The 288,358-nt window shown below is 37.6% G+C and overlaps 1 pseudogene; it reads right to left on the bottom strand.

The window, feature by feature from the left end:
• Nucleotides 1–46,674: 46,674 nt before the first annotated feature.
• On the bottom strand, nucleotides 46,675–217,076 carry LOC113893544 (annotated as a pseudogene).
• Between the last annotated feature and the right edge of the window lie 71,282 nt (nucleotides 217,077–288,358).

Here is a 288,358-nt window from a genome sequence, read left to right on the forward strand (position 1 = left end):
TTTAATCTTGGTAGTTGAGCAAGATGAGAGATACTTTAAATGCTGAAGCCATATCCCTATTTGTTTCTCTGTATTCATTAGGATAATTATAACAATGTTGAGCATATAGAATCCTTGGAAAACTGTTTTTCAAATTAATTCCAGGTATTTAATCAATAGAGTTTGATTGGCTGTTTTCCCTCTGCATGATTAGAAAAACAGATACATTTCTGTACTGTGATGTTAAAGGAGAAGTGGATTTGTTCATATTCATAATTTACTTGGCAAAGTCATATTTGTGCCCTGCCAGGTTGAAACCTATCCTTTATTTACTGTTCTGTCCAAAACAAATAGAAACAAATGAACAAAGGAAAGTATCCAGAAGAGGAAAAAATACAAGCAACAACAAAAATCACAAAACATAATTTAAAAAACACCAAAAATTCAAACATTCATGAAATGAATAAAAATAGTACATTTATAAGATCAACACAGATAATTGAGTATGGATTGCAACTGGGAAAGAATGACTTAGTCAAGGTTGTGTTTATTATCCTGGAATTGAAGCAAATATTTGAAATGAATTAATAATGAATAGAGCTACATCTGAGTTTTTTCCACATAATCTATTTTAGATCAAGAGTACTTTGTGGCAAGAACATGAAATCAGTTGAGACCAGATGACCTTTGCAAAGAATTGTGGATGGTTAACTTCATAGTTCACTTCATATTGTATTTGAGACATGAAAGAAAAATCTTACAGTCCCCATCTGCTGAATTATCTCCCATCCCCTCCTTCAAAAGTTATACAGAAAACCACTCTGCCACAAAGCCCTAGAGTGGAAGACGCGTACAAATAACTTACTCTGTCATATTCGAGCAGTGTGACAGCCATTTTAACTCTTGAGTAATTCAGGCAAACAAGAAGACAATACAGTTATATATGATTAAACATGCAGCAGAATGTTTCTTTTTCCTTTAGATTAAAACATTTTTTTTTCTAACTGCCCTCATAGTTTGTCAAATCAGCTTAAAATTAATTACATAATAAGGAGTGACATATTTTTTAATTTTTGATCTGTGTTAAGGACATAACTCGGAGAAGGTGATGGCACCCCACTCCAGTATTCTTGCCTGGAGAATTCCATGGACAGAGGAGCCTGGTGGGCCACAGTCCCTGGGGTCGCTAAGAGTCGGACAAGACTCAGCGACTTCACTTTCACTTTTCACTTTCATGCATTGGAGAAGGAAATGGCAACCCACTCCAGTGTTCTTGCCTGGAGAATCCCAGGGACAGGGGAGCCTGGTGGGCTGCTGTCTGTGGGGTCGCACAGAGTTGGACAAGACTGAAGTGACTTAGCAGCAGCAGCAGCAGCAGCAGGGACATAAGTACCACAATGTATTTGATAAGATATGCTAAAACATACCCATCCAGATTCAATTATAGCTGCTCTTTGGTTAAAAATAAACTTCTTCTAAATGCTTGATAGCAGAATTCTTCCAAGCACTGGTATAGCCATAACTCTTGATTGCTGAGTAGTACAGATGTCTCCAAAGCTGAAAAAACACAAAAAGAACTGTTTAGAGAGCCCTTTCTTCCTCCATCCGGTCCTGTTTCTCAGTGATTCCCAGGCAAAATGTAGCTGGAAGACCATTAACACCAGTATATTCCAAATAGTTGCCTAAAGGAAACAGTTTATGTAAACTCTACCTCAGAGATGTTCCACTCACGTGGTAGAGTTTGCGCTTGGCATTGTGCAGTGTGCTTTTATGTTTGCATCTGTGCATACTTCTTTGTGTTCTGAAGTTGTTCTTTCTCTAAGTGTTCTGCTCCCTTGTACCTGTGGATTATGCCTACCACTTGTCTCTGTAAGACAAAATTATCTTTTTTTCATGCTTATTTTTCATCTAATGTAAATATTGTTCTCTCACTAAGAATCTTTATTCCCGTTTTCATTTTCCTTGCAGATCTTGCGTAAACTGACCTTGAATAGGTGGGCTTGTATGAGAACTGGGTTCCCTGTGTACTCCATTTCTTGATCAATGAACCAGGTGTGTGAGCGACTATGGTGTAAACTAACCAGAAGAACACTTTATTTTATTTTATTTTTACGTGTTTCTGCTTCCACATGATAACATAACAGTTGGAATTGAAGGACCTTGCCCTTTGAGGCACCTCCCATTTTTATCACTTTTAAGTCATTATTTTCCTCTATGTGACCTTCCTTAAAACATCACTGCTCTTGTCTACCACACCCTATAATTTATTTCAAATTATATAAATGATTTGGCACAAAAGTTCCCTTTCCATGTGCTCTTCAATCTTCTTCAATAACTTCAAAACTTACACTTTTGACCTTGAAGATTCCTTGATTTGATTTCTTCTCATTCCTGACTCTATGGACCTGTAGATCCCTTTTTGCTGAATCACTTAGCCTGAACTTTGTCAGTCCAAGTCAGTATTTTTCTTTCCAAGTTCTTTCATTCAGCACTTAACTGTTTCAACCAGTTTTTTACCTGCCTCTTTCCCCCGTTTAATCCAACTTTTATTCTTAGTTCTCTTTGGCACCAGTACGTACTCAAATGGTGACTCCTGTCTCTCTTTTCTGAGCCAGACTTGTATCCACAGCCAACTTTCTCGGTTGGCCTCTCTGATTCTTCTTTCTGCCCAACTCATCAACTCTCAACCTTGGATAACCACTACCAGTTGTTTTCCCTGCCTTTTAAATTAAATTAAATTTTATTTTATTTTTGAGTCTGCAGAATATTTTCAATGTTCCTTAACATTGAAAATTTGCATCTTAATTAAGCTTTAGCAACCAATTTAGAAGCATTGTTTCCTTTCACCTCCCAATACTGTCATGAGACCCTACTACTTTAGAACGAAATATACATCAGATCTGCCTACTTTTTCAACTCTTAATATTTATTCTCCTATGTCTCTTTCTCCTCCACTTTCCTCCAATTTAAACTTCATCTCTTGAAATTCTGGACTCTAAACATGACCAGTGTTTTCAGGATATTACTATCACAAGGATCTGCTATTTGTCTAACATCTTCACTTTATACCAAATACGTATGTTTGAAATAAAAACAAAAGCAAAACCAAGGCTCATTCATTTAGCAAATATTTATTGAACTGCTGCTCTACTTAGGCACTTTTGTAGGTGTTTGGGATGCAAGGAAATAAGATTCAATGTACAGAAAATTTTGTGTGCATTTTCTTTTTAAAGTACCAGTTAAAATTCTTTACTTTCTTCAAAAACTTTTCAGATGTCCTAAATTCACTCCCTCTCCTTTTATTCTAACCATTCCCATAGAAGTCACTTATGTCTGGCTTTGCTTTCATTGATATCATTCTCTTAAGTATTAAGATAAAATGAGGACTTTTTTTGTTTCTTTAGAAGATCTTTTCTCTGTTCTCATTCTCTTTGTTAACTTCACTTTGTCTTTTATTCTGTTTTCCATTTTTCTGCTTCTCCTTTCTTGTCTCAGACTTCTTATCTCCTCTCTCACTTTGTCTGGTTGTCCTTTAAAGTGTCATAAATCCTATAATATTTTCTCTTTATTCACTCTATCAAGGGTTGACAGTGTGAAATCTTTATATTGATAGGTGTTAAAGATTTCTCACTGTCATTCCTTTGTCCTGCTCCTAAAATTATATCTCAGCTCCTAAAGTTATATCTTGTACCTCCTCTGCAGCCTATAATTGAAATGGCATATCCAGTGTTTCTGTTCGAATCCCCTGCCATACCTCAAATTCAACACGATCATAGATGTGATATAGATCTGAGACATTGAATTATGGAAGGACAGGAATCCTAACTGGGATGAGGGCACACAGAAAGCTAACTTTTATATAGAGTCAGACCCAGCAACATCAGTGGGAAATGTTCCAAAGGCATTAATTCAGTAGATATGGTCATTCTCAGGTAAGGCCAAATCAGTGGGTCTAAAACATTATTAGCAGGAGTTTGGGGAAAGAGTAGATGTGCAGAAGGTGTTTATCCTCAATGAGCCCTCAATTCATAGTTGGATATATGGAAAATATAAGACAAATATAGACATATGAACAAGCAAGAAACATGGGAAGCATTATGGATGCAGCTATTAGGTAGAATTCGTGAGAGGGTCCTAGAATAAAAAGCAAAGTCACAGAACAGACAACATATAGACTGATGGTCAAGGCAAAAACCTAGGTATATGGATGGTGACAATCGGACTCCATAGTGCTGGGAAGAAAGAGAGAGGGTCAGGAGAAAGGTGTCTTTTAGCTGAATGACACCATGGGATACCAGGTTAGCTTCTGATACATATATGGGAAAAGCCAAGTTGTTGATAAACTTCCTGTGTTATTGCAATTCCTGTTTTACTGATCATCTCTGAAGTATTGACACTATCAACCACACATTAAATCTTTAGTCTCTACTGTGTTAACATCAATGAGGGGGCTCTTTCAGAACTCTTCTGTATTTTCCTAAGTATTTCTTGGTCTTCCTTGTGTACTGTTCCTCTTTTAGTATTCCCAAATACTGGTTGTCTCCTTGGGTTTCTGTCTTTGGTCTTCTGACATTCTATCTTTACACTCCTTGGATTAAATTTGTTCATTTTGTTGATTTCAACTACTGCTGTATCCTGTTTCCTTGTAATCAGATTTGTAGTTCTCACTTGATCTTTGGACTCACATATTTAACTACCTTTCAGTTTAGTTCATTGAGATGTCTTACTCATCATGTATAAAAACATGTTCAAAGTGGATTTGAATTTTCTCTCTCTCTCCAAACCCCCTCTTTCTTCTGATGTTTCCTGTATTAATTAATTGCAACATTATTCATTTATTACTCCAGCCAGAAACTGAATCATCCAAAGTCACTTCCTCTCCCTTATCTCCCACATACAATCCACCAGCCAATCCTACCAATTTTATCTTATGATTATTTCTCAATATTTTAGACTTTCCCAGTTCAGTACATCATAATTGTGTACCTGGGATATTTCCCTAACCAAACCTCTGCTCTTCCTAGTTGCTAACTGGCTTATCCACATTGCATTGCCCTTTAAACAATCTGTATGCTGTATTTGAAATCCTTATCTGGCCAGGTCACTCTCCTACTTCTAGCATTGCCATGGTTCACCACTGTTTACTGAATCAACCTAAGCTTCTTAATACAGCTTAAAGATTTTCATGAAGTGGCTCCTGTCTGGGCTTTTCGCATCATCTCCTTTTGTACCCTACTTTAAACTGTTTGCCTAAAACTTACCTCAAGCTTTGCTTTTATCCACTTCTCATTTCCCAAACATGTACCTCCTCTTAAATCCATGATCATTTTCTCCAATCTTCTAGATCAACAAATACTCCTTTACTTTTCTTTACTTTTCTCACCAATAACTCAGTTGCTCACCAAATTTGATTACTTTTTATGCCAGAAAGTATCTCTCAGATCTGGACCTTCCATTCTATTCTTCTTTTAATGTTTCTTTTCTGAACTATGAAGGCATCTTGATACTACCAGGTTTAGCTTTCTCAGTATTTGATGGCCACATTCTGTGTTGTGACTTTGGGTTTTCCTGAAAATATTTCTAAAACTATTGAACATTTATGGAGGAAAAGACATATTACAAGTATCTTTATATCTATCTATTGAGAGATGTATCACCACTGGATTCAAAGTAAGTATTTGATTAATACATAATTATGAGAAAAACAAGGAAAGTTATGACCAACCTAGACAGCATATTAAAAAGCAGAGACATTACTTTGTCAACGAAGGTTCATCTAGTCAAGGCTATGGTTTTTCTAGTAGTCATGTATGGATGTGAGAATTGAACTATAAAGAAAGCTGAGCGCCTAAGAATTGATGTTTTTGAACTGTGGTGTTGGAGAAGACTCTTGAGAGTCCCTTGGACTGCAAGGAGATCTCACCAGTCCATCCTAAAAGAGATTAGTCCTGGGTGTTCATTGGCAGGACTGATGCTCAATTGAAACTCCAATACTTTGGCCACCTGATGTGAAGAGCTGACTCATTTGAAAAGACCCTGATGCTGGGAAAGATTGAGGGCAGGAGGAGAAGGGGATGACAGAGGATGAGATGGTTGGATGGCATCACCGATTCAATGGACATGAGTTTGGGTGAACTCCGGGAGTTGGTGATGGACAGGGAGGCCTGGCATGCTGTGGTTCATGGGGTTGCAAAGAGTCAGACACGACTGAGCGACTGAACTGAACTGAACTGATGAGAAATCACATAGGTAGGTAGATAGATAGATATATTCTTGTTGCTGTTGTCTGGTTTCTAAGTCACGTCCAACTCTTTTGCAACCTCATGGCCTATAGCCCACTAAGGCTCCTCTGTCCTTGGAATTTCCCAGGCAAGGATACTAGAGCAGGTTTTTGTTTCCTTCTCCAGAGGATTTTCCTGACCCAGGGATTGAACCCATGTCTCCTGCACTGCAGGCAGATTCTTTACCACTGAGCCATCTGGGAAGCCCAGATAGATAGTTAGAGGTAGATAAATACATGGTTATAATCAGTCTGCCAAATTTATAGACATGGGGTAACACTTATTTCCCTGTAAATTTTTTGATGGCATAAAGTACTAGCATAACATAAGGATGGAATGTCATTTTCTTCCTTCTAACAAAGAATCATGGAACATTTATTGTAAAATTTATTATAAAATGTTCATCTAAATAATTGCCATGTCATTCACACTCACCTCCTTGCCCACATTGTGTGGAGCAGAAGATGTTTGGAAGTTATCTAGGGTTTTATGAAACAGATAAGCAGCTTACTCCACAAAATTTGGGAGAAAACTCAAGAGAATTTTTCTTTCTGGTGTTTCCTATTTTTGCTGTGACTAAAAATACTGTTAAAAAACAACTTTCTGGGAAGTAGTTTCCATGAAAGTTCTATTACTTTCCTTTTTCCTCCTGCCAATTCAGGGGAAAAAAAAAAAAACTGCTCCAAATTCGTCTTAAATTGAAGCCTGATGAACAACTACATGCTTTTAATAATTCAGTAGCTTCATAAATGGTTCCTCAAGGCATGAACCAAACTACCATGTATACTGTTAATGAGAATGGGAAACTTGGAAAGAGAATGGAGAAGTGAGCCTGCTTTGTAATCGAAGATGGTCTAAAGATGCCCTCTGTTTTTCCATTTAAGTAGCAATTATAAATAGCAACTACTTACTATGTTCAGAAGAAAGGTCTCTGCTTATTTTGTGGAAAGATACTGATAGCTTTCACTTTTGATCAGTTCATTTTGGGGGGCCTGCTTGTCACCATACCTCTTACTGGACATTGAATCATAAAGACTCATATTTCACTTTTTTACCATCCAGGGTCATTCATCTGGTGGCTTCCCCTCACATCCGACAGCTCATGCATAATCCGGATGTAACACAAGACCAGCCATCCTTGGCCCTGCAGCCATCCTCTGTAAGTTGCATTTGCAGCAAGCACTGTGTCTAAAAGTGGAGACTGCCTTTAATGTTGGCAAGCTGATGATGGGGAAGAAAAAAGTGTCTGAGTTCTCAGAGAGGATAACCTTATCTTGAGTGTAAGTTTGTTTGGAATGTCAGTAGACAGTCTGAACAAAGGAATTCCTTTTATGGTGAAGACGCCTTGCTTTTTGAATTTTTCACTGAAGAACTGAATTGAAACAATGGTCTCTGGGGGAAGAAAACAGAGTCAAATCATACTTTAGATCACTGGCATTTACAATTAGGATTTTTATTTTTCCTGGCGACCCAAATTGTAGGTATATACCATTTTGATTCAATTATCTGCTTTCAACATTTTTCCCATACCACCAATTTTGGCGGTCTAGACAGTGTGGTTGCTCTCTGGTAAGTGGGCTTCTTTCTGGGAATTGATTTCTTTTGGATCATTGAAGAAGTCTCAGCAGACCTGGATAACTCTTCCCACACATTTCTTTTGCCAACATATTTCAATATCTATGAGGCCATAATAAATTAATACATCTGTATCATATTAATACTACATTAGAGCAAAGCAGCAGTAACATGATCCAACAGAAACATTGCTCACCCCCTAAGAGTTTCACATGGCTCCGCAGGACCAAAACCATTACTGTCAACTCCAGCTCACAGACCTTATGTCTGTGTAAAGGCAAAATAGACAGTGTTCTGGGTGCCTCTGAGTTGTATAAACTGTCTTGTTCTCAACACCAACACTGCTGTCCAGAGATAAGGAAAGCAGACACTCAGACTAGTTACTCTGTGAGCTCTGCCTTTTTTTTTTATAACCCTAAATATTCTCCTCTTTAGCATTATTAGTTTGTCATTCTCTGGATAATTGTTCATAAATCGTTGCTTAAATTGCTCATGACTCCAGTGTTTCTTGCCAAAAAGCCTTTCACTGAATATTAGATAGATTTTCCAAAATAGTTTACTCATAAGATACTTGGATTTCAAATTTTCGAAATCATAGGAAAAAACATAAAGAAAAAAATTAAGGCTTTGCATAATAGCCAAGTTTGCTGGATATGATTTTTATTTTCCAAGTGCATAACACAGATGCATGAATCTTCACTGGGCCCTTTCTTTGTAACCGCACTCCTAAACACCTCTTTCTTCTGTTTAGTCTGATCCAAGCATAGCACATTTCTTTTTTATGGAAGCTCTTTTCCCAAAAGTTTCCAAAGAAAGAAATGCCATAACTTTGAGGGTTAATTAACTCTATTGTTTCATAAAGACTTTATAGGGACTAACCTAACTTTATGCTGCATTGGAAATCACTGTCCTGCACTTATTGCCATCATAAATAAAAATCAAAAACAGCTGCTTACCTCTGCTTATTCTTTTTCACATCCTTGAAATATGTTGGTAGCTTTGCCCCTTCATATTTCTGCACTAAATAGACCCAGTTCCCGTGACCTTAAGTCAGAGAGACAATTTTCCAACCATTTAATCATTTTCATTGCTCTTCTTTGGATCTGCTCCAAATTCTCCTTCCTTGGGTAGGCCCCCATGGTCAGAGTGTTGCAGTGTAGACTCCTAAACAGCGCTGACTAAGTAGGAAGTTACTTCCTTGGAGGCTCATAGCATGAGCTTGATGTCATTCTATCCATGTGGCTACCTCTAGCTTTATGCAATCCCACTATGTGACAATCGAGACAGACTTTTAAAAGAAAGTTTGCAATAAGATTCACCATAGGAGAACTTCTAGAAAAATAATATATTTCAAATAGTGTTTGTTTTCAAAATCTATGTTTCTACAATTGTAATTACTGAGAACATGATGTGAAACGAAGTACACAATATCCATTTATTTATTCACTCATTCTTTTTCTTTTTTGGGGGGGGTGGTTTGTGCTGGGTCTTAGATGCAACATGGGTCTTAGATCCCTGACCAGGGATCAAACCCATGCCCCCTGCATTGGGAGCAAGGAGTCTTAACCACTGGACCACCAGGGAAGTCCCCACTGATTCATTCTTTCATTTATTCAAGAACATTTGTCAAATATCCCATATATTCTGATAGCCACTGGGGATAGGAAAATGAATACCATACCTCATCCAACTTGGCTCTGTACCTCGAAGAGAGACAGGATAAGCAGTTTGGCCTTTGGAATAAGTCAGGTCTGTATGGAAATTGTGGTCCACCATTTACTAGCTGCAAACCATCAGCACATACTTACTTTCCTTAAACCTTAATTTTCCCATCTTTAAAATAAATATAATTTCTGTCTCAAAAGGGGTGACAAAGTTTGAATAAGAAATACATATGACTAGTATGATAGCAGCTTTTTGTTATTATGTTCCAGAGCCTTTCATATAGCAGACAATTTTATTTACCGACTGAATTAAAAGTATAAATAAATGAGTGAAACATATTTGAAAACTAATTATTACTGGACAATAAAATAAGCATTATAACAAAATTATGAACAAAATCTCATGGGAGAACAGAGGAGCAAACTCTTAATAAGCCTACTTGTGGAGACTCCAGGAAATAATATTTAAATGGTGTAATTAAAGTCAAGTAGATGTTTACTAGGTTAAAAATGTGGGGAAGGGCATTCCATACAAAAGAAAGAACATGTGTAAAGGGGTTGAAATACAAGTAAATATGGCAGGTTAAGGAATGTGAAAATCCAGGTGCATTCTGAATGGGAGGGTTAGATGAAGGGCTTTTGCAAATGATGGGGCTGGAGAAGTAGGTTTGGGTAAAGATGAAAGTCACGAAAAGAGTAAGATATTAGAATCTATTCTTCAGGCAGTAGAAAGAAAGTGAGATTTCAAGCAGAAGAATCAGGTTCAAAGAGAATTTGGAAAAAATAAGTAGGAGTATAACTGGCTTGGGGCTTCCCTCATAGCTCAGTTGGTAAAGAATCTGCCTGTGATGTAGGAGACCCAGGTTTGAGTCCTGGATCAGGAAGATCTGCTGTAGAAGGGATAGTCTACCCACTCCAGTATTCTTGGGCTTCCCCGGTGGCTCAGCTGGTAAAGAATCCACCTGCAATGCAGGAGACCTGGGTTCAATCCCTGGGATGGGAAAATCCCCTGCAGAAGGGAAAAGCTATCCATTCCTGTATTCTGGCCTGGAGAATTCCATGACCTGTATAGCCCATGAGGTCCCAAAGAGTCAGACATGACTGAGAGACTTTCACTTCACTTCAGTTCACATAACTGGCAAAAGTATCAAGCATGCAATGGAAAGAAAAGAGACTGAAACAGAGATACCAGTATGATATGAAATCTGTTGACGTGATCCATGGATGAGAGGAGTAAGGTTCTGAATTAACAGTGGCAGCTGGATAAGATGTGAATAACAGTGAATCATGAGTTTGGTTTTAGTCAAGTAGTGTAAGACTTGCTCTACAGACTTGAAAATGAGGATCTGTGGCTTGGAAGAAAGGTTTGGAGCAGAAATAAACTTGGGAACTGTCAACCTACGGATAGCAATTGAAGTTTGAGAACAGATGCAGTCTCTTGTTGAACTTGGGATCCTTTTTGGTTCCTATCTAATTGCCATTCCTAATCTATAGCATACTTACAAAAAATGTTTTTCTGTCAAAATATAAATTACTTTAGAATAGTCTCTTTGGTATAATTTAATAATATTTTTTTGTCCATCCATCATTAATTCATTTAAAATTTAAGTGTTTCCAAGAGACTAGCCCCTTTACTAAAGACACACCTCTGTCTCCAGATCCACTTGCCTAAAGAAATCCGCCCCAGAATCAGGACTATATTGAGTACACTTTTCCTTTCTTAAGCACAAATGACAGGAATATGTAAGAATACTGGGTTCTATTACATAAGCAGGGAACTAAAATGGGAAGAAATGATTATGTCTTGAGATGTCACTCGAACAAAAATCATTGATTAAAGATCCATTTGCAACCATTTGCAGCATACTATCACTCCATCAATTCTATTGCTTCTCAAATCCAGATCTATCCCAAGCCCACCTTCTCTGTCTTCCAAGTTACAGTAAAGTTATCATGTCTGACTGGGGAGTGTTGGATTGCTCTGTCAACATTGCCCTCCTCAACCTCAAATCCTTTTGTTAAGCAGTCATGTGAAGAAAAGAAAGAAAAGAAACACAGAGCCATTGAAAGACAGAAGCTCTTGGCATCCATCAATCAGCCATAATCATGCATAAGATACTTTCAAATGACATCATTTCTACCTTATTATTACAGAAAATTTAGAGTATTAATTTTAAAAACCTGTAAATTTCCTTGAATTTCTCTAATTTAAAAAATCTGCTTTCTAAGACTTTCTGGATTTTTTTTTTTATTTCAACTGTGATTGGAATCTTTTATAAAATGAGATCTTATTCTTGTCCTACATTTTTTTTTTTTTCTTTTTTTGCATCTGGATAAAGAGCAAAGGGACAAAACATTGTTGCAATTAAAAGATAAAGTTCTAAAGTGAAAGTGAAAGTCGCTCAGTCATGTCTGACTCCTTGGGACCCCATGGACTGTATTCACAGTCTAGAATTCACCAGGCCAGAATACTGGAGTGGGTAGCCTTTCCCTTCTCCAGGGGATCTTCCCAACCCAGGGATTGAACCCAGGTCTCCCATGTTACAGGCAGATTCTTTACCAGCTGATCCACAAGGGAAGCCCCGTTCTGCTGCTGCTGCTGCTAAGTCACTTCAGTATATGTCTGACTCTGTGTGACCCCATAGACGGCAGCCCACCAGGCTCTCCCACCCCTGGGATTCTCCAGGCAAGAACACTGGAGTGGGTTGCCATTTCCTTCTCCAATGCATGAAAGTGAAAAGTGAAAGGGAAGTCACTTAGTCGTGTCTGACTCTTCCCGACCCCATGGACTGCAGCCTACCAGACTCCTCGTCCATGGGTTTTTCCAGGCAAGAGTACTGGAGCCCAGTACTAAGTTGTGTCTAAAAATTATCATTAAAAAAGTAAGTTAAAGATCTAATCTAATCAGGCAATAAGGAATCATTTTTTATAGTAAACTGTCTTTCTAATGTCCTATTGTTCCCATTCACTAAACACCCACAGTATCTGACATAGCAAGCTTTTTCTCATGGGAAAACATCCCATCACTTTAAGAATAATTCTTCACATAATTAAAACCATGTGTCGTGAGCTCCTTGACTGAAACTTGTTTGGAAATCATTTTCCATATTAAAATATACTTCTCTGGATTTTCATCTTTTAGCAACCTAGTGATTCATTTCTCCTAGCTTCATTCTCTGGTGGCTTAGATGGTAAAGAATCTGCCTGCAATGCAGGAGACCTGGGTACAACCCCTGGTTCGGGAAGATCCCCCGGAGGAAGGCATGGCAACTCACTCCAATATTCTTGCCTGGAGAATCCCTATGGATGGAGGAGCCTGTGGGCTACAGTCCATGGGGTCAGACACGACTGACAGACTAAGCATAGCACACACAGTCTCATTCTCAGCAGTAAGAGCTTGTTGCTGTTCAGTTGCTCAGTCGTGTCCAATTCTTTGCGACCCCATGGACTGCAGCATGCTAGGCTTCCCTATCCATCACCATCCCCTGGAGTTTGCTCAAACTCATGTCCATTGAGTTGGTGATGCCATCCAACCATCTCATCCTCTGTTGTCTCCTTCTCCTCCCGTCTTCAATCTTTCCTAGCATCAGGATCTTTTCAAATGAGACGTCTCTTCACATAAGGTGGCCAAAGTATCGGAGCTTCAGGTTCAGCATCAGTCCTTCCAATGAATATTCAGCACTGATTTCCTTTAGGATTGACTGGTTTGGTCTCCTTGCAGTCCAAGCAACTCTCAAGAGTCATTTCCAACACCACACTTCAGAAACATCAATGTTTTGGTGCTCAGTCTTCTTTATGGTTCAACTGTCACTTCCATACATGACTACTGGAAAAACCATAGCTTTGACTATACAGATCTTTGTTGGCAAAGTAATGACTCTGCTTCTTAACTAGGTAAGAACTAGCTAAAACTATAAGTGAATTATTATGAATGTGTGTTTGGATGCCAATGCACCAACTTAGGGAAGAGAATGACTTTGCACAAAGAAGGGATTTCAAAGGTCATAGTTTCACACCCCTTGGATCAGTTATCAAAAAACTAAATCATGAGACAAAGGATCATTGACCACTTCTGAATCAGACCACAGTGGTATACATGGACAGGTAGAGTTGTTCGTAGACCAATGCTAGGTGTTTGGAATGCAGGCATGCTGAGGCTTCCAGCTTCACATAGCTGTCTTTTAGTTTATGCTTTCTACCATTTTGCTTTAAAGTAATTCAATTTGGATAGCTTTTAGTGGAAGGATTCTTTTTGTATGATACTTTCAGAAATAAATATATAATGAAACCCACAAAACTGAAAAGCAGAAAGTTTTGTCTACCACAGATAAGATTCTATCATTTCTCTTTTACTAGACTCCTGATTACAAACAAAGAAATCAGATTTTTATGACAAATTTAGGTATTCCTAATAAAGTGACAGACTTTTTAAGGTTTTAAATGACTCGATTTCATCTTTTTTGGAGCAATTACATATACTCCTCATTGCAGATCTTTAATCTTTTTTTAAAAAAAATCTTTGCAAAATTATTTATCTATTAACTTTAAATATATTCTTAGTGGGGAACACAGATGCCAAGTAGTCACTTAAATTTTATATTTATAATTTCTTACTTTTTTTCCAAGCATTTTAGTAATCAAATGATTTAGCGCATGATGTTTCTATGGATTAGCCCACATCTGTTTCATAAATCTAGAAAGATTCCTGAGAATTGTCCAATATTTTTATGGGAATAATAGAGTAAGTCCAAACCTTTACATATATATATGTCTGTGATATACATACATCATATATATATAATATTTATGATATATATAAATTCTTTTCTAGAGGGATCTTCTGTACCTAGCAAATATTTATAATCAGGAATCTAAAAAAGGGTAATCAGAGAACTCAACACTTAAATTTCACTAATACTCAATAACCTATTTAGTTTACCCCAGGCCTGAATCAGTGAGATATAAGGAAAAAATCAGGGATTTTTAAGTAAAATAATCTGGGTTAATATGATTATCACTTATACGGGGAATCTAAAATATAACATAAATGAACCTATCTACAAAACAGAAACTCACAGACATAGAGAACAGACTTGTAGTTGCAAAGAGGGAGGTGGGGAGAGGGAATGATGGATTGGGAATTTGGGGTTAACAGATGCAAACTGTTGTATATAGAATGGATAAACAACAAGGTTCTACTGTATAGTACAGGAAACTATGTTCAATATCCTGTGATAAAATATAATGGAAAAGAATATAAAAAGAAATATATATATATATATGTATAAATGAATGGCTGCTGAACATTAGAAACTAATTCAACATGGTAAATCAATTATATTTCAATAAAAAGTAAAATAAAAAAGATCTGGGTTAAATAGTCCAGATATGGTATTACTTATATTCCTTCATCCATTAGAAAATATTTACTAAGCACTTATGTGTTGGGCTTCCCTGGTGGCCCAGAGGGTAAAGTGTCTGCCTGCAATGCGGGAAACCGGGGTTCGATCCCTGGTTCAGGAAGAGCCCCTGGAGAAGGAAACGGCAACCCACTCCGGTACTCTTGCTTGGAAAATCCCATGGACAGAGAAGCCTGGTAGGCTTCACAGGGTCGCAGAGTCGGACACGACTGAGCAACTTCACTTTCACTTATTATGTGTTAGACTCTGTATTAGAGGATAACATATCCTTATTATGTGTGTAGAAAGTTACTTAATAGAGAGCTTCAGCTTTTGAATCTGCAAAAAAAGGGAAATAATTCCTTTACAACAGGGTTGAGGAAAGACTGAATATGATAGTGTAACACAGTCTGCCACAGTCTGCCACAGTACATGAAAATGTTCTAGGTCAAAACAGAAAGAGAAAGTGGTTGATGTCAAACTTTGGAGTCATGGTCAACTATATCTTCATAATAAATAAAAGAAATGTAGCATGAGGAATGAGAAGAACACAGCAGGATTGTCCCAGGGAGCTTTGGACAGATTTGCATTCAAATCCTAACCTACCTGATTATTTTTTGAGTGACTGTGTAGGATCTCTTTGAGACTCAATTACTTCATCTTTTACTCCCCATATGATTACTCCCCATCATATTACCCCTCATATGATTGTTGAATTAAATGTGATAACAGTTGTAAGGAATCTAGCACAATTGATGGGAGTAATTATTATGTTGTTGTTGCTATTCTTATTAATAAGGATTTCTGGAAAATTCTAAGTCTGTCATTGCCATCTGGCCTTTATCATCATGTTTTTCCTAAGTCAATAATGAAATAACAAATGGAGTCATAAAATTGCATGAAAATTCTAGCAATCTATCTCCAATGAAAATTATTTTCCAGAAAATTCTTCCTTTGTAAGAAGAAAAGTAGCTATGAGAACACTCCCTGATCAAAACTACTGTTTATTGAATAAGGAAGTAGTTTCATACTTAGACTAAAAGTTGGGTCTCTAGGTAGAAAAATAATCAACACTTTTCTACTTAAGATTTCATAGGCTTTCTTTGAACAAGTTCATGGCATCTAAACTAAAGGAAATGTTATTTCCTCTGGGTTAAGAAAGAAACCAATATGTTCTTTAACTTTATCTTCTTAATCATTACTTGTTCACCTATTCATATTGTAAACTCAGTTTAGAAAAGAACTATTTATTTTCCTATGTCAGCATTCTGCTCTTTCTCATGTGTGCATTCCTTATCCACAGAAAATGATAGAAAATCCTCCATGTGAAAGGTTTAGTGAAAGTAACAGCACCAACATTCTTTTATCTGTGATGATGGAAAGATAATCCACATGTGAAAGCACTTGGTGCTTCAGCTTATTTTGAGTGACAGAAGTATAATAGAATCCCCTAAGCATTAACATTCTACAATAACACGGCATTGTCATCCTTTGTCTGATCCTGGCTCATACAAATCTCACTCAGTGTTTCAAACTCCTAACAGAAACTGGAGAAATACACCTCAAAGCTATTATGTAGAAATGGATTAGGTATAGCTCTAAATCTTTAAACAAACCCTTAATGATACAAAAGTCCTTCTTGTGGGATGTTTATAGATAAGATGAAAATTATGAATCTAGATATCACAAGCAATTTTCATGCCTAAATCCTGAATATATTTTGCTTCTCACAGTGTTAGCCTTTTCTGTCCTTTCTTGGCATTTGATATTTTGGTTTCTTGATGTTATTCTGCAAACCATTTTAAGAAGGATGAGAGGAAAATTCCATATCCATTTGAATTTAGAATTAAGGGTATTGGGTAATATTCCATTCTTTTCTGATTTTTAATTTTTAAAACAAAGTTATTACCTTTTGATCAAGTATGACAATTCTTTGGCAATTTTTGCAATTGGTGGAACTTGTCAGCCATTTCCTCCCAGTTCTCTTTTGGCGCCACCTTCTAGGAGCTGAGATCTCCTGTATTGCTCCCTGGTTGTCTTGAACTCTTGTCAGAGGCATTAAATCTGGACTTACCTCTCTAGCCTTGAACGTTATCCTTCTTCTTTGGTATCCATTGAATCTTAACCATCTTGGTTCTTATTCTCCCAGCTTTCTACTCCTAGCTGTGGTCAGAGGGTAGCATGGTAGGAGCAGAAAGAGCATTGGGCTGGAAATAAGAGGTTGAAGTCATAGATCTGGTCAGGACTTGTGGTGTGCTCATCTAGGCTAATCACTATTTTAAATACCTGTCATGGGATAACTTATTCAATTCTTATAAATAGACCTATGTTTATGTGTGTCCTATGAAAGCAAGCACAATAGGGTTAAATCACAGTTAGCAAGAAGGGAAACTAGGATTCTAGTTCTAGTGGTCTGACTGTGGAGTCGGTGTTTAGTAACTATACTATCGTGGCAATAATTCACCCTGTGGACTTCTCTTGTTTCTCCAAGTAGAGGAGTTTAGACAATAGCAAGGATCATTTTCCACTATAAAATTATAGTTCTAAGGAGGAACTCAGTTGAGTCAAACAAGTTACATTTAAGGCTAGACCTACAAGTGCTTTTTGTTTGCTAGCATCAAATACTATTGATTATGGTAATAGTCTTCTCTTGTATTTCCATCAGAGGGTATGCAATTGACAGTTAATGCCTGGACATATAAATAAGTAACTATACATCTAAATGTATGCAATGTAATCTAACATGTTAACAAGATACCCTCTTGTCACTCAATATCCATTTTTCCTTTATTTATTTTTAAAAGATTGATGATTTTATTTTGAACTGTAAAGAACACAGCTAAAAGGTAATGTCCCAGCCTTCTTTGGTCTAATGCCCACATATTCTGACCAGAGTGAATGTGTTGAGTGGAAGTGCTTGATGCATTTTCAGTGAAAGCTGTTTAAAGATACCTGACATATAAGAGGAAGGCTTTTAGTCCTTGACCCTTCCTCTATCTTTCTGTATAGAAGGCAACCACCTTGGACTGTGAGCTGATCACAAGGACAGAAACATGAACTAGGATGATAGAGTGGGAATACAGGAAGAACTTGGATGATTAAGGTACCTCAGCCTGGAAACCTTATTTCCTAAACTCTTTTATATGAGAGAAATAAATTTCTGTTTTGGGGGAGTCATAAATATTTTGGCTTTTCAGTATATGCAGCAAAATAGCATTTTAAATGATACAAGAGTTAGCTATAGAACTCTATAGGAAAATAATACCAAAGACATGGAGAAGTTGTATTTAGAAGGTATTGGGTTGGCCAAAAGGTTCGTTTGCTTTTTTTCTCTAAGATGGCTCTAGTAGTGTTTAGTTGCCCTTAGCTTCATTCAAAATAATTTTGTTAGATTATAATGTGACAGTTATCATATCAGCAGTCATTTTTTAAACATAACCTTGGTGAAGCTTATCAAAACTGATTAATTTTTGTGTAACCATTTTAATATTGAAGATAAAAGAAGAAAGCAACATTTTTGGCATATTATGCTTTATTATCTCAAAAAAGGTAAAAATGCAACTGAAAAGCAAAAAAAAAGATTTGTGCAGCATATGGAAAAGGTGCTGTGACTGATCAAATGTGTCAAAAGTGGTTTGTAAAGTTTCACGCTGGAGATTTCTCGCAGGACAATGTCCCACTGTCAGGTAGACCAGTTGAAGTTGATAGTGATCAAATCAAGACATTAACTGAGAACAATCAACATTATACTATGCAAGAGAGAATCGGCATTCTCAAAATATCCTAATCAAGCACTGAAAATCATTTGTACTACTTTGGTTACGTTAATCACTTTGATGTTTGGGTTCCACACAAATTAAATTAAAAAAAAAATCTTGACTGCATTTCCACATATGACTCTCTACTTAAATGAAATGAGAAGATTCCATTTTTAAAACAAACTGATGGGCAATGAAAAGTGGATACCGTACAATAACGCGGAATGGAAGAGATTGTGGGGCAGCAAAATGAACCATCACCAACCACACCAAAGGCTGGTCTTCATTCAATGAAGGTGATGTTTTGTAGATGGTGGGATTGGGAGGGAGTCCTCTGTTATGAGCTCCTTCTAGAAAACCAAATGGTTAAGTACTGCTCCCAGTTAGACCAACTGAAAGCAACACTTGGTGAAAAGTATCCAGAATTAGTCAAGAGAAAGTGCATAATATTCCATCAGGATAAGGCAAGACTGCATGTTTCTTCGATGACCAGGAAAAGCTTGGTTGGGAAGTTCTGATTTATCTGCCATAATCACCAGACATTGGATCTTTGGATGCCCATTTATTTCAGTTTTTATAAAATTCTGTTAATGGGAAATATTTCAGTTCCTTGGAAGACAGTTAAAAGGTACCCAGAACAGTCATTTGATTAAAAAAAAAAAAAAAAAAAGATGAAAAGTTTTGGGAAGGTGAAATTATGAAGTTGCCTGGAAAATGGCAGAAGGCAGTGGAACAAAAGAGCTTCCCTGGTGGCTCAGTGGTAAAGAATCCACCCGCCAAAGAAGGAGATGAGGGTTTGATCCCTGGGTTGGGAAGAGTCTCTAGAGAAGGAAAAGGCAACCCACTCCAGTATTTATGCCTGGGAAATCCCATGGGCAGAGGATTCTGGTGGGCTAGAATCCATGGGGGTTGCAAAAAGTTTGGACACAATTTAATGACTAAACAACAACAAAGTGGAATAGAACAGTGAATACATTGTTCAATAAACTTCTTGGTGAGAATGAAAAGTGTGTCTTTTATTTTTACTTAAAGAATTGAAGGAACTCTTTGGCCAACCCAATATTTAAAGCAGTGTCAAGAGGACTTGGTGATTGACTGGATGTAGGGGGTAAAGAGGAGAGGAGTCAAAGTCAATGACTAAATCGAAGTAACATTGTGGATAGAGGTACCATTCTCAGGTAAAGAGCATAAAATGGGAAACTATTTCCATGGAGAAGGTGATCCAGTAACATTTACATTTGTTAAAAATACAGGTGTGTGTAGAAGAATCAACAGGAAATGTGAGGGGGGAGGTATATATTCAGTACCAGGGTACAGTAAATTTATCTGGGCTAGAAATACATAGATGGATGGAGCAACTAGAATTATAGTTAGTAACTGAAACAATTGAAATTGGCAAGTTCGCCTGAGAAGAATGTGAAAAATAAGAAAAGAAAGACCAAGACTCTGCTGCTAAGACCAGGACTCTGCTGCTACATTTAATGGTGGGACAAGAAAGCGTTAATAAAGATACAGAGAGGTAAGAGAAAAGCCAGGAGAGCCGGGGATCATTCAAGCTAAACTGAGAGTTTCAAGCATAAGGAAAAGTGAAATGGTATTAAATGCTACAGAGTAAGGTAAAATAATAACTAAAAAGATATTTTTAAAAGTTTATTTCAATGAAGATTCTGATAGCCTCGAAGAGTGAAGATTTGTGGACTCAGTGAAGAAACAAAAAAATAGTGAGATAAGAAGTACACAAAAGGCCGAGGTAATGGATACAATATGAGTAGACCACTTTTTCTAAAAGTTTGTTGTGAAATGGAGAAAAAGAGGACAGTGGTTGGAGGAAGATACGGAATCAAGGAAGAAGAAAATCAATACAGTGAGGTTCTCCATGGCGATTGCACAGTTAGCTTATTTTTAGATGGGAGGAAAGACATCTAATGCATTACAAGAGGAAGGAAGGGAGCATTAGAACCATATCTGTTTATTTGTAGATAACGGAAACTTCAAAGGGTTTTAAGCTGATGACTTTACTTTCCCTATGAAATAGCAGTCAAGCTCATCTGCTGAGAGAATGGAGGGAGGGTTAATAATTGTGGAATAGTTTGAAATGACTCTGGAAAGTGTATGAGAATATTGACCAATCAAACAGAAGGATTCAGGTAACAAACAAGGGCATGATAAAGGTCAAAGGCTTCAAAAGTACTGTGGTCTTCTTCTACTCTTCTTCCTTCTGCTTCTTAACATATACATATTTCCATATTTCTTATTAGCTTTTTCTTAGGTGTTTCCTTCATTTATAGGAGATTTTTTCCATAATATTTTCCAACTAGCTATTGCCAACATAAGTTAAGCCTATTTAAATTTTCTGTATTGATTTCTGGGCTCCATGCTGAAATTTGTAATCTGGCATTGTTCATATTTTTTAAAAAAGGCCTCTAAAAATAACGATCATCTCATCATTCTTTTCTTAAATACATTTATCATTCATGTCCCTCCTCTATTCAGTGAATGCAACTTCTGAATAATAATGAATAACAAAGTTTACAGAAATAATCATTTTCTTGTTCCTGAGTTTAATGGGAATGCCTTTGGTATTTCACCATTTATTAGCATTCATTTATTCCATAAATATTTATTAAGCACTATCATTGTAGTCATTGAAGTAAGTATGGTGGTAAAATAATTTGGCACCATTTTGAATGTCATATAATTTAAGTCTAGTGGAGAGATAAAGGTTTTAAAAGGTTATGAAGATACCATCTCACAATAATAGCTTGTGATAAGTGTTCAGTTCCATTGCTCAGTTGTTTCTGACTCTTTGCAACCCCATGGACTGCAGCACACCAGGCTTCCCTGTTCATCACTATCTTCTGGAGCTTACTCAAACTCATGACCATTGAGTCAGTGATGCCATCCAACCATCTCATCCTCTGTCATCCCCTTCTCCACATGCATTCAATCTTTCCCAGCATTGGGTCTTTTCAAATGAGATGTCTCTTCACATCAGGTGGCCAAAGTATTGGAGTTTCAGCTTTAGCATCAGTCCTTCCAATGAATATTCAGGACTGATTTCCTTTAGGATGGACTGGTTGGATCTCCTTGCAGTCCAAGGGACTCTCAAGAGTCTTCTCCAACACCACAGTTCAAAAGCATCAATTTTTCAGTGCTCAGCTTTCTTTATAGTCCAACTCTCACATCCATACATAACTACTGGAAAAACCATAGCCTCGACTAGATGGATCTTTGTTGGCAGAGTAATGTCTCTGCTTTTTAATATGCTGTCTAGGTTTGTCATAGTCTTTCTTCCAAGTAACAAGCATCTTTTAATTTCATGACTGCAATCACCATCTGCAGTGATTTTGGAGCCCAAGAAAATAAAGTCTGTCACTGTTTCCATTGTTTCTCCATCTATTTGCCATGGAGTCATGGGACTGAATGCCATGATTTTAGTTTTTTGAAAGTTGAGTTTTAAGCCAGGTTTCTCACTCTCCTCTTTCACTTTCATCAAGAGGCTCTTTTGTTCCTCTTCACTTTCTGCCATAAGGGTGGTATCATCTGCATATCTGAGGTTATTGGTGTTTCTCCCAGCAATCTTGATTCCAGCTTGTGTTTCATCCAGCCCAGCATTTTGCATGCTGTACTCTGCATATGAGTTAAATAAGCAGGGTGACAATATACAGCCTTGATGTAATCCTTTCCCAATTTGGAACCAGTCTATTCCATGTCCAGTTCTAACTATTGCTTCTTGACCTGCATATAGATTTCTCAGGAGGAAGGTCAAGTGGTCTAGTGTTCCCATCTCTTAAAGAATTTTCCACAGTTTGTTATGATCTATACAATCAAAGGCTTTGGTGTAATCAATAAAACAGAAGTATATATTTCTCTGGAACTCTCGTTTTTTTTGATGATCCAATGGATGTTGGTAATTTGATCTCTGGTTCTCTTGCCTTTTCTAAATTCAGCTTGAACATCTGAAAGTTCATGGTTCATGAAGCCTGGCTTGGAGAATTTTAACATTATTTTTCTGGTGTGTGAGATGAGTGCAATCATGTGGTAGTTTGAACATTCTTTGGTGTTGCCCTTCTTTGGAATTGAAATGAAAACTGACATTTTCCAGATCTGTGTCCACTGCTGAGTTTTCCAGATTTTCTGGCATACTGAGTGCAGCACTTTCACAGCATCACCTTTTAGGATTTGAAATAGCTCAACTGGAATTCCATCACCTCCACTAGCTTTGTTCATAGTGCTGCTTCCTAAGGCCGACTTGACTTCACATTCCAGGATGTCTGGCTCTAAGTGATGATCACATCATCGTGGTTATCTGGGTCAGGAAAATCTTTTCTGTATAGTTCTTCTGTGTATTCTTGCCACCTCTTCTTAATATCATCTGATTCTGTTAGGAAAATACCATTTTTGTCCATTATTGTGCCCATATTTGCATGAAATGTTCCCTTGGTATCTCTAATTTTCTTGAAGAGATCTCTAGTCTTTCCCATTCTACTGTTTTTCTCTATTTCTTTGCATTGGTCGCTGAGGAAGGCTTTCTTTATTTCTCCTTGCTATTCTTTGGAACTCTGCATTCAGATAGATATATCTTTCCTTTTCTCCTTTGCCTTTAGCATCTCTTCTTTTCTCAGGTATTTGTAAGGCCTCCTTAGACAATCATTTTGCCTTTTTGCATTTCTTTTTCTTGGGGATGGTCTTGATTATTGCCTCCTGTACAACGTCATGAATCTCCATCCATAGTTCTTCAGGCACTCTGTCTAACAGATCTAGCTTGTGATAATAGATAATAAATAAAAGAATAGCTTGTGAAAAGTGTTAGGAGTGAAAATAGGGGGGTGCTATGAGAGAAAAAAAGGGTGTCTTAATTTAGGTCTGCCTGCAATGTAGGAGACCCCAGTTTGAATCCTGGGTTGGGAAGATCTGCTGGAGAAGGTATAGGCTACTCACTCCAGTAATGTTGAGCTTCCCTTGTGGCTCAGCTGGTAAAGAATCTGCCTGCAATGCAGGATACCTGGGTTCAATCCCTGGTTTGAAAGATCCCCTGGAGAAGGGAAAGGCTACCCACTCCGGTATTCTGGCATGGAGAATTCCATGGACTATATAGTCCATGGGGTCACAAAGAGTCAGACACGACTGAATGACTCTCACTTTAATTTAGGTTGGAAGGTGAAGTAATTCCTCTCTGAAAAAGTGACGTTTAAGTTAAAAAGTAAAATGGAGTCTGTATTACAGAAAAATCAAGGTGTAAAGTAAAGGTGTATAGGTAGGTATGAGTAAGAGGAGTAGGGAATTACGAAATATAAGAAAGTTAAATGAGATGACAGATTGAGATATCTTTGTACAATGAAAAGCATACAGTGTATAGACTAAATTCTTATTAAACCTTGACTCTACATATAATTTAAGATGATAATTTTAAACTTTTCTTATATTAAGAAAGTAAACTTCTATGCTTAGTTTACTAAGGAGAGTTTTTAAAAATAGGCACAAATTTCAAATATTATTAAGAGGACCTAAAGTTGTAATTTGAGGCAATAATATGGCTTTCTTTCTTTACCCTGGAATGTGATAAATTATGTGATTTATTTCAAAAATAAATCTCATGAGATTATGATTTTTTTCCCAATATATCTTTTCATTCAGCTGACCTTTAATTTATTTGAGATTTTGTAAATATATTAATAAATTGATTTTTAAAATATTTTGGTTATTATTTATTTGAGTACAATGATGTAAGTAATTGTTAGATATGTTATTACCAAAATTATGCTAATTTCATAAAACCAAGTGGAATTCTTTTTTCTTTTTATTGTTTGAAAACAACTTCACCAACATAAAAATTTCAAGTAACATTCCTGTGAAACCATTTGAGCTTTGTGAGTTGGGAAGCACACATTTCTTTGGCAATATTATCATTATTTCTGGTTATATTCTAGTTTTATGTCTTATTTTGTGTCAGTTTTGATAATTCATATTATACTAGTTTAAGTGATCATTAGTTTTCCAGTGGGCTGTTTACAAATGATTTCTAACTGGTCCTGTTCAATTCCAATTTATTATTTTTTTAGTATTGTCAGTGTGATCTCTCAAAGATGTTATCTAATTAATTTACTTCTCTGAAAACACCTGAACAATTTTCCATTTCTCTCAAAATGAAATACAAACTCTTTATACAAGACATGTGTCTCTTGTTTCTAATCACATCAATTGCCTTGCTCTCCTTTAAAAACGTTTTTTATTGAAGTATCAAAATTTTCATAACAGATTACAATGTTGTGTTAGCTTCTGGTGTACAGAAAAGTGATTAAAAGGCTTCTTCTCAGATGTAACCAGGAAGCTCTCCTTGCTGCTGCTGCTGCTAAGTCGCTTCAGTTGTGTCCGACTCTGTGCGACCCCATAGACGGCAGCCCACCAGGCTCCCCTGTCCCTGGGACTCTCCAGGCAAGAACACTGGAGTGGGTTGCCATTTCCTTCTCCAAAGCTCTCCTTAACTCCCAAGATTATGTAGTGTGTCCCTCCTACTGGGGACCAATATCTATGGAAAGAGAATAACACAGTATTTGATAATCTGCCTCACACAGAGGACTATAAGCAAATTGAGAAGGGGAAATATTGCTTTATTCATACTTGTATTTTCAATGTCTGGAATAAAGGCTGACACACAGAAAGGACTCAATAAATATTCATTGAATGTTGAATGAATGACAAGTGTGAATGGCTTCTAATTACACTGAAATTTTTAACAACTCATATTTATTTAGCCTTTCCAAAGTATTCAACTTAGTTATCAGAGAAAGAACACATTTTTTTTTCCACTCGTATATCACTGGTTTATATAATATTTACCTTAACTATGTGATTACAAATACAAATGCAATTAGCATAAAGAGGCTTAAGGTCAAAACCTTGACTCTTGCTTGACACATAGCTGAACCAATGAAAGCAGAAATAACTTGCTGTGAGTACAGACATGGGCATTGCTTGTTCATCTGTGAGCTGGTTAAGTGGAAGTCTCTTAGGGTTTCTATGAGATCTAGAGATAGATCACAATTTAAAAATAGTTGTTGAAGTTCATTTGTAAGTTTGTCAAGTTGGATCCTAAAACACATTCTATCATGCTAGATAAGAAATGGATAAGGCTCACAAAATTCTGCAAAAAGTCCTCACTAATATGGAAGTTGAACTAATACCACATTATTGTAGCCTGATTTTAGGTTCAGAAAGCTGGGAACTGTATAATAAAGAAAAAAGGAGAATAAATCTAATAAAAGTATTTTATTTTTTCGGGATACTGAAAAGACTCTAGGAAAATTTCCACAACATATAAAAAGGTTTTGTTAGCCCAGATGCTTCTGTCCATTTCTCTTATCTCCTATTCAATCTCTTCCTTGGGTATTTCAAAATTCTCTATTTACTAAAATTATTTGGAAGGTCCTGATTTTTAGAATTCACTTCTTTTCCTGCTTTTTGTTTCTTTACTTATTGTAAAACACCACTTAATCATTCCAATGGTGTATGTCAAATACCAATTTTTATACCTAAACTGGGTATAAAACTTCTGCTTTGGAAAATACCTGGCTCACATATTTTGGGACTTATCTTTGGGATCATTCACTCTATTCTGATTAATAATGTTGTAACATTATTATCTAAATACAGATTATTATTATCTAAATACAGAATATTATTATCTAAATATAGATAACAATATTATCTAAATTATCTAAATACATTATTATATTAATGTGTACACACTGTATTTAGAGGGCTCAGAACTCAAATTGTCTGCCTAAAGGATAAGGAAAACTGGGTGGAGCTGATTCACACAGTTTTCCTAATCCCTTTTTATTTATCCATCTATCTCTGCAACATTAATTTACTAGAAATGCCTAATCAATATCTGTTCACATACATTGTTCCAAGATAATTTATCTCCTGTTAAATGTCTGCTGAAAAACTTAACCCTAGAGGGTGGATAAACACCAGAGAACTATCTATTGGCCATTATAGGATCTAAGGTAGCAACTTCATTCAAGTTGGGATTTCTCTGTCTCTCTCTTTCTCTTTGTGTGTGTGTGTGTGTCTGTGTATGTGTCTGTCTCTCCTGAGAATTGGGAGTTAATATATTGAGTCAGTTTGTTGTGACTACTGTATTAGACAGTTACCTCGAGCTGGACTTTAAGTTGATAAGGGTTATAAAAGCTATGCTAATAGCAGAATTAAAACAAAAGAGTCTTTTCCAGAAAACATGTCAAGAACAAGGCAGAAATGCAGGGAGAAGCACAGACAGGATGTGGTTATGGAGGGAAAAATTCAAGAATGGCTGCCTGATGACTTTTGGATCATCTGGAGTCCAGGTATCCTGCAAATGCTTTATTTCCTTGAGATTCGCTAAGATCTTTTCAATAAAATTCAGTAATTGTGAAGTATAAGTGGGTGTATGTTTCTTGCAACCAAATGATTCCTGGCTCATTCTTTGTACCATATTGAGAATCTGAAAACAAATATGTAAACTTTCAGATGGAAAATGTGACTCATTGAAGAGACAGGGTGACAATTGCCTCCTCCACCCCCATTCCTGCTTTGTTATCCTTTTCCTTAGAAATTGTAGGGCCCAGGCCCCCTACTAGGCAAATATCACAATCTGTTTGCTTTTGATGCTCTCAGTCTTTCCTTTTATCTATTCTCTAACTTATAAAGGTACAATTTTATTTTTTTGGTGTGTAAGGACTCATGCTTTCATCTTTCTCCTTATTATAATTGATTTCAAAAAATTGCCTTATACATTTATTTACAGGAAGGAAAAATAATTTTAAAGCTACTTTGCCTCTTTCATTATTCATGCATATATGTCAGAGAATTCCCCTTTTGACAGTATTCAGAATGTTAAGTCATCAAATAATCTTGAATTGGGAAATTTCAGCTGGTGAAGAAACATAACTTGGGGGCAACCTGAACATGTTTGAAATCACACTGCAGAGATGCCTGGCTGTCTCCTCTGTTTCCCTGTTAAGGCTTGCTCTGATTTGAGTATGTCTGTGACAGGGTGTGGAATGTGAATATTTGAGAAGAGACCACCCTGCCTGTTTGGATTAGTGTCTGTATCTATTTTAACAAGTATGGTGCCTGGGAGTTCAGTTATTATGAGTTCAACTCAAGTTTGGGATTCTGCATACATTTCAAGGGTAAAGGGCAAAGTACTTGTAGTCTTTTCTCTATGCCTCTTAAGACTCTTTGAAATATAATATTTTCTCTTAAGTGGACATGTCTTCAGAATGAGCCAGCTAGTTGACAGACAGCTTGCATATGCTTATGGAGAAGTGTATTTGTAACATACCACTATTCAAAAATGCCAGAATTGTTTTCTGAAAATTCAATTTTGCATAATTCTGGTAATTAACTTACTGTCAAACTCTGCATAAATTTGAATTGCTTCAGTCTGTAGTTTCCAAACTTCTAGAAAGGTTGAATGGAGATCAAACAAAAACTCTCAACCTCACTAATGCCAATGACAATATAAGACCAATTCCAATTTTTTTCCATTGCATAATCAATAAAATCATATGAATTTTTAAACAGTTCTGTCAAATCTCTGGACATATTTGGCCTCAGACTTAAGGTAGCCTGCAAGGTCACGGAAAAAATGTCTGAGGAATTTTGGTTTTCTGTTAAAATCATCGAGACTCAAACCTGGTGTGCTCAGATTTGTTTATTTTAGGATATCCTGTCACAATTTCCTGCTACTGAATAATGATATCAAGGAATTTTTATTAGAATTTTTATTTTAGAAGAGGGTGCACAGTAGAGTTACAGAAACCCAAGTTGGGAAATCAGAGGTATGGACTTTATTTCAAGCCAGATCCTTGACTCATGAGGAATCATGCTTTTTATTCCTCAATCTTTCTATTTGAAAAACAGGACAATACATTAACAGTGTCCAGAACTTCCCAAGGAATTGCAATGCTGGATGATCTGATGAGTGTAGATTTTCACTCAGGAGCATTGTTTTTGTCCCTAATGCTACTCCCTTTGTTTATTCAGCTTCCTATAACAAATTGTCACAAACTGAGTAGTTTATAAATAACAGAAATCTATTTCTCATAGTTCTAGAGGCTGCAACATCCAAAATCAAAAGGCTGGTAGATTTTGTTTCTAGTAAAGACCCGTTTTCTAGTTTATAGATGATTGTCTTTTCACTGTGTCCTCACATGGAAGAAGGGTAAGTGATGTCTCTGGGGCCTCTTTAATGAGTACACTAATCCCATTCACAAGAGGATGTTCCTCATGACCTAATCATCTTCTAAAGACTCCCATCTCTAAATACCCTCACAGTAATGATTTTCAGTATGTGAATTTTGGAGGGACACATTCAGTCTATAGCAATTAATATTAAACTATTTTTTTAACATGATGTCATTGATCTATTTGTTTATCCCACTGACCTTTTTGAGTTTCTACTAAATGCCATGTTCTGTGCTTAGAAGAAATTCAGAGGTGAGTAAGGCACAGTCTAAAGAGTTTACAGTCAAATAATGTCTAATTACAGTGATAGGAATAAGCAAAAGTGTTAGGTGAACCCCAAGGAGTGGTACCTAACCCATTTAATGGAGGGTTGTAGGAGAGGCAAGGAGAATAAGGGAAGGTGAATTGAGAAGTTGATGATATTTGAGTTGAGTCTCCAAGGATACCTAGATGAGAACCAGACCTAGAAATCAGCGTGGGCAAGAGAAACCATAGAAGCTTTGGGTGCACTGGAATGAAGGGTGACACAAGAGTCCTGAGGGATTGCCGGGATTGGAGAGAGAGGCAGAGGCCTGATAATAAAGGATCACTGATGCCATCAAGTCCCATAAAATCCTTAATCCAAATATTTTTCACCAGATTATGGGTAGATTAGCCATTTCCTAATCATCTTTCTAGCACCCAAATACAACACAGACCTATCACTGAGTAAATGCTTACTGCCCGGGTAGATTCTCTAGCTCTTCTTATTTTGTTGTTGCTATAAAAAAGAGACATTTTTTGAGGTTCATTTGTTTAGTTTTTTAAATTTATTTTGATTTGAATTGAAGGATAATTGCTTTACAATATTGGCTTGATTTCTGTCATACATTAACGTGAATTAACCATAGGTATATATATATGCCCCTCCCTCCTGAACCTCCCTCCCACCTCCTACCCATCCCACCTTTCTAGGTTATTACAGAGCCCCAGTGTGAGTTCCCTGAGTCACAAAGCTTTTCCACTGGCCATATATTTTACACATGCTAATGTATATGCTTCCATGCTACTCTCTCCATTCATCTCACCCTTACCTTCCTCCCCTTGCCCTCGTCCGTAAGTATGTTCTCTATGTCTGCATCTTCTTTGCTGCCCTGCAAGTAGGTTCATCAGTACCATCTTTCTAGATTCCATAGATATACATTAATATATGATACTTATTTTTCTAAAAAGAGGCATTTTTACTTTTAGATGATATCACAGGTATATGTTAACCTTATAAAATGGATCAAAATTTTGAATATAGAAAATAATGTCAGACTTTTCCTCATCAACTTTTTAATGTCTTATAGAGGGAAAAATACATCAGGAAATACAAATCAATTAAGAAAAATGAACGGCTCTTACTTGAGTGAGTCATACCTAGGTGCTAAGCCCTAGGCTATATCTTGGCATGTGCATTATTTAATACAACAGCCTCATCAAGTAGGTTCTATTATCCTCACTTTATATATGGGAATGTGAGTGTGAGAATTGTGAAATAATTTGTCCATGTTCAGATAATAATAAGGACAGAGGCAGGGTTTGAATCAGTTTTCTGACTTCAAACTCTGGTATACTATAGCACGTCCTGAGCCAGGGAACAAATCAATAGGAAAGAGTCTCTATTTAGACAAATTCAAAAAAAAGTTTACACACATAAAAAAGGCAGTTCTTTATATTCATTTGGTGATATCTGAGCTAAGATTACTAGATATTATTAGGAAACCATTGACCAAAACATTAATTAATGCTATGCTTTATATCACTTTAATGGGTCAGGACCTTCTGATTTGGGTTTGCTGAAAAAGCACCCACTATATCACTGCAAAATCTTTTGAAACTGCATCTTAACTAAAGCTGTCTTAAATTGAATTGAGAGAGGGAACCTTGTCTCTTCTGTGGTTCCTGGAAGGTTTTGCTCTCTTTGTGGTTAGATAAGCCCTTGGCATTTTTTCCTTCTAGGGAGACTGTCTGAATAGCAGTATTCAGATTGTCAGACCTTTCTCCCTGCCAAGACTGTAGAGTGAAGGCGTATAATGTACAGTTGTTACTGGGCTCAAGTGATTCTAGCAACACACCCAATGTCCTTTCTAAACAAAAATGAATGGAAGAATAAATGGAGGATATCCCATCAAGATAGGAAAGTAATGGTAGCCAGATGAGCTTTGTTGTTTAGAAAAAAAGTATATAGGGCAGTTGTATTGACATCTTATGTTGCTTACAATGTCTATGTTTTCTTTTTGCTAAAAAAAGATGAAAACAACTCTAACCTATTTGCATGGAGCTCAATATATTTCCAATTTTGAGTAATTCTTCCACTAAAATGCTTACAGAAAGAGTTATAAAGATAAAAATCCAAGTTTTAATCTGCCAGTTAAAAATTTTCTTTCCTTAGTGATTTTCCCATTACATTAGCTATAGGGTGCTATATTCCCATTTTTCCACCCCTAAGCTTTTCCATCTTTCCAAAAATAATTCTTTTCTTTCTTTCTTTCTTTCTTTTTTTTTTTTTTTGCACACAGACATTCTCAGTTTTCCTGTGCTGAGAAATAGAGCCCCAAGTTTTGGAGCTGATTGAAAGCTAGATGATATGATGGTTAATTTTTTGTGCCAACTTGATTGAAACATGGGTTGCCCAGATTAAACATTATTTCTGGGTGTGACTATGAAGATGTTTTCAGAAGTGATTAACATTTGAATTGGTGGATTGAATAAAGTAGTTTTTCCTCCCTGGAGTGGGTCATGCAGTCCATGGCATTCAGTCCCATGGCATCATCCAGTCCATGGAGGGCCTGGAGAGTATAAAATTGTGGAGAAAGAGTAAATTTACTCTCTCTGCCTGACTACTTGAGCTGAGACAATGATTTATCCTTCAGTTGGTACTCAGGCTTTTGGATTAGTTCTGGGTCTCCCTCTTGCAGATGGAAGATCACTGAATTTCTTCCACCATAATTGCATGAGCCAATACCTTGTAATTATATATATATATATATATATATATATATATATATATATATATAACTATCCTGTAGGATATATCCTATTGATTCTGCTTATCTGGAGAACCCTGAGTAATACAGAGAACATGCGTCTATTTACATCCTTCCCAAGAATACAGTCTTTTCTCTTTTTCCCAATATTTGAGTTCATGTCTTCAGTGCACAGGCCTCTACACTCTTGACACCTTTAGTGTTCCTTCTCCTATCTGTCTTCTTTCCCTTTTGAAAATTGAGACATGATTAGAAAGTATACCAATTCTGTTGCCAGCTCTCTCCTTCCTTTTTTCCTTCACTTTCCCTTCTTTCAAAGTGTCCCCATTCTGACAATTGTCTGGGACTCTAAATATTTCTTTGTCTATCAGCATCCTCATAAGAGGCAGCTTAGCTAGTGATCTCACTCTCAAGAGAAGTTCATGTGTAAAATAATTTAAAATACATTATTGATGGCTGATAATATACTAACATTGCTTAATGCTAAAGGAGTTGTTGACAAACTATCATAAGTGGAGGAGAAGGACCTTCTGAAAAAGAAGCAGCCAAGTAGCAATGCAATCATATTCTCACCATCAGAGACGGCCCCTTCTGGACTATCACTGGTCCAGTCCTGCCATTCAAATACCTCACTCCTCAGATTATTTATCCTTGTCTCTCCTTTAAGAGTGAAACGTACTAATCAGCTTTTTCATGTTGATTAAAAGTATTCATCCGAATTCTCCATTGGATTTTTGTTCTTTTTTTGGTTTTAGAACTGGAAAAGAGCAAGTCAATTTTTAAAAAGAATCTATTATCAGATTGCATATATTAATGCCCCATGATTTTTTTGAACAACAACGAAACATTTCAGTCAAAATAAAACCCCTAAAATAGCCATAAAGGAATATGTTGTCCTTACATTACAGAAAGGATGAGGGATTTAGATTGAAATGTATTTTATCACATAATAGAGATCTTATCTTGGTCCAAGTGGCCCTTGTTCAACATGTGTGTTTACATTGGCATCTCTTTTTGAAAGTTTTTTTTATGAACAATTGACCTCTTACCATAATTTTTCTCTTAACATCTTTTAAAAGAACTATGAGCCTTAATAACATTGCTTGTAATACATATAAAGAACGTTTCCCCTGTAATTGGGTAAGAGTCTTAGTTTATGTTTTTGAAGTTATGAGTTTTTATAAATCTAAAGAAGGTAAAAGCTATACCAGACATTCAGACACTTGCACTCTCTCTTGAGACATTTTCTCTCTCTTGAAAAAGGAAAAACTTGTAAACATTTGAATGCCTTAAAAATCATGGGGCCTTTGATTCATGTTTATTCAACAAACCACTCAGTTTCTATTTTCTCTTTTATTTGGTCCTGGGTGTGTCATTGAATACTTTAGCGGTTAACAGTGATGGGAATGTAGAATGATTGGTCAAGTGATTTGGGGGTTACTGAGAGCAATTTCAAGTGATACCACCATTTGTGTAGGAAATTATTCAGGGCACAGAAACTGAGAAGCCAATTTATGCACCAGAGCAACAGTTTGCAGTGCACAGAATAAGCATCAGACCTAGGTGAGACACATTGTTGTCTCTAATCTTCATGGCAATCCTGGAGGGTAGGAATTGGTCCTGTGACTTTACACAGGGGTAACAGAATTAAAGCAACAAGCTTCACGATACAGAGTTCAGAGGTTTTCAAGCCGTGATTCAAAGCTTAGACTATTGGTTCCCAAACCCATGTTTTTGCCTTTAAACCTTGGGAAAGATGTGCCCCTGAAAAGTTGTTTAGTTTTTTTCAAAAATGGGATCTGCTTTAATTTTTATATGATACAATTTCTGGAATAAATTTTAAAATAATGGTACTTGAAATGATGTTCTGTGGTGTTGGAGAAGACTCTTGAGAGTTCCTTGGACATCAAGGAGATCCAACCAGTCCATCCTTAAAGGAAATCAATCCTGAATGTTTATTGGAATGACTGATGCTGAAGCTGAAACTCCAATACTTTGGCTGCCTGAGGCGAAGAACCGACTCATTTGAAAGAGACCCTGATGCTGGGAAAGATTGAAGGAGGAAGAAGGGGACAACAGAGGATGAGATGGTTGGATGACATCACTGACTCAATGGATGTGAGTTTGAGTAAACTCCGAGAGTTGGTGAGGGACAGGGAAGCATAGCGTACTGCAGTCCATGGGGTCGCAAAAAGTCAGACATGACTGAGCAACTGAACTCAACTGAATTGAGATGATGTTCCAGAGTCTCGGTGAAACACTATAAGCAACCTGTCAATAAACGAATGGATAAAGGTATGATATCAAACACACACACACACACACACACACACACACACCACTGGAATACTACTGAGCCATAAAAAAGGATGAAATGCTGCCATTTTCAGCAATATAGATGGGTTTGGAGCATATTATGCTAAGTTAAATAAGTCAGACAGAGAAAGACAAATATTGTCTTTCAGTGTTTGATTTTAGGCTAACTGATTCTGGGTTCTGTTCTTTCACATTCGGTGGCCCATTAATTCCAAGACCCTTAGAAAACCAGCCCTGCAGCTCTTCTCATAGCCCCAGGCTTGGCACTCATCCACCCACTGATTCCATTTGCTATTTCCCCGTGGATCTCCCTTCCTCATCTGCAGGCCACTTATGCATTTAAATAATATAATAAACTCTTCTCATTAAAAGAAATATGTAGAATCTAAAAAATATAACAAACTAGTTAATGTAACAGAAAAAAGTAACAGACTCACAGTGGGGAGAAGGAAGGCAATAGGGGTCGTATGGGGCAAAGGAGAAAGAGCTATAAACTATTATGTATGAAATAAGGTATGAGGATATATTGTACACCAAGGAAAACATAGCCAATATTTTACAATAACTATAAATTGAGGATAACCTTTAAAAATTGTGAATCTCTAAATTGTAGCATATATAAAGTTGTACCTCAATTGTATGTCAATAAAAATAAAATAAAGTCTTTTTTTGGTGAAAAGAGTCTTGATATAATATATAAAATTTTATACATAAACTATCATATTATACACATTGTTTTACAACTTGAAATTTTTAGTTTAAAAATTGTTTATGAATGTTGTCCATGTTATTATGAGTAGTCCTATTTTACTCATTTTTTTCTCCAATTTTTGTAGCTATAACAAATTTATTCCTTGAAGTTGTGACAATTATATTCCCAACACAAGGGTATACATATTCCCATTTTCCTACAATATTGCTATGGCAGACACTACTAGTTTATCTGATATCCATCTGCCATTTTTTCTTACTAATAGAAGCCAGATTTCTTTCAGTGGTAATATGTCCAACTTCAAAAACTACATTTCCCAGCCTCCTTTGCTAACTAGAGAGAGGTAGCTATGTGGTTTAATTCTGCCCAAGGAGATATACTCAAAATCTGTTGGATAATTCTAAAGTTTTTCATTGGTCTTATAAGTGCCAACCATTCTTTGGCTGTTTCCTTGTTTTTGAACTGCTCTGAGTACAGATATGATGTTAGAGATGGAATAGTAATCTTTAGTCCATGAAGTACTAGTCTGAGAGTGAAAACTATGCCATAACAATGATGTACAGTAACAGAAAGATAAAAGGATGCAGGGCCATTGATGGAGCTGATGTACTGGCTATGAACTGCCCATCTTTGTGTTTCTGGTTAATGAAAAATTTAAGCTATTATTTAGTAAAATCATTTTACAGAAATGATTGTAAAGAAAAAGATGCTGCTCTGATGATTTTCATTACATTCTTGACAGGATATTGATGTATTTAAAAAGATGATTTGCTATTTCCCCATGCCAGTTTTTGCATTTAAACTGGCATTTTTAGATGTTTTGTATTTGAAACTCTCAGAATATCTAATCACTGTATTTACTAAAAAAAAAAAAAAAAAGAAGAAAAGAAGCCTCTTCAGCCCTTTAAACTTTGAGCTTTTAATTAAATCAAGACTTTGCACCACTCCCTCAGCTTAATGTGAGGGAAGCTCTACTCCAGATTGTACAACCAAGAAGATAGGGGCTGCCTCTTCCCTCAGCTCATGGTCTATGATTATATTTTCTCTCAGGGAGGTGCAGGTCACAAGCATATCTCATTCTTTTCAGTTCTGTGTAGTAGAAACTCTAGTCAGACAAACCCGGAGTCTGGGACTCTCTTATTCCACTAAACTCCCAATCACAGACTGAGGGATTACATTCACCCCAGTTTGCTCATGGGGCAGAGACTCCACATTAAGAGATAAGCCAAGAAGACCAAGGGCTACTGTCCCCACCCAGCACCCTACTCAGGGAGTAGGGATATTCCTTGAAGACAGGCAGACGGTTTTATAGGTTCTGCTCAGAAAGGAAAGCAGGCTGTAAGCACAGAGAGTCTGTAACTCATCCCAACGAAATCAGATTATTTGGAACAGAGTGGGGAAGTTCAAACCTAAAGATTCTATATTAAAAGGAAAAAGGAGATTTTTATGAGCAGTTAAGGGACAACTAGTAGCTCCATGATAGCAACAAGTGAAATGTTAGATTACTTAGTAGTCTTGTTTTTAAAACAAAGTTGGGGGGAAGAGAAGCTAAGAAAAGCTCTCCTGGAGTATGATCAAGTCATAAAGACTGGCCTAAAAGACTACTTCTGAAGAAAGGAAAAAAACAAAACAAAACAGTTTTTAATTGGTTCAGAATGCAGAATGATTTATGCCCTTGGGAATTTTCCAAGAAAAAAACCAATCAGCTAACATTTATTAAAGTTTAACTTCTGTGAAATAATAACACTAGAGGCAGGCCACTTAGAATTTTAGTATGAAGATAAGGAAAAGAGACTTTTGAAGACATCTCAGCTAAAACCACTATCATCTCTGGGCAAAACGGGTATCAAGGTGACTGTGTACATGCCCAAGGTTATGCTATGCTACCAGAGTAGTGACATTAAAGGACTTACCCTAAAGCAGAAATAGAATTCACTGAAATATTCCCCAAGGTTACTAAGCAACTAAACAAGTCACAAGTACAGTAAGTCCCAGGTTGGCAGAAGGATCAGTAACTAGAGTTACTACATCAAGTTTTCAAAAAAATTCACAAGAAATGAAAAGAAACATGGATGTGTGAACCATTCCCAGGGAAAAACAAGCAACAGAAGCTACATTTGAAAAGGTCCAAATAGTAGATTTAGCAGAGACTTCAAAATAACTGTTATAAATATATTAAAAAAACTAAAAGAAACCACCCTTAAAGAATGAAAGACATGATGACATGATGACAAAGTCTTATCAGAGATTACCAGCAAAGAGAAATAGAAATTATAAAAAAAATTACTAAATGAAATTCTAAATGTGAAAATATAATGATCAATAAAAAGAATGTGAGGAATGAAAACTCACTAGAGGGAATCAATGGATTTGAAGACAGATCAATAGAGATTATGTAATCTGAAAACCAGACAGAAAAAAAGTATGAAAAAAAAATTGACAGAACCTAGAATGGGATGCCATTGAGTATAATAGAAATACTGGAAATACCTATATGTGGGATAAAATCAAATATAATAGAAATACTGGAAAACATTTGTAAAAGAAAGAAGCAAAGAAATTATTCAAAGAGCAATTGTTGAACCTTCCAAATTTAATGAAAAAAAATAAAGTTGTGTCTTCAAGAAGCCTACTGAACTCCACGTGGAATAAACACAAAGAGATCCACATCCAAACACATCATAGTCAAAAGGTTGAAAGCCAAAAGTAAAAGGAAAATTGTGAAAGTAACAAGAGAAAAATGACTTGCCAAAGACTTCAGATTACCTAGAGTAAAACCAATAATTCAGACTTAAATTGAAGAAAGTGCGGAAAACCACTAAACCATTCATGTATGACCTAAATCAAATCCCTTATGACTATACAGTGGAACTGAGAAATAGATTTAAGGGACTAGATCTAATAGACAGAGTGCTTGATGAACTATGGATGGAGGTTCATGACATTGTACAGGAGACAGGAATCAAGACCATTCCCAAGAAAAAGCAATGCAAAAAGGCAAAATGGTTGTCTGAGGATGCCTTACAAATAGCTGTGAAAAGAAGTGAAAAGCAAAGGAGAAAAGGAAAGATATACTCATTTGAAAGCAGAGTTCCAAAGAACAGCAAGGAGAGATAAGAAAGCCTTCCTCGCGATCAATGCAAATCAATAGAGGGAAACAATAGAATGGGAAAGACTAGAGACCTCTTCAAGAAAATTAGAGATACCAAGGGAACATTTCATGCAAAGATGGGCTCAATAAAGGACAGAAATGGTATAGTCTAACAGAATTAGAAGATATTAAGAAGAGGTGGCAAGAATACACAGAAGAACTGTACAAAAAAGATCTTCAAAACACAGATAATCACGATGATGTGATCACTCACACTCACCTAGAGCCAGACATCCTGGAATGTGAGGAAGCATCAATATGAACAAAGCTAGTGGAAGTGTAGGCATTCCAGTTGAGCTATTTCAAATCCTAAAAGATGATGTTGTGAAAGTGCTGCACTCAATATGACAGCAAATTTGGAAAACTCAGCAGTGGCCACAGGACTGGAAAAGGTCAGTTTTCATTCCAATCCCAAAGAAAGGCAATGCCAAAGAATGCTCAAACTACCACACAATTGCACTCATCTCACACGCTAGTAAAGAAATGCTCAAAATTCTCCAAGCCAGGTTTCCTCAGTACGTGAACAATGAACTTCCAGATGTTCAAGCTGGTTTTAGAAAAGGCAGAGGAACCAGAGATCAAATTGGCAACATCTGCTGGATCATCGAAAAAGCAAGAGAGTTCCAGAAAACATCTATTTCTGCTTTATTGCCTATGCCAAAGCCTTTGACTGTGTGGATCACCATAAACTATGGAAAATTCTGAAGGAAATGGGAATACCAGACCACCTGACCTGCCTCTTGAGAAACCTGTATGCAGGTAAGGAAGCAACAGTTAGAACTGGACTTGGAACAACAGACTGGTTCCAAATAGGAAAAGGAGTATGTCAAGGCTGTATACGGTCACCCTGCTTATTTAACTTATATGCATAGTACATCATGAGAAACGCTGGGCTGGAAGAAGCACAAGGTGGAATTAAGATTGCCGGGAGAAATATCAATAACCTCATATATGCAGATGACACCATTCTTATGGCAGAAAGTGAAGAAGAACTTAAGAGCTTCTTGATGAAAATGAAAGAGGAGAGTGACAAAGTTGGCTTAAAGTTCAACATTAAGAAAACTAAGATCATGGCATCTGGTCCCATCACTTCATGGCAAATATATGGGGAAACAGTGGAAACAGTGGCATATTTAATTTTTGGGGGCTCTAAAATCACTGCAGATGGTGATTGCAGCCATGAAATTAAAAGATGCTTACTCCTTGGAAGGAAAGTTATGACCAACCTAGACAGCATATGAAAAAGCAGAGACATTACTTTGCCAACAAAGGTCTGTCTAGTCAAGGCTATGATTTTCCCAGTAGTCATGTATGGATGTGAGAGTTGGACTATACAGAAAATTGAGTGTCAAAGAATCGATGCTTTTGAACTGTGGTGTTGGAGAAGACTCTTGAGAGTTCCTTGGACTGCAAGGAGATCTCACCAGTCCATCCTAAAGGAAATCAGTCCTGACTATTCATTGGAAGGACTGATATTGAAGTTGAAACTCCAATACTTTGGCCACCTGATGCAAAGAGCTGACTCATTTCAAAAGACCCTGACGCTGAGAAAGATTGAGGGCAGGAGGAGAAGGGGATGACAGAGGATGAGATGGTTGGATGGCATCACTGACTCAGTGGACATGAGTTTGGGTAAACTCCGGGAGTTGGTGATGGACATGAAGGCCTGGCATGCTGTGGTCCATGGGGCTGCGAAGAGTCAGACACAACTGAGCAACTGGACTGAACTGAACTGAAAATAGTGAAATTTAGGTGGCAATTAATATTGTATCTTTAAAAAGTTATCATGTAAAACTATCAATAGAAGCTTCATATTTTGGTGGCAGAGTCAATACCGTTTAGGGAAACTAAATACTTTTCAAAATTGACCTGGTATATGCATGTCACTTAATATAGTAAGTAAATTTTGAAGATAAAGAAAGAAAAGAACAGGACAGAGTTAGAGGGCAGATGAGAGCAGGTTTCCTGGCAAGTGTGGCAATCTGCACAGAATACTAAGCTGCCCAGAACTCATCCATCAGATTATCCCCTAGCCACCTGTTGTTATTATTATCTCCTAGGCGGCTTAGCGACATGGGTTTGGGTAGAGTCCAGCAGTTGGTGATAGACAGGGAGGCCTTGCGTGCTGTAGTCAGTCCATGGGGTCACAAAGAGTCAGACATGACTGAGCGACTGAACTGAATTGAAATGAAAACCAATAACTGTCCTATCCAAAACAAAGGAGGCTGGAAGGCAAAGAATATTCAAAATGGTGGAATAAAATACCGTAAAATGGAGTTCTTATGTCTATCAAAAGTATCCTTCAGAACTGAAGGCAGAGAGCCGAGCTGAGCTCCCTGTGCCTTACACCTGTTCCCTCTAGCTAGCTATTTTATACAAGGTAGTGTATATATATCTATGCTACTCTCTCATTTCACTCCCCTGTGTGCACAAGTCCATTCTCTATGTCTGCACCTCCATTTCTGCCCTGCAAATACGTTCATCAGTCCCATCTTTCTGGATTCCAGTGGGAGGGAAGGAGGCTCAAGAAGGAGTGGATGTATGTAACACATATGGTGTATTTACAGTGTTGTTGACCAGAAATTAACTCAACATTGCAAAGCAATTATATTTTTATAAAAACTAATGAAGGCAGAGTAAAAATTTTTCCATATACACAACGCTGAGATAATTTTTTATTAGCTAAATTGTCTTACAAGGCATACTAAAGAAAGTTCCTCAGGCTGAAGACAAGTAATCTTGAATAATAATTCAAATCCACATGAAGAAACATAGAGTGTTTGTAAAGGTAATTATATAGATAATTATAAAAGACTATAATTGGGTGTTCTCCTCTTAATTTATTTAAAAAGCAGTTGTATAAATCAATATGTATATAATTATTTTGCTATGATTGTAACATTCAGAAATACAATATATTCACAAAAGAAGTGGGTGAGAGCAAAGCTGTATTGTAGTGATAAAGTAATGCCAGATCATAACTCAAATCTACAGGAAGATGAAAAAAATAGAAACATGAAATTAAGAAACACTTGATCCTTGGAAGGAAAGCCATGACAAACCTAGACAGTGTATTAAAAAGCAGAGACATTGCTTTGCTAATAACGATTCATATAGTCAAAGCTATGTTTTTCCAGTAGTCATATATAAATGTAAAAGTTGGACCATAAAACAAGACTCAGTGTTTTTAAAAGAATTTCAATCATATAAAGTATGATCTAACCAAAATGGAATAATATGAGAAACTAATAATAGAAGAAAATTTGGAAAATTTACAGTCATGTTGAAGTTAAACAACAGATTCTTGAATAACCAATGGATAAAAGAAATCACAAAGGAAATTAGAAAATACTATGAGATGAATGAAAATGGAAGCATAACATAGCAAGCATGGGTTGCAGCTAAAATGATACTTATAGGGAAATTTATAATTCTTAATACTTTTATTTAAAAAAAAAGATCTCATATCAATTATCAAGTTTCCACTTTAAGACATTGGAGAAGAACAGCAAAGTGAAATAAGGAAGGAGGGAAATAATAAATATTAGAGCATAAATTGTTGTTAGGGACTGATGTTGAAGCTGAATCTCCAAATATTTGGCCACCTGATGTGAAGAGCCAACTCATGCAAAAAACCCTGATGCTAGGAAAGATCAAAGGCAAAAGGAGAAGAAGGCAGAGAGGATGAGATGATTAGATAGCATCACCGACTCAATGGACATGAACTTGAGAAAACTCTGGGAATGTGGAGGACAGGGAAGATGAGCAAAATTTACAAATTTAGGTAAATTTACCAAGAAAAAAGGAGAAGGCACAAATTACTAAAATAAAGAATGAAAGAATATCACTACTGACCTTTCAGAAATAAAATGAATTATAAGGGAATACTCTAAGGAACCATATGCTAATAAGTTAGATAACTTAGATGAACTGAACAAATTTCTAGAAAGACACAAACTCTCAAAACTGATCCAAAAAATAGAAAATGTGAATAAATATAACAAATAAAGAGATTGGATTAATAATTGTAAAAAATTCCCACAAAGTATGTAAAATGGTACAGACATTATGGAAAACAGTATTTTTGTTGATGTTTAGTTGCTAAATTTTGTCCATGTCAGTGATACTATCCAACCATTTCATCTTCTGCCATCCCCTTCTCTTCCTGCCCCCAATTTTTCACAGCATCAGGGTCTTTTCCAATGAGTTGGCTCTTAGCATCAGGTGGCCAAAGTGTTAGAATTTCAGCTTCAGCATCAGTCCTTTTAATGAATACTCAGGGTTAATTTCTTTTGGGATTGACTGGTTTTATCTCCTTGCAGTCTAAGGGACTCTCAAGAGCTTTCTCCAGGACCACAACTCAAAAGAATCAATTCTTCGGTTTTCTTTCTTATGGTCCAATTCTCACAGCTATACATGACTACTGGAAAAACCATAGCTTTGACTTGTACAGACCTTTGTCATAAAAGTGATGTCTCTGGTCTTTAATATGCTGTCTAGGTTTGTAAATTGGTGCAGACATTATGGGAAAAAAATATGGAGGTTCCTTAACAAACTAAAAACAGAGCTACCCTGTGATTCAACAGTTTCACTCCTGCATGTATATCCAGAAAATCTCAAAACACTAAAATTGAGAAGATGCAGGGACCCCATGTTCACAGCAGCACTATTCATAATAGCAAAGATATGGGAGTAACCCAAGTGCCCATCGACAGATGATTGGTTTGAGAAATGTGATCCCATGGACTGTAGCCTACCAGGCTCCTCTGTCCATGGAATTTTCCAGGCAATAGTACTGGAGTGGATTGCCATGTCCTTCTCCAAAGAAAATGTGAGATATATATATAGATATAATACAGACATATATCAATATAATGGAAAATTAGTCTTAAAGAAGAATGAAATTCTGCCATTTGCAGCAATGTGGATGGACCTAGAGAATATTATGCTTAACGAATACGTTAGACGTAAAAAGACAAGTACTACTTACATGTTGAACCTTAAAAATAGTACAAATGAGTGTATACACAAAACAGAAATAGGCTCACTCACAGATGTAGAAAACAAACTTACAGTTACCAAAGGGGAAGGGAAAGGGGAGGGGCAAATTAGGGGTATGTGATTAACAGGTACAAATAACTATACATAAAATAGATAAGCAACAAGGCTTTACTGTACAGTACGGGAATTATACCCAACATCTTGTAATAACCTATAATACAATATAATCTCAAAAACACTGAATCACTATGCTATACTCTTGAAATTATTATAGTACAATATTGCAAATCAACTATATACTTCAATCGAAAAAAACAAAACAAAACAAAGAAAAGCCAGCCTGGATGACTTTACTGTTAGATTCTACCAAATAGTTAAAGAAACAATATCAATTCTTCATAAAATTTCCAAAAAATCAAGGAGGGTATAGTTTCTGACTATTCTATATGGCCGGCACATTCATAATATATCTGATAAGGAATTTTAATTCAGAATATATATAAAGAAATATTACAACATAATAAAAATATAAATAACCCAATTGAAAATGGGCAAAGTATTTAAATAAACATTTTCCCAAAGAAGATATAAATGGCCTATAAATATATAAATAGGTGTTGAACACATTAGCCTCTAGGCAAATCAAAACCAGAGTGAAATAACCCTTTACATCCACTATGATGGCTGAAATAAAGTCAGTTAATGAAAAGTGATGGCAAGACTGCTGAGAAATTGGAACTCTCATACATTGTTGGTAAAAATGTAAAACAGTGCAGTTGCTTTAGAAAATAGTCTAGCACTTTCTCAAAGGTTAAACAGAGTCAACATATGACAGCATTTTGCTGCTAGTTATATCCTTAAAAGAAAGGATAACATGTCCAACAAAAACTTGAACACACATATTCATAGAAGCATTATTAATAATAGCCAAATGATAAATTCATTCAGTGGATAAATGGATGAATATAGTTTATCCACACAGTAGAATATTATTTTCCAATAAAACATACTGAAGCCACATGAAACTTGAAAACATGCTTAGTGAAAAAAGCCAGTCACAAAGGACGACATATTGTGAGTCTACCGTTAGAAGTGCAAGGAGGTGGAATTGGAAAACTGACTGCTAATAGTACAAGATTTTAGGGTGACAAGTGATAAAATGTTCTGAAATTGGGATGATGGTCGTGATGAGCTTGCACAACTCAGTGAATACATTGAAAACCATTGAATTATGTATTTTAAATGGATGGATTATAAGCTGTGTGAATTACATCTGAATAGAGCTGTTTTAAAAATTCTTAGGAAAGATAGATGCTAAAAATTACATTTTAAAAAATTACATGGCTTTTTTCTGTTAGTATATATTGATGAAATTTCTTCATCTCATGACTGTTCTGTAATAGAGTAGAAATGACAAAACAAGGATCAAAAGAACCACATTTATGCTTCTCAGCTGGTGGTTTGCATGAAGAATTGTGAAATACTGAAGGCTTCGTCTTCTTGTAGATTATTCAGACACAATGGAATGCTTAAGATTCGGGGGGCCTTAGAGTGCATCTACTTCCCCTCCCCCACACTTTAAAAAAGAGTAGATTTGGAAACCATGAGGCCTTGCAAGATAAAAGTGATTTGCCCAAAGCCCTGTGGCCTTGGAGCCTCACCTATAACCCAGGATTTTTTCTTCCTAGTCTGGAACTTAATTCAGATTATGATTATGGTTGTGATATATGACATTCAATGCATTATTTTTTGTTCTTGTGTTCATCCAAAATCAAAATACCTGTGTCTAAGAGGCATCTGGGAAAGTTTGAGGGCATGAGGAGAAGAGGATGACAGAGGATGAGATGGCTGGATGGCATCACCGATTCAATGGACATGAACCTGGGCAAACTTTGGGAGATGGTGAGGGACAGAGCGGCCTGGTGTGCTGTATTCCGTGGGGCTGCACAGAGTTGGACGTGACCGGGTGACTGAACAACAAGAGGCATAATCTTATACCCTAACAACAGGATTTAATCTTCACTCATTTATTTTCTGATGCCAAGTTTTCCAATGTGTCAGTGAAACTACAACATGCATTCATTCATTTTATTTAAGCAGTGCTGTTAAACCCATACCCTGTACCAATCTCTGGGCTCTGAAATTGCTGGTCTCTGTGTAGGACCACAAACTGGAATAGGATAGCTAGTGTTTTGAGATGAAAGGAGAGGTAATTGGAGAAAAATATAAATATAATGGCAATATTATACACACAGAATACATTTTAATATGAACCATTGTTGACCCTAATAATTAAGCAGTAGAATAAGATAGACAGCTGGCATAACTACTGCTCCTCCATATAGTATGAGCATTAACAACTCACTTTAAGGAAAAAGACTTAAGGGAAGATTGCTTTACTCAAAATATGAAAAACATTTTTTTCTGCCTTTTAGTCAGTTTGTTTTTTTGATGTTGAGTTGTATGAGCTCTTTACATATGTCGAATATTAATAACTTTCAGTCATATTATTTGCAAATATTTTCTTCCATTCAGTAGATTGTCTTTTCATTTTGTTGATAGTCCCATTACTGAGCAAAAAATGGCCAGAAGAACTGTTTTTCCAAAGAGGAAACTCAGATGGCCAACAGGCATATGAAAAGATGCTCAACATTGCTAATCATCAGGGAAATGGAAATCAAAACCACCATGAGATATCAACTAAGCTGTCAGAATGGCTGACATCAAAAAGATCATAAATAACAAATGTTGGCAAAGAAATGAAGAAAAGGGAACATTTGTACACTGCTGGTAAGAATGTAAGTTGGTGCAAGCCACTGTGGAAACACTATGAAGGTTCTCAAAAAAAAAAACAAACCTAGAACTACAATATGACCCAGCATTCCAGATCCTCAGTATATTTCTTAAAAAAAAAAGACTAAAATCAAAAAATATTAATACCTGAACCCCATATGAATCATCTAATCCAAATGGGTATCCATTTTGTTAGACACCAATCACCAGTAATAAGTTCACTAAAGAAAAGTAGCACAAACACCAAAAATTAATGACAATAGTGCAATTACAAAGTTTAATTATTTCTGAAGTGTGCTTTCTGAATAATGATTTTTAAAATGAAAAGTATTTAGCTATAAATTCTGTTCTATACAAAAGGACATCTGTCCCCGGTACAAATTGGGAATTCAGAATACTTTAACTATACTCAAACTGAGTTGCTACAGCCAAGTACCTATAAAATGAGAATTTTGTGTATGAAATCAGGAGTTACTTTTAAAAAATGGGGATGGAAATTTGCCTATCTTTAAACTTTCTGATCAGGCATGAAGTAATTCTGGCCTCAAAGTTTACTTTATAAATAACTGGTCAAATTTCTGTGAAAAACCAATGTTCTTACACAGAAGAGAAATAATTTGCCAGCTATAGCTACAAAGTTTCATAATTAAGGATTCAGAGTGCTATTCAGTATACATTAAAGATTTTTCCTTTCTTTGTATCCCTAGATACTTGCTATTTGTTAAATAGTTTGTATTTTATGATAATAGGCTGTCAGAACTCATTCACACAGTAACTGTTCTATAGTTGAAATTGATTTCAATTATTAAAATTGTATACAAGGAAATTAGGTGTGTAGTTGGTTGCAAATAACTTGCCATCTGGTGTTGGGTCAGAAAATGCTATTTCATTAGTGCTGAGAAAACAGCCAAACATGAAGCAATTCCTGAGCGTGTCTACCAGTCGTCGTGCAATGCGCTTTCTTCTTTTCAGTCTGAAGACCCAGATTCTACTTATCCCACACACTGCAGGTTCTGGTACATCTGAACATTGCCAAGCCCTCTGACATTCTTTAGAGCTTGGGGTTTCTGGGCCAGTTGGTTCAGACAGGACACGGAAGGCCTGTTTGATGGGCTCTGCAATTAAACACCCAACTACTTTCTTTTCATCAGAGATAAAGAGCAAGGTTTTGGTTTTGTTTGGATATTTGGGAACAACTTGCTGGAAGCCCAATTCATTATCAACAAGTTCCTGGACATCTTCAACCTTTCTGATAGCATAACTCGGGTCACGTTTCAGGACCAACACTATTTTCCCATTCCAAAACTCTGCTACAACACGTTCTTTTTTCCAGCCTGTATATTTGATTCCCTCCACAAATCGGTGGTGATGCTGAACATGCTGCAGTTCGTCCTCGGGGTTGGAAGCAGCGTAGATCATGCCACAGGACTTACACATGGTGGCTCCGAAATGTTTCTGACCTGCATCAATGATGAGCTGGTCTTTTGTTTCTTTGTTTGAATCTCTGGTATTAGTACTCTTCTGTATGTTGACTTGTTTTAAGAAGTTAGTAGATGTAACTACTAAGTAGTAGTTTTAAAAGTAGTAAATTTTAAACCTAACAGATTTAAAATTTAACAGAACCAAGGTTAATAAATATGTCTAGGCTGATGGGCCACAGAACATGATGACTTTATGTAAATATACCTAAATATGGATACATTTTTCTAATATAATTCATGGATACTTTGAAAAACAGAATTATTCAGCTTTTTTTTATTATTATAAAGTCATGTAGCTTCACTCTGGCAGTAAGACTCTAGGGAAGTAGTGTCCAGGTCATAACTCTGTAGAATCTGTTCCTCTACATTCTTTTATTTGCCTTTAAGTTAATAGTTCTAAAATTTTAAAGTTTGGTTTCTCAAAAGACTGTGAAAGTGTTAAAATGTGTGTAAATTTTCCAAACATTTTAATGCTAGTTTCTGTACTGCTGTGTTTAAAAATTGTCTGAAATATTTTATTTTAAAACTTCATTAACATTATTTTGCTCGATGCCTTTATGATGAATCAATTAAAATTCTTTTCTGTATTAAAAAAAAAACCTGAACCCCAATGTCATAGCAGAATTATTTACAATTGTCAAGATATAGAAGCAAACTAACAGTCCAACAGCAGGTGAATGGATAAAGAAGATGTGAAAATGTATTTATATATATGTGTGTGTGTGAGAAGGAAATGGCAACCCGCTTCAGTGCTCTTGTCTGGAAAATCCCATGGACGGAGGAGTGTGGTAGGCTGTAGTCCATGGGATCACAAAGAGTCAGACACGACTGAGTGAGTTTGCTTTCACTTTTACATATATATATATATGTACACATACATACACAATGGAATACTACTCAGCTATTAAAAGGAATGAAATTTTGCCACTTGCAATAACATGGATGAACTTGGAAAGTATTATGCTAAGTGAAATGAGTCAGACATAGAAAGACAAATGTATAATATGACATATATGGAACGTAAAATATGCAACAAGCTAGGATGTATAACAAAAAAGAAGCAGACTCACAGATACAAAGTATAAATTAGTGGCTATCAGTAGAGGGGGAGGAGAAATATGGGGAGGAGGGAATGAGAGGTAAAAGGATAACATTTAAGACAGGCTCAAGTATTGTATAACAGAGGGAATACGGCCAAAATTTTGTAATAACTGTAAATGGAAAATAATCTTTCAAACTTGTATAAAAAATTAAAAAAAACAAATAACAAATAAAATCCCCCAAATTGTATAGAGATAGTATAAATTAATAGCACTGACTGTACCAAAAAAAAAATTATGCTAACCAAAATAAACACTTGCCTTGAAACAAAAACTGAATAAACCGTTCTTCTCAAAAAACAAAAAATAGGAAAGATAGGAATTTCTTGTCTTCCTTAGCATGTGACCAAGAAACTTCTTTCATATTTGCAAATATACTTTGTTTAACCATTTAAAATTAAAGTAATACTGAAATGAATATAATCACAAGGAAAACTATTACAGTCAGTCAGTCCAGTCGCTCAGTCATGTCTGACTCTTTGTGACCCCATGGACTGCAGAACATGACATTTCCCTGTCCTTCACCAGCATCTGGAGTTTGCCTTGACTCATGTCCATTGAGTTGGTGATGCCATCCAACAATCTCATTCTCTGTCATCCCCTTCTCCCACCGCCTTCAATCTTTTCCAGCATCAAGGTCTTTTCCAGTCAGTCAGTTCTTCACATCAGGTGGCGAAAGTATTGGAGTTTCAGCTTCAGTATCAATCCTTCCAAAGAATATTCAGGACTGATTTCCTTTAGGTTGGACTGGTTTGATCTTCTTGCAGCCAAAGGGACTCTCAAGGGTCTTCTCCAATATCACAATTCAAAAGCATCAATTCTTCAGCACTCAGCTTTCTTTATACTCCAACTCTCACATCCATACATGACTACTGGAAAAACCATAGCTTTGACTAGACAGAACTTTGTTGGCAAAGTAATTTCTCTGCTTTGTAATATGCTGTCTAGGATGATCAGTTCGTTGTCATCCACACAGACAAAGGCTTTGGCGTAGTAGATAAAGCAGAAGTAGATGTTTTTTTGGAACTCTCTTGCTTTCTCAATGATTCTATGGATGTTGGCAATTTGATCTCTGTTCTTCTGCCTTTTCTAAATTCAGCTTGAACATCTGGAAGCTCACGGTTCATGTACTGTTGAAGCCTGGCTTGGAGAATTTTGAGCATTACTTTATTAGCGTGCGATATGAGTGCAATTGTGCAGTAGTCTGAGCATTCTTTGGCATTGCCTTTCTTTGGGATTGGAATGAAAACTGACCTTTTCCAGTCCTGTGGCCACTGCTGAGTTTTCCAAATTTGCTGTCATATTGAGTGCAGCACTTTCACAACATCATCTTTTAGGATTTAAAATAGTTCAACTGGAATTCCATCACCTCCACTACCTTTGATTGTAGCGATGATTCCTAAGGCCCACTTGACTTCACATTCCAGGATGTCTGGCTCTAGGTGAATGATCACACCATCATGATTATCTGGGTCATAAAATTCTTTTTTGTATAGTTCAAAGTTTTCTTGCCACCTCTTCTTAATATTTTCTTATTCTGTTAGGACTATATGATTTCTTTCCCTTATTGTGCCCATCTTTGAATGAAATGTTCCCTTGGTATCTCTAGTTTTCTTGAAGAGATCTCTAGTCTTTCCCATTCTATTGTTTTCCTCTATTTCTTTGCACTGATCACTGAGGAAGGCTTTCTTATCTCTCCTTGCTATTCTTTGGAACTCTGAATTCAAATGGGTATATCTTTCCTTTCCTCCTTTGCTTTTCACTTCTCTTCTTTTCACAGCTATTTGTAAGGCCTCCTTAGACAATTTTGCCTTTTTGTGTTTCTTTTTCTTAGTGATGGTCTTGATCCCTGTCTCCTGTACAATGTCACGAACCTCTGTCCATAGTTCATCAGGCACTCTATCAGATCTAGTCCCTTAAATCTATTTCTCACTTCCACTGTATAGTTATAAGGGATTTGATTTAGGTCATACCTGAATGGTCTAGTGGTTTTCCCTACTTTCTTCAATTTAAGTCTGAATTTGGCAATAAGAAGTTCATGATCTGAGCCACAGTCAGCTCCTGGTCTTGTTTTTGCTGACTGTATAGAGCTTCTCCACCTTTGGCTGCAAAGAATATAATCAATCTGATTTTGGTATTGACCATCTGGTGATGTCCATGTGTAGAGTCTTCTCCTGTGTTGTTGGAAGAGGGTGTTTGCTATGACCAGTGCGTTCTCTTGGCAAAGCTCTATTAGCCTTTGCCCTGCTTCATTTCGTATTCCAAGGCCAAATTTGCCTGTTACTCCAGGTGTTTCTTGACTTCTTACTTTTACATTCCAGTCCCCTCTAATGAAAACGACATTTTTGGGGGTGTTAGTTCTAGAAATCTTGTAGACCTTCATAGAATCTTTCAACTTCAGCTTTTTCAGCATTACTGATCAGGGCATAGACTTGGATTATTGTGATACTGAATAGTTTGCCTTGGAAATGAATGGAGATCAACCTGTTGTTTTTGAGGTTGCATCCAAGTACTGCATTGGACTCTTTTGTTGACTACAATGGCTACTCCATTTCTTCTAAGGGATTCTTGCCCACAGTCGTAGATATAATGGTCATATGAGTTAAATTCACCCATTCCAGTCCATTTTAATTTGCTGATTCCCAAAATGTTGATCTTCACTCTTGCCATCTCTTGTTTGACCACTTTGAATTTGCCTTGATTCATGGACCTACCATTCCAGATTCCTGTCCAATATTGCTCTTTACAGCATTAGACCTTGCTTCTATCATCAGTCATATCCGCACCTGAGTGTTGTTTTTGCTTTGGTTCCACATCTTCATTCTTTATAGAGTCACAACAAACTTTGGAAAATTCTTCAAGTTTGGGAATACCAGACCACCTGATCTGCGTCCTGAGAAATCTGTATGCAGGTCAAGAAGCAACAGTTAGAACTGGACATGGAACAACAGGCTGGTTACAAATCGGGAAAGGAGTATGTCAAGGCTGTATATTGTCACCCTGCTTATTTAACTCATATGCAGAGTATGTCACAAGATATGCTGGGCTGGATGATGCACAAGCTGGAATCAAGATTACCAGAAGAAATATCAATAACCTCAGATATGCAGATGACAACACCCTTACAGCAGAAAGTGAAGAGGAACTGAAGAGCCTCTTGAGGAAAGTGAAAGAGGAGAGTGACAAAGTTGGCTTAAAACTTAGCATTCAGAAAACTAAGATCATGGCATCTAGTCCCATCACTTCATGGCAAATAGATGGGGAAACGATGGAAACAGTGAGAGACTTTATTTTGGGGGCTCCAAAATCACTGGAGCTGGTGACTGTAGCCATGAAATTAAAAGATGCTTACTCCTTGGAAGGAAAGTTATGACCAACCTAGACAGAATATTAAAAAGCAGAGACATTAATTTGTCAACAAAGATCCATTTCCTCAAAGCTATGGTTTTTCCAGTAGTTATGTATGGATATGAGAGTTGGACTATAAAGAAAGCTGAGCACTGAAGAATTGATGCTTTTGAACTGTGGCATTGGAGGAGACTCTTGAGAGTCCCTTGGACTGCAAGGAGATCAAACCAGTCCATTCTAAAGGAAATAAGTCCTGAATATTCATTAGAAGGACTTGATGCTGAAGCTGAAATTCCAATACTTTCACCACCTGATGTGAAGAACTGACTCATTGGAAAAGACCCTGATGCTGGGAAAGATTGAGGGCAGGAGGAGAAGGGGATGACAGAGAATGAGATGGTTGGATGGCATCACGGACTCAAAGGACATGAGTTTGAGTAAACTCTGGGAATTGGTGATGGACAGGGAGATCTGGCATGCTGTTGTCCATGGGGTCACAAAGAATTGGACGTGACTGAGTGAGTGAACTGAACTGAACTAAGGTTGGTCAAAGCTTTTCTTCCAAGGAGCAAGCGTCGTAATTTCATGGCTTCAGTCACCATCTGCAGTGATTTTAGAGCCCAGAAAGATAAAGTCTCTCACTGTACAATCTACTTCAGATATTTTTGTTTTCAAGTTATATTAAGATATTTGAATAAACTTGTATACTTAGTTCCTAGAGCTATGTACTTGTTCATTTACAATGAAAAACTGACCACTGCATTGAAGAATCCAGTCCTGTTTCCCTTTTATGGCTCAACTGGTAAAAACCCTAACATAAGACTTGCTCTATCAAAGCATCATAAATTAGATAGTTGAATCTGTGATTTGTCATGTAAGAGTGGATTTTCCAATTCATGTAGCCCTTATGTACTGAATAGGTATGCAGGTTATCTTTTGCCTATCCCCTCCCTCCCCCATGATGTTCATTGAAAAAGAAAAGAGATAAACAAGACTATGTTGTATGAACTGATTGGAAATAACTAGGCTCTGACCAGACAGATAATAATTTAGCTCTCTTGTTGAGTCTGTTGAATTGTTGTTTTCATCTGTCAAAATTCAAACTGATATTGACCTCTTTAAGTTTTTGTGTGTTTTCTCCACAATTTAGTGTGATGTAATATTTTGCCTATTTTCAGTATATTTCCACTAAGAATGATTAGTTGAAATCACAGTACAGGTACCATTTCACACCAGTCAGAATGGCTGCGATCCAAAAGTCTACAAATAATAAATGCTGGAGAGGGTGTGGACAAAAGGGAACCCTCTTACACTGTTGGTGGGAATGCAAACTAGTACAGCCACTATGGAGAACACTGTGGAGATTCCTTAAAAAACTGGAAATAGAACTGCCTTATGATCCAGCAACCCCACTGCTGGGCATACACACTGAGGAAACCAGAAGGGAAAGAGACACGTGTACCCCAATGTTCATCGCAGCACTGTTTATAATAGCCAAGACATGGAAGCAACCTAGATGTCCATCAGCAGATGAATGGATAAGAAAGCTGTGGTACATATACACAATGGAGTATTACTCAGCCATTAAAAAGAATACATTTGAATCAGTTCTAATGAGGTGGATGAAACTGGAGCCTATTATACAGAGTGAAGTAAGCCAGAAGGAAAAACATAAATACAGTATACTAACGCATATATATGGAATTTAGAAAGATGGTAACAATAACCCTGTGTACGAGACAGCAAAAGAGACACTGATGTATAGAACAGTCTTATGGACTCTGTGGGAGAGGGAGAGGGTGGGAAGATTTGGGAGAATGGCAATGAAACATGTAAAATATCGTGTGGGAAACGAGTTGCCAGTCCAGGTTCAAAGCACGATGCTGGATGCTTGGGGCTGGTGTACTGGGACGGCCCAGGGGGATGGTATGGGGAGGGAGGAGGGAGGACGGTTCGGGATGGGGAACACATGTATACCTGTGGCGGATTCATTTTGCTATTTGGCAAAACTAATACAATTATGTAAAGTTTAAAAATAAAATAAAATTAGAAAAAAAAAAGAAATCACAGTACAACAGCTATGAAAGTATTTTATTTTTTCAATATGTTTTTTCAAACAAATTTTTAAGTTCTGTTATTTTAATACTTGATAGAAGTTTATATGTGTGTTAAGGTGGATATGAAAATGTATGTATAGTAATAACCTAAATTAAGTGTTTTTAATACTAGAGTGGGTTGCCATTCCCTTCTCCAGGGGATCTTTACTCCCAGAGATTGAACCCGGGTCTCTCACATTTCAGGCAGATTCTCTACCATCTGAGCACCCAGGGAAGTCCCAAGTATCCCAGAGTGGGTTGCCAATCCCTTCTCCAGGGGATATTCCCAACTTTCTCAGGTAGTGCTAGTGGGAAAGAACCTGTCTGCCCATGCAGGAGATGTAAGAGACTTGGGTTCAGTCCCTGGGTTGGGAAGATCCCCTGGAGTAGGAAATGGCAAACCACTCCAGTATTCTTGCCTGAAAAATTCCATGGGCAGAGGAGCCTAGCAGGCTACAATCCATGGGGTCACAGAGCTAGACACAACTGAGCAACTAAACACACACACAAACATTTAGGGTTTAAGCCCAGCTGTGTTATACACATTAGGATAAATATTGCCATTCCTAAACTACATTAGCAATATCAGTAATATTTCACGGGGCTCATTAATTCTCTATGTCTTAAAAGCAAAAATAAAAAAGCTCCTGGTGAGTCCATCGTTCTCCTTCTCTCTTCTGTGCTACTCCAGCATTCTATGCATACGTCTAGCCTAGTGCTTATCCCCAGAGCTTCCATGCTATCCAACATTAGGGAACAATTTACACTATGGCCTTTTGAAGAGTTATGTGCATTCAAACACAGTGGGCATCACTTGCAGAGGCTTCAATGCAAATGTACCCTTAGAGTTGTGGCCCTGTTTATATCTTTAAACCATAACTATTAACTTCGCTGTCTGTCTCCCCCACCAGAGAGGATACCTGAGGATGAGAATGATGTCAGGCCCAACTTTGCATCCCTGTCTCCAGCAAGCTTCCTAACATATTCATAGTGTTGAAGAAGTTTTTATTGTGCAAGTGAATAATAAACTGATCCATGGAATAGGAAAGCTGTCACATTGTAAAGTAGTTCAGATGTTCCAATTATCTTTCCTTGTTAGAAACACAGTAGCTTAAAATATGTCAAACTTGGTAGTTTAAAATATGTCATTTTATTTTTGATTTTTTAATTAAAAATGTTTAAATAATTTCTATTTTATAATTGAAGTATAGTTGATTTACAATATCATATCAGTTTCAGGTGCATAGCACAGTGATTTAGTGTTTTATATATATATATATATATTCATTTCTATATTATTTTTCCTTATAGGTTATTATACAATATTGAGTATATTTCCCTATGCTGTATAGTAGGTCCTTGTTGGTTATCTATTTTATATATAGTAGTGTTGTTGTTGTTCAGTCACTAAGTCATGTCTGATTCTTTGATACCCCATGAACTGCTGCATGCCAGGCTTTCCTGTCCATTACCAACTCCTGAGCTTGCTCAAACTCATGTCCATCAAGTTGGTGATGCCATACAACCATCTCATCCACTGTCACTCCCTTCTCCTCCTGCCCTCACTCTTTTCCAGCATCAAGATCTTCTCCAGTGAGTTGGTTCTTCACATCAATTGGCTAAAGTATTGGAGCTTCAGCTTCAGCATCACATGTGTTAATGCCAGACTTATAGTTTATCCCTCTCCCTACTTTTCTTCTTTGGCAACCATAAGTTGGTTTTCTATGTCAGTGAGTCTATTTCTGTTTTATAAATCAGTTTATTTGTATCATTTTTTTAAATTTCACATATAAGCAATATCATATGATACACTTAAAAGTCTTTGCATAGCAAAGGAAACCATAAACAAAACAAAAAGACAACGTACAGAATGTGAGAAAATATTTACAAATGAAGCAACTGACAAGGGATTAAGCTCCAAAATATACAAACAGCTCATATAGCTCAATTAAAAAAACACACACACAACTAAAGAATAGGTGGAAGATCTAAATATACAGTTTACTCCAAAGAAGACATCAGATAGCCAAAAGGTTGAAAAGATGCTCAGGATCACTAATTTTTCAGTTCAGTTCAGTTCGGTCACTCAGTCATGTCCAACTCTTTGCGACAGCATGGACCACAGCACGCCAGGCCTCTCTGTCCATCACCAACACCTGGAGTTTACCCAAACTCATGTCCATCGAGTCGGTGATGCCATCCATCCATCTCATCCTCTGTCATCCCCTTCTCCTCCTGCCCTCAATCTTTTCCAGCTAGCAAAATGCAAATCAAAAGTATAATGAGCTAAGACCTTACACCAGTCAGAATGGCCATCATCAAAGTCTGCAAATAATAAATGCTGGAGAGGATGTGAAGAAAAAGGAACCCTCCTACACTATTGGTAGAAATTTAAATAGGTACAGCCACTATGGAGAATAATACCGAGGTTTGATATTTGGCAAAACTAATACAATTATGTAAAGTTTAAAAATAAAATAAAATTAAATCCAGAAAAAAAAATAAATTAGCTTTGTGAGACTTTCAAAAAAAAACAAAAACAACTAAATCTAGAGCTACCATATGATCCTACAATGCCATTCTTGGGCATATATCTGGACAAAACCATAATCTGAAAAGATACATTGTTTATTGCAGCACTATTTACAATAGCCAAGACATGGAGGCAACCTAGATGTCTATTGACAAAGGAATGGATAAAGAAGATATGGTACATATATACAGTGGTATATTATTCAGCCATAGAAAGAATAAAATAATACCATTTGCAGTAACATGGAGGTACCTAGAAATTATCATACTTAGTAAGTATACTAGTATACTATCATACAAAGTAAGCCAGACAGGGAACTATTTTATTACATCATGTGATTTTTGTGAGCTAGAAATCCAGACAGGGTTCAACTGAATGGTTCTGTTTTTCCACATAGCATCAACTGGAGCCAGAGAGACCTGATCTGGAGAGTACAAAAGAAGCTCATTTACACATGTGGCTCCTGTACCAAGGTGGCTGGAACACTGCAGATTGGTTAGCATTGCTTTCTCTCTCCATGTGGCTGGCTTGGACTACCTCACAGCAGGTCAGTCTCAGGATAGTTAGACCTACAGGCAGCTCAGAACTTTAAAAGCAAGTGCTACAAAATACCAAGGCAGAAGCTGTAAGATTCACATCCATTGCATTTTTTTCATCAGCTAAATAGCAAAGGTTGGCTGAGAGTCAAAGGAAAGATTGTTAGATTCTACCTCTCAGTGGGAGGAAAAGCGAATAATTTTTGGCTGTCTTTAACATACCACAGATACTTGGATCCAACCTTTGTTTATCAAGAAAGAGGTTAAATTGATAAACAAAATAATATCAGGAATGTTTACATATCTTGTGACTTCTACTAGGATTGGCACCTCTTCCATTCTATGTCCCAAACCATCTACATCTGCGTCTATCATTGTATGTTCATAGTTTACAGTACAAATAAAGAAAGAAATCTCAGCAATCTTTGAGATCAATTTTACTATTATAAGTTTCCTTTACAAGTTTCCTAAAAATTAACCTACAAGTTTAAAATGTGTTATGCATTCTGTTGAATATTGCTGGAGACAAGTAGCACATTTCATAAATATTTTCATTAAGATTCAGGATAAAATGCCAAAGATAATCCCCCACTGTCTATACATAGAGATTTTAAGTTGCACTTTTGGGAATATATGATTTTTACATATTTCCTGTTTAAAAATACTGTAGTAATACTTCATGGAGTCCAGTGTGCCCTCTTGTTGTTACTGTTAAAATGATTCAGACATGACTTTCTAAGGGTAATCTTATCCTGCCCAGTTATCCCTTGAAGTGAAATGAAGTGTAGTTGCTCAGTCGTGTCCGACTCTTTGCGACCCCATGGACTGTATCCTACCAGGCTCCCCCGTCCATGAGATTTTCCAGCCAAGAGTACTGGAGTGGGTTGCCATTTCCTCCTCCAGGGGATCTTCCTGACCCAGGGATTGAATCTGGGTCTCTCGCATTGTAGGCAGACGCTTTACCCTCTGAGCCACCAGGGAAGTTATTCCTTAACTCACCATAAAGTGGCTCAATGGCAGTCTTCTACTCCATTGGGATTTCTACTTGATTTGTTTCTCAGTTTGCCTCAACTAACAATGAAAAACAGCTGTTTTTTATGCTAATTGCAATATGAATACCTTTGAAAGCTCAGCTGAAATAAATAATATTTGTGGAGAACATCCTGGAAAACATCAATCCCATCATCAAGAAACTCACAGCTCTCTGCCTTGGCCAAGCCAATCTTGGAATAACACATCTTAGAATGCATGGTATTGAATATAACAGAGACAATCTTACAAAATTCACTGCAGCAAAATAAGAATGTGGACTATATTAACACAAAGTTTTCACTCCACATATTGAACAAAAATTTCTCTTAAGTTTTAGCACCAGGATTGGTTGCACGCCCTAAGTGTGTAGGTTTTTGTTGTTGTTGTTGTTGTTTGTTGTTGTTTGCTTGTTTTTGTGTGTTGTGGACATTGTGAATCACACAATTGATCAAATTTCTTTTTTCTGCTGGCTGATAGCAAGCTTATAGACAGTGGCCCAACTCTAGCAATCATAAAAGATTTCATAACCTCAGATAATATACACTAATGAAATTCCTTGTCCCACTAAACTCCTTTATCCTATTTTTCTTTTGCCCATTTTTTCTTGATTTTAAATACATAGGTTATCCTGCTGTGTTGAAGTGAATCATGAGAAGCTTTAAACCATTCTGAAAATAATGGGCTACAAATTAATAGAAAATTCAAATGAACAGGTGCTACGCATTTACTGACCTATTTTTTTTAAACCTACCATGGGATATGTGGCTGTTTCTAGATTTGAATTGAAAACCTCTGGTAGAATAGCTTTATTCTTTTGTAAAAAAGAAAAAGAGAGCTAGGCCTATAGAAGACTCAGAGATAACTTCTATTATGCAATTATGCAGCTTCAGAGAGTTAGCAAGTTTGGGGGGTAAGCTTCCAATTTTCAAACCCCAATACTTGCTCTGCTACTGCAGAGCTTACAGCGGGAGTGTTGGGGATCTGCTGCCTGAGCCCCGGGCAAAGGATTCCTGGCGTCCCAGCTTGGCACAGGGACTTTAACTCCCACAGAAAGAGTGTTCTAACTTGTAGTTACCTCTGGTTAAAAAAAAAATGGTCAACACACACATATTTTAGACACATAAACTAAGTACAATTTTTGAGCTTATCTGAATATCTAATCATAATTTTCCAACATCATTTTGATCCAAGCTCCAAATTGCCTTATTGGTAAATTTTGTGAGCAAAATTTGTAATCTGGGCACTTCCTTTGCCTAGATTTGAGCTTTACTGAATGCATTTTCGTGGGAAAAGAAAATGAACACAGGCCACATCTTCATTAAATACAGTGGAGGATGGATAATTAGTATTACAAAGGATGTTCTTTTCAATCACTTACTCAGTAAAGGAATTTTCCTGCTTATCTGTCATTTGTGTCACTTACAAACCATAAAGCCAAAACTTTTATTTGTAATTTTCTTTGTCCAGTATGCCAAATCGATATCAGTTCAGTTCAGTCACTCAGTTGTGTGCGACTCTTTGTGACCCCATTGATTGCAGCAAGCCAGGCTTCCCTGTCCATCACCAACTTCTGGAGCTTACTCAGTCTCATGTCCATTGAGTCAGTGATGCCATTCAACCATTCCATCCTCTGTCCTCCCCTTCTCCTGTCTTCAATCTTTCCCAGCATCAGGGTCTTTTCTAGTGAGTCATTTCTTTGCATCAGGTGGCTATTAAGTATTAGAGTTTCAGCTTCAGCATCAGCCCTTCCAATGAATATTCAGGATTGATTTCCTTTAGTATGGACTGGTTTTATCTCCTTGCAGTCCAAGGGACTCTCAAGTCTCCTCCAATGCCACAGTTCAAAAGCATCAATTCTTCTGCACTCAGCTTTCTTTATAGTCCAACTCTCACATCCACACATGACTACTGGAAAAACCATAGCTTTGACTAGATGGACCTTTGTTGGCAAAGTAATGTCTCTGCTTTTTAATATGCTGTCTGGATTGATCATAGCTTTCCTTCCTAGGAGCAAGAATCTTATAATTTCATGGCTGCAGTCACCATCTGCAGTGATTTTGGAGCCCTCCAAAATAAAGTTTCTCATTGTTTCCCTTGTTTCCCCATCTATTTGCCATGAAGTGATGGCACTGGTTGCCACGATCTTAGTTTTCTGAATATTGAGTTTCAAGCCAACTTTTTCACCCTCTTTTTTCACTTTCATCAAGAGGCTCTTCAGTTCTTCTTCACTCTCTGCCATAATGGTGGTATCATCTGCATATCTGAGGTTATTGATGTTTCTCCTAGTAATCTTGATTCCAGCTTGTGCTTCATCCAGCCCAGTATTTCGCATGATGTAATCTTCATATAACTTAAATAAGCAGAGTGACAATATGCACACTTGATGTACCCTTTTTCTGATTTGGAATCAGTCTGTTTTATGTCCAGTTCTAACTATTGCTTCTTGATTTGCTTACAGATTTCTCAGGAGGCAGGTCAGGTGGTCTGGTATTCCCATCTCTTGAAGAATTTTCCACAGTTCGTTGTGATCCACACAGTCAAAAGCTTTGGCGTAATCAATAAAGCAGAAGTAGATGTTTTTCTGAAACTCTCTTGCTTTTTCTATGATCCAATGGATGTTGGCAATTTGATATAAAAGAATTGAATTAGAGGGGAATAGGAAAAATAAACTATCATCTATTTAACAAATGTTCAGCTACCAACTGCTTAGTAAAAAGTTAAAGCTGCATAAAATTGCATTGGAGACTACATTTAAACAAGTAAAAATAAGAAAACAATGATTTTAAAAATAAAATTAATGAAGAGCATGGAAATTTCCAGATAAATGGCTCTTAGTTGTGTCTATTTTGAACAGAGAATGAAATCAAATTAACTTCATTTGATAACTGTATATGGTGACAACTTCTTTGTCAATCACTAGCTGAAGAGTAGGTCCATAATCACTCCCAAAGAGCAAGGCCCTGGAGAAACAGGGCAGTAGACAGAGGGGCATGGCAGGAAATTTCTGGATATAGTTGAGGATGGTGTGTTTGTGTGTGTGAGTAAGAGAGAGAGAGAAAGAAGTCTGTCCCCATGCTGTCCAGAGCATCACAAAAGGCACAGTTGACTTGACTGCTTTTGTCTGATGGGGCCATTGAGAGGCATCTCAGAACGGTCCATGACAGGAGGAGAAGGGGTGTACCACTTATCTGCTGGTAATTTCCAGTACCATATGTCTTATTGGTCAGCCTGAGAAACATTATCACCTCTGAACTTTGGCCTTGTGTTAATGGGTGGTTCTAGGCAGCTCCTGAGGACAGTTGCTTGTGAGGGGCTTCTCAGTGAGTGGCAGGAATTTTATGACTGAGGGGGATGGGATGAGCCATCTCCAGAGTCATTCTCACTGTTACCAAGTCCAAGCTTGCTGGGCTTGCCCCTTGAAAGGCCATTGAATTCAAGACATGAGGTGTTAAGGCAAAGAATACTTTATTTGGAAAGCTGGCTGACTGAGAAGATGGCAAACTAACATCTCAAAATAACCATCTCATCAGTATTTGGATGCCAGGTTCTTTTATGGATCAGAGATGGGGGGAGGTGAGGAGTAAAAAGTAAAAGACCATTAAACTTGCAAATATCTCCTAGAATGGCAAGCCTCAGGCCGAGGGATGTGTTATTTTCTTCCTCCCTGCCATCTACAGGGACAGGGTGGACAGGGCTCTGAACAAAGGTACTTTAGCTTAATAGTCAGGCAAAGGGGCAGGGTTCTCTGAGGCAGGCCATTACACATGATTAAAATAACAAAAGTGGCCAAAGAATAATCTGTTAATATCATGGAAGAGTTAAAATTGACTCTTCCCTGTTCCATCACCAGCAACTGGCAGGGCTGAGTTGATCTGGGTTGGCACATACACCAAGGTCAATACACACATCGGATATTCTCTACCCTTCAACTTTGCATAACCACCACCAACATATAACATTTATTTGCTGCTTCCTATATTTCAGGTTTTATCTTAAGAATTTGATTTATGTTATCTCCTCTAATGCTCAAATAAAGACCTCTAAGAAAGGCACTATTGTCATTTCTATATAAGTGAACTGAAGCAAAGAGGGTGAAAGCAAAATTGGCTGGGGCTGTGCAACAAATCTTGATCACAAAATTTCTAGGCCTTAATATGCCAAGGTTTTGTAGAGCAAATGCATTCCACTGAATGAGGAATACATTTTAATTTTATTACTTTTCAAATAGTTGACCCAATTTCAGGTTCATAACAACATTATGGATAACAATTAATTTATAAGGACAATTTTCAGTTGAATAGCTTTTCTAAAATTAAACTTTTTATTTTAAGATGACCGGAGATTCACTTGTAGTTCTAAAGCACAATACAGAGCATATAATACAATATGCAAAACTCGAGTATAATTTCACAACCAGAGGACAGCATTGATACTATTGTGATACAGAACATTCTATCACCACCATATCCCTCCTACTGGACTTTTATAGCCAGCCCCATTCCCTCCTCCCTGGAAATCATTGTTCAGTCCTTTGTTTCTATAATCTTGTCTGAATAGCTTTTTAGGAAATGTTGCAATTAGTTTCCTTGACCAGAACATTTTATATTTACTCTTCTCTTCAAATATCTTACTTTGGAGGATTTTACTATAATTTCATATCTCCTGCAGAAGAAAAAAGGCAAAGAAACAAGAAATTCAATCAGTTTTTATGCACTATCAGATTCCCAAAATGGTTGTATGTGATTGTAGTTTAAATAAAATCCTTAGGAAATCTAAAGTATTTATTTCGTGGTCATCTTCCATTGTCACAAGTAATTAGTGCTGATGGTATAAAAGGGTCCTTGAGTAGGATGAACTTAGAAATACTCAATTAAAAATGACTGCACTCTGATAATTCATTAGTAACTTTTAAAAAAATGAAGCATCATAGATGACTTAGCAGCCAACTTTAAAAATGCCATGAGGAGAGCTGTTTATTTTATCATCATCAGTTGACGAATAAAATGGATGTGGGCTTGGTGTTGTGATTAATAATAGGTCACTTGATTATGGGGTTTGCACATATCTAGACCTTGATAGAAAATAGTCTTATAATTTGGGTGGTAGTCTTAAAGTAATTATTACCATTTGGGCCTTCCATTGACTACGTCCCCACCCTCATTTCTAATACTGTTAGCAGCAATATCCTTGAGTCTGTTATCGAGGATTCCTTGGAATAATAGTGGCCTCACAAGAATGATTAATGACTCATAATCAGAGAATGGGAGACAAGCTTCCGAGCACCAATTCAAACACTAAATATAATTAGCATATTTGCTTTGCAGAAGTCAGTCATTTTTTCTTATAGTTTGTGCTGTAGTTCTCTGACTGAAACTTGTTAGTAATTATTTTATGTCCCTTTATTTATTTCAGTGACCTCTAATGCTAAGTATGCTTTTAATTTGGGGAGATGACTGCCTGTTGTGTGACTTCTTAGGGTCTATGCTTTTGATGTTGGATAGTTTGTCCTTAGTAATAGTCTAATTATCCCTCCGGAGATGTTTTGTTTTCAAAGGGGATTATTCATGGCTTAAATCGGATACCACAAAGTTGCCAAGTAATAAAAGAGATGGTTAACATTCTAAATCATCTTGCCTAACAACTAACTAAAAGCCAGAAGTGTTGGTGTTATTTCGGTGACCGTAGTATTGCATTCTTCTTGCAAAACTGCATAATTGAAGGGGTGGGGTCTAGTTTGCATTCCATCTCAAATGACTTTTATAGCTCTTAGAGAGCTGGAAATCTGCTTCATGTCTAACATCTCTTTCCATAGCAGATTAGGTTTATCCTTTTTTCATTAAGTCATTGAAAAACTTCACCATTCAGTCTTGTTCAAGTCTCAAAGTAATGAAGACCCTCAATATCTTTTTATGTTGAAACATGTTCCAATGTAATCAGCCACTGTTGGTCTTTACTTTTATATTCAGTCTTAATGTGCCAAGTAATTTAGTTTCAACTTTATTTCTTAATAAGCAGTGAATAACATTTCACTGGTGAGCAAATGCATAACCAACATCTACTTCGGTGAGCTGGAAGTTTCTCAGCTTGAGGGAAGCATTTCTCTTCGTTATTTTGCACTTAGCCTGGAAGAACATTCTCAGTGCTAGGATGCAGTTTCTGTCCACCTCTCTCCCTTGCTCCACTGAGGGTTAACATAAGTTGGGAACAAAAGAAAAATCAAACAGTAAATTCAAAAGAAGGACTGGAAGTAAGTCTTGGATCCAAAAAAATTCTGACTCAGGGAAAGCAAATGAATAGGTGCAGTGAAGGAATGAAGAATTAAAGAGAAATAACAAATATGACCAAGTCCTCTGGACAGTCTGCCATGAAATCATGCCTCAAAGGGCTGCCAGGGTCTCTAATACTGTTCCCTAAACCATTCCATATGCATGTCTAACTTGTTCTCAAAAGAGGCAGATCTTCACATCTGCCTTCATGAATGTTTTGCAATTGAACATATCTCCCTGTTTGTATCCAATCTCAGAGTCCACTGCCACCACTGAAGGTTAGTTATTCTTTTCATTCTCCAGGTGAAATGAAGAATTAACCATGGTTTATGACATAATAATTCTTTTGAGCCCAGAACAGTGACAAGGTTACCTCTCAAATACTTTTTGACTGTGCTATTTCCTTCTCCAGGGGATCTTTCTGACCCCGGGATCAAACCTAAATCTCCTGCATCTCCTGAACTACAAGCAAATTCTTTACTGCTGAGGTATCAGGGAAGTTTGCTTTTCAATCAGAGTTTACTAATTTTCAAATATAATATTGCTAGGCTTTATGGACTGGATCTCTGTACAGCCAAAGTAACTATCATTATATAGCAAATTATAATGTAAAATTAATATGACTTCCAATCTTAGTCAACCACAGATGAAAGTCCTTCAATCCTTGTGCCATGTTTCCCTTTAGCAATATCTTCCCGGCCCCCCCCCCCCCCACCCTTTATTTCTAAAATGTGGGAAAGTTCTCTTTAGCTGTAATATTTGAATTGGCCCCAATATCTCTATCCAAATAAATATTCAATAATTCTAGACCAATTTTTATCACAAGTTCCCCTCTTTTTAGTGCCCATTTGCCTTGATTTTACCTTGTTTTGGTTCATTTTTCATTGCTTTTTTCCCCCTAAAACCATTTTCAAAAACAAACTTTCTTTAAAAAAAAAACAAACTTTCTGACTTTAATTTTGTTATGTCTTAAAGCATCACTATGAACAAAGCTAGTGGAGGTGATGGAATTCCAGATGAGCTATTTCAAATCCTGAAAGATGATGCTGTGAAAGTGCTACACTCAATATGCCAGCAAATTTGGAAAACTCAGCAGTGGCCACAGGACTGGAAAAGGTCAGTTTTCATTCCAATCCCAAAGAAAGGCAATGCCAAAGAATGCTCAAACTACCGCACAATTGCACTCATCTCACACCCTAGTAAAGTGATGCTCAAAATTCTCTAAGCCAGGATTCAGCAATATGTGAACCATGAACTTCCAGATGTTCAAGCTGGTTTTAGAAAAGGCAGAGGAACCAGAGATCAAATTGCCAACATCCACTGGATCATGGAAAAAGCAAGAGAGTTCCAAAAAAACATCTATTTCTGCTTGATTGACTATGCCAAAGCCTTTGACTGTGTGGATCACAATAAACTGTGGAAAATTCTGAAAGAGATGGGAATACCAGACCACCTGATCTGCCTCTTGAGAAATTTGTATGCAGGTCAGGAAGCAACAGTTAGAACTGGACATGGAACAATAGACTGGTTCCAAATAGGAAAAAGAATTTGTCAAGGCTGTATATTGTCATCCTGTTTATTTAACTTATACGCAGAGTACATCATGAGAAACGCTGGACTGGAAGAAACACAAGCTGGAATCAAGATTGCCAGGAGAAATAGCAATAACCTCAGATATGCAGATGACACCACCCTTATGGCAGAAAGAAGAAGAGGAACTAAAAAGTCTCTTGATGAAAGTGAAAGTGGAGAGTGAAAAAGTTGGCTTAATGCTCAACATTCAGAAAACAAAGATCATGGCATCCGGTCCCATCACTTTATGGGAAATAGATGGGGAAACAGTGGAAACAGTGTCAGACTTTATTTTTCTGGGCTCCAAAATCACTACAGATGGTGACTGCAGCCATGAAATTAAAAGACGCTTACTCCTTGGAAGGAAAGTTATGACCAACCTAGATAGCATATTGAAAAGCAGAGACATTACTTTGCCAACAAAGGTTCGTCTAGTCAAGGCTATGGTTTTTCCTGTGGTCATGTATGGATGTGAGAGTTGGACTGTGAAGAAGGCTGAGTGCCGAAGAATTGATGCTTTTGAACTGTGGTGTTGGAGAAGACTCTTGAGAGTCCCTTGGACTGCAAGGAGAGCCAACCAGTCCATTCTGAAGGAGATCAGCCCTGGGATTTCTTTGGAAGGAATGATGCTAAAGCTGAAACTCCAGTACTTTGGCCACCTCATGCGAAGAGTTGACTCATTGGAAAAGACTGTGATGCTGGGAGGGATTGGGGACAGGAGGAGAAGGGGACGACAGAGGGTGAGATGGCTGGATGGCATCACTGACTCGATGGACATGAGTTTCAGTGAACTCTGGGAGTTGGTGATGGACAGGGAGGCCTGGCGTGCTGCTATTCATGGGGTCGCAAAGAGTCGGACACGACTGAGCGACTGATCTGATCTGATCTGATCTGAATGGGATCTTAGCTGACTCTTGTCTCTTTCATGCCTCTATGCAGTCAACACTCATTGACTAAAAACAAATCTAAAAACAAAATCACATTCCACTTTTAAATTAATATTTCATTCCAGTTTTGGAAATTTTTCTTAACAAGTAGATAATCATCAATTCTTAGCCAAAAATGGAAAAAACAAGTAGAAAATGTTTATGTTTATTAAAAAAAAACTTTTATACAATGTAGTTTTTTTGGTTGTTGTTTTAGTCTTGTAAGCTGCAATAAAATTAACCTTTCCCCACACAATCAGTTGCTTCATATTGGAAAAATGTCACACATCAGCATCTGGGTGTTAGGAAGGGACTGTTGCCCAATTGCTGTGGCCAAGATTGAGTGTGCTTTAGGAATACTTGGCAGAACCTTGGAGGAATGAACAGGATAAATTCAATGCCTAGCTTCCAGGAATTTTTAATAACAAAATAATAATGATGAAAATTGCTATCATTACTGATAAGTTTGGTATAATAGAAAAGATTTGTGAGTTAAACAAACTTGAGTTTGAAACCCAGCTCCACCACTGTGTGACCTTGGACAAGTGACTTTGCCTCCTTAAATTTCAGTGTCCTTATCTGTAAAACAGGAAATAATACAACCTACTTATTGTGAGGATATAATTAGATACTTAAAATATCTATTCTATCAAACTACCTGACACATAATATAAGCTCAAAAATATTAGTTTTCTTATTTTCAAAATCCTTTTTACAAAATTATGGTCAAAACCTAATCTATTTCAAAAAGTGTTTTAAGACATAAACACAGCGATAGTGATTTAACAATATCAAATAAAAGTTTGAGAACTAGAGGAATTTAGAGAACCACTGATTCAAAGGTTTCCCCAGTTTTATGAGCAATAGGAATTACTATTTCTGTCTTTAGAACCTTGAGGTTAAAGGTAAGTGTCTGAGACATTTCTGTCAGCTCAGAAATTGTAAAGAAGACAGCTCTTGGGGAAGGCTTTATGTGCTCTATAAGATTTATATCTAGTTGAAAAAATTCTACTCACCCAAACTAGAGACAAAGAATCTGGATCTCAGAGTTTATAACTTGGCCAATTGGTGGTACCACTGAGAACTAAAAAAATTGGTGTGTTTCCCAATTGAATGCACTTCCCCAGTTGAATGCAGTTATTTTGAGTCAAACAAAAAAATCTGCAAGAACATCAAAACAATGTTTTTGTTTTTGTTTTTTTTCTCCTTCTGACCTCAATAATAACTGGTTAAGGATTTAGAATGCTTTGGAACAAATTCTCAAAGCAGCTGCAGGTCCTCAATATTCCAGAATAGATATTTTTAAGTTCTTTATGCAAAAATCCCTGAAAAAGACCTTCTTTTCACAGTCACTAAAAAGGATTCCAGCTCTCTTGTCACTAGCACCTTTGGAGACATCAAATACAAGTTGCTCTCCTTGGAGATAATGGGAGAGGATAGACAGAACTCCAGAAGAAACATCAAAAAATACCTTGATCCTAGTTCTAATTCAAGTTTATTTTTTATGTGGCATGAGGTAAGCTATAAATATCTCTGAATTTGAAGTTATTTTTGATTCAGTTTTCTCCCACACTCCATATCTAGTTCAACAGCACAACTTGATGAGGTTATCTTTAAAATATTCCAGAATCTGACTATCATACCACTCAAATCACTGCCACTTTCATCCAAGCCATCAGGGTTTCTTCTCTAGGCAGTTAAAGAAGTCTTATGGGGCTGCCTGCCTCTACCCTGTTCTCCTCCATACATTACTGAGAATAATCTTGGGGTTTGTTAGCCAAGCTTCCATAATGGACCTGTGTCTTGTTTAACGACTTTCATTTGTTTCTAAAAACCCTGCTGGTAACTGAAAAGCTATTATATGAGAAAGCATTTTCCATTAATTTTACCGGAAAAATTATGATAAATTTCATCCCAACCCAGGATACCCCCAAAATGTCTGCAGATAGATAAATATTTTAATTGAGCAATCAGAATATTCTTCAACTGTTAGGCCATTATGTAAATAATTAACATGAAATTTAAGATCATAAAATAGTTTTGCATAAAAAGTAATGACATGAAGATTTACTATACTCACAAGAGCAGGAAAAGATGTGATGGCAGGTATTGGTTGATGGAGTGTTGAAGGTAGTTGTTCTTTGTAAGGTACATTCTACTCTCTGAACAAATTTTTTAATTAATGTCTTTTAATAATTTAGAGGATCATGGTTATCTTGCACTCAGACTGCACTTAAAATTTAAAATTATAGCATAGGGACTTCCCTAGTGGCCCAGTAGTTAAGAATCTGCCTTCCAATACAGGGACCCAGGTTCAATCCCTTGTCAGGGAACTAAAGATCCCACAAGCTGTATGGTAGCTAAGCCCACACATCACAACTACTGAGTCCCTGCACCCTGGAGTCTGTGCTCCTCAACAGGAGAAGCCCCTGTGTGCCAAAGATAGAGAACACCTGCAGGCCACAAGGAAGTGCCCACCCACTGCAATGGAGACCCAGCATAGTCAAATAAATAAACAAATAAAATAAGTTATAGCATAGAAAGATATCTTTAGTCGAAATAATAGCTGTAGATGCGAGCACTTGGAAAGATAATAAAATTTACTTAGTACGTAGAGTAAAAAGTCACCCAAAATGTTACCTCTCCATCTTTTTGACCAGGCATACTTAGGCAAAATAAAATGTTTTTAGTTTACTCAAGCATGGTGCACAGTTCAAATTTGTTCCAATATTTGATGACTAATAAATGAGTCACATGAAAATGCGTGTTTCTCCAAAAACTACAAAGTTGAAATATTATTTTTATGCTCATTTGCTTTATGTGCTTGAGGAAATAAAGGTCACTATATCAAAAGAAAGAATTGTTTGGAAAGTGTGGGTAAGTGAACAGGTATTGTGTGCGGTAAATCTGTGGTTACGGATCTTTTTATTAAGGAGTGTAATTCGTTGTGTGGCAGTGTAGAACACTATTGGCCTGTGTATAACCCAGGAATCAAAACCATAGGGAAGCCATAGAACCTAACATATTTCATGATCAACAAATACAAGATGCATTTTTAAAGTGCTGATTATATGCCAGAAAATCTGAAAAAACAGGTAAGCCAAAGAAGAAGAGCAGGGCGGGCTTGACTCGGCTTCAAGAAGCTAGGTACTCACACGGGAAGTCTGGAAAAGTTGTGGGTGCTTTAAATAGCTGGGAGTTGGAGTCACCTGGAGTTTCTTCACTGACATGTACCATCAAGGCAGAGGTGGCTTTAAAGCTGGGTTCAGCCAGAATACCTACAAAGTTGGCCTGCCATTTCCACATCTACTCTGTTGGTTGAGCCATAGATGTGTATGGAACCTGGGGACAGGGAGGACCGTTTTACCACCCATTTTATATAAGGGATTTGAACATCCATGGATTTGGGGACCAGGGGTCTCCTGGAACCCAATCACCTTATAGATACTAAGAATGACTGTACATGAATTCTCTAGGTTGCCTGGGCTTCTTTCTCCCAGTAGAAAGGCTGGTTCCTAGAGGGAGTCTCCTCAGAGGAAATGACCCAAGAACAAACATTCCAAAAAAAAAACAGATAGAAGCTGCCTAGACTTTCCTGAATTAGCTTCAAATGTCATAGAAGGTCACTTTCTTCATATTCTCTTAACTCACATAGTTCTAATGGAAGGAAAAGGATCTTAAATCCCATCTCTTCATACAAGAGGGTCAAAGAACTTGCAGCCATTTATTTGAATCCCCATATTATAAAACATTTAACAATCACACTATAGTATTTTCTATATAGGTTATAATAGAAGATATTGCTTTCTGGTATAATTGTCAGGTAAAATCTGCAAAATTGGTATATTTTTACTTTGTAGCTATTTGAATCAGATAAATGACTGTATTTCCCTTAAGTTGGGTGAACTTAGGACATTTTTTGTTATTTAAAAAATTTTTGAAAGAAAGCACAGAGTAAACAACTAAAATCTGTTTCTAGGTGACTATAGCTTTAGTTCCACATACACAAGGAGTAAGGGTAGAGATGAGGATGTGAAGATAGGCAGGGACCAGATCAGAAAGGCCATATATGTTCTGCTGAAGACTGCACTACTTCATGTTATCCAATTTAATCTGGTATATCTGCCCTGTTTATATCCATACAAGTTAGGGTTTAAGTTTATATTTAAATTTAGTAAAGAAAATGATCAGGATAAATGACATTTTTTAAAATTTAAAGTTCAAGAGCTGTGTGATGGATTTATGACTACATATTTTAAATCTATGTCTCATTTCAACATTGTAGTTTAAGCAAAATAATTTTACAAAATTTCCTTTTGAGGTAAAGAATAGCAGTGCTTCTGGAACTATCTGTGATAAAGGAGCCATTTTATTTTTTATTTTCAATCTGTCATTCACAAACATTTTTCTGTAAAATATAATTACAAGTAATTATTTTTTAATTAAAATTTTTTTTCTTTTAATTTTATTTTAGTTTTAAACTTTACAATATTGTATTGGTTTTGCCAAATATTGAAATGAATCTGCCACAGGTATACATGTGTTCCCCATCCTGAACCCTCTTCCCTCTTCCCTCCCCATACCATCCCTCTGGGTCGTCCCAGTGCACCAGCCCCAAGCATCCAGTATCGTGCATCAAACCTGGACTGGTGACTCGTTTCATATATGATATTATACGTATTTCAATGCCATTCTCCCAAATCATCCCACCCTCTCCCTCTCCCACAGAGTCCAAAAGACTGTTCTATACATCAGTGTCTCTTTTGCTGTCTCGTACACCGGGTTATTGTTACCATCTTTCTAAATTCCATATATATGCGTTAGTATACTGTATTGGTGTTTTTCTTTCTGGCTTACTTCACTCTGTATAATAGGCTCCAGTTTCATCCACCTCATTAGAACTGATTCAAATGTATTCTTTTGAATGGCTGAGTAATACTCCATTGTGTATATGTACCACAGCTTTCTTATCCATTCATCTGCTGATGGACATCTAGGTTGCTTCCATGTCCTGGCTATTATAAACAGTGCTGCGATGAACATTGGGGTACACGTGTCTCTTTCCCTTCTGGTTTCCTCAGTGTGTATGCCCAGCAGTGGGCATGTGATGGGTTTTGCCCATACATCAATATAATTACAAGTAATTATGAGAAAAATGAAATGAGAAAAGACATACAAAATACAAGCCAAAGTTTTGTTAGTAGATTTAACAGGTATAAGATGACTTTGTCAAATTTCTGTAAAGTTTCTAAGTGCTAACTTTCAATTTCTGTACTTCAGTTGGCAACAGTTACTAAAACACTGTCTTGCTAAGTTGCTAAGTCACTTCAGTCGTGTCTGACTCTATGTGACCCCATAGACGGCAGCCCACCAGGCTTCCCCATCCCTGGGATTCTCCAGGCAAGAATAATGGAGTGGGTTGCCATTTCCTTCTCCAATGCATGAAAGGGAAAAGTGAAAGTGAAGTCGCTCAGTCGTGTCCGACCCTCAGTGACCCCATGGACTGCAGCCTTCCAGGCTCCTCCATCCATGCGATTTTCCAGGCAAGAGTACTGGAATGGGGTGCCATTGCCTTCTCCGAAAACACTGTCTATCATAGACCAACTTTGAATAACATTGACCCAGAGGATTATATTTATGCAGAAAGGTTATTTTTCATGCCTTGATCTCTCACCCAAAACACAGTTACTGGTCTACCTTGGGTGGCCCCCTCAGTCACCTCTCCCAGCTGGGTTTTTCTCAAGCATTCCAAACAACTTTCTTTCAGTGGTTTAGGAGTGGTTTCAGGAGGGTCCACTTACTCCAAATTGGGGAACTGTTAGTGCCTTTCTCTTGTTCAGCCTCAGCTGGTGTTCAAGGAGGAGAGTAAGTCCTCTGGTGATTAAGCAATGGGGTATGCATAGTATGCTCATGATTTATAAGGCAGCTAAGTCCTTCATCACACAGAGTTTCTGATGGTATTGAAAGGTAGAAAATGGATCTATTTGAATGTTGTCTGTGTATTGAATGGAAAAAGATGGTTGTATATTGATGCTGTGTATATGTTTGGCAAAAGAGTTAAATATCTACAATTATCATTTCTTTAGAAAATATGTATAGATTAAGAATTTTTCTTTGCATAGCTTAGCTGAATTTTTGCTAGTTCTGTGGTAAAATTTATACTACATGAGTACTTTCTAAGCTCCTTTTTCAAAAATGAGAAAAGAATGCAGTTTTAATTTAATATCAGAAGAATTTGCCTGTCTTGGTACCTCATGAGGTTTGATAACATCAGATTGGCATAACATTTTCCAAAGTGAATTTCACAGAGTTAGAGCTTTCTTTCCTGATTCTTATCCTTTATTAGATGATTTTTCAAAATAAGACATTGTTCAGAAACCACATAGACCAGCCCAGCTAAGACAAGTAAATTATGTCCTTGGTTCATGGGTCAGTGTCTTTAAATATAGTTGTTAGTCCTTATTTTACATTGAAAAAAATTGTCAAGCTTTAAAAAAAAATACTATTGACTGGATCCCATCTCAAGTTCTGAATTTATTATTCTGGTGTAGTACTTGGTCATGGACACTTTTTAAAAGTTCGTATAATAATTTCTACTGTTCATCAAGGTTGAGAACCACTGCCCTAAACTAAAAGATGCAATGATAGAAGAGTCAATATAATTGTGGTCAAATTCAGTTCTCTTTTTTACAGGACAAATTTTACTTCAACAATCGATGAAAATAGTATATGTGCTTAATATCTTTATTGTTGATTATAAAAAATCAATCTGAGAAATAAAAAAATTACAAATAAATAGATAAAATAATTTACTTAGCACTATTACAGACTGAATCATCCATTTTAGCCTACAATGTTGTAAAAGTTAGTTTATTATTTTGGCTTTAGAATTACAGACACTAAAGTATAAATAACCTATGAAAATGATCTAAGTTTATAACTAAGAAAAGTAGAGCAGAAGGTCACATTTGGGCTTTTTTTAGTTTGAAATCTGCTATCCTTTTATTAATCAGATGCTTAGTATTTTAAAGTCAGTGTCTTTTCCCCACTGATACTTTTGGCCCAAAATATGGCCCCACTCTTCTGTAGGCCAACATCTGTATTTAAAATTTAAGATAGATCCTTGCCAGCTTTTAAATTATCCATAATCTACTCTTGGTCCATTTTCCAACATTAAGCTCTCTCCATTGTTCCCATTTGAATCTGGCATTTTTAGGTTATCCATTAGTTTGGAAACCTAAAATCAGGGCTGAGCTGCCTGGTTCTTGAACTTGGTTTGTGTTTGGACTTGACTGTCTTCTTGCCTTGGGAGAACCAGCCTGTAACACACCTGCAGCACACTAGTCCCACCTATGACCTCCTATGTTTCTCAAGTAAAAACAAGGATAAGAAAGCCAAAATATTAACACTTAGATCACCTTATTGCATATTCTAAACCAGATTTCCATTTTATATAAGCACAAATTCAAATAAAATAAACCAAGGTAACTATCAATGATGAAGCAGAGAATATAAATGTCTGGGTTATGTTTCCATTACATTTCTACTCCTGCATTGGGTATATGCAGATACTGGAAACATATTAATTTTAACCTCAATCTTCCATAATACATAGGGTGTGGATATTTATGTGTTGGTTGATTCAGTTGGTAATATGGTATTTATGAGATCCACATAGCAGGTTAGAATTGCCTTAAGAGCTAGTTAGTATCTCAAGAAGCAAACATTCTTCCATAGATATGAGATAGTATAACAGCTCCTCACAAATAAACTAAGGAATGTGGTGCTTGCATTATTAGAAAAGCACAACCATAACTAAGACACCATTTAATTGCCAGCACACTTTAACAAAAGACAAATATTTGATAGGAGAAAATATCTCTTGCAAGTTAAACTTAAAAATCCTCCCATAATGTATAGATCAGTCTTATGGACTCTGTGGGAGAGGGAGAGGGTGGGATGATTTGGGAGAATAGCATTGAAACATGTATAATATCATGTATGAAACAAGTCGCCAGTCCAGGTTCGATGCACGGTACTGGATGCTTGGGGCTGGTGCGCTGGGACGACCCAGAGGGAGGGTAGGGGAGGGAGGAGGGAGGAGGGTTCAGGATGGGGAACGTGGGTATACCTGTGGCGGATTCATTTCAATATTTGGCAAAACTAATACAATATTGTAAAGTTTAAAAATAAAATAAAATTTAAAAAAAATTAAAAAAAAAAATCCTCCCATAATAATGATTATCATGCAAGTCACAGTTAGTGTATTATTTTTGAATGATATGTATTACTCTGAAGTCAAATTTTTATGATGTGAAATGTTGTGGATATATGAAAATATTTTAAATTATTTGACAAATATATCAACTAACCTGGAGCAGAGAAATCAGTTTAGATGTGAGAGCTTCAGCAATCTTCTACAATCTAAATTCACAGCATAATTGCATAGTTACATATTAAATGGTGCCAGAAGTTTGTGGGGAATGTGCAAAGCCACTTCTCAAACCTGTTATACGATTTAGACAATCAAGTCATTACAACCCCCATGGTTATGCAAAAAAGAGCTCCTATAATTTGTCCCAAGAATCCCAGGGCCCTGGCCATCCCAACTGCTGGTTCATCTCTTTGTCAGATCCCACCCCTCCCCCTCTAGTCTTGGGTACTACAGTTTTAACACCCACAGGGATGTAGAAAATGACTCTTCTTACATATGGAGGCAGAAGCTGGAACTGAATTCCCTTCCAGAAAACCTAGAGCTTTATAGAGTGTCTCCTTCTTAACAAGTGAGTAGGGGAAATGCTGCACAGCACTCTGGGTAAGGAGCAATATACTTTGTGAAGTGCTTTTTGTGAAAGAAGAAAAACTAAAGCTCCTAGGAGAAATTAAAAATTAATTATTAGAAATTAAACTAGAAATTAAAATTCTAGTTAGGATGTAAGCCTAGGGGGCAGGGGGATAAATTGTGAGATTGGGATTGACATATACATACTACTATATATAAAAAGGTAACTAAGAAAAACCTACTTATAGCACAGGGAACTCTACTCATTACTCTGTAATAACCTATATGGGAATAGAATCTAAAGAAGAATGTGTGTGTGTGTGTGTATATATATATATATATATATGTATATATATGTATCTGATTCACTTTGCTGAACACATGAAACTAACATGACATTTTAAATCAACTACACTCCAACAAAAACTAATTTAAAAAGCTGATGTGAGCCTAGGGTTATGTTATTCCAAAGCTCTTGTTCTTTGCTTTGGTTTATGCTAGTTCTCCTTTCTTGGGATTATCTCTATAATTTATGTAGAGCAATAAAGGGTTTTTCTCTTGAATCCGGAACATAAGCTTAGGACTCTAGGTACAAATGAATTCTACATTTTTATGCATGTCACCGTGCCAGCTTTGGTAAATTCTTTTTTCCTTTTGATAATGATATATTTTTATCTTATTTTTTCTGAAAAAGCAATTTTTCTCTAGTATAGGTCTCAAAAGTCTGTAAACTAGTGAACACTGTCGTAAAGCAGTGCAAACTTCAGCCCTCAGCCTCAGATATTATGTCAGAAATTGAATTGCTTCAGAGAAGAACTTTTTTGATTCCTCCCTAAAAACTCACTTGAGTTAAAAAGCATCATTGCAATCACAAAGATTACCAGCCTGAAGAAAACTGCATTTTGAGAAATGATGCAGGTGGATATGCATATTGGATTTGGGTATAGAATTTACCTTAAGAAGAATCTTGATGTTATGTTTGTGTTTTTTAAAAATAGGTGGTTGGGAACCAACTTGGAGAAGGTAATGGCACCCCACTCCAGTACTCTTGCTTGGAAAATCCCATGGGCAGAGGAGCCTGGTAGGCTGCAGTCCGTGGGGTCGCTAAGAGTCAGACACGACCGAGCGAGTTCACTTTCACTTTTCACTTTCATGCATTGGAGAAACAAATGGCAACCCACTCCAGTGTTCTTGCCTGGAGAATCCCAGGGACGGGGGAGCCTGGTGGGCTGCAGTCAGTGGGGTCACACAGAGTCGGACACAACTGAAGTGACTTAGCAGCAGCAGCAGGGAACCAACTTGTTGCCCATTAAGGGGCTTTGAAACACTTCAACACTGCATCGTACAAGCAGTCATCTGTAAAACTGTTTACTCAAACATTACACATGCACTAAATGTAAGGAAATCATTCATTCATATACACATTTTCATCAACTGCAAAGATGAGAACCTGATGAATGTCATACAGTCATCAAGTATCTTGTTGAAGGGCTAAAGTTCATTGGAGGTGGACACTGAAATTGACTCTAGACTAGAATCTGTAAGTAGATGTAAGCACTGAAGAGATCCTCTAATTCATATCTAGGAATGTGTACCCTTCTTACCAAGGTTTATCATGAAGTTGATGATTAAAATATATATCCCCTAATGTGAAATAAATGTTAAATAAACCCACCTGATAGACTGACTGAGGTATAATAATATAGGTTACCAGAAATAACTCAAGTAAGCTACATGCTAGGGAAACTTAAAGCAGAGACCCTATCAGAAAGAAATATGGAATAGAATGGTGTTATCTAAATTATAGTCATTGAGTCACACTTTTATAATTTTCTGTACTAACTTCTGAACTATTATTTACCTGATTTTTTTTCAGATTGTCTCAGTTTTTATTTACTTATTTATTTTTAATTTATTTATTTTAATTTAATCAATCATACATTTTTTTTTCTTTTTTTCTAAAAATTTTGATCTAAAAACAAAAAAGAAAATAATTAAAAACAAAAAATATTATTGGAAACTTCATGGTTCAAGTGGGGAGAAAGGAAAGGAGAAGTCTGGAGCTGAGGTTCTGAGGCCCTCCAGAGAAAATTCTCCTCCTTGAAGTGCCCTCTTACAGTGGGAAAGTTGAGCTGGGGACAATGTCCATCCTTAATACCCAGATTCCACCTGGAGAAGAGGGCAGAGTCAATAGTGGTTTGAGGGCCAGAGGAGCTACAAAGGGGCAGGAGCCCAAAGACTCACAGAATGTATTCAGCCCCTGGCTTCTTGAAGGGGATGCCCCATGATTCTTGGAGAGGGGCCTTGAAGATGCTAAAACCTTCCTGGAGATGCTCATTCAGCTCTAAGATGGCTGCCACATTTGCACAGCTCTAGCAGTAGCTGTGTGACAACCAAACAGTGGGCACCATCTCACTGAAGTGCCACTTGTAACCTGTCACCAGCTGCAGGGCTCAGATCATGTCAGTGTCCTGCTGCATGGAACTGGGCCATCACATCACTGCCAAATAGGTAACCAGTCCCACGGGGGCTCATACACAGGCTATTGTGTCTTGAGGGTCTGACTGAGCAGGTCACACACAGGCCGTCAAGAAGCACATCTTGCTTTGGATCAGTCATCTTGGATCTGGTTCAGGGTCTGGGCAGAGAGGGAGAGGCCCAGTGTCATCCGTGATGGCCAACAGGCTGAGGTAGTCAAAGATCTCAGGGCAGTAGAACTCCATGGTCACGGGACCACATTGTGTCAGTGCTCAGCAGAGAAGCTATAGGCCTGGGCAATCTGGAGACTGGTGGCCTGGGATCAGGGTAATGTGTCAGGATGGCCAAGCTTACATTATGAGAGCTGGACTGTCTTGATGCCATAGAAACTGCGATCCACAAAGTCTTCCCTGAAGAAGTAGTTGGTCCAGGGATGTGGCCACTCTCTCTGAACAGCTCCCTGAGGTCATAGAATCATCCTTAGCTGCAGCCCTATGCTGTGACTAGCCAGTCCAGGCTCTGCATGTTGCTTTCCATCCTTACTGCATCGGGCCTTGACTTCTCGCCTCTTAATGATCTCACAGAGTGGCAGCTGCTGGATCTGGAGGTTCAGGTCCGGTTCTTTGCAGTGGTCCACCTCTCCCCACCCCTACAGGTCAGTGAGGGCTGCGGGGCACACAAGTCTGCCCCCCGCCCACTCTGACTCCTGCTCTTGGCTCTCCGGCTCCCTGCCTTCCCTCTTCCCTGCCACCACTCCTTACCCTGTTACTCACGCTTTCATCCTGGATCTTTTTGGTAACTTTTCTCCCTTCTCAGCTGTAGTTTTTCCCAATTTTCTTGATTGTCATTTGTTTTTTCTTCAGATTAATTTGGTGATTTCTTTATTTTCTATTTTTCTTTTTTTTTCTGTCCTAGTTACACCTTTTGTTCAAGATATTCCACCCAAGAAAAACTTAAATCTCTAAAAACTGTCTACCTACATAGAATATTATATTTAGTAAAGATGCAATGTTATACACAAATAATGAAAATATAACTAACATTTACTGAGAAATATATGCTAAGCACTTTTCTATGTGCTTTATACAAATGCATTCATTTAATTCTCTTAAAATGTGCTTTGATCTCGATAGTATTTTATCTAGATTGTAAATAAGGAAATGGAAGCTCAGAGACATTAAACATAATGCCTCAAATTTATATAGCTGAAAAGTGATGGAATCAAGTTTCAAACTCTGACATTTTTACTTCATGCTTTTAACATTAGAATATAATGCACCCCAAATATGTGAAAACTGCCCTCATTAAATTTTGGGAACACATGTAATGCCTTGTCTCAAACTGAGTACTACAGAGAACTATACCCCATGATAACTGGTTTCATGTAAACAACAAGAAAAGAGAAAATACATAAATGATCTAAATAGGTAATAAGGTAGTAAAACATATGAATGTAATGGATGAAACTTCACTTTATATTGTCTTTTGAATTTAAATGAAGGTTTTGTGTTCTTTTGAAAATAAACAATGGCATGGAAATTTTCCTTTCATTTAAATTAATGAGTTTTGCCTTGTTTTTCAATGAATGTTAAAAATAGAAAGTATGACACATTGTATATACATTCTTATTTTCCTAATCACTAGTTTGCAAGGAAGAGGATTTAATAGGTAATTTAAACTTTCAGAGACTTGAAATTGACTCTGGAAAGTAATTTTATACAACTGCGATTAGCTTAGTCAACAGGGTGTATGTGTGCATGTATTTGTGGCTATCATCTACAAGCCCCTGGACCAGAGAGGGACACCATTTATCTAGGGTGGTCTACACTCAAGGTCAATAAATCTTGGCAAAATTTATTGTAGTCAAATACAGACAAAACAATTCTATAAAAGCTGAGTAATACATGTTTTATGTACTTTAACTTATAAATTAGACAGTTTCCTGAAAGTATTTTTTTTATGACAGAATCAGACTCTAGCAATGGTGTTAAAAAGCTGAGTTAAGAAAGGGAAAAGATGAGAACAATTACCTATCTTTAGAGCACAGCAAAAAATCATGTAAATTAAGGTCTTTAGAGAGGGAGTAAGTTAGCACTCAACTCTACATTATAGCTTAAAAGTGAACTATGCTCATGAAATCAGAAGTCAGAGAAGATGAACATGTCTTGCAGATCTGAATGTGTAAAGGTGAATAATTATGGTTAGATCCTAAGTTTGTTTTTCCATCTTCTTTCTCATACTGTCTTCATAGGAGAGTGTCAGTATGTATGAATCTTTTTATTTTTTTATTCATGTGCATGCATGCTAAGTCGCTTCAGTCATGCCCAACTCTTTGTGACCCTATGGACTGTAGCCCGCCAGGCTTCTCTGTCCACGTGATTCTCCAGGCAAGAATACTGGAATTGGTTGCCGTTTCCTTCTCCAGGGTATCTTCCCAACCCACTGATCAAACCCACATCTCTTATGTCTCCTGCACTGGCAGGCAGATTCTTTACCACTAGTGCCACCTGGGAAGCCCACTTTATTAGGTCTGATTTTAATATGTTTCAGTCAATAGGAACATATTTAGTTAGTTTTTAAATTTTATTGGAGTTTACAATGTTGTGTTAGTTTCTACTCTACAGCAAAATGAATCAGTCAGATATAAACCTATATCTCCCCTTTCTGGGCTCCCTTCCCATTCAGGTCACCACAGTGCATCAAGTAGAGTTCCCTGTGCAATACAGTGTGTTCTCCTTAGTTATCTATTTTATACATAGTACAATAGTGTATATGCGTCAGTCCCAATCTCCCAATTCTTCTCCCCCTCCCCTTTCTCCCTTGGTATCCATACATTTGTTCTCTATATCTGTGTCTCTATTTCTGTTTTGCAAATAAGATCATCTATACCATTTTTCTAGATTCCATATATATGCATTGACACATGATGTTCATTTTTCTCTTTCTAACTTACTTCACTCTGTATGACATTCTCTAGGTTCATCCATGTCTCTCCAAATGTTCCAATTTCATTCCTTTTATGGCTGAGCAGTATTCCATCATATATATGTACCACTTCTTTATCCATCCATCCGTTAATGGACATTAGGTTGTTTACATGTCCTGGCTATTGTAAATAATGCTGTCATGAATATGTGGGTGCATGTATCGTTTATCTTTCTTTACTATTGAGTTTTCTTCTTCGTGCTCTGCCTTCAGAGACCTTAATTCTTTGGTATGCTATCACATTCCAACAAAAGAAGAACCTAACCAAGGTCTAATAATTTTGTAATATATGGGAGAATATGTTTACTTTAAAGAATTCTTCCTAGACTACCAGAAAATATTTTAACAAAAAAGAAGGTTGTTTTTACCAGAATGAGTTTAGGTGATTTTGTCTTATTTTTCTAGAAACAATACAAATCTGAAGAACTTTCTGAAGTTTGGAATTTCCTGAAGTATGTGAGACTCAGGCAAATAAATAAGATTTGTCTGGTTCAAATGTGAAAACATGATTAGTTTCATGGTAACATTTTCAATATGCATACTAAGGATTAGAAGATGTACAAGTTAAGAAGCAAATGCCAAAGAGAGAACAATTGTGGTTTGCTAACCACTGCTTAAAGCATAGAGTGTTATGCTATTATTACATTTGTAATAAGTAGGGTTTGGAGTTCATATAAAATTATCAACTGTCCTAAACTGAATTAGTAAGTGTTATGTGTAAGTGTAAGGAAGTCATTCTTAAAGTATCATCTTGCAGAAAGTTAGCTTTTAAATATCAGTGACAAGGAAGAATAGTGACAAAATCTCATTCACCACAAGGTAAACTTTCATTTTAACAAAGTTGAAGTAGTTACATTTGACATCTAAAGGCAGACTGGAGGGCAGACTAGAGGGCAGATACCTATACAGAAGGATTAGATTCAAAGCAAAATGTGTATTTTCTATATACTAGAGTGCTGTGCTACCCAAAGGTAAGCTGATTTTATAATACTGAACATATGTTACATGCCTAGCAGTAAACACTATAAGTAGTTTAATAAAATGTCTTTCTGTTATAAAAAAATATTACTAGAGAGTTAAATTTCCCATTGAACTCTGGACAAACACATTTCTTCAAAATTACTCCTGTCTTTCCTTAGAGGATTAAAGATATTATAATACGTAATCTGATTCTTTCAGAGTGCATGAGCCTGCTTTCACTTGTCTCAAACTTTAATATAATAGTTTCTTCTTTTAAGCATTTTTACTATAATATGATGCTCTTAGTAAAAAATTCACAACTGAATTTCTATCCAGCAAAATTTCTAACATTATTTGACTCTAGCTTCCTGCTCATTGTTCTAATTGATAATCCATAATATTTTACTTTTTATGGTTTATTTTTTTAATGGCCATATAATCTGTCATCAGATAAAGTGACAGTGAAGTTGCTCAGTTGTGTCCGACTCTTTGTGACCCCATGGACTGTAGCCTACCAGGCTCTTCCGTCCATGGGATTTTTCAGTCAATAGTACTGGAGTGGGTTGCCATTTCCTTCTCCAGGGGATCTTCCCAACCCAGGGATCAAACTCCTGCATTGCAGACAGACGCTTTACCCTCTAAGCCATCAGGAAGTCATCAGATAAACATATTATGTATTACCTGTTTACTTGTATCTAGGTTTTCCTAAATTTTTCCAGCTTTATGGAACTATAATTGACATATAAATTGTGTAAGTTTAGGGTGTCTAATGTGTTGATTTGATATACTTATGTATTGTAAAATGATTCCCACCATAGTATTAGCTCTGATACCTCCATTATCACATAATTATCATTTCTTTTTTTGTAGTGAGAACATTTAAGATCTACTCTCTTAAGCACAGAATAGAGTATTGTTAATTATAATCACTTTCCTATATATTCGATCCCCAGAACTTATTCATCTTATATCTTGAAATGTAAACCCTTTGACTAACATCTCCCAATCCACCCGCGCCCCCGCCATCCAAACCCCAGCCCTTGGTAGCCACCTTTCTGTATTCTGTTTCTGTGTGTTCAGGTTTTAGATTCCATGTATTAACGAGATCATACAGTATTTGTCCTTTCTGACTTATTTCACTAGCATAATGCCCTCAAGACCCATTCATGATGTCTTACATGGCAGAATTTCCTTCTTTCTCATGCTGAAATATATATATATATATATATATATATATATATATATCACACCTTCTTTGGGATTCCCAGGTGGCTCTGAGGTAAAGAATCTGTCTGCTAACACAGGAGACATAGGAGATGTGGGCTGAATCCCTGGATTGGGAAGATCCCCTGGGGGAGGAAATCGCAACCCATTCTAATATTTCTTGCAGGGAAAATCCCATGGACAGAAGAGCCTGGTAGGGTACAGTCTATTTGGTTGCAAAGACTTGGATATCACTGAGGAACTGAGCATGCATGAGCACACTTTCTTTATCCATCTGTTCCTGAACCTGAATGACAGAGAGAGGAGAGAATAGAGTATAAATTACAATTAGACCTTCATGTCTGAACATTTAAGAGTATGTTAGAAATTTAAGGGGTTATACATATTTCCATTCCCCTCATTAGGAAATTTCCATTTAGATTTAGGATTTATGAGCCCTTTATTCTTGTTACGTTTTATAGATTCTAAGTGGTTCACAGTTAACCTTTCTTCAGGAATTTGGAATTTTCCTTAGGTTTTCTTACATAATTAGTGGGCTGCCTATTACATGAAATGCTAAGTTGAGAGACTTGTGGTAGCTCCAGAATTTTATTAAATATGGGTGTGAAAGCATGGGTTTGAGCACAAATGACACAATTAAATACATGGAAATTCTAGGGATACTGCCATCTGAGTTGGAGGATTTCTTTAAACTGTGTTTGAAACTGTACCTCTTATCTAATTTTACAATTAAATAATTAATTAATGTTGCCTTTTTTTCTTATTGTTAGTGGGGAAGATGGATGGGAGGAATATAGCAGGTGTAGAAGTTTAGATAAGGATAGATTTGAGCCTAAAAAGCTAAAATTGGCTAACACATATGACTTCATTCTCAACAATGCATTTTATATATATGAATAATTATTTTTCATAAGGAGACAAACTATAGCTAAACCCTTTTTTCTGTCCTTCTTTCCACCCCTTTTTATCTGCATTCCACTCTCTCTTTCCCCACCAGGGACAAAATTTTTTAATGTATATCCTTTAGTTTGGGAGCTCTTCTATAAAATGTATATTACTTTTTTGTATGCATTTACTTCTACATAAACAATGTTGCATATTTGTATATATATATATATATATATTTTACATTTGTACATATATCCTTGTTTCTTTTTTACCCAAAACTATATGTTTGATACCACAACATATGTATATTTAAGCCACGATATACATATATATATAGAAAAATGTACAACTTGAAGAATGTTTGCACGCTCAACATGTATGAGTTATCAGCATCCAGAGATATAACATCGGACCTCCCTGATAGTACAGTGGAAAAGAATCCGCCTGCCAATCCAGGGGACATGGATTCGATAACTGGTTCAAGAAGATTCTACATGCCAAGGAGCAACTAAACCCGTGGGCCACAATACTGAGCCCACACTCTAGAGCCTGCAAGCTGCAACTACTGAAGCCCATGAACCTACAGCCTGTGCTCCACAAGAGAAGCCATAGCAATGAGAAGCCCACACACTGCAAAGAAGAGTAGCTCCTGCTTGCCTCAACTAAAGAAAGCATGCACACAGCAACAAAGATCCAGTGCAACCAAAAATAAATAAAATTATAAAAAAAGAAATATAATATTAGCAGTACCCTAACTGTCCCCTAATGTCCCCTCTTAGTCACTTCCTCTCAGAAAGGGAATCCTCATCATGACTTATAACATTTAGTTGTTGTTGTTCAGTCACTAACTGTCCACTGTTCAGTCGCAACAATGTCCAACTCTTTGTGACTCCATGCACTGCAGCACAACAGGCTTTCCTGTCCTTCACTATCTCTCGGAGTTTGCTCAAACTCATATCCACTGAGTCTCATGCCTTTCAATCTTATCATCCTCTGCTACCCCTTCTCCTCCTACCCTCACTGTTTCCCAAACATTATGGTCTTTTCCAATAAGTTGGCTCTTCACATCAGATAGCCAAAGTATTAGAGCTTCAGCTTTAGCATCGGTCCTTCCAGTGAATATTCAGGGTTGATTTCCTTTAGAATTGACTGGTTTGATTTCCTTGCGGTCCAAAGGACTCTCAAGAGTCTTCTCAAACACCAAGATTAAAAAGCATCAGTTTTTTGGCCCTCAGCCTTCTTCATGGTTCAACTCTCACATCCATACATGATGACCGGAAAAACTATAGCTTTCACTATACGGACCTTTGTTGGCAAAGTGAAGTCTTTGCTTTTTAATACACTGTCTAGTTTCATCATAGCTTTTCATCTAAGGAGCAAGCGTGTTTTAATTTTGAGGCTGCAGTCACCGTCTATAGTGATTTTAGAGTCCAAGAAAATAAAATCTGCCACTGTTTTCACTCTTTCCCCTTCTATTTGCCATGAAGTGATGGGACAGGAGGCCGTGATCTTAGTTTTTTGAATGTTGAGTTTTAAGCCAGATTTTTCACTCTCCTCTTTTCACCTTCATCAGAGGGCTCTTTCTTCTTTGCTTTCTGCCATCGGGTCATCTGCATATCTGAGGTTGTTGACATTTCTCCTAGGAATCTTGATTCCAGCTTGTGATATTTGAACTTTCTATAGTAGGGATCATGTGATACATACTCTTTGTGACTGCTAAACATTATGTTGCCGAGAATCACCCATGTGATTGTTTAACAGTTTCTTCTCTTTTTTATAGTTTTCTATATTATGAATATATCATACTTCTCTCTATTTTTGTTGGATGTTGAGATTTTCCAGGGTGAGTTATTTGTACACATAATTTGGTAAACATACAAATATTTCTGCTGGCTACATACTTAGGAGTATAACTGCTGGTGCATTGTGTACAAGTTCAGGTTTAGGAGACATCATCAAATAATTTCCCAAAGTAGTTTATCACATAATACTCTCTAACTGTGTGTGAAAATTTCACTTTAGCTAATATCTGGTACTTTCTGCTTTTTGATTTTATCAATTTTTGTGGCCATGGCAGTATGCCATAATGAAGTTGTGAACAGGTATGACTGACATGAAATAAACTGTGCATATTTAAAGTGTATATTATGATACATTTTTATATATGTATGTGCCTGTGAAACCATCATCACAATCAAGATAATGAACATATCCATCACCCTTAAAAGTTTCCTCATACCCATTTGTACCTGTACCATCCTGTCCCCACTTTTCTCCATTTCCCCCAGGATAACCACTGATATCTTTGTTCCCATGTATGTGTTTCTTTTCTTTTTTTTTTCTCCTCTAACTGCTTCTAAGATTTTTCTTTGTTGCTGTTTTAAAATCACTTGATGTGTCTTGGTGTCAGTTTCTTTAAATTTCTTTTGGTGGGCTTTGTTGTACTTCACAAACAGTGGGTTCATTTTTTTATTTAATTTGAAAAAATCTGGCCATTATTTCTTTAAATATTTTTTTTCTGGTTTCCCCCTCTCTCTTCTCCCTCAGTGACTCTGATTACACATATATCAAGCTGTTTGAATTTGTCCCATAGCTCACTGATGTTCTACTGGGTTTTTTGTTTGTTTCTCTTTTTTTTTTTCCTGTGTTTAATTTTGCAGCTTATTGCTACATCTTCACATTTACTCTTTCTTCTGCAACATCTAATTTCCTGTTAATTCCATCTGATTCAGCTTTGTTCCCTGAAACTGTGTTTGTCTGTTTGTTTTTAATATTTATCTACTTGACTGCACTGGATCTTGGTTGTGCTACTCAGGCTCCAGAAAGTACAGGCTCAGTATTTGCAGCTCATGGGTTTAGTTGCTCCACAGCATGTGGGATCGTAGTTCCCTGACCAAGAATTGAACCCACCTGCCCTGCATTAGAAGGTGAATTCTTAACCAAAAAGGGAAGCCCCTATAGTTCTGTTCTTTTCTGTCTAGATTTTTATAATATCCATTTTTCTCATTTTTATTTTATTTTCCATATGTCTCATTAACATACTAAGGTTTTTCTACCTTCTTGAACATGAAATATAGTAACAAAAGTAGATCTTAATGCTGTTTTTTTTTTTTTTAACTGATTCTATCATCTGAGTTGTTTGGGGGTCTGTTTCTATTGACTGATTTTCTCTGCATTCCAGATGTTTTTCTGCTTCTTTTAACGGCTTGTAATTTTTTTATGGAATGCTAGGTAGTGTGAATTTTAACTTGTTAAGTGCTGGATATTTTTGTTTTTCTGTAATTATTTGAAGAATTTGTTCTGGGGCTCAGTTACTTACTCAGAAACAAATTTGATCCTTCTGAGGGTTTCCTACTAAGCTGTGGCTGGCATGACCAGAACAGCCTGAATTGTAAATGTCTGTTCAAGTCATTCATCTATTTTTCTGTTGGGTTGTCTACAGAATTATCATTTTTAGGATATGTATTCATTCTATATATGAATGCAGTAGAAAATAAAAATAAGCAAAATGGAAATAATATGTATTCATTCTACATGGGGCTTCCCTGGTGACTCAGATGGTAAAGAGTCTGCCTGCATTACAGGAGATCCTGGTTTGATCCCTAGGTTGGGAAGATCCCCTGGAGGTGGAAATGGCAACCACTCCAGTATTCTTGCCTGGAGAATTCCATGCACAGAGGAACCTGGCAGGCTATACTCCATGGGGTCTCAAACAGTTGGACACAACTGAGTGATTAACACACTACACTTCATTCTACATATAAGCCATTTATTGAATATATAGGAAATATCTTCTTCCACTCTGTGGCATGCTTTTTAAACTTTTCTCAATCAAAATGACATAATAAATATTTTCTATGAAGGACATAATAAATATTTCCTTTCAGGACAAGGCTATTTGCATTGTAACAGGGACATAAAGGGCTTGTCAAAAGATGAAAGTCTAATGGTAGAATTTCCATCACCAATTCACTATGTTGGGAATTTCATCGTAGCCCTTCCTGGTATCTCTTTAGTCATAACACAGTCTTGACATCTCTTTTGCTTATTGCTGGGATTGATTGGACCTGTTATAGAAAAGTAAAGACCAGTTTCTGTATGACATATGTTTGCTTAGAGTGGCCCCTGTAGATAGCAATAAAAAAAAAAAAATTCTGTAGATCATTCACAAAGAAACATAACAAAATAAATATACAATCTCCCTTTTTATTAAAGATATTCTTTTAAAGATGAATGTATATTCAGAGATGAAAATGCCTATAGGAATATTTTCCTAGAAATATGAATCATTCAGTACTTTGGCTTTGCATGAAAAAAAAAGAAAAAGGAAATGAATCTCTGCTTAAGTGCTTTAGAATGTGAATCTGTTATATCAGCTATTTGTGTTTCAAAGGGAAAAGGGTTAATTAAATAGCTTCAATTAAATCACTGTAAATTGAGTAATTTCTATTTTTGTCCAAATAATTTCCAAATGTTTATTATCCTTAAATCATAATAACTGGGAAATTGACCTCTGTATTTTTTCCTACCTTCCATCCAGATAATGCTAATTCATTTATCTTTTCAGAAATAATTAACTACTATGATACTAGACTGGAGAAGGAAATGGCAATCCACTCCAGTGTTCTTGCTTGCAGAATCCCATGGACAGAGGACCCTGGAAGGCTACATACAGTCCATGGGTTCGCAAGAGTCGGGCACGACTGATCAGCTAAACCACCACCACCATCACCACCATGATACTAGACACACTAAATTAAACACTAACTCTCCCCCAAAGGAGTTTATAGTCTAAAGAAAAGAGGTATGAATCAGTAAGCAACAGGGATCAGTACAGCCTTTCAATACCAGATGCTGTTAGTGCAAGTTCCTGTGCCCAACACCCAGCGAGTCCAAACAATTGACAAGCAGGGAGTTTAAGGCAGAGAAGGGTTTTTTTCAAGGCCATGCTAGGAAATGCAGTGACTCATGCCCTGAAAACCTCAAGATCTGTGAAGGGCTTTGGCAAAGCATTTTTAAAGAGCAAGTGAGGGAGAGTTGTAGGGTTCATGATCAGCTTGTACACATTTCTCTGATTAGCTGATGGTGAGGCAGCAGAGTGGTGTCACTGGGTTTAACATTATCAGTCCTTAGGCCCAGGAGGCCTGGGGCTATGTGCACACGATCATTAAGAAGTTAGCATCTTCTATTTAGTGTGTGCTGTGCATATGTGTGTGTCGGGGGCGAGGCGGGGCGTGGTGGTAGAGGGGGTCCATGTCTCCAAAATTTGCATCAAATACCATTACCTAGTTACTTCAAAGAGGAGTTAAAGCCAAGGATAGGTGGGAAAGGCCCCATAGAGTCCTGCTCTGTTACTGTGCTGGTGGGTAAGAAAGATCTAAGCTGACATTTGTGTAAGATTTTTAAATGTTAAATCTTAGCATGTAATGAAGTTAGTAGAATCTCTCTAAGCCAGGACATGGTTGTCTTTTCTAAGTAAATGAATATTGCAGATCTTTAAGTATGATTGTGCCTGATGTGTGTGCAAGGGAGAAGAATGGGGTAAAGGAGGAGGAGGAAAGAAGAAATCTGTACAGAAATAACCAGGTTCTTTTGAAGAAAACCATACAAGATACATATATCCCCACCAGTCATCATCATCCTTATCATCAGTAAAACTGCTATTTATTGACCCTCAACTCTGTCCTGGGTGACCAACATGCATTGAAATCTAGTTTTCATAATAACCTTATTTAAGGTCTTGCTGATAGTAAATAGCAGAGCAAGAACTGGATTCAGAAGATATGCCCTTTCCCTTAGATGGCAGACTAACATCTCAAAATAACCATCTTGCTATTTACCAACAAGATGGTAACAAGATAACCATCTTGTTACCTGGGTCTGAATGCCAGGTTCTTTTATGGATCAGAGATGAGGGGGTGGTGGTGGTGGTGAGGAAACAAAGTAAAAAGGCTGTTTAACCTTGCACATATCTCCTAGAATGTAGGTAGGGGGATGTGTTAATTTCTTCCTTCCTACCATCTACAGGTGGACAGGGTTCTGAAGAAAGGTGCATCGAAGCTTGTTTGTTTCATAGGCAGAGGGTTAGGATTCTCTGTGGAGAAGGCAATGGCACCCCACTCCAGTACTCTTGCCTGGAAAATCCCATGGATGGAGGAACCTGGTAGGCTGCAGTCCATGGGGTCGCTAAGAGTCAGACAGGACTGAGAGACTTCGCTTTCACTTTTCACTTTCATGCATTGGAGAAGGGAATGGCAACCCACTCCAGTGTTCTTGCCTGGAGAATCTCAGAGACAGAGAAGTCTGGTAGGAGGCCGTCTATGGGGTCGCACAGAGTTGGACACGACCGAAGCGACTTAGCAGCAGCAGCAGCAGCAGGATTCTCTGAGGCAGGCCATTAGGTGTGGTTATAATAACAATATTGGCTAAAGAAACATCTAGAATTGAAGAGTCAAAATTGACTGTTCCCTGCAATGACTCAGTGGGTAAAGAATCTGCCTGTAATGCAGGAGACATAGGAGATGTGGGCTCAATCCCTGGGTCATGAAGATCCCTTGGAGAAGAAATGGCAACCTACTTCAGTATTTTTGCCTGGAGAATCCCACGGACAGAGGAGTCTAAAGAGTCGGACACAACTGAGCAACTAAACATACACACATTTTATAGTAAAGGAACAGCTTAATTGCTTGAACTTGATGGTACCCATAAGAGACCTGTATAAGGCTCAGAGAAGTAGAATCTCTTCTATCTAGAAACTAAAAGAACTGCTGAAAATATTGAGTAATTTAAAATATTGGGTAATATTAAAGTGTAATATAGAAACTTTAAGTGGCAGGGCCTAGAAAGAACACCCAGAGACTAAGTCGGGGAGAGCAGCTGGTAACTGTGCCTGGAGAAGTTGCTCAGAGCTTTCGTTAAATTAGCTATTTCATGGGAAAGTATAGGTGTTACATATCTTCACTCTTGATAGTTTGAAAGGGATCAGGATATGCTACCCCCAAATATACCACTTTGACATAAGGATTATTTTGAGCTGAAGGCAACTGAGAATCAACACACACAAGGAGTTCTCTGCTCTGACTAAAACGAGGGCATAAATTTTTCTTTGAGGAAGGTGCTTAGGAAGAGGAGTCTGACATCACCAGAGGTAGAGTCACACAGAGATAAATCTGTATGAAAAAAAAATCTTACTAAAATAACCCCTGTCTTCCATTATGTTTATCCCCTGTGTATTTACTAGTCATTTCCCCACAATTGACCACTGCTAGAAACTCAAAACCCATTTCCTCTTTCTAGTTACCTCTCCACAGTTTATTGCTCTTCGTTAAAATGGTATATAAGCCCCAAAGTCTATCCACTTCTTTTAGGTTTCATGTCTTTCCTGTGAAGCTTCATTACACATAAAAATGATGAACATCCATAAAAATTGCACTTTTTCTCCTATTAATCTATCTTTTGTCAGTTTAATTTGTAAGCCTCATCACTGAATACAAAAGGGTATAACCTTGTGGGACCCTGTGGGGCTCTCCCGGATGGACCTCTCCTCTTACGTCTTCTGCTCTTTTAGTACTTTCTGGGATACTCAATAACAATGCAGATGCACGTTTCCTGATTTGTTGTTTTACAGATGCTAAAATCCTCAGAAAATGGAAGATGTTAACTACTTGATGATCATGACACTAGCCCCCAGACCTACTGAAGCCTTAGGACTGATAATGTTAATCCCTGTGACACCGCCCTGTTACTCACCATCAACCAGAGAACTGTGCACAAGCTGAACACGTACCATGCAATTCCCCTTCCTCATCTGACCTTTAAAAATGCCTGAAACCCACTAGGTAGTTTGGGCATTTTGAGCATTAGCTGACTCAGACTCCTTCTCTGGGACCTTACAATAAATGCTGTGTTTTCCTTTACCACAACCAGGGGTCAGTAAATTGGCTTTACTGCGTGAACATAAATTTGATTCAGTAACAAGCATAAAGGAAAGTTATTTTCCTTCTGCCTCAATCTGTACCCTAGATTTTTTTCACTCAAGAGATAATATAATGTGTTGGGGATAATACCTGCCTAGGAACTGAGGTACTTATCAGTCTTGGCCTGGACTTTAGTTACTTCTGGGACTATGTTAAAATGATTCTACTACAAATCTTTGTGTCTTAATTTCCTTATCAGAATAACAGAAGAGTTAGACTAGAAGAGGATGGCAAATAGGAATCACTTCATGACTGGAGGGCTTGGTCAAAGATTGAGAAGCCACATGCATCATGATTAACTGCTAACAACTATAATAGGCACTGGAGCTGACTAACTCCATATATGTACAGAATATTTGTCATTCTGTGGAATAAAAGATGGATTTAAAAAAAGATGGATAAAATTTATCTTCATCTAGCATTCAATAAATTGGCTTGTTTCTTTTAATGGGTTGCTTATACAGGCTGGGAAGAATCAGCCTGCTTCTAATTCCACCAGAAGAAAAAATTCGGCAGCTGTCTAAAGCAATAATACAATGTTTAGAGGAGAAATGAAGTCCTTTTTGAGTCCTGGGTGGTCAGAGAAGGAGCAATCCAAGCTGTACCAAGGATGCAGGTTTCCATCACACCCCTTTTTATACAAACTGTGTTTGGGTGCTACAGATGCCTGTAGCAGAATATAACTAATATAGAGTGATTGATAGCCCCCCCTGTCTTAATTCTAATGCTCAGGTTAACTGGAGATCATGGAAGGAATATCAATGTATCTATGGGGAATAATTTTTTTGTTAGTTTTTTTTTTTTTTTGAGGATAATTGCTTTACAATGTTGTGTTGGTTTCTGCCCTACAGTGTGAATCAGCCATAATCACATATGTGTGTGTGTGCTTGCATCTCCTTCCCACCTCCCCCCATCCCACCCCTCTAGGTCATCACAGACTGCCAGGCTGAGCTCCCTGTGTCATACAGCAATTTCCCACTAATACATATTTTAAGCAAGGTAATGTATTTAATAGGGCTTCCTTGGTGGTTCGGTGATAAAGAATCCACTTGCCAATGCCTGCCAATGCAGGAAACATCAATCCCTTGGTCATGAAGATCCCCTGGAGAAGGAAATGGAAACCCACTACAGTATTCTCGTCTGGGAAATCCCATGGACAGAGGAGCCTTGTGGGTCACAGTCCATGGGGTCGCAAACAGTTGGTCACAGCTAAATGACTAAACAACAAACAAAAGCGACTAAACAACAACAATGTATTTAATACAATCCAAGACTTGGTTTTGACAAACTGATCATGGACATTTGGTTTTTCCACTGTGAAACAAACAGTTAAGATGACTGTCTTTATGACATGCTGACATTTGAAGTTTAAGAAACTCATTCCCACATATTTTAAATGTACTCCCATTTCTTGCTCCCAGATGCTGATGTGATGTAATTTATGTAGAGGCATACATTAAAATAAGTCACTCAGGGCAGACATGCTCTCATTTACATAAGGTTCTTGTAGGGGAAAGTATTAAATCAATTTTAACCTGTTTGGGCCTGTGTCCAAATAATGTGCAGGACTGTTTGAAGAGAATCAGTTTTGAAATTTATAAAAAGAGATCGTATGAAATGCATTACTCAATTAAGTAAAGGCATTTATACTTTAGTATAGAGTACTGTACCATCTGCCGGATGAATAGAACTAATTAAATTTGACTTGGTATGTGATTCAAACAAACAGTTGGAAAATGAAAATTCTACAACAAATTCTTCGGCAGCACCTGAAATGATGGATACCCACTGGGAAAGATTGCATCCAGCCCTGCTCAGGTTGCAAACAGACTTCCCATTGTCTGGGTGCAGTCTGCATAATGTTTGCATTAAAAAAGCAGGTCAGTTTCAGGAACTGCTCACCAGCAACGAAAAACCCAAATGCAGTGTTTGTCTGCTTTTGTCAAAGAACTAACAAGCTAAGAGGATGAAATTGAAATGGTTGCAAAGCTTCCTTGGTCACAGAAAAAATGACTTTGTTCTGAACTGTACTGCTAAGATCCCTTTTTAAGAAGAGACCAAAAATTTAAAAAAGCCCTGTACATCGCAGCACTGTCTATAATAGCCAAGACATGGAAGCAACCTAGATGTCCATCAGCAGATGAATGGATAAGAAAGCTGTGGTACATATACACAATGGAGTATTACTCAGCCATTAAAAAGAATACATTTGAATCAGTTCTAATGAGGTGGATGAAACTGGAGCCTATTATACAGAGTGAAGTAAGCCAGAAGGAAAAACATAAATACAGTATTCTAACGCATATATATGGAATTTAGAAAGATGGTAACAATAACCCTGTGTATGAGACAGCAAAAGAGACACTGATGTATAGAACAGTCTTATGGACTCTGTGGGAGAGGGAGAGGGTGGGAAGATTTGGGAGAATGACATTGTAACATGTAAAATATCATGTAAGAAACGAGTTGCCAGTCCAGGTTCAATGCACGATACTGGATGCTTGGGGCTGGTGCACTGGGACGACCCAGAGGGATGGTATGGGGAGGGAGGAGGGAGGAGGGTTCAGGATGGGGAACACATGTATACCTGTGGTGGATTCATTTTGATATTTGGCAAAACTAATACAATTATGTAAAGTTTAAAAATAAAATAAAATTAAAACCAAAAAAAAAAAAAATAAAATAAAAAAGCCCTGTACAAAATAGCCATTGTTTGTAAAACTGCAATTAAATTGAAATGCTACAGTGACAAATCAGGCTAAAGCCATATAACCCTTTGGTCTTGAATCTGAGGCAATCAAAGGTAGCTATCTCTACAGGTATTGGTTGCATCTGTCAAATGGAAGTTGTATTATGTCACCTTGTCAGGAAACCTCTTAGGGGAAAACTGTTAGAGGATTTAGAATGAGCTTTATACCAGACAAATAAATTTATTTACATAGATGCTAGGATAACAAAATGGTTAGTTAAAAAAGGAACATTTCTATGGAAACATGACTACTCAGTGCCAACTACTGAAGTATCATATTTGACTTTTTCACTTTTCATCCAGATGTTCTTATTATGTATTGACACAGCCTTGGTACTTCGTATCAGCTGAACAAATGCATGATTGATTGAGTACCCACAAGGATGCTAAATCTATCTTTTGTAAGAACAAGTCTTCTGAAGATCAATCATCATTTCTCCAGGGAATTTTGGCAAAATTAATACGTTTTCATATTCAAATAATCTTTTTAAAAAACATCAGTACATCACTTGCTTAAAGAAAAGGGGATTTCAAAGCATTCTTTTGTTTGTTCAAGCTGTTGAACATACAGTAGCATTTAATAAGAAGATGAATGAGTGCAGCTGGCTCTGGGATCCATAAACAGAAGAGAACAAGGTTGAGGAGAGGATCTATACAATTTGGTGATAAAGGCTTCTGAGTAGCATATGCTTTCACTTTGGACTGATGGTGTTTATGAAGCACTCAGTACCATCACTCTTCAGAGGAGAATTGGGGTTGGACAGAAAAGAAATCAGAAGGCCTGTCTGAGGAGCAGGAGTTGATCCCAGTAGCACCTGAATGAGGACACAGGTTCTCAAGTTTCGTTTGTGCAGGGATCAAGAATCCACAGGAAATGAGCACTGCGGAATCAACTAGCTCCTTCTAATACAGAGGTTATTTTCCTATAACCATTTTCCTTGGTATAAAAAGTGTGGCTATCTTGAGGGCCTGTGTAAGAGAGCAGAATTCAAAGTAACCAGTTGACATATGGGAATGATAGGAACACATGCCAAATTGAAATAAGCAGGAAGGACATATGAAATAAATCACTGCAAAGCAGAACACATGTAGGTAGAGCTGGCCAAATTAGACTTTAGGAAAACCAAGAAAAAAACAGAATGAGATAAATGCTTGAGGTTGGAGTTAGGGAATACAGTCAATCTCCTGAGGTTAGAAGAAGCTTCAACATACAAACCTGAACTATAGGATTTGAAGGTAAGCTACAACAAAATTCTATCTAGCAAAGCCATCAAGCTTGATTCTTTAATTGTATATTTATTAAAGACACTTCACAGATGATCCCTGTTAAGCTGACCTGCCTGTTCACAATATGTGTCCCCTTAAGAATGGATTTATAAACACATATCACTTGCCAGGGTTGAAAATCCCCAGCATCTTTTATAAACACATTATCCAGGTGTTATTAAAGAACTTGAACTCTTGTTTTAGTGAGAGGATTTCTGGCAAGTATCTGCTGGATTTCCTGTTCTAACATTGTCTGAGTTGTTGATGATCTCATGTCAGTCAGGACAAATGGTGACTTGAACCTGTGCTTCATGGAAACCCCATCCTATCAAATCAGGGCTCTGGACTTTCCCTCCAGTAGCCTGTCTGAGGTGGTGCTGGCCTGAGAAGAATCTTGTGGTACTTTTCAAGTTTCCCTTTAAAATTGCTCTGAGACAATCTGTCAACAGGTGTTTGTGTTTCCTGCCAGATAGCAGCAATTAAGACGTCAACTGCTATTTCCCTGATTGCAGAGAAGGAGCAGGAGGCAAAGATGTGTGCACAGCATGGTTTCGGTTAGAGGCAGCATCTGGGTTTCTGTAAGGAACTTGTTTTAACCAGTTTGGTAATTGACTTGATTGAGAAAATGGCATCAAGTGACATTTTTTTTTTTTGGTCACAAAAAGGTAATGTGGGGCAGAACCTTAGAAAGAACTGTCATTAAGGCCCACTGTCCCCACAGAGACTGGATTTAGCCACTCTTGAGACCCCAGTTCAATTCCTGGGTCAGGAAGATCCACTGGTGAAGAGATAGGCTACCCACTCTAGTGTTCTTGTGCTTCCCTTGTGACTCAGCTGTTAAAGAATTTGCCTGCAATGCAGGAGACCTAGGTTGGATCCCTGGGTTGGGAAGATTTCCCTGGAGAAGGGAAAGACTACCTGCTCCAGTATTCTGGCCTGGAGAATTCCATGGACTATACAGTTCATGGGGTCGCAAAGAATCGGACATGACTGAGCGACTTTCACTTTCACTCCTTGCTTAAGAGGTGTGAATTTATATAACACTTTAGGTTTTTATTAGGTATTTTAAAATTATCTTCTTAGAGACAGATCTTTGGTGTACATATTTAATTTTAGAAAAATAGACATTTTTGGATACAATTCTGCTTTTCTCTATTTGAGGTGACTCACCCACCATCATCGAGGAAGCACTATCAGCTGTTACTCCTCCTCACTCATAACAGTTGGTTCCTTAAAGGCAGGATCTGAGACAATATTAATGATGATTAGAGCTATTATTCATTAAGTGCAACTTTGTACCTGGCACTGTTCCAAGCACTTTGCCATATTATATCATTTAATCCTCACAAGACCACTGGGATAGGTACTATTGTTATTTCCACTTACAGATAAGAAAATTGAGGCACAGAAAGTGTACTTAATATTAGAGTCTTCATATTTATCTAACTCCACCTAACATATTTCCTAGGACAGAGTAGTTATGTGGTAGGTTTCCATTGTAACTTGCATCTAATGTCCTGCTTTCAGTCTCAACTGTGGGTCCTACCTTAACTGCTTTCAACTCCCATTCTGAGTCCATTGTTTTACAACAATTGCCTTTAACTCCTACCAAAAATAACCACTATTAATAAAGATGTATTATGTCCATCTTCTTCTCCCTTGGTGAGAGGGAGGTTCTCAGAGGGAGAAAATATATATTGCTGATTCACTTCATTGTATAGCAGAAACTAACACAACATTGTGAAGCAATTATATTTCAATAAAAAATAAATATGTATGATATTAGCATATTTTTTAACATTCACACCCAAAATCCATCAGGTATATCTCACTTTAAATAATACCAATTGATTGATCACTTCATTCATTTATTCACAAGCTTAAAAGCTATTTATTGAGTGGTGAAACCAAAATGTAGAGTCAAGAGCTCACTTTTAATCTGGTTTTTGCCATTTCCCAGTTAGGATTCACTAGCTAAAAGAGCTGGATATTTAGAATCAGGTAGACCTGAGTTCTTAATTAATTGCTGGGCTTGGATAAATTATTTTAAGCTCTCTAAGTTTCAGTTTCTTTATTTGTAAAAAACAGGATTATTGGGAGGAGGATGAATATAAGTAGAGTGCCTAGCATTGGACTGAGTATAGAGGATGGATATATTAAACTGTGCCTATTGTTAATATATAACTCTTCAAGGATAACATACCTGTTATGTGAAGGCAGATGAAAACTCATTCCCAGGGAAAAGTAGGAGTGGTATGACTGGGATTCCAAGGTCTACCTTGTGCCCCTGCCACCCTGCACTTCTATTCCAGGGAGCCACCCTGTCTTGAAGGTCCAGGGTAAGGAGTGAACAAGTGGTGGGGGAGGCATGAATTAGAAGGAGATGACCCATTCCTCCTCCTGACTGGCCTATCTTATCACCAGTTTTCAACTTTCAAAGTAGATAGTACATATTTCTTCCCCCTAAGCAGCTGTGTGTGGGCATTTGTGGATTGTGCAATCTAAGTGAGCCTTGAAGTTCTTGAAGATCATTCACCTGGATTTGACTGATTATGAGGATGATTGCTGACATGAACAGATGTAGAAATTATTGGTGCTTCTTACTTGAAGAGTGCCAAGAGTCTGAAAATCCAGCCATGAACAGTCATATGTGGAAAGAGAAATTTTAAGGAAAAAAAAAAAGAAGAAATGAGATTACTTTTTTTTTTTCTTTCTTAAGATCTCTGCTTAATGGAGTAGCAATACTCATATCAGATAAAATAGGCTTTGAAATAAAGACTGTGAAAACAGGCAAAGAAGGACATGACATAGTGATCAAAGGTCAATCCAAGAAGAAGATATAATAATTATAAATATATATGCATCCAATATGGGAGCACCACAATATATAAGGCAAATGCTAATAAATGTGAAAGGGGAAATTAACAGTAACACAATAATAGTGGGAGACTTTAATACCCCACTCGCACCTATGGATAGATCAACTAAGCAGAAAATTAGCAAGGAAACACTAACTTTAAATGATACAATGGACCAGTTAGACCTAATTGATATCTATAGGACATTTCACCCCAAAACAATGAATTACACCTTTTTCTCAAGTGCACATGGAAACTTCTCCAGGATAGATCACATCCTGGGCCATAAATCTAGCCTTGGTAAATTAAAAAAAAACTGAACTCATCCCAAACATCTTTTCTGATCACAATGTGGTAAGATTAGATGTCAACTACAGGAAAAAAGAACTACAAAAAATACAAAAATATGGAGGCTAAACAATACGCTTCTGAATAACCAACAAATCACAGAAGAAATCAAAATATGCATAGAAATGAATGAAAAAAGAAAACACAACAACCCACAACCTATGGGACTCAGTAAAAGCAGTGCTAAGGGGAAGGTTCATAGCAGTACAAGCTTACCTCAAGAAATAAGAGAAAAGTCAAATAAATAACCTAACTCTACACCTAAAGCAACTAGAAAAGGAAGAAATGAAGAACTCCAGGGTTAGTAGAAGGAAAGAAATCATAAAAATTAGGGCAGAAATAAATGAAAAAAAAAAAAGAGAGAGAGAGAGACCATAACAAAAATCAACAAAGCTAAAAGCTGGTTCTTTGAGAAGATAAATGAAATAGACAAACTATTAGCCAGACTCATCAAGAAAAAAAGGGAGAAGAATCAAATCAACAAAATTAGAAATTAAAATGGAGAAATCACAACAGACAACACAGAAAAACAAAGGATCATAAGACTCTACTACTAGCAACTATACACCAATAAAATGGACAACTTGGAAAAAATAGACAAATTCTTAGAAAAGTATAACTTTCCAAAACTGAACCAGGAAAAATTAGAAAATCTTAACAGACCCATTACAAGCATGGAAATTGAAACTGTAATCAGAAATCTTCCAGCAAACAAAAGCCCAGGACCAGACGGCTTCACAGCTGAATTCTACCAAAAATTTAAAGAAGAGCTAAAACCTATCCTATTCAAACTCTCCCAGAAAATTGCAGAGGAAGGTAGACTTCCAAACTCATTCTATGAGGCCACCATCACCCTAATACCAAAGGAAGACAAAGATGCCACAAAAGAAGAAAACTGCAGGCCAATATCACTGATGAACATAGATGCAAAAATCCTTAAAAAAATTCTAGCAAACAGAATCCAACAACATATTAAAAAGATCATACATCATGACCAAGTGGGCTCTATCCCAGGGATGCAAAGATTCTTTAATACCTGCAAAGCAACCAATGTGATACACCACATTAACAAATTGAAAGATAAAAACCATATGATTATCTCAATAGATGCAGAGAAAGCCTTTGACAAAATTCAACATCCATTTATGATAAAAACCCTCCAGAAAGCAGGAATAGAAGGAATATACCTCAACATAATAAAAGCCATATATGATAAGCCCACAGCAAACATCATCCTCAATGGTGAAAAATTGAAAGCATTTCCCCTAAAGTCAGGAACAAGACAAGGGTGCCCACTCTCACCACTACTATTCAACATAGTTTTGGAACTTTTGGCCAGAGCAATCAGAGCAGAAAAAGAAATAAAAGGAATCCAGATTGGAAAAGAAGAAGTAAAACTCTCACTGTTTGCAGATGACATGATCCTTTACATGGAAAACCCTAAAGACACCACCAGAAAATTACTAGAGCTAATTAATGAATACAGTAAAGTTTCAGGATATAAAATTAACACACAGAAATCCCTTGCATTCCTATACACTAACAATGAGAAAACAGAAAGAGAAATTGAGGAAACAATTCCATTCACCATTGCAAAAAAAGAATAAAATACTTAGGAATAAATCTACCTAAAGAAACAAAAGACCTATATATAGAAAACTATAAAATACTGATGAAAGAAATCCAAGAAGACACAAATAGATGTAGCAATATACCATGTTCATGAATTGGAAGAATCAATATAGTGAAAATGAGTATGCTACCCAAAGCAATCTATAGATTTGATGCAATCACTATCAAGCTACCAACAGCATTTTTCAGAGAACTAGAACAAATAATTTCACAATTTATATGGAAATACAAAAAACCTCAGATAGCCAAAGCAATCTTGAGAAAGAAGAATGGAACTGGAGGAATCAACCTGCCTGACTGCAGGCTCTACTACAAAGCTACAGTCATCGAGACAGTATGGTACTGGCACAAAGACAGAAATATTGATCAATGGAACAAAATAGAAAGCCCAGAGATAAATTCACACACCTATGGACACCTTATCTTTGACAAAGGAGGCAAGAATATACAATGGAGAAAAGACGATTTCTTTAACAAGTGGTGCTGGGAAAACTGGTCAACCACTTGTAAAAGAATGAAACTAGAACACTTTCTAACACTATACACAAAAATAAACTCAAAATGGATTAAAGATCTAAACATAAGACAAGAAACTATAAAACTCCTAGAGGGAAACATAGGCAAAACACTCTGACATAAATCACAGCAAGATCCTCTATAACCCACCTCCCAGAGTAATGGAAATAAAAGCAAAAATAAACAAATGGGACCCAATTAAACTTAAAAGCTTTTGCACAACAAAGGAAACTATAAGCAAGGTGAAAAGACAGCCTTCAGAATGGGAGAAAATAATAGCAAATGAAGCAACTGACAAAGAATTAATCTCAAAAATATACAAGCAACTCCTGCAGCTCAATTCCAGAGAAATAAACAACCCAGTCAGAAAATGGGCCAAAGAACTAAACAGACATTTCTCCAAAGAAGACATACAGATGGCTAACAAACACATGAAAAGATGCTCAACATCACTCATTATCAGAGAAATGCAAATCAAAACCATAGTGAGGTACCTTCTCATGCCAGTCAGAATGGCTGCTATCAAAAAGTCTACAAACAATAAATGCTGGAGAGGGTGTGAAGAAAAAGGAACCCTCTTACACTGTTGGTGGGAATGCAAACTAGTACAGCCACTATGGAGAACAGTGCAGAGATTCCTTAAAAAACTGGAAATAGAACTGCCATATGACCCAGCAATCCCACTGCTGGGCATACACACTGAGGAAACCAGAACTGAAAGAGACACGTGTACCCCAATATTCATCAAAGCACTGTTTACAATAGCCAGAATATGGAAGCAACCTAGATGTCCATCGGCAGATGCATGGATAAGAAAGCTTTGGTACATATACACAATGGAATATTACTCAGCCATTAAAAAGAATGCATTTGAATCAGTTCTAATGAGGTGGATGAAAGTGGAGCCTATTATACAGTGAAGTAAGTCAGAAAGAAAAACACCAATACAGTATACTAATGCATATATATGGAATTTAGAAAGATAGTAACAATGACCCTATATGTGAGACAGCAAAAGAGACACAGATATAAAGAACAGTATTTTGGACTCTGTGGGATAATTTGAGAGGGTAGCATTGAAACGTGTATATTATATGTGAAGTGGATTGCTGTTCCAGGTTCGATGCATGAGACAGGGTGCTCAGGGCTGGTGCACTGGGATGACCCTGGGGGATGGGATGGGGAGGGAGATGGGGGGTGGGTTTTGGATGGGGAAACATGTGTGCCCGTGGCTGATTTATGTCAGTGTATGGCAAAAACCACTACAATATTGTAAAATAATTAGCCTCCAATTAAAATAAATTAATTAATGGAAAAAAAGATCTCTGCTTAAAAAGCTTAATTTCTCCCTCATTTTAGAAATGTTGTATTGTGTTGTATACGTATGTCATATAACAATAGTTTCTTCTTAGTATTCAGTATTTTCTAGAAGGGATGATTTTTGTTCTATTGCTTTTTCCAGACCTCAGGTGTAGAGGCTTGAGGTAAAATGCATCTTGGTTTATGACTTTCATATCAACTGATAATGAAAAACCCTGATTTGACTGACTGATTGATTGGCTTCTGTCCCCTTTTTCTGTATTCATCTGCCTCCCTCCATCCTTAGGCTACCATTCTAATATCATTAATATAAGTTATTTTATTTCCATGCATCCTTATAAAACATAGGTAGGCAATTTTAATTTAAATAAATGGAACTTACTCCATTTGCTCATATTATCTTTATCTAACATGATAGAATGAATGGTACATGATAGAGGTATCTATATTCTTGATTAGGTTAATGCCTAGATATTGTCTTTTTATATATTTTATATCTAGAATTATTGCTATTATGTTTAGAATCTCATTTTTAATTATATTTTCAATTTGTTATTATTGACTGCTGTATTTAACTATTACCATAATAACTACTGGCTTCCCAGGTGGCACTGGTGGTAAAGAACCCACCTGCCAATGCAGGAGACATAAGAGATGAGGGTTCTATCCCTGTGTTGGGAAGATCCCCTGGAGGATGGCATGACAATACACTCCAGTTCTTGTCTAGAGAGTCCCATGGATAGGCTCGCACAGAGTCTGACATGACTGAAGCAACTTAGCACACACACATAATAATGATAAGTTACAAAAAGCCTCAAGCTCAGTGACTAAGTATAACAAAGATTTAATTTTCAATCTTTATTATATTTAAGATTACTTATTTCTGGCTGTCTTAATAGCTATCCCAAATTACTTATTGATGGCTATATTAGTAGCTATCATTCCAATAATGTGGGATAACAGATCAATCCAAAACTTTTTGGCTTACAAAACTAAGCATGTCTATTTCTCTCACAAGGGTCTACAGGTTGGTTAGGTATCTGTAGACTTGACTAAGATCTGCTGGACTCAGCTCTAGGTTACAAGTTGGATATAAGTCTAATCTATTACATATCTTCATTCTCCTTGGAACACTAGGTACCCAAGAAATATTCTTCTCTCAGTGACTAGCAGGAGTGAACCATGCAGGCAGGTTTAAATCTCTTCTCAGTCTTCTAACAGGCCATAGGCCAAACCAAATCACATAGCAAAAGCAAAATCACTCTGTATGGAAATATACTCTGTCCAAGGGCTTCCCAGGTGGCACAGTGTTAAAGAATCCACCTGCCAATTCAGGAGACTCAGGAGACAGAGGTTTGATCCCTGGGTCAGGAATATACTTTGGAGTAGGAAATGGCAACCCAATTCTGTATTCTTGCCTGGAAAATTCAATGGACAGAGGAGCCTGATGGGCTATATTTGATGGGGTCGCAAAGAGTCGGACATGACTAAGAACACGCTCACACACATACTCAGCCCATGATGGGGGCTAGAGGATGGTCCTGCCTAGTATATGGTAGAGGGTATGGATAATCCAGATATATAATCTCTATTCATATAGATAAATTCTACTGATTTGTAGTTTTTTAAATCCATACTGAACTTGTATCACTCTGATAGTCATTGAAACTTCTGGGTTTTCAAAGCAAATAATCAGATAGCGTGTATGTAATGACAGTTTAATGTCCTTTTCAATGTTTATACCTATCATTTCTTTTCTCTTTCCTTAGAGTATTGGCCAGAACATACTCCATTGAACAGTAGTGGTGATAGCGAGCAACTTCGTCTTGTTCCAGATCTTACAGGGAATAATTATGAGGCTTCTACTTAACTACAATGTTTCCTGTAGATGTTTTATATACAATTATATCAAGTTAAGGAAACCTCCTTCTGTTATTAATTTTCTGAGAGTTTAACCACAATGATTTAGTTTTATCAACATCTGACATCTGATATTTGATAATTATATAATTTTTCTTACATGGTTGTTAATGTGGTGAGGCACATTGATAGAAAGTCTAATGATGATACTATAATTCCTATTTGAACTGTATTAATTTTTAAATAACCTGAAGGTTAACTTCATCTCTGTTCATTAATGAAATTAACCTATACGCTTTTTCAGTCATTTTTATTGTCTTTATTCTATTATGTAAGATTTTGCTAGTCTGATAAAATGAGCGAGGTATCTTTCAATCTTACATTTTATCTGAAATAAACTTTTACAAAATACGACTAAAGCTTCCTTAAATGTTAGGTAGAACTTACCTACATAACAGTTGTGACTGAAGCTTTTTGGAGGTAGAGATTTTTGATTGCTGTTTCAATATCTTTAAATGTTTTGGACATTGTTCTGTCCTCCTTTCCACTTTTCTTTCTCCTCTTCTCTTCCTCTTTCTCCTCCTTCTGCTATAAACTCACATTGACTTAATTTATAAAGACCAGTTCTTCTTTTACAGCAGTTTTTGCCAATTTTTCTGAACAGCAAAAAAGAAATATGCTTCTTAGAGAAATATGCTCCAGGCATGCCTTTGCTAATTTCAATCAGCAACTGGGTAACCTTTTGTACCAGTTTGGCATTTTAAAAGTTTTCTACAAATTTGCTCATTTTATTTAAGCTTTGATATTTATGTTTCATCTGGGTATTTAATATTCATTGGATATCATATTTATTAACATATATTTATATATAATACTCTCACCACTTTTAGTTTCTATTAAGTCCATGATTGTTTCTCCCTTTTCATCCTGTATTGTTTATCTTATTTTTTCTTTATTTATCAGAGGGCTTATTAAACTTATCAAAGAACTAGCATTTGGTTTTATCAATCTCCTCTATTTTTATTTTACTTTGCATTTCTTTTATTTTGGCCTTTATTTATATTATTTTCTTCATGTTTGCACTATTTTCTTCATGTTTGTACTACTGCTTTCCTTACAACTTCTTGAGTTGAATGATTCACTTACCTTTAACTTTTATTTCCTGATAAATATATTTGAATGCAGTAGTGTTTTTAAATGTAGATAGAGCTTTAATTTGAATACAACACACATAGAAATGTAAGTATTGTTATTTAATTTTATAACTTTTTGTATGTTGTCCTATTTGAACTCAAGAATTATTTAGTATTATTAAATAATTTTATACTTTATATGGTTATATCTAGTATTTATTCATTTCTTTAAGACTTAAGCTTGTTGAGTAGGGAATGAGGCCATATACAGGGCAGTGAAAAGGTGATAGAAAATGGATGGTAGTTCCCTGTGTGTGTGTGTGCTTAGTTGCCTCAGTCCTGTCGATTCTATGAGACTTTATGGACTATAGCCAACCAGGCTCTTTTGTCCATGGGATTCTCCAGGTAAGAATCCTGGAGTGGTTTGCTATTCCCTCATACAGGGGATCTTCTCAACCCAGGGCTCTAACCTGAGGTTCCTGTATTGCAGGTGGATTCTTTACCGCTGATGAGAAACCTGAAGTCCCCTGTAGAGTTGGTTAATTAAAGAAATTTTGGGATTAAATTGAGCTATAAAAAGCTTATAATATGTAGTCATAACCAAGATTATGAAGTGGTTGAAGTTTGCAGTGTTGACAAGGTCTAGGGAAAGCCTTCAGCCTGAGCATCGAGGTAGGGTGGCTCAGATGGTAATGAATCTGCCTGTAATGTGGGAGACCTAGGTTTGATCCCTGGGTTGGGAAGATCCCCTCGAGAAGGGAATGGCTACCCACTCCAGTACTTTTACATGGAGAATTCCATGGATAGAGGAGCCTGGCAGGCTACAGTTCACAGAGTCACAAAGAGTCAGACACGACTGTGACTTTCATTTTCATTTGTGTGTGAGGATACCCTCTTCATTTGAAGAGAAAGGCCAAGGACATCATCCATGTGGATATGGAAGTCACCTAAGACTTATGACAAAGTAGCATTGGATAGAATGAAAGGAGCCTGGAGCTAGATCTTTGAGGAGTGACAGGGAAGTAGATGACTGCAGCAGAAAGAAATACACTAGAGGATTGACTTGAGGACCAAAGTCAGGGAAATGGGACAGAGACTGGACTAGAGCAACAGGGAAATAGGAAGACTTTTTCAGTATGTTCAGGTTCAAAAGTAAGAAAGGTATAGCAGAGAAGAGTCACCACTTAAGAATGCTGGGAGGAAATGGTGTCCTCAGGGGAGATCCAAGTTTTTATAGAGCCTGAAGGTAAAGAGAGATTATAGCAAACAGGTCAAAGATATGAGCAATACTCTAAGGGCTGATTGTCGTATCTGGGGGCCCAAGGGAAATGTTTTAGGCTTCAGAAAGGATGGGAGATGGATCAGAGAGGGGAATAAAAAGATATAAGCCAAGGAAGATACAGAATGACCTAGGATTTAATACAGTGGCCAATATAGAGAAGGTTAAAGCCATAATGGGATAGGTCCTCCTATTCTAATGTAGATAGAGATTGTATCAATAAGACTAGAGATTATTTCTGATAGAGTGCCTGAAGAACGAGGCAGTGATTAAGACCATCCCCAAGAAAGAAATGCAAAAAGGCAAAATGGTAGTCTGAGGAGGCCTTACAGATAGCTGAGAAAATAAGAGACATTAAAGGCAAAGGAGAAAAGGAAAGATATACCCATTTGAATGCAGAGTCCCAAAGAATAGCAAGGAGAGTTAGGACAGCCTTCTTCAGCGAAAGCCTTCCTCAGCTCAGTCAGTAAAGAATCTGGCTATAATGAAGGACAACTGGGTTCAATTCCTGGGTGCGAAAGGTATGCTGGAAAAGGAAATGGCAATTCATTCCACGATTACTGCCTGGAAAATCCCATAAACAGAGGAGCCTGGTGGGCTACAGTCTATCGGGTTGCAAGCTGCTGCTGCTGCTAAGTTGCTTCGGTCAAGTGCGACTCTGTGTGACCCCATAGACGGCAGCCAACTAGGCTCCTCTACCCCAGGGATTCTCCAGGCAAGAATACTGGAGTGGATTGCCATTTCCTTCTCCAATGAATGCATGCATAGTAAGTCGCTTCAGTCGTGTCTGACTCTGTGAGACCCCAGGGACAGCAGCCCACCAGTCTCCTCTGTCCAAGAAATTCTCAAGAGTTGGACACAATTTAGCATCTAAACACCAACCACTATCCTCAGTGATCAATGAAAAGAAATAGAGGAAAGCAATAGAATGGGAAAGACTAGTGATCTCTTCAAGAAAATCAGAGATGCCAAGGGAACATTTCATGCAATATGGGCACAATAAAGGACAGAAACAGTATGGAACTAACAGAAGTAGAAGATATTAAGAAGAGGTGGCAAGAATACACAGAAGAACTATACAAAAAATATCTTCATGACCCAGATAACCACAATGGTGTGATCACTCACCTAGAGCCAGAATCCTGGAATGTGAAATCAAGTGGGCTTTAGGAAGCATCACTACAAGCAAAGTAAATGATGGTGATGGAATTCCAGCTGAGCTATTTCAAGTACTAAAAGATGATGCTGTAAAATTGCTACACTCTATATGACAGCAAATTTGGAAAAATCAGCAGTGGCCACAGGACTGGAAAAGGTCTGTTTTCATTCTAATCCCAAAGAAAGCCAGTGCCAAAGAATGTTCAAACTATTACACAATTGCCCTCATCTCATATGCTGGCAAAGTAATGCTCAAAATTCTCCAAGCTAGGTTTCAACAGTATGTGAACCGAAAACTTCCAGATGTTCAAGTTGGTTTCAGAAAAGGCAGAGGAACCAGAGATCAAATTGCCAACATCTGCTGGATCATTGAAAAAGCAAGAGAGTTCCAGTAAAACATCTACTTTTGCTTTATTGACTATGTCAAAGCCTTTGACTGTGTGGGTCACCACAAACTGTGGAAAATTCTTCAAGAGATGGGAATCCCAGACCACCTGACCTGCGTCCTGAGAAGTCTGTATGCAGGTCAAGAAGCAACAGTTAGAACTGGACATGGAGCAATGAACTTGTTTCAAATCGGGAAAGGAGTACATTAAGAATGTATATTGTCACCCTGCTTATTTAACTTCTATGCAGAATATATCATGCAAAATGCTGGGCTGGATGAACAACAAGTTGGAATCAAGATTGCCAGGAGACCATACTACACAGCAATCCCACTGCTGGGCATACACACTGAGGAAACCAGAACTGAAAGAGACATGTGTACCCCCAATGTTCATCACAACAATGTTTAAAATAGCCAGGACATCGAAGCAACATAGATGTCCATCAGCAGATGAATGGATAAGAAAGCTGTGGTACATATACACAATGGAATATTACAGAGCTATTAAAAAGAATGCATTTGAATCAATTATAATGAGGTGGATAAAACTGGAGCCTATTATACAGAGTGAAGTAAGTCAGAAAGACAAACATCAATATAGTATATTAACACATACATATAGAATTTAGAAAGATGGTAACAATGACCCTATATGCGAGACCACAAAAGAGACACAGATGTAAAGAACAGACTTTTGGACTCTGTGGGAGAAGGCGAGGGTGGGATGATTTGAGAGAATAGCACTGAAACATATTATCATATGTGAAGTAGATCACCAGTCCAGGTTTGATGTATGAGACAAGGTGCTCAGGGCTAGTGTACTGGGATGACCCTGAGGGATGGGATGGGGAGGATGTGGGGAGGAAGGGTCAGGATGGGGAACACATGTATATCCATGGCTGATTCATGTGAATGTATGGTGAAAACCACCACAATATTGTAATTAGCCTCCAATTAAAATAAATTTTAAAAAATTAAAAAAAAAAGATTGCCAGGAGAAATATCAATAACCTCAGATATACAAATGACAGCACACTTATGGCAGAAAGTGAAGAGGAATTGAAGAGCCTCTTGATGAAAGGGAAAGAGGAGAGTGAAAAAGCTGGCTTAAAAATGAACATTCAAAAAACTAAGATCTTGGCATGTGGTCTCATCACTTCATGACAAATAGATGAGGAAACAATGAAAACAGTGAGAGTCTATTTTTCACTGCAGATGGTGACTGAAGCCATGAAATTAAAAGATGCTTGCTCCTTGGAAGAAAAGCTATGACAAAGCTAGACAGCATATTAAAAAGCAGAGACATTACTTTACCAACAAAAGTCCATCTAGTCAAGGCTATGGTTTTTTCCAGAAGTCATGTATGGATGTGAGAGTTGGACTATAAAGAAAGCTGAGCACTAAAGAACTGATGCTGTTGAACTGTGATGTTGGAGAAGACTCTTGAGCATCCCTTGTGTTGCAAAGAGATCCAATCAGTCAATCCTAAAGGAAATCAGTCTTGAATATTCCTTGCAAGGACTGATGCTAAAGCAGAAGCTCAATACTTTGGCCACCTGATGTGAAGAACTGACTCGTTTGAAAAGACCCTGATGCTGGGAAAGATTGAAGGCAGGAGAAAAAGGGTACAACAGAGGATGAGATGGTTAGATGGTTAGATGGCATCATGGGCTTGATGGCCATGAGTTAGAGCAAGCTCTGGGAGTTGGTGATGAATTCAGCTCCTGGTGTGATGAAGTTAATGGGGTCACAAAGAGTTGGACACAACTGAGTGACTGAACTGAACTGAACCATATCTCCTTAAAGGTTAAGGTCTAAGCCCTTGGCTTGGCTCCAAGGATACATATTGCCACAGCAACGTGGACAATAGACAGTGTTATTCTATCCTTGTACCTAGATAATAGACAGTGGAAAGAGGAGAATTCTGAATTCTGTGGGTTGGCCCAGGCTTTATGGATGTGTCATCTACCTGTCTTTATGGGTAAATTCTCAGTGAAGTCCATGCTATAATTTCTGGAATTTTCTAGTTTCCCTAGGTAGTTACAAACTCCTGTTGAAACCTAGGACTTCATTATGAAGTCACTTGAAATGACGAACTTTGGGGGATAGTTTACTTACTAAAGTATATGGAACTATATTCAGTCTTACAAAAGCAACTTGGAACTTCTCCAGGCAAAATTTTTTTTGGTTTCCAATTGTACTTTACGCTGTTGCCTATAAAGCAGCCTTCAATTCAGGCCACTAAATTTCACTTCTAGTTAAACTGTAGAAAGTCACAAGAGACTGTTGCTCCCACCCTGACAAAAAAACAAGCCAGATAAGTTTTTGTACCATAGTTTTGTAAAACAAATCAGAGGACTGATAAAAAGATGAGGTCTTTGTAAAAGAGAAGAGATGTCCCTATGAGCATTGTGGGAAAGAACAAACCTGGCACATATTGATAGAAAAAGAGACCAGGAAAATTTTAAATATTTCATGGACACCTGTGTATCAGCATGATGGATTTGAATCCCAAGGAGCAACATCACAAAGTGAATTGGTATGCATATATCAGTTCTTTTTCATGGTATCCTTACCCAGTGTGTAATAGCAGCATATCAAAGTCTAGGAGCAGGGTAGGAGGGCTGAGAAAATACCTCCAAGTTGCATGGAACTTCTTCCAAATGATAAGCATTTTAATAAAGACTGGGAGAGGGCATTAAAGTTTAGAGAAAGTTCCCATAATGCACACAGTATGACTGATTGCTTGGCAGGAGCCCATCAAAAGATAAAGGTAGGGTAGGAAAGCTAAGAGAGATTCTCCACAGAGTTATATTGGTTCTTCACTTGCTACATGTCCTACGTCCAACATAGAGAAATTAATGATGTATCCCATCTTTACCTTTGAAGAGCACCAGGCCTTTACTTTGTGGAACATGACAAACCACAGATGGGTGCTGGGAGAACTCCTGAGGTGCAGAGAGTACATGGGGCTGGTTCCCTGGAAACACTGAAGACATCTGCTGTATTATAAATCAGAGAGATCTCTCACAGGTCAAGGATAATAGCTGGGCTACAAAATATATGGAGATCTCTGGAATCGTGCTGGTATGTAGATCTCAAGCCCTGCAGATTCCATCCTCAAAACTGTGAACCCAGAGATAAATAAACTGAATCTAACTAAAGCCACAATAAACCAGGACCAACTCAACTAGTGATTAGATTGCCTCAAATCCCCACAGTAATACCTTACAGAACAATACACATGCCATTTTCTACAGGTGAATACTATGTACTTCCATCTCCAGCATTCATTTATACACAAAGTTGGAGACACAATGAAAAACTATGAGACTCCCAAAAGAAACAGGAATATGTGGCTCAATGGAAAAAAAAAAAAAAATTCCGTAGACACAAACCAGAGATGATTTGGATGTTGGAGTTAACAGACAGGAGCTTTAGTATAACTGCAATTACTATGGGAAAAGGTCTAGTGAAAAAGATGGGCAACATATGTGAAAAAATAGAAAAATTCAGCAGAGAAATGGAATCTATTTAAAAAATTAAATGGCAATAGTAGCACTGAAAAAGTGTGATACCAAAATTGAGGCATTCATTGGATATGTTCAAAAGAAGACTGAATACAAAAGAACAGATTAGAGAGTTTAAAAGCAGGTTAATATATATTATCTAAATTGAAACTAAAGAAACAAAAATCAGAAAAAAAAATTAAAAGATAGTCTAAGTCCTCTTGGGTCATATCAAATAGTTTACCAACGTATAATTTGAGAACAAGAAATAAAGGAGAGAATGAATGGTGTAGAATAAATGTTTTGGGTGTGGAGAAAAGGGAACCCTCTTACACTGTGAGTGGGAATGTTAACTAGTACAGCCACTACAGAGAACAGTACGGAGATTCCTTAAAAAACTGGAAATAGAACTGCCATTCAACACAGCAATTCCACTGCTGGGCATACACACCAAGGAAACCAGAGTTGAAAGAGACACATGTACCCCAACATTCATTGCAGCACTATTTACAATGGCTAGGACATAGACGTGACCTAGACGTCCATTGGCAGACAAATGGATACACAGGTTGTGGTACATATACACAATGGAATATTACTCAGCTATTAAAAAAATAATGCATTTGAGTCAGTTCTAATGAGGTGAATGAAACTGGAGCCTATTATACACAGTGAAGTAAGTCAGAAAGAGAAACACCAATACAGTATATTAATGCATACATATGCAGTTTAGAAAGACAGTAATGATGACCCCATATGCAAGACAGCAAAATAGACACAGATGTAAAGAACAGACTTTTGGACTACATGGGAGAAGACAAGGGTGGAAATGAGAGAATAGCACTGAAATAGCTCTGTCCAGAGGCGGGGTGCCAGGGGCTCCCCCGCTGGCTGGAGCTGGGCCCTCCCTGCTGGCTCAGCTGTGAAGTCGCGAGGCTTCGCCCTGGAGGCACGCAGGCTGGGGCCCCGGGAAGCCCCTCTGTGCTGTCTCCACTGCCTTGCACCCACAGCAGCGCCCACCCCGTCGGGCTCCTGCGCCAGCAGCCTGGCTGAAACCCTGACGTCCGTCTGTCCGTCTGGGCAGATCACACAGTCAGGCGGAGGTGGGGGCTACTCCAACAGCCCTGACCCCTCCTTGAGGCAGGCGGCGGGGGCCGAGGGAAGCCAACGCCCTGCAGGAGGGGAGACGGAGGCCCGGTCCTCGGGTCCAGGAGCAGCGACCTCGGGAACAGGGGTCGTTTCAGTGCTATTCTCTCATTTCCACCCTTGTCCAGGCCCCGTCTCCTTCCCAGAAAAAAAAAACAAAAAAACAAAAAAAACATGTATATTACCATAGGGAAAGTAGATGACCAGTGCAAGTTTGATACATGAAGCGGGGTACTCAAAGCTGGTGGTCTGGGACAAACCAGAGGGATAGAGTGGGGAGGGAGGTGGGAGGGGGGCATTCAGGATGGGGGGACACATGTATACCCATAGCTGATTCATATCGATGTATGGCAAAAACCACCATAATATTGTGAAGTAATTGGCCTCCCATTAAAATTAATTAATTTTAAAAAAAGAATAAATATTTGAAGAGAAAAATCTAAGATTTTCTGAAATTAATAACTATATCAACACAGGTATCCATAAAGTCCAGTCCAATTTCAAGAGAAATAAATACAAAGAAAAATCATATATAGACATTCCTACTCAAACTGTTGATAAAGTATATAGAGAAGAAAGATACATTAGATTTAGAGAAATAACAATAAAAACTATGGTTAGCTTTTCATCTAAACATGAATCTTTAAAGCGCTAAACAATGAAATGAAATGAAATCCTTAATGTGCTAAACAAAATTCTGTTAACTTAAAATTATATGCCCAGTGAAAAATTCTTCAAGAGAAAAGATATTTTCTGGCTTACAAAGTTTGAGTCTGTCTCTAGCAATTTTGCATTAAAAGAAAGGCCTTAGGCAGAAGGAAAATAATGGCAGATAAAAGAGTGGATCTTTAGGAAGGAAAGAAGAGAACCAAAAATATGTGGGTAAGTTTAGAAGACCATTTTTACTTCTTTATTATATGTGTTTGTATATACTTAATTGCTTTAGATAGCTATTGACTCTCTAAAGAAAGATTAATAATATTATGTTATGGGTTCACAACATATATAGATATAAAATATATAACAAGAAGGTACAAAGGGTGAGGACAGGAAGTAAATGAAATCATACCATTAGAAGTTTATTACATTGTTCATAAAGGAGGATATTATTAGAAAGTGAACTGTGGTATGATATAATCTCTAAAATGCTAGTAGAAAGTTCAAAGTGGTATATCTAAGAAGTCAACAGAAAAGATAAAATGAAATAAAAACATTTAATTGATCAAAAAGAAAGCAGAATAAAAGAACTAAGAAATAACAGGTGGAATAAATAGAAAACAAATTAGTAAGACTCAAGCTAAACCATATACAGAATTATATTAATAAAATGACATCAATTTTCTATGTAAAAGGCAGAGATTGTTAGACTGCATAGAAGAAAACCCAGCTATGTTCTATTCACAAGAAGCGCACATTAAATGTATCAACACAGATGTGAAAGTAGAATGATGGAAAAAGACTTACTATGCAAACAATAAACAAAAGGAAATTGGTGAGGCTATATACATATTCAACAAAATAGAATTTAAAATAAGATGCATTATCAGATATTATCTTTTATTACTGCTTAGATAGAAATATCTCATGACTGACTACAAAAAGCTAATCCTTTGAGTGTTCTCTAGAATTTGTCTCTAACAATTTAAAATATGTGTATAACTAACGGATAAAATTGGGCTTCCCTGATGGCTCAAAAGGTAAAGAGTCCGCCTGCAATGTGGGAGACCTGAGTTAAATCCCTGGGTTGAGAAGATCCCCTGGAGGAGGGCACGGCAACCCATGCCAGTATTCTTGCCTGGAGAATCCATGGATGGAGAAGCCTCGAGGGCTACAATCCATGGGGTTGCAAAGAGTCAGAGATGAGTAAGTGACTAAGCACACAGTAGATACAATCATATAATGGAAAAACATAAAAGCAGTTACAGGCAAATATGGAATTATGGTTGGAGTTTTTGAAACAAATTCTCGGTTGATAGAGCAAGTGGACAACAATACTTAAAAGAATAGAATCTTTGAACACCAAGAGTCTACATGACCTAATTGACATTTATAAGGTGCTACATTCAACAGTCACAGAATGCACTTATTTTCAGGTGCATATGGTCTATCTTGAAACATTTGCCAAGATAGACCATATAATAGGCCCTTAAATTATAAGAAATTTCAAGAGGCTGAAATCATAGAGAGTATATTTTTCAATGGAGTTTAACTAGAAACTGGTAATAATAAGATATTTGAAAATCCTCAAATTTTGAAAATTAAGTGTTACACTTCTAAAAACCCATGAACTAGAAAAACAAAAACCAAAAACTCCTGCAAGGAATAGAACACATTTTCAACTAAATGATACATCAGAGTTTGTGAAGTGTTCCTAATTAGTGTTTAGAGGGAAATTTTCTCTCTAAGCTTTCATTTTGGAAATTTGCTTTTTGGGGAATATTAGTGCAACTGATAAACCTCTATCAAGACTGATCAGGGAAAATCAATGTACTCACATCAGAAATGAAAGAAGGGTCACAAGTACTGATACTATATATATTAAACATATAATTAGAATATATTATGAAAAACTTAATGGCAATAAACTCAACAATCTAGATGAAATGGAGAAATTCCTTGAAAAATGTAATGTAACAATATAGATATTAAAATAATTAGAAAGCAAAAGAGATCTATATTTATTAAAGAAATTGAATTCACAGTCAAAATTTTCCTGTAATAAAACTCTAAGTTCAGAAGCTTCAATGGTCAATTCTATCATATTTACAGAAAATATAATACTAATTTTATATAAACCCTTTTCAAAAATAGGAAAGGAGAAAACACTTTCCAACTCCCTTTATGAGACCAGCATATTTATATAAAGGAAAATGTGATAGAGATATTATCAGAAAATACAGTTATAGATTTCTCTGATAACATACAGGCAAAAGAAAAATAAGGAAAAAAATAACAAAATGTTAGAAAAAGAAACCTATAAACCTATATAAAATATATCAACCCTGTATAAAATACAGCATGATGTAGCAGTGTTTCCAAGGTAAACCAGGTTATTTTAATATGCAGAAATGAACCAATGTAGTTATACATATTAATAGAATAAATGAGAAAGATAATGTGATTGTTTCAAAAGATGCAGGGGGGAAAAAAAAAAAAACCATGAAACAAAGTTTAACACTCATTCATGGCAAAAACTTTAAACATATTATAAATAAGATATGTTTTTTACTACATAAGGGCATCTATGAAAAACCTATAGCTAAAACCATATTCAATGATAATACATTGATTATTTCCTCATAAATTAATCTAGAGATTTTTTAAAATCACAATTTAAAAAATCTCAGCAGATTTTTAATAAAAATTTTAAAATTTACTCTTACATCAAAAAGAATAAAATACCTGGAAATAAACCTACTAGGGAGGTAAAATACCTGTATTTAGGAAACTATAAGACACTGATAGAGAAACTGAAGATGACACAGATGGAAAGACATACCATGTTCATGAATAAGAAGAATTAATATTGTTGAAATGACCATACTACCCAAAGCAATCTACAAATTTGATGCAATCACAATCAAAATACCCATGGCATTTTTCATAGAACTAGAGCAAATAATCCTAAAATTCATATGAAACCAAGGAAAACCCTGAATTTTCAAAGCAATTCTGAGAAAAAAATTATAAAACTGGAGTTATCAATCTTCTTGACTTCAGACTATACTACAGAGCTTCAGTAATCAAAATAGCAGAATACTGGCACAAAAACAGACACACAGATTAATTGAACAGAATAGGCAGCCAGAAATAAACCCACACTCATGGTCAACTAATCTATAACAAAGTAGGCAAGAATATACAATGGAGAAAAGACGGTCTCTTCTATAAGTGGTGCTGGGAAAATGGGATGGTTACATGTGAAAGAATGAAATTTTGAAAGTTTTTGACACCATATGCAAAAATAAATTCAAAGTGATTAAAGACCTAAAAGTAATACCAGAATTCATCAAAATCCTAGAGGAAAACATGGGTGGAACACAAGTTGACATATATCGTAGCAATATTTTCTGGATCTTTCTCCTAAAGTAATGGAAATAAACATAAAAATAAATAAATGGACTGAATTAAAGGCTTTTGCAAAGCCAAGGAAACCATCAACAAAACAACAAAATGCACTGAGTGGGAGAAAATACTTGCAAATAATATGCTCAGTAAAGGGTTAATACCCAAAATACATAAACAGCACATGCAACTCAACATGTAAAATACAAACAACTCAAATAAAAAATGGGCAGAAGCTGTGAAAAGACAGTTTACAAAAGAAAATAAAAGAATATTAAGTAAGCAAATTGAAAGGTGTCTAACATCATTAGCCATCAGAGAAACGTAAATTAAAATCATATTGTTACAATGTCACCCACTACAACTGCTAAAAGACTGACAGTATGTACTGAATGGTTGTGTTCTTCCAAAATTTGTATGTTGGAGCCCTAACGCCCAATATGATGGTATTTGGAGGTGAGACCTTTGGTAGGTAATTAGGTTTCAATGTGAGGTCATTGGAGCAGAACCCTCACTATGAAATTAGTGTCCTTATAAGAACAGGAAGAGAGATCAGAGCTCTCGCTCTCAACCACACGAGGACACAGGAAGAAAGCAGCCAACTACAAGCCAGGAATAGGGCCCTCACCCAAAACTGGACCATGCAGGAACCCTGATCTTGGATTTCCACCTCCAGAACTGTGAGAAAAAAAATCTGTTATTTAAACCACTGAGTCTATATTTTGTTATAGCAGCCAGAACTAAGACAGCTGACAGTAACAAATATTGGTGAGGATTTAGGCCATCTGGAACACTCATATATTGCTAGTAGAATATACAAATGTTGCAATCACTTTGGAGTTCTGTTTAACAGTTTATTGTAAAGTCAGAAATTTCACATCTAGGTACTGATCCAGAATGTTCACATCTGCCTATTCACCACAACTTCAAATTGGAAAACAATCCAAATATTTATTGGTAAGAAAATGGATAAGCAAACTGTGGTATAAAACTCAGTAACTTAAAATTTTGTTTTTAAATTACAGCTGCTTGTAGCAACATGGATGACTCTCATGTACATTAAGAAGCCAGAGGAAAAAAACTATGAGTCCATTTATGCTAGGCTGAAGAATAGGTAAAACTAATCTATGCTGATAAAAATCAGAAAGAGGGGTGGTAGGATAAACTGCTTGAAAGGAAACAAAGGAAATTTTTGAGGGAAGGAAAACTGTCTATATTTTTATTTAGTGATAGTTACATGGAGTCATATAATTACCAAAATTGATCAACCACAACATCCAAGGCTTTTGCATTTTATTGCGTATAACTCAGGGTCAATAATAAATAAATTAATGAACAAATAACTAAAATTTCATGCTGTCAATTCATTTTTAAACAAGTTCATCTTCAAGATACAATTCCTAAACAATATTCCTTGAATTATGCAGCCACCTGCATAAAGAAAACCTAATGGCTGTGTTAAATATTAGATTCCAAATGCTTACCAACTGTGGTTCAGTCTCTCAGTCGTGTCCAACTCTTTGAGACCCCATGGACTTCCCTATCCTTCATCATCTCCCAGAGCTTGCTAAAATTCGTGTCCATTGAATCAGTGATGGCATCTAACCATCTCGTCCTCTGTTGTCCCCTTCTCCTCTTGCCTTCAATGTTTCCCAGCATCAGGGTCTTTTCTAATGAGTAGGCTCTTTGCATCAGTTGACCAAAGAATTGGAGCTTCGGCTTCATTATCAGTCCTTCCAATGAATATTCAGAATTGATTTCCCTTAGGATTGATTGGTTTGATCTCCTTACAGTCCAAGGGCCTCTCAAGAGTCTTCAATACTGAATATATTCAAGTCTATAAATATATACACATACCTGTTAACATACTGTGTGTATACATGTTGATGTAAAATCAGAGGAATTTTAAAGTTAATTCTAAAGTTATTACATTTAATTAATATTTGATACTACTAGTTGCATTTTATTAATTAAAATTGAAGGAAAATAACCTTACTTGAACAGTGCATCCCATCTACCATTTACTGGCAACTTATTAAAAGAATTTTATGAACTTTCTATTCTATGAACCTCTCATCCTCCTAGGTAGAAGAAGAGAAGACATATGGGAAGAAAAGATATAATGTGACTGGCATTATTTTAATTTGTTATAAATGAGTTTTCATTTATATATCATGCATATAATTTAAATACCAAAGATTCTTGAAGACTTAAAAAAAGAAAGAGTAGTCACATACCCTACTCTCTTCCTCTCCCTGGCTTATCACTTTTTATTACTTTAGCAGAGTTTTCACAGGGACCAAACAACTCAAAACAGTCTGCAATGTTTAACTTGAGGTCATATTATATAATCTCATTTAGATAATTGGTGACCATCATATGCATTATTATTATGCTGGGTAAAAACTGATAATAAGAATGTGATCCTAGAATGGTTTCTTTCTGTTAGCTGTCAGTTCCTCTTTGAGTGCTATATGAATGATATCCCTGTTTTTGTCTCTTGTTATGAAAGTAAAGGAGCTCTCTAGGCCCTAATATTTTGGTGGAAAGAGGGCTTTTCAAATTGAGCTTAGTTTTCTACTGGTCAGAAATAGTCAATACTTGTTATCCCTAACTTCCTGATTAGTCAGCCTGTCTATGCAGCCCATCAGGGCATTTGGGAACACCACGTCTGCTCTGTCATATAAATTACTTCCTCCAGTTTCACTTTACCTGCCTTCATTAGGTCAATTTAAATCACTGCCAAAACTATATTAAACAGACTTCTCACTGGACTGTAAATTTCTTGAGGGCAAGTATTCTTTCTTCCAAACCATTTTAATCTCAGGGTCTGGCACATGTTAGGTGTTTAGTAAATAATTGTTGATTGAATACACAAATCAACAGAGCTAAAAACTGTCCTGTAGTATATCCCAATTAAATTGCCTCTCTTTGTCATTAATCTGTAGCAGAGATTTTCAACAAGTTACTAATCCTTTCTATTTTCCTTAGTTGTAGTCTATGTCTTTCCATTTTGACTTCAGAATACCATGAAAGAAGGAAGCCCTTTCCTACACCTCCCCCCAGGTGTGTCACACTCTACTGAGAGCTGTGGACTCCAGGAATACTGAATTGCTTGTATCACATGTGGACATACCAGAATGTGTCCTACCGCCTTGCCTTTGGCTAAGCTCTCTTCCCTGGCTGGAATACCCTCTCTCCATCCACAACCATTCTTCTGACAAATCCTTACCTGTTTTTAGGCATCCCCTTAACCAGAAAATCCTCTCTGATCCCTTGGCCCCAGCAATGTAAAATTCTCTCCTGGATGCCAACGATATCACACACTCCCTGAAATATCACTCCCTGAAAAATATCTATCATACTACATTTATCTGCAACATATTCAGTTCAGTTCAGTTGCTCAGTTGTGTCTGACTCTTTGTGACCCCATGGATTGCAGCATGCCAGGCTTCCCTGTCCATCTCCAACTTCCAGAGCATATTGCATGTTATGAATCCAGCTCTTTCCTATGAGCCTGTTAAGCATAAAAATGTAGTGACCTCTGTATCTAAACAATACACAACAGGTGCTTAATTCATGTGATTTGAGAGACTGAATTCTTTCAAATGCTGAGTTTACACATAAATTGCTTACGTTAGTGTACCAAACTTGAGTCTCCATGTCTGTGAGCAGTAAAGATAATCCATTGGTACTGGGTTGTAAGGAAGGAAAGTACAGTGTTTATTGAAGGGCATCAAGTAAGGAGAATGGGCAGCTCATCCTCAAAGACCCAAACTCCCCCATGGCTTTCAGGGAAGGCATTTTAAAGACAGTGTGAGGGAAGGGACTGCAGAGTGCATAAGCTCTTGCACAATTCTTGGATTGGTTGGCATCAAGGTGAAGTTTCAACCATCATCAACCTTCTGGTTTCAACCAGTCTAGAGTTTATGTTCTTATGATTAGCAGATTTCATCTGGGTGGAGGGAGAGGTCTGATTCCTGTAAAAACAACTTAGGAATGCCTGCCATGTCTTTATCTTTCAGGGGACTGTGAGTTCAGTGATACTGCCATGTGGTGGATTTATAGCCTAAATTGTTACCAGTATCCTAGCCCAGCAGCTATTCTTTGCTTCTACATCTTCACATTTCCTAATCACTAACTCTTGAGTCGGACTTTTGAGACTCAAGAGAGGCCTGAGTGATTAAAGCAAAAGCTTTTTACTTCAAACACAGAGATACAGGGGCGTGTTATATGGTTCCACCTACAGCCTCTCACATAATACCAGCTAGTGGCATTAGGAAGAACATCAGATCATTTCTCCTTTTATTATTTTTTAAATTATAAATTCTAGAATTTTGAGAGTAGAGTTGACATCCACATCACTAAAATCTGTTTATGACTCTTTCTACTTATTTTTGAACAAGGACATTTGCCTATTTCTAGTCTTCTGGAATCTCTCCCATTCTCTGCATGAAGTGCCAAGAATTGGGGCTAAGACAGTAACTGTGAGTAAGGAAAGGAAGAACTGGTGCTGCTGCTGCTGCTAAGTCACTTCAGTCGTGTCCGACTCTTAGCGACCCCATGGACTGCAGCCCACCAGGCTCCTCGGTCCATGGGATTTTCCAGGCAAGAGTACTGGAGTGGGTTGCCATTGCCTTCTCCGAAAGGAAGGACTAGCTATGAACAATACAATCAGTCAAACAGTTGCTTCGCCTGTGCATGAGGCTGAAGAAGAAGCAAAAAGGAGATAGATGACTGTAAAACACTGAGCCTGACAACTTTCTGGGACTGGGAGACTGACCACCAGTAACATGCCCATAGCTTTGGAGACAGAGGGATGTTATTTCAAGAAAAGGCAATAACCATAAGTAAGAACCTCAGGCAAAAACTTAGCTCTGAAAGAACTGGTGGGGAAACACTAAAGGCTGAGAGCGAAGATTGGATACTTTTTTCTTTTTCATGTGCTGCTGAGACACCCCTCTTATTTTAAAGATTTCATCTAGCTGACTGCTACACACCCTTTGGGGCTCCACAAATATTTGTTTAGAACTTTACAGTTCATAAAGCCCTTTTACATCCACTATTCATCAATCCTGAGCAATAAATATGCATTTTCATTTTAGTGTCAAGGAATCTGAATGGTAGTAAGGGACAGAATTAGGGACTGAACAGAGGTAACGTGATTCTGTATTTATTCAATTTCTGCTATTCAACAGCCTGGTAGGCTGCAGTTCATGAGGTCGCTGAGGGTCAGACACGACTGAGCGACTTCACTTTGACTTTTCACTTTCATGCATTGGAGAAGGAAATGGCAACCCACTCCAGTGTTCTTGCCTGGAGAATCCCAGGGATGGGGGAGCCTGGTGGGCTGCCGTCTCTGGGGTTGCACAGAGTCGGACATGACTGAAGCGACTTAGCAGCAGCAATAGGTATATAACAATATGTTAATTAAATGGTTATGCAACAACCTGCCACTTTAAATTCAGTATTTTATTTGAGAGAGAATATTTTATTTATTTATTTATGGCCCCATGGCTTACAGGATCTTAATTCCCCCACCAGGAGAGCCTGGGACTCTAGCAGTGACAGCGCCAAGTCATAACCACCGCACAGCCAGGAAATTCCCAAGAGAAGAATCTTTTAAATATTTATTCAGTCTCAGTGGCCAAAGACATAGAACAATACAGAACTGGAACATTTCTAGAGACTTTTATAAGACCTTTAGACTCAATTTCACTACATAGGACCTGGGTATCTTGAGAAACTAAACTTCTTCACTTAAAAACTGCAAGTAATTTTTTCTTGTCTATTGCCAAATAAAATAAAGCATACATATAAAAGCTCCATAAAGTCAGCATGGATATAAAAAGAAAAAATAAGAATATTTTAAAAATAATATATCTCTTTTATGTATTTGAGACTGAAATGGGAAGGAGCTCCTGGTGTGAATGATGGAAATATAACTTTAGTATACAAATTTCACATTCATTAACTATTTTGTACTAAAAATTCACTTCTTAATAACAGAAGAAAATAAAAATTTGATTTCAAAAGGGAGTCATTTAGTTCTAGAGGAAATCATTTTGACCCTGATTTAAAATAATTTACAGAACATGAATCCCCTATATAAATCATGTTTTGCATTTTGTGGACTAGTCTTTTCCAAGCAAGAGGTAATTAGAATTTTTACAGGATAGTGTTTGTGCAAAAAAAGAGGCAGTTTGAGGATTCTTCTCAAGTCAGCACTCTACCCCAGGACCCAGATCTCAACAAAGTTGCATAAAAATAGGTTTTAGTCTTAAAGACATATCACCCAATTCCATGGTTTTTACAAAGAAAAAAATTTTTTTCTTATTCTGTCCTCCAAAAATTAAAAAAAAAAAAAGCTTTAAATCACTCTTCCTGGGTTATTCATACAATACCTTCCTTCTGCTTTTTACTGCTCAGAAGACAAATTCTCTATTTTAGTTTAACAGTGGATTCTGAATTAGAAGAACTTATTACAAACAAAAACAAAGAAGGGAGGGAATGTTCTGTAAAAAAGGGGCTTGGGTTAGAGAGGGAGCAGATAATTAATTTGATTTTATTTGTTAAATTAAGCTAAGCTAGCCTCTTCCTCTTCCAAGAAGGCTGTATAGGAAGTGCATAAACATTGAAGGCCTACGTCCAAGAGGAGAGGAGTGAGTCATCAAAGCACAGAGTTGTGTGTGGGAGCTGTCACTGCGGGTGGAATTCTAAGGCCAAAAACAACTGGGCATGGCTCTGGTTCTGGAGCTGTTTCATGTCAGGGTTAACTCCCACTTCAAAGAAACCCAGCAGATGGGAAATGAAAGTTCAAGACATCTTCCTTTGAATCTGTTTTCAAAATGGACTCATGCAGTTTGCTGTCTGGTAACTTTGAAAGGCATATTTCAAGATTTATCATTACTATTTGCTTTTTATCGAGAGCCAGTAATATGCACTGAAGATGTACATGTACATATAAATTATTATTCTTCACTTATGAGATTGGTGATGATAACATTGCTATCCTTTGAAGAAATATACCTAGAAAACCTGATGAGTGACTCCTATATATTCTCAAAAGAAGACCAGGTTCAAATCAAGTAGCTGGAAAAAGGATTAATAAAAGATGAGAAGACTTTAAAGGAAAGATATAAGACCAGGATCTAGATACAAATTTCATGGAAGGGAGCAGATAAGCATTTCAAGGAAAAAAGAAAACAAGGACTTCCCCCATCCTCATCCCTGCTTCCCTCCCTAGTTTACAAAGTCAGATAAATAAACAGATTGTCTCAGTTGAATCATCTGTGCCATTCTGGTAAATAGATCTTCATCTTATAAGGAAAACAAAAATCTCTCTGAGCAGCTTTAGACTCTCATCTTCAGACATTTTCTGGTCCTCAGAACTTGATGGGTTAATATATTCTCTCTCCTTTGCTGTCACATGTAATGCTAATTCTTGACAATCCAGGTTTAACTAGGTCATATGAAGCAAGACAGTAAAAACAAAGGTCATCATAATTTTAAGCAAATTTGTTTTATCTAGTCCTATCCTAAACCAACCAATGTAGAAGTTTCCAAGAGGTATCTCACAGCTCAGTTAAACAAAACAAAATAAAACAAACACATAAAACAGCTCTCCTTGCTCTTTTTTGTGTGGGGAGATGCCGCTTACTCTTTTCTAGTAGATAGTCTGATCCTGTGATACTTCTTTCTCAATGTAGCCTGGCCTGGTTCTGCATACACACTTCCTCCAATTCAGGGCTCCATTAACCACTGGATCAAAATGTGCTTAGTCTCTCAGTCCTGTCCAGCTCTTTGCAACCCTATGGACTGTGGCCTGCCAGACTCCTCTGTCCATGGGGGTTCTCTAGGCAAGAATACTGGAATAGGTTGCCATGCCCTCCTCCAGGGGATCTTCACAACCCAGGGATCGAATCCAGGTCTTCTGCACTGCAGGTAGATTCATTACTATCTGAGCCACCAGGGAAGCCTGGACCAAAACAGGGAAAACCATGACTAATGAGATTCTAGAATTAACAAACTCACAGGCAAGCTCCTTGATATAACCACTTGGACTCATTAAAAGGGCCTTGCTATTATTATTTTGCACAACTGATTTAAAATGTTCTTTCCTTTATGGTAAATATTTTTACAATGTTAATTAAATCTTCATCTAATAATTGAATAGTTAATACAGTCACATGGCTTAGAAATAAAAACATACTAAAAAGTCTGAAGTAAAAATTCTGTCTCCTATCTGAGGCTCACAGTTCTCCTTAGTTCACACCACTGTACATCACCGCTGTCACCCCCCAACAGTAACTCGTTACAATAACAGGAACTCTTGCTATTTAGTTACTCATATGTATATACACACAAACTGGAATCAAGATTGCCGGGAGAAATATCAATCACCTCAGATATGCAGATGACACCACCCTTATGGCAGAAAGTGAAGAGGAACTAAAAAGCCTCTTGATGAAAGTGAAAGAGGAGAGTGAAAAACTTGGCTTAAAGCTCAACATTCAGAAAACGAAGATCATGGCATCCGGTCCCACCACTTCATGGGAAATAGATGAGGAAACAGTGGAAACAGTGTCAGACTTTATTTTTCTGGGCTCCAAAATCACTACAGATGGTGACTGCAGCCATGAAATTAAAAGACGCTTACTCCGTGGAAGGAAGGTTATGACCAACTTAGATAGCATATTCAAAAGCTGAAACATTACTTTGCCAACAAAGGTTCGTCTAGTCAAGGCTATGGTTTTTCCTGTGGTCATGTATGGATGTGAGAGTTGGACTATGAAGAAGGCTGAGCGCTGAAGAATTGATGCTTTTGAACTGTGGTGTTGGAGAAGACTCTTGAGAGTCCCTTGGACTGCAAGGAGATCCAACCAGTCCATTCTGAAGGAGATCAGCCCTGGGTGTTCTTTGGAAGGAATGATGCTAAAGCTGAAACTCCAGTACTTTGGCCACCTCATGCGAAGAGTCGACTCATTGGAAAAGACTCTGATGCTGGGAGGGATTGGGGGCAGGAGGAGAAGGGGACGACAGAGGATGAGATGGCTGGATGGCATCACTGACTCGATGGATGTGAGTCTGGGTGAACTCCGGGAGTTGGTGATGGACAGGGAAGCCTGGAGTGCTGTGATAAGAATTGGACATGACTGAGCGACTGATCTGATCTGATCTGATCTGATGTATATACAGAGTTTCATCACACAATATATATATCAGTTCAGTCAGTCCAGTCACTCAGTTGTGTCTGACTCTTCATGACCTCATGGACTGCACTGTGCCAGGCTTCCCTGTCCATCACCAACTCCTGGAGCTTGCTCTAACTCATGTCCATCAAGTCGGTGATACCATCTAACCATCTCACCCTCTGTCATCCCCTTCTCCTCCTGCCTTCAATCTTTCCCAGCATCAGGGTCTTTTCCAATGAGTCAGATCTTCGCATCAAGTGGCCAAAGCATTGGAGCTTCAACTTCAGCATCAATCCTTCCAATGAATATTCAGGGCTGATTTCCTTTAGGATGGACTGGTTTGATCTCCTTGCTGTCCAAGGAACTCTCAAGAGTCTTCTCCAACACCACAGTTCAAAAGCATCAATTCTTTAGCACTCAGCTTTCTTTATGGTCCAACTCCCAATCCATACATGACTACTGGAAAAACCATAGCTTTGACTAGATGGACATGTCGGCATAGTAATGTCTCTGCTTTTTAATATGCTCTCCAGGTTGGTCATAGCTTTTCATCCAAGGAGCAAGCATCTTTTAATTTCATAGTGCAGTCACCATCTGCAGTGATTTTGGAGCCCAAGAAAATGAAGTCTGTCATTGTTTCCATTGTTTCCCCATCTATTTGCCGTGAAGTGATGGGACCAGATGCCATCATCTTCGTTTTCTGAAGGTTGAGTTTTAAGCCAGCTTTTTCACTCTCCTCTTTCACTTTCATCAAGAGGCTCTTCAGTTCCTCTTCGCTTTCTGCCATAAGGGTGGTGTCATCTGCATATCTGAGATTATTGATATTTCTCCCAGCAATCTTGATTCCAGCTTGTGCTTCATCCAGCCCAACATTTCACATGATGGTCTCTGCATATAAGTAAATAGACAGGGTGACAATATACAGCCTTGGTGCACTCCTTTCCCAATTTGGAACCAGTCTGTTGTTCCATGTCCAGCTTTAACTTTCTTGTCCTGCATACAGATTTCTCAGGAGGCAGGTAAGATGGTCTGAGATTCCCATCTCTTTAAGAATTTTCTACAGTTTACTCTGATCCACACAGTCAAAGGCTTTGGAGTAGTCAATAAAGCAGAAGTAGATGTTTTTCTGAAGCTCTTTTGCTTTTTCTATTATCAAACAGATGTTGGCAATTTGATTGCTGGTTCCTTATTATTTTATCCAGAGATAGCATACTTCACACAGTATTTATATTTTTCCTTAACTTAAAGATGTAAATTAGATAATTTCCATGTCAAATTATAGAGAATTCCCTCATTGCTTTTTATGGCTCCTTTTTACCTATTATAATAGGTAAAATAAGGAACAACCTCACTAGTTACCTACACAGGGACATTTAGGTGGATTCCAAGTCTCAACTGTTATGGCAATGAATAATCTTGCATATGCTTTATTTTTCAGATATTTAAGTACATCAATAGCCCAAATATTAAAAATAGAATTTGGAACTAAAAATGTATGCATTTGTAATGTCTAATAATATTGTCAAATTGTCCTTCATTGGAGATGTAATAATTTATACTCATCAGAAATGTATCAGATGAGTTTCTTATAGTTTCCTGTTTCCTACAATTTCATCATCAGAAATTTTGGATCTACTTTGGACTTCTTGTTTATTTATGTGAAAAACTTTAAAAATATATATTTCATTACAATTTTTATTTTCCATGGCTTTTACTGTGAGTGAGATTGAGTCTTCTTTTATAAGTTTAAAAGCCATTTGTTTAGATGTCTGTTCAAATTTTTGGTCCTTTTGGGGCAGGAATCAGTATTTTGTCTATGGATTTTTAGAGTGATTGAAACATTAAAATTAGTTATTTCCCCCAGTAATATGGGTTGTAAGTATTATTTCTGAGCTTATCCTTTACTCTGATGCTTACTTTCTCCCATGCATTTTTATTTTTATGTACTTGCATTTGTCAATTTTTTTTCTTTTATGACATCTGGATTTTGATTTAGAAAGTAGTAAATCAATATGCCCAATAAATAAAGTTTCCAAACCTCAGGATGACCTTATAAGGAAATATCCGCACATTAGCTTGTATACCAAGTATTTCACTAGTCATGCTTTTTTCTGTAGAGACAATCTAAAATTTATATATAGTACAAACCTAGAAATTGAAGGAAAAGTCCTTAAACCTACTGAATGACTTAGCAAATACAGGAAGAGCTCGAGTTTCTTTAAAGAAAAAACTGCTAAACTCTAGAATGAAAAAAACCACAATAGAAAGGCAAATATGCTCCCCAGAGAAATAACTAAGGAATTCTTCAACATAAATCATATAATGAGAAATTACTCAAAAGAATGAGAATATTAAGTCCATACAAAACCAGAATAATTAAATCTATATAAGACAGTCAGAAGAAAATAAATAATAAGTAGTATAAGTCACAAAATTTTGAATCCTACTCTCATTACTAATACTTAGGGCATTATAAAGAGAGGCCTATTTTCTTTTTTTGCTGTTTATTTTTTTATTTTTTAATATAAATTTATTTATTTTAATTGGAGGCTAATTACTTTACAGTATTGTATTGGTTTTGCCATACATCAACATGAATCCACCACGAGTGTACACGTGTTCCCTATCCTGAACCCCCCTCCTACCTCCTTCCCCATACCATCCCTCTGGGTCATCCCAGTGCACCAGTCCCAAGCATCCTGTATCATGCATTGAACCTGGACTGGTATTTCGTTTCCCATATGATATTATACATGTTTCATTGCCATTCTCCCAAATCATCCCACCCTCACCCTCTCCCACAGAGTCCAGAAGACTGTTCTATACATTTTATTTTCCTTTATTTTATGCCATCACATTTCTTTCTTCAAAGCACACATGGTATTCTTTACCTTATAAGATTTAAGCCCAAGGAGTTTTCCCTTCTAAGAAACATCCTTGTAAAGAAACTTGGAGCTGTCCTTTCAAGAATATTTGCCTATTCAGCTATAATTTTAAATTGGTTTTACAAAACAGTTTCCTAGAACCATGAATGTTTGTAAGAAACTTTTAGGAAGAAGCTCAAGCATTAATTGAAATACTTAAGCACTGGAATCTATAAAATAACAAGCTAATCTTGTACACTCTCTTCTAATAATGCAAGAGAAGACTCTACACATGGACATCACCAGATGGTCAATACTGAAATCAGATTGATTATATCATGTGCAGCCAGAGATGGAGAAGCTCTATACAGTCAGCAAAAACAAGACTGGGATCTGACTGTGGCTCAGATCATGATCTCCTTATTGGTAAATTCAGATTTGAATTGAATAAAGTAGGGAAAACCAGTAGACCATTAAGGTATGACCTAAATGAAATCCCTTACAATTATACAATGAAAGCGACAGATAGATTCAAGGGATCTAACAGACAGAGTGCCTGAAGAACTATGAATGGAGGGTCATTACATTGTATAGGACACAGGGATCAACTATCCCAAGAGAAAGAAATGCAAAAAGGTAAAATGGTTGTCTGAGGAGGCCTTACAAATAGCTATGAAAAGAAGAGAAATGAAAGGCAAAGGAGAAAAGGAAAGATATATCCATTTGAATGAAAAAGTTCCAAAGAATATCAAGGAGAGATAAGAACAACTTCCTCAGTGATCATGAAAAGAAATAGAGGAAAACAATAGAATGGAAAAGACTAGAGATCTATTCAAGAAAATTAGAGATACCAAGGGAATTTTTCATGCAAAGATGGGCACAATAAAGGACAGAAATGGTATGGACCTAACAGAAGCAGAAGATATTAAGAAGTGGTGGCAAGAATACACAGAAGAACTATAGAAAAAAGATCTTACAACCCAGATAATTATGAAGTGTGATCACTCACCTAGAGCCAGATATCCTGGAATGTGAAGTCAAGTGGGCTTAGGAAGCATCACTACAAAGTTAGTGGAGGTGATGGAATTTCAGCTGAGCTGTTTCAAATCCTGAAAGATAATGCTGTGAAAGTGTTGCACTCAATATGCCAGAAAATCTGGAAAACTCAACACTGGCCACAGGACTGGAAAAGTCAGTTTTATTTCCAGTCCCAAAGAAAGGCAATGCCAAAGAATGCTCAAACTACTGCACAATTGCACTCATCTCACACGCTAGCAAAGTAGTGTTCAAAATTCTCCAAGCCAGGCTTCAGCAGTACATGAACCCTGAACTTCCAGATGTTCAAGCTGGATTTAGGAAAGGCAGAGGAACCTGAGATCAAATTGCCAGCATCCACTGGATCATAGAAAAAGCGAGAGAGTTCCAAAATAACATCTATTTCTGCTTTATTGACTGTGCCAAAGCCTTTGACTGTATGAATCACCACAAAGTGTGAAAAATTCTTCAAGATATGGGCGTACCAGACCAGCTGACCTGTGTCCTGAGACATCTGTATGCAGGTCAAGAAGCAACAGTTAGAACTGGACATGGAACAACAGACTGATTCTAAATAGGAAAAGGAGTACGTCAAGGCTGTATATTGTCACCCTGCTTATTTAACTTATATGAAGAATACATCATGAGAAATGCTGGACTGGATGAAGCACAAGCTGAAATCAAGATTTCTGGGAGAAATATCAATAACCTCGGATATGCAGGTGACACCACACTTATGGCAGAAAGTGAAGAAGAACAAAAGCGTCTCTTGATGAAAGTGAAGGAGGAGAGTGAAAAAGTTGGCTTAAAGCTCAACATTCTGAAAACTAGATCATGGCAACCAGTCCCATCACTTCATGGCAAATAGATGGGGAAACAGTGGAAACAGTGACGGACATTTGAGGGGGGCTCCGAAATCACTGCAGATGGTGACTGCAGCCATGAAATTAAAAGATGCTTGCTCCTTGGAAGAAAAGTTATGATCAACCTAGGTAGCATATTAAAAAGTAGAGACATGGTTTTGCCAACAAAGGCCCATCCAGTAAAAGCTATGGTTTTTTCAGTAGTCATGTATGGATGTGAGAGTTGGACTTATAAGAAAAGCTGAGTGCTGAAGAATTGATGCTTTTTAAACTGTGGTGTTGGAGAAGACTCTTGAGAGTCCCTTGGACAGCAAGGCGATCCAACCAGTCCATCCTAAAGAAAATCAGTCCTGAATATTTATTGAAAGGACTGATGCTGAAGCTGAAACTCCAATACTTTGGCCACCTGATGCGAAGAACCTACTCATTGGAAAAGACCTTGATGCTGGGAAAGATTGAAGGCAGGAATAGAAGGGGATGACAGAGGATAAGATGGTTGGATGGCATCACCAATGCGATGGACATGAGTTTGAGTAGGCTCTGGGAGTTGATGATGGACAGGGAAGTCTTGCGTGCTACAGTCCATGGCATCACAAAGAGTCGGACATAAATGGGCGACTGAACTGAACTGAACTGAATCTTGTACGGGAGAGGAACCTATAGCATAAAGCAGAGGTCCCCAACCCCTGGGTCATGGATCAGTACCAGTCTATGGCCTGTTAAGAACTAGGTGGCACAACAGGAGGCAGGGGGTGTACAAGCAAGCGAAGCTTCATTTGTATTTACAACTGCTCCCCGTCACTCACATTACTGCTTGATCTCTGCCTCCTGTCAAAGTCAGAGCAGCAGTGGCATTAGGAGTGCAAACTACTGTGCTTGAATTTTTCTGAAGCCATTTATCCACCCCAAGTCTGTGGGAAATTGTCCTCCATGAAACCAGTCCCTGATGCCAAAAAGATTGTGGACAGCTGGCATAAAAGATGAAAAATAAAATCAAATAAACATGCAGGACCTAAAGATGAAATCAGATGAAAAGTTAATATTTCCTTTTTCTCTACTTATCAATTCACTGTCTTTGATTTTAGAAAATTCATAAAATTTAGGATAAATTGGAATAATTTTCTTTGGAAGAGAAAATCATCTAGCAAGAATATTCTTGCTAGAGAATCATCTAGCAGAGGGCAAATTTTCAGTTCTAAGGACTGGCACTTCCAACTATACCCATTTCTCATCACATACACGCTAATAATTAGGAAAGGGTTCAATCACTATATCTTAATAGTGGTAATAGTAGTTATTTATTTATTGATTCCTGATAAATAGCCTACAATATTTTCCTTTTGTTCCAGAGGAAAGAATTGTAATTACATGAAATCCATGATAATGTATTAAAACTCTCATGTCGCTACTCTACAGAGCACTTAGATCGGGGTAACATTACTTTGTACATAGCAATTAGAGTGCAAGTAATTAGTGTCACTTACTGTGAGAAGCAACTCATTAATTATGTTTAGACAGTGTTACTGAGAGAAAACTCAGAGCCTATAGCTTCTAAATTGTGTGCTCTGCCATTCAGCTAATAGAACACCTCTGCTAGCTCCAGAGTCACTCCATATTTAATTCAGCCTCACTCTGGCTAATACAGGCACCCCTGAAGTTCTGCACTAATGCTATGCTCATGAAACAACTGTACATCAAAATTACAATGTGCTTTTCCCTCTGTCACATTAGGAGAGTAATTAGTGAGACAGCTGTGCAGCTACAAACTTCCGGGCTCAACTCAGTGGGCAGTAATCCATTTCATTGTCATAGAAACCATATCCTGGTACCTCCAGCATTTAGGCAACTTTCTTCAATTAGGAAAATGAGAATTGCTCAAGGGTCAGAAGAAGAGCTACGAATACCTTTGTCATCTGTGAAGCTATTGTGTCAAGAAGACATTTTCTAAAGGATCCAACAACTCATGCCTACATTTTACCAAATTCTCACTTATCCTCCAATCTCCAGTCCTGTGTTCTCAAATTGAATCTGATAATCGTCCCTCTACTGTCATCTCCATGTTTACACCACACCAGGGTGGGAAGTGAGGCCAAATGGCTATTTGCAAATGTTTCAGCTGGCTTTGCAGCTGTTCCCAAATTTGTTTCTAAGGCTGAGAAAGGGAGAACCCAGCTCCATGTCTCCTCTGTTCAGGGGCACTAGAGGGGAGAACAAGGTGAGCACTATTCTTTCTTACAATTCTAATGAGCTCTCTACCAGGAGCAGTGGGTCTAAAATTCCAATGACCCACTGGAGTTAGGGAGAGGGAGGGGCCCTCTGGCATGGATTTGTAATGCTTCCTTTCTTCTCCCTCTGCCACTGCCCAACCCAGGCTTTGATGGGCTTCCATCAGTACTATTTACATTATAGGCCAGTCATCTCCTGTGTTAGTATGTGAATGAATTACCCATCAATCTTATCAATGTGCAACATGACTACTTAACAATGCCATAATGTATCCTAAAGGAGACCAGTCCTGGGTGTTCATTGGAAGGACTGATGCTGAGGCTGAAACTCCAATACTTTGGCCACCTCATGCAAAGAGTTGACTCATTGGAAAAGACCCCAATGCTGGGAGGGATTGGGGGCAAGAGGAGAAGGGGACGACAGAGGATGAGATGGCTGGATGGCATCACCAACTCGATGCACATGAGTTTGGGTGAACTCCGGGAGTTGGTGATGGACAGGGAGGCCTGGTGTGCTGCAATTCATGGGGTCGCAAAGAGTCGGACATGACTAAGCGACTGACCTGAACTGAATGTATACTTGAAATTCGCTAATAGGCTAGATCTTAATTCATTCCAGAGGGCCCCTCCCTCTCCATAACTCCAGTGGGAGAGTTTTCTTGTTCTTACAACAAAAAGAGAAGGAGAAGAAGGAAAAAGAATAAAGAAAACAGAAACTATATGAGGTGATGAATGCAAGTAGCTGGATTGTGCTATTTCACTATATATAGTGATATATATGTATAAATGCATATATATATAAACATTATGTCATAGATACACCTTAAATTTATACAATTTTTATTTTCCAGTTGTACCTCAATAAAGCTTTAAAGGACTCTATATATAGATATCACCAGATGGTCAATACTGAAATTAGATTTATTATATTCTTTGCAGTTGAAGCAGAGGAGCTCTATATAGTCAGCAAAAACAAGATCAGAGCTGACTGTGCCTCCGATCATCAGTTCCTACTGCAAACTTCAGGCTTAAATTGAAGAAAGTAGGGAAAACCATTAGGCCATTCAGATATGACATAAATCAAATCTCCTATGATTATACAGTGGATATGACAAATATATTCAAGGGATTAGAGCTGGTAGACAGAGTACCTGAAGAACTATGGATGGAGGTTCTTAATATTGTACAGGAGGTGGTGACCAAAGCCATCCCAAAGAAAAAGAAATGCAAAAAGACAAAGGGTTGTCTGATGAGATCTTACAAAAGGTCTGAGAAAAGGAACTGAAAAAAGAAGAAAAAGGCAAAGAAGACAGTGAAAGATACATAACTGAATGGAGAGTTCCAGAGAATAATAAGGAGAAATGAGAATGCCTTCTTAAGTGAACAATCCAAAGAAATAGAGGAAAACAACAGGGTTGGAAAGACTAGAGACATCTTCAAGAAAACTGGCTATACCAAGGGAAAATAAAGAAGGCTGAGTCCCAAAGAATTGATGCTTTCAAACTGTAGTGCTGGAGAAGACTCTTGCAAGTCCCTTTGATGGCAAGGAGATCAAACCAGTCAACCCTAAGGGAAATAAACCCTGAATATTCTTTGGAAGGACTGATGCTAAAGCTGAAACTCCAATAATTTGGCCACCTGATGTGAAGAGAAAACTCACTGGAAAAGACCATGATGCTGGGAAAGATTGAGGACAAGAGGAGAAGGGGGCGACAGAGAACAAGATGGCTGAATGGCATCATCAACTCAATGGACATGAGTTTGAGCAAACTCCAGGAGATAGTGAAGGACACGGAAGCCTGGTATCCTGCAGTCCATGGGTTCTCAAATAGTCAGACACAACTGAGCAACTGAATTGAACAAAACTGATGCATAATTGAATTGAACTGAACAGAGTTCAACATGACTGAGTGACTGAACTGAACCACAGGTAATATTTTATGAGAAGATGGCTCAATAAAAGAAACAACAAGGATCTAACAGAAGCAGAAGAGATTAAGAAGAAGTGGAAAGAATGCACAGAAGAAGTATACAAAGAAGGTCTAATGACCTGATGACCACGAAGGTTTGGTTACTCACTTAGAGCCAGACATCCTGGAGGATGAAGTCAAGTGGGCCTTAGGAAGCATTACACAAACAAAGCTTGTGGAGGTGATGGAATTCCAGCTGAGCTATTTAAAATCCTAAAAGATGATGCTGTTAAAGTGCTGCACTCAATATGTCAGCAAATTTGGAAAACTCACCAGTGGCCAAATGACTGGAAAATGTCAGTTTTCATTCCAATCCCAAAGAAAGGCAATGCCAAAAAGAATGTTCAGATTACCATACAATTGCACTCATTTCACATGCTAGCAAGGTAATGATCAAAATCCTTCAAGCTAGACTTCAGCAGTACATGAGCTGGGAACTTCTAGATGTACATGCTGAATTTAGGAAAGGCAGAGGAACCAGAGATCAAGTTGCCAACATCTGTTGATTGTATAGAAAGCAAGGGAATTCCAGGAAAACATCTACTTTTGCTTCATTGATGTGCAAAAGCATTTGACAATGTGGATCACAACAAACTGTGGAAAATTCTTAAAGAGATGAAATACCAGATTACCTTACTTCTCTCCTGAGAAACCTGTACGTAGGCCAAGAAACAAGAGTTACACCAGACATGGAACAACAGATTGGTTCCAAATTGGGAAAGGATTACATCAAGGCTATATATTGTTGCCCTGTTTATTTAACTTATATGCAGAGTACATCATGTGAAATGCCTGGATGACTCACAAGCTGGAATCAACATTGCTGGGAAAAATATCAATAACCTCAGATATGCAGATAACACCACACTAATGGCAGAAAGTGAAGAGGAATGAAAGAACATCTTAATGAGAATGATAGAGTACAGTGTAAAGTTGATTTAAAACAGCTTTCAAGAAACTAAGATCATGACATTCAGTCCCATCAGTTGAGTTCAGTTCAGTCACTCAGTCGTGTCCGACTCTTTGCGACTCCATGAATAGCAGCATGCCAGGCCTCCCTGTCCATCACCAACTCCAGGAGTTCACTCAGACTCATGTCCATTGAGTCAGTGATGCCATCCAGCCATCTCATCCTCTGTCGTCCCCTTCTCCTCCTGCCCCCAATCTCTCCCAGCATCAGAGTCTTTTTCAAAGAATCAACTCTTCGCATGAGGTGGCCAAAGTACTGGAGTTTCAGCTTTAGCATCATTCCTTCCAAAGAAATCCCAGGGCTGATCTCCTTCAAAATGGACTGGTTGGATCTCCTTGCAGTCCAAGGGACTCTCAAGAGTCTTCTCCAACACCACAGTTCAAAAGCATCAATTCTTCGGCGCTCAACTTTCTTCACAGTCCAACTCTCACATCCATACATGACCACAGGAAAAACCATAGCCTTGACCAGACGGACCTTTGTTGGCAAAGTAATGTCTCTGCTTTTCAATACGCTATCTAGGTTGGTCATAACTTTTCTTCCAAGGAGTAAGCGTCTTTTAATTTTATGGCTGCAGTCGCCATCTGCAGTGATTTTGGAGCCCCCCAAAATAAAGTCTGACACTGTTTCCACTGTTTCCCCATCTATTTCCCATGAAGTGATGGGACCAGATGCCATCATCCTCGTTTTCTGAATGTTGAGTTTTAGCCAAACTTTTTCACTCTCCTCTTTCACCTTCATCAAGAGGCTTTTGAGTTCCTCTTCACTTTCTGCCATAAGGGTGGTGTCATCTGCATATCTGAGGTTATTGATATTTCTCCCGGCAATCTTGATTCCAGCTTGTGCTTCTTCCAACCCAGAATTTCTCATGATGTACTCTGCATATAAGTTAAATAAGCAGGATGACAATATACAGCCTTGACGTACTCCTTTTCCTATTTGGAACCAGTCTGCTGTTCCATGTCCAGTTCTAACTGTTGCTCACTTCTTGGCAAAAAGATGGGGAAAAACTGGCAACAGTGACAAACTTTATTTTCTTGGGCTCCAATATCACTGCAGATGGTGACTGCAGCCATGAAATTAAAAGATGCTTACTCCTTGGAAGAAAAGCTGTGACAAACCTGGACAGTGTTTTAAAAAGCAGAAACATCATTTTGCATGTATACTCAAAGCTATGGTTTTTCCAGTACTCATATAGGGATGTGGGAGTTGGACCATAAAGAAGTCTGAGTGTCCAAGAATTGATGCTTTTGAATGGTGGTGCTGGAGAAGACTCTTGAGAGTCCCTTGGACAACAAGGAGATCAAACCAGTCAATCTTAAAGGAAATCAACCCTAAGTATGCATTAGAAGGACTGATGCTGAAGTGGAAGCTCCAATCATTTGGCCATCTGATGCAAAGTGATGATTCATTGGAAAAGACCCTGATGCTGGGAAAGATTGAAGGCAGGAGAAGAAGGGGGCGACAGAGGATGAGATGGTTGGATGGCATCACCAACTCCATAGACATGAGTTTGAGCAAACCCTGTGAGATAGTGAAGGACAGAGAAGCCTGATGTGCTGCAGTCAATGGGTTCTCAAAGAGTCAGACTCGACTTAGTGACTGAACCACAACTACAACAAAAGCTTTTTTAAATGTGCATTCTGATTTATTGGTTTTTTCCTCTGGACCAAGGTTCTCCATTTTCTGAGTGCCTAGATCATCTCAGTGCTGTGACCTAGCAACTCGACTTTTAGTAGTAAGCATCTAAATGACCTCCTTGTGTTCATTTTCTCCCCTTCCAAATACCCTTTGTCTTGCATCTGGATCAATTTCTCTAAAGTGGCATTTTCATGAAATGTGACTCCAGAACTTTCTGTAACAGAGCCAGTTGGATCCCATATCAGATCTAACTAGGCATAACTTCTCAGAGTGAAATCCTCAAATCTGCAGGTTTAACAATCATCACTAGGGTTCTCATGTACCCTAAAATTTGACAACTACTACTATTGAGAACTATTATTGAAATTAAAGATTGAGGGCAGGAGGAGAAGGGGATGACAAAGGGCGAGATAGTTGAATGGCATCATCTACTCAGTGGACATGAATTTGAGCAAACTCCAGAAGATGGTGAAGGACAGGGAAACTGGGCATGCTGCAGTCGATGGGATCACAAAGAGTCGGACACAACTTAGAGACTGAACAAAGCAGTGTCCAAATCAGGTTAATTTTTCTTCTTAAAATACTTTTAATGGTCTCATTTATTATTGAATAAAATTTCTAATTTCTTAACCTGGTATTTAACTTCTTTCATTTTCTGATTCCCATGCCTTTTTCTTGCTGGTTCACACACCTAGAAGGAGGAAATCTGACATAATAAAAATAATAAGAAGAACTGTCATTACTGAGGACATGCTGGTATCTCATGTAATGTATTGAAACCTTGCTATTCATAGGCAATAATTTAACTCATCTCATTATCTTTTAACCCTTTGAAGTAGGTGTTATTTCCTCCATTTTACAGATAACAAATCTGAATCTCAGCAAAGGAGACAGGTTTATAAATGTGATAGATGCAAAAGCTCATGTTATTTTGTCCCCCATGTTTCCAACTCTGGAAAATAACTCGAATTTGTTTTATAAAAAGTTCACCTTCAAATAATTGTTAATACTGCAAATGATTGTCATGGGTCTGCTCCTTTTTTGTTACCCCAAAATACAGCAATTTCTAGAGCATGCAATGAAAACTTGACATATATACTAGACAAAAGTAACAGTTGTGCCTCATTGATGAAGCATAGTGGTTTTATTCTCATTTTACTTTGTAAAGTTCTATTAAATCTTATTTATCATATTCTATAACTCAGAATAACTCTCCAGACTAGCTGCAATAAGTTGCTGTGTACTATAAATTACACAGGCCATAAATCCATAGTAAAAACTTAAAACCATCTGTGTTGTTTGTCTAGTATAAAATGTATTTATTTGGACATTTCATGTACATTCTGTTGTCACAGCATCTCCACTAATCATAAAGAGCTGTTGATGAATTTGAAGTAATATTTAGTGTTGTTTACAAAAGACATTACTGGGAAAAAATGTAAAAACTATCTTAATTTGGTGAGATGAGACTGAATGTGGCCATTTTTTACATTAACACCTTGTAAATGGAGTGTATAAATCAGTCATCAAGTAGCATGTATTAAGAATCCACAAGCATGCAGTGCTGGTCAAACCACAGCGTGAATAGGCAGACACATCTCCAAAATCTCCATTCCTACAATGTAAACTGTGATACTGCAGAGAGCACACAATAACAGTTTTGTCTCAAGGATTCGTCCCATTTGTCACAGGGTTAAAGAAAAGAGTCAGGACAATTTACTACAAACAATTACCTATTGTAGGATGCAGAGTTTGGGAGAATCAAGGAATTTTTTTTGCTACTGGTTGTAGTATCTCTAGTATTCTTGGAAAATACAGATGACCTGATATTGATTGGATATCATCAGTATCATACCAAGGATTTTGAAGGATCAATTGGTGCTCTGTTCTGATTTTCAGAATACATCAAAGAAAGCAAGTCAGTTAGTAAGAAAACTTTAATTGTCATCTATAACATCACACAAGAAAAACCAAATCATTTCAAATAAACTAAGAGAAAATATCTTCTCAAGTATTTTAATGACAATTCTGATCAAACAAGTCACAGTCCAATTTGGAATGCCTAAACATCAAAAAGTGCAAGTTATATAAAAAATTGCAAGGTATATGTAACATCATAGAGTGTATGGGATACAGATGCAAATTAAAATTATTGTAACAACAATAACATAACATTACTACACTATTGCTATGATTTCTGGTTTAAATTTTTCAGTTTTAATACAAAGGTTTTAATTTCTGGTTTAAATTCAAAGATTTTCCATCTTTGAATCGTTATAGCACAACAAAATGCTGAGAGGCAATATGCTCGTTTCTTAAAACGTTATACTGCTGCTTGCCATTCTAAGATTCCATTCTTCTGTGTTTCCACAGGATCTTTTCTTATGTGAGTCTTTTACCTAATGAAAAAAAGCAAATGGGTTTAAATTTCAGGTTTAATAGTTGAGACACAGTTCATTATTGTCAAACCACAGTGAAAAATTTTCCATGTAAATTTTTTTTTTTTAAGACATTTGACCGATACCTTAGATCAGGGCCTTTTCATTCAGACACACATGACCTAGCCTTGTGTGGCTATCTGTTCTGTAATAGAATTTATTTGCTATAGAAATTGAGAAATGTATTAGCTCCAAATTTTCGGTCACAAAACTCAGAAGTTCAAATATGTGAGTTAAAAGAGCATTAAAGATTAGAGATTCAATAGTAATTAGAGAATTAGGATTAGAGATTCAACATTAACGATTCAATCCTATTAAGATTCTTTGTTATCCAAGGTTAGGCTACTGGGACAGGTTATCTGAGCATGAATAGTAACCTTCCTTGGAGGACACATACTCCCTTGCCTTCTGTTCCAGATCTAGCTATTTTTGTAACTCATTCCTGATAATTAGGAATGTGTCTGTCAAGTCACTGACAGAGATGATCCAGCTCCATCATTCTTTCTTATTCAAAGTAGCAATTTTCTCTGGACACAGATACTGAATTTCATAAACCAATAAAAAAAGGAATTAGAGTCAAAACAATAGCCCTGATTTCTCTTTTCTAACTATGTGCCCTATTGAAGCCAGATACTCTCTTTGTCCCTCTAGCCCCCAGTTCAAAGATGGACATTCATCAGTTCCTCTCTAAATCCTTAGTCTCTCTCTCTTCATTCCCCTTCTCTTCACCCTCCAGTCCTTCTCTCCCTCCTTCCTTCCTCCCTTGTATCAACTTATATTCCATTCACACTTTACATACTTTATGACACTTAGAAATCACCCATCATTTATAATTTAATAACAAGTTTGTAATAGTGACCTGATTGTATGTAGGTTTAAAAGAAATCTTATACTAAACAGCAAGTTCCTAATAAATTGACTTTTCACCCTAAAGGCTATGGGCCATTAATATTCATTTTTGGTCTGAGGCATCATTCTTAAGAGAGAGATCATTCCGGGATTTACCATTTCAGAAAAACAAAATGGAGTTGGAAAGTCATGTTAACATGTGAAAGGAAACCAAAAAACTATTCTATTTGCAATTCTTTCTGTAGATATATGTGTATTTACCCATGAATATAATGACATGGAGACTGACCTTCATGACAGTAGTCATGAAACTGACAGTCAATCTAAGACCTAAGATATCAGAAGCTTGACCACTTAATTGAGTCTAACAGGAAGTATACTTAAATCCACGCAGACTCAGTTCTAATTCAATATAGATCCCACTGGAAGTTATTCTTTCTTTACAAAATGAATGAAATATTACCATAGCAGCTTGCTAAGTACCAGAAGAGGTCAGTTCTGTTGCTCATGAGTAACCTGTAGCAGTCATTTTGCACTACAAACATCCTTAGGACTGGCCACTGAGAAAGTCTGGAAATAAATTACAAGAAACAAAAGCCTTGATACAGAGAAATGACTTCTTTGCTATAGAACAGAGTAGGACACAAATAAATAGATAACTATTAATAATTTGGAAAATAAAAGACAAGAAATTTACACAGAACTTGCCCAGACAATGGGCTTCCCAGATGGCTTAGTGGTAAAGAATCCGCCTGCCAAGGCAGGAGACGTGGGTTCCATCTCTGGGTCAGGAAGATCCTCTGGAGAAGGAAATGGCAACCCACTCCAGTATTCTTTCTTGGAGAATTCCATGAACAGAGGAGCCTGGCAGGCTGCAGTCCATGGAGTTGCAAAAGTCGGATATGACTTGGCAAATAACAAGAAGTGTGTGCGTGCATGCTAAGTTGCTTCAGTCGTGTCCCACTCTTTGTGACGCCATGGACTTAGCCCACCAGGCTCCTCTGTCTATGGGATTCTCCTGGCAAGAATACTGGAGTGGGTTGCCATTTCCTCCTCCAGGGGCTATTCCTGACCCAGAGATGGAATCCACGTGTCTTATGTCTCCTGCATTGGCAGGTGGGTTCTTTACTACTAGCGCCACCTTAGAAGCCCAACAACAAGCATAGCGAATGCAAATTCATTTCAAAACCCTGCTATAGACTATTGATAAGTCATTTTATTTATTTATGACCCAGTAAAGGCACGAGCTCTCTTGAGTCAGATGGCCTTTATTTAAATCATTTCTCCACCACTTCTAGTTCTGTGACCGTGGGCAAATGGCTAACTTCTTCAAGTCTCTTTATCTTTAAAATAGAGAAAATAATACACGGTAGTTATAAGAGGTAGTAGCATAGACACTATTAAGTTATTGTATTTTTTAATGTATTTTGAATCCCTCTGATGTACTTCACAGGTTTAATTGGTGAAAAAGCAGAGATCATCTGAGGCAACACATCACAGATACATGAGCAATGATTGATGGAAATGAATTAATGTACCACATTCAATGTAACTGCACAGCACATTAAACACATCACATACTGTAATGTCATATCTGTAAGTCATTCATAATGTCTGTTATGTTTCCAGATATTAAGGCCTCCTTCTCTGTCTCATTGAGTTTTTTAGAGGGATTAAATGGATTCAGGTGTCAAAAGTGCTGAGACATCTAGGCCATGGTGAACACTGGATAAGTGCTAGGTAAGTGGACTTACTTTTTATTCTTCACTGTGATTTTAATCATTATTGTATTATTCTTTTTTTCTATATTGTCTTAAAAGAACCTTCAGGATTTTACTATATGAGGATGTTTGGACTGGTTTATGCATCTGACTTCTGAAGTTGTCATTCTAGGAGCCAGAATGGTTATATCATAGGAGTGGTACATCTACTGGAATGTTACTTTAACCAAGCATATTTTCCTCTGGGTAATAAATACATTGCCATTGTATAAAATACCATTTGCCACTAAGATGATAGCAAATCAGTAGTGTTACTCCTTTCCATGAGGCATTTAGTTGTTCATTCAAAGGAAGCACTTCTTAGGCCCCAAACAAGAGGACCAGATGAAGTACCCATCATTTGTGGACTCTACGCATTTGTGGTATGAAGTGTTATAAAACAAACCAGTTATGTGTAGCTTAACACATTATTCTAGGATTGCTTTAAGTCACACTCTTAGCAGGTTCCTGAAGCAATAAAACAGGTAAAGAAGGACCAGACCTTTGACAAGTGACTTTTGTAGCTGCAAAAGCTACTCCACCCTGAATCAGTGAAAGCAGAGAGGGTTAGAAGGAAAAATGGACAAAAGTATGATTGAATCACGGGGCAATCTGGCATATGCAAGACTCCACCTTAACTGAATGGTCTTTAATCATCAGGGGTGGGCAGTTCGTGGGGAGTTTTATGATGACTGGAGAATGATATTTTGCTTACTTTACTTTATGTCTCCAAAGACTTGTCTGAAAATATCATGAAAATGTTAAAACTAGATAAATCTAAAGAAGCTTTTCTTCCAAAGCATAAGTGGTAAATTATCTCATTAGCCTTTCTGAAGAAATAGCAATCTAAGTTCAAAAAAGTTTGTAGATCTGAATACCCTGCATTCTAAATACATGTCTTAGAGACTTATAGGGCATGCTGCTATAGCAAAGGTTCCGGTAAATTCTGCTGTGAAAAAATTTGATTTTGTCTCACCCAGTGGTTTCCAATCATATTTGACAGTGGAACTTTTTTGATCATTTAGCAGAGATTTTTATTCCTTTATCATGTTCCATGGAATAGGCTTGGGAAACGCTTTTCAGGAACTGAGCTTTTAGAGTTAACCTATAGTCACTTATAAAACACCAATGCTCATAGCAGCAGGAACTGAATTAAATCTGCCTTGACTACCTGCTCTTCAGTTCAGAAATGATCCCAGGATTTCTTTAATTCCTCAAACCTTTCCTCCTTCCAGCTGCCACCCTTTGTGGCTGGCTTATTTGGCTTTATCCCAAGTTGCCACAACTTTTTCCCAGCCTATCTGGAACAAAAACTTCATGTGGGCCTTTGGTTTACAGTTCCATATATAAGGAGCTTGGAAATTGCTGCTCTGTCCCAACAAGTAAAAATATGAACAGACCTAAAAATAAATTCTTGGGTCCATAAGAGAGAAAAAGGCACAAAGCAAATCACTGCCCCCTAGTCTGGAGAGTCAGAAGGCAACTAGCGTCGGTTTATCAAGACAGAGACTTGGGAGCAAAAACCTTCTGGGGTATGAAAGCTTGAACCATCACTGATGACCTGCTAGAAGCTCATTGTGGACAAGGCAGAGAGTTAAAAATTACAGGGGAACCCAGTCAGAGAGAGGCTGCCACACAACTGTGAGATTTACTTTTAGGTGCTTGACCTGATTCCCGTAATATCAAAAAGGAGTTGCCTCCAGCTTCTGGCAGAGAAAGGGGAAGAGACCCTTTTGAAACATGCCAGAGCATTCTGTTGTTTTTAACAAAGCCTGCCCTCAGGGAAAACCAGTTAACCAGAGCTTAACTTGCTGGAGTATTATCAGAACCTGAGTGACCTGGGGAGGGGAAACACCCAACTTCAGCCCACTCTAGCTATCCTCCTCTCCTACCTAGAGGGAGAAAGAAAAAAACCAAGAAATAATTTGTGAAGTTTACATTCCGGAGCATGGAAAAAAGCATACTAAAAAGACTGAGACCTAACCCTAAGACTATAGAATGCTTCCCCACCTCCTGTGAAAGACAGTGTTAGCAGAATGAACAGACAAGCCATAGACTGGGAGAAAATATTACAAAAGACATCTGATAAAATATTGTTATTCAAAATATACAAAATATTCAAAAAAACTTAAAAGTCGCTAAAGAAAAAAACAACTCAATTTAATAAAAGGCCCAAAACCCTTAACCGACACTTCACCAAAGTATATACACAACTGATAAATAAGCATATGAAAAGAGGTTCCACATCATATGTAATCAACAAAATGCAAGTCAAAACAATGAGATACCACTGTGCTCCTATTAGATAAACTAAGTCCTAAACACTGACAGGATGAGATGAGATGGTTGGAGGGTATCACCGAGTCAGTGGACATGAGTTTGAGTAAACTTCAGAGTTGGTGATGGACAGGGAGGCCTAGCATGCTGCAGTGCATGGGTTGAAAAGAGTCAAACATGACTGAGCCACTAAACTGAAATTGAAACTGAGGAACCAGAGATCATATTGCCAAAATCCACTGGATCATAGAAAAAGCAAGAGAGTTTCAGAAAAACTTTTGCTTTATTGACTACGCCAAAGCCTTTGACTATGTGGATCACTACAAACTGTGGAAAATTCTTTAAGGGATGGGAATACCGGACCAGCTGACCTGGCTCCTGAGAAATCTGTACATAGGTCAAGAAGCAACAGTTAGAACTGGACATGAAAAAACAGACTGGTTCCAAATAAGGAAAGGAGTACATCAAAGCTGTATATTGTCACCCTGCTCATTTAACTTATTGGCAGAGTACATCATGCAAAATGCCAGGCTGGATGAAGTACAGCTAGAATCAAGATTTCCTGGAGAAATATCAATAACTTCAGATATGCAGATGACATCACGCTTATGGCAGAAAGTGAAGAAGAACAAAAGTGCCTCTTGAAGTGAAAGAGGAGAGTGAAAAAGTTGGCTTAAAACTCAACATTCTGAAAACTAAGATCATAGCATCTGGTCCTATCACCTCATGGCAAATAGATGGGGAAACAATGGATATGGTGAGAGACTTTTTTTGGGGGGGGGCTCCCAAATCACTGCAGAAGGTGACTGCAGCCATGAAATTAAAAGACGCTTACTCCTGGAAGAAAAGCTATGACCTACCTAGACAGCATATTAAAAAGCAGAGACATTACTTTGCCAACAAAGGCCCATGTAGTCAAAGCTATGGTTTTTCCAGTAGTCATGTATGGATGTGAGAGTTGTATTATAAAGAAACCTGAGCACTGAAGAATTAAACTGTGGTGCTTTTGAACTGTGGTGTTGGAAAAGACTCTCGAGAGTCTGTAGGACTGCAAGGAGATCAAACCAGTCCATCCTAAAGGAAGTCAGTCCTGAATATTCATTGGAAGGACTGATGCTGAAGATGACACTCCAAAACTTTGACTATCTGATGTGAAGAACTGACTCACTGGAAAAGACCTTGATGCTGGGAAAGATTAAAGGTGGGAGGAAAAGGGGATGACAGAGGATGAGATGGTTGGATGGCATCACTGATGTGATGGACATGACTTCCATGAGTAGAAAGCCTACTTCCTTGAGTAGGCTCTGGGAGTTGGTGATGGACAGGGAGACCTGGAGTTCTGCAGTCTATGGGGTCACACACAGTCAGACATAACTGAGTGACTGAACTGAACTGAACTGAACTGAACTGAATGCTGGTGGGGATGTGGAGCAACTGGAAATCTCATATAAAAATGGGAATGCAGTTGGTAGAGCCAACTTTGAAGGACAAGTGAACATTTCTTATTTAAGCTTATTCTTACCAAATGATCCAGCAATCATGTTCCTTGATATTTGCCCAAAGGAAGAAAAAGCTTAAGTCCATACAAAATCATGCACATGGATGTTTACAGCAGTTTCATTTATAATTACCCAAACTTGGAAACAACCAAAATGTCCTTCAGTAGGAGAATAGATAAATGAACTGTGGTACATTCAGACAATGAAATATTATTCAGAGCTAAAAAGAAATGAACTATCAGTCCATGAAAAGATGTGGAAGAGACTTAAATGAATATTACTAAGTAAAAGATGCCAACCAGAGAAAAATGCCAACCTTGAGAAAAACTATCAGCATTGGGTGATTATGAAGTGTCAAGGTAGGTTCATCCTTGGTTTAAAAAAAAAAAATGTACTATTCCAATAAATGATGTTGATTACAGTGGAGGCTATGGGGACAGGGGAATCTTTGACTTCCTTCTCAATTTTGTTAGGGCTTCCCTGTAGCTCAGTTGATAAACAATCTGCCTGCAGGAGACCCCGGATTGATTCCTGGGTTGGGAAGATCCCCTGGAGAAGGGAAAAGCTACCACTCCAGTATTCTGGCCTAGAGAATTCCATGGGCTGTATAGTCCATGGGGTTGCAAAAAGTTGGACACGACTGAGCCACTTTCACTTTTCTCAATTTTGTTGCAAATCTAAACTGTTGTTAAAAAAAAAATAAAGTCACTACTAATAATAAAAAATAAAATGACTTCAAAGTACTTTTGAAGTATAATTTGATTAATGAGAAATTTGCTGTCAGTCTTGTTGTGGGCCTTTTACGGTCACCTGCCTTTTCTCTTTGATAGCTCTGAAGACGGTCTCCTCATGCTTGATGTTCTGAAATTTCCTTTGGATGTATATTTGTTTAGATTTCATTCATTCTACCCTGCTCTTAATGTATTATTTCTGCTTGATGATTTTTCTTCTTCCAGTTCTGGAAATTCTCAGCCATTATCTTTTTGACAGCTTCACAATTTCCATCATTTTTAGTTCTGGGACTTTTATTAGAAGTATACTGGAGCCTTTTCATCTAGCTATCATTTCTCCCATTTCCTTGTTTTTCTTGTTATCTCCCTGTGCTTCATGTTGGCAGAATTTTAAATACTATCATATTTTTTTCTGCAAGTAGGTCCAGTCTAAAATTCCGATCTATTGAGCTCTTCAACCTAAAACCTGTATTTTTTATTTCAAGAATTTCTAACTGGTTATTTTTCACCTTAATTTATAACTATCTACAGTATTTTATAATTCATTTTTATGGTTATTTTCGTTACCTATTTGATGATTAACATATGTTTAAGCCATTTTAAGATTCTATATTGCTTGCATTTCTGTCACAAGTGAATGACTCCTTTTTGTCAATTTTGTTCCTCCTCTTCCTTAATGCTACCTTTTCTGTATGTGATTGAAAAATTCACATTTGATCTCATAATTGGTGGAAACTACTTACCATTCCCTTCCTCCTCATCCCCTCTTATGCCCATTAGTGGCTTCTGTCCCAAGGCAACACTGGAGAAGTTGCAAGGTTAGTCACTGAATCAGTAGGTGGTTTGGCCCATGTGCTGCTTGCTTAGCTGCTTCTTTCTTCAACAGCTTTCAGAAGCCCCAGCCCCAGGCAATAGTCATAGAATTCTCTGATCTCTTTTCAAGGATAGGAAAGAGATATCCTATCCATATCCCCAGGTTTCCATCATGAACTTTGATCCATTTTCCCAGTATATGGTGCTTTCTATCCTTGTTACCCTGTAAGAATCCACCTCCAAGGCTCTTTTAGACTAGGTCCAAAGCCCATAACATCATCCTTCATGCAGCTTATATGTTGTGTTTCTGGCTTAAAGAGATTTTAGCTTAAAGATACACCTATAACTTTTGTTTTGGTTCTAATAATTTATTTATCATTGTTATATGGTTAGGTTTGGATGTATAGATTTTTAAAGCCTAAATTCATAGTACTACCATGGCCAGAAATCTTTGAAAAAAATTATGTAAACCCTATTTAAGTATAGGAAATGCTATTGCCCAAAACTGAGGTTGTTCATTAATCCAAGTGTTATAAATAACTGTCAGGAACCGCTGGTTGTTATTGTCAGGTTTATAATGGATGACAGAAGAAGATACCTATAGAAATAATAAATTTTTTTCTTTGTAACAATTTAGGAAAAGTCAAAGTTGTTGATCTTTACTTTTTTATTTGGTCATCATGTGGCATATACTATGAATATTTACATACCTTTAATATCATGATGTTCTCTATGTCACCAGACCTAATTCTTAATCAAGTTTTTAATGTTAAGAGTTTCTAAATATGTTGTTTGAATATATCCAAGATAACATAAAAATCACTTCTCAGAAGGACAGAAAAAAGATTTCTCAGGAAACAGTCAGTTATGAGTGAGAAAATCAGTGAAAAAATTATAATATGCATGAATTCCTTGAGTAGTTGTTCTTCTGACATTTCATCATTGTAAAGCGGTATTGTCAAAAAAAGAAAAGGTATACAACTTGAGAGTTGTGAGATAAGTTTTATTTGGGGAGGACTGCAGCCCAGGAGGCAGTATCTCAGATAGCTCTGTGAGACTGCTTCAAAGCAGCAGTGGGGGAAAGTCAATATATAAGGTTTTGGTGAAGGGGGAGTTCAATACCATGAAGCACTCATTTTACAAAAGGGTTTTTGTTAGTCATGAGGATCTGATGTCACCTAAAAACATCCAACTATCTGAAGACCTGTCCCACCAGATTCCCTGGAACACAGAGTGCCTCACTCCACCCTGAACTTCCACGGGGCTTGTTGAAGGTCAACAGCAATAGCAGCTTGGGGTTCAATCTCCGTAGAGTGAAGTGAAGTCACTCAGTCATGTCCAACTCTTTGCGACCCCATGGACTATAGCCTACCAGACTCCTCTGTCCATGGGATTTTCCAGGCAAGAATACTGGAGTGGGGTGCTGCAGATGGCAAATACCCTTGTTGTTCAGTCCTTGGCAATGCTCTTGGTAAGTGCCAATTTGTAGCTGACAGTATGAAAAGGTATGATCTGAGGTTATTGATATTTCTCCCAGCAGTCTTGATTCCAGCTTGTTCTTCTTCCAGCCCAGCGTTTCTCATGATGTACTCTGTATATAAGTTAAATAAGCAGGGTGACAATATACAGCCTTGACGTACTCCTTTTCCTATTTGGAACCAGTCTGTTGTTCCATGTTCAGTTCTAACTGTTGCACTGGAAACAGTGTCAGACTTTATCTTTTTGGGCTCCAAAATCACTGCAGATGGTGACTGCACCCATGAAATTAAAGGACGCTTACTCCTTGGAAGAAAAGTTATGACCAACCTAGATAGCATATTCAAAAGCAGAGACGTTACTTTGCCAACAAAGGTCCGTTTAGTAAAGGTTATGGTTTTTCCAGTGGTCATGTAAGGATGTGAGAATTGGACTGTGAAGAAATCTGAGCACCAAAGAATTGATGCTTTTGAACTGTGGTGTTGGAGAAGACTCTTGAGAGTCCCTGGGACTGCAAAGAGATCCAACCAGTCCATTCTAAAGGAGATCAGCCCTGGGTGTTCTTTGGAAGGAATGATGCTAAAGCTGAAACTCCAGTACTTTGGCCACCTCATGTGAGGAGTTGACTCATTGGAAAAGACTCTGATGCTGGGAGGGATTGGGGGCAGGAGGAGAAGGGGACGACAGAGGATGAGATGGCTGGATGGCATCACCAACTCAATGGATGTGAGTTTGAGTGAACTCTGGGAGATGGTGATGGACAGGGAGGCCTGGCCTGCTGCGATTTATGGGGTCGCAAAGAGTCGGACACGACTGAGCAACTGAACTGAACTGAAATGAAGATATGACAGAAGGACAACATAATCAGAATGCAATAACTCGTGACCTAAGGAAAGGGTTTTAGAAATTAATCTTCTAATTTCCAGGGAGGTAGTTGACAGAAAAGTTCAAGTTGCATATATGGTTACCTAAGTAAAGGTGTATGATTATCCTTAAAAAGGAATCCTCAAAAAATAGTCTGAGAAGTCCATATTTCATTAATTGGAAGAGTCTGCCAAAAGTGGTTATGGGAATTTTTGGCTCCCTTGATAACTGCTGAAGCTATGTCCGTTTATGTGTGATGTATGTGTCATTGTTCTTGCATAGTGAGCAATTGGTTTCTCAGTGCCATCTGGCATTTTTTTTGGCTAAACACAGATGCAGCACCATAAGGCAAAATACCAGCAGTAAGAAGTAATAGTTGATATTTATCATAATGTACTAGCACAGAACCAGAAGCCAGTAACTGCTTAATGTCCCCAAAAATCTGTCTTAGTGCTTATTGTTTTTGTTTCACTTTTGCTTTGTCTTCTTTTTGGCATCAGTAGACAATGAAGTAGTTCAGCAATGATTGGATTTTGAGTAGAAAAAGATGGCAGAATTTACTGGGCCTGTCTTTGTTTTTGGAATAAGCACACTTTTTTAATAGGGTTAATTAATGGATACTGCCATCTAAAACATGCTTTTGGAAAATTTAATTCCCTTAGTTGTCACATAGCCAAGAACTGGCTATTGGCATCACAGATACAATGATGAATAACATGGACATAAAAACCTTCATTGTGTGGCATCCAATCAAATATCCTGAAGTCATTTTTGGTAATGACCTGCAGCTGATAGCATGGTTAAGATATTTTTATTTTTTAATATTTTTTGGCTGCACCATCCAGCATGTTGGATCTTAGTTCCCCGACCAGGGATTGAAACTGCACCCCCAGCACTGGAAGTGTGGAGTCTTAAACACTGGACCACCAGGGAAGTTTCAAGACATTTTTAAAAATATAGCATCATAATTGAAGTTTCAAGGGAGCAGAAACTCATTTTCACCTTCCAGAGTCTTTTGAAACTGTGTACTGAAAGAACTTAGGTTATTGCTTTTATTATGGAAGATAATGAGTAGATGTAATTCTATATCAAAAAACAGTTTTAAATACATTTGACCATATAAGATTTATTTTTCTCCTGAAAAAATGACAACACGCTGATGGTAGACAGGTACAGGAGATGAACCTATTTGACTGTCTCGTTCACTAGACATATGTGTTCTCACAGGCACACCTTTCTGTGAGGTTTTTGCGTTGACAGCAGTGCACAACCCTCCAGATATGTGGAAATGCTTAGAGAACATTTTTTTTAAATTAAAATCAGAAGCCTTTTCTACAGTATTTTTCCTATGGAAAAAGGTAAACTTATAATCTTGAAGTGGTTAGAACTAGATAAAAGGACAGTTGTAATCTTTAGTTCCCCAAAGAATATCTTGAGATATGTGTAAAAAAAAAAATCCCTATATATATTTATACTCTTCTACTGATATAAATAGCTTGAAGACAAATTATATCAGTAGAAGCATCTTTTTAAAATATCCCTCTAAGAGACGACGAGTTATACCTGATCTATTCTCCTCACTTTCTTCAGACTGAAATCTTTTGTATCTAATTCATAGTCTTCTTGTGTGATACTCCAGTTACATCAAGATCCAAGGAGATATAGCAACCATGCAAAAATTACATATCATCCCCAAACTTCACCATTTTCTGGGCTCCTTAGATGGAGATATGCTCTGTCTAATGTAGTCAGTACAATCACATACGGCTACTAATCATTAGAAATGTGGCTAGCTCTAATTGAGAATTGCAAAGTGTAAAATACACTCCTGATTGAGAAAGACTTAGTATGAAAAAGTGAATGCTACATATATATAGTTATATATTGATTATGAAAAGTGAAAGTGTTAGATGCTAAATTGTATCTGACTCTTTGTGACCCATGGACTGTAGCCTGCCAGGCTCCTCTGTCCACGGAATTCTCCAGGCAAGAATACTGGCATGGGTTACCATTCCATTCTCCAAGGGATCTTTCTAACCTAGGGATTGACTCTGGATCTCCTGCATTGCAGGCAGATTATTTTACTGTCTGAGACACCACGGAAGCCCATACATTGATTATGTGTTGAAACAATAAAATGTTAATATGTTGGGCTAGTTAAAATATATTATTAAATTTAACCTGTTTATTCCTATTTTTTAAAAAGTAGCTACTTGAAAATTTAAAATTAAATGTGTTAACATTTTTATGGGTAAAAATGTACATCAATGTTTTTACGAGTTAAATTTGTTTTTGTGGGTTAATAGCTGATGTTGAAGCTGAAGCTCCAATACTTTGGCCACCTGATGCGAAGAACTGACTCATTGGAAGAGACCCTGATGCTGGGAAAGATTGAAGGCAGGAGAAGGGGATGGCAGAGGATGAGATGGCTGAATGGCATCACTGACTTGATGGACATGCATTTGAGCAAGCTCTGGGAGTTGGTGATGGACAGCAAAGCCTGGCGTGCTGCAGTCCATGGGGTCGCAAAGAGTCGGACACAACTGAGTGACTGCACTGAACTGACTATTCTAGAGAACTACTATATGATTAAAAGTACATATGAGCTGGAAGCAATCTAAATGTCCATCAACAGATGAATGGATAAAGAAGATGTGGTATACATACACAAGGGACCATTACTTAGCCATAAAAATAATGAAATAATGCCACTTGTAGCAATACAGATGGATCTAGAACTTATCATAATAAGTGAAGTAAGTCAGACAGAGAAAGACAAATATCATATGATATCACTTATATGTGGAATCTAATAAAAATGATACAAATGAACTTATTTACAAAACAGAAATAGATTCACAGATAAAGAAAATAAATCTATGATTACCAAAAGTGATGGGGCAGTAGGGGGTGGGGATAAATTAGGAGGTTGGGATTAACATATACACACTATATATATTTAATTGGATATATAAAATAGGTAACAATAAAGTGAAGTCACTCAGTTGTGTCTGACTCTTTGCGACCCCATGGACAGTAACCTATCAGGCTCCATGGTCCATGGGATTTTCCAGGCAAGAATACTGGAGTGGGCTGCCATTTCCTTCTGCAAGGTAACAATAAGGACCTACCATATAGCACAGGAGACTATACTCAATATCTTGTAATAATCTATAACAGAAAAGAGTCTGAATTATTGTTATCTGAATTATTTTGCAATAAAGTTATTTTGCAGTACAGTACAATTATTTTGCAGTACAATTATTGTACACTTGAACACAACATTGTAAATTAACTATATTCCAATTTTAAAAAGTAGTAACAATTAAAAAAAATTAAGTAAAAAAAAGAATATGTGTGTGTTATACACATTTCACTTTTGTCTCCTAAGCCTATTCTGAGCTCATAGTCTTAGTTTTTTAATTTCTCTTAATTCTCTTTATTTCTCTACTCTTCCTTATCAGTAATCTTGACGCTTCCTTTTCACTCAGCTTAAACCTGGGAATGATCTGACTTCCACCTTCTCCAGCTCTCCATTCCCATGTGATGTTATCTTTTCACCATGTACACATCACAAAATCGGACTTTAAATCAATGCTATACTTCTTTTTTTGCTATACGCAGACATAGAAGACAGCAATAACTATGCAAATTTGTACTCCTGCAAATTCAGAGCACAAACACGGAACTTCTCATTGCCGCCTGACAATCGTGTAACTTGTGTCTGGTCAGCAATCTTTTTCATTCCTCTCAATAACAACTAACTCTCTACAGTTGCATCCATTGTGTTCATTTACTTATTTATTATTTCTTTTTTTTCCCTCACCAAGGTTTTATTGAATTGTCCTTTTTATACGAAGAGCAGGAAATAAAAAGATGAAAAAAAAAAAAAAGCATAGTCCCTTATTTCAATGAATATATAATCTCATACAGTATTTGCAAAGCAACTGGAATAGTTTCAAGTTCATAGGAAGAACAGCAAAAGTGCTTGTTAAAATAACATAGTGCACACAATATAATCATTACCGTAATTCAGAAGGTCGAACCTAATAAGGATGAGATAAATAATGTCAATAGGATGAGATAAATAATGTCAATCTGAGCCTTCTTGGAGTACGTGGTGCTTGTCAACTTTCCAGGTGGAATGGCTGTTACTAAGCAGTTATAAAAATGATTTTAGATTGGATTTAAGATAAAAATACCAGAATCTTCAAAGTTTAAAGCATGATTAAATATTTGATAAAATCATCAAGAAACAGTGAAAATGAGAAGAGGATCAAAGGAAAAGTTTGCAGGATATTAAGAAGCCAGTACAAAGAAAGGGGTTTCCAAAGGAAACAATAATAAACATACCCAAAAAGATGGGTCAGAAAACTAAGAGATGACCTCCACAGAACTGGCTCCTTCCCACCAACAAAGGCTTAAGTCAAAAGAGCCCTCTTCAAGGAGGTCTTCTCACATCATCAAAATAAGATACGCACTTCCTCAGTCACTTTATATTCCATATTCTGGTTTTATTTTCTTCATAGCACTCCCTAGTTTTGAAATTATCATGTTATTGATTTACTTATTTACAGTCTGTCCCTCCTAGCTGCGAGGTAAGCTCTATGAAGGCAAGAATGCTGCTTATTTCATTAATCAATGTCTTCCGAGTGTCTCTTGGGAGACACTAGCAGAATATGTATGAAATTAATGACAAAATAATGAAGAAAATGGGAGGAACGGAGGAAGCAAGAAAAAGAAAGCAAACCACATGAAACAGCCATTACTTGACAGAGCTATTGTTGCCAAGCGAGGTCACAGCTCTAGCATGGCAAATACTTCAATTTTTGAAAGAAGCCAGAAATCCAGATATTTACCATATTTCACTGTTTCTAAAATATTTTTTCATACTTCAACAACTCTTAAATTAGGATGTGTCTTCAAAGTGATTGGTATCTTAGAGTCAATGAAATTAAGGATGTGGAAGTTTCTGTTTTAAAATTACAGAACACTGTTTGGGTGAAGAAAAACCCTGTGTTGCCTTGAGTTATCTGTTTCCTATTGTCTTACTTCATCCTCCAGTGGTTTTCTATTTTATTTCTCCTCACAAAGAAAATGGACACATGAACACGGGGCGTAGTAGTCAAGTCATTATCATAGTAGTTTACTTAAGGATGGTATTAAGCAAAAAAACAAAACAGCATCTCATTATTCTTCACTTCTATGCAGTGTAGAGTGTGTGCCAAATGCTATGTAATTGCACATAAGCAGATGCTTGGTCTTTGATTTTAGTTCTCAAATCATGGAGGAGAATATGAAGAATAAATTAAAAAAAGAAGGAAAGTATCACCAAGGTGTTTTTGTCTGGCATTCGCATCTTCCACTGATGAATACATTTCTAGTTTACTGTCAGTCTATTTTTCTTTGATTATTATATAAACCATTTCTTTATAACTTTTACCATATGTTTGAAAGTGAAAAGCACTCAGTTCTGTATGACTCTTTTTAACCCCATGGACTATACAGTCCACTGAATTCTTCAGGCCAGAATAGTGGAGTAGGTAGCCATTCCCTTCTCCGGGGTATCTTCCCAACCCAGGGATTGAACCCAGATCTCACACATTGCAGGTGGATTCTTTACAAACTGAACCACCAAGGAAACCCAAGAATACTGGAGTGGGTAGCCTATCCCTTCTCCAGGTGATCTTCCCGACCCAGGAATTGAATCGGGGTCTCCTGCATTGCAGGTGGATTCTTTGCCAGCTGAGCTACCAGGGAAGCCCCCTTACCATATGGTTAAAACTACATACATGAAAATATATACAAATAAATTCATCTATGCTAAGAAAGCAAATGGAGAAAGAGTTAAACTGTGCTTTAGAAGTTCCAAGATATAAGGGGAAGAATGCAAAATCTACATGATTCTCATTTCACTTAGGAGAAGGGAGCCCAAGAAATGTAATTTTCTATAAGAGGAAAGCACTTTTGTTTCTTCCTTGCCTCTCCCCCTTTCATACTGAGGTCTATTTTTAGTAGGAAATAGGAGTTGAACTTTAGTTGATGTACTGTGCTTAGAAAAGAAATACAAAGTGCATGTTATTACCTTTTTAAAATACAGCTTAAAAACAGCTTCATATTTCTACTTATTATGAAAGAATGTACTTCTGTCATTTTGATCTCATGATGTGTTTAATAAAAAGCATGTAGAAATAAATGGTAGTGTTGGGTTCATTGTTGACATAAATCAATTTATAAACTCCAGGTTATATTTAATGAGTATTTTACATGTTGCAAATAGCACTCTGAGAACAGTTCAAACATTGCTGCTTTTTATTTCATCACATTAATGTCAACAATAATCTTTGATGTACTAAAATGTTAAATCACCTCTAAGGCCTTAGCTTATAGTAGAACCATCTAGAAATCCCATTTGCATATAGAAGTTAGGCAAATAAATCTGAGAATGACTTTTGACTAGCAACCTTTCCTTTCTAAATTAAAAAATGCAGAATAATATAAAAGGATTAAAATGCAGTTTAGTATATACATTTTAAACATGAATATCTTTCTTTAGGAATTAGAATGTTAAGGAAGGACATTTTATGCTATAAAAAAGAATGCTACTTTTTAAATAATTGTATTTCAAGTAGTACTTTAACATAAATGTGGAGGTTGACATAGGATTGAATATTTCAGTTGGTAAATTTATGTGTGCTCTCTAAATTTATGGTGTCTACAGACAATGAAAGGAGAATTTCACGGATAAGTAGGAACTATATTACATGGCAAAGAGAAAATTAGACAAGATTAGGACTTTAGGTAACTGAATTTAATAGTCTATGAAACGGGTTCAGATTACAGAATTTGGACGGCAAGGAGATCCAACCAGTCCATTCTGAAGGAGATCAGCCTTGGGATTTCTTTGGAAGGGATGATGCTAAAGCTGAAACTCCAGTACTTTGGCCACCTCATGTGAAGAGTTGACTCATTGGAAAAGACTGATGCTGGGAGGGATTGGGGGCAGGAGGAGAAGGGGACAACAGAGGATGAGATGGCTGGATGGCATCACTGACTCGATGGACGTGAGCCTCAGTGAACTCCGGGAGTTGGTGATGGACAGGGAGGCCTGGCCTGCTGCGATTCATGGGGTCGCAAAGAGTCGGACACGACTGAGCTACTGATCTGATCTGATCTGATCTGATGTCTGAATTCAAAGATCATCTTTGCTATTCCCTTGATGTGTGACCTTCAACAATATCTTTCACCTATCTCAGACTTGTCTTTCTCACCTGCAAAAGGCAGATAATATTATTTTATTTTGAGGGTTATTGTAAGGATAAATAAAACAACAGTATGTTCTCATGGCACACAGTAAACCTAATTGCTTATACGGCTTCCTTTTTGTGAAAGACGAATACAGTATAGGATTCTATTTGGAGAAATTCAGATTCTGAAGGGGAGAAGATGTAAATAAATAATTATGGTAAAATATACAGAAGTATGAATAACGTAGGGCCTTAGAGGAACACAATCCATCTCAAGTGCCATTTTTATTAGTCTTAAATGAGTAGTTTGCCCAATGCCTAAGAAAAGGTGAAGGTACTCATGGAGATTGAAGGGAAGTAGCGGGGTAATTTTGCAATAGGACAATATGAGGGGTTACACTCAGGTTTTACATAAAAGGTATGTGGTTCAGAAATATTGGAACATCCTGAGGTTAACCATTTTTAGACCCTTTATTAAGTAATAGTGGGCTACAGTCCACGGGGTCACAAAGAGTCAGACCCGACTGAGCTAACAATTTATTTTTTTAATTAAGTAGTATATTTTTTTTACTAAGTAGTACTGTAGGAATCACTGTTTCAGTTAAGTCAGCAGATATCTATTGAGCATCTACTATGTAAAGGCTAGGTTAGTGAAATATAGCGGTAAGGAAAATATGCACTTCTTACACTTGGGAACCTGAAAATATAGTAGGGGAGATCGACATTAATTTGGTTCAAACAATTTTAACATATTCAAAAGAGAAGCGCTTGTTTGCTAGGAAAATCAGAGTTTTATTTTGATATGATATTTGGACATTATTTGTATATTCAGCGTCTCACAACCATGCTTTTTCAAAACTATAAATAAACCAAAACAGATATCAGCTATGAATGGACTGAAATAAATGAACACAATACAGTTGACCTTTGCTTGAATATGCAAGTTTTTTTAATGTTAAGCAGCTCACAAATTCAAAACATCAGGAAGCAAGGAAATCCAGTGAGTCCTACTAGTTCTGTATTGAAAAGACAGAGTGAATACTTTAACATATGGAATTTTGCACCCAAAAAAAGCAAAAATGTTTACAGCAAAAATACTTTACATTTTTCTCCTACCTATTCTGTTACTGACAAATTGGTTTATTAATGAAAATTGAAGGAAAATTCCTTTATGACATTGTTGTTGTTCAGTTGCTGTCCTGTCTGATTCTCTGCAACCCCATGGACTGCAGCACATCAGGCTCCCCTGTACTTCGCTACCTCCCAGAGTTTGCTCAAATTCCTGTCCACTGAGTCGGTGATGCTATCTAATAATCTCATCCTCTGCAGCCCCCCTTCTCCTTTTGCCTTCAGTTTTCCCATCAGGGTTTTTTCCAATGAGTCAGCTCTTTGCATCACGTAGTCGAAGTATGGGTCCTTCAACTTCGGTATCAATGAATATTAATTCCAATGAATATTCAGGGTTGATTTATTTTACGATTTATTGGTTCAATCTCTTCGCAGTCCAAGGGACTCAGGAGTCTTATCCAGCACCACAATTAAAGGCATCAATTCTTCGGCACCCAGCCTTCTTTTTTTTTAATTTAAATTTATTTTTAATTGGAGGCTAATTACTTTACAATATTGTATTGGTTCTGCCACACATCAACATGAATCCACCATGGGCATACACGTGTTCCCCATCTTGAACCCCCCTCCCACCTCCATCCCCGTACCATCCCTCCGGGTCATCCCAGTGCACCAGCCCCAAGGATCCTGTATCAAACCTGGACTGGCGATCCGTTTCTTATATGATATTATACATGTTTCCATGCCATTCCCCCAAATCATCCCACCCTCTCCCTCTCCTACAGAGTCCAAAAGACTGTTCTATACATCTGTGTCTCTTTTGCTGTCTCGCATACAGGGTTATCATTACCATCTTTCTAAATTCCATATATATGTGTTAGTATACTGTATTGGTGTTTTTCTTTCTGGCTTACTTCACTCTGTATAATAGGCTCCAATTTCATCCACCTCATTAGAACTGATTCAAATGTATTCTTTTGAATGGCTGAGTAATACTCCATTGTGTATATGCACCACAGCTTTCTTATCCATTCATCTGCTGATGGACATCTAGGTTGCTTCCATGTCCTGGCTATTATAAACAGTGCTGCGATGACAAACCATTAGCCAGACTCATCAAGCACCCAGCCTTCTTTATGGTCCAACTATCACATCCATACATGACTACGGGGCTTTTCACTATATGGACCTTTGTCGGCAATGTGATGTCTCTGCTTTTTAATACACTGCCTAGGTTTCTCATAGCTTTCCTTCTAAGGAGCAAACATGCTTTAGTTTCATGGCTGCAGCCAAGAAAATACAATGTGTCACCACTGCTTCTACTTTTACCTTTTCTATTTGCCATGAAATCAAGAGACAGAGGTTGTGATCTTCATTTTTTGAATGTTGAGTTTCAAGTCAGCTTTTTCACTCTACTCTTTAACCCTCATCAGGAGGCTCTTTAGTTCCTCTTCTCTTTCAGTCGTTAGGGTGATATCATCTGCATATATGATATATTAATATATATGTGGCACAGTGAGTAAAGAATGACCCTGCAATGCATGAGACTCAGGAGATAGGAATTCAATTCCAGGGACAGAAAGATCCCCTGGAGAAGGAAATGGCCACCCAGTCCTGTATTCTTGCCTGAAAAATCCCATGGACAGAGGAGCCTGGTCGACTATAGTCCATAGTTTGCAAAGAGTCAGGCATGACTGAAATGACTGATCATGCATACATACATTAAGAAGAGGTGGCAAGAATACACAGAAGAACAGTACATAAAAAGTCTTCATGACCCAGATAACCATGATGGGTGATCACTCATCTAGAGCCAAACATCCTGGAGTATGAAGTCAAGTGGGCCTTAAAGAAGCGTTTCTATGAACAAAGCTAGTGGAACTGATGAAATATCAGATGAGCTATTTAAAATCCTAAAAGATGCTTCTGCTAAAGTCTTGAGAAACCTGTATGCAGGTCAGGAAGCAACAGTTAGAACTGGACATGGAACAACATACTGGTTACAAATCAGGAAAGCAGTATGTCAAGGCTGTACGTTGTCATCATGCTTATTTAACTTATATGCAGAGTACATCATGAGAAATGCTGGGCTGGAAGAAGCACAAGCTGGAATCAAGACTGCCAGGAGAAATATCAATAAACTCAGAAATGCAGATGACACCACCCTTATGGCAGAAAGTGAAGAGGAATTAAAAAGCCTCTTGAGGAAAGTGAAAGAGGAGAGTGAAAAAGTTGGCTTAAAGCTCAACATTCAGAAAACTAAGATCATGGCATCTGGTCCCATCACTTCATGGGAAACAGATGGGGAAACAGTGGAAACAGTGTCAGATTTTGTTTTTTTGGGCTCCAAAATCACTGCAAATGGTGATTGCAGCCATGAAATTAAAAGATGCTTACTCCTTGGAAGGAAAGTTATGACCAACCTAGACAGCATATTGAAAAGCAGAGACATTACTTTGCCAACAAAGGTCTGTCTAGTCAAGGCTATGGTTTTTCCAGTGATCATGTATGGGTGTGAGAATTGGACTGTGAAGAAAGCTGAGCACAGAAGAATTGATGCTTTTGAACTGTGGTGTTGGAGAACACTCTTGAGAGATCCAACCAGTCCATCCTAAAGGAGACAAGTCCTGGGTGTTCATTGGAAGGATTGATGCTGAAGCTGAAACTCCAATACTTTGGCCACCTGATGTGAAGACTCATTTGAAAAGACCCTGATGCTGGTAAAGATTGAGGGCAGGAGGAGAAGGGGATGACAGGATGAGATGGTTTGATGGCATCACTGACTCAATGGACATGAGTTTGGGTAGGCTCCAAGAGTTGGTGATGGACAAGGAGGCCTGGTATGCTGCAGTTCATGGTGTCACAAAGAGTCGGACATGACTGAGCAACTGAACTGAACTGAACTGAACTGAAAGTGCTGCACTCAATATACCAGCAAATTCAGAAAACTCAGCAGTGGCCATATGCTAGTGAGGCAGTGCTCAAAATTCTCCAAGCTAGGCTTCAACAGTACATTAATCAAGAGCTTCCAGATGTACAAGCTGGATTTAGAAGAGGCAGAGGAACCAGAAACCAAATTGCCAACATCCATTGGATCACAGAAAAAGCAAGGGAATTTGAGAAAAAAAACTACTTTTGCTTCCTTAAATATGCTAAAGTCATTTACTGTGTGGATTACAAAAACTGTGATGGGAATACCAGACCACCTTACCTGCTTACTGTGAAACCTGTATGCAGTTCAAGAAGCAACAGTTAGAACTGGACATGGAACAATGAACTGATGCAAAATTGGGGAAGGAGTACATCAAGGCTATATATTGTCATCCTGCTTATTTAACTTACAGGCAGAGTACATCATGTGAAATCTGTGGGTAGATGAAGCTCAAGCTGGAATCAGTATAGTGAAACAAGTATCAGTAACCTCAGTTATGCAAATGATATCATCCTAATGACAGATAGTGAAGAGGAACTAAAGAGCCTCTTGATGAAGGTGAAAGTGGAAAGGGAAAAAGCTGGCTTAAAACTCAACATTCAAAAAATTAAAATAATGGCACTGCACCCATCACTTCATGGCAAATAGATGGGGAAATAACTGAAACAGTGACAGATTTTATTATCTTGGGTTCCAAAATCATTGTAAATGGTAACTGCAGCCATGAAGCTAAAAGACACTTACTCCCTGGAAGAACAGCTATGACAAACCTAGACAGCATATTAAAAAACAGAGACATCACTTTGCTGACAAAGGTCCATCTAGTCAAAGCTATGGTTTTTCCAATAGTCATGTACAAGTTTCTCAGGAGACAGATAAGGTGGTCTGATAATCCCATCTCTTTAAAAATTTTTCACAGTTTGTTGTGATCTACCAATCAGAGGCTTCATTATAGTCAATGAAGCAGAAGTAGATTTTTTTTGCAACTCCTTGCTTTATCCATGATCCAAAAGCTGTTGTCAATTTGATCTCTGATTCCTCTGCCTCTTCAAAACCCAACTCGTACATCTGGAAGATCTTAGTTCACATATTGCTAAAGCCTAGCTTGAAGAACTTGGAGCACAACCTTGCTAGCATGTGAAATGAGGGCAATTGTTCAGCAGTTTTAACATTCTCTGCATTGTCCTTCTTTCGTCCTGTGGTTGCTGCTGAGTCTTCCAAATTTGCTGACGTATTGAGTGCAGCACTTTAACAGCATCATCTTTTATGACTTTAAATAGGTTCAGCTGGAATTCCATTACCTCCACTAGCTTTGTTTATAATAATGCTTCCTAAGGCCCACTTGACTTCACATTCCAGGTTATTTGGCTCTAGGTGAGTGAACACACCATTGTGATTATCTGGGTAGTGAAGATCTTTTTTGTACAGTTCTTCTGTGTATTCTTGCTACCTCTTCTTAACCTCTTCTGTTTCTGTTAGGTCTTTACCATTTCTGTCCTTTATTGTGCCCATCCTTGTATGAAATTTTTTCAATATCTACAATTTTCTTGAAGAGATCTCTCATCTTCCCATTATACTATTTTCCTCTATTTCTTTGCATTGTTTTTAAGAAGGCCTTCTTCTCTCTCCTTGCTATTCTCTGGAACTCTGCATACAGTTGGGTATATCTTTGCCTTTCCCCCTTGCCTTTTGCTTCTCTTCTTTCTTCAACTATTTGTAAAGTCTTCTCAGACACCCGTTTTGCCTTCTTGTGTTGTTTTTTTTTTTTTTTTTCCTTTGGGATGGTTTTGATCACTGCCTCATGTACAAATTTACCAACTTCCAACCAGAGATATACAGGCATTCTGTCTACCAGATCTGTTTCCATTGTTTCCCCATCTATTTTCCATGAAGTGATGGGACTGGATGCCATGATCTTAGTTTTTTGAATGTTGAATAGTAAGCCAGCTTTTTCACTCCCCTTTTTCCCCTTTTTCACATCCAGAGGCCTGTATGAAGCAGGCCTCTCTGCTTTTTGCCATAAGTGTGATATCATTTGCATATCTGAGGTTATTGATATTTCTCCCAGCAATCCTGATTCTAGCTTGTCCTTCATCCAGCCCAGCATTTCACATGATGTACTCTGCATATAAGTTAAATAAGTAGGGTGACAATATACAGCATTGTCATACTCCTTTCTCAATTTGGAACCAGTCCATTGTTCTGAGACAGTTCAGTTCAGTTCAATCCACTGCTCAGTCATGTCATTGTGACCCCATGGACTGCAGCACACAGGCCTCCTAGTCGATCACCAACTCCCAGAATTTACTAAAACTCATGTCCATTGAGTCGGTGATGCCATCCAACCATCTCATCCTCTGTCGTCCCCTTCTCATCCTGCCTTCAATCTTTCCCAGCAACAGGGTCTCTTCCAATGAGTCAGTTCTTTGCATCAGGTTTGCCAAAGTATTGGAGCTTCAGCTTCAGCATCAGTCCTTCCGAGGAATATTCAAGACTGATTTCCTTAGGATTGACTGGTTTGATCTCCTTGAAGTCCAAAGGACTCTCAAGAGTCTTCTTCAACATCACAGTTCAAAAGCATCAATTCTTAGGCACTCAGCTTTCTTTATAGTTCAACTCTCACATCCATACATGACTACTGGAAAAACCATAGCTTTGACTAGACGGGCCTTTGTTGGCAAAGTAATGGCTCTGCTTTTGAATATGCTGTCTAGGCTGATCATAACTTTTCCTCCAAGAAGCAAGCATCTTATAGTTTCATGATTGCAATCACCATCTGCAGTGATTTTGGAACCCCCAAAATAAAGTCAGCCACTGTTTCCACTTTTTCTGCTTTTAGTTGCCATGAAGGGATAGGACCAGATGCCATATCTTAATTTTCTGAATATTGAGTTTTAAGCCAACTTTTTCACTCTCCTCTTTCACTTTCCTCAAGAAGCATTTTAGCTCTTCTTTGCTTTCTGCCATTAGGGTGGTGTCATCTGCATATCTGAGGTTATTGATATTTCTCCCAGCAATCTTGATTCCAGCTTGTGCTTCATCCAGCCTGGCATTTCTCATGATGTACTCTGCATAGAAGTTAAATAAGCAGGGTGACAACATACAGCCTTGACGTACTCCTTTTCCTATTTGGAATCAGTGTGTTTTTCCATGTCCAGTTCTAACTGTTGCTTCCTGACCTGCATATAGGTTTCTCAAGAGGCAGGTTGGGTGGTCTGGTATTCCCATCTCTTTCAGAATTTTCCACAGTTTATTGTGATCCACACAGTCAAAGGCTTTGGCATAGTCAGTAAAGCAGAAGTAGATGTTTTACTGGAACTCCCTTGCTTTTTTGATGATCCAACCGATATTGGCAATTTGATCTCTGGTTCCTCTGCGTTTTCTAAATTCAGCTTGAACATCTGGAAGTGCACGGTTCATGTACTGTTGAAGCCTGGCTTGGAGAATTTTGAGCATTACTTTACTAGCATGTGAGATGAATGCAATTGTGCAGTAGTTTGAGCATTCTTTGGCATTGCCTTTCTTGGGGATTGGAATAAAAACTGACCTTTTCCAGTCCTGTGGCCACTGCTGAGTTTCCCAAATTTGCTGGCATATTGTGTGTAGCACTTTTCACAGCATTGCCTTTTAGGATTTGAAAGAGCTCAACTGAAATTCCATCACCTTCACTAGCTTAAGTAGGTTGATAAGGGCCCTTGAGAAGGAGAAAGGGGCTCTCAAAGAGGAGAAAAAGACAAGCTTTGTCTTAATCAATGTAACAATGTATCTTGCTTGAGGACATGTTTCTCCTTAACAGGAACCTTCTGACTAATCTTGTCATTTTAAGACATATGTTGTGAGAGCCAGTCTGGTAAAACCTTTTATTGTTAGTTCTAATCTTGTTAATTTAAGATATATGTTGTGGGAGTGGGTCTGGTAAAAGTATATAAGGCCTTGATAAGACTAGTGAGTGAGGGCATTCTTTGCCCCCCTTCTGATGTCTATTTCAGAAGCTTTCTCTGTCCCTTTTTCACTTTAATAAAACTCTGCTACACAAAACTCTTGAGTGATTAAGCCTGGTCCCTGATACCAAAGCTAAATCTTGTTCTTCAGAGATCATGAATCCAACATCATTCACTCTAAGCTATGAGTTCCATGTCTGGTTTTAACTGTTGCATCTTGAACTGCATATAGATTTTTCAGGAGGCAGGTAAGGTGGTCTGGTAATCTTATCTCTTTAAGAATTTTCCACAGTTTGTTGTGATCCACAGGGAAACAATGGAAACAGTGATAGACTTCATTTTCTTGGGCTCCAAAATCACTGCAGATGGTGACGGCAGCCATGAAATTAAAAGATGCCTGTTCCTTGGAAGAAAAGCTAGCTATGACAAACCTAGACAGCATATTAAAGCAGAGACATTACTTTGCTGACAAAGGCCCCTTTAGTCAAAACTATGGTTTTTCCAGTAGTCATGTATGGATGTGAGAGTTGGAACATAAAGAAAGCTGAGTGCCAAAGAATTGATGCTTTTGAACTGTGGTGTTGGAGGAGACTCTTGAGAGTCCCTTGGGCTGCAAGAAGATCTAACCAGTCAATTGTAAAGGAAATCAGACCTGAATATTCATTGGAAGGACTCATGCTGAAGCCATAGCTCCAATACTTTGGCCATATGATGTAAAGGCCTGACTCCTTAGAGAACACCCTAATGGTAGGAAAGGTTGAAGGCAGGAGGGGAATTGGATGACAGAGGATGAGATGTTTGGATGGCATCACTGACTCGATGGACATGAGTTTGAGCAAGCTCTGGGAGTTGGTGATGGACAGAGAAACCTGGCGTGCTGCAGTCCATTTGATCATAAAGAATCGGACATGACTGTGGGACTGGACTGAATTGAACTACCGGATCTAGCCCCTTGAAAACCTCTATTGTGTAATCATAACGGATTTGATTTAGCTCATACCTGAATGGCCTAGTGGTTTCCCCCACTTTCTTCAATATAACCCTGGATTTTGTAATAAGGAGATCATGATCTGAGCCATAGCCAACTCCATGTCTTGTTTTTCACTGACTGAATAGAGCTTCTCCACTTTGGCTTCAAGGAACATGACCAGATTTCTGTATTGCCCATCTGGTGGTGTCCAAGTATAGAGAAATTTCTTGGGTTGTTGGAAAAGGGTGTTTACTATTACTCACATGTTCTCTTGAAAAAATTTTGTTAGCCTTTGCCCTGATTCATGTTGTACTTCAAGGGCAAACTTGCCTGTTATCTCTTGACTTCCTTCTTTTGCATTTCATTCTCTTATGGTGGAAAGGGGGTGGTAGAGGGTGAGATGGTTAGCTAGCATCACTGACTCAGTAGACATGAATCTGAGCAATTTCTGGAAATGTTGGAGGACAGAGAAGGTTGGTGTGCTGTAGTCTGTGCAGTTGCAAAAAGTTGGACACAACTTAGGGACTGAACAACATGATGAAAAGGACATCTTTTTTGGCATTAGTTCTAAAAGATGTTGTATGTCTTCGTAGAACTGGTCAACTTCAGCTTCTTCAACTTCAATGGTTGCAGCATTGTCTTGGATTACTGTGATGTTGAATGATTTGCCTTAGAAACAAACTGAGATCATTCTATCATTTTTGAGATTGCACCCAAGTACTGCATCTCAGACTCTTTTGTTGACATGAGGGCTATTCCATTTCTTCTAAGGGATTCTTGACCACAGTAGTAGATATAATAGTCATCTGAATTAAATTCACCCATCCCCATTCACTTTAGTTTACTGATTTCTAAGATGTTGATGTTCACTCCTGATATCTCCTGCTTGACCGTGTCCAGTTTACCTTGATTCATGGACCTAACATTCCAGGTTCCTATGCAATATTGTTTTTTACATCATCAGACTTTACTTTCACACCAGACAGATCCATAACTGAACATTGTTGTTGTTGGTGGTTTTTTTTTGTCTAGCTGCTTCATTCTTTCTGGACATGAAAATCACTCAGTCTTGTCTTATTCTTTGCAACCACATGGGCTATACAGTCCATGGAATTCTCCAGGCCAGAATACTGGAGTGGGTGGCTGTTCCCTTCTCCAGGGGATCTTCCCAACCCAGGGACACAACCCAGGTCTCCCACATTGCAGGCAGATTCTTTACCAGCTGAGCCACCAGAGAAGCTATTAGTAATTGTCCTCCACTCTTCCCTAGTAGCATATTAAACACTTTCAGACTTCAGGGGGCTCATCTCTGGCACCATACTTTTTACCTTTCCATACTGTTCATGGATTCTTCAGGCAAGAATTGCCATTCTCTTCTCAAGTGGACCATATTTTGACAGAAGTCTTCACTACAACCTGTCCATCTTGGGTGGCCCTACACAGCATGGCTCATAGTTTCATTGAGTTATACAAGGCCCTTTGCCAGGAGAAGGCTGTGATCCATGAAGAGGTTCATGTAATCGAGTACATAAAGATCTAAGAACAACATATAATTACTGCATCTTGCCTCAAATTTAAATTAAGTTTAATAGTATATAAGGTTTTTCCTACAAAGAGTGATAATTTCCAAATATTTTGTGCATATTTTAAAAAATCCAACTTTGTTCCATATTTATCCTTCAAACCCAGCAGCATACAGGTTTTCAAATTATTGCTGGGTTCTGTTTTAACACAGAATAAGTTTGGACATTTCTTTTGGATAAATTTGTACTTTGAAATAGCTCTTTCCCTGAAGATAGATTTTTGAGACATCTCTCTTCTAAATTTCCCCCTATCCTTTTTCTCCTTAAGTGGGGTGGGCTTTATAATTGCTTGGTTGTGGAGTCATATTCATGAGGAACTGTCCTATAAATGGTTACCTCTTTTCTAATAGAAACCTGGGAGTTTATACAAACTGGATCACATTTTTAATTTTTTTAAAAAACTGATTATTGTCTCCTGAGAAACACATATGAGGGTCAAGAAGCAACAGTTAGAATTGGACATGGAACAACTGACTGGCTCAAACTTGGGAAAGGAGTACAATAAGACTGTATATTGTCACCCTGCTTATTTAACTTATGTACAGAAAACCACATGAAAAATGCCAGGCTGGATAAATCACAGAATGAAATCAACATTGCCAGGAGAAATATCAACAACCTCAGATATGTAAATGATACCACTCCAATGGAAAAAATCAAAGAGGAGCTAAATCACCTCTTGATGAAGGTCAAGGAGGAGAGTGAAAATGCTGGCTTGAAACTCAACATTCAAAAAATGATGACCATAACATCCAGTTCCATGACTTCATGGCAAGTAGAAGGGGAAAAAATTAGAAGAAATGGCAGATTTTATTTTCTTGGGCTCCACAATCACTGTGGATGGTGATTGCAGCCATGAAATTGAAAGATGCTTCCTCCTTAGAAGGAAAGCTATGAAAAACCTAGACAGCATATTAAAAAGCAGAGACATCACTTTGCTGACAAAGGTCTGTATAGTCAAAGCTATGGTTTTTCCAGTAGTCAGGAATATGGACGTGCAAGTTAAACCATAAAGAAGAGTAAGTGCTGAAGTTTGATGCTTTAGAATTGTGGTACTGAAGAAGACTCTTGGACAGCAAGGAGATCAAACTAGTCAATCCTAAAGGAATCAGTCCTGAACATTCATTGAAGGATTGACGCTGGAGCTCCAGTACTTTGGCCATCTGAGGCAAAGAGCCAGCTCACTGGAAAAGACCATGATGCTGAGAAAGACTGAAGGTATAAGGAGAAGGGGGCGGCAGAGGATGAGATGCTTAGATAGCATCACTGACTCAATGGACATGAATTTGAGCAAACTCTGGGATGGGGAGCCTGGCATGCTGCAGTTCATGGGGTTTCAGAGAGTCAGACACGACTTAGTAACTGAACAACAACAATAACGTTCAAAATTCCTCACAAAAACATTACTTGGAATCTAGGCAGCTAAAATCTAAATTCCCCCTTAAAAAATGGAAATGATTAGCATTTTGATGATAAAATCTTCAAATTTCAAAACTTATTCAAACACACTATTAAAGATGAAGAATATTTTCTAACATTCATTATGAGTTTTGTCTTAGTGGGTAGTAACTGAAGAAATTCGATGTTTCTTGAGCGATTTGAGATGTACAGTTTATAAGGATGCTCTTGCTGCTTTGTGTGTGACACGTCATCACTGCCAGGGCAAGAATGAATTCCAGACCCATGCTAGGTTGGAACCAATGTAACTAGGTTTGAGCTCCCCAAGGAACAAATTTTCAGTGCCAAGTAGGTGAATTAGCTCATGCACTTTTCTTTCCTCCCATCGGAAACTTCTTAGGAAAAAAAGAAAATGTTTTGGGGATGAGGCGATTTTGCTTTTTGTTTTTTCTGCAGCAGTTTACAGAATTTACTCAAGAGCCACCACTAGGCATCAAATCTAGGCTTCACCATGTAAGTTCTACATTTTCTGGACACAATTGGCAACTTGTTTCTTCCCCTCGCTTCTTTTCTCCCTCACACCAGTCAAATCTGCACACCAACATGTATCTGTACATTTGTTTTCCTTTAAATCAAAATGAGTTTCTCTCCTGTATTCAAAGGCCATTTCCTTTCCATGCGAGTGAAGTCCCACTATCTTCAAATTCTCAGGGTCCTCATTTCATTTCAGATCTCTATCTTATGTGTCTTTAACCTCTTTCTCTCTCTAGAGATTCTTTCCCATGAGTATTTAAATTAGAATTAGTGTTTCCTGTATTTATTTTTTAAAAAAATCAGTCCTGGTCCTACATTATTCTCATACTAACCCTACTTCTCTTCATATTGAAAAAAAGTTGTCATTTATTCATTCACTCAAAAAAGTTTGTATTGATTGTCTGCTTGCTATTGTTGCTCAGTCACTCAGTCGAGTCTGACTTTTTCAGAACCCATGGACTGTAGCACGCCAGGCTTCCCTGTCCTTCACTATCTCCTGGAGTTTGCTAAGACTCATGTCCATGGCATTGATGATACCATCCAACCATCTCATCCTCTGTCACCCCCTTCTCCTTCTGCCCTCAATCTTTCCCAGCATCAAGGTCTTTTCCAGTGAGTTGTCTCTTTGCATCAGGTGGCCAAAATATTGGAGCTTCAGATTCAGCATCAGCCCTTCCAATGAATATCCAGGGTTGATTTCCTTTTGGATTAACTGGTTGGGTCTCCTTGCTATCCAAGGGGCTTTCAAGAGTTTTATCTAGCACCACAGTTTGAAAACATTGATTTTTCAGTGCTCAGTCTTCTTTATAGTCCAACTCTCACATCCGTGCATGACTACTACTTTGTACCTGGTATTACGTATTGTCTACTATGTGCCAGACAGTATTCAAGGCAAGACAGAAAGACTCAAACAAAAACATGGAGAAAACCTGGAAAGGGACTAAAATATTCTAGAAATTTTAGAAAATGTAATGGTAAAAATGCTTACTAAAGAGATAGAGAATTGAAAGTTGTGCTGATTTCGTACTTTCCTTGAATTTCTTTCATATTAAAAATATTTTTCTCTCAATTTCTATTTTTAATATTTGAAAGTCAGATATGTTTTGCTTTTTTCCAATGCCTTTAACTCAGTGACTTATTTCCCTTTGTTTTGTGATTTTTAAGTGTAAACTATTTATTTTCTTTAGAACTTTTTAAACTTTAGATACAGTTTTCCTCTAATTTGCTTCTGCAAAGTGGCTTTAAGCCAAATCAACATGACTTTCAAGTGAATTGTAATCCTAAGCTTTCACACACCATACAGATAGTATTGATTCAGGTTACAAATTCCTCTGAAGGCTGCCTTCTGACTATGAATTCTCAAGGAGGCTTTTTATTATCCTCTTTACAGCATTTAGGCCTAAAAATGTCATTTTCCTCAGTATATCTTTTGCACAATTGGTTTATTTCTGATGCTCCACCGTCCTTCTAGGCCCTAGATTTGTGTGGAGGTCTCTAGTTAGAATCTTAACACTGAAAGGGCCTTAATCCTTATCATTTCTTCTCTTCCTTTCCAACTATTAGTATAGAAGTTTAAGATTTTTTGAGCTTAGTTGAAACACTTAGGGCAAAAGCATTTTTGGTATTTAATTATCTTACAGAGGTTTTACTTTATTTTTGGCTTCTGAAGATTACTCTGCATTCTAATTTCACCAGGTATTTAAAGTAAAACATTTTTAGGATATGTTTTTAACCTAGCAGGTTTTCCCACTGGGACATTTACTCAGAGAGCTTATTCTGTCATTTGCTAAAATCTTAAGGTATTATTTTGATTCTTTCTTGCTTGAGTTAGTCATAAATTTTAAAGGTCAATCCATGTTTGTATATCTTTCCTAAATGTCTTCTGGATGGAATATTTTCTACAATGGTGCTGCAAGATCTGGAAATTCATATGGGAAAACAATGAATGTTTAATGTTATCTTTCAGTATACACAAAAATTAATTGAAAATTGGCTATATTTCTAGATATAAAATACATTAATATAAAGTTTCAAGAAGAAGATACAGGATGTTATCTTTGTTACTTGGGATAAATCAAGATTTCCTAGGTCACGTAAATCATACCATACAATAAAAAAAATGCTAGGTTTAATAAGAATTAATAACTTCTGCTTTTGCATGATGAAGGAAACTATAAGCAAGGTGAAAAGACAGCCTTTAGAATGGGAGAAAATAACAGCAAATGAAGCAACTGACAAAGAATTAATCTCAAAAATATGCAAGCAACTCCTGCAGCTCATTTCCAGAAAAATAAAGGACCCAATAAAAAAATGGGCCAAAGAACTAAAAGACATTTCTCCAAAGAAGACACACAGGTGGCTAACAAACACATGAAAAGATGCTCAGCATCACTCATTATCAGAGAAATGCAAATCAAAACCACAGTGAGGCACCATCTCACACCAGTCAGAATGCTGCGATCCAAAAGTCTACAAACAATAAATGCTGGAGAGGGTGCAGAGAAAAGGGAACTCTCTTACACTGTTGGTGGGAATGCAAACTAGTACAGCCACTATGGAGAACAGCGTGGAGATTCCTTAAAAAACTGGGAATAGAACTGCCATATGACCCAGCAATCCCACTGTTGGGCATACACACTGAGGAAACCATAACTGAAAGAGACACATGTACCCCAATGTTCATCGCAGCACTGTTTACAATAGCCAGGACATGGAAGCAACCTAGATGTCCATCAGCAGATGAATGGATAAGAAAGCTGTGGTACAATTACACAATGGAATATTACTCAGCCATTAAAAAGAAAACATTTGAATCAGTTCTTATGAGGTGGATGAAACTGGAGCCTACTATACAGAGTGAAGTAAGCCAGAAGGAAAAACACCAATGCAGTATAATAACACATATATATGGAATTTAGAAAGATGGTAACAATGACCCTGTATGCGAGACAGCAAAAAAGACACAGATGTAGAGAACAGACTTTTGGATTCTGTGGGAGAAGGCGAGGGTAGGATGGTTTGAGAGAATAGCATTGAAATGTGTATATTATCATATGTGAAACAGATTGCCAGTCCAGGTTCGATACATGAGACAGGGTGCTCAGGGCTGGTGCACTGGGATGACCCTCAGGGATGGGATGGGGATGGAGGTGGAAGCGAGACTCAGGATGAGGAACACATGTACACCCATGGCTGATTCATGTCAATGTATGGCAAAAACCACTGTAATGTTGTAAAGTAATCAGCCTCCAATTAAAATAAATTGATTAATTAAAAAAAAACTCCCTTGCTCAAATTTTTGTAACATCATCCCTCTTCTTCACATAAAGTCTAACATCTTTGCCATGCCCTGAAGTTCAACTCTTTGCTACCCCCTGGGCTATACAGTCCATGGAATTCTCCAGGCCAGAATACTGGAGTGGGGAGCCATTTCCTTCTCCAGGGGATCTTCTCAACCCAGGGATCAAACCCAGGTCTTACACATTGCAGGCAGATTTTTTACCAGCTGAGCCACCAGGGAAGCCCAAGAATACTGGAGTGGGTAGCCTATCCCTTCTCCAGCAGATCTTCCCAACCAAGGAATTGAACTGGGGTTTCCTGCATTGCAAGTGGATTCTTTACCAGCTGAGCTATCAGGGAAGCCCATTAGGGAGGTAAGCAGCAGCCAAATTATGCAGAGACTTCAGGGTATGTCAGAGGTGTTAGATTTTATATGAAGAAAAGGGATGATACTACATAAACTTTGTTTATGTTATAGAAATTGTCAACATTCTGGGTCCTTTTGCAAATATGGTAACTTTGCTTTAGGCACTTGCTTTGTTGGAGATTATTTAAACACTGCCCTTGTCTTGGGCTGTATCAAGTAGTATAAATCACAACTCAGCCCAGTAATCATGGATAGAACACCAGCTATGAGCCTAGCAATATGAACTTGCTTGGATAGCAGCAGCAACAAAAGGAACAACAGCAACAAATGATCAAGGAAAATCTTGCCTGTTTAGATATCTAAATATTTTACAGAACTGTGTCAGCTAAATAACCTTAAAAATTCCTTCTGGCTTCTATAGCTCTCTTGCAGAGGCCATACCTAACTTCTAATATTGAAGCATACCATATTGATAAAGCTTCAAAGTTTATAAAGACAAGGAGTTCTGTTTGCATTCATTCAATAAAACTGTTAATGAAACAGTTTTGCCAGATTACTGCACTATTTTTGCAAAGATTCATCACATTTAATTCAGATACCAAACTCTGCTAACGACTTATCTATCAAGTTAAAATATACAATTTTATGGGGCTTCTTTGGTGGCTCGGTCAGTAAAGAATCGCCTGCAATGCATGACATCACCTGCAGCTCTTGTAATTCCTTACCTATCTCAGATATTAAAGTAGTTAAGATAACTGGTTTTTGCAATCTGATCAAAAACAGGAAAGAATAGGGTAAAGTAAAAATACTTGAATAGCAAGCTGGTGATGTAAAGTGTCTTCCCCTTTACTCTGTTTTTTGAAGTAAAGCAAATAATTTCCAGTGGTGTCATCCTCATCATCTGATCACTTAGGAGTTACATTCTTAAGGGACAAAAAGAACTTCATTTTTCGCCTTGTTATGAAAGGCATACATGCATGCTAAGTCACTTCAGTCATGTCCAACTCTGCATCTCTATGGACTGTAGTCCATCTGGCTTCTCTGCCCATGGGATTCTCCAGGCAAGAATACTGCAGTGGGTTGTCGTACCCTCCTCCAGGGGATCTTCCCTACCCAGGTATCGAATTCGTGTCTCTCATATTTCCCACATAGCAGGCTGGTTCTTTACCATTAGTGCCACCTAGCAAGCCCTTGTTATGAAAGGCACAACCTCTTCAATTAGTAAAGTTAAAAATGATTAATAGAAAGCATACATTCACTGCTGAAGTGTGTGTTTGTCTGTCTGTATGTATGTATGTTTAATCTTTCTCCTAACCTCCACTATCAAATATTATTCACCATGAGAAATAAACAATAATGTCTTCATATTGGCCTTTGCCTTTGGCACTCTGTCTTGAATCACCAAAGAGTCTGTAAAAAGGCACTTTTTATTGTCTGGATGGATGACACATTGTCTGGATGGAGGGAGAGCCGGTGTGCTCGTGTTATTTTCATGGGCACTTTATTCTTCAGTGGAAAAGTGTTTTATCTCTTCTTGTGTCATTGGTGCAAACTCATAAAATTTGAGAGTGGGGGTCCTACACGTTCATGAAAAATAATTGAAGCCAAGCAATTAAATCTGGAATGATGACAATGGCCTGGATCTCAAAATGATATGCTATCAGCTTTGAGGTCCTCACAAATTTGATAGTCAGTAATATCAAAGATAGGTTTATGTTGACAACTTCCTCCCCTGCAATGACAACAAACTAGTTAAGGCCTTAATGAAAACAACAAAATGACCCTGAAAACAAGAGCATTAAAGCAGATGACAGGAAGAACTACTGTGCATTTCTAAGCAATATTCAAAGAAAAACTCTGCCAGGAAGTTTTCAGAAATGAGTAACTTGTTTTGCTTAATCTCAGACCACCTACTGAAACAATGCATGTTTTTTTTTTTTTTTTATTGCTCAGTTAATGTATTCTTGCTCATTTTTATTCCCCTTTTAATGAGGAATCCAAGATTTTCAGAAATCAGAAAAAATGACTAATGACACAATGATTTCCAAACATAACTTGATAATTACTGTTCATTCAAATGGATTTATGTTTTATCAGATATACTAAGTAAATTATTTGACTTAAAAATCTATATTTCTTGTTTGTGACACAGGAAGGCTAAGCTGAAGTATATAAATCCCTTCCTCTTTGAAGAATTTTTTACTGTGAAGCAAAATGGAACTTGAGAAATGTTAACACTCAGTACATCAGTAGAGCTGGGAAGAAAATGAAAGTCTATGCTAGAAAACTAGAGAATAAGCCAAATACATTTCATTGTGATTTCATTTTTATGATATAACTTTTGAGAAAAATCCTTTTGTAGAAAAAGTTGGTATGCCCACCAAGATCCTAAGGCAACTATCAGAAATTGATTCAGACCTGTTAAAGCAATAAAAACAATTTATTTAAATAATTTTGAGAGATGCTGATAATCATACGGAAGGCTAGAGAACTGAGCCCCAAAATCAGACCGCTGGGTCGCTAAAACCCCAGGCAAATCACTCTATACCACCAGCCAGTGGGGTAACAGAGCTGTACCACTGAGAGCTGGATGTCCAGCTTGTCTAACTGGTATAGCTGATGCCGCACACTGGATATCATCCTTGTAACTCACGACATTCTTATCACTTAATCTCTAGAAATTGAAGACTACTACTAGCATCTGTGGGCTTCCCTGGTAGTTCAGCTGGCAAAGAATCCGCCTGCACTGCAGGAGACCCCAGTTCAATTCCTGGGTCTGGAAGCTCCTCTGGAGAAGGGATAGGCTACCCCTCCAGTATTCTTGGGCTTCCCTGGTGGCTCAGCAGGTAAAGAATCCACATGCAATGCGGGAGACCTGGGTTCAATCTCTGGATTGGGAAGATGCCCTGAAGGAGGGCATGGCAACCCACTTTAGTATTCTTGTCTGGAGAATCCCCATAGACAGAGGAGCCTGGCAGGCTGCAGTCCATGGGGTTGCAAAGAGTTGGACATGACTAAGCACAGTACAGCACTAACAACTGTGCATCTGAAGGAATTTATTTGCCACTCTCTCTGCACAGGAGCCTGAGAAAGTGAATATGTAGCAATTCTAGATTCTAGAGTAGGAGACAACTAACTTCTCTCCTCATTAAAAGCTAGGAAATATCCACCTCAGTCCATACTAGTACAATATTAAGATCATCCTTTTTTCATACTTCAAATTTAAAAAATTATGCCTTTCTAACAAAATGTGACTACTGCTCATACAAATCACTCTCAGCCCTCAACAAATGGAGCACCTCAGTTTTTCATTAGGGGGTGCACTCAAATCCACATTCAGAATTTGAGAGTATATCTATTCCCCCTCTAGTCCCATCAAGATGCTGATTCAATCATATCAACTAGTTAATAACTATCCCATAATGTATTTAACAATGAAATGTACATATAGACTTATGTACACACACATGAATATATACATACATCTTCATGTATAGGTATGTGTGTAAACATATATGTACAGGTGTATATATAAATGTTTATACATTTATATATACATACACATAAAAGGTGACTACAATTGTCATTTCCACAGTTTCTCATGAGTATCAGCTGAATACTTGACTTCCCTTTTCTACTTTATAGCCTAGGTTCCTTTATCCTTTATATACATTTCAGTTGGTTAGGGATCTGACCTTCTTACAGCAGCCTTTAACTTTTACTACCAGACATGGCAACAAAAGGAAGTGGCCCCAGAAGTTACCTGTGTTTCATCCATAGTCCTTCCAGCCCTCAATTGATAGCAGCAATTTCATCTCTCCCCAATAGTAAGGATAAATTAAATCTGCTTTTGCCTATTCAGTGATGTGAAATGGTGTGAAAATTCCCAAATGATAAGTTGGCAGTTTTATTTTCTAGTTCAATAGAGCCATTGGGTTATGTCACTTGGTTGAAAAATTAAGCAAAAGACCCAAGAATCTTGGGGATAGAAATAAAAAACAAACATTTTGTGAGTAGGTTGTTTGATATGATATGAGAAGTCCCTACATAAACATTTTAATTCTGACTCCCGTGTTACAGTTAAAGAAGAAACAGAACCATTGGTTTAGAACATATACCCTTTCCTGCAAAGACAGCATCCCAACCACATAGAGCATTATTCCCAGATGGTGAGATAAACAAGTCTTTTCAAAGCTCAACCATTCTGTAAGGCCTGATGCTTACAGGAATGGAGTCTTCATAAGGACAGTGAATTTACGGGCATTAGCTCAGGGTCTGGAATCTTTAATTGTAGAGCAAGGAGAACACATTTGGTCTGGGATATGATGATGGCATATGAAGCATTAATAAGTCTACTGATCATGGTGCTATAAGAAGTATGGTAGACAGGAAGAGAAATTCATTTAGAATAAATATCTTCTAATGGGAACAAATTGGAATAGGTACTTCCACCCATGAAGAAAGCATTCCATTACAGTCAACCAGCCACCAAGTAACTTGACATAATGGAAATTCATGGCAGGTTGCTGCCACTTGCAAAATGGGAAGTCATTGATGGCAGTAGCTGAGTCAACATTAGTGAAAGCAAGTTCTTTCTCTTTTGCCCATGCCGATCATTTATCCTTGAGAATATGACCCTTTTCAAGTTTCTCTGCTTCCAAAAGATATAATAATAGATTTATTTGCATTTAAGGACAATGTATAGTACATAAAATATAATACTTTACTTTTGAGCAGAAAGTAATCATTTTTGACTAGGCTCAGGGCAAGAGGAGATCTATATAGTCCAGACTGCAATGAGTGAACTTCTGCTACCATAAACACATCAGCAATGACTGAAAAGTGAGGTTCAACAACTTCAACTGAATTTGTCAACAATTGTGAACTTTCTGGTGGGATTTGCATGGGACATATTCTAAGTTGATTCTAAGAGTTTTATCTCCATATGTCTTCCTAAAAAATTCATGAGTCACAGGCTTAAGATTTATATGTATCCTCAATTTATACACCATCATGTCTCCTTCCACTGTAATATAAAAATAAGATATTTCAATTGATTTTTATTATGGTGAAATATCACTTCTCCATTATTTGCTATGGTCATAATTTAATTGGGCTCTAATATATCTACAGACCATTTCCAGTTGGTGCCAGAATATCACAAAAATATATTTGCAAAATAAGTCAAAATGAATTATTGCTTCTTAGTGATCTCATCTGCAGTCATGATATTAAAAGATGCTTGCTCATTGGAAGAAAAGCTATGACTAACTTAGCATATTAAAAAGCAGAGACATTACTTTGCCAATAAAGGTCTGTCTAGTCAAAGCTATGATTTTTCCAGTAGTCATGTATGAATGGGAGAGTTGGACTATAAATAAAGCTGAGCACCAAAGAATTGATGCTTTTGAACTGTGGTGTTGGAGAAGACTCTTGACAGTCCCTTGGACTGCAAGATCAAACCAGTCAATCCTGAAGGAAATCAGTCTTGAATATTCATTGGAAGGACTGATGCTAAAGCTGAAGCTCCAATACTTTGGTAAACCTGATGCAAAGAACTGACTCACTGGAAGAGACCCTGGTGCTGGGAAAGATTGAAGGTGGTAGGAGAAGGGATGACAGAGGATGAGATGGTTGGATGGCATCACTGACTCGATAGATATGAGTTTGAGTAAGCTCCGGGATGGACAGGGAAGCCTGGTATGCTGCAGTCCATGGGGTCACAAAGAGTCGAACATGACTGAGTGACTGAACTGAACTGAACTGAGAGATCTCATCATGGGGAATGCCCCCAGAGACCATAAACTGTGTTCAACATATACTGGCAAAGCAGATATAAAAAGACAAGAAGTTTAAGCAACTGATTCATGCATGTATTTGTTTTTACAGAATCAGTTCAAAGCCAATCCTATTTTATTTTACTTCTACTTGTTCATAGAGTACTGCTTGGAATGTTTAACTTTGTGTCCATGTAGATTATAGAGCCTCTAGTTTGTGATGAGCATCTAGATTACAGAGCGTTGAGTACTCTAGATGTGCTCTAGATGTAATCCAAAGTGCTTTGGATTACATGATTTAGTTAATAGTCAATGTATGCCAGGTTAAAGTTTTTCCAAAGTAGATACTTGCCAAAGAATTTAAGGCTGTGCTCTGAAATCCCCGGATGCTCCACTGTGAATTATTCCTTATATGGTCTTTTAATCTGCTGGGAAAACTCTGAGAACCACTGAAATCACTGTGTCAGGTGAGTAGCAGAACTGCATTCATTGTTGTCTGATTAAATTGGAGCACTCTTTCTTTCTATGGACCCAGTCAAAACTGGCCTTTCAGGCTAAAAGTAAAATTATATTTTATCTCAATGTAATACAACTGGCCTCCAAAATGCAAAGAAGCTCATGGATTGCTATGTCCTTTAATGGCATAGGGTACACTAGCAACTTCTTAACTTTAAAAGGGATGTCTTTACATACTTCATAAAGACTAGGAGTTGGCAAAATACAGCCTACAGGTCAAATTTAGCATGCCAACTATTATTTTTAAGAGCCTGCCAGAACTGCTAGAAGGGATAGCACTGTAAGCCATGGGTACTTATATAATATTTTGGGTCATGCATTTTTACCTGTTCTACCATTCTCTGTCTTTTGATTTCAAAGTTTAATTCATTTACATTTAAAGCAATTACTGATAGGAAGAAATTCTTTTCACTTTTCCTTTTGTGTATGACTGCCTTCCTTTTTGTCCGCACCTCTATGATCAGAAAGAAGCACCAATCAGAGCACAAATTCACAATATTTGGAGGGTCCTTTTGCCCTAATTGGATCCCATAAGCTGTGTGCAAGCTACTCCAGAAACATACGCACAGCTGCTTGCCATGTGACTTGGTGGGGGTGGTTGTGGTGAAGGGTAGCTGCTGCTGTGCTAAGAACTAAAACTGACTGAAATTAATTACAATTTACCATCTAAGTCTTTTCCTGGAAGCTGCAAACCTTCAACAAACTAGAGTTCTGAAATAGTTATATCTGACAGATTCTGCCAGTGCAATTTTTTTTTCCAGGTAGAGAGATAGATTTCTGGTGCATCATACTGTCATCTTTAGCTAGTATCAGTTTTGAATCAAGGTTTTAGTCAACAGACTAAGTACATTAGAACTACTTTTACCTGTTTAAAATAGTGCATGGAATCTGTGATAAGTGTTCCCACATCTATAAATTCACCCTGAGTTTAATGTTTATTCCTCATTTCTCCAGCATCCTTTTAAACCATTTTCACAAATATGCCCCAGATATTTCCCGGTGTAAATTAGCAAGCTTTACAAGCCTCCTTCAGCTTGATTTTAAGAAATCGTGATAAAAAGACATTCTACAACCTCAAGCAGCTTATATCTGATGTAATTCCTTGTCATTATTTCAATCCACATAAATAAAATTCATACCTAAAGATTGCAAACTGTTAGCCTAAAGTTGTGGTTTTTAAATGGGGAAGCTTTTGTGTCCCAGGAGGCATTGAGTAAAGCTGGAGATATTTTTTGTTGTCCCAATTGGAGGGTGTTGCTAGCGTCTAGTGGAGAGAAACCAGGGATGCTGCTTAACATTCTAAAATGCAAAGGACCACTCTTCTACCCCCAACAATATAGAATTACCAAGCCACAAAGTCTACTCTTCTGAGGTTGAGAAACCTTGATTTTAAAATTGTGATTGGCTGTCTTCACTCCCCTTATCAAGAATATTTTACTAATTGCTTTTTAATTATCATTCAAAGTGTGTCTGAGGGAGTCTGATTTCTCTGATTCTTAGTGACAAAAGTCTAAAATGAAATTTTAGAATTTTATATAAACCTACACTTTATGTAGTCCTTCAGTAAGTTCCTCTCTTTAGATTCTATTGGATAGGATTGGTTTTAAAATAATCTATTCCACTATAACAATCTGCTTTGACTTCAAGACAGACACATATATCTTATTTATTTATTTTTTTTTTGAGGAATATTTTTATTTTTTATTTTTTTTTATTATTTTTTTCTAATTTTATTTTATTTTTAAACTTTACATAATTGTATTAGTTTTGCCAAATATCAAAATGAATCCGCTACAGGTATACATGTGTTCCCCATCCCGAACCCTCCTCCCTCCTCCCTCCCCATACCATCCCTCTGGGCCGTCCCAGTGCACCAGCCCCAAGCATCCAGCATCGTGCATCGAACCTGGACTGGCAACTCGTTTCCTACATGATATTTTACATGTTTCATTGCCATTCTCCCAAATCTTCCCACCCTCTCCCTCTCCCACAGAGTCCATAAGACTGTTCTATACATCAGTGTCTCTTTTGCTGTCTCGTACACCGGGTTATTGTTACCATCTTTCTAAATTCCATATATATGCGTTAGTATACTGTATTTATGTTTTTCCTTCTGGCTTACTTCACTCTGTATAATAGGCTCCAGTTTCATCCACCTCATTAGAACTGATTCAAATGTATTCTTTTGAATGGCTGAGTAATACTCCATTGTGTATATGTACCACTGCTTTCTTATCCATTCATCTGCTGATGGACATCTAGGTTGCTTCCATGTCCTGGCTATTATAAACAGTGCTGCGATGAACATTGGGGTACACGTGTCTCTTTCCCTTCTGGTTTCCTCAGTGTGTATGCCCAGCAGTGGGGTTGCTGGATCATAAGGCAGTTCTATTTCCAGTTTTTTAAGGAATCTCCACACTGTTCTCCATAGTGGCTGTACTAGTTTGCATTCCCACCAACAGTGTAAGAGGGTTCCCTTTTCTCCACACCCTCTCCAGCATTTATTATTTGTAGACTTTTGGATCGCAGCCATTCTGACTGGTGTGAAATGGTACCTCATAGTGGTTTTGATTTGCATTTCTCTGATAATGAGTGATGTTGAGCATCTTTTCATGTGTTTGTTAGCCATCTGTATGTCTTCTTTGGAGAAATGTCTATTTAGTTCTTTGGCCCATTTTTTGATTGGGTCGTTTATTTTTCTGGAGTTGAGCTGTAGGAGTTGCTTGTATATTTTTGAGATTAGTTGTTTGTCGGTTGCTTCATTTGCTATTATTTTCTCCCATTCTGAAGGCTGCCTTTTCACCTTGCTAATAGTTTCCTTTGATGTGCAGAAGCTTTTAAGGTTAATTAGGTCCTATTTGTTTATTTTTGCTTTTATTTCCAATATTCTGGGAGGTGGGTCATAGAGGATCCTGCTGTGATGTATGTCGGAGAGTGTTTTCCCTATGTTCTCCTCTAGGAGTTTTATAGTTTCTGGTCTTACGCTTAGATCTTTAATCCATTTTGAGTTTATTTTTGTGTATGGTGTTAGAAAGTGGTCCAGTTTCATTCTTTTACAAGTGGTTGACCAGATTTCCCAGCACCACTTGTTAAAGAGATTGTCTTTAATCCATTGTATATTCTTGCCTCCTTTGTCAAAGATAAGGTGCCCATATGTGCGTGGATTTATCTCTGGGCTTTCTATTTTATTCCATTGATCAATATTTCTGTCTTTGTGCCAGTACCATACTGTCTTGATAACTGTGGCTTTGTAGTAGAGCCTGAAGTCAGGTAGGTTGATTCCTCCAGTTCCATTCTTCTTTCTCAAGATCGCTTTGGCTATTCGAGGTTTTTTGTATTTCCATACAAATTGTGAAATTATTTGTTCTGGCTCTGTGAAGAATACTGTTGGTAGCTTGATAGGGATTGCGTTGAATCTATAAATTGCTTTGGGTAGTATACTCATTTTCACTATATTGATTCTTCCAATCCATGAACATGGTATATTTCTCCATCTATTAGTGTCCTCTTTGATTTCTTTCACCAGTGTTTTATAGTTTTCTATATATAGGTCTTTAGTTTCTTTAGGTAGATATATTCCTAAGTATTTTATTCTTTCCATTGCAATGGTGAATGGAATTGTTTCCTTAATTTCTCTTTCTGTTTTCTCATTGTTAGTGTATAGGAATGCAAGGGATTTCTGTGTGTTGATTTTATATCCTGCAACTTTACTTATTTGATTATTTCTAGTAATTTTCTGGTGGAATCTTTAGGGTTTTCTATGTAGAGGATCATGTCATCTGCAAATAGTGAGAGTTTTACTTCTTCTTTTCCAATTCGGATTCCTTTTATTTCTTTTTCTGCTCTGATTGCTGTGGCCAAAACTTCCAAAACTATGTGGAATAGTAATGGTGAAAGTGGGCACCCTTGTCTTGTTCCTGACTTTAGAGGAAATGCTTTCAATTTTTCACCATTGAGGATAATGTTTGCTGTGGGTTTGTCATATATAGCTTTTATTATGTTGAGGTATGTTCCTTCTATTCCTGCTTTCTGGAGAGTTTTTATCATAAATGGATGTTGAATTTTGTCAAAGGCTTTCTCTGCATCTATTGAGATAATCATATGGTTTTTATTTTTCAATTTGTTAATGTGGTGTATTACATTGATTGATTTGTGGATATTGAAGAATCCTTGCATCCCTGGGATAAAGCCCACTTGATCATGGTGTATGATCTTTTTAATGTGTTGTTGGATTCTGATTGCTAGAATTTTGTTAAGGATTTTTGCATCTATGTTCATCAGTGATATTGGCCTGTAGTTTTCTTTTTTTGTGGGATCTTTGTCAGGTTTTGGTATTAGGGTGATGGTGGCCTCATAGAATGAGTTTGGAAGTTTACCTTCCTCTGCAATTTTCTGGAAGAGTTGAGCAGAATAGGTGTTAGCTCTTCTCTAAATTTTTGGTAGAATTCAGCTGTGAAGCCATCTGGACCGGGGCTTTTGTTTGTTGGAAGATTTTTGATTACAGTTTCAATTTCCATGCTTGTGATGGGTCTGTTAAGATTTTCTATTTCTTCCTGGTCCAGTTTCGGAAAGTTGTACTTTTCTAAGAATTTGTCCATTTCTTCCACGTTGTCCATTTTATTGGCATATAATTGTTGATAGTAGTCTCTTATGATCCTTTGTATTTCTGTGTTGTCTGTTGTGATCTCTCCATTTTCGTTTCTAATTTTGTTGATTTGATTTTTATCCCTTTGTTTCTTGATGAGTCTGGCTAATGGTTTGTCAATTTTATTTATCCTTTCAAAGAACCAGCTTTTGGTTTTGTTGATTTTTGCTATGGTCTCTTTTGTTTCTTTTGCATTTATTTCTGCTCTAATTTTTAAGATTTCTTTCCTTCTACTAACCCTGGGGTTCTTCATTTCTTCCTTTTCTAGTTGCTTTAGGTGTAGAGTTAGGTTATTTATTTGACTTTTTTCTTGTTTCTTGAGGTGTGCGTGTATTGCTATGAACTTTCCCCTTAGGACTGCTTTTACCGTGTCCCACAGGTTTTGGGTTGTTGTGTTTTCATTTTCATTCGTTTCTATGCAAATTTTGATTTCTTTTTTGATTTCTTCTGTGATTTGTTGGTTATTCAGCAGTGTGTTGTTCAGCCTCCATATGTTGGAATTTTTAATAGTTTTTCTCCTGTAATTGAGATCTAATCTTACTGCATCGTGGTCAGAAAAAATGCTTGGAATGATTTCTATTTTTTTGAATTTACCAAGGCTAGCTTTATGGCCCAGGATGTGATCTATCCTGGAGAAGGTTCCATGTGCGCTTGAGAAAAAGGTGAAATTCATTGTTTTGGGATGAAATGTCCTATAGATATCAATTAGGTCTAACTGGTCTATTTTGTGTTTCCTTGTTAATTTTCTGTTTAGTTGATCTATCCATAGGTGTAAGTGGGGTATTAAAGTCTCCCACTATTATTGTGTTATTGTTAATTTCTCCTTTCATACTTGTTAGCATTTGTCTTATGTACTGTGGTGCTCCCGTGTTGGGTGCATATATATTTATAATTGTTATATCTTCTTCTTGGATTGATCCTTTGATCATTATGTAGTGACCTTCTTTGTCTCTTTTCACAGCCTTTGTTTTAAAGTCTATTTTATCTGATATGAGTATTGCTACTCCTGCTTTCTTTTGGTCCCTATTTGCATGGAAAATCTTTTTCCAGCCCTTCACTTTCAGTCTGTATGCAGACACATATATCTTAAACTCATAAGGGCAGATCACTAAATAGCTTAACAATTAGTCTCTTGTTGAAGCAAAATTTCTCTTAAAAAGTTATTAGGTTGGTGCAAACATAATTGCTATTTTGGACTGTGGATTTTAAATCATTATAACTAGGCTCAAACACATCTTTATTGATCAAAATAGGAACCATTACAGTCAACACATTTTTGCCAATGAGAAATAAGTTTGTTTGTACCTGTAGTGTAAAAATGCATGCTTTGGGATTCAAAGAACTCTGAATTTTCTGCATCCTGCTGGTTGTGGCAGCCTTTTGTCTGCAAAAAGTTGTCGAGATGCTTAAAGAAGTGGTAGTCATTGGTGAGAGGTTGGGTGAATATGATGGATGAGGCAAAACCTCATCGCCCAATTCCTCTGACTTTTGAAGCATTAGTTGTGTAACTTGTGGTGGGGCTTTGTCATGGAGAAGAGTTGAGCCCTTTTTGTTGCCCAATGTTGGCTGCAGGCACTGCAGTTTATGGTGGCTCTCATGGATTTCATGAGCATCCTTCTCTCATGTAATGGCTTCTCCAGGATTCAGAAAGCCCTAGTGGATCAGACCTACAGCAGACCAGCAAATAGTGATCATGTCCCTTTTTTTTTTGGTGCAAGTTTGGCTTTGGGAAGTGCTTTGGAGCTTCTACTTAGTTTAACCACTGAGCTGGCCATTGCCAGCTGTATAAAATCCACTTTACATTGCATGTCACATTCCGATTGAGAAATGGTTCATTATTGTTGCATAGAATAAGAGAAGAGCACTTAAAAATAATGATTTCTTTTTTGTTTTGTTTTAGGTCAGCTCACAAGGCACCAAAGAATGAGTTTTTCACCCTTCCAATTTGCTTCAGACACTAAATGTCTATAGAATGGTTGATGCTGAGTTCTTCAACTTCTCCTGTAGTTGTAAGAGGATCAGCTTTGACAATCCTCTCAACTGGTCATTGTCAACTTCTGATGGCTGACTGCTGAAAAATTGATGCTTTTGAACTGTGGTGTTGGAGAAGACTCTTGAGAGTCCCTTGGACTGCAGGGAGATCCAACCAGTCCATGCAAAAGGAGATCAGTCCTGAGTGTTTACTGGAAGGACTGATGTTGAAGCTGAAACTCCAATACTTTGACCACCTGATGTGAAGAGCTGACTCATTTGAAAAGACCTGATGCTGGGAAAGATTGAAGGCAGGAGAAGGGGATAACAGAGGATGAAATGGATGGATGGCATCACCGACTCAATGGAGATGAGTTTGAGTAGACTCCGGGAATAGGTAGTAGACAGGGAGGCCTGACGTGCCATGGTCCATGGGGTCACAAAGAGTCGGACATGACTGAGCGACTGAACTGAACTGAACTGATGGCTGACCATTGTGTTCCTCATCTTCAAGGCTCTTGTTTCCTTTTCAAAACTTCTTGAACCTCCATTGCAGTGTACATTGTTAGCAGTTCCTGGACCAAATGTGTTGTTGATATTGTGAAGTGTCTCCACTGTTTTATGACCCATTTTGAACTCGAATAAGAAAATTGCTTGAATTTGCTTTTTGTATAACATCATTTCCCTAGTCTGAAATAAATACAAAATAAACTGGACCCTGGCCAGCCTCCCCCCACACAGGCCACCAGATGGGCTCCTGAGACCCACCCCCTGGCAAAAGGCTGCCTGAATGTAGCTTATTCTGCTGGGGGTGGAGAGCAGGAGGGTGTAACGCTAGACCCTGGACTGGCAAATAGAGGCCTGGGGTGGGGAGTCAGTGTGCTTCAGTTTCTTCCCCAACAACTGAATGTTTATAATATCTGAAAACTGAGGGGACTTCCTTGGAGACTCAGACAGTAAAGAATTGCCTGCAATGCAGGAAATGTGGGTTCAATCCCTGGATCAGGAAGATCCCTTGGAGAAGGAAATGGTAACCCACTCCAGTACTCTTGCCTGGAGAATCCCTTGGACAGAGGAGCCTGGTGGGCTACAGTCCATGGGGTCGCAAATTCAGACACAACTGAGTGACTGACGCACACACAAACAGCAAGTAATGTCATGAGCAAAAAATATATAAAGCAAGAAATGCACATTAAAATGATGTATAACGTAACTACATTTATTTAAGAATGTATTCCCTTATCAAAAAGCAAAGCTCAACAGTGCAAAACCACAATTACTTTTGCACCAACCTAATAATAGTATCCACCTAACATTATTTTGAAAGCTTAGGATGTTGCATTCTTTATTTTCTAACAATTATATAAAATACTTTACATAGTTTATATAATTGTGTAAAGAATACAAATTCATATAATTTAATGATGTAAGTATGCTATTTTAACCACTTAAATGAAAAAAAAATAAATCCTTGCTACTATTATTCCATCTTCCTACAGGTGTTTATTAACACTTTAATTATCTGAAACTCATTGTCATCTCTGTCTTCAGACTCTGACTTTCTCACTCATAACCTGTTTAATATTTTTGTGGGGATGCACAAAACAGATGTATAGGTTCGTCAGACTGTTGGATTAAAGTTACATTTTTCAAACCTTATTTTAAATCAGGCTTCAAGTCTTCATATTCTTCACAAGATCTTTTAAATCTTATAATGAAAAAGAAAATATTATTTAAACCTAAAGAATTTCAAAATTAACTTCTAGGCAAATCCTCCTTAAGAGATTTATTTCCTCAAACAAATAAAGACAGAGGTTAAAATAAAAATATGATGTTCTCTGAGAAAGTTTAGTGGTGAAAATGTGTCAATGGATTAATGGTTGCTCCAGGGGAAGGTGTAATTCACATTCTGAGAGGAGCAGCTGTCCCATGATAAATGTCCTCAGGGTTACACTTCTGGTTTTTGATACCAGACATAACACATGACTGACATCTAGCAAGAGTTGATCAGATTTATTTTTGTTTTTGTTAATGTTTGTTTCTTACTATAACCCTAAGATGGGGCTAGTTATATTAGACTGAAGAGCCTGATCATTATTTTCTTCACATAGCAGTGGTATTTTGGGTGGTATTAATTTTGTTGTCAAAGATACAGCTGTTGTAGAAAATATTTTGAATTTTTAGTCCCATCTGGTGTGCTGAAGAAAGAAGTAATGCTCTGAGCATTGGCATCAATCCACTTTCTAAGTGGGTAATACCAGTGCTTTGAAAAAGTGTCTGTCAAAATGGTAGATAAAAGAGTCATTAATCTGAACTGTTTTCATCTTTGTATTGCACTACAAATACTGCAGTACACCAATTAAAATAAACATAATGTATGTGTGCATGTTAAAAATCCTTCAGAGTAGTTTATCAGTACATGTAATGTTGGCACTACTAACAGTTTATGTCCAGGAATGTAAATGTCAAAATAAAGTAATAAAAATTGAAATGGCAACCATCAGTAAGGAGAGGAAGATGTGTCCGATTGGACTAAAATTGTTAAGAGAGGCAATAAATTAGTACTCAGAGTTAAATTTGCTTTCCCCTCCATCACTTGCTATCATCAAATATTTTCTTCAAATGCCCATTGAACTTACCTTTCTCCCCCAAAATAGGTGTTGATTGAGTTAGTATGAACTAAAAACATGCAGTTATTTATGACATAATTTATTTTGCTTCAAAGAGTTGAGATCTTTTTTGTAATGATTGTTTCAATACCCAAAGTTCCTCAGAGATCAAAATAAGTGTAAATAAGATAGGCAGCTAATTTGCCTGGGATATAAGTCTATGTAGAGTAGTAAAACTTCATTGGGGCATAACACATAAAATAAAATAAAGACAATGTGTATGCCAGAAATCCTTACAAGTGGTAGAAGAAACCCTTGATAGGACAGTTTGAATGTAGGGTAAGGAATATTCTTAAGGAAATTATTTAAATAATAGATTACTATTAAAGTTAATTTTAAAACAAGTGTATTGGATTTTGCTTTTGCTTTGAAATAAGATTTGGGTATCCAAGGCTGAATTTTTGGAGAGAACAGTTTGAATGAAGGTGGTTAACTTCTGTTCATTCGCCACACAACATTCATGCTCTTCTCCAAATATTGTAAAAACATACTTAGAATGTATCTTTTTTGAAAAAGCACAAAATGATTAGCTTCCCAGGGTTCTTACAGGCTTCAAAATAACTCCTGCAAATCCTTATATGACAAGGAGTACATGTGTGGTCTAAAGCCCTTTGGTGTTTCAGAGAAGTCAGACTTCTTTAAAGTTGGCCAAATGGGCAGAATTAAGGAAAAAGTATACTGGAAAAACAAGCATTTTAGCTAAAACTTAAGTAAAAAAGAGGGTTTCAATCATTGATTTTAATGAGATGTACAGGCAGAAGGAAAATATGAATTTTTAAACAAAAGAAAATTCAGAGTGTTTGTAAAGCAGCAGGTAGTCTAAGGTTGTTGAGCTGTGAAGATCTTGTAGAAGAATATTGGGACATCAGATTGTAAGATTTGAATGTAAACAGGATATGGAAGAGCTTAAGTGGTGAGTTTGAATATTTATCGGGAAACTTTCAAATTTTTTTTGAGACAGTACACAGCAACATGGCCACAGGCAGAAGGACAGATGCTGGCAGGGGATAATGAGAGAATAGAAGTGGGTAACACATTCTTGGTGGCTACTATAGTGATTTAAGGTTGCGGATGGTTAAGAGTTGATGGCAGTGTGAATGAAAATATACGAAAATGGAAAGACAGAGACAAATACAAGCAAATTTTGGAAATAGAGGCAGTAAGACTGAGCAACAGAGAAAATGTTAGAATCCTAGTTAGATGAGGGAAATCAGAGAATGATGGAACATCTACCACATATATTGGGATATAATGAGGAAATAAAGCTGTCACAGAAAAAATGTGGAGGTGAAGACATGATGAGTAGAGTTTGGTACATATTAAGTTGATTTTAATATTATTTAATTTCATTCCCTTCCTTGTAGCATATCATGAAAGAGGACCACCTCGATGAAATAATATAATAACTTATTGACTATTTATAATTCATCAGTTATAAGTAAGATGTTTCACAAATGCATCCCTCCTAAATGAAAATAATGCTGGAATATAAGTGTTCACTCATCCTCATTTTAAGATGATAAAACTAAAATTCTGATAGGTTAAATCATCTGGTCAAAGTGACACAGATAATAAGGAGGAAATATGGAATTTGAATCTATGTCTGTCTGACTATTAAACAGAAGAATAAAATTACATGGAAAGAAGATAGTCTTGGGAGAGTAACAGAGGAACATTTGACTTTAGAAGGGGGATTTTATCTCTCTAAGATATTAAGAGAGAAGTGAGAGACTGAGCAATTCTATACAGTCTAGATGGCATGTGACATAGTCTTCTGGTTGATGGCTACTAACTGGTTAAAGTTGTAATTGTAGGGCACACTTGGTTTCAGAAACATTAAATCCTGAAATACTAAACATTTTAGAATGGAAAATATGTTGTATAAAACTATATTTTATGAAACTGCATTATATGAACTTGTCTATTATTTTGACTGATACTGTCTGTCTCTAGAAGGAAGCTTCCTTCTATTCCCTGTTTCATAGACTTTTTTGCCCCCATTTTTGTTGTTTTTAAGTAGGAAGAGATGCTGGATTAAATTAAATAAATTTCTTACAGCTAAGCTTGTGTTTTTTATTTTTATCTTCTACTTCTCTGATTCTGCCACACACTTACATCAAATCAGTCTTCAGGGCTTCCCCATTTTGTCAATACCTCCTCCTGGATTATCTCCTAAAACTCTCCATTTGTCCCTGACTCCAGCGCTATCATCTTTCCCAATCTTGAACACATTCCTGCTGTTTTACGAATGATTCTCTGAACTGCAGCTCTTGTGATTATTTAAAAGTATAAACCTCTCTCCTGCTTAAAACTCTCCAATAGATTCTCACTGTGCTTTAGATAAAGACCAAATTTTTAAAATTACCTGGACTAAAGTCTGTGTGAGCTGAGCTCTGCCCATATTTTCAGAGCCAGGTATGGACAGCTGATATCTCAAAGAGTCATGCTGCTTTGAGGCTGTCTTTCCTATTTAGGATCATAAAGACGGGAATATTCATGGGCTTCAAAACCAATGCAATTACTGTCTTTTTACCCTGGATTTTTGACATGTTCTTTCCTTTTACTTCCTAGGGGTGACACCAGTTTTGGTCTTTAAACTGTACATTCACGGACGTTTCAACTAGAAGTCAAGGGAAAGAGTTAGAATCGGAAATTAGAGCCTTGAACCATTTCTGACTTGTGATATTAAACTAGAAATCCTTATTGTTGTTTCAAAGGTCTGTTGCAGGTTTTTGTCTTTGGTGAGCATGTATGAAGTAGAACTCAAAGAAAAGCTGAGGTAATGGTTCCAGGGGAGTTAACTTTCTTCTCTCAGCACACTTCTCTTTTGGGGATTTATTTGAGTGTCAGATTCAAGGTACAGAGTGATGAAAATCATATTTCAGAAACAAGCCAGCATAAAGGTTTTGCTCAGCTAAAGTCTAATTGTATTTCTATATACATCAGACATTAGAGCTCAGTTGTATAAATGTGGGTGTTATATTAATACATTCAGTTTACTGTACTTACTATACAACTTACTACTAACTTGAACTCAAAACACAAAAGCATCTCATTCATTACATGGAAATATTTACACTTGTACAACCCAAGACATTTATATTGTTCCACGTAAAATTATTTTCTGAGGCTTAAAATCACCATACATATACTATATTCAGTTCAGTTCAGTTCAGTCAGTTCAGTCCAGTCACTCAGTCGTGTCCGACTCTTTGCAACCCCATGAACTGCAGCATGCCAGGCCTCCCTGTCCATCACCAATTCCCGGAGTTCACTCAGACTCACGTCCATCGAGTCGGTGATGCCATCCAGCCATCTCATCCTCTGTCGTCCCCTTCTCCTCCTGCCCCTAATCCCTCCCAGCACCAGAGTCTTTTCCAATGAGTCAACTCTTCACATGAGGTGGCCAAAGTACTGGAATTTCAGCTTTAGCATCATTCCTTCCAAAGAACACCCAGGACTGATCTCCTTTAGAATGGACTGGTTAGATCTCCTTGCAGTCCAAGGGACTCTCAAGAGTCTTCTCCAGCACCACAGTTCAAAAGCATCAATTCTTCGGCGCTCAGATTTCTTCACAGTCCAACTCTCACATCCATACATGACCACAGGAAAAACCATAGCCTTGACTAGAAGGGCCTTAGTTGGCAAAGTAATGTCTCTGCTTTTGAATATGCTATCTAGGTTAGAGGAACATAATTGAAAAACCAAAAGCAAGGCAGCAGAATGGGACTAGAACAGCTGGACCAAAATTTAAACATTTTTGGAGAAGAAACACAACATTGAATTTGCAAGAAGGAGTTAAGAAAAACACTGAAATAATTAATTAGACAAGAGTCTCTCAAGAAAGTCACCACCTTCATGCTGTTCAGGTAGGGCAGGGCTTTTCCTTGCAATACCCCTTCTGGTAACATGCAATTTCCCAAGCTCCCTCCTTCTCTTCCAAAATGTATGTTCTGTGCTCCCTTCATTCTAGACAACTACCAACTAATCTTTTAAACTAAATACAAATATTTTAACTGGATCTAAAATGTGACTGCTACTTCCCCCATTAGGCTGAACTGTTATAACTCAAAGAAGTTACATTAATGGTGTTATTGTAGACACCATGGCAGGCCAGAGGGTGATTGGGATTCACTATCTTTATTGGTGCCCCTTAAATCATACACAAAAGCAATTGCTTTTGACCAGCTCTGGAAAGTCACCTTTGTTCAAAACCTCTGTTGTATACTTGGTATGTGCCTTTGGGTAAGTGCCTGTGTTGGAGGTAGAGAACAGAGTATCAGCCAGCTAACATGTTGTCTTACTCAGGCCTAGAAGAATGTACTACTTACTACTAATTTTGCATGATTTAGGGGAAACTATGGAAATTTCCCCTCCTACTGGCTCTAAACATGCTGATGACAACCCACCCTTCTTCCCTGACTTGTTTGTAACTAAAACTTGAATTCTAGAACTGAAGTTTTGTTAAATATGTCTTCTTTGCAGTGAAAATTCAAATCCAAAATTTAACACCTGGGAAGACAACACATTAGATTACCAACAACAGAGTAGAACTGCAAGAAAATTAGGTAATGATGAAGAGGGTTGGGATATGCAAGGTAGGTCTCTATTTTCACCCCTGGAGTATTTATCCTCAGCCTAAGTTTTGAGGTCAATAGATCCCTGGAGTTATCATAAATCCTTAGAGAACAAAGAAAGAGTGTGTGTGGTATGTGTCCATGTGTGTGTGTGCCTGCACGTGTGTGTGTTGTATGTGTGCACAAGGAGGAAGAGGAGGAAAGGGACAGCCTACACATATTTGCATTTTGCTATCTGCCAAACGACTTTGCCTTTTAATATCAGAGAAACAAGAACAATCTCTAGAAAGTCTATAAGAAGATCTTGTAGCCCTGTCTTAAGAAGCCTCAGCGAGAGGCCAGAGACAGAATAATAAATGAGTTTAAGTGCAGTTAGCTTCATGCAGGAACATCAGCTTAGCAGGGACAAAACATGAAACAGACCCATGGTTCAAATATACCACTGAATATCTAGACTATTTCCTGAAATGAGCTTCTTGGATATAAATAGCATAGTAATACAAATATGCATACTTTTTACTACCACCACTTTCACTGTTTCTGGACTCTACTTGGCAATAAATCTGAAAATGCAATGCAGTTGGTTAAGGAGAGTTACTTTTTTGAAGTTTAATGAGCATGATGGCTAATAGGGACCATGCTTTAAAATTCCACGTAGGGACAAAATAATATTGAAAAAGACTTTTTTTAAAATTAATGATACCACTATCTTTTTTTATTTCACACATAGACAAATTCTTTATAAGTTAATTGTACTAAAAAAAGACACCTGACAGCTAATAATTTGATTACCACTCTTAACCAGATTAAACTGGTCTTGTTTAACAAACACATCATTAGTTTAGTCATGATAATGGATAGTTGCAGTGGTCTTTTTAATATTTACTAAGAAATTTAGAAAATTGTTAGATGGTATAAAGACATAATTTTAAAAGTTTCAACTTTACCACACAGAAAAATATTGTTAGTATTTTGACTAGTTCCTTCTAGAATTTTTCTTGTGTGCTGAGTGTACAGTTGATATTCTGATTGTAGCTGTTACTTTGTTTTTGATTTGCAATCATCCTAATTTTAACAAATAATTTTTTGCTTTATGAGACAAATGGAAAAATTTAATCACTAAAATATATATTTGATTATTTAGTAACAGTTGTTCTTTTTTAACATAACATTATTGAAATTATGTATCAGAAATAAAAAGTGAAGGGTAGTCGCTGAATGGTGTGATGCCTTGGATTTCCTTTAAAATAAACCAGAATGAGATGGAGTGATAAAGAGTAGGAGTTAATTGTTATTGAAGATAAATGATGGGTACATGGAGGTTTATGACAGTATTCTTCAATGAAAAGTTTAATATAGTTAAGTAAGTTTTAGTCTATGATTTGTGATATTATATGTTTCATATACATATTTATTCATAAGCACCTTGTTTAACTTCACTATATAACTTAAGATTTCTATACTCATTAATTTTTAAGCTAGTTTAACTTGTTAAAAGCAGAAACGGGTGTATCAGTTCATTTCAGTTCAATTCAGTTGCTCAGTCGTGTCCGACTCTTTGTGACCCCATGAATCACAGAACGCCAGGCCTCCCTGTCCATCACCAACTCCCGGAGTTCACTCAGACTCACGTCCATCGAGATAATGTCACTCAAATCACTGTTTGGTTAATTTTTTTCTAAGGCTTTCTTCGGCTTTTTTGTTGTTGTTGTTTATTTTTGGCCTAAAATTAGTTTGTTATATTAATATTATTAATTATTAATAATATTAATGTTATTGTTCTTTCTTCATTTGTGTGTATACATTTTACTGATGCCTCTCTAGTAAAAGGCAACCCACTCCGGTGTTCTTGCCTGGAGAATCCCAGGGGGAGCCTGGTGGGCTGCCATCTATGGGGTCACACAGAGTCGGACACGACTGAAGCGACTTAGCAGCAGCAGCAGTCCTGCTTAAGTTTTTTACCTTACATTTTAACTTCTGCATCTTTTTTGTTTGTTTGTCCTTGCTTGATAATTCTTGAGCATCCATTGTTGTTCCAATTATTGTTTAACACTCTCTGACATTTTGACTTTAGAGTATCTGTTTAAGAAGCATATAGTTGTTTTTTATAAAAATAAACATGCCTGGTGGCTCAGATGGTAAAGATCCCACCTGCAATGCCAGAGACCTGGGTTCAATCCCTGGGTTGGGAAGATCCCCTGGAGAAGAAAAAGGCAACCCACTCCAGTATTCTTGCCTGGAGAATTCCATGGACAGAGTAGACTGGTGGGCTCCAGTCATAGGGCTGAAAAGAGTCAGATATGACCGACTGACTATCACTTTCACAAAATTTATTTTGTCTCAAATTCTAATTGTAATTTTCATCTTGGGTTTCATTTATTTATTTTTCTCACTGGTAAATATGTGTGGATGCATGCACACTCATACATAAGTGTACATACACAGAACATAGGGACCATACATACGTATATACAACATATGGGCCATTTATATTTCCTCTCAAGTTCAGCAGAAACTTGGTAGTTATATAACTTGCTTTTAGTTCTACCACTAATAAAATTTAAGTACTATAAAAACATTTTACTCCTATTTTTAATGTTTGAAAGCCAGAAATGAAAAAGGTTAATTCTACCCTATATAAGATGAGAAACCCAACACATCTTCACTTTCCTGTCTACACCCTCCCCATTACTGTTATTTGTAGATGTAATATACGCTTTGTTTTCAAAATATTAAATTGTTTACACAAGATAGTTTCTCTTTTAGATTGTCTGACTTACAATTCTCCTCTGTAGAATTCACAATAACAAACATATCTAGATAACATATTTGATTGGTTTTAATGTTCATTTGTAACTTTACGTTATGGAATATATGTGGTTTTTAAAACTTTTATTGGAGTATAGTTGCTTTACAATGTTGTGTTCATCTCTGTTGTATAGCAAGGTGAATCAGTTATATGCTTTCATATATTCTGTCTTTTTTTAGATTTCCTTTCCATTTAGGTCCCCACAGAGCACTGAGTAAAGTTCTCTGTGCTATACAGTAGGTTCTTATTAGTTATTTATTTTTCTATATAGTAGTACATATAAAACATTATAGTATGTATATTGTAAAACATTATAAAACACAGAATTCCAATCTCACCTTATGTTGTTTATTTCTAAATCTGCAGTACTAGAAGAATTTATTTCCTTCAAATTATCCTGTGAGAAACTATAAGGAAAAGGAACACTTCCTTACTCAGTCTACAAGGCCAAACTACAGATACCAATGCCATTCAAAGATATTACAGCAAAGAAAGCTACAAGCCAATACACTGTGAACTTAACTGAAGAATTCTTAAGGAAATGTGGCAAATAGAATCCAGAAACTATATTTCTGTCTTTGTGCCAGTACCATACTGTCTTGATAACTGTGGCTTTGTAGTAGAGCCTGAAGTCAGGTAGGTTGATTCCTCCAGTTCCATTCTTCTTTCTCAAGATAGCTTTGGCTATTCGAGGTTTTTTGTATTTCCATACAAATTGTGAAATTATTTGTTCTAGCTCTGTGAAGAATACTGTTGGTATCTTGATAGGGATTGCATTGAATCTATAAATTGCTTTGGGTAGTATACTCATTTTCACTATATTGATTCTTCCAATCCATGAACATGGTATATTTCTCCATCTATTAGTGTCTTCTTTAATTTCTTTCACCAGTGTTTTATAGTTTTCTATATATAGGTCTTTAGTTTCTTTAGGTAGATATATTCCTAAGTATTTTATTCTTTCCAGTTGCAATGGTGAATGGAATTGTTTCCTTAATTTCTCTTTCTGTTTTCTGTTTTCTCTTTCTGTTTTCCTATTAGTGTATAGTAATGCAAGGGATTTCTGTGTGTTGATTTTATATCCTGCAACTTTACTATAGTCATTGATTAGTTCTAGTAATTTTCTAGTGGAGTCTTTAGGGTTTTCTATGTAGAGGATCATGTCATCTGCAAATAGTGAGAGTTTTACTTCTTCTTTTCCAATTTGGATTCCTTTTATTTCTTTTTCTGCTCTGATTGCTGTGGCCAAAACTTCCAAAACTATGTTGAATAGTAATGGTGAAAGTGGGCACCCTTGTCTTGTTTCTGACTTTAGAGGAAATGCTTTCAATTTTTCACCATTGAGGATAATGTTTGCTGTGGGTTTGTCATATATAGCTTTTATTATGTTGAGGTATGTTCCTTCTATTCCTGCTTTCTGGAGAGTTCTTATCATAAATGGATGTTGAATTTTGTCAAAGGCTTTCTCTGCATCTATTGAGATAATCATATGGTTTTTATTTTTCAATTTGTTAATGTAGTGTATTACATTGATTAATTTGCGGATATTGAAGAATCCTTGCATCCCTGGGATAAAGCCCATTTGGTCATGGTGTATGATCTTTTTAATGTGTTGTTGGATTCTGATTGCTAGAATTTTGTTAAGGATTTTTGCATCTATGTTCATCAGTGATATTGGCCTGTAGTTTTCTTTTTTTGTGGGATCTTTGTCAGGTTTTGGTATTAGGGTGATGCTGGCACAAAGACAGAAATATAGATCAATGGAACAAAATAGAAAGCCCAGAGATAAATCCACGCACATATGGACACCTTATCTTTGACAAAGGAGGCAAGAATATACAATGGATTAAAGACAATCTCTTTAACAAGTGGTGCTGGGGAAACCGGTCAACCACTTGTAAAAGAATGAAACTAGAACACTTTCTAACACCATACACAAAAATAAACTCAAAGTGGATTAAAGATCTAAACGTAAGACCAGAAACTATAAAACTCCTAGAGGAGAACATAGGCAAAACACTCTCTGACATACATCACAGCAGGATCCTCTATGACCCACCTCCCAGAATATTGGAAATAAAAGCAAAAATAAACAAATGGGACCTAATTAACCTTAAAAGCTTCTGCACATCAAAGGAAACTATTAGCAAGGTGAAAAGGCAGCCTTCAGAATGGGAGAAAATAATAGCAAATAAAGCAACTGACAAACAACTAATCTCAAAAATATACAAGCAACTTCTATAGCTCAACTCCAGAAAAATAAACGACCCAATCAAAAAATGGGCCAAAAAACTAAATAGACATTTCTCCAAAGAAGACATACAGATGGCTAACAAACACATGAAAAGATGCTCAACATCACTCATTATCAGAGAAATGCAAATCAAAACCACTATGAGGTACCATTTCACACCAGTCAGAATGGCTGCGATCCAAAAGTCTACAAATAATAAATGCTGGAGAGGGTGTGGAGAAAAGGGAACCCTCTTACACTGTTGGTGGGAATGCAAACTAGTACAGCCGCTATGGAGAACAGTGTGGAGATTCCTTAAAAAACTGGAAATAGAACTGCCTTATGATCCAGCAACCCCACTGCTGGGCATACACACTGAGGAAACCAGAAGGGAAAGAGACACGTGTACCCCAATGTTCATCGCAGCACTGTTTATAATAGCCAGGACATGGAAACAACCTAGATGTCCATCAGCAGATGAATGGATAAGAAAGCTGTGGTACAATTACACAATGGAATATTACTCAGCCATTAAAAAGAAAACATTTGAATCAGTTCTTATGAGGTGGATGAAACTGGAGCCTACTATACAGAGTGAAGTAAGCCAGAAGGAAAAACACCAATGCAGTATAATAACACATATATATGGAATTTAGAAAGATGGTAACAATAACCCTGTGTACGAGACAGCAAAAGAGACACTGATGTATAGAACAGTCTAATGGACGCTATGGGAGAGGGAGAGGGTGGGAAGATTTGGGAGAATGGCAATGAAACATGTAAAATATCATGTATGAAATGAGATGCCAGTCCAGGTTCGGTGCACGATACTGGATGCTTGGGGCTGGTGCACTGGGATGACCCAGAGGGATGGTATGGGGAGGGAGGAGGGAGGAGGGCTCAGGATGGGGAACACATGTATACCTGTGGCGGATTCATTTTGATATTTGGCAAAACTAATAAAATTATGTAAAGTTTAAAAATAAAAAAATAAAAATAAAAAAAGAATCCAGAAACTAGTTTTAATACTACTAAGTAGGGTTCATCCTAGGGATAGTTTTATAAGGTGATGAACAATCAATGCAATTTAACATTTTAGCAAACTGAAGAAGAAAAAATATTATCTTCTAAGTAAACACATAAAAACCTTTTGGCAAAATTCAGCATTCATTCATGATACAAAATCTTAGGAAAGGGAACTTCCTAAAGGAACTTCCTAAAATTGATAAAAGCCATCGAACATAAATCCACAACATTATACTTAATGGCTTTTTTCTATAATAAGGAACAGATAAAGGAAGCTGACTCTTATCCTTTTCATCCAATACTGTTCTGGAAGTCTAGATGGATTGGGAATGCAGAAGTAAAATTATTTTTGTTCAAAACAGTACAGTCCTAATTTCCACAATGCAATTTGCAGAGATGTGAATAGGCCTAGAAATTATCATGCAGAATGAAGTAAGTCAGAAAGAGAAAAACAAATATTGTTTTTGTTATATGAAGAATTGCTTATATGCAGAATCTAGAAAAATCTAGAGATGAACTCATTTGCAATGCAGAAAGAGAGATTCAAATGTACAGAACAAACCTATGAGAACCAAGAGGGAAAGGGGTGAGGGGACACACTCTTAAAGGGAATGGACCCAGCTCAGACCTGAACCTCATGGCTGCTGCTTCAATAACTTGAGGTCCATGCTGCCCCTGATAGGGTAGTGATGGCCATTGAGGAGAGGAGAAGTTCAAGCTAAAACCTCACTCTCTAAAGAGAGTTCCTAACCCATGCTTCTCCGGGCCGACCTCCTACCAAGGTGATAGATGGCAGAAGAGCCGGAGAATGAATATGGCTTGTGTTCATGTCAAATCCAGCTCTGCCACTAAAGTCACTGGGTACATGGAGACTGTATAAGGATGCACCCACATAAGGACAAGACTGCCATAGGAAATCCTATCACCTAATTTCAAAAAGAACAGAAAGTTAAGCAAAATGAGAAGACAAGAATTTATCTCAACTGAAAGAAAAAGAAAACCTCTGAAAAAAACAACAAAAGTAAAATACCAGATGAAGAATTCAAAACATTAGTAATAAAAATGCTAAGTGAATTAGGGGAAAGAATAAACAAATACAGGGAGAATTTTAACAAGGAACTAGAAAATATATATATATATATATATATATATATATATATATATATAAAGATAAAGTCAGAACTGAAGAATACAAAAACTGAAATGAAAAACACAATAAAACACTTAAAGCAGACTAGGTGATACGTAATACAGGACAGAAATTGTATGGACCTAACTCTGATCTGATCTGAACAGAAGCAGAAGATATTAAGAAGAGGTGGCAAGAATACACAGAAGAACTCTACAAAAAAGAGCTCATGACCCAGATGATCACGATGGTGTGATCACTCACCTAGAGCCAGACATCCTGGAATGTGAAGTCAAATGGGCCTTAGGAAGCATCACTATGAATAAAGCTAGTGGAGGTGATGATACACCAGTTGAGCTATCTCAAATCCTAAAAGATGAAAGTGCTACACTCAATATGCCAGCAAATTTGGAAAACTCAGCAGTGGCCACAGTACTGGAAAAGGTCGGTTTTAATTCCAATCCCTAAGAAAGGCAATGCCAAAGAATGCTCAAACTACTGCACAATTGCACTCATCTCACACGGTAATAAAGTAATGCTCAAAATTCTCCAAGTCAGACTTCAGTGATTTATGAACCGTGAACTACCAGATGTTCAAGGTGGTTTTATAAAGACAGAGGAACGGGAGATCAAGTTGCCAACATCTGCTGTATCATCAAAAAAGCAGGAGAGTTCCTGAAAAACATCTATTTCTGCTTTATTGACTATGCCAAAGCCTTTGATTGTGTGGATCACAAGAAACTGTAGAAAATTCAAGAGATGGGAATACCAGACCACCTGACCTGCCTCTTGAGAAATCTGTATGTCGGTCAGGAAGCAACAGCTAGAACTGGACATGGAACAGCAGACTGGTTCCAAATAGGAAAAGGAGTACGTCAAGGCTGTATATTGTCACCCTGCTTATTTAACTTATATGCAGAGTACATCATGAGAAATGCTGGGCTGGTTGAAGCACAAGCTGGAATCAAGATTGCCGGGAGAAATATCAATAACCTCAGATATGCAGATGACACCACACTTATGGCAGAAAGCAAAGGAGAACTAAAGAGCCTCTTGATGAAAGTGAAAGAGGAGAGTGAAAAAGTTGGCTTAAAGCTCAACATTCAGAAAACGAAGATCATGGCATCTGGTCCCATCACTTCATGGCAAATAGATGGGGAAACAGTGGAAACAGTGACAGACTTTATTTTGGGGGGCTCCAATATCATTGCAGATGGTGATTGCAGCCATTAAATTAAAAGACGCTTACTCCTTGGAAGGAAAGTTATGACCATCCTAGATAGCATATTAAAAAGCAGACACATAACTTTTCCAGCAAAGGTCCATTTAGTCAAAGCTATGGTTTTTCCAGTAGTCATGTATGGATGTGAGAGTTGGACTGTGAAGAAAGCTGAGCACCAAAGAATTGATGCTTTTGAACTTTGGTGTTGGAGAAGACTTTTGAGTCCCTTGGACTGCAAAGAGATCCAATCAGTCCATCCTGAAGTAGATCAGTCCTGAGTGTTCATTGGAAGGACTGATGTTGAAGCTGAAACTCCAATACTTTGGCCACCTGATGTGAAGAACTGATTCATTGGAAAAGACCCTGATGCTGGGAAAGATTGAAGGCAGCAGGAGAAGGGGACAACAGAGAATGAGATGGTTGGATGGCATCATGGACTCAATGGACATAAGTTTAGGTAAAATCTGGGAGTTGCTAATTGACAGGGAGGCCTGGTGTGCTGTAGTCTGTGGATTCGCAAAGCGTCAGACATGACTGAGCAACTGAACTGAAGTGCACTGAGGTGATACAGAATGCATAAGTGATCTGGAAGATAAAATATGAAAGTTGCCCATTTGGATCTGGAAAAAGGAAAACAGATTCATAAAATGAGAACATTTTCAGGGACTTGTGGGAAATTAAGCATGCTGCTGCTAAGTCACTTCAGTCATGTCCAACTCTGTGCAACCCCATAGACAGCAGCCCACCAGGCTCCACCGTCTCTGGGATTCTCCAGGCAAGAACACCAGAGTGGGTTGCCATTTCCTTCTCCAATGCAGGAAAGTGAAAAGTGAAATTGAAGGCGCTCAGTGGTATCGGACCCTCAGCGACCCCATGGACTGCAGCCTTCCAGGCTCCTCCATCCATGGGATTTTCCAGGCAAGAGTACTGGAGTGGGGTGCCATTGCCTTCTCCAAAATTAAGCATATTCACATCATTATTATAAATAAACATATTCACATTACAGGGGTTTCAGAAGAAGAATAGAGAGAAAAAGGGTTGAAACTGTATCTGATAAAATTATGGCTGAAAACTTCCCAAACCTGAAGAAGGAAACATATATCTATGTATAGGAAGGACAGAAGGTCCCAAATAAGGTGAAACAAAACATACCCTCACCAAGACACATCATAATTAAAGTGATAAGAGGAAATTCTACAACGTTAAGAGGAAATTCTAAAGGCAGCAAGAGTAGAACAAAGAGTCTTATCCAAGGAAATGACTGCAAGGATAATAGCTGATTTTTCTGCACACACTTTGTGGGCCAGAAGGGAATGGTATGATATATTCAAAGTGCTCAAAGGGAAAAAGATGCAACCTAGGATACTCTACTGGGACTGAATTAACAGGAGAGTGAAAATGGGAATAAGACACAAGATGGTTGCTTCACTTTCAGATGTGGACATCTGTTTGCTTTTGGTTTTTGAAGGCAGCAGTTGGCTATTATGATAATGTTTTGTTCCGTTGACATTACCCCCCAGTTCCCTTCCTAGGAGAGAATGTCATGAGCATCAGTGGTGGTGTCTCAGACCCCTCCTCCAGGCTCCCAGTTTCCTAAGCTGTGGTCTTAAAACTCTTCTTTGACCACCTGTTCCCAATTCTCTCTTTCACCTCCCTCCTTGCTCAGGTGTCTTTCATCTACAGACTATTTACTGTTGCATCTGGCAATGTTTGGCAATGTTTTTTACCCTGAGAAAAATCTAAGTGCATTTCTTTTTATGAAATAATTTTCATACATTAATAGCTTCTTCTCTGATGATGAAGTTTCTAGAAATGTCAAACATATTGACTACTGCGAGCTCTTCATCTTCCTTCTGTCCCATGGAAATCAGATTTCCAGCAAACTGCAGGCTCCCCTTGGAGAAGGCAATGGCACCCCACTCCAGTATTCTTGCCTGAAAAATCCCACGGACAGAGGAGCCTGGTAGACTGCAGTCCATGGGGTTGCTGAGGGTCGGACACGACTGAGCGACTTCACTTTGACTTTTCATTTTCATGCATTGGAGAAGGAAGTGGCAACCCACTCCAGTGTTCTTGCCTGGAGAATCCCAGGGATGGGGGAGCCTGGTGGGCTGCTGTCTCTGGGGTCGCACAGAGTCGGACACAACTGAAGCGACTTAGCAGCAGCAGCGGCAGCAGTGGCAGGAGCAGCAGCAGCAGCAGGCTCCCCTACATGCTCTCTGCTCTGACAAAACTTTTCTCAGGTAGCTGAGTGATGATTCAGCAATTCTCATGGACAGTTCAGTTCAGTCGTTCAGTCGTGTCTGACTCTTTGTGACTCCATGAATCACAGCACTCCAGGCCTCCCTGTCCATCATCAACTCCTGGAGTTCACTAAGACTCATGTCCATCCAGTCAGTGGTGCCATCCAGCCATCTCATCCTCTGTCGTCGCCTTCTCCTCCTGCCCCCAATCCCTCCCAGTCTTTTCCAATGAGTCAACTCTTCCCATGAGGTGGCCAAAGTACTGGAATTTCAGCTTTAGCATCATTCCTTCCAAAGAAATCTCAGGGCTGATCTCCTGCAGAATGGACTGGTTGGATCTCCTTGCAGTCCAAGGGACTCTCAAGAGTCTTCTCCAACACCACAGTTCAAAAGCATCAATTCTTCAGTGCTCAGCTTTCTTCACAGTCCAACTCTCACATCCATACATGACCACTGGAAAAACCATAGCCTTGACTAGATGGACCTTTGTTGACAAAGCAATGTCTGCTTTTGAATATGCTATCTAGGTTGGTCATAACTTTTCTTCCAAGGAGTGAGCGTCTTTTAATTTCGTGGCTGCAGTCATCATCTGCAGTGATTTTGGAGCCCAAAAAAATAAAGTCTGACACTGTTTCCACTGTTTCCCCATCTATTTCCCATGAAGTGATGGAACCAGATGCCATGATCTTCATTTTCTGAATGTTGAGTTTTAAGCCAACTTTTTCACTCTCCTCTTTCACCTTCATCAACAGGCTTTTTAGTTCCTCTTCACCTTCTGCCATAAGGGTGGTGTCATCTGCATATCTGAGGTTATTGATATTTCTCCCAGCAATCTTGATTCCAGCTTGTGCTTCTTCCAGCGCAGCATTTCTCATGATGTACTCTGCATAGAAGTTGAATAAGCAGGGTGACAATATACAGCCTTGACATACTCCTTTTCCTATTTGGAACCAGTCTGGTGTTCCATGTCCAGTTCTAACTGTTGCTTCCTGACCTGCATATAGGTTTCTCAAGAGGCAGGTCAGGTGGTCTGTATTCCCATCTCTTTCAGAATTTCCACAGTTTCTTGTGAGCCACACAATCAAAGGCTTTGGCATAATCAATAAAGCAAAAATAGATGTTTTTCTGGAACTCTCTTGCTTTTTCAATGATCCAGTGGATATTGGCAATTTGGTCTCTGGTTCCTCTGCCTTTTCTAAAACCAGCTTGAACATCTGGAAGTTCATGGTTCACGTATTGCTGAAGCCTGGCTTGGAGAATTTTGAGCATTACTTTGCTAGCGTGTGAGATGAGTGCAATTGTGTGGTAGTCTGAGCATTCTTTGGCATTGCCTTTCTTAGGGATTGGAATGAAAACTGAACTTTTCCAGTCCTGTGGCTACTGCTGAGTTTTCCAAATTTGCTGGCATACTGAGTGCAGCACTTTCACAGCATCATCTTTCAGGTAAGAGTCCAATATTTTTAAAAATCCACGTTTAGCCATAAGACTTTTTCACCTTTCTCACAAATGTGATATAGAATTACATTTTGAAACTATCATTCTTTATTTCTTCAAGTGTAATTATGAGTCATATAAATAAAGTTTATTTCTATATTTCTGAATGGTAACTAAGGTTAAATACACACACATACCCAATATAAATAGCTTCGTAAAGTTAATCACAAATACAATCACAATCCTTTTATTCTATAATTTCTTTGGTCCTTAAATGCTACATTAGCAGGAAGTCCAGCATTGTACTCACTTTTAAACTGTTTAGAAACTCTATAGACTATTACAAAAGGCTCACTTCATTTTACTCACAACAAGAGAACACTATACTGATAAAACCACCTATTCATTGTTCCTGACTGCCATATGCCGTTTAATTCTCTTAGACATCCTGACAGATAGTACTTGTCCATTGCTGTGAGGGATGATTCCATTTTCTTGTAAATTGGTAAAGAGTGCTCCATAATGAGCTTCCAAGATGCAGCTTTAAGCACTCATTTCTTTTGGCTCAAATTTCTAATAGCTACCACTTATGGTAGCTTTTGAACTGTGGTATTGGAGAAGACTCTTGAGAGTTCCTTGGACTGCAAGAAGGTCAAACCAGTCAATCCTAAAGGAAATCAGTCCTGATTATTTATTGGAAGGACTGATGCTGAAGCTGAAACTCCAACACTTTGGCCAAAGAACTGACTCATTGGAAAAGACTCTGATGATTGGAAAGATTGAAAGCAGGAAGAGAAGGGGATAACAGAGGGTGAGATGGTTGGATGGCATCACCAAGTCAATGGACATGAGTTTGAGCAAGCTCCCAGAGTTGGTGATGGACAGGAAGCCTGGCGTGCTGCAGTCCATGGGGTCACAAAGAGTCAGACATGACTGAGCAACTGAACTGAACTGACCACTCAGGGAGTACAGTCTTCATATTGCTTTTCCTTCTGGCAACCACATGCATTCCACTGGGGCCTTTCCTCAGACCCAGAACTATGAGAACTCCCCTTCAAAGGGATACTGCCTTCAATAACACCCAAGTAATTTCCTGTCCCACTCTGTACCTTGATATTGCTGGCAATTTTTCTCTTTGAGAAAGAAAACCGTCAGTAATTGTATGATGTAATCTAGGATAAGATAAGGAAGCATTCTGGGAAGTTATCAGGCTAATTTTGATCACTGCAATCCTTCACCAAATGTCAAGATTTTAATAAAAATTTTTAAAATATGAGAATAAGATGTTATATTTTGCTCTCATGGCTCCACTTGAAAACCTCAATTTAATCGGTAGCATTGGAGGAGCATTGCTGGGGAGACAAAAAGTGTTCTGGTCACTAGCACTAATAGAATGAGTAAATAAGAATGGACATGTGTAGGCAGTCTTGAGCTCATGTGCCAACCTAGAAGAGAAGATACTATTTTGCAAGATGAGAAAATATTGGGCAACATGCTTAGAGGAATTTCAGTAGAGTCTCCAGGAAAACACCAATGGTAAAATGTGCCCTACACTGAGAAGGGCTTAGCAGCCCACTCCAGTATTCTTGCCTGGAGAGTCCCATGGACAAAGGAGCCTGATGGGCTATAGTTTGTGGGATTGAAAAAGAGCTGGACATGACTGAAGAGACTGAGCGTAAACACCCAACATCACATTTGATTCTTCTTTTAAAGCTTGTTGGTGGAGTTTCATTTTCCTTTTTCAATCGAAGTACAGTTAATTTACAACACTGTGTTAGTTTTAAGTTTACAGCAAAATAATTCAATTATTCTTATGTATTTTTCAGATTATTTCCCATTATAGTTTATTCCAGGATATTGATACTGCACTAAACAGTAAATCTTTGTTGCTTATCCGTTTTATACAAATCATTTTAAATTCTTTTAATTTTCTCCTTTCTTCTAAGAAGCAGTAAATAAAAGGCATTTGACTATTGTTTTGTTTTAAAGTTACAGTGACCTTGTTCGACATCAAGTTTGACAGTATGGGCTTGCATATCAGGTTCTACAAGTTCAGTTTTGTTCCCTTTCAAATGTGAATAATTCAAAGAAACTCCTCAAAGGAAAGCTCAAATTGAGGCCAACTTCCCAACGTACCAAGAAATATTATTCAGAAAAAACAAACTGTAACATTTGGTACAACTTACTTTGCCCAACTTCTCGAACCATATTAGTTTTATTAGTATTAAAAATCCTAGTTGTATCATTTCTGCAGCTGATAGTGGTTTGGTCCAAACCAGAGTCAGTGGCAGCTGCAAAAATAAGGAAACATCTTGTCTGCTGCCATGAGAGGATTAGAGTGTAACTCATAGCAAGCCTGCTCTATGCAGACTCCCTCAGGTTTATCGTGTAAGAATCAAAGTCACATGTCTCTACATGAGCCATGTTAGCTGAAAAACTTCCAGCCTAACAAGCTGAGAAATGTAACCACAAAAACCATGAGGCCTTCTACATTTAAAGGACAAATGAGTGAGGTATTCTTTTCTTAAAGGCCTTTTCTGTTACAGAAGCCTGTCCCATTCCTGCAGCTCTTAACTGATTCCTCATCCCTCATCAAAGATTTCCAAGGAGACAATGGTTAGGGAGGTACTTCTAACAATACAGACCTCTCCTTCAAGACCAGTGTATTCTGCTCTTCAGCTTCTACTGCCAATTCAAAGCCCCAAGCTAGTGTCTCTCAAATGGCTTTGAACCCATAAAATCATCAAAGCAAGAAATTCATGTTCATCCAGATCCTGTATATACATATGTATTAAAAAAAAAAAAGCTTCCTGAAAAATATTTATCCTTACTGCATATAATAGGCTCTGATAATCTCTATTTCATTTTGTTTAATTTTGGCACAGTTGCTTCAAACCACCAAGTTGACTTTGTTACACACAAGTACGTCATGACCCCCAGTTTATAAAGCACTGCCAAAGTTCAATACTTCTCACATCCAGCTGTTCAGAAAAATCACCCAGAGAGTCTTCGCAAACATTAAGTTAGGGCTCAGTTTAGTGCAGTTCAGTCGTTCAGTCATGTCCGACTCTTTGCAATCCCATGAATCACAGCACGCCAGGCCTCTCTGTCCATCACCAACTCCTGGAGTTCACTCAGACTCATGTCCATCGAGTCAGTGATGTCATCCAGCCATCTCATCCTCTGTCGTCCCCTTCTCTTCCTGCCCCCAATCCCTCCCAGCATCAGAGTCTTTTCCAATGAGTCAACTCTTTGCATGAGGTGGCCAAAGTACTGGAGTTTCAGCTTCAGTATCATTCCCTCCAAAGATATCCCAGGGCTGATCTCTTTCAGAATGGACTGGTTGGATCTCCATGCAGTCCAAGGGACTCTCAAGAGTCTTCTCCAGCACCACAGTTCAAAAGCATCAATTCTTCGGCGCTCAGCTTTCTTCACAGTCCAACTCTCACATCCATACATGACCACTGGAAAAACCATAGGCTTGACTAGATGGACCTTTGTTGGCAAAGTAATGTCTCTGCTTTTGAATATGCTATCTAGGTTGGTCATAACTTTTCTTCCAAGGAGTAAGTGTCTTTTAATTTCATGGCTGCAGTCACCATCTGCAGTGATTTTGGAACCCCAAAAAATAAAGTCTGACACTGTTTCCACTGTTTCCCCATCTATTTGCCATGAAGTGATGGGACCAGATGCCAAGTTAGGGCTAGGGAAGGGCAAATAGAGAGTGATGATACTAAAGGAAGACAGATCATTTCTGCTAATTATTTGCTGTATGACCTTGGATAAGTCACTTAACCTCTTTGAGTCTCAGTGTTCTCACCAGTCAAAGATAATAATAGGACCTTTCACACAGAGCTGTTGTGTCATGAAATGACATAATGCAGCAAGCCACTGCATGCTCAGTCATGTCCGACTCTGCAACCCCATGGACTGTAGACCTTGCCAGACTCCTCTATCCGTGAAATTTTCCAGGCAAGAATACTGGAGTGGGTTGTCATTTCCTACTCCAGGGGCTCTTCCCAACTCAGGGATTGAATCTATGTTTCCTGTGTCTCCTGCATTGGCAGGTGGATTCTTTACCATCTGTACCACTTGGGAAGCCCATAATATAGCAAAATACATTTAAGTATGAAATGTGGTAAGCATGGTAGGAAGGTATTAATATTATTCTTAACAATCTTGCAACCGTACTATTTCTCTGGTTGGGTTGCATTTTTCACAATATGTTGTCATCTACCTTAAACATTGTGCCTTTACTTGCATCAGAAGTGGGTTAGAACTCAGTCACCTCATTAATGCCTTCCCTGGCTACTAAATTTGAGGTGCTTAAATAAGTAGTAATGAGATGACCGAATCCTAACCTGCCTTTGACCCTCACTAAAGGTATTAATGAGGTGACCAGGTTTTAACCTGCTCTTGGCTTCATGTATATGGTTTTCAAAGCAGGTGAGAACCTGTTTTTAAAAGGCTATTAAAACATCAAGTCATGAGCCTCATTTGGCTTTTTAAAAACATGAATGAAAGATATAAAGGGGAGAAATATACAGAGTTAATTAGAAAGCCTCTAATCTTAATCTTTCACATGGTCTTACACCAATTTTCCTAAAGAATTATAGTAGATTGCAATTCACATTATTTAAGTAAATATCTGTGTTTTTCCAGAGAATTATTTTCAATTTAACACAAAGGTCCTAAATGGAATCAAGTAGCAAGTATTTATTGAAAAGCTAACACTGACCACACTAAATGAAGTACTAGGAGGGTACTAGGAAAATGTGAAAGGTCATCTCTTCTCTTAAAGTGCTCACAGTATGCTTGAGGAAAACTGTTTTTAGAGATAGTACAGTTGACCCTTGAACAACACGAATCTGAACTGTAAGGATCCGCTATAGGCAGTTTTTTTCAATAGTAAATACTACAATTCTACAAAATCTGTGGTCGGTTGCAACTGCAAATGTGGAACCTCAGATACAAAGAGTAAAGTTATATATGGATTTTAGGATCTGTGCTTAATCCCAGTGCTGTCCAGGGAACAATCATCTGTTAGTACAAATTTGAGGCTAGTAAGACCAATCATTAGGAGATGATTGCCACTGAAAACACGGTTTGCTTCAGAGGAGGCAGGCAAGGCCAGGGGGGGCCACATGAGGAAGAATCAGGGAGGAGGTGAGAAGAGAGGAAACTGGATGAAAGACTTCACTGTGGCTCCTGCAGGAAGGAACAACTAGGCTTAAATTAGCTAGTTTGAATTGGTTTAGAATATTTAAGACATGGGAGTTATCACTAGTTGTCTGGCACTTTGCCCAGGATTGATTAGAGCAGGTGAGTGGTGGCCCAAGTGTGAAGGAAGAGATTGGGCTGTGAACCCTAGATCGGTTGGTTTGTGTGTGAAAAGTACTCTTGTGGGTGAGCTCTTTACCATCAGTAGGAATTGGCTAAACCTGGGAGAGGCACTTGCTCCAGGGTCAGCAAGGCCCCACGTGTCAAAGCATCTGAATGTCAGAACATCAGAATATATAAAATAAAAGACATGCTTAATGCAGAAATAACTCAAAACTTGGTAAGTGTTAACAGCATAGTGTACCATTAATGTGTGTAATATACCAAAAGAATTGAAGAATTGAAAGAAAATGATTCTCAGCCTTGGCGATATTTTGGAATCTCCAGGAAATTACAAAAGTACTGCTCTTGAGACCCATCCTGGATTGTGACTTTAATATGTCTATGGTGCACCTGGGCATCAGGAATTTTAACATGTAACCTAGGTTAAAAAGCAATGATTAAGAGTAGGTGTGAACAGGACAGGTGGGGAAAAGCAAATTTGGACCTTTAATATCCCCAAACTGGCCAGCTGATGCCTCACCTTCTGCAGTAGAGAGAAAGGAAAAAAGGAGAAGAAAATAATAATATTGTAGAGAATAATGGATCTAATAATAATCTAACATGTATTAAGTAACTGCTATGTGTCAAGTTCATTTTAGGTACTTCAACACATTATCTAATATTCTCCCTAGAACCATAAAAGAATAGTATAAAATTTCTTAACTTTATTGGAACTGAAATTCTGAAATGGTAAATGATACGCCTTCAAGCCTCAGCTCATGTGTTGATAAAATAAGTGTATCTTCTCTCCCAAATTATAATCTTGTTATTTTTTAAAGAGGAAGTTATTTTCTCTCCAAGTATACAATATTTTCCCTATCTAATAACCCAAACATAAAATGTTTTCTTTATATCCAACTTTAAATACTTCTTGCTTTGACTAAATACAAATTTATTTTATTGCAAAGAAATCTTGAATCCTGATATAGTTTATAATCTTTTTTTGTCTAGCGTTTTAATTTCTGTTAGGCTTCTGTACCATCTCCATCTCATCTGGTTATGGCTAGACTGAGAATGAAAGTAGTGAAGTGTGTAAGACTGGGGGTTATCCAACCTTGGCCGTCCAAAATTTTATCTATACTGATTGGTCTAAAAGGGATGGTCACATGATCTAAGCTGAACCAATCGGAGTGCTTCCACTGAGATTGCAACTGGAGAAGCTAGAGAGAATGTGTGTTTATTTCTTGTGGATTGTAGGCTGTAAGCAAAGAGACCTGAATTTCCTTGAGGTCTTGACTAAGGTATGAGAGAATGAGATCAGAAGGAAAAGAGATGAAAAACAAGTAGATGTTTAGATAGATCCAAGAGATGGATAAGCTTCTATTATTATTTGAGCTTCTGGATTTTATCAGGCTTAAATGTAAACATCTCCACCCATGGACTTAATATTTGTATGAACCAAAAAATTTCCCTTTTACTTAAGACTTTGAATTTCTGTCATTTGCCGCTGTCAATTACACAATCAGATGTGTAATCAAAAAAAAAAAAAAGAAAGAAACACACATTATTTGGGACAAATACATTTAATGAATGTATACTCAAGAAAAGTTTAAACTAGGATATGTTTATCTTCTTATGTGGACAACTATTGCCTTGCACGGTGCAGGTTCCTCAGAATAAAATGTAAAATAAGACTGTTCTACACATTCAAAATTAATGATATGTTACTCTGGAATGGTGCTTTACAGAAAATGTCTAAGATTCCCAATAACAAATTAGTCAATCAGTCAAAATCAATTACTAATCATCTGCTGTGTGTCAAAAAGTGTGAAGTGTACTAGGAAGTTCCAAATGTGTACAGGGAGGCTCCCAAGATAGAGAGAACATGTTACTACTTTCAAGAAGCTCACTACTTGTAGGGAAAATATGGACCCAAATTAACCATTGCTTTAAGGTAATGAATACATGGTAAGTTGCCAAATGAGCAGTATGAAAATACTTTAAGGATTGTTTTGTTGTTCAGTCACCAAGTCGTGTCTGACTCTCTGTACTCCATGGACAGCAGCATGCCAGGCCTTCGTGTTCCTCACCAGTTCATGTCCATTGAATTGGGGATGCAGTCCAACCATCTCATCCTCTGTCACTCTCTTTTCCTTCTACCTCAATCTTTCCCAGCATCAGGGTCTTTTTCCAATGAGTTGGCTCTTTGCATCAGGTAGCCAAAGTATTGGAGCTTCAGCATCAGTCCTTCCAATGAGTATTCAGGGTTACATATGTTCAAAGGAATGAGCAATCATTGTTAGATGGAACTGATTAGAAACACTTTTCTTTATTTTATTAGAGGACATATAACCTGACCTGTGCCTTGAAGAATGGAAAGATTTAACAGAGGGATTACTTTTGCCTACAAAGAGAAAATCCCACATAACGTACTTGGCTATATCAAGAATCCAGTACTAGACCAAAGGTAGTAGAATTCAGTGCAGCAGAAAATCATCTCTTTCTCTTTACTCCCAAAGTATTATTACTTGTTTATTATTTGAAATGAAAAAGAATAGATGTAGTAAAAACGTAAGTCACATCCTGAGTTTCCTTGGTGGCTCAGATGGTAAAGAGTCCACCTGCAGTGCAGGAGACCTGGGTTTGATCCCTGGGTCATGAAGATGCCCTGGAGAAGGGAATGACTACCCACTCCAGTACTCTTGCCTGGAGAATATCATGGACAGAGGAGCCTGGCGGGCTACAGTCCATGGGGTTACAAAGAGTCGGACACAACTGAGTGACTAATACACACTAAAGTGCAAATGAAAGTTGGCTCAGTCGTGTCTGACCCTTTGCAACCCATGGAATTCTCCAGGCCAGAATACTGCAGTGGGTAACCTTTCCCTTCTCTAGGTGATCTTCCCAACCCAGGGATCAAACCCAGGTCTCCCGCATTGCAGGCAGATTCTTTACCAGCTGAGCCACAAGGGAAGCCCAAGAATACTGGAGTGGGTAGCCTATCCCTTCTCCAGCAGATCTTCCTGATTCATGAATCAAACCAGAGTCTCCTGCATTGCAGGCGAATTCTTTACCAACTGAGCTATCAGGGACATACACTAAGGCACATACTAATCCAGACAGTCATGATTCTTGCCCCAAAGGGATTTTATTCTATTTCAAATTTTCATAAAATTAACAAATAATTGTTTTGATTAATACCTATAGGACAGAGCACCCACCTCTGATTAAGAAAAGTGAGAATAAGATTCTTAGGCAAAGTATGTATCATTTGACCTAAAACTTTAGCAAAGGCTGACTAGAAGTTAGCAAAGATTCTGAAATGAGAAAAAGCATACATGGTGAATTGAAAGGTCAAAGTGGTTATAGTGGGGTATCTGAAAGAGCAAAAAGGGCAACAAATGAGTTTAAACTCTATAGAGGGGGAAAAAAAAAAAAAAAGGCCATTGAGCCTTTTCTCCAAGAGTGTAAGCCTCTGGTGCTTTCTAAGACATTTTCAGAGTCTATGAAGTCACCTAATTTTTGCAAAAATGCTGGTACAATATTTCCCTTTAGAAGCTCATTTTCTCATGAGTATACAGTGGGATTTTCCACTGTACATTTGGAAGATCTACATAAAAGAATTAACCAATATATTCCAAGTAATAAATTATGATATAACAAAACAGATGCATAAAAAATACATTCAAGGTATAGACAGGCTAATGTAACAGATTACAAAAAACTTCATGAACATGGTTTCAGATTCTATATGACAATTAATCTTTAAGAAACCAGCACTTTTTGAAGTTTAAGGTAGTATAAAAGAAGGATATTACAATGATCTAAAAAAATAGCCACTAAAATACTGCTCCCTTTTCCATCTGTCTGATACCAGATTTCCTTCATATACTGCAGTGAAAATCACAGATCACAATAGATTTAATAAAGACTCAGATAAGATAATTCCAGTTTATTAAGCCAGAACTTTAGAACAATGTTAAAACATGTAAAACAATTGTATTCTCATAACTACAGCTGGCCTTTGAAAAATGTCGAGGTTAATCCTTCATGTAATTTATAGTCACTCCATATCTGTAATTCCTCTGCATTCATGCATTCAACCAACCAACCATAGACTGTGTAGTACTATAATATTTCCTGTTGAAAAATATTGGTATGCAAATGGACCTGTGCATTCAAATCCTCATTGTTCAGGGGTCAGCTGTAATTTTGGGGGTAATGTAGTTATTCTGCATAAGAAAATATTTACTACTGTTATTTAAAAGATAAATTAATAAATGTTTTATTTTTGGCTATAGAGTGATATAACCCATAAGCTGTTTAAGGTTCTTAATAATTTTTAAGAGTGTAAAAGTGTTCTGAGACAAAAAGTTTGAGAATGGTGATCACAGAGTCTGTCATGGGGATTCTGTGTATATCTCTTTGAGAACTGTTTTCTTGATCCTGTGTGTTTGATGAATGTTCAGTAAGCTTTCTCAATAAATGTTGAGTCACTTCACTTTCATTCAGTCACTGTTTCGAACTGCCCATTGTTGTAAGCCTGAAAGAATAAATGGATCTTGCTTTCACATCACTACCGCCTCTTTTGTCCTGAATCCTCATTTCCCATTGATGTGTCAGAAGTAATGGCTGCTATTACAACCATTGAAGAGAAGCGTGTAAGGATCGATGAGCAACAAGATCAAATTCACAAATGTGTCTACCTCTCTGTAAAGCACTCTGTCTTGATTAAAAAAAAAAAAAAAACTTGAAATTGACTAGGGAGACAGTGTTGTTTCCCTGTGGTTTCCAGTACATTACAAAAGGCAAGACTTTTAAAGCACACAAACATTAGAATATTTGAAGGCAGCAAAAGTTATGACTTGTTCTCCAACTCTGAACCAAATACTTGTGGAAAAGATTTTAATGACTAATCCCTTATCTTTAGAAGAAGAAAAAAAATCTGATTTATTTCTTTGCTTTGAAGTTTCTGAATATTTCTGGCTGTTTGCCCCACATTTTGATCTTTGGATAAAGATGCTGTCCCCAGGCTCCTTACCTTCTGAGGTCCACTAGGAAAATCTCTCTGAAAAATGTTACACATTTTATGTTTAATACTTGATGGCTAAAATATTTCAGGAAAAATCTAAACATCCACTCAGATGCAAAACTCTATGATGGTCTGCAGGAACGTGGTCTGGACACGGAATAGAATGGTGCTGGGGGCAAGAAGTGACAGCTGCAGCCAGAACCCAGAGCAGGCTCTGCCTCTCACCTCTCTTCTGTCCTGAGGCATCGCTCTCCTTCCAGGTTCCAGCCTCCCTTCGGTGGGCTGGTTCACAGCAGGTATTAGGTTGCTCCTTGGAAAGGGAGCAGGACTCTCCTTGGAACTGAGCTGAGACCATTCCACTGTTTTCAGTTATAAATTTTGGCAATTTTGATTCCATGTTATCAGCCAGGGAACATCTTTTCAAATCAAAATCTAGCATCTGACTAATTTTAATTTGAAAGAAGTCTTTCTTATTTGGGGTGGGGGGGAAGTTAACATTATTTTTAAATGTTTGCTTATTTCAAATTGAATTAAAATGAAACTCAGTAGAAAAATATTTTTATGTTTGTTTGTTCCTATTTCAATTTGCTAGTCAAAGTCCCTTTAAAACTATATGTATAGAAAACTTCCAAAAATTATCTTTTCCTGCTTGCTTTTATTTATAAAAATATGTTTGTATCAATGTTATGTATTATTTTTACATTTTTCAACCCTTTTAAAACTGTATTAAGGATTGTTTAAGTCAACCCTTTAACAACTGAAAAAAATTATGTACAATTATATATGAAATACATGAGTGCCCTCTCTTGTCCACTTCAAAGTAAAGCAGTTTTTGTAATCAAAGGATTTTCTCCCTTTAGTGTTAGGAAACCAAATCAGCCAATTCTAATAATATATTATTTGCCTTCTTTCTTTGAAAATTTGATGTATAAATATATGATATATTTCATTAAGAGAGAAACATAATAGAGGATAATGAATTTTATCGTGAACACCATTTTTGCAAGTTAAAATGATAGCTTTTATAACACACATACCAGTTTTAATACAAATATATATATATGTATATATATATATTTTTAACCTCAGTCGGTACATTGAATGCAAGTAAACCTAACATTTAAAATGAGTTTCATTTTCATTTTGACTTAAAAGATCGCATTGTAAGTAAGTTCTAATTTCCCAGGAAGTTAAATCTATAAATAATAGTGTTCTTGATTTCACTTTTATTAAACAACTGAAGGGAAAGCAACACAAATATATCTATTGCTTGGAGCTGATAATTTCTCATATTACTGCTCAGTGATAGAGCTGTACAAAGAGTCATACTATGGTGCTATGAATTGTAAAGAACATTTACTTATCATTTCTACAGCCCTACAATTTTCCTCAAGGGGTATTGAACCAGACAAAAGTCTTTGTACCTAAGTCTTTGTGCTTGATCTGAAAGACAAAATTGGAGGAGAGATTTCAGAATAGAAAGACCTTATATGAAAAGAAATTTAATGTTACACTCAATAAGGACAATGAGAAATGCTCTGGTAGGTGTCAGAAGTCTTAGCCCATTTCAATTTTCATTCCTTGAAAGTTCTGAGTAAGTAAGAAAGTGCTGGGATCTGTATAGTTGCCTCCTGGAATCTCAAATGAGACAGTCTTTACCATATATCCATCGCATTCTGTGTAAAACATTTCCTGGAAGCAGGACAGGAAGTTAGATTATGAGAGGGAATTTTGCAAGAGCAGCACAGGTTTCTAAATTGAAGAATCAAGACCCTCAGCTCTCATTACCCACCCCACCAGGTTTTGCACTCTTGTCAAGAGTGCTGATTGCCACATGAGGTCCTGTAGTGCTAACACCACTGCAAATCACGTGGTAGAAATACTACAAGGATCGAGGTGGTCCCCACTGAGCACAACAGAGGCCCTCAGCAGGTTCTTTGCGGAGTCTAGGATCACATGCTCAAGAATGATCTAATGTCCATTTCCTTCTCCTTATGCTGTAAATGATGCTGTCTGATTACTTTCCATATCCTATTTTGATAGGGATAGAGTAGGATAAATTGTTTAGAATTCCCACTGGAGGATTAAAAACAGAAAGGGAATTTTAAGAGACTTTGGGAGACTGTTGTTAGCTAATGACCACTCAAGAAAAGACTCTAGTAAGCAAGCAACAATCACATATGTACTTAAAGTACAAGACAACAGATAAGTGGTTTGAATCTTGTTACATGAAGTAAGGGAGTCCTTAAAGAGAATTATTTCTGCATGTAGCCAAGACAGAAATATAGGTGAAAAAGGAAAGAAACCAAGTGAAAGTGGATATTATACTGAAATCTGAGATGAATTACCATATTTTAGTATATGTTATCATCCTTCTGTGAAATACATATGATTTAAAAAGCACCATGATCATCCCAGTTAGACCATATGGGGTCAAAGGAGGAATTAATGATTCAAGTTTTGACATTTATACAAGACTGAGGAAGAAAGTGATCTTCTCCCCTCCCAACTCTTTCTTTGATTATAAAAATGTCTCCCCATCTGTTCTTGGGCCTGCACTCCTTGCTTGCCCCCTTGTATCTCTCAGAAGCATCCCATGATAATAAACTCACTCTTTGCCCACCACTTGGACTGCAAGGAGATCCAACCAGTCCATTCTAAAGGAAATCAGTCCTGGGTGTTCATTGGAGGGACTGATGCTAAAGCTGAAACTCCAATGCTTTGGCCACCTCATGCGAAGAGTTGACTCATTGGAAAAGACCCTGATGCTGGGAGGGATTGGGGGCAGGAGGAGAAGGGGACGACAGAGGATGAAATGGCTGGATGGCATTACCAACTCGATGGACATGAATTTAAGTAAACTCCGGGAGTTGGTGATAGACAAGGAGGCCTGGCGTGCTGAGATTCCTGGGGTTGCAAAGAGTCAGATATGACTGAGCGACTGAACTGAACTGAACTTGCCTTACACTGAATTCTTTCTGTGATGAGACAAAGAAAGCTGAGCTTCAGTAAGTCCTGGGACCGGGTGAGTGGTTTCAATGAAAAGAAAAGGATTTGAGTCCCCTCCTAGGTCAGGGACTGTGGGTTCAAGTCTCAATATGAGGTGTGGCTCGGTTTGAGTACCATCTAAGTAGGAGCGTGGTTCAGTTTCACTAAAGAAGGTCGCTAAGTATTGTAAAAACTAGATGACTGGTCACCAGAATTGAATCTGATACTGTGCCTTTATCAGGAAAATCCATTCAGTAATTAGGGATATTTTCACAACTACTCTAGAAAGTGGAGCCTGTTACCATTGCTATTTTACCTTGAGTGGTTAAATAACTTCATCCATAATGGCCAGATTTACTAGATAGAGCTGGAATTTGAACCCAGAGCCCAGCTCTAGGGTCTATGTTATACATTATGATAGCCCTTTTCACCACACAAAAATCTTACCTATTTTTAAGGCTCTATTAAATTACAGCCTTTCAGAATCCTTCTTGATTCTCTTAAATGATCATAATTTCTCTCTTCTGAATTTCCATAACACTATCTTTAATCTATCTCTAGTGTCAACTTGTGGCTGCTGATTTTATTATTTATCTATTTATGTTTTTTTTTTCCTCTCTCCAAACAAACTGTAAGGTCATCAGAGTCGTATTCATATATAATTCATTTTTATAGGAAAGAACACTTACAAACTTGCTGGTAATTCAAGAAAAAGTTAGCATTTTATATAAAGTTGATGGACTTACAAGCTCTCAATAATGTATTCATTTATTCTCCCAATATTTATTGAGCTCCAAATGATATGGCAGGCCTATCACTAACAGCTGCAATGGTAAATGAATAAGCCAAATTTCAGACAAATTTTTATGATGTAACTAATGGATTAAATGAGATAATATTCTAGTCACAAGTCTTCAATTAATGTACGACCTCATTATTAACCATCAGTTATTCACGGAAAAGTAACTTGCTGATCAACTTTACACCATTATTGACAGAATAATTCAGAGACTGTCCACTGTATGTGAGGAGGTTTCTGGGGAACATTTTGATATAAAAGTTAATTTAGGAAGGTGAAAAATTCAGGAGATGGATGATGGTGAGAGTTGCACAACAATGCGAATGTACTCAGTACTGCTGAACTGTACAGATGGCTAAAATAGCATGTTTTATGTTCTGTGACTTTTACCTCAATAAAAGAATTTAAATTTTAATAAAAAGTAAACATTTTAGACAGGAAAAGGTTGCAAATCATTTTTACAACAGCAAGGATCAAATAGTTCCAAAGAATATAAAATTTTCTAATGTATAAATAGAGGTTAGCCACTTGAAATGAGTTTCAGATAATATTAAAAAAAGAAAGAATTGGCAGAAAGAGTACAGAGACATGGATTTTTTTATAAGAAAACATGAACCAGGATCTAGTTCTGTGTCATACATCAAATATCCTCTCTATGTGTTCAACTTGCCTGCAAAAGGTGAAACTTATTTAACATCATTACTTTCTGGGTTAAATTTTTTCCTGAAAAGCTCTCTTTAAGGTGTTGTCCAGACCTGACCTTGTTTATCAGATAAAATTAAACCAAATATCCTTAAGTTGTTTTGATCACTGATGAACGAGATTTGGAAATGGGTAGTCTGGAGTCTATGAGAAATTGCAGTCACATTGAGGTGATTGAGATTGCGTGTGGTACATCACTTTGATTTCTTATACTTGGCCATCTCAATAGATAACTTCTAGCCAATTCAAGTTTGCAAAACAAATAAAATAATCTGACAGCTTGTAAGGGTGGGAAAGGATGCTGGCTCATTTCCCTAAAGACTTATCTAATAGAAAGGCTATATATTATATGAAAAAGAAATATAATTCAACATTTCTCTGCCAGAAAAGGCAGCCAGAATTTTTATATTGTTCCAGAAAGAAAAAAAATCTTTCTGCAATTTCCATTTACTCCTTCCTTACCCAGACTTGACTCTTTTGGAGATAGAAATGGTATTGCAACAGTTTCAGGAAGTGAGCTTTAAAGTACAAAGTTGCATTGCACAAAAACCCAGCCTCCCTCCTCTTTCTCAGTTGAAACCTGTTGTGGTCTTTAGCTTCTCTGCTCTCAGTTTTGGCTTCCTGGTTACCTACATCATCTGTTTCTCTGTCTTGTCTGACCCTTCACAACACTGTGGTATTCACTGTAATAACATGTGGGACAGAATGAGTTCATACTGATTACCACTGAGTGTGTAATTCTATAGGAATTTTATTATAATTGAGCAATCGTTCTTATATACCTATATAAAAAGTTTATCTGGAAAGCAAATTACAGCAGAGTATTTCCCCAAGGCTCTTAATAACCTTATCTATTTTTAGGAGTTCTCTCTCCATATTCCTGCTCTAGACTAATTAGCTCAATGGACTCGACAAGAAAAAGAATGAAAGAGGCAGAGCTGTTTAAGTTATTTTTAGTCCAAAACTGGGTTTATTATTAGTACTATGTCCCTATTGTGCCATTCTAGAGCATCCAAAATAATCGGAGGGGAGTAGATAGAAAACTAAATTGAACACCAATCATCTGATAAACACATGTTTTGCTATCTCTCTACCCTACCCCCACCCTCTTTACATATTCAGGTATAGAGTAAGCATATGGTTCTCTCAATCGGTAGCTTACTGTGGATTGTTTTCTCATTTGTTTTGTCCTGGATAGGTGGCAGAAAAGGATGGCTATTCAGGTAGGTCTCAGGGTGGAGAGCAAAAAAAGAAATTCATATTTATTTGTTCCTTTAGAAATAATAAAATGTTATTTACACAGGTACTCTTATTCAATACTCATAACTAAGCCAGAAGTTGCTTAATATTGCCTTTTATAAATGAGCAATTGAGTCTTCAAGAGGATAACATATCTCAATATACTGTTAGTATTTACTGTTTAAATATTACAATTCCAAACAGAGATTTATGCAATAGAAACTATTTCTTTTTTCCCTCTACCCTCTCCTCAAATCACTCCCCTAAACACATACACAAAAATGTACAAATTTAGACAATTAAATACCTGTACCACCAGGCTCTCACTTCCACTGTATAATCATAAGGGATTTGATTTAGGTCATACTTGAATGGTCTAGTGGTTTTCCCTACTTATGGCTGGATGGCATCACCGACTCGATGGACATGAGTAAACTCCAGGAGTTGGTGATCGACAGGGAGGCCTAGTGTGCTGCAATTCATGGGGTCACAAAGATTCGGACACAACTGAGTGACTGAACTGAGCTGAACCACCAGGGTCAGGAAAGCCTACTGTTCTAAAATGGGAATACAGGTTAAGCATTTCAGTTGGTGACTCTTAATAGATACTGTGGCCATCAATGTGATGAATTTATACATCCTAAGTGTATATCTTCACCCCCTAAGGCAAATTGTTCTTCCTGTTGTTTCTCACAGTTCATCCCTACCCCCTCATACTACCCATTCTAGAATCAGTTGTCATAGCCATGTGTGATGATTTTCATATGGACTCTAATAATAAGTCATTTAGAGCAGACCTGCCCTTGGGGAAATGACTTAGGTAACTCCCTCCACACAGTATGAGCCCAATTGACAACAGTGCAAAACATTTGCTTTCTTTTCTTTACTTATTTTGTTTCACTGGAAATCCAGTGAACTCTTTCTTTCTTAATTAGTTTTCTGCTCAGCAGCTTATCGACTTTGTCTCTTGCAAACTAAATAGATCAAACAATTCTAGATCTTAGGAATCAATAAAGTTAAATCATTTGGGGGAGAGGTTAAAAATAATTCAAACCGAATCTCTACTGGGCTTAGGGGAAAACGAAAATATGTTAATGTTTCTTTCAAATTGGCTGGCTGGGTTCATTTTATGTTTCTAGCATGACAGTAAAATGCTTTTTTCTTTTTTTATCAACAGCATGTCAGTGTTTAGATAAAACAGGGCAATCTTAGTCAGGCTTTTCCACTCCTGGATGAAGACAAGCAAAACCGTATGTTTTGTCAGTATGGATTTTTCTCCACCAAGCTCGTCCCCAGCTTGGTTCTACATAAATGTTATTAAACTCCACATTAAACAGCCTGTGTGTGTGGGTACAGAGCCCAGAAGCGCCTGACAGCTAATGAATAAACATATACTTTATTTCTAGAAACGCTTTTTTAAGGGTATGATGGTGCCTGAATACTTTTGGCAAAAAGACCCGTTAATTTTGTTTAAAAAACACATACACTCACATGGAAATGCAAGTCAACCCTGCAGAGCGTCACTCCAATTGTTGACTTTATAAGTAGGTAAATCTCTGACGACTTTGCCTGAAGGATGTCAAAAAGACTCAGCCCCATTAAATTCATAGAAAATGCTCCTGCTGCATTTCCAGCTCCAAGCCCACCCTCAGGAGTCTGGTGTCATTTACCCATTGCAGGCACTCTCCAGAGCACTTATCTCTTTTTCAAAACACAAGGACTTGTGAATATTGAGTTCAAAGGGCTTTCCTAAGCACAGCCAGTTTAGCCCTTATTTGGAGAGAGAAATCAGGTTAAAAAAATTCTAACAAAGACCGCGGGTATATCTAATATAGAGTTTGGAATTAAATTTTCATTCCTTCAGTGTGTGTGTGTGCATGTGCACGCAACTATGAGTTTATCATTATTGTGTATCTGTGGACTTAATTTTACTGCTGTATGAAACATACACATGCCTAGATTAAAGAGTGTACCTTCTTTTAGCATCATCGTGAAATGAAGGATTATTTATTACTTTTTGTCTCATTATTAATGAATTTATTATCTATCTTTCCATAATTTCTTTCTGAGATACAAGGCCATTGATAACTAAGGATATTAGCACAGAAAGTTACCTATGCTACATGTACAGCATGAACTTTATTCATTCAAATAGTTTGTATAGAACTACTAAAACTAGAAAAGTAAGTGTGTATAAAATTCCATACATGCATATACATATATGGGCTCTTCAGAAACAGAGCCTACTCCTAACCACAACACGCTGTAATGCCTCCTGGTTTACCAAAGCAGGAGGAACCACTTTGGTAATTACTCTCTTTATGAATGGCTGAAACTTGTATCACCCACCAAACACAATAAAACATTTGAGAGCTATTCCGCATAACAAAGTGGACATGTCCAAAAGGAAGTCCAGAGCAGTCATGATTGTTGACTGTTTCGTGGACAATGTCCTGGGATCATCTTTGCATCATCACCTTGGCACTGAACCTGTGACTAACAAGTCAGCCTGGGACTGTGAGCCTTCTGATGAACTCTGTGCTTTAGAACAAAGCCATCATTCTAAGGAGTAGTTTAGTGTGTTAAAATGAACTGAAAGAAGGCAGAAAGTAAAGGCAGAGAGATACAGGCACTCTGCTGGAAAGCAAGGTCATTAAAAATAATGAGCAGTCTTTCACTTCCTTCTTTTTATTAACTTTCTGCAAAGGACAACCTGACACTTTATTTTTCAGCACAGTCTCCACTTTTACTAATATCCGTTAGCAGATGGCTAAAAATTTTTCTACAACATGCCCTGTAATACTTAGAACCACCCTGGAGAACATTCAGTGTCTTTTCCTTTCCCTTTTTCACTTTGTACATTTTAAAATTGACTTTTCTAATAACTGCCTCTAAACTAAACAAAAATGTCCCATCCATCCTCACCTCTAAAATATCTAAAGGTAGCACTTTAGGGGAGAGTTGAGCGCACAAAGCAAGAACAACAACAACAACAACAAAAGACTTGAAATGCTCATCCTAAAGGAAAATTCACCCTGAATTTCTCCCTCCAATTGCCTCTGCAGTGCTAATTCATGCCCAGGAATCTTTAGGAATGGTTTCCACAATTATGGTGCAGTATTGCATTCAGAAGTCTGATAGGAGAAGGAAAGACTGAACAAAATGGATGATTGGTCAAAAGCCAGAATTTTAGTCTTGAAGAGATTTCTAGGATGAATTATGACATTTACTGCTCTGAGTTGGTACTGTGTTCCCTTGGAAACCTGCTGCCTTAGTGCCAAATAACGGAATTGAACCCTGATCTTTTCTGCTTGTAGTTAGTAACTTAAGCCAAGTTTTTGATCAAAGGGAAGGAAGCACAAAGCTAAGAGCTAAGGAAATTATTGGCTTGACCAGAAATCTTTGTGACCTGTTATATCCAAGTGACCCAGGCTTCTATTAATCAGAGAACAAGAGAGGTAGTATTTGAGTTCCAATTATATATCAGGTACATGCCAGGTACTTTATTTATCCTATTGCATTTAGTTCTCACGCAAACCCCATTTTTATACATGAGTGCTATATAGAAAGTTAGGATCCATCTATTCATTATTTCATTCAATGAATATTTCTTGCACAATAACAATGTTTCAGGCACTGTGTTAGATGCTGGAGATACAGTGAGAAACTGGATAGACATGGTGCTTGCCTTCACAGAACTTTTAGTTTAGTGGAGATGATAGATGCTGCATAAGTATTTATAAGCCTGATGAGCATTAGAGAAGAGGCAACAGGGGCATAAGCATGTATAGAAAATAGAGAGATCATTTACTCAAACATTCAACACATGATTATTGGACTTTCACAAGACACACTAGCTTTGAAATCTATAGCAAACTTCTGGCTTAAGAAACCAAGTAGTGCTCTTATGGAAAGGTACTGTGTTCTAGATCATGGACATGTTCTATATCCTGTACATGTGGCTACTGAACTCTGTGTAACTAAAGGACTGAATTTTAATTTTCCATTTAATTTAGATTAATTTAAAGTTTAGTTTTTAATAGTTTTAAACGTATTTTTTCCTTTTTTAATTGAAGTTTAAATTACTACATTTTGTCAGTTTCAAGTGTACAGTGAGTATGCAGTGATTCAGTAATACACACACACACACACATATATATACATATTCTTTTTCAGATTCTTTTCCCTTATAGGTTATTATAGAATATTGAGTAAAATTCCCCATGCTATACAGTGTGTGTGCTAAATAATCTCTTCAGTCATGTCCAATTCTTTGTGACTATGGAGTGTAGCCCACCAGGCTACTCTGTCCATGGGATTTCCCAGGTAAGAACACTGGAGTGGGTTGCCATGCTCTCCTCCAGAGGATCTTCCTACCCCAGGGATCAAACCCATGTCTCTTACATCTCCTGAATTGGCAGGTGAGTTCTTTACCACTAGCGCTACCTGGGTCCTTGTTTACCTATTTTAGATATCAGTTCAGTTCAGTTCAGTCACTCAGTCGTATCCGACTCCTTGCAACCCCATGAATTGAAGCATGCCAGGCCTCCCTGTGATGCTTTTGAACTGTGGTGTTGGAGAAGACTCTTGCGAGTCCCTTGGACTGCAAGGAGATCCAACCAGTCCATTCTGAAGGAGATCAGCCCTGGGATTTCCTTGAAAGGAATGATGCTAAAGCTGAAACTCCAGTACTTTGGCCACTTCATGCGAAGAGTTGACTCATTGGAAAAGACTCTGATGCTGGGAGGGATTGGGGGCAGGAGGAGAAGCGGACAACAGAGAATGAGATGGCTGAATGGCATCACTGACTCTAAGGATGTGAGTCTGAGTGAACTCCGGGAGTTGGTGATGGACAGGGAGGCCTGGTCTGCTGCGATTCATGGGGTTGCAAAGAGTCGGACACGACTGAGTGACTGATCTGATGTGATCTGAGGCCTCCCTGTCCATCACCATCTCCCGGAGTTCACTCAAACTCACGTCCATCAAGTCGGTGATACCATCCAGCCATCTCATCCTCTGTCGTCCCCTTCTCCTCCTGCCCCCAATCCCACCCAGCATCAAAGTCTTTTCCAATGAGTCAACTCTTCCTATGAGGTGCCCAAAGTACTGGAGTTTCAGCTTTAGCATCATTCCTTCCAAAGAACATCCAGGACTGATCTCCTTTAGGATGGAGTGGTTGGATCTCCTTGCAGTCCAAGGGACTCTCAAGAGTCTTCTCCAACACCACAGTTCAAAGCATCAATTCTTTGGTGCTCAGCTTTCTTCATAGTCCAACTCTCACAACCATACATGACCACTGGAAAAACCATAGCCTTGACTAGACGGACCTTTGTTGGCAAAGTGATGTCTCTGCTTTTGAATATGCTATCTAGGTTGGTCATAACTTTCCTTTCAAGGAGTAAGCATCTTTTAATTTCATGACTGCAATCACCATCTGCAGTGATTTTGGAGCCCAAAAAAATAAAGTCTGACACTGTTTCCACTCTTTCCCCATCTATTTCCCATGAAGTGATGGGACCAGATGCCATGATCTTAGTTTTATGAATATTGAGCTTTAAGCCAACTTTTTCACTCTCCTCTTTCACTTTCATCAAGAGGCTTTTTAGTTTCTCTTCACTTTCTGCCATAAGGGTAGTGGTATGTATATGTTAACCCCGAACTCCTCCTGGTTTATCTCTCCCCACTCCCAGCCCTGCTATTCCCTTCAGTTACTGTAAGTTTATTATCTCTGTGGGTCTATTTCTGCTTTGTAAATAAGCTCATTAATATCATTTTCTTTTTAGATTCCACATATAAGTGATATCATCTGGCATTTGTTTTTCTCTGATTTACTTCACTTTGTATGATAATCTCTAGGTCTGTCGATGTTGCTGCAAATGGCATTATTTCATCCTTTTTATGGCTGAGTAATATTCCATTGTATATGTATATGGTCGTGGTGGTTTAGTCACTAAGTCATGTCCAACTCTTTGCAACATTATGGACCATAGCCTGCCAGGCTCCTCAGTCCATGGGATTCTCCAGGCAAGAGAATTGGAGTGGGCCCCCATGTCCTCCTCCAGGGGATCTTCCCGACCCAGGTATCAAACCCAGGTCTCCCAGATTATAGATTCTTTACCACTGAGCCACCAGAGAAGCTAGAAAATGGCAACCCACTCCAGTATTCTTGCCTGGAAATTCCATAAACAGAGGAGCCTAGCACACTACAGTCCATGGAATCACAAAGAGTCATACGTGACTTAACAGCTAGAGTTGGACATGACTAAGCACACACACACACACACACACACACACACACACATATGGTTAGTAGCTACCATATTTGACAGTATAATTCTAGATGATTCCCAGGTGGCTGGGAGTATTTTAAACTTGCCTCCTCTGTCATTACATTTGGGGATATTTGAGTATCAGTTAGACTTCCCAGGTGGCATTAATGATAAAGAATCTGCCTGCCAATGCAGGAGACATAAGAGACATGGATTCACTCCCTCTGTTGGAAAGATCCCTTGCAGGAGGGCATGGCAAACCACTCCGGTATCCTTGCCTTGAGAATCCCTCAAACAGAGAAGCCTGGTGGTCTATGATCCGTAGGGTCGCAAAGACTTGGACATGGCTGAAGCGATTTAGCATGCACACATGGGTATTGACCAGTCTAGAAAGCTTAAAGGAATTTATTTCTGCTTGAGTCATATTCAGACTCCTCTAATATATAAGATCATGGCATCCAGTCCCATCATTTCATGGCAAATAGATGGGGAAACAGTGGAAATAGTGGCTGACTTTATTTTTCTGGGCTCCAAAATCACTGAGGATGGTGATAGCATCCATGAAATTAAAAGATGCTTGCTCCTTGGAAGGAAAATTATGACCTATCTAGACAGCATATTAAAAATCAGAGACATTACTTTGCCAACAAAGGTCCATCTAGTCAAGGCTATGGTTTTTCCAGTAGCCATGTATGGATGTGAGAGTTGGACTCTAAAGAAAGCTGAGTGCAGAAGAATTGATGCTTTTGAACTGTGGTGTTGGAGAAGACTCTTGAGAGTCCCTTGGACTGCAAGGAGATCCAACCAGTCCATTCTAAAGGAGATCAGTCCTGATGTTGAAGCTGAAACTCTAATACTTTGGCCACCTGATTGGGGAGAGCTGACTCATTTGAAAAGACCCTGATTCTAGGAAAGATTGAGGGCAGGAGGAGAAGGGGACAATAGAGGATGAGATGGTTGGATAGCATCACCGACACAATGGACATGGGTTTGGGTGAACTCTGGGAGTCGGTGATGGACAGGGAGGCCTGGAGTGCTGCAATTCATGGGGTCACAAAGAGTTGAACACAACTGAGCAACTGAACTGAACTGAATATATAGGAGTCTTATTTATATTTCTAGGGTGGCTCCAAAGAAGACATAAGGTAGCTCTAGGAAACCAAGTCCAGTCTAGACTCCAATTAGATCCAATTCCCAAACAGATCAGAATTAGATCTTAAATTGAAAAATTCTACTGGGGTTAGTCGATCTGGGATAACCCAGCATTAATTAGGCCATTTCAGTTAAGAACAGAATCCCATATTTTCCTGCAATCCCTCAAAAATGATGGGTTCCAAGCATTGCTACCATCATGGTTAGAGATGACAAGAGCAGATTTGCCTCCTGATTATCTCAGTTACCTATAAAGGAAGAGTATTTAAGTTCCTTCTCCAATAGGGTCGGAGCACTGCTGTAGGAAATATCACTGTCATGCACATACATACACCTTTGGGTGTTGGTGCCTCTATCAGACTTGGCGACCGTATGTGCTTGACATAGTTATTTTAAGAGTTCTAATCAGGGAATGAAGTAAGAGAAAGGATGATTTAAGCCTAAATAAAAATGGAACTGAAATTGCTTTAGATTCTCTTGCCAAAGCACCTAATTTACCACTGATTTTAAATACAGAAATGCTATCTATCAAGCAATAAATAAAATTAGTCTTGTCAGATATTTCATTATTCCATGATAAAATTTATTACACTGCATAAGTTCCCATATTTGCTGGGTCTCTTGGCCTCAGAGACATATCCTTTCAGCTCCAGACTATTTTTTAATAACATACAGTATGAAATACTTCATATTTCCTCTTGGATGGGATGACTTGACTGTTTTTTTTTTTTTTTTTGTCTCTGCTTTGGATCTACTGGATGCTACTTCCATAGGCAGCCACTTGACCTCTCACCCTTTAACTGTGAGATGATGCTTAATGGCTCTGACATTACTGCACCTTATTACTCACTCGGGCCAATACTGACAGACTGCTGCCTCCAGGCCTGCCATGGGATCCAGCAAACACATCAGGAAGCAACAGGAATTAGAGTTATAATTACCTCTTGTTTTATTCTCAAGGAAAGGAATCAGACCATTAAAAATATGATGCATATTGTGTTTTAGTATGCTTGCTAGCTGCCAATTATCTTTTCAAAAATTGATCTTATGCAAGCACATGGGAAATAGATGGGTAAACAGTGGAAACAGTGTCAGACTATTTTTCTGGGCTCCAAAATCACTGCAGATGGTGACTGCAGCCATGAAATTAAAAGATGCTTACTCCTTGGAAGGAAAGTTATGACCAACCTAGATAGCATATTCAAAAGCAGAGACATTACTTTGCCAACAAAGGTTCGTCTAGTCAGGGCTATGGTTTTTCCTGTGGTCATGTATGGATGTGAGAGTTGGACTGTGAAGAAGGCTGAGCGCCAAAGAATTGACGCTTTTGACCTGTGGTGTTGGAGAAGACTCTTGAGAGTCCCTTGGACTGCAAGGAGATCCAACCAGTCCATTCTGAAGGAGATCAGCCCTGGGATTTCTTTGGAAAGAATGATGCTAAAGCTGAAACTCCAGTACTTTGGCCACCTCATGTGAAGAGTTGACTCATTGGAAAAGGCTCTGATGCTGGGAGGGATTGGCAGCAAGAGGAGAAGGGGACGACAGAGGATGAGATGGCTGGATGGCATCACTGACTCGATGGACGTGAGTCTGAGTGAACTCCGGGAGTTGGTGATGGACAGGGAGGCCTGGCGTGCTGCGATTCATGGGCTCGCAAAGAGTTGGACACGACTGAGCGACTGATCTGATCTGATCTGATTCAAAAGAAAATTGGCTTGGGGTATGACTGACATCAGATAATTTCATGAAAAATAAAGCTCCCATTTAATGAACACCATTAATATTCTAAGATATATATTACATTCACTGTTATGTTCAGTTTTCACAACCAGTAAGATAGAAAAAAAAATTCCTATTTTTCAAGTGAGATACACAACCTCTATAAATCTAAACAACTGGCCCAAGTTCACCCAGTTTGGAAATCACAAACTCATCTAACTCCTGTGGTCTGTGTTATTTGCAGTCTGTCATTCTGTTTTCCTGTGAATAAGGTTCCTGGGAAGAGAAAGAAAGAGAAATGAGAATTGGACAGTGAAGGGGAGGTGTACAGGGAAGGATGCCAAGTTGTCTTATTTTATCAGGTTAGCAAAAAGTGATAAAATGTCTGTCTTTCAATATATATCCCTTACCTTTCCCTCATATAATACTAGGCACAAATGAGGTATTTCTTAAGTGAAATAAATGTTCAAAAATCTGTTCTCAAAATATTCATTTGAAATATATTTTTCAGTGTGCATTATGTGCAAGTATTCTATTAAGTACTGGAACACTGGGGAGAACAAGAAAGAAAAGGCTTAAAGTCTGGTGGACAAGATAAAGAGACTAAGAACAGCAACGAGCAGCATAAATTCCAGATGATGCTGAGGACTATGAGGTGAGTAGAACAGAGCGATGTGATCTCATGCTGTGAGTGAGAGTGAGGAGCTGGGACACTAGTAATTTAGATGGAGTTGTCAGGAAGTGCTTACGTTGGACCAAAGCTTGATGATTCCCATAAGGAATTATCAAGATCTTGAGAAAAGTGTCAAGTAAATGAAACATCATATTGCATGACAGTGAGAAAAGGGAGGAATCAAAGATTTTTACTGGAGTTTGGTTTCAGTAACTGAGTAGGACATCAACAGTTTACTGATACTGGAAGATTCGAAGGAAGCAAATGGTATGGAAAAAAATCAAGAGATCGATTTAATTTCCAAAAAGCATTTCTATAATATTTACTTTTGAGATGTTTTTTTGAACCAGGTAAACTTGAAATAAAACATCTTAAACCTGGTGACTTTATATGAAGATTTTATACACTTAGTGAATCCAACAAATATTTCCATTTTGAAACAAAAACTATAGGAAATGTTTATAATAATTTTTAAAAATTGGCTCTAATAAAAAACCATTCCAACAGGTGTGAGATGATATCTCATTGTGGTTTTGATTTGCATTTTCCTGAGAATTAGTGATGTTGAGTATCTTTTCATGTGTCTGTTGGTCCCCTCTAGGTCTTCTTTGAAGAAATGCACATTCAGATCCTCTGCCCATTTTCATTGGAGGATAACTGCTTTCCAATATTGTGTTGGTTTCTGCCATACATCAACATGACTCAGTCACAGATATCCATAAGTCCCCTCCCTCTTGAACCTTCTTCCTATCTCCCTCCTACTCTCTCTGCCCAGTTTTAACAATCAGCTTACTTGATTTTTGTTGTTGTTAAGTTATATGGGTTCTCTATATTTTTTCAATATTAACCCCTTACTGAATATGTGATTTGCAAATATCTTCTCCCATTCAGTAGGTTTTGTTGATGGTTTCCTGAAATAACAAGTGTTGGAGAGGTTGTGGAGGAAAGCAAACCTTCCTGTGTGGTTGGTGGAAATGTAAGAAGGTGCAACCACTACGAAAACAATATGGAGGTGCCTTTATAAATTACAAATAGGACCATCTAATTCAACTGTTTCACTTCTGGGTATCTGAAGAAAACAAAAATACTAATTCAAAAAGATATATGCACCCCAATGTTTTTTGCAGCCCTATTTATAGTTGGAAAGATATGGAAACATCCATTGATGGATGAACAGATAAAAAAGACATGAGAAACACACACACACACACACACACACAACATGATGAAATACCACTCAGCCATAAAAAGAAGGAAATTTTACCATCGGCAACAACATGGATGGACCCTGAGGGTTTTATGCTAAATTGAAATAAGTCAATCAGAGAAAGACTAGTACTGTATGATTTCACTTATATATGGAATCTGGAAAACAAAGCAAATGCATAAAACCAAACTAAACTCATAGGTACAGAGAACAGATAAGTGACTATCAGAGGGGTGGAGTGGTATAGGAATGGGTAAAAAGGGTGAAGGAATAGGTTACCATTCCTATAGTAACCGTACATTGTGGTGATCGCTCTGTACTGTATGCTAATATTGATTTATTATGCTTGTACCTGAAAGCAATATAATGTTATATATATTTATATATAAATAAATAAAATATAATTATATATTTAAAAATTAATAATAAAGAAATATATAACAAAACTGGCTCTGTTTTACAGATTTTAATAAAGGAAAACAAATCTTTGAGATATGTCATTTCTACTTTTTCAGACTCTCTAAAGAATTTTCAACTACTCAATTGTATTCCTGAACATATTTTTTAATAGAAAGCTTGTGTTAAGTCAAAATTCAATATTCTGTTTGATCTACTGAAGAGTGTATAGAACATCATAACAAAAGCCTTAATTTCTCATGCTCTTGTGTTTGTTTCTTGGACTTGAAGAAGATTAATAAAAATCTGTTATTTTTTAAAAATGCAGTAATTTTATAAAGTCAGTTTTGGAAGGAACAATATCCTAATTATTTGTTACAATGCAATAATTGCTACAAAGGTGGCAAGAAGAAAAAGAATCATCTATTCTCTGTAGGGAAAGGAGTCAGATCTCTTAACCCAGTCTTGGAAGATAAAACGTTGCTTTAGCTGGCAATTGTTAGGGTTGTGAGAAGAACAAGCTGAGCTAGCAGAGACATAAAAGTCTGCCTCTTCCTGAGAACATAATTTGCCACACGACTAGACAATTTAACATTCTCCAGATATACGCACCTTAAAAGAAAAAAAAAAGTCACTTGTAAAACCTTGAGATCTGATCTTTCTTGATCTTTCGTTCAGCTTTTATCAAAGTATCTTTGCTCTTCTAGTTTTAGGACCACTTTAAAGATATAGCATCAGAGATGATAGAATCTTAAAGGTGGATTGACTTTTCAAGTCGTTCTATGTTGCCTTCAAACTATTCCAAAGAAATTATTTGATGTTTTAAACATAATTATCTACATATTTGGAGAGAGATTTATTTGTCAGAGTATTGACATTTGGCTGAAATTTTTATTCTTTAATTTTATATATTAGTATTATGTATTACTATCCTCTATAAATATATCATTTTAATATAAACTCCTTGTGATTGTAACTTTTCATGTACTTAGAGATTCCTATAAGTAAAAAAGCACATTCAGACACAAACTTAATTTGAATGTAAAGTGTATCTTAGCTAGTTTCTTGACCTAATGACTTAATCTCCATAATTTACTAAGAATATTGACTTTATTTAAAGATAATTATAAATTCCAAATAATTTAATACATGAAGGCTATATAACTCAGTCCATTTCTGCTATTAATTATGTGATTAAAAATATGTATTTGTTAATAACAGTGGTCTAGATAAATTCTAATTTCCCATCTATACTTAGATTTAGCTGATAGCCATTGTTTATATAGTTTGATGATTTCTCCTTGTTATTCTAATTGTGAGAGCAGCAGAGTATGCAAATTACTGGAAAAATCTCCTACTGATAAGCTATGCAAATGAAACTTCAAGTGAGTGGATATATTCTTTTGTGCTATTAATCAGTTAATTAAACGCTCCTAAAATGCAAGCTGACACGGCTGGCCCCAGCTTTCAAGTCTCCGAAGAATCTCTTATGTTGTCAATAGTGTAGCCAAGATAACAAATGTATATGCTCTGCCTTTAGGTTTAAAGGGCTGGAGGCTTTTCGTTATCTATGCAAAAACCCCAACCTATCTATCATACCATTTATAATAATATCATTAAAATCCCAGAGCAATACTGGGGTGGTTGAACTGCTCAGCAGGCGATATAATAATATATGAGCTTTCCAGACAGCAGTTCTAAGGAAGAAAATCTGTTCAAAGAGAAAAGAGGGGAGAATTTCAAGTATTGTTTGTTTTCTTTTTCAACTTGGCTTTTCTACATTCCTTTTTCTAAGATGCCATTTGTACATACAAATCAGTCAGTTTATTTTTAAAACCCACACATGGAGGTATTGTTTTGTTGCGGTTCATCCTAGTCAGTAGAGGCCCTAAGCCTCCCATTGTGAGAGGAAATGAAGGCTGACTGGGTCTTTAAGAAGCCTCTGTACACGTGGCTCCTTTCATCTGAGGTTTGTAACTGCTGAGATTCAACCTCAAACTGATTTCCAAAAGTAGCCTACTGAGAAAATCCTCAGTCTCTAACTCATGATACATTAAAGAGGCTGGTCACAAAAATGAAGCAAAGTTTGTACTTACTTTAAGAAGCAAAAGAAGAAGTCACTTTCCTAGTTCATCTAAAGCTCCTTCATATGTAGCAGTATGCTGAAGTCTCCTTACTACTAGGAGAGCCAATGCACTTTGATAAAGCACAGCAAAACATCAAAATGGATGAGATCCCAAGACATCTAAATGAGATTTTTTTCTTTCAGTTGCATATACCTGGAGAATGTTAAAGTGTCCAGTCATGTGGCAGATACATTCTTTCAATAGAGAACTTCCCTGTGTGCCTGGGTTGGCCCAGAGTGCCCTCCCCCGGCCCTAACATTTGCTTGTTAAGGAGATGCCTTTTTTTCCCGGACTAGAATAAGAGTCTCCTCAAATGTGATTCCCTTCTCCAAAAGGGTGGAAGACTATCTTCCTTCTTTCTACCTTTGTAGCAGTTATTACAGTACTGTGTTACTTATTAGTAACCGGACCTACAGATTAGACTGGACTAAATTCCACGAGGGCAGAGGCATTCTTGCCAGGTTTGTACCCCGTGGGCACAGCGTGTGGTAGAACTCAATAGGTATTTGATGAATTGAGGCAGCATCATCTGATGATCTGAACCAAGTGTTCAAATTTAGGTTCAGAAAACTGGATCATTTGAGTGCTGGTTCTGATGTCCTCTGATGATAATACACTTTCTGACACTTGCTACCATCTACCACATTTGTTTACCTGGAATGGGAAGTTTAACCACTTCAAAATTGCAGGTGTTTTTCAGAGAAACAGGAGAGGAAACTAATAACAACTTGAAAAGAAGGAATAGTATTATCAGACAAAAGAGAGCAATGTCATATTTTTTAATAAATTCATAACCAGTTCTTCACTGTCATTTTCAGAATATTTTGTAAAGCTAACAGATTTGTCTTCCCTCCTTTATTCATTTTTAAGCACTGTGTCTGCACATCACCTAGGAAAAAAAGTCTCAATTTATTTGCGAGAAATTGATTACAATAAACTGTGGAAAATTCTGAAAGAGATGGGAATACCAGACCACCTGAACTGCCTCTTAAGAAATCTGTATGCAGGTCAGGAAGCAACAGTTAGAACTGGACGTGGAACAGACTGTTTCCAAAAGGAAAAGGAGTACTTCAAGGCTGTATATTGTAACCCTGCTTATTTAACTTATATGCAGAGTAAATAATGAGAAACGCTGGGCCGGATGAAGCACAAGCTGGAATCAAGATTGCCGGGAGAAATATCAATAACCTCAGATATGCAGATGACACCTCCCTTATGGCAGAAAGTGAAGCACTAAAGAGCCTCTTGGTGAAAGTGAAAGAGGAGAGTGAAAAAGTTGGCTTAAAGCTCAACATTCAGAAAACGAAGATCATGGCATCTGGTCCCATCACTTCATGGCAAATAGATGGGGAAACAGTGGCTGACTTTTTTTGGGGGGGAGGCGGGAAATGCTCCAAAATCACTGCAGATGGTGACTGCAGCCATGAAATAAAAAGGCGCTTACTCCTTGGAAGAAAAGTTATGACCAACCTAGACAGCATATGGAAAAGCAGAGACATTACTTTGCCAACAAAGGTCCAACTAGTCGAGGCCATGGTCTTTCCAGTAGTCATGTATGGATGTGAGAGTGTGACTATAAAGAAAGCTGAGTGCCAAAGAATTGATACTTTTGGACTGTGGTGTTGGAGAAGACTCTTGAGAGTCCCTTGGACTGCAAGGAGATCCATCCTAAAGTAAATCAGTCTTGAATGTTCATTGGAAGGACTGATGTTGAAGCTGAAACTCCAATACTTTGGCCACCTGATGAAAAGAACCGACTCATCTGAAAAGATCCTGATGCTGGGAAAGATTGAAGGTGGGAGGAGAAGGCGTTGACAGAGGATGAGATGATTGGATGGCATCACCAACTCAATGGACATGAGTTTGGGTAAACTCCGGGAGTTGGTGATGGATAGGGAGGACTAGCGTGCCACAGTCCATGGGGTCACAAAGAGTCGGACATGACTGAGCGACTGAACTAAACTGAACTGATTGCATCTTTGTTGTAGAAATCTATTTTACAAACATTTGTGAGATATTACTGCCCTCGTACATGGTCTAAGGCCTTTAATTACATGCTGTTAAAGATAGTTAACAACTGGAAATTAAAATTTGCTATAGAAACCAATTAACAAAGCAAAAAACTATATGTCCCTCTTATCTTCCAAATAAACTAAGATAGAAGTAGTACAGAATTGCTTACCAAATGATAGAAGTTGTAGTGCCAATAACTATTCAAACAAATTGTAAACCATTTCTTGAATTTTAGGAATGATTGGTGTTCTGTTTGTTTGATGCTATTGTCATCAGTTAAAAGATGTCCCTATCTGAACTACGAATTAGACATAGAAATCCTGATTTTTTTCCCCATTCAGTTGAAAGTGTTAGGGACAAGCTGGTTCTTTGCTGTTGCCAGCTAGAAGCAGGACAAGTGATCCAAAGAGCCTGCACCGTGACCCTCACCAGCATTACCGTTATTGCTCTGTCTGCCCTATCACGTGTCTTACTGCCCTCATCTGTGCTGGGCCACTCCAGGGCACAAGATGAGTGTCACAGATGCTTCGGTCAGCTTCTATCTCAGTGCACGCTGCAGCTGCCGAGGGTCACCCTCACCAGCAGGCACCACTGTGCCTCTTATTAGGTAGCACATGGACTCAAGATCTTTAATCACTCACCATCTGGTATAGAAACCCTGTATTTCAATATTTTAATGGCTTGTATATTTATAGTGCTGCTTACCAGCTGAATATCAGCCTTGCCCAGAAAATTCTAGTCTTTATAGTTTACTAAATGATGGAAATTTAAGATTAATTCTCTTAAATTAGCCACGTCATCCTCTAGAGCCTGCATCATAATTTCTAGAAACTTGGCTTTGACACCCAGGAACATGAAGTGAGAAAGCAAAATAGACAACCTCTTATACTGTTCAATTAAATGAATCAAAGAAAAATAAGCACTTAGTACAAATCAAGCACTGTGTATTTTATCTCATTCAATCTTTATATCAAATCTGTTTTTAAAAATTTATTATAATATTACAAGTGAGAAAGCTGAAGTACAGAGAAGTTAAACAAATTGCTTGAGGATAGTATTCTGGGAAGAAGATTAGACAGAATTCAAATCTTCATCACGTGGTCTTCAGAGTCTGTACTTCTAACCACCATTTATACTGTCTTCTTATTAAGTAAATGATTGATATATTTTCTCTAAATGATCAGCCTGCTGTTGAAAGAATAGAACTTTGATTTGAATTCTGGTTTTGTCACTTGCTAATTGAACCCTTAGCAAAATTATTTTATCACTTGTAAGTGTCAATGTTCTTACCTATAAACTAAAAGAGTAAAATCTTCCTCAAAACAATTATAAGAATTTAATAATATAATAAAAATAAAATGATCAGTATTGTACCTAGAATATAATAAGTCTTTCCATCCACTATTCATTCCTAAGTGTAGCCCCCAGGCTCATCTGTCCATGGATTTTTTTTCCCAAAAAGAATACTGGAGTGGACTGCCAGTTTCTCCTCCAGGGGATCTTTCTGACCCAGGGATCAAACCCATGTTTCCTGCATCTCCTGTATTGCAGGCAGATTCTTTTCCCCTGAGCCACCAGGGGAAGCCCTTCAGTAAGTCTTTATTTAGTGCCTCTCCTTAGCACCATGAGGGCAATGATCATGGTTGGTTTGTTGTTGTAACAATAACCATACTCACTAGCTACTACATATGTAGCCCTCAGAATGTGGCTAGAGCACCACTCTCATCCTCTTACTTACATTATTTCATGCAATCTCAGCTACCTTCATTATGGATGCGATTATATTATTTTATCCCCATTTTACAGGTAAGGAAGCAGGAACAAGAGATTTTGATAACTTGCTTCAGGTTATCCGCAGAGAGCAAGTGTGGAGCCTGGATTTTCATCCAGACAGCCTGGCTCCAAAGTTTGAGCTCTCAGCCACTACATTCATTCTTAGGATTTACTAGGGTTTCAATAAACATTTGTAGAAGAAACATGTAATTCCTGAAATTCCACAATTATTATTTCTTTTGTTAGTTTTAAGACTTCTGATTCCTAAGTAATATGAAATCTAACAGTAGACTGTCATAATTTTTTACTTGAACTTTTATGAATTTGTTTATTGGTCCTAAAATGACAGCAACTTTCAATAAGAAAGAGAAAATATGACGAAGGGAGAGACCCAGTTAATAATCTATATTAAAATTGAGACTCAAAATTTGGTTCCAAATTTTCAGCAAATGGATAAAACACAAAGCAGAAAATAATTCAATTGCAATACATCTTCTTGTCTGGATTGTCTCAAGAATGCACCAAGTATAATCAACAACTTTAAAATCTTAGGTATATATTTAAAAAAAGAAAATCTTTGGTAAATGCTTTTGAATACTTCTACTTTGTCCTTCGATTTATTAAGAGTTTAAAATTGATTCCTATATCATGTACAAGTAGGCCATCTGGAAACTGTTCGACACAAACATTAATAAACTTAGTTCTTGCTAAAAATAAATACCTAAATTATTTAATATGATTACTTGATCTCTATTATTTCTTTTGAGGATTTACACAAAATGTATAAGTCCAAAATAAACTTCTAAGTATCTTCAATGATTTTGAAGAGATAAAGCTTCCCTGGTTAGATCTATTTTCTCTTCTTTACTGATGTTATCAGTGAAATAATTCCATGCAGTGAATTTTCTAATATATTTTCTCATGTTTACTGTGTTGCAAAACCCTGAACCTGACAAGTGGGAAATAAGTTTAACTACACTATCCTTAATGCGGGTAAGAATTCCTTTTATTTCTGAGAGGTTGCCTAACTGACCAGTCATGTAATTAGTAATTTGTGAAGGTAAAAGTCATTTCAAGGTCATCAGTAGCATGCCTGTGGTATTAACCCTTACACGTACAACCAAGTATCAGACTATATGGAAAAGGGAAAGGTCTGAAGACCACTGAGCCTCTTGACGTACTAATAACTTGAAAGTTGGCACATACCAATTTTTAAAGCAAAAGTTCTTTATGAGAGATATAGTGTAGGTTTGATTTTGAACTCTTGGATGAAGAATAACCATGTCACACTTGTTTGAAAATTAACAAGACACCAGATGCAACCTATTTTGAACTTGAAATGCTCTCAAGAGGAAAACTCGACCATTTAAAAAGACAATAAACTATATATGTTTAAGATTATAAATTCCAAAGCTAGTCCTGGAATAAGTCTTGCCACTATCTTTATTGAATCTCCTCTTAAATGTCCTCATCTTTAAAGGGTTGCTATAAAGAGTAAATGAAGTAACACATGTAAATTGCTAACACAGTGCCTGAACACATCCTTAAGTTTTCCTTTGCTAGCCATTTGACATTGGGAAACTCATCTACTTTGCTGTGCCTCAATTTTAGTTCTTACATAAAATAAGAAATACAGTACAAACAAAGGAGTTTTTCTATAAGGATTAGGAAACATGTGCAAAAATTTTTGACATTTAGAAGGTACTTTACAATTTCAAAGCAATTTTCATATTTGTGCATTCTGAATATTCTCTCTGATGCTTTTGAATTCTTTTTCTTGCTCTTAGACCCTCTAAGATATGGTCAATATTATAATGATTCATGTTTTGTCCCAGCAAAGAAAATCTTTGTTGTCGTTTCTACTTAACATAATTCTGAATCACTTTGCTGTACAGCAGAAGATAACATAATATTCTAAATCAACTATGCGTCAATAAAATAAAGTTTAAAAAAATAGTGTCAGCTAATCCAGAGAGAAAACTAGGTCCATAAGAAATCAAATGTAGTTGTCAGTTTTCTGACTATCGTATCATCCCACTGATGAGAATTTATGTGCATGTCCTGATAAGCCTATTCCAAATCAAATCAGACTCAAACTTTCTTTAGCCATTTGTATTTTCTAATGTCTTTCAATGCTCCCGTCCTTAGATGCACACACACACACACACACACACACACACACACACACATAAACACACAAAACCTGAGATGGGTTTATCATCTAGTACCGCATATTCCAGCAATATATCATTAACATAAACATGCTGGCAGGAATTTTAAGACTGGGTTCTTTTGGCAAAATGTTCTATGGAGTGGCGTAAGAGCCAGAAGCCTGAACCAACACAAGAGAGGATGGAATGGAGGAGGGAAAGGCTCAGAGGTGACGTCCAGACTTTGCTGGCCCCCTTTGGGCCAGTATCTCAGGCTGGCCTCCAGCATGACTCAATCCAAAGCCTCCTCAGAAGACTTGGCTGACATTACTTCCTGCCCAGTCAGATTTGGCCCAACCACTTGAACAGGCCAAAGCCTGCTAAAGAGCCTGTTACTAGATTCAACGTTCAGGAATAGGAAGGAAGGGAGAGAGGAAATAAGGCAAGAACTGAAACCTGTTAAAACAACATTATTTCCCCATAAATGTCATCTTTTGTCAACAGAGCTCACATTGAAGACTTTTGAAAGGTTTGAAATTTTAAAAGGATTTTTCTGTGCTGGACACTCTTCCATATCCAATGTAAGACTCAGAATAATGTTAAGTTTCTAACAATAAGAACCTGAAGAACATCAAAACTTCACTGAAAAAGAGAATCAAAATAAATTGACAGGTCAGAACAACCATTACCAAAAAGTCTACAAACAATAAATGATTGAGAGGGTGTGGAGAAAAGGGAACACCTTTACCTGTTGGTGGGAATGCAAACTGATACAGCCACTATGGAGAACAGCATGGAGATTACTTTTAAAAACTAGGAATAAACCTATCATATGATCCAGCAATTCCACTACTGGAAATATACCCTGAGGAAACCAGAATTGAAAAAGATACATGTACCTCAATCTTCACTGCAGTACTCTTTACAATAGGTAGGATGTGGAAGCAACCTAGATGTCCATTGACAGATGAATGGATAAAGAAGCTGTGGTACATATAAACAATGCAATATTTCTCAACTATAAAAAGGAAGGCATTTGAGTCAGTTCTAATGAGGTGGATAAAACTAGAACCTATTATACAAAGTGAATTAATTCATAAAGAGAAAGACAAATATTGTATGCTAAATATCACATAAATATGGAACCTAGAAAGATAGTACTGATGATCCTACTTGCAAGGCAGCAAAAGAGACAAAGACATTTTGGACACATTGGGGGAAGGAGAGGGTGGGATGATACGAGAGAACAGCATTGAAACATATACACCACCATATGCAAAATAGATAGCCAGTGGGAGTTCAATGTATGATTCAGGGAAACCAAAGTCGGTGCTCTGAGACAACCTAGAGGGATGGGATGGGGTGGGTGGTGGGAGGGGGGCTCAAATGGGAGGGGACATTATGCATACCTAATGCCAATTCATCTTAATATATGGCAAAACCATCACAATATTGTAAAGTTATTATTCTCTAATTTAAAAATAAAATATATATTAAAAAATAACCTGACACAATAAGTCTATTCCACCAAGGCAATGGCACCCCACTCCAGTACTCTTGCCTGGAAAATCCCATGGATGGAGGAGCCTGGTAGGCTGCAGTCCATGAGGTCGCTAAGAGTCGGACACAACTGAGCAACTTCACTTTCACTTTCACCAAGATTGTCTATGAAAGAAGATACCTTGTTTGTTTAGATATTTGACTTAAGTTTTAGAAGAAAAAAAATACATGTGTAAATGTCAAATGAATCGGGAAAAAAGTCAGTTACATATGAAATCACAGTGAGAAATGCAAGTAGGTAGCTCAGAACATTATCCTCCAATATGGTTTTTGAAACCTCATAGGTAAATATTGATTTTTTAAAATTGCAGTATTATATACCTAAAGTAGGTTTCCCAGATGGTTCAGTGGATAAAGAATCCTTCTGCAATGCAGGAGACACAGGAGATGAGGGTTTGATCCCTGGGTCAGATTCCTTCCTGGAGGAAGGAATGGCAACCCACTCCAGTCTTCTTGTCTAGAAAATCCCATTGACAGAGGAGCCTGACAGGCCACAGTCCATGGGGTCTGGCATCACAAAGAGATGGACATGACTGAAGCAACTGAGTACACACACCTAGACTACTGTGGAACCTTTTGATTTTTTTGAATGATGATGATGATAAATACCAGACTTACTGTATGCCAAACGTGACTCTGAGTTGTGTAGATAACTCACTTAATCCTCATAACAGCACTGTAAAGTAGGTATATTATCATTATTCCCATTTAGCTGAGCAAAAGGAGGCACAAGAAATTTAAGAAGCTATCCTTACACACCTAGCAACCTGTAGAACTAGGATTTAAACCCATACTGCCTGGCTCCTGAGAACACGGCATCCACCATCTCACTGTAGTTCTTCTTAGTGAATAGCAGTCAATTTTAGCAGTCACTAAATCCTTCTAGCTTGCAGACTAAGTAATTCTAAGGATGGAAGCCAAGGATGGTGCTTAGCCATTCAAGGTACACTGAATGGCTCCGTCCTCTGAAAGAGCTCCAGTTTAATAAGCTGCTGCCTGCTGGAAGTACGTTGTACTAACTATATTTCCTTCTCGAATTCTCATTCTCTGATGACTTGTTACGTTTAGGTTGTTCTCTGCCATAGCTCTATTTCATACTTTGGACTGTGACATTTATTCTAGTTAGCTCTTAAATCTTCCTAACATAAAATATATATCTATATAATATCTTTGCTTTGCACTTCTTACCCAGTGTCTCTCTCAGAATAGGTTAGTTTGGGGTTTGCTTTCCTGTCTTCTGCAGCTGGGAGAGAACAGTCTGGAGAACTAGAATCCATTTGAATATTGACAACTCGATGTACAAGTGTGCCATATGCTTGAATGTGCAATGTCTTAAAGACACACTTTCACCATGGGCCCTGACCAAGATTGCTTATCTTCAGGAACATAGCAAGTGAAGACTTTATAGCGGTTTCTCAAAATTATTGAATATATTCCCAGGCCTTCCTTCAAATCTCCTGATAAAATTATAATTGTTCACCATGTGTTTGCAACACACAACTCAGCAAATGCTACCCTTTGGCTACTTACTGCAGGCTGGAGATTTATCCAGGTGCCTCCATACATCACCCTAAGCCAGACATTAGACTGCTGGAGGAGACTAAGTGGTCTTTTTTATGTTCCAGCTGACGTATCACGAGCAGCAGCACCATGAGTTACTAAAGGGAGCAGGGGTGTCTCAATCATTGGTCTCTATCCAGACTCAGTCAAAAACTTAAAAGAGAATGATTATTTTTCTTTAGGAATTAATCCAAAAAATACTTATTAAGTATAAATTAAGCACAAAGTAGTGTGGTAGGCTATCAGTTCAGTTCAGTTGCTCCATTGTGTCCAACTCTTTGCAACCCCATGGACTACAGCACAGGAGGCTTTCCTGTCCATCACCAGCTCCTGGGTCTTGGTAGGCTATGGAGCTAAACAATTATAATAGTAGTAGTAGTAGTTGAAGTAGTAATGATTAATGCTTTTAACTTCTTTCTGTGTTAAGCTCTGGGCTAAGCACTAAAAATTTCTTTATTTCAGTTGGTCCTCACATTATGCCGATCTTTTTATCTCATTTTAAAATGAGAAAACTAAGGCACAGTAAAGTAACTTGTCTAAGTCACAGATGTGGTATGTGAAGGGGCTAGAGTCTAGTTCTGACTTCCATCTGAATCCGGAATCCTCACTTTGACCACTCCATGCACACACGCATTTGTAGGATAGAGATCAAACAGATGTGCTGTCTATGCTTATTCTTGCTCCAAGAATTATAAACACCTTTCTGGCTCAGTCACTCTTCAACTGTATCAGTGTGGGTGAGAGTTTTCTACTATATGATGTCAAGAGTTCAGCCACACTCTTGTGGTAGTTGTACACTAAGCAATATTTCAGACATTCTCCCTAGGTTGTTATAAAGTAGCAGAATTCACAAAAACATCTTGTCCACAACCATTGTACTTTGAATGTTTTATTATAACTCCTGATGGCTAGAGCCACAAAGTAAAAAGAACAATGGTTGTTGATTTCTTGTTGAACAAGCGGTTACAATGCTTTTTTCCCATTGCAAATGCTGTAGTCTAGAGTCACATATCACAATATTTCTTCTTCCATACGTGTTTTATCATGAGAGGTTCACAATAGAATATCATCTTGATTTTTAAATTGTCAACATACTTTGGATCATAGAAAAAGCAAGAGAATTCCAGCAAAATATCTACTTCTGCTTCACTGACTATACTAAAGCCTTTGAAGCGAGTAGCACAGGAAACTGTGGAAAATTCTTAAAGAGATGGGAATACCAGACAAACTTATCTGTCTTCTGAGAAACCTGTATGCAGGACAAAAAGCAGCAGAACTGGACATGCAATAAGGGACTGGTTCAAAACTGGGAAAGAATTACATCAAGGCTGTATGTTGTCACCCTGCTTATTTAACTTATACGCAGAGTACATCATGTGAAATGCTGGACTGGATGAGTCACAAGCTAGAATCAAGATTTCCAGGAGGAATATCAATAACCTCAGATATACAGATAATACCACCCTAATGACAGAAAGTGAAGAGGAACTAAAGAGCCTCTTGATGAAGGTGAAAGAGGAGAGTGAAAAAACTGGTTTAAAACTCAACATTCAAAATGCTAAGATCCTAGCATCTGGTCCCATTATTTCATAGCAAATAGATGGAGAAAAAAATGGAAACACTGGCAGACTTTATTTTCTTGGGCTCCAAAAATCACTATAGATGGTGACTGCAGCCATGAAATTAAAAGACGCTTGCTCTTGAAGGAAAAGGTATGACAAAACCTAGACAGTGTATTAAAAAGCAGAGACTTTGCTTCGCTAAGAAAGTCTGTACAGTCAAAGTTATGACTTTTTCAGTAGTTATGTATATGGATGTGAGAGATGGACCATGAGGAAGACTGAGCACCGAAGAATTGATGCTTTCAAACTGTGGTGCTGGAGAAGACTCTTGAGAGTCCCTTGGACAGCAGTGAGATCAAGTCAGTCAATCTTAAGGAAACCCACCCTGCATATTCTTTGGAAGGACTGATACTGTAGGTGAAGCTCTTTGGTCACCTAATGTGAAGGGCCAACTCATTGGAGAAGACCCTGATGCTGGGAAAGATTCAGGGAAGGAGGAGAAGGGGGATACAGAGGATGAGATGGTTGGATGGCATCACTGACTCAATGGGCATGAGTTTGAGCAAGTTCCAAAAGGTGATGAAGGACAGGGAAGCCTGGCATGCAGTAAATGGGGTCACGAAGAGTTGAACATGACTGAATGAATAGCAACAACTAAGATGCAGCTGTCTAAGAACTACTGGGCAATAAGGTCCTTCATTGGTAATATTTTATTCCTTTTCAGATATTGGAGCTGCTGGCTAGAAGGTTAAAGCCTGGAATCATGAAAAGACAGAAAGCAGCCTTGTGTGTGACATTTAGACTTCAGACTCTAATTTTATATTATTCTGTCCCAAATGCTCCAAGTCCCAATGATTTCTTCCCAAAGTCTAGCCACATATTCTTATATACTAATATTTGATAAAGACTTTCTCCTTGACCAAACTTCAGTTAGGCTCCTCTGAGAGGCTCTTCAGAGAAGGCAATGGCACCCCACTCCAGTACTCTTGCCTGGAAAATCCCATGGATGGAGGAGCCTGGTGGGCTGCAGTCAGTGGGAAAGTTAAGAGTCGGACACGACTGAGCGACTCCACTTTCACTTTTCACTTTCCTGCATTGGAGAAGAAAATGGCAACCCACTCCAGTGTTCTTGCCTGGAGAATCCCAGGGACTGGGGAGCCTGGTGGGTTGCCGTCTATGGGGTCGCACAGAGTCGGACGCGACTGAAGCGACTTAACAGCAGCAGCAACAGAGAGGGTCTTCCTCTATGACCTTGTGCTCTGCTTTTTCTGTGCTTTGCCCAGTTTTAGCAAAAATCCTGCTGAGTCAGATTAACAAAAATCCCTTCCTTGATATTTTATCAATCTGGCCTAACTTCAGCAAGAATATTGTCAAGTCAGGTCAGCCAGAATCACCTTAGCTTTGATATTTACACAGTTATCTTCAATCCCCCATCCCACCCTGTTTACTGGCTGTAAATCTTCACTTGTTCTTAAACTGAGTTAAGCACGCTTTCCTACTGGAAAACTCTCTCTGCAGTTGTCCCTCTTGAAAGTTCTCCTTACCATCTTTAACACATGTCGTGAAAAGCCTTTCATTAACACTTTTAAAATACTCTTGCCTGTCACTAGAGATGATTTTCATGTCTCTTCTCACTTTCTGAAAATACTTGTTGGTAAGTTATTACCATATGGACCAAACCCAGAAAATGGAGACCAGTTGAATCATTAAAATTCCATCTCCCTGACTTACTCGTCGTTCAGATCATTCCTATAAGGGTCCTAAATCACACTAACATTCTCCCTGAGGATTATTTCTAACTGGTAATGAAATAAATAAGACGTGTTATAACTGTAAAAGGCTTGCATAACTCAATTAGGTTTTCTAGCAGTTAATCAAACAGTTTTTAGATTATAGGATTTTCCCCCATTATTCCTTTTGTCCTTCCATACTTGTTCTTCTTTTTTCTTAAAGAATTTCAAAATCAGGAGCGGATTCATTCTAAATAAACTCTTTCCAAAGTGTGCATTTACTGCTGGCATAAATTGGACAGGCCCCCCAATGCAAGGATATTTTCTGGGTGATCCCAACTTTCACAGTAGAAAGCTGCCTTAATCTGATCATTCAGATTACTCCTAAAAGAATCCTAAATTACACTAAATTCTCCTGCAGTGGGGGATTTCATCAGTAGATTTTCTCCACGTAAAGAAAGGATAAAATGAAAAATTTCAAAAGTTTTGGCATATAGGTTTTGAAACTATGATTTGATTTTCTATAATTATGAAAAATATCAAGCATCAGATGTAAAAATTAATAAATAATCACCCATTCACTCATAACTCAGATTCATCGAATGTTGGCATTTTCACCATAATTTTTTAAAGTTACTGTTTTAATAAAGTGCTTCAGATTGTTGAAACCCATAATGTATGTTTTCTTCAGTTCATTTTCTTTCCTTCCCAAATGTGACTATTATCTTACATTTGTGACTTACTACATCCATAAATGTACTATCATCACAAATGATATATTCATTGATATATTCTATCTTTTGGGCCTATGGGGTCACATGGAGTCGGATATGACTGAAGCGACTTAGCAGCAGCAGCAGCATTCCATGTATATACATAATTCTTGTACATTAAAAAATACTGTATATATAATTTGCGTTTCTATGTTCTTTAATATTCCATATTTCTATTCCATTTTCTCCTGCTGATGGACATTTAGGTTGTTCTCAATTTTTTCCTACTATAAATACTTAGAAATTGGTGCTCTCAAGGTAAACAATGACAATTTTATAGAACACCAACAGCAAACAAGGCCACTCTGTGACTGTGATAGATAAGACAAAAACCTGGGGTACTATTGTAATTGTACTCAATATAAACAGAAACAGGAGCATTGCTCAAAAAATAAAAATGGCCAGGAATCCCTCTATCCTGGCTAATAAAAATAACTGTTTCTCCTTTTCCAATTACAGTTTCAGATTCATTCTACACTTCCCTATTTCTATATCAATTCAGTTCAGTTCACTCCCTCAGTCATGTCTAACTCTTTGTGACCCCATGGACTGCAACATGCCAGGCTTCTCTGTCCATTGCCAATTCCCAGAGCTTACTCAAACTCATGTCCATTGAGTCAGTGATGCCATCCAATCATCTCATCCTCTGTCATCCCCTTCTTCTTCCACCTTCAATCTTTCCCAGCATCAGGGTCTTTTCCAGTGAGTCGGTTCTTCCCATCAGGTGGCCAAAGTATTGGAGTTTCAGCTTCAACATCAGTCCTTCCAGTGAATATTAAGGACTTATTTCCTTTAAGATGGACTGGTTGGATCTCCTTGCAGTCCAAGGGACTCAAAAGTCTTCTCCAACACCACAGTTCAAAAGCATCAATTCTTTGGTGCTCAGATTTCTTTACAGTCCAACTCTCACATCTATACATGACTACTGGAAAGACCATGGCCTTGACTAGACAGACCTTTGATAGCAAAGTAATGTCTCTGCTTTATAATGTGCCATCTCAGTTGGTCATAATTTTCCTTCCAAAGAGGAAGTGTCTTTTAATTTCATGGCTGCAGTCACAATCTGCACTGATTTTGAAACCCCAAAAAATAAAGTCTGCCACTGTTTCCACTGTTTCCCCATATATTTTCCATGAAGTGATGGGACCAGATGCCATGATCTTAGTTTTCTGAATGTTGAGCTTTCAGCTAACTTTTTCACTCTCCTCTTTCACTTTCATGAAGAGGCTCTTTAGTTTTTCTTTGTTTTCTGCCATAAAAATGGTGTCATCTGCATATCTGAGGTTATTAATATTTCTCTTGGCAATCTTGATTCCAGCTTGTGCTTCATCCAGTCCAGTGTTCATGATGTACTCTGCATAGAAGTTTAAAAAACAGGGTGACAATATACAGCCTTGATGTACTCCTTTTCCTATTTGGAACCAGTCTGTTGTTCCTTTGGAGAAGGAAATGGCAACCCACTCCACTATTCTTGCCAGGAGAATCCCAGGGACTGTCCCTGATGGGCTGTCATCTATTGAGTCACACAGAGTCGGACACGACTGAAGTGACTTAGCATCAGCAGCAGCAGCTGTTGTTCCATGTCCAGTTCTAACTGTTGCTTCCTGACCAGCATACAGATTTCTCAAGAGGCAGGTCAGGTGGTCTGGCATTCCCATCTCTTGAAGAATTTTCCATAGTTTATTGTGAGCCACATACTCAAATGCTTTGGCATAGTTAATAAAGCAGAAATAGATGTTTTTCTGGAACTCTCTTGCTTTTTTGATGATACAGCAGATGTTGACAATTTGATTTCTGGTTCCTCTGCCTTTCTAAAACCACCTTGAACATCTCGAAGTTCATGGTTCATGTATTGTTGAAGCCTGACTTGGAGAATTTTGAGCATTACTTCACTAGTGTGTGAGATGAGTACAATTGTGCAGTAGTTTGAGCATTCTTTGGCATTGCCTTTCTTAGGGATTGGAATGAAAACAGACCTTTTCCAGCCCTGTGGCCACTGCTGAGTTTTCCAAATTTGCTGGCATATTGAGTGCAGCACTTTCATAGCATCATCTTTTAGGTTTTGAAATAGCTCAACTGGAATTCCATCACCTCCACTACCTTTATTCATAGTGATGCTTCCTAAGGCCTCCTTGACCTCTTTCCAGGATGTCTGGCTCTAGGTGAGTGATCACACTCATGAAGATTTTTTGTACAGTTCTTCTGTGTATTCTTGCCACCTCTTCTTTATCTGGGTCATGAAGATCTTTTTTGCACAGTTCTTCTGTGTATTCTTGCCACCTCTTACTATCTTCTGCTTCTGTTAAGTCCATACTATTTCTGTCCTTTATTGAGCCCATCTTTGCATGAAAAGTTCCCTTGGAGAGATCTCTAGTCTTTCCCATTCTATTGTTTTCCTCTATTTCTTTGCACTGATCACTGAGGAAGGCTTTAACTCTCCTTACTATTCTTTGGAACTCTGCATTCAAATGGGTATATCTTTCCTTTCCTCCTTTGCTTTTCACTTCTCTTTTTTTGACAGCTATTTATAAGGCCTCCTCAGACAGCCATTTTGCTTTTTTGCATTTCTTTTTCTTGGGATGGTCTTGATCCCTGTCTCCTGTACAATGTTATGAACCTCCATCCATAGTTCATGAGGAACTCTGTCTATCAGATCTAGTCCCTTAAATCTATTTCTCACCTCCACAGTATAATCATAAGGGATTTGATTTAGGTCATACCTTAATGGTCTAGTGGTTTTCCCTACTTTCTTCTATTTAAGTCTGAATTTGGCAATAAGGAGTTCATGATCTGAGCCACAGTCAGCTCCCCGTCTTGTTTCTGCTGACTGTATAGAGCTTCTCCATCTTTGGCTGCAAAGAATGTAATCAATCTGATTTTGGTGTTCACCATCTGGTGATATCCATGTGTAGAGTCTTCTCTTGTGTTGTTGGAAGAGGGTGTTTGCTATGACCAGTGCATTATCTCGGCAAAACTCTATTAAACTTTGCCCTGCATCATTCTGTACTCCAAGGCCAAACGTCATGGAGTAACGCCTGTTACTCCAGGTGTTTCTTGGGAGAAGGCAATGGCACCCCACTCCAGTACTCTTGCCTGGAAAATCCCATGGATGGAGGAGCCTGGTAGGCTGCAGTCCATGGGGTAGCAAAGAGTTGGACACGACTGAACGACTTCACTTTCACTCTTCACTTTTATGCATTGAAGAAGGAAATGGCAACCCACTCCAGTGTTCTTGCCTGGAGAATACCAGGGACGGGGGAGCCTGGTGGGCTTCCATCTATGAGGTCGCACAGAGTCGGACACAACTGAAGTGACTTAACAGCAGCTTAGCAGCCAGGTGTTTTTTGACTTCCTACTTTTGCTTTCCAGTCCCCTATAATGAAAGGACATCTTTTTTGGGTGTTAATCCTTGAAGGTCTTGTAGGTCTTCATAGAACCGTTCAACTTCAGTTTCTTCATCATTACTGGTCAGGGCGTAGATTTGGATTACCGTGATATTGAATGGTTTGCCTTGGAAATAAACAGAGATCATTTTGTCGCTTTTGAGATTGCATCCAAGTACTGCATTCTGGACTCTTGTTGACTATGATAGCTGCTCCATTTCTTCTAAGGGATTCTCGCCTACAGTAGTAAATATAATGGTCCTCTGAGTTAAATTCACCCATTCCAGTCTATCTAATTCACTGATTCCTAAAATGTTGATGCTCACTCTTGCCATCTCCTGTTTGACCACTTCCAATTTGCCTTGATTCATAGACCTGACATTTCAGGTTCCTATGCAATATTGCTCTTTACTGCATCAGGCCTTGCTTCCATCACCAGTCACATCCACAACTAGGTGATGTTTTTGCTTTGGCTCTGTCTCTTCATTCTTTCTGGAGTTATTTCTCCACTGATCTCCAGTAGCATATTGGGCACCTACTGACCTGGGGAGTTCATCTTTCAGTATCCAATCTTATTGTCTTTTCATACTGTTCATGGGGTTCTCAAGGAAAGAATACTGAAGTGGTTTGCCATTTCCTTCTCTAGTGACCACATTTTGTCAGAACTCTCCATCATGACCCATCTGTCTTGAGTGGCCCTATGTGGAATGGCTCATAGTTTCATTGAGTTAGACAAGGCTGTGGTCCATGCTATTAGATTGGTTAGTTTTCTGTGACTGTGGTTTTCAGTCTGTCTGTCTTCTGATGGAGAAGGATAAGAGGCTTATGGAAGATTCCTGATGGGGGAGACTGACTGAGGGGGAAACTGGGTGTTGTTCTGATGGGTGGGGCCATGCTCTTTCTATATAAGAATTAACAGTCACATAATTACTGTACTTCCAGACAATATCCAGTTCAGAGCAATGTCTCACCTCTTATGTCCTTCTCTAAAGCACTTATCCAAGCCTTAATCCATAACAAGTTCTTTCTGACCCTCTCTCACTCAGATGCAGCTCAGGTCACCATAGTGAGTGATCTCTCCAGTGGAACAAGTAAGAAACACAATGGTTTAGCTTTACATATGTTCATGGTGGCTTTGGCTGGAGTGACACTAAGAGGTTAAACACCTTTTCACAGGTATATTAGTCAGAATAACCATCAACGGTGAGTTTATTTTGTTTGCAAGAAAATCAGAGAATTCCAAAACTCTCTAGCATCTCCTTTTATTCATTTTTTTCTGAAGTCTGTTTGTGCCCTTTGACCACTATCTATTGCCTTGTTTTTCATTTTGTTATATATTTACACGTTTCTGTTATGTATTTATGTTTTCTAGGTATAAAGCTTTTATAGATAGCACTGAAATTTTGTGTGCTTAGTCATCCTTATTGATATTTTTATGATTTATAATCTTTGTAACCTAAAAACTACTTCCTTGTATAAAAGTCATAAATATATCCTTTTGAAAAAGATCTAATATCAAACTTTTGATATTTATTTTATCCACTAACCTCCTAGAATTTATTTTATGTGTGGTAAGAGGTATTAATATGATTCCACTTTTTTTCTAGTCTGGATAACAAAATATCCTGATATTTAAAATGTATTGGATAGTCTTTCCCTTCCCCATCCATTTATAAAAACTTGATATTTATCAAGCTTCCAAAGATGTGTGGATCTGCTTCTTGATTCTGTTTTTTTTCCACTGTTTTTTCTATCCCTGAATCAGTAAACAGTTTTCATTGCTACTGAGTCTTATTCCTTTCTTTCATAATATTCATAATTTATAATTAAATACATTTTTCAGTAATGTGTAAGTTTCTCATTAGACCACAAAGTTCTATGTGCTAAGCTCAGTGTTTTGCACAGTGTCTAATACACAGTGAAAGAAAGTAAAGTCGCTAAGTCGTGTCTGACTCTTTGTGATCCCATGGATTGTAGCCTACTAGTCTCCTCTGTCTATGGGATTTTCCAGGCAAGAATACACAGTAGAGACTCACTATATATTTGCTGAATGAATGGATGAGTGACTAGAATAAAGAACTCATATTAGAATATCATCATAATACTCAAGTAGGTCAAGCTGAAGATGGCAAGAGTGGCATGTTAATGGCAAGAATGAACATCAACATTTTAGGAATCAGTGAACTTAAATGGAGAGGAATGGGTGAATTTAATTCTGATGACCATTATATCTACTACAGTGGGCAAGAATCCCTTAAAAGAAATGGAGTAGCCTTCATAGTCAACAGTAGTCCAAAATGCAGTACTTGGGTGCATTCTCAAAAATGACAGAATGATCTTGATTCATCTCCAAGGATTCATTGATGAATGAATTCCAAGAATTCATTCATTGATTCAAATGAATCAATGATCTTGATTCATTCAGCATCACAGTAATCCAACTCTATGCCCCAACCACTAATGCTGAAGAAGCTGAAATTGAACGGTTCTATGATGACCTACAAGAACTTCTGGAACCAACACCTAAAAAGATGTCCTTTTCATCATAGCAGACTGGAATGCAAAAGTAGGAAGTCAAGAGAAATCTGGAGTAACAGGAACGTTTTGCCTTGGAGTACAAAATGAAGTAGGGCAAAGACTAACAGATTTTTGCCAAGAGAACACACTGGTCATAGCAAAGACCCTCTTCCAATAACACAAAAAATGATTCTACACATGAACATCACCAGATGGTTAAAACTGAAATCAAATTGATTATATTCTTTGCAGCTGAAGATGGAGAAACTCTGTACAGTCAGCAAAAACAAGACTGGGAGATAACTGTGACTCAGATCATGAACTTCTTATTGTAAAATTCAGGTTTAAATTGAAGAAAGTAAGGAAAACCACTACATCATTCAGGTATGTCCTAAATTATTTCTTGTATGATCATACAGTGGAGGTGACAGATAGATTCAAGGGATTAGATTTGGTAGACTGAGATCAGAAGAACTAAGGATGGAGATTTATAACATTGCACAGATTTGTGATATTGACCAAAACCATACCAAAGTAAAAGAACTTCAAGAAGACAAAATGGTTGTCTGAGGAGGCCTCACAACTAGCTGAGAAAATAAAAGAACCAAAAGGCAAAGGAGAAAGAGAAAGATATACCTAACTGAATGTAGAGTTCCATTGAAGAGCAAGGAGAGATTAAAAAAAAAAAAAAAGTCTTCTTAAGTGAATATTGCAAATAAATAGAGGAAAACAATAGAAAAGGAAAGACAAGAGATCTCTTCCTGAAAATTAGAGATACCAAGGGAACATTTCATGTAAAGATGGGCACAGTAAATGACAGAAATGACAAGGAAGGACCTAACAAAAGCAGAAAAGATTAAGAAGAGGTAGCAAGAATACACAGAAGAATGATGCAAAAATGTCTTAATGACCCAGATAATTGTGATGCTCTGTTCACTCACCTAGAGCCAGACATTCTGGAGTGTGAAGTCAGGTGGACCTTAGGAAGCATTCTTATGAACAAAGCTAGTGGAGATAATGGAATTTCATCTGAGTTATTTCAAATCATAAAAGATGATGCTGTTAAAGTGCTGCACTCAATATGCTAGCAAATTTGGAAAATCAGCAGTGGCCACAGGACTGGAAAAAGTTTTCAATTCAATCCCAAAGAAAGGCAATGCCAAATAATCTTGAAACTATGGTTCAATTGGTATCATTTCACATGTTAGCAAGATAATGCTCAATATTCTTCAAGGTAGATTTCAATATGACCACTGGTCATACATTCAATAGTCATGTATGGATGTGAGAGTTGAACCATAAAGATGGCTGAACACTGAAGAACTGATGCTTTCAAACTGTGATGTTGGAGAAGACTCTTGAGAGTCCCTTGGACTGCAAAGAGACCAAATCAGTCAATCTTAAAATTAACACTGAAGATTCATTGGAAGAACTGATGCTGAAGCTGCAATAATTTGGCCACCTGATATGAAGAGCCATTGTCATTAGCCCTGTCATTGCCATGGTCATTAGAAAATACCATGATGCTGGGAAAGATAGAAAGCAGGAGGAGAAGGGGACAACAGAGGATGAAATGGTTGGATGGCATCACCGACTCGATGGACATGAGTTTGAGCAAATTATGGGAGATTGTGAATGACAGGGAAACCTGGTGTGCTGCAATCCACGGAGTCACAAAGAATCAGATGTGACTGAGCGACTGATCAACAACAAAGACTTTAATAGTACTTGAACCAAGAACTTCCAAATGCACAAGCTAGATTTACAAAAGGGACAGGAACCAGAGATCAAACTGCCAACACCCATTGGATCATAGAAAAACCAAAGGAATTAAAAAAAAAAAAATCTACTTCTGCTTGACAATGCTAAACCCTTTGACCATGTGGATCACACCAAACTGTAGAAATTTCTTAAAGAGGTGGGAATACCAGACCACCTTACCTGTCTCCTGAGAAACCTATATGTGGATCAAAAAGCAACAGTTAAAACTGGACATGGAACAATGGACTGGTTCAAAATTTGAAAGGAATACATCAAGGCTGTATATTGTCACTCCTGCTTATTTAACTTCTTTGCAGAGTACATCATGGGAATTGCCCAGCTGGATAAATCACAAGCTGGAAACAAGATTGTCAAGAGAAATGTCAATAACATCAGATATGCAGATGATACCACTCTTATGGCAGAAAGTGAAGAGGAACTAAAGAGCCCCTTGATAGGGGTAAAAGGGGAGAGTGAAAAAGCTGACTTAAGACTCAACATTCAAAAAGCAAAGATCATGGCATCTGGTCCCCTCAATTCATGGCAAAAAGATGGGAAAAAATTGGAAACAGTAACAGATTTTATTTTCTTGGGCTCCAAAATTACTGTGAACAGTGACTGTAGCCACAAAATTAAAAGATGCTTGCTCCTTGGAAGAAAAGCTATGACAAAACTTCATTGTTGTTGTTCAGTCACTAAGTTGTGACTGACTCTTTGCAACCCCATGGACTGCAGCATGTCAGGCTTCCCTGTCCGTCACCATCTTCCAGAGCTTGCTCAAACTCATGTCCATTGAATCATAGATACCATCCAACCATTGCATCCTCTGTAGTCTCCTTTTCCTCCTGCTTTCAATCTTTCCAAGCATCAGGGTCTTTTCTAATGAGTTGGCTCTTCATATCAGATGGTCAAAGTATTGGAGCTTCAGTTTCAGCATCAGTCCTTCCAATGTATATTTAGGATTGATTTCCTTTAGGGTTGACTGATTTGATATCCTTGCAGTCCAGCAGACTCTCAAGAGTCTTTTCCAACACCACAGTTCCAAAGCATCGATTCTTCAGTGTTCAGCCTTCTTTATGGTCCAACTCTCACATCCACACATGACTACTGGAAAAACCATGAGTGTGAAGTCATTCAGTTGGGTCCGACTTTTTGTGACCCCATGGACTGTAGCCCACCAGGCTCCTCTGTCCATGGAATTTTTTAGGCAAGAGTACTGAAGTGGGTTGCCATTTCCTTCTCCAGGGGATCTTCCTGACCCAGGGATTGAACCTGGGTCTTCCACATTGCAGGCAGATGCTTTACCATCTGAGCCACCATGGAAGACTGAAAAATCATAGCTTTGACTAGATGGACCTTTGCTGGCAAAATAACGTCTCTGCTTTTTAATATGCTTTGCCATCCAAACATCGTATAGTCTATTGCCCTCTTATGCCCTCAATCTTTCCCAGGATCAGGGTCTTTTTCAATGTATCAGCTCTTTGCATCAGATGGCCAAAGTATTGGCACTTCAGCAACCATCCATCCAATGAATATTCAGGGTTGATTTACTTTAGCTTTGATTGGTTTGATCTCCTTTCTGTCCAAGGGGCAAACCTAGAAAGTGTATTAAAAAGCAGAGACATCACTATCACTTTGCCAACAAACAAACAACTCTTTTTCCTTTTTTCATGATCCATTCTGTTCAGTAGCTCAGTCATGCCCAAGTCTTTGTGACCTCATGTATTGCAGCATGCCAGGCTTCCCTGTCCATCACCAACCCTTGGGGTTTGTTCAAACTCATGCCCATTGAGTTGATGATGTCATCCAATAGCAATGTCAATAATAAATGCTTACTTAGTAATATGTCCTAGGGTCCAATTGACAAGTATCTTATAGTAGTTCATCTAATCCTCACAAATATCCCATGTGTGTGTGCCCTTTATTACAGCTGTTTAAAGATGAGGAAACAGGACAGAGAGTTTAAGCAACTTCCTTAAGGTCATTCAGCTAGTATATGGTTAAAACAGAATTTGAACTCAGGTAGTCTTGCTGTATGGTTCGTGCTTTTGGAGGAGAGAATTTAAATGTTTGTGTTCATAGCTTATTTTATGCAGACATTGTCAAGTCTCTATTTTGAAATGTTTTTCTAATCAAACTATTTTTTGAAAGATAATTTGTTAATTACATAAAGGGAATATTCACGGGTAGGTCTGGTTTCATTGGCGAAAGCTATGGAACTGGCCTCTTCAAGTCTGCTTAGTTATGGCTTGAAATCCTAAAGGAAAATTTTCCGTCTTTCAGGATCCACATATTAGAAATGATCATATGCATAGATACACATTACCTTTTCTTCTCAACTATCTCTGTTTTCTCCAGAGTCAGATGTTTTCCAGTGTTCAGGTGGCAAGCTTCCTTCTGCATAATAGACACCTAGAGCTGAGAAGCAGAAGGAATTGAATCAGCAACCACCCCCACCCCCTCTAACTGCTCTGCCTTCCCCTCACATAGCTTTTAATCTCTTTAAAAAGAGCTTTGTTTAGCTTGAACTTACAGTCTTTGTACCCATGAAAGTTGGGGTTGGAATTAGATTGAGTTTGTCTTTTACCACTCCCTGTTTTTAAAGTGGGCAGATCTTTAACAAAATTATAAGCCTTCTCATTTTTCCCATGAGTGTCTCACACAGAGCTATTAGAGATTCTACCAGGAAGAGAGTTCCCACTAATTTTTTCCTCCAGAAAAATTTCAAACCTGTCTTTCAGTTTGGATTCCTCATAGTCTCTGGACTACTGATGGCCCTGTGCTATTTGGACTTATTTTATTTAGTACACATTTCCTATAATTTAATGGGGTTGAAGAGGAAGGAAGTTTAATACATGTTCTCTATCTGTCATCTTGAACTGGCAATCAGAATAGAAACAGTTTGTGAATTCTTGAAAAAGATTTCAAATTTCCCTATATATATTGCTTGACTTTTACAGGTACAGAAAAATTAATGATTTAATTACTATTTCAGACAAAACAGAGCCATCTTCTATCACATAACTGGAAGTATGCCAATGATCACAAACCTTGTAGAATTTTGCAGAAGCTTTTCTTGGCTTCTCCATTGGTGGCAAATATATTTTGCCACTTGCTTTCATTTTCATTTTATTTTAAAATTAATTCTCCAGAGTGCTGTGCAATGCTTAGTATCTCAGTTGTGTGTGACTCTTTGCGACCCCATGGTCTGTAACCTGCCAGGCTCCTGGGTCCATGGGGATTCTCCAAGCAAGAATATTGGAGTGGATTGCCATGCCCTCCTCCAGAGGATGTTCCCAACCCAGGGATCAAACCTAGCTCTCCCTCATTGCAGGCAGATTCTTTACCATCTGAGCTACGAGAGAAGCCCAATTCTCCAGGGTAGGGTGTCTTTTTTTCCAGATAAGGTTAAACAAGGAATAAAACATTTTTTTTAATATATAATATAATAATATGTATTTAAAAAAAATCTCTCCATAGCCTTTATTGTTTGACTTATCAACCTCAAGGTTAAATGGGAAATTATTATAATAACTTTTAAAACTAATTATAAAAGTGGTTAATGTTCATTATAGAAAATTGGGGAAGACATACAAACATAATAATGAAATAAAACATATCTCCTAATCTTATCATCAAAATGAGGAACTTCTTGAATCTCTACTTGGCCTGTGACTTCTCAAAGTGTTTAATAATGAGAACCAAGAAATTTATCAAGGACTTTGCTCATCTGGTCTTTCTAATGATCAGTCAGTAAGTTGCTTTCCCAGAGTTATACAGCAAGCAGCACTAATGAAGACTTTAGAATTAGTTTTTCTTTACCAAGGCATAACCTAAGCTCTAAAAGATTTGACAAATTGTAATTTTTTTACATGTTCTCTTTATTTTTTTTTTTTATTTTTTGGTCAAAATATAGATTCTTCAGTCATTCTGTACTGACTCTAAAAGTCAGCAATTCCAAACCTGGCTTGCCTGTATTTTTCCTCTTTTTGTTTGTGCAAGTAAGATTTGAAAAATGCATGTGGGTTTTGAAACTCCTGCTGAACCAGCCACGATTTCCCATAAAACTGGGAACATTTATTTGTATATATGAAGACCTGGACAGCAGTACTTGGTCAGACGTGAGACAGATGTATGTGTGCACAGCTGTTTGTGTTTAAGGACAGAATACAGACATAAATAAGGTTAGATATTCTTGGTTTGATGCTAGAATATTTTCATACACCATATTCAAAGGAATATCTGTCAGAACTGAAAACAAGGGGAAATTTATCAGAAACAGAGCACAGACCCCTTCCCTACAGCCAGGAAAAACAAAACCAATATGGGCCTATGAAGCTACAGTCTTTTAAAATAAACTTCACTGTACAAAAGAAAACCACCTTATTTATTCATAAAAATATTGTCAGAAAGTACTGTCATTTATGAAATTAAAGACTAGAGGTAGATTTCTCTGGCTTTTCTGTTGCTATCAAAATTGTTATTATGTATAAAGCTAATAACACTAGAATAGAAAGCTCCATGAAAGAACACTATCACTGTCTTTGCCATTAAGTTTCCTTCTTTAGCTAAGACATACTGACATCCTTTTTCTTTCTCATTAAAAAGCTTGTAATGAAACAAAAACCAACACTTCTATAGTATATATCAATGGCCAAATGATTTCCAAAAGATGTTTTCTTGTGCATGATACAAAAAACATAGAATAAAAAATGACAACTCTGAGACTCAGGGTCACAGAATTTTCTAAGGAATCCTAGAATTTGTTTTTTGAGATGATGACCCTGAAGTCTGAGAAGTGTGCCTCAGAAAAAAGACTAACAGGGAATTTTTAAAATTCCTTTGTTCTTATTCTTTTAGCTTAATCTAGTTAAGAAATATTATTTACATTATGTTCTATATTGATAAAGTAAATTAATTTTAAAGCAAAATTCATTGAAATAACCTTTTCTAATTAATGGTATAGATAATATTTATTTTCACACTATATCTGCCAAGATTTTCATGTTTCAAATGCTCCTTTCCCTCTCCCCAGGGCTTCCCTTCAAGAAAATCTCTTTAACAGCTTAGAACAACTCTTCAAAGTAACTACACATTTTGTTTAGAAGGTACTCTTGTTTTGATGAAAATCCTAAAACAACTCCTTTAAAGGGTTTGTTTAAAAGAATCCAAGATGCAGAGATATCCGTAATACTGAAATGTTACACTTTATTTACACAACTTTGGACTTTGAAGAAGTGTTTTGTTTTGTTTTCTTGTCAACTCAATAAATCATATTGAGAATCATGGGTGACTTACAATGTTCAAGACCCAAAGAAGACAACTTAAAGTAGTCTGTCCTTTTAACCTCTACTATGATAACTTGGCCATTATTAGCTTAAGACATGATGAAAACAGAAGACTAAAAGAATTTGCTGTTAGAATTTTTGCCTATGTAATTGAAGCATTTTATACTATGTCTCAAATCAGAAACACTTGCTAAGATTTTACATGTATTCAAAAATTGTAAAATTTCTCTATGTAGCCCTTGTTTTTCACAATTTTGAGAATTACATATTTTAGGTCATTAAATATAAAGAGAAATATAACAGGAAAACAATGGAAAGAAAGTAAAATTATGAAGCAATGAAAAGTCCTTTTCGTTCATCTCATATACTTGAAATTAATACGTGAAGCGGTGTTGGAAAGAAGTTCATACTGTAAAACAAAGTGTGTTTTTATTTCCATGGATATATGGTAGCATCATAATTTGGAGGGGGAAAAGTAACCTGAAGAGTTTTATATTCCCAAGAGGAAGCTTTTTAAATTAAATTATTTTTTGTATAAACTTCTTGAGAGAGTTCAGATTTTGTGACTTGATTATTTTATTCTCAGTCTATTATTCACTTTGAGTACAGCAGTTCCTCTACATGCAAACCTTCAAGTTGTGAACTTTGAAAGATGCAAAAGTGTGTTCCATCAACTTTAGGCATGAGTGGAAACTGCAGCTTGCCTTCCATCTCCTATGGCTGATGATCCTTCAGCTCTACCGTCTCCCACCCCCTCTGCCTCCTCCAGTCAATAACTCTTCTTGCCTATTCACCTGATGCCAGTTCCTATATGCCATCTGTTGTACTGTACTACTGTACTTTTCAAGGCACTGTACTTAGAGATTAATTTTTTTTTTTTGGTTTGCTTTTTATGTCTTGTTTGTGTGAAAAGCATTATAAACCTATTACAGTACAGTACTATATAGTCAATTGTGTTAGTTGGATATGTAGGCTAACTTTATTAGACTTAATGAACGAATTGGACTGTTGAATGCACTCTCAGAACAGAACACATTTGTATATAGGGTGCTTTCTAAATAGTCTTAAGAATAAAGACTGAAGGCTACTAGCAGAGAAATAAAATTTGCAAATTTACAAAGTAAAGTACTGTTGTGAGTGACAGGGAAAATTATGCACTATATGGTGATGCAAAGATTTTCCCCAATACCTGTTTTCCCCAGTGCTTGTTTGATGCCATGCCTGTCAACGTAATACCTACAGCACTGGATGACAATGGCTTGTTTTCTTCTTGGTCTTTAACCTTGGACTTCACCAGGAAAAACAGGATCATATTTTAAGTCATTGTTTTATACTACCCACTTGGATAACGTTAGTTTTGTAGAAGAAAGAGCCAGTTTCACCACATGAAAAATAAGAACAATACATCATAGTCCATCTGATAGTATCACCATTCCCAAGAGTGTTCTATGTGGAACTTTTAGGCCCAAGCAATTTTAACTTCTTGGTATCAGAGGAGCATCATCACTTCATCTTGTTCCCATAAACGTGTGTTCCAAATTCTCTTCTTTGATTCATTTTCTATGACACCAACCCAACATACACACACACCATTCAATTTACTACTTCTGAGTCACCAAGCAGAATAACTATATTAGGTATAGACTTCTCAGTGGGCCTGAACAGCCTCTATGAAGCCTGTGCATTGGTGTGTTTGTGTTTGTCTCCAGATTCCATCAGGGGGCTACTTCCCCACCATAACGCCTCAGTGGCTCGGTTATAGAGTTCCTGGCCAATGAGATGTGAATGTAATGGGAAAGAGTGAGAGTTCTGCCCATCTCATTATAAATGAAATATTCCAAGCATACAAAAAATTGTATACAATGAATCTCTGTATATAATCTCTCTATATAATAGCCTTATTAAATCTCAATATTTTGCCATATCTGCTTTAGATCTCTCTCTCTTGTTTGAAGCAAAGTATCACTAGAACAGATATGGTTCAGTTCATCATGCCACCCACTTTGAACCCAGTCCACCCCTGCCCATGACATATATGAAGATCAGCAGTATTCCACATTTGGTGGATATCATTTCCTTGTGTGGCTTTGTACTTCTACTGTATCCTAAATACATCTATAATCATTGTGTATTATTAACCTGTTTAGTTTACACAGAGATTTTAGTACCATTTTTGTATTTCATTCTACAACTCTTCTTTCTTTCAGTATTATATGGTTGAGATTTTTATTGATTTTGAGTTATTGTTATGTATACATCTAGAACCTAAGATATGCTCTTTATAATGTTTCTGCATTCTATAAAAAATACACTCACTGTAAATAACGAAATCCAAAAAATATTGCAAAAGCACTTCAAAAGTATGTCATTATAAAACTGCCAAATTAAACTCTATGTTTACCCATTTAGCCAGTAGACAAGCAATTACTCTGTAGGAAATGTCCTCAAAAATGAACAAATTAGTTGACATACGAGACTGAATGGCATGTTCATTCCTTACTTATAAGATATCAAGAATCTCTCAGACGACCAGCTAAGAGCCAGCAGGAGTCCCTGACCACTGGGAAGGAAAATATAGATCCACACAAAACGCAGTAGGATGAAAGAAGGAAGAGAAAAAGAGGAGGAGAGTGAGCTGGGACCGGATCTGCACCCAGGGGGTTGGGGAACTGAAGCAGGGATGAGATCCCCACATCGGGGCAATCAGTTGGGACAGAGTAGACATGTTTGAGGCTGTCAGAGAGTGAAGCAGCTGATCTGTGAATGAATGGAGTGAGAACCACACAGGCAATTTGTGCTGTGGGCCTACATACCCCAGACAGGGACACACGCCCACTGGAATGAGCAGCAGCTGGGAGCTGGAGTCTAGAGACTGGAGAGCAATCCCAGTGCAAGGACTGCTGTTGACTTCAGGAAGATGGCTGGAGAAGACAGGAGGGAGGAGATTGCAGCACAGAATGCCTTTGGAGGAAAGCTGAGCAGCCAGGGAGGCAGAGTGCTACTGCTGAGTCATGCACAGAGGGTGGAGCCATCTCTGTAGCCACTCTATCCCAACAGGCTGGTGCCAGCAGCTGACCAATAGAGAAAGACTCCATCAAGGTAGACCTTTGAGTTTCTGACACATTGCAAAATAGAGAAGGTCCAGCCAGGAAGACCTTTTTGAGTGCCAGCTGATAGAGGCTGGAAAAGGATTCTAACAGTGTTATGTCTTCTGTGCTCACAGCTGCTGGCTTCACTGCACACCTGGCACTGCTGAGGTCTCCACAATCCAAGAAGCCACAGCACCACCACACTCAGTACTCACTGGGGGAGAGCTGCCAGAGGCTAGAAAAAGACTTTAATAGCAGCATGTCTCCTGCACTTGTGACTGCCAGCTTCCCTGCATACCTGGCACCTCTAGGGTCCCTGTGATCCAAGCAGCCATACCACTGCCACACTCAGTCCTCACTGGGGAAGAGCTGCCAGAGGCTAGGAAAGAGTCCTCAAAAGGCCATATTCCCCATGTCTAAGGCCTCCAGCTTCCCTGTGCACCTCTCACTGATGGGGTCAATGCAATCCAAGGAACCGTGACACCTCCACACCTGGTCGTCACTGGGGCAGATCCAAGTCCACCAGGGCAGTCTTGGGAGAAGACTTCTGTGGACGACTCACATGCAGAGATGGGGATAAAACCACAGTTGACCTCTAGGGGTGGAATGGCTAAGGAAGAGGATTGAAAACCTTTAACCAGCTGTACAAGCTTCAGATTAAATCTGAATGATCAACTAGGTAGATTCTGTGTCTATGGAATATATAAAAGGACAACCATTGTTCCCACAAAAGAAAATGCCCTTAGCTCTGGCAGCTGTGGACATTGGAGGTAAGAACGCACAGGAGTAGGACCAGATTAGCATCTGAGTTGTCCCCATAGTAGGTCCAGAAACCAGTCCTGCTTCAGATTTGGAGGGCCTCCTAGGAGGTAAAGGTGGGCTATGGCTCACAGTGAGGGAAAGGAGGCCAACAGCTGAAACTCAAGAAAAACATTTATTATTCTTATATTTTGATTCATTCCGTAGTTGGTTTTAGGGATTCCTAGGTGGTGCTAATGGTAAAGAACCTGTGTGCCAGCGCAGGAGACATAAGAGACGTGGGCAGATCCCTGGGTCAAGAAGATCCCCTGGAGAAGGAAATGACAACCCACTCCAGTTTCCTTGCCTGAGAAATCCCATGGACATAGAATCCTGGAGGGATACAGTCCACAGGGTCACAAAGAGTCAGACACTACTGAAGCAACTTAGCACATGTAGCTGGCTCTGGGATCTTTCTCTTCTTTTTTCTTCTCTGATGCTGAGGTTGTTGTTTTTTATAATTATTATCTCCATTTAGGCTGTTGAAAACTTTTCTTTTCTCAATCACACTGTATTTCCTTTATATACTTCTACTTCTTGGCTTACTGTAGTTCTGTGCTTTTTCCTTTATTTTTTTTCCCCCACCATATTTGTTAGTCTATTTATTCTCTTTGTTTTATACTTAAGTTGGCAGTCTGCTATGGGCTTGTTTTCTGTTTTGTGTTTTATTTAATTTTGTTTTGAATTGGTTGATATCATTTTGATTTTCCTTTGCCCACTGAGTCACTCTTTTATTCTTTGTTTTCTATGGACTCTTCTGGTTTTGTTTCTTTGTCTGATTTTGCCTTTACCATTTGTCTGGGGTTCTTTTATGTTTCTTTCTTGTCTGTTTGTCATCTGTTTGTTTTAATCTCATTTATTGCAATAACAGTTTGTGGGATCTTGGTTCCCCGACTAGAGATCAGGCCTGACCTCTGGAGTGGGAGTGCTGAGTAGAGGACACTAGACTGCCAGAGAACTCCTGAACCCAGGGTCTATTAACCAGTGAGAACTCAGTGAAGGCCTCCACCTGTATCCAAGACTATCACCACCCAACTGCCAGCAACACCCAATGCAGGGTGCCTCACCCAAATAGCAAGCAAGACAAGAACACAAACCCAATCAGCAGCAGGCAGGATTCCCACAGACACAACAAAACCTGCTTGTCATACAAACCTGCCCATCAGAGGCAAAAAAAGTCTCCTCCCACCAGAATACAGTTACAAGTTCTTCCCAAGACAGAGCCTACATAATCCACTGGACCAACCTCAGCCACTGAGGGTGGAGACCAAAAGAAAAAGCAACTACAACACTATATCCTGAGGAAAGGAGACCTCAAATAAAGTAGATAAAATGATAAGACAGAGAAATATTGTGGAATGAAGGAACAACATAAAAACCCACAAGACCAAACAAACAAAGAAGAAATAGGCAAACTACCTGAAAAAGAATTCAGAGTAATGATAGTAAAGATGATCCAAAAACCTCAAAAATAGAATGGAGAAAATGCAAGAATTACTTAACATATTTAACAAAGGCCTAGAAAAAATAGAGAATTAACAAAAAATTATGAATAACACAGTTACATAAATTAAAAATACACTAGAGGGAATCAAAACCAGAATAATTGAGACAGAAGAATAAATAAATGAGCTGTAAGATAGAATGGTGGAAACATCTGCTGAATAGCAGAATAAAGAAAAAAGAATGAAAAGAATTGAAGATAATGTGAGAGACCTCTGGGACAATATTAAATGTACCAACATTTGAATTGTAGGGATTCCAGAAGAACAGAAAAAGAAAGAGTCTGAGAAAATCTTTGAAGGGATTACAGTCTATAACTTTCCTAACATGGGAAAGGAAATAATCAAGTTCAAGAAGTGCAGAGAGTTCCAAGGAGAAACATGTCAAGACACATATTAATCAAACTAACAAAAATTTAACACAAAGAAAAAATATTAAAAACAGAAAGGGACAACAAGTAACATACAAATTAAACTCCATAAGATTTGCAGCTGATACTTCAGCAAGAATTCTGCTCACCAGAAGGGAATGGCAGGATATATTTAATGTAATTCAAGGGCAAAATTTATAACCAAGATTATTCTGCCCAGTAAGGATCTCATACAAAATTTATGGAGAAATAAAAAATTAACAGATAAGCAAAAATTAAGAGAATTTGGTCCCATCAAAGCAGCTTTACAACAAATGCACCAAACCCACCACACTTCTTTTTTCATGGGATTCTCCAGGCAAGAACACTGGAGTGGTTTGCTATTTCCTTCTCTGGGATCTTCCCAACCAAGGGATTGAACCTGGGTATTCTGAATTGCAGTTAGATCCTTTATCATCTGATCCACCAGGTTGGCTAAAAATACTTCCATATAGGCAGGAAAAACAAGAGAAGGAAAAGACCTACAAAAACCCAGAACAATTAAGAAAATGTCAATAGGAGCATATATATTAATAATTACTTTAAATGTAAATGGATTAAATGTTCCAACCAAAAGACACAGACTGGCTGGATGGATACAAAAAGAAGACCATACACATGCTGTCTACAAGACCCTCTTCAGACCTAGAGACACACACAGAATGAAAGTGAGAGGTTGGAAAAAGACATTCCATGCAAATGGAAATAAAAAGAAATCTGGAGTAGCAATTCTCATATCACATAAATACACCTTAAAAGGAAGAATATCATAAGAGATAAGGAAGGGCACTAGCAAATGATCAAGGGGTCAATCCAAGAAGCAGACATAACAATTGTAAATATTTATACACCCAACATAAGTAGCACCTCATTACGTAAGGCAAACACTAACAGACATAAAAGGGAAATTGACAGTAACACAATAATAGTAGCATGCTTTAACACCCCACTTACACCAATGGACAGATCAGCAAAAAACAAAAAACTAATAAGGAACCACAAGTCTTAAATGACACATTAGAACAGATGGACCTAATTGATATCTTTAGACATTCTATCCAAATGCAGAAGAATACACTTTCTTCTCAAGGGCACATGGAGTTCTCTCAAGGAGAGATAACATCTTGAGTCACAAATCAAGCCTTGGTAAATTTAAGAAACTGAAATTATATAAGAAATCTTTTCTGACCACACTATGAGACTAGATAAAAGTTACATTAAAAAAAAAAAAACTAAAAACACAAACACATGGAGATTAAACAATATGCTTCTAAATAACCAACAGGTTACTGAAAAAAATCAAAGAGGAAATGAAAAAATCTGGAAACAAATGACAGTGAAAACATGATGACTCAAAACCTATGAGATACAGCAAAAACAGTTCTAAGAGGGACATTTATAGCAATATATCTAATCTCAAGAAACAAGGAAAACATTGAATAGACAACCTAAACTTATATCTAAAACAACTGGGAAAAGGAGAGAAAACCCTTAAATCAATAGAATGAAAGAAATTGTAAAGATCAGAGTAGAAATAAATGAAAAAGAAATGAAGAAAACAATAGCAAAGATCAATAAAACTAAAAGCTGATTCTTTGAGAAAATAAACAATTGACAAATCATTTGCTAGACTCATCAAGGAAAAAGGGGAGAAGACTCAAATCAACAAAATTAGAAATGAAAAAGGAGAGGTTACAACAAACAATGCAGAAATACAAAGCATCATAAGAGACTATTATGAGTAACTATAGGCTATGGTTTTTCCTGTGGTTATGTATGGATGTGAGAGTTGGACTGTGAAGAAGGCTGAGCGCTGAAGAATTGATGCTTTTGAACTGTGGTGTTGGAGAAGACTCTTGAGAGTCCCTTGGACTGCAAGGAGATCCAACCAGTCCATTCTGAAGGAGATCAGCCCTGGGATTTCTTTGGAAGGAATGATGCTAAAGCTGAAACTCCAGTACTTTGGCCACGTCATGCGAAGAGTTGACTCATTGGAAAAGACTCTGATGCTGGGAGGGATTGGGGGCAGGAGGAGAAGGGGACGACAGAGGATGAGATGGCTGAATGGCATCACTGACTCGATGGACGTGAGTCTCAATGAACTCCGGGGGTTGGTGATGGACAGGGAGGCCTGGCGTGCTTCGATTCATGGGGTCACAAAGAGTCGGACACGACTGAGCGACTGATCTGACCTGATATACCAATAAAATGGACAACCTGGAAAAAAATGGACAGATTCTTAGGAAAGTTCAACTTTCCAAGACTGAACTAGGAAGAAATAGAAATTATGAACAAGCCAATCAGAAGTACTGAAATCAAAACTGTGATTAAAAAAATCTTCCCAAAAATGAAAGCCCAAGGCCAGATGGCTTCACAGGTGAAATCTATCAAATGGTTAGAGAAGTGCTAAAATCTATCCTTCTCAAAGTCTCTGAAAAAATTGCAGAAGAAGGAACATTTTCAAATTCATCCTACAAGGCCACTATCACCCTGATACCAAAACCAGACAAGGACAACCCAAAAAAAGAAAATTACAGGCCAATATCACTAATGAAAAGAGATGCAAAAATCCTCGACAAAATTCTGCAATAGAATCCAACAACACATTAAAAGGATCATACACCATAATCCATTTGGGTTTATCCAAAGGATGAAAGAATTTTTCAACATATGTAAACCAATCCATGTGATACACCATATTAACAAGAAAAGATAAAAGCCATATGATAATCTCAAGAGAGGCAGAAAATCTTTTGACAAAATACAGCACCCATTTATGATTAAAAAAAAACTCTTCAGAAAATTGGCAGAAAGAATCTACCTCAACATAATAAAGGCCATATATGATAAAACAACAGCAAAAATTATTCTCAATGGTGAAAAATTGAAAGCATTTCTTCTAAGATCAGGAACAAGACAAGGGTGCCCACTCTGGCCACTATTATTCAATAGAGTTTTGGAAGTCCTAGTCTCAGCAATCAAAGGATAAAAAGAAATAGATCAGATCAGATCAGTCGCTCAGTCATGTCCGACTCTTTGCAACCCCATGAATTGCAGCAGGCCAGGCCTCCCTGTCCATCACCAACACACAGAGTTCACTGAGACTCACGTCCATTGAGTCAGTGATGCCATTCAGCCATCTCATCCTCTGTCGTCCCCTTATCCTCCTGCCCCCAATCCCTCCCAGCATCACAGTCTTTTCCAATGAGTCAACTCTTTGCATGAGGTAGCCAAAGTACTGGAGTTTCAGCTTTAGCATCACTCCTTCCAAAGAAATCCCAGGGCTGATCTTCTTCAGAATGGACTGGTTGGATCTCCTTGCAGTCCACGGGACTCTCAAGAGTCTTCTCCAACACCACAGTTCAAAAGCATCAATTCTTCAGTGCTCAGCCTTCTTCATAGTCCCACTCTCACATCCATACATGACCACAGGAAAAACCATAGCCTTGACTAGACGAACCTTTGTTGGCAAAGTAATGTCTCTGCTTTTGAATATGCTAAAGAAATAAGAGGAATCCAAATTGGAAAAGAAGATTTAAAACTCTCACTGTTTGCAGATGACATGATGCTATACATATAAAACCCTAAAGATACTATCAGAAATTACTTGAGTTAATCAGGGAATTTGGTAAGGTCACAGGATATAAAATCAGTACACAGAAATTCTTTGCATTCCAACACACTAACAATGAAAAATCAGAAAGAAAAATTATGGAATCAATCCCATTTACCATTTCAGCAAAAAGAATAAAATACCTAGGAAAAAACCTACATAAGGAGACAAAAGAACTATATACAGAAAACTATAATACACTGATGAAAGAAATCAAAAAGGACATAAATAGATGCAGAGATATACCATATCCTTGGATTAGAAGAATCTATATTGTGAAAATGACTATATTACCCAAAGCAATTTACAGATTCAATGCAATCCCTATCAAATTACTAATGGCAATTTTCACAGAACAAGAACAAAGTATTTCACAATTTGTATGAAAACACAAAAGATGCTGAATAGCCACAGAAATCTTGAGAAAGCAAAAGGGAGCTGGAGGAATGTACCTTGACTTCAGACTATACTACAAAGCTACAGTCATCAAGATAGTATGGTATTGGCACAAAAACAGAAATGTAGATCAATGGAACAATATAAAAAGTTCAGAGATAAACCCATGTACCTATGGAAACCTTACTTGTGGCAACAGAGGCAAGAATATACAATGGGCAAAAAACAGTCTTTTCACTAAATGGTGCTGGGAAAATTGGATAGCTATGTGTAAAATAATAAAATTAGAACACTTCCTAATGCCATTGACGATAATAAACTCAAAACAGATTAAAGGCCTAATTAAATGTAAGACCAGAAACTGTAAAACTCTTAAAGGAAAATATAGGCAGAATGCAGTATGACATAAATCATAGTTATATCTTTTATTACCCACCTCCTAGAGTAACGGAAATAAAAACAAAAATAAACAAATGTGACCTAATTTAACTTAAAAGCTCTTGCAAAGGAAACCACAAATAAGATGAAAAAACAACCCTCAGAATGGGAGAAAATAATAGCAAGTTAAACAACTGACAAAGGGTTAATCTCCAAAATATACGAGCAACTCATGTAGCTCTAACCAGAAAAACAAACAATTCAATAAAAAACTGGGCAGAAGATCTAAAAGGACATTTATTCAAAGAAGACATACAGATGGCCAACAGACACATGAAAATATTCTCAGCATTGTTCTTTATTAGAGAAATGCCAATTAAAATGAGATCCTCACAAAAGTCAGAAAGGCCATCAGCAAAAAATTTACAAACAATAAATGCTGGAGAGAATGTGGAGAAACAGTTGGTGTCAATGTAAATTGATACAGCCACCAGGGAAAACAGTATGAAAGGTATCTTTAAAAACTAGGAATAAAACTACCATATGACCTAGCAGTTCCTCTGCTGGGTATATACTCTGCTGCTGCTACTGCTAAGTCGCTTCAGTCATGTCTGACCCTGTGTGACCCCATAGACGGCAGCCCACCAGGCTCCCCCGTCCCGTCCCTGGGATTCTCCAAGCAAGAATACTGGAGTGGATTGCCATTTCCTTCTCCAATGCATGAAAGTGAAAAGTGAAAGTGAAGTCGCTTGGTCGTGTCCAACTCTTCACCCCATGGACTGCAGCCCACCAGGCTCCTCCGTCCATGGGATTTTCCAGGCAAGAGTACTGGAGTGGGGTGCCATCGCCTTCTCAGATATACTCTGAGGAAACCACAATTCTAACAGGCTCGTATACCCCAATGTTCATTGCAGTATGATGTACAATAGCTAGGACATGGAAGCCACCTAGATGTCCATAAACAGATGACTGGATAAAGAAGTTGTGGTACACATACATACAATCAAATATTACTCAGCCACGAAAAGCAATGAATTTGAGTCAGTTCCAGTGAGGTGGATGGACCCAGAGTCTGTTATACAGAGTGAGGAAAGTCAGAAGATAAAAGCAAATATTAACACATATATATGGAATCTACCGAAAGTGGTACTGATGAACCTATTTTTAGGGCAGCAATAGAGACAAAGACAAAGAGAACAGACCCGTGGGACACAGTAGGGGAGGGAGATAGCTGAATTGAGAGAGGAGCATTGAGAGAGATATACTACCATATGTGAAAAACAAACAGCCAGCGGGAGAAGGCAATGGCACCCCACTCTAGTACTCTTGCCTGGAAAATCCCATGGATGGAGGAGCCTGGTGGGCTGCAGTCCATGAGGTCGCGAAGAGTCGGACACGACTGAGCGACTTCACTTTCACTTTTCACTTTCATGCATTGGAGAAGGAAATGGCAACCCACTCCAGTGTTCTTGCCTGGAGAATCCCAGGGGCAGGAGAGCCTGGTGGACTGACGGCCTTGGGGTCACACAGAGTTGGACACGACTGAAGTGACTTAGCAGCAGTAGCAGCATCGGGAATTTGCTATATAATGCAGGGAACTCACCTCACTGCTCTGTGACAACCTAGAGGGGTGGAATGGGGTAGGAGGTGGGAGGGAGGTTTAAGAGGGAGGGCACATATGTATACCTATGGCTGATTCATGCTGATATATGGCAGGAACCAATACAACATTGTAAAGCAATTATGTTCCAATTAAAAATAAATAATTTTTTAAAGATTAGATTAAATTTTAAATAAAATAAATACATTTTAATTAAAGATAAATCTAAAAATATATAAAATGTTTTAAAAGATACCAAGATTCTATACAACTTTTAATATTCATCTGAATAATTTATAAAAAAAGTTATTTCAACAAAAATGATCCTTGAAGTGAACATATGCATACACATTTATTCTATTAACAGTTGGAATGAAATACATTGACTATTAATTTTAATTAATGAAATGTCTGATACAGAAAAATATAATGAGCTTATCTCAATTTGTGTGAAAAATTATATCAAATATATATATATATATTTTATAAAGGAGCAAACTGCTTAGATTTACTGAATCAATTGTAAACTTACAACCACAAGAAGGAGCCTTCCTGAAAAATACAAGTCACATACTTTGTTCCTAAATTACTGATACAATGATGGCAAAAAGCCAAACAAAGAAGGAGATAGTGAACAGAAAGTGAAATATTGAATCTACTGATTTTTATGTTCCATTAAGGTGCTATCTAAAAACATATTGTCAATTTTTAACTGACAATATTTGTTAAATGGGCTTAGACCTTCCCTTTTACTTGTATATTATTAAATTATATCAATGCAATGGCAATAACAATAAAAACTACATCTTATCAAGCTTAATATTTGCATGACACCGTATAAAGTGTCAATAGTGTACAGATGATATACTATACATAAAATACATACATTATATAACAAATGTGTAATTTTCTTGACAATCCTTTAAGGTATGTTTTCAAGGGGGTTTTTTGTTTTGTGGTTTTTTTATTTTGTTGTAGTTCTGTTTCATCTTATGATTTAGGAAATTGAAGTTCAGAGGGGTTAGGAACATTTTCCAAAGTTACTCAACTAATAATAAATGGCAGACTCAAGCCCATACCTATGATATTCTAAAGTAAGGTTGCCAAATTTAACCGATACATGTGTGACAACCAGTTATTTTTAATTTCAGATAAACAACAAATGTTTAAAAACAAGTAAATCCAATGTAGAATTTGGGACCTACATGTGCTAATTACTTGTTGCTTACCCAAACCTTATATTCACCTGGGAGTCCTGTTTTAATGGACAACCCTACTGCTGCTGCTGCTAAGTCACGTCAGTCGTGTCCGACCCTGTGCGACCCCATAGACGGCAGCCCACCAGGCTCCCCCGTCCCTGGGATTCTCCAGGCAAGGACACTGGAGTGGGTTGCCATTTCCCTCTCCAATACATGAAAGTGAAACGTGAAAGTGAAGTCGCTTAGTCATGTCCGACTCTTAGCGACCCCATGGACGGCAGCCCACCAGGCTCCTCCGTCCATGGAATTCTCCAGGCAAGAGTACTGGAGTGGGTTGCCATTGCCTTACTATAAAACTAATTCAGTCTTAACTCTGTTATTTTGATCTCAAAAATTAGAAAGTCTGTCATGGATGAACAGCCACTCTTCTGCTTGTCTAGACAAGTGAAGGTCAGTGATCTGGGTCTAGTTGCGCTTTCACTGGAGTAGTTCAGTGTTTCCCAAACGTTAGAGGATGTAAATACCATCTAATGTGCTTATTGTAAATATACATTCTCCAACAGCCTTTGGCCTGTATACTCCTAGAAGTAAAATTTTAACGAGTCTCGAGATGTTTCTGATGTAGGCAGTCCTTGGCCTACTACTTGAGAAACAGTGAAATAGCTGCTTTACTCAAGAAAAATATAATGACATTGGAAAATGTGTTAGAAAAAGTAAAAATCGTTTTAGGGACAAGGTGAGCCACCCTGTGAAGTCTGACTGAAATTATTACAAATGCAGTTTGAAAAAATATAAACTGAGGAAAAAATATAATTGAATGTCATGCTGTCATGACACCCAGAGGTCAATAATATTTCTTAATGGAGAAACCAATTAAATTCAATGTTCATTTGATAGGCTACTAACATTCTTCTGGATCCTGGCCATGGGAATTAAGGCTGATATCCTTGAACATGCAATATACATCAAAATTTAATGTTTCCTTTTCTTCAGGTCAGAATTACTCATTTCCATGACAAAGTCTACTTTAATTATTTAGGTTGGCCATTCAGGCAGAGATGATTCAATCAATCTGACCTTCTTCCAGATGATTAATTACTTCCTGATCCTGAGAATCTTCATGTAGATTAAGAAATTAAAATGAGAACCAATTTAAATGAATGAGTGAAACTAACTGTTTTTCTGCTAAATGGTATAAAGGAGCCCAAATCCCAAGAGATCTTAGAAAGATATCATTAAATTACCTTGAAGTTTGATCTCTCCATATTCTTTCAAATGCTGCCTGCAGGTATTCTAGCATCTGTATTTTTAACCCTTTTTGCTCTTTCAGTAAGGTATTGAAAATGAGGGCAAGAACCAGGGGAGACGTGCTAAACCTGGAGATGAAAGAGTAAATACTAAAGACATTTTAATGTTAGAATGAATAGAACTTGGAAATGTATTTGATATGTAGAATGAGAGTGATATCAATTTTTCTCTATTGTCATCATAATGATCATTTTATTAGTAATTCTTTTTAAGTAATATGGTGTCAATGTTGGTATCTATTTGACTGTGAACAATTCAGTTTCTTTTTTCTTTAATTAGAGGATGGCTTGATGATGGCTATTCTTTTAAAATGTCCACTTTCAGCAACAGTCTCACTTCCCCTGTTTTGCTGTTTTCTCCCTTCTGAGAAGAACTGAATGCCACCGGTAGGTGACAGCTGATCAAGACATTTACATTAATCATCTTAATTTTCTACATTATCCAAATGGTTTTCTCAAGTTGTGTATACTTAAAGATAATGTTGAATAGGTTTTGACTTGCAGTTAATCTCAGAGCCATGGCTCAGGTAACTAGGCACAGTGAATCTTCAGAAAGGTAATGACATGTGAATTATTTCCCAGCCATAGTAGACACTGAAACCCTTTTTTCTGAAGTTCCTGTCATGGACCTGATGTTCCATCAAATACACATGCACAGACATACTCACTTAAAACTGTGTATTTTATTTGTGTTAACAAATTTTGGACTTACAGCAGGAGACTTACATAGACTTCCTCCATGAGGATATTTTGTTGTATGTCACTACTCTTTCTGGATAGTCGAGTTGCTGGTAAATGAGATTGTACCATTCTGTCCTCACAGGAATTACATATTCCCATCAGTAGATATCATGTGTAACCCCACCAATCTAAAGAATTCTGGGTTCTTTGCCTTTCCATGTGAATTTTTTAGTTGGCTTATTAATTTTTAAAAAAAAATAGTTACTCAGATTTTGAGTAGGATTGCATCAAATCTATAGATTGGTTTAGGAAAGATGGCCAAGTTACCAAATTGAATCTTCCAATTCATGAACATGGTCTTGCAATTCATGAAAATATTCCTCCACTTGTTTAAGTCACCTTTATTTCATAAAGTTTATTTTTAAGTTCTAGAATTTCCATCTGGTTCTTTTTTTTTTTTTTCAGCTGAATTTTCATTTCTCCATTGAGACTTTTATCCACTGAAAACATGTCTTTCTGTTTTTTTTTTTTTTTTTTCTGTTTGGGGTTTTGTTTTACTTTATTAAGAAGGGTTATAATATTACTTTAAAATCCTTGTCTGATAGTTTCAATATGTAGTTCATCTTAGGTTCAGACTGTATGAATTTTTTTTCTCTTGAGACTGTTTCTTTTTCTTGGTCTTTCATATGTTGTGTAATCTTCAACTGTATCCTGGGCTTGATGAATTTTAAGTTGTGAGGATTCTAGATTCTGTTCTTTTGCTGTGATAAGCATTTGCTTTTAGCAAGCAATTTTCTCCACTGAGCTTGAACTACAAACTGCTGAATATCTTGACTGACTTCTTTCATCTCAGTTCAGGTCTTTTGCCTTTACCTGGTTGCTTGACTCTGCTTCATACATGCATTGTTCAGGTGTCAGTCGAAAGTGTTGGCAGATAGAATTTAAGGATTCATATTTTGGCTCAGTGGATCACATTTTGGGGATACATGTTTCTAATTTCACTGGCCAGAATGTCTGGATCTTTCCACATGAACCCCTACTCTTTTTGTGTTTATTCCCTGGAGTGCACTTAGCCCAGGATAAGAGCTGCTGAGAAGGGAATTTATTTAAGCAGAATGCCCCCTGTTTGCTCCTTCAAGTGAGCATAGACTCCCATCAGTCTGTCTTCTCCTCACTGTCCAATACCTTCAGGTAACTGTTTTATGTGTTACTTCCAAGTTTTAAATTATTTTCTGCTGATTTTTCTTCCTGCTGCTGCTAAGTCACTTCAGTCGTGTCCAACTTTGTGCGACTCCATAGACGGCAGCCCACCGGTTTTCTGCCGTCCCTGGGATTTTTCTTCCTAGTAGGGTCTTAATCCATCGATCTAAGAAATGAAACCCTCTACATAAAAATCTGTTCTTACAAATTACAGAAACACCATTGAATCTATGAATTCATCTTGGGGTTGTTTGAAATACCATCTCTACCCCACTAAAACAACTCCCTAAAATTCTGTTGAGTCCAACATGACTATATTATCTCAATTATTTAGTGATAGTCATTCTTTAATATCTAGCTTCCAGTAATTATACATGTTACTGTGATACTACATTCTTTCTTTCATCAGTATGGTCATCAAATGGCAAAAAATTCAAAGTTATAAACCCCTGGTCATTGTTTTCAGAAGACTTAAAAAAAATAGGAGAGATACTGTATAGTTTTGACTTCTGTGAGATTTAGAAGTTCCACAGGATCTGTTTTCTCATGCTGTCCTTCACGCTTAGCTCTGTTTTAGGTGTACTACCGTGTTCTGCCAAGTTTCTTCTTGACATCAACTTTAATTTCTCTTTTTATGCAGTGCATTCACCAATTTACTCATTACATATTTATTTTCTAAACTTTAGCTTCCTTCTCCTAATTGCATCTTTTTCTCTACTTATTGTCTCCCCCGTTTTCTTCTCTTTTAATGGGCCACCCATAAAGCCAGTAAGTAGCCTACCTTTGCTATAATTTTTAACTGAGCAGTTTTTGTTTCGTTCTTTCATTCTCAAATCTCTACCCATTATGACAGAGACTGGTTACAAAAGTCTGCATTTCTTTCCTTCCTTGACATCATCCATTTTCCTCCAACAACTGACTTAGGGTTGTTCTTGGAATAGTGTAAATATTTGCTTAGGATTTTATCCTAATACCCCACTCTGTGAGACATCCATGCTGATAAAACAGCAGAGATATGTCACAGAGAATTTTTTACATTCTACAACTTAAACTTAAGGGGATCTTTCTTTAATTAAAATTTTTTATCTTATTTCTGCTCATAAACAGCACTGAATTTCCAGGCCCCTTATTTGCATTTTTCATTTCCTTTATAGTTATCATGTCTTGAGGTCTTGACTAGACATCATCAGAAAAGTCATTTTCACCTGAGTCTGAGTAGGACAGGGAGGCCTGGCATGCTGCAGTTCATGGAGTCACAAAGAGTCGGACACGACTGAGCTACTGAACTGAACTGAACTGATGAGTAACAAATGGAATCTCTCTCTTAGGCATACTCTAGGTTTCCCAACAGTTTCAGAACAGAGCAGATCACTATCAGGGCCATTGTCTTTGAGTATCCAAAATCACATAGGTCTGGACATGTAATCAGAGAGGTCAGACAAGATATAAATCAGCTATCAATAATTATTTTAAAAGTACTTTTTACCTGTAGGTTAAAAAAAAGATAAGGTATAGTTCTATACAGATAGAAAATAGTTCTGCAGTACTTACAAAGGAAAATCTAATAGTAAGTTGTAATTAAAAACATTAGCTGTTTTAGTAAAGTCTGGGAATTAGTGATGTAGGGCTGGTGAGTTGGCAGAATTAAAATATTCTTACAGTTTTGCTCTGTCAACAAACAAGTGTGGGCAAGTAACAATGTGCTAAAGCTCTTATCTTGATGAAGAGACACTAAACTGGGAACAAAAATGACATCATGTGGTGGGCAGTGGGTCAGTGTCTTATTTCTATAGAAGAGTGGAGAAATCTGCATTTGATTACAAGCATCAAAAAAGGAAGGGTATTTCTGAGAAATAGACCTCCACTGCAGGCATGTAGCCAGAATCTGCAGAACAGGCTGGTCAGGAAGGGTGGTGGGCGTTAAGGGCCCAACCCTTTACAAATCATCTGGGAACAGCAAAAAGGAATTTCTCACACCTGGTCAGAGCCTTGCACTCTGTGGGTGGTATGGTCCACAGCTGTACATAATCTAAATATGCTAGCATCTTTTATGAGCTGCCTGTGGTGGAACACAAGAACATAAAAATATTGTGACCTAAAGAAATTGCCCTACTTTGAACTCTGGGAAAAGTTGTAAACATTGCTGACATTTTTTTATGTCAATTGGATTGTAGTTTCTAGCATTCCTTCTTAATTGATTTTGACTTGACTGAGAAATACTGATAACTACAGTATCCTTAAGAGTTATATCTACAATTGTCCAAAAGTCTTTAAGAAACTAGAGCACAGTACTAAAACTGCTTGAGATAAAAGTTTAAAAATGACTTTAATAATCATGAACATGAATAGTCAGGAGAGACTTTTAGGCAAAAATCTGAAGATTTTTATTTGTCTCTAATGTCCATTTCCTATCCCTTGCCTATTGAACTGGATGCTCTCTGAGCCATCATGCATTCTGTGCTTGCTTGCTGTTTGGAGTGTCCTTGGAAAGGGCTGGGATTTCCTTTTTACTTTTCATACAAAATTAGCACACTTAATAAAGACAGCATGCCTACATTCAACTCCAAGGTCATTGAAAAGGGAAATGAATTGTTCAAAACGAGGAAAAATACTAATTTGAACACATTGCTTGATATGTCTGATTTAGGATAGTACACTAAATCTAGTGAAAAACAGGGGGGAATGTATTAATAAGCTATTATATTAGAGCAAAGTAAAAAAGACACTTATTTGAATTGGAAGTAGCAGCATGACTTATGATCTGGGAAAAGGGAGCTAATTGGAATAGTTTGAGCTTGGGACAGGCTACATGTCTATGAGGATGCTTGACAAAGACAAAAAATATAAAGCATGCTAAACAAAAGTTGTACTTACTGATGGGAGTCAAAGATCAATGTCCAATGTCTGCTAAACATTGAGAAGATTCAGAGAACAAGCCATTCTATTAATAACAAGGATCAAATATTTTGATATGTTTAACTGATACATCCTCTTCCTTATAACTCTGGTTGGGAAGTGAAAAATATTAAGGAAACAAGAAACCAAAGAAATAAAGAAAGAAACATGAAAAGAAAGAGAAGGGAAAAGCAGTCCTGCTGAGTTGACACAGATGGCAGTTGGGGTCCTGGAATGGGAAATAAGAGCAGTCTTCAGACAAACTGAAGCCTGAGTTCACTGAGGAGTACTCTGGGCTTTAGGAAATTGATCTTTGTTTTGTCCAATATCTCAGTAAACATCTGGAATGTGTTGGAATTGTTTATATCAGCCACTTGCTTCTGATGAACAGGCCAGTCTTCAGAACAGCCAGATGCGAAGGAGATCAAGGAAGAAAGCCCATGTGAGAATTACAAAGAGCTTCTTCTGGCCTAGTAGAATCCGCACTCCTGTGAGAGAGTGATATCATTCACATCCCATAGCTTTTGTCATTGAAAACATTTTGCATCCTCTTCTGTTGGCATCTGTCAGTAACACCATTATCTCATTGTAACAAAGGATAAATTCTAACTACTAGTAGAGGAGATAGCAGAATTCACTTCTAAGTTAGCAAGTGGAAATTTTTTTAGGTAGCAAAATCACATACATATACAGGAATATAAAGAGAGCAGAAATAAAATAAAATGTATTAATGTATTAATATTATTTTAAAATGCATTAACATTACAAAATTAAAAGTGATCAAGATTAATTCCCTTCTTAAATGATTTTTGAGATTAGGTTAAAAAAATCAGAAAATATTTTTTAGGTAAAATGTACTGCTGCTGCTGCTAAGTCACTTCAGTCGTGTCCAACTCTGTGTGACCCCATAGATGGCAGCTACCAGGCTCCCCCGTCCCTGGGACTCTCCAGGCAAGAACACTGGAGTGGGTTGCCATTTCCTTCTCCAATGCATGAAAGTGAAAAGTGAAAGTGAAGTCACTCAGTCGTGTCTGCCGGGGTCCAGCCCCGGTGGATCCAGGGAATTCGAAGCGGGGACGGCATCGGCGAGGATTAGGAAACAACTGCTTAATTAAACTTTAATTAAGGATATAAAGAGTAATGGAATAAGGATAGCTCAGTGAGGAAATTCAATGGAGAAAAGAGGCTGAATAATTCAGCCAGAAGGTAAGAGAAGGAACGACATGGTGAGACCAAGTTTCGGTAAACAAGGCCCGCACTTTATTTTCCAAAGTAGTTTTTATACCTTAAGTTATGCATAGAGGATAATGGGGGAAGGGGTAGAGTCATGCAGCAAGCCAGGCTTTCTTCCTGCAAACTTATCATATGCAAAAGCTTAGGTGATTTGCATCATCTTCTGGCCCAGAGGCCTGTTAACATTTTAAGACCCTTTCTTCAGAAAACTTATTTTTCTCTAAAGGTGATTGGTCAGGAGCCACCCTCCAAAAGCATTAGATAAAGTTGCATTCCTACAGAGCAAAGGTGTGGTGGGCTATAACAAGAAAAAGAATTAACTCAAGGGTCCCAGGTTACAAACATTAAAGCTACTTACACCAATTATATTAATCAATACACTGCCAGGGACACAGCAGGTAAGGGATATGGAAACTTAGCAGCAAACATTGGCCCAACAAGTGAAAATCCCTTCACCAATACAATTTCTAATCAATCTTTTAACTACTCAAAAGAATCTGTGTTTAGACAGTTTAGAACATCTCCTGCTTCTCACAGTTGGGAGGCTCTGAACAATCACATGTGGCCAGAAAAACCTATTCAGGCAGGCTAGAGGATTTCCAAAGGAGTTTGTAGGTTGAAACACTGTCACACCCAGGAATTATTAACTGGAGCTGTAAGCTAACTCTTTTTTCAGAGAGAGGTAGTGGGGACAGCCCCCCGTAAAGTCAGAGGTGTAGGTGAAAACACAAAGCAGAAAGTAGGCAGACTCTGGTTTTGGGGGTAGATGGGGGACTCCTGAGGCTCGATCCCGCCTTTGTGTATGCCGAGCCTCCTTCCTCATGACCTTTGTCATGGGCGGAGTTCCTCACGCTGGCTCCTGGCAGTAATAGAATTCCAGTTGAGCTATTCCAGATCCTGAAAGATGATGCTGTGGAAAGTGCTGCACTCAATATGCAATATGCCGGCTCCTGGCACGCGACTCTTCAAGACCCCATGGACTGCAACCTACCAGGCTTCTCCATCCATGGGATTTTCCAGGCAAGAGTACTGGAGTGGGGTGCCATTGACTTCTCCGAAAATTTACTAAAAACTAGATAATACTACATATATGCACACAATGGAATGGGCAAAAAGTGAAAAGCAGAATGATAATATTAATAACAGAGAAGGTATAATTTAAGAAAATTACAAAATAGGGTAATGACATCATATGACTAAAAATCGTAACTCATATATATCAAATAAAAAGAAGATAAATATGCAAAACAAAAACAACGTAAATACATATAGAACTTGATTAAAAACTTGCAGTGTCAGATTTAGTATAACTCCTTCAGAATCAGACATACTTAGTAGAATACATAAAAGAAAGAAATATTTTTTAAAAACCAATCTACTCCATTATTTCCCACAAACAAGCCTAGATGAAATAAAAAATAGTAGAGCTTTTAAAGGCTACATTTTTTATCATAAATCAAATAAAATATAAAAAGGTAATAGGAAGTCTTTATATATAGAACAATCTGTAAATTAGGAATTATCTTTCTAAAGAAACTCTAAATAACAAGCTAAAACCAAAAACTATAGAACTATATACAGAAAAAAAAAAAAAGAAAGCATTATATCAAAATCTCAGATACAGCTAAAACTGGAATGCCTTCAAATTTAAGGAAGGAATACAATATAAAAACTAAGACTGGCAGAATTAACCAAAAAGATACATGGACAAAAATCAAATATAAAATTTCATAGCTGATTTTTCTCTGATCTTAAAAAACAGGTAGTCTCAGGATATATTGTATCTTTACCTGACTATAGTAAAAGGATATAAATATTCTTAGTTTATTTTATCAAACCAGACACCTCAATACCAAAACCTGATATGTATGCTCTGTGCTTAGGCATTCAGTCATGTCCAACTTTTTGTGACCCTATGGACTATAACCCACCAGGCTTTTCTGTCCATGGGAATTCTCCAGGCAAGAATACCGAAGTGGGTTCCCATGCCTTCTTCCAAGGGATCTTCCCAACCCGGGGATCAAACTCAGGTCTCCTGCATTGCAGGCAGATTCTTCACCATCTGAGCCACCAGGGAAGCCCTGATATGGTACCAATAAAAGAGGAAGAGAGAGACAGAGACAGTGAAAAAGATATAAATAGAAACATAGAGAAAAAGCAGAAAGAGGAGAGAAAACTATTGGCCAATCTCTAAATACAATATTAGTTTAAAAATCTGATTAGTAACTCAAAAATGACCATTTTATGACAAAGAACAGTTGATCAAGGAACACAATGTTAATTCAATACTTTCTTCTGCTTCTGGCATACCCATTCGATGTATATTAGACTGATAACGTCCCACAGCATTTGAATGCTCTATTCTATTCTTTCCACTCTCTTTTCTCTTTGTGTTTCAGTTTGGGTAATATTTTTTGACCTCTCTTCATGTTCACTTGTGCTTTCCTTAGCTTGTTGCATCTACCCGTGGGCCCATCAAAGGCATTCTTCTTTGCTATTAGCACACTTTAGATTGTTAGCATATCCACTTGATTTTGTTTGAATAAATGTACCACGTGTGCCTGAAAAAAACGAGATTATGTCCTTGTTGGAGGTTGTGTTCTATGTAGGTTAATTACTCCTTCTGCATTTTCCGTATTCAATTGAGAAAGGTGTATTACAGTCTTCACTAAGATAGCAAATTTGTCTCTTCCTTTCTTTTTAAACTGTTATTGGATGCATACAGATTGATGATTGAGATATCTTTCTGCTGGAAGAGATCATTGTGTAATGTTCTTCCTAATCTTCAATAATGCTCTGAGCTTTAATGTCTATATTTTCTTTGGTAAGAATAGTCACATCAGCTTTACTTTGGGTAGTGTTTGTATGTTATAGTTCTTTTCTCTTTTTTAAATTTATTTTTTAATTGAAGGAAAATTGCTTTACAATGTTGCGTTGGTTTCTGCCATAAAACAATGTGAACCAGTCAACTTTATATATGTATATATATATATATATGTGTGTGTGTGTGTGTGTGTATTTATGAAATATATATAGCCTCCTTCTTGAGTTTCCCTCCCCTCCTCCACAACTCACCTCTCTAGGTCATCACAGAGCACCAAGCTGGCCTCCCTGTGTTATACAGCAGCTTCCCACTAGCTATCTATTTTACACATAATATTGTATATACATCAATGCTACTTTCTCAGTCTGTCCCACCTTCCCTTTCTCCCATTGTGTCCACAAGTCAGTTCTCTACAACTGCATCTCCATTGAGTTCAGTTCAATTCAGTCGCTCTGTCGTGTCCGATTCTTGCTACCCTGTGAACTGCAGCATGCCAGGCCTCCCTGGCCATCACCAGCTCTCAGAGTCCACCCAAACCCATGTCCATCGAGTCAGTAATGCCATCCAGCCATCTCATCCTCTGTCGTCCCCTTTTCCTCCTGCCCCCAATCCCTCCCAGCATCAGTCTTTTCCAGTGAGTCAATTCTTTGCATGAGGTAGCCAAAGTATTAGCGTTTCAGCTTCAGCATCAGTACTTCCAATGAACACCCAGGACTGATCTCCTTTAGGATGGACTGGTTGGATCTCCTTGCAGTCCAAGGGACTCTCAAGAGTCTTCTCCAACAACACAGTTCAAAAGGATCAATTCTTCTGTGCTCTATCACATCCATACATGACCACTGGAAAAACCATAGCCTTTACTAGATGGACCTTTGTTGGCAAAGTAATGTCTATGCTTTTTCATATGCTGTCTAGGTTGGTCATAACTTTCCTTCCAGGGAGTAAGCATCTTTTAATTCATGGCTGCAATCACCGTCTTCAGTGATTTTGGAGCCCCCAAAATTAAAGTCTGACACTATTTCCACTGTTTCCCCATCTATATCCCATGAAGTGATGGGACCAGATGCCATGATCTTAGTTTTCAGAATAATGAGATTTAAGCCAACTTTTTCACTCTCCTCTTTCACTTTCATCAAGAGGTTCTTTAGTTCTTCTTCACTTTCTGCCATAACGGGGGTGTCATCTGCATATCTGAGGTTATTGGTATTTCTCCCAGAAATCTTGATTCCAGCTTGTGCTTCTTCCAGCCCAGCGATTCTCATGATGTACTCTGCATATAAGTTAAATAAGCAGGGTGAAAATATACAGCCTTGACATACTCCTTTTCCTATTTGGAACCAGTCTGTTGTTCCAAGTCCAGTTCTAACTGTTGCTCCCTGACCTGCATACAGCTTTCTCAAGAGGCAGGTCAAGTGGTCTGATATTCCCATCCCTTGAAGAATTTTCCATAGTTTATTGTGATCCACACAGTCAAAGGCTTTGGCATAGTCAATAAAGCAGAAATAGATGTTGTTCTGAAACTCTCTTGCTTTTTCGGTGATCCAGTGGATGTTGGCAATTTGATCTCTGGTTCCTCTGCCTTTTCTAAAACCAGCTTGAACATCTGGAAGTTCACAGTTCACCTATTGCTGAAGCCTGCTTTGGAGAATTTTATTTTATTTATTTTTTCAAGTTTTTTATTTATTTTTTTAAATATAAATCTATTTATTTTAATTGGAGACTAATTACTTTACAATATTGTATTGGTTTTGCTATATATCAGCATGAATCTGCCACGGGTGTACACGTGTTTCCCATCCTGAAACCCCCTCCCACCTCCCTCCCTGTACCATCCCTCTGGGTCATCCCAGTGCACCAGCCCCGAGCATCCTGTATCATGCATCGAACCTGGACTGGCCATTCGTTTCACATATGATATTATACAAGTTTCAATGCCATTCTCCCAAATCATCCCACCCTCGCCCTCTCCAACAGAGTCCAAAAGACTGTTCTATATGTCTGTGTCTTTTTTGCTGTCTCTCATACAGGGTTATTGTTACCATCTTTCTAAATTCCATATATATGTGTTAGTATACTGTATTGGTATTTTTCTTTCTGGCTTACTTCATTCTGTATAATAGGCTCCAGTTTCATCCACCTCATTAGAACTGATTCAAATGTATTCTTTTGAATGGCTGAGTAATACTCCATTGTGTATATGTACTACAGCTTTCTTATCCATTCATCTGCTGATGGACATCTAGGTTGCTTCCATGTCCTGGCTATTATAAACAGTGCTGCAGTGAACTTTGGGGTGCATGTGTCTCTTTCAATTCTGGTTTCCTCAGTGTGTATGCCCAGCAGTGGGATTGCTGGGTCATATGGCAGTTCTATTTCCAGTTTTTTAAGGAATCTCCACACTGTTCTTCATAGTGGCTGTACTAGTTTGTATTCCCAACAACAGTGTAAGACGGTTCCCTTTTCTCCACACCCTCTCCAGCATTTATTGCTTGTAGACTTTTGGATCGCAGCCATTCTGACTGGCATGAGATGGTAGCTCACTGAGGTTTTGATTTGCATTTCTCTGATAATGAGTGATGCTGAGCATCTTTTCATGTGTTTGTAAGCCATCTGTATGTCTTCTTTGGAGAAATGTCTCTTTAGTTCTTTGGCCCATTTTTTGACTGGGTCATTTATTTTTCTGGAATTGAGCTGCAAGAGTTGCTTGTATATTTTTGAAATTAATTCTTTGTCAGTTGCTTTGTTTGCTATTATTTTTTCCCATTCTGAAGGCTGTCTTTTTCACCTTGTTTATAGTTTCCTTTGTTGTGCAGAAGCTTTTAAGTTTAATTAGGTCCCACTTGTTTATTTTTGCTTTTACTTCCAATATTCTGGGAGGTGGGTCATAGAGGATCCTTCTGTGATTTATGTCGGAGAGTGTTTTGCCTATGTTCTCCTCTAGGAGTTTTATAGTTTCTGGTCTTATGTTTAGATCTTTAATCCATTTTGAGTTTATTTTTGTGTATGGTGTTAGAAAGTGTTCTAGTTTCATTCTTTTACAAGTGGTTGACCAGTTTTCTCAGCACCATTTGTTAAAGAGATTGTCTTTTCTCCATCGTATATTCTTGCCTCCTTTGTCAAAGATAAGATGTCCATAGGTGCATGGATTTATCTCTGGGCTTTCTATTTTGTTCCATTGATCTATATTTCTGTCTTTGTGCCAGTATCATACTGT

This window comes from Bos indicus x Bos taurus, chromosome 5, assembly GCF_003369695.1.
Source record: "Bos indicus x Bos taurus breed Angus x Brahman F1 hybrid chromosome 5, Bos_hybrid_MaternalHap_v2.0, whole genome shotgun sequence".
Classification (NCBI taxonomy): Eukaryota; Metazoa; Chordata; class Mammalia; order Artiodactyla; family Bovidae; genus Bos; species Bos indicus x Bos taurus.